The following is a 262,859-nucleotide window of genomic DNA, read 5'->3' as shown; positions in this document are numbered from 1 at the left end:
TCTATTATATTTTCCAGAAATTTAGAGCTTTATAAATTCAGATTAAAATGCCAAGGAACAAAATCTTACGTAGTGAGTATTTAACAACATATATCTCGATTCATGTTTATATTAAAATGATATGTCTTCCTGTTTTACAATCATATATTAACGCATGTTAAAGATCCGCTGTTCCCGTTGAATAACTCGTATTTTCACTCGAACACAGACTGATCACTAATTTACTTTTATAAAGAAAACGTTTAGCTAATCGTACAACCAAAGTTACTTAGTTATTTATATATTTATTGAAGTTTACCACATCATATATGTTATATCTATGGTATATGTTATAAGCTATTTTATCATAAATAAATGACAATTTTGGTAAATATAATGTAACAAAAAAAATAAAATACAAGTTTTTTTTTTACTTATTGTAAAACAAAATCCAGCAAAACAGCAGCTTAGGTATTGAAAGGCACTAGATATATAGATAGATCAGCCCACTACCGAATATATCTAGCTCGGGATATTAACTGTTTAATCCGTTATAATCGCAGAGAATTCGAAAGAGAGGTTGGACGGAGGCTGAACTCCTAGCTTGTTTTTATTTGCTTATCAGTATTACTATAGATACTTATTACACAATATGTAAACAATTACATAATACACTTAATCTACCGGAATACATATTCAAACCTAACATAACCTAACCTAAGATAAAACACCGTTAACAATTATCACCTACTCATTCAAAAATTCAAATAATATTTTAATAATGATATATTCAAATAATAAATTGTTAGGTGCATTGATCTTTATAGTATATCTAATATAATACAGGAATAACAAAGCCATTATATGTAATAAAAAATACCAAAGTATTTTAAATTATTTTTTGCAGACGTAATTTGTAAAAATCCTTCCTAAGCTTATTTTCTATAGATATTATTTTATGTCTCTCTTAAAAACATGGTTATAAAAGGATTACAATTATTTTCGAAAATGAAACATTTACTGAGATATATATATTATTATAATAGTAGCTGCCTCCGCAAACCTCCTTTCTCCTTAATGTGATTTATTTTAGATTAGCCTTCGTTTTTAGTACATACCAACATGGAAGATTTTGCTGTGCTACCTCAGAGACTACGGTTTTCCGGAATGAAAACTTTTTAGGTTTTTCTGTGAATTTTCCTTTAAAAAATGAGTGAATTTTTGTAATTAGTATCAAAAAAATAAAAACAATAAATTTGATCGAAAAAATTGAAACCCTTAACATGTAGGAGAATGTAAAATAGAAGCGTCCGAATCGCAGACCTAACCTAACCGATGTGCGCAGAAAATTTACATGAAAATCGGTCGAGCCATTTCGGAGGAGTTTAATCCCAAACACCGTGACATGAGAATTTTATATACTAGATTATACATTGCTATTGGTTTGTGAATGCTCCGCCATGCAGAACTCGAAGACATAATTCTTTTATGAGTCGAGTAACATTCTAACAACCTCTTCAGTTTTTTATACGCTATTCCCAGTGACTGCCATTTACATCACACCATTTTTTGTGTGTTATTATAGTTTACGTTAAAAGTGCTTAAAACAATAAGCAGCTCATATTTGTGTAATAATTTTGCAGAGGTAATCGCCGAAACTGAAGCTGAACTGAATTTTGAGTCTAAGCACATACTATTAAAATGGTATCGAAAAATTGTATGACATCTATAAAATCTTGAACCTCGAACGCTAACATTAAATAAACACATCAAATTCTATAAAACAATATTTTTAGCGAACTATTCAGCCCACGTTATAGCCTAGCTAGCATAGATTATCAATTTAAATAAGGTTTTATTTAAAAACTTCGTCTCAGGAACATAATCCCTCAAAAATCATAGACCAACATTTCTGCTAAGTAATTGTAAAATGTGAGCGTAGAATTTCCGCTTAATTTCGAAACGCAAAGCCGTCAGCTGTGCTTGTCTAATGGCAGAGTTATCTGATGTTAGTGCTCATCTCATGAATATCACCGACACTGTCTGGGCTATTTATAACAACTTGAACATAGAATTTTTCGAATGACTTAAAAGTATTACGTTTGAGCAACCCCACTCACACACACTTTTAGTTCAATATTAATAAACATTCCTCACTTGATCCGTTACCTTTTTTTAATCACTAGACATATTTAATTCACCTGGAAACTCTTTCAAAATAGATATTTTCAGAACACTATCAGATATATAATGTCCGTAAATCAAATATTGTTTAGTCTGTAAATAAATAAATTGTTGTAAAACAAAGTATGACAATTTGTGATGTCATATTTAATTAAAATTTATTTAGATTAATTCACTTGGATTCAGCTGAAAGCCAGGAATTGGCACAGTATAGGCAGCGCTGAAAGATCCCCATTTCGAGGGCTAAAACACTTTTTTGGTGGCCGGCGGAGTAGTTGAGTGTATATTACTTCTATATCGTAATGGACTACGTGTCAAACTAAATAAATTAAATTCGTAATTTTGTAATAAATAAATGTATTGTCAAGACAAAGAGGTCTAAACTTATGTCGAAAATATATCAATGTCCATCATCCAGTAAAATCACCCGATAAATTTGCTCTATTTGAACATAAAAATAATTCAAGTCTATAGACTTTTAGAAGAGAATTTTATGGTTTTACATTTTTTTGCTGGTGGCTCACCCGTTAGAAAATTGTGCTTTGGCTTGCATTTTGCATTCAAATCGCCAGAGGAATGACTCTCTAATTGGATAGGGTAATTTTATGTGCGATTTTAAACTATATATACCTTTTTTAAATTTCTACCTAATTACGTTCATAGTTTTGCTTCTAAAAACTCATTTCTATTCATATGATATGAAACTACTAAGGCTACGGTACACATCGCAGTCCATGGACAGGGGACACGCCATTTAGTGGGTGCGTTGCCGGCCTTTGATCCCTCAAACTCTTTAGAGTAAACTCTTTCTTTAAACAATTGGAGGTCGTATCTCCCAGGGAAGATCCCAACCGGGAGTGAGAATGAGATTCCAAAGTTCGCAATAGAAAATGTCTTGTGCAGCAGACCGTGGAAGACTTGAAGCCATAAAGTTGATCCTTTTAAGGCACCGGTTCCCGCCAAAGTTGTTAAATACAAATATTTGTTATATGTATTTATTGGTCTGGTTTTATTAAATGTAGTAATCGCTAATAAAATTATTTTTTATACAATGTAAAAAATCAATTTTTAGTGAAATGAAAACACTCCAATATATATTCAAAGACTTCATTAGACAACCATTGTGCTCATTAAACCAGATTATTTTATGTTAAGGCGCTTATGACAGGAGACTTTATAATGTCACATTGATTTCTGACATAAAAGCTCAACCGATAGAAGGTTTTAAGTAGGTTTAAAATTTTATATTTATATTACAACTAGCTGACCCGGCAAACGTCGTTTTTCCTTATATATTATTTGCAGGAAACATTTTTTAGTTCAATATATAATCTATGTACTATAATAAAAAAGGGTTTTATTGTAGAGGGGTGACAATTAAGGGTTGTATGTATTTTTGTATGCAGCATCATAAAAAAAATAAAAGCAATAAAAACATGTATAAAAAATAATTATATTTAATAACCAGATATTTAGTAGCCGATTCACTGACTCACTGAATATGCATTAAAAATTAATAATGATCGGTTGAGCCGTTTCGGAGGAGTATGGGAACGAACATTGTGACACGACACATCAACATAGAGATTAAATGTTTAATTTATAAGAATTGTTGTAATAATAATTTTGCAGAGGTAAACGCCGAAACTGAAGCTTATTTTGAGTCTAAGGGCGTACTATAAAATGGTTTCGAAAAATTGTATGACAACCAAACAAATCAAATTCTATAAAACAATATTTTTAGCCTACGAACTATTCAGCCCGCCTAGCTGTTGAAAAAGAAGATACAATTGCATTGATTAAACATAACCTCTTTCAAAACTTCGTCTCAGGCACTTAGTCTCTCAAAAATCATAGAACAAGATTTCTGCTAAGTAATTGTAAAATAAATGCGTAGAATTTCCGCTTAGTTTCGAAACGTAAAGTTAGCTGTGCTTGTCTACTGGCAAAGACTAATTTATTAAAAAAATATATATTTATTAGAAGTTCAAATCTAAGTGTAAAAGCGTGAATATTTACATGACCTATTTAATTGCCTACATGTGTGCCTGGGTATTTCACTAACATTTTTCTAAGTCTATCAACTCGAAACATAGAAACTTATCTTATTAATCGTACGTAGGACATACGATTTATACGTTTCTTTAATAAAGTGTCAACAAGAGTTAACCACACATATTTCAAATCATCATCAGAATTATCACCAAACCTGGGACTAAACAATCGTATTGAAGCCACAAACTACATAATAGAACAAAATACACACGACTCGTCCTCGGACGAGTATCGATTCTAAAACCGTTTAGGCAAACGGTTGCAATTTGCTAAATTGCTCCCTAAGGTTTAAAAAACAAAGTTTTACATTTTCTAGTTGTAATCCATCTTATAAGTTATTTTTCGACGTCAAGCCAAATGCGACATTTATAATAATGCTTCGGCCATTCAATGCACAGATACAATGATGAAGACAGAGATCGATTGAATATTGCAAATACCAACTTCCTTCCATATGAAATTGACGATTTGTCGTACTGGCCACTGTGACCTCAAATCCTTTCCTTGAATTGAATTCCTAACCAAAGAGGAGAGATAATAGGAGGCAAACGGGGAGGAGGCTCACTTGACATTAAGTGATACCATCGCCCATGGACTCACATTGCCAGAAGGCTCACAAGTGCGTTGCCGGTCTTTTGACAATAGGTACGCTCTTTTCTTGAAGGATCCTAAGTGAAATTGGTTCAGAAATACTTCAGTGGACAGCTGGTTCCATGTGTGGGATACGGATGGTATTTTGTATTCTACCCTGATATACGATGATTAAACAGCTAGAGGCATTAGCCCGAACAACTTCTCTAATTAGTCTCCATAGTAAATGCGGTAGAAGATGCAGAGAGACCCCACAGCTCCGTATATACGCAACGCCAACGCCGTCGACGATTCAAATCGATCTTCGTATTAAATTAAATTAGACTGATTAAGAAGGATTCTTAACTAAAACGTCCTTGTTAAAGAGTATTCGAAACTATATTATTAACATACCACGATAATTGAACTATAATAATATCAATTATCATGTGTCATACATTCCACATAAATAATTAAGCTGTTGCATAATAATTATGATAAACGCTTTACCTCGTATCTAAGGTATATTATTTATTTATTACCGAAATAAATACATTATCCTTACAGACTATACAAATATGATAATATAGAGAAAAAAAATACATAATATCGCTACTGTGAATTCACTCTGAGAACAAATATGTCGATAGTTCTGGTCTGTAAGGTTCTGGAAACCCAATTCTTGGAGCATACTTGGGTTGCAATTCCACTCAAGACTTTCAGTACATAAAAGGCCAACTGTACGTCCCGTCTGGTCTCCAACTTTTTATTCCTCACCATCTCCAAGACAAATAATGTTGGGTACATTAAAGGATAGTAGGGTTAGACATTATATTACTTTGTAACCTATGCCGGATTTGTCTGGACGCTTCGTGGCAACAAAGGAGTGGAGGCCAGAAAGTTTTTCAATCAATAATTTATTGTGATACAAAAATATATTTCAAAAGAAAAGTTTACTAGTCAGAATTTAAAACATTTTTTCCGAACTTGTAGAGGTCCCGAGGCTGTAGCCCCGTAGAAGTAACCGTAACGCAATATTGGCATCAGTGTGAGACTGGGTGTATGGTCATGGTCTTTTCCTTCTTTGTGCGCATTTAACATTCGCTCGAACGGCGGAAGTAGCGTCTGGAAACCGACATCTGTTAAGCCTAAAAAAACGACGATGTAAGACACAGAAGGCTGATCACCTACTATTTGAAAAAACAAATGAACAGAACGGAATCACGGAGCAGATACAGAAGTGCGAAGGCCAAATCTAAAAAAGTTATAGCGCCACTAGTTTTGTCTTCTACCCATAGCAAGAAGTGGTTCACATAAATCCAGCCTCCTAACATAGGCATTTGCCTTGAAATTTTTTACCCACCCACAGAGTGAACCTGCCACCTAGACATTTATAGTAAACGCTTTATATATATGGAGCATACGTGCGCACATTTTAAACGTTATGATTTCATTTTTAGTTAGTACAAGACAGGCTTTTTAATGTATATTAGAAAATATATAAAATAATGTATAAAATTAGATTATAAAAAGACACAGTAAACCTCTAATCCGGGTTTTAATTCGGTTAAAACAAATTAAGTCGCCGCGTTATTTTATATTGTTTGAAATTTCATACCCATCAGATTTTAATCACAGCGCGTACATACCATCTGTACGAGTGATATAGGGCGTGTACTGACTATAGAGGGTGCTTCAAAACGTCGATATTACACGGAGCGCTCGTAAAGAGCGCACATTTGTCACACAAGTTGTCCGATTTTCCCTTAAACGTTTTCCCATTTTCCAGTACTTTGGTTATATTTTGGGAAAAATACATTTGGTTAAACTCCGCACGAGTGTGAACGACCCAGCTAAGTCACCACTGAAATAAACAATGAAGGTCATTTGTTAAGTGATACCGCCCAAGAACACTCTCATTGCCAGAAGGCTCCAGAGTCCGTTGCTGGCCTAAAGATGCTCGACATCACCCAAAGGATCCATGAGACCAGTCAATGCGGAGAGTGGTCAATAATGTTTTCTTTAATATACTTTCTTTTATGTATATATATTAAAAATAACTTTATTTGACCCAAAAAAACGTTACATTTTGTATTTACATTCTAAAGGTTGTAAACATACAATAGGCAACGAAGCGTTGAGATACAATATTCATTTTGGTTAACCTTAAACATAATATACCTCTATGAGCACTAGCGTTTAAACTAGGCTTAGCCTGTATCTTAAACGCTAGTTCCTTCCATTGTCAATAAGAAATTGGTTAAGTTGTTTGTCATTAGATGTTTACTATTATTAGATTAAACTTAATGAGGGTAGAATCTATTTTAGTTGTTGCCGAGACCGTAGTAAGTGTGAACTTCATGTTTAAACATAGTTCTTTTAATAATTAATATTAAAATAATAATTAAGCCCATAAAAATTTACAAAATATACACAAATAATATAAATATCCCCAATCTTTCCACTATTTCATGTTTCTGGTCCTTCCCACTTCGTTACCCTCTTTGTCCATCTACTACTTCTTGTGTTTTAATATACAAGCGTATATAAAAGTGTATTGTATGAAACACTGAAACTATACCATCGAATGAATATCGTATTTGAATTCCCACGTTTTCGAAAGTTTATTCGGAAAATTGCGAAGCTGAAAATGTTTTCTCTTTCAGTTGCATTTAGTCAAAGCGATATTAACTTTACTAGGCTTTGGTGTTCGTGTTTTAATCTATGTAAATCCTTTACAGAAAATCAATTTTGAAAATATTATTATAAGACATCTCATAGCTACAATGGAGATCGAGACAGACACATTTCTATGTCGACTTAATTTATATTTATAGGTATTTAGGTGATCGGAATCTGAGCGTGACATGTATAAGTTTTTGGGTGTAAGACGTGGTTTGGTGATGTTTCACCCTAATAATAATAAAACTTTATTTTCAACAATATGGTACAAAAATGTTATTGTGGTACAATCTAATCATATCATTTTATTTTTTGTCACTACATTATTAAAATATATTATAACGTTATCAAATTAATGTTAAATAAGTTTCAGTTTTTCATTAATAGAATAATATTTTTTTTCCATAATTAAGTCGATTTAAAAAAAATCTAGTAGTCTTTAATTGCTTAATGAACGTATTGCGGAAAATAAGGGTAGTTTAAAAAAAGAAAAAAAGAAGAAAGAGATGAGCACCTAGTACTAAACTCAAAATAACTTTATTCATACAGGTAAGTACATAATTTAAAGCAATTTTTTTTATATAGGTAACACAATGTCTTATGAAAATAAAAAATAAATATATATGAAATGCTTTTAATTTTACATTTACTGACAGTTCTCTAATAAAGGTAAGACACAGCGTAGAGCGGGTAAGAAGAACTGGTAAGAAACTACCTTTTTGACTCCTATTACTAATAAGAGCATAAAATACTAGATTATTTTTTATTTTTCCAATCTATTGTCTTTGAATTTAATATAATTTAATTTAAATCTTTCTTCTTCATGAAAATGTCTAAAGAATTGTCGACTTTCAATAAATTCCGAATAAAAGAACTTAGGTTCTCAATAAATCTTAGTTACAAAAAGTTCAATTCCACCTAGAAAGTAATAAAATCGGAGTGAAACGGACAAAACGCTTCAGCATTGTTCTATGCTATAAAAGTCAAAGTTTTCTTGAGTCTTTCCTAAGTATCCTATGAAGGTAACAGACAAACCTTGTAATAAATTAATATATAAACGTGTCGTATGTATAGTTACATGTGTCGATGCATCTTAGCTATTATCTATTTGCCTCTGAAGACAGTTTTTGCCGCACACCACCTCTATGTGGAGCCAGCTACCCTCTGAAGTATTTCCGTACTAATTCTTAGAAGGCCGACAACGCACTTGCGAGATTCAGGCGATGTGAGTGTCGATATCGGTATCACTTAACATTAGGTCAACCTCCTGCCCGTATACAAGCAGAAAGTCGAATCTTCCTAAGTGTACTTTAGTTAGATTGCAAATAGACTTAGTTTTTTATTTAAAAATTTAATTAATTAATAATAAACTTACTCTATACTAAAATTTGCCTAAGTAGTTGAAATTTCATTTATTCCACGACCTCTAGCAAATCATATTGTATCAAGGAGTATACCATACAAAATACACCTTTTCAAGCGCTAAATTGGATGATGTCATATTACATTAACATTTTTCACGCACGATGAAACCACACAGTGTCCTGACGTCACTTGATGGTTGCCTCTACCCACGCAATAACGACATTAGCTGTGATTAGGCGATAGAATTATAAATTGGAACTATTAACACTTTATTATCGATTAATATTTACTTAGGGTCGGGTACCAAAGGTGGATCTGGTGTTCATTCGTTTTTTAGACAAAGAAACAAAGTGGGTTATAAATGGGCCTGAACCGACTCCTGCTTTGTCACATTTTTTTATTTCGTAATCGTACAGCTCGCAGAACTTCCTTATAAAAACAAACAATTACACTAAAAATATAGACAAAGATGGAATACATAATATTTACAAAAAGGTTTGAAACATTTACAAAAGGGAAGAATCAAAAAAGGTACGTATATGTGCGCATGATGCAGGTGATTTTGCGCTATGGATACATTTACACATTTCATTTAAGAGAATGAAGATATAGATTTATAAATACAAAGACACATTAAATTTAACCAAAAATAAGCCCAAAACGCAGTTAAAATATACGTGTATCTACTTAGCGTGCGGCGTATGTAGTGCGTAATATTTATTACCATTTGGAATGATTTCATACATATGTAAATATATCTGTAATAGTATGGGTCTGCTATAACGTGTTGCTGCTGACGGCAAAGCTGATTTAGGCATATTTTTGATTGTATTTTTGTATCTCTCTTTTGTATGTGTATTCTGTACATTTACTCAAATTAAATGTGTAAAAGAATTAATAAAGTGAGACTCAGTCCAGGCCCTAGACGGGATTCATAAACCTCGTGATTTCTAATAAACGAAACAGAGCTTTTTAGAAAGCGATTATAGCGATATGATTTAATATATATTCTGAAAAATGCACTCTTCGTATGTACAATAAATGTTAGTGATTATATTAGACGACCTTCCTAAATCATCTCAACAAGGATAGCGATGTAATAGTGACATTTTTGTAGTGGAATTCAGGTAGCGGAGACGATAAATGTACCCACTAAAACGGGTAATAAAGCCAGCCATTTTTACCTAAGCCTCGTGCCTGTGCGTAGATTTTGTTTTGGGTTTTTGATTCCGTATGTCAGGAAGCGTATTAAGAAGTTGTATTAAGTAAAAAAATGAGACTATCGACTCCTACTACTACTACTTTAAATTAAGATTTTTCGTCTAAAACATCGGTTCCCGCACTCTATATTTTTTCCTTCTTCTTGCCTATTAACAACAGCCTTAGTGTTCAGAATCGAGTCCTTAACTAACATTGTCGATAGGAGTGTAATTAATACCTAATTATAGAAACCTCTTTTACAACTAATATGATATTTAAGTACTTTATACATTTATATACGTATTGCTGTATTGGCTATAGATTAATAAAACCTGTATACAGTGTAAAGTCCATGTAACGTCTGTTGATTTAACGACAGACTCCCTAAAGCGTCGACAGCAATTGGCTTTGGTTGGTTTAGCTTGTCTTCCATACAATGATACACTCTACATAGCATTGCACCCTCAACAACGACGACAAATGAGTAATAAAGTACTTTTTAAATTGCTAAAATTAGCTAAATTAGTTGTTGACCATGACTAATAAGTAGGAGTCATGAATAGTGTATACATTTTATTCCTCTCCCTTTAACGACTAACCTCTCTATATAACGTCATAAAATGCACAATCCCACTACCATTTATAATACCACTTTATAACACATAGAAAGGTTACAAAATAAACTGTCACAAAAGTAGACCGTTTCACCGAAACAACGATTAATCTTCTCTTTGGGATCCCTAAATTCCTATTTTCTAATAACCAGTACACGAAATACATTTAGAATCTTAGAAGAGGCTTAGAAGAGGCTTTATCATAAAACTTCAAGGTTTTATGATAAAGCCTCCACGAGATTCAGTAACATTTTAAATTCTAATTTATCTAAGTAACATTGATAACATTGTAGAAAGGGGATGCAAAATCACCTGATGTTCGCTCATTGATCACCTTGATGACTGGAAGTCTTCAAGATCCACCTCCCAAGATATTTCTTCTGCGGACTAGCGATCTGTGGAGTCGAACTTCAATATTAAAAAAAGAGCATAATTCTCTCTCAAATGCCGACAACGCACCCACTAAAATGGGTGTTCATGGGCTGCGATTACTGCCCTTTTTGGGCGTCCCGTAGGCTCATTTGTTTACCCGCCTACTCTACCAAGAATAAATGTTTTGATAATTGAACTACTTGACGCTTATACACAATATTACCGCCGAAAGATTTAAATTCTGCATCGAAGTGCGTCGGTCGTGTACAGCTGCTTTGATCGTCAAAGTACGGCTTTATAATAATAGTTTCATTTCAAACGATCATTAACTAGCATTGTTTCTTAATGCATGATCTTTAAAAAACATATTATGTTTTAAGAATCTTTATTTCTTAATTTAAAAAAAAACACAGAAACATTTACACTTAATCTCCAAGCACCGATTATTAACAGTTACAATAATATTATTAACAGTTACATAGCAATACAAATAAAAAGCGCTCTTAATGTCACAACAATTAAAATTATGCACTGTTAACGTAAGATCCCTCTTACTAGAAACAAGACAATTAGATCTGAACAATGCATTGAGAAAATCTGAGAGAATAAACCTCGAGTAAATATCGAGGAGGCTTTTAAGCTAAAAGGGGCTATTCAATACTAGACCACAAATGAATTAATTTTTTACAACTTATACTAACAGAACTAATACTGATATTAAGAAATGTTAACTTACCAATATTTGTATGCATTAATTGATAAAACCCTAATAATAATGAATACGAAAAATAAAGACAAATAATAATTGATAACTTCTATACCTATATATCCTTTATTAAAACCAAGCAAAATAATCAAATCTAAATTAAAATTATCTTAAACTACATAGCAATAATAATAAAAAAAATTAAACTAATTTAAAAGTACTAATTTATTTTCATTAATTGTTAATTATTTTTATCATTACTATGTAGAAAAAAATTACAACAATTACATAGAAGTAATTTAACAAATATAAAATAACACACAAATCTATAAAGTATTGTCAGTCATAAAGCACGCCATATTATGGCCAGCATATCATGGATCTAGATGGACACTTCTTTTTTTGTATGGTGTAAGGTTCGCCGATAACTGTATGTTCTTTGATAAAGCCTTTATACAGTATTGTACACACTGTAGGTAGGTAAAAGACAAAAGTAACTGGAAATATAATAATTTTCAAACAAATTTTGTCTTCTATCTTTTCTCTTAATGATTGTGTCCCTTAGGGATTGAACAGATAGAAAATCGTTTATGAAAGTCGGACAGCTGTCACAAGATAAATACTGTCAAATAATGGATTAACAAACTATGATAGTTAATTGATTAATATTCATGAACGTTTATTGACATGTTCAGTTTATACGCTGTCAATTACTTTTGAATACCAATTCATTGGGTTAAAATATTCAAGATTTATCTAGGAACACTAGGAACAAAACAAAATATTTATTTGTTTCGTACACAAGTTTTGGTATGAAGTCCCAACAAAATTCCTCTTTTATGATTCTTTAAAACTACACTAATTTATGTTTACCGCAATGAAAACTATGAACACATACGCGCTTTTGAATATTTTATTAAACTCAGATTCATTCACTGGTCAAAAACGTACTTAATATCTGCGACACTTTAATTCTATGGGCCGATTTCTGTATATAATTTCTTTCTCTTATTTAGACCAGCCTTTTTACCTCTATACTAACTCTAATTTAATTTAAATAATATATCATTAACATAACGTAAAGTTCGATTACAACACATCGCATCTTGGAACCGCATGCTGGCATTTTGCCAACGACACGAATTTAGTGCCTAAGTTTACGTGTTGCTATTATTTATCTCGTGTACAAAGTCACCCACCCACCTTAGAAACTATATTCGCTTGGCAACAATTTATTTTTTGAACTCAAAATCTATATAATACTTATGTTCGGTCGAGGAAAATACGTTCTTATTCTCTATATGTACTGCGTTATGCGATGTTATTTATTCGCAGGTAATTTAAATGTACAAACAATCGACAATCAAATTCTCTAGCTGAATGGCCAAGTGCTTAAGCTGGTAACAAACTACATGTTGTAATTCTTGTTAGGGCACGAAAATTATACACACACAGTATCCGTAATAAAGAAATATATTCACTGTTTAACTTGGAAGTGATATGTCTGCTTCCTACCACGATACGAATTGAAATAAATCAGAAATGACCTGGAGCAGAGTGAGGTAAAGACAAATTTGGCGCCTCGACAAGATGGCGGCTCGATCGCTCATTCAAATGACAGGAAATTGTCAATACAATGATTAATTTTTGCAATCTTACTCAAATAAATCAACACTACACTTATGAACGTCAACAGAAAAGATGTTAAATTGATTCTAAATTAACATTTACTACCAGTTCCCAAATCAAGTGCGTAGAGCGGACAAGAGGAACTAGCAAGAACATCTCCGCCACTCTTTTTAAGTCATACATATTGTTTGAACTGCAGCAATACAATCCCAATGATAATTTAAATAAAATATAATGAATAAAGAATAAAATTTATAAAATTCTTTATTGATTCATTTACTGGTGAAAGTCACTACTTGTTTTAAAATTGTTTATGGTTATACATACAACAAGGCTTTAAGAATATATTGACCATATAGTGTCATAATATTTAATTCCTTAAACTTCGTTAATTCCGTACCGACTCCCTTGGGGAAACACAATATAATACCCTGAAAAGTTCAAATTCTGCAGCACACATATGGATTGACCCCTGCAGCAGCACCCCACAGTAGAATACCGTTGAAGATAACACTGTGAATGTAGGGTGATGTATGCAATTACTGGCAAGATTATATTTAGATTTGAAATGCTCAGAAAGCTGATACAAGGTTAGAGAAGCAGAAGAGCAGGTATTAAAACATTTATTCAGTCTGACGCAAACGATTGTATTACTTACTTAAGGTCCTATATCCCTCAAGAGTAGTCGAGAGTATAGAAACCGAGCCGGATCGGTTTGGCCAACTGTTTTAATTTTACTTCACGTCGATACAGTTTCCTTCGCTCCAGCGATATGCAATTCAATGTTTGCAGAAATTTCTAGACCTTATCAAAATCTACAGAAAACAATCTCGTTTTCGTATAATTCTTACTCAAATAATACTATATATTTTATAATTAACTAGCGGCTCCGACAACACACACTCCTGTAAACATGTCTTACAAACAATCAGTTAAAAGGACTTTGATTACGAACACATGCACAGAAGATCCTCCTGCAGCTGCCAGGCTGATTTGTGAATATTAACCGTCCAGGGTGCTACCCAAACGCATACAAAAAAAAACATTCATACAGGTTCAGCGGTTTAAGAGGTGTTTAGTGACATATTTATTTATACTTTGTTACCATAATATACATAATTATACAAACAAAAAGTAAGTAGGTTACATAAGTTATTAGGCAACAGGCGGCCTTATCGCTAACAAGCGGTTTCTTCCAGGCAAACCTAATATGGGAGACTAAAAGATTACACGTACAGTAGAATTATATATATAAAGATTAAGTTGCATCATTTGAACGATGTATGTTAATTTAATGTCTCTTTATATGTTGTAACATATGTATTTTGAAAGCATAGTAATATTTACTTATACCTCGAATCTCAATTATAAACCATCTCTTCAAAGCAATACATGAAACGTAATTTTATAAGAAGCCGCGTACAAATTATTTGAAGAAGTCTATTAAGTGTGTAATTATTTAATCAATTACCGTCTTACATTCGTAGTATAAGTGCGTTCAACCATTTCAAAAGGACATTAAAGAAACATATCAGAATGAGATAAGTAGACTAAAATTGAGAAAGCTGTTTGGCGACGTGTATCTCGTTCCACATAATAAGTTTCTTATGTAAATAAAATACATTTTTTGTAATGTGAAATAAACTTCTTTAAACATTAATATTGAAATGGCAACTGAAGGCTTAGGTAACAAATGCAATTATAAAACCTTTTTAAAAATATTCAATTTTTCATTTCACATTTGCATGTTTAGTTTATAATCCCACGATATTACTGCAATCTTTATAGCAGCCATAGTAATAACATCGTACCCAAGTACCGAGAAAATTGTGCCAAATCGCTCATTTTTTATCACGATTGCGCCGACAATGTTTAAGGTAACCATTAAGGCAGTAGTCTGCTTTAGGAGCCGAAAAAAAAGCGATTTTTCAACAATTTTTTTGAAAGGGAAGGAAATGATTGCGGTAAACGAAATTTTGTGACGATAGTATATTATATTCAAGCTTTAAAAAACAATTTTTATTATTACAAACGATTGAAACTTGCAAAAGTTGTAACGATTTTTCTGGGGCGCCTGGAGTGTGCACTCGTAAATCGGTGCCGGTGATGGAGGTCGTGCGATGCATCTGAAATAGTGGAACCAATTTTTTTATAAGTTCCTTTTCTATATGAACTAAAAAAATACCGAAGAAATGACGGAATTCCAATTTTTTTCGAAGTTTGAAAAAAAAAAATCACAAAGTTGCAAAACAAGTAATTTAAATAGTACTTTTGTCCAACTTTTTTAGTTCAAATAGAAGATAATTCAATACTGAAGCTAGACTTTGTTTTTTTTCGATCGGACATCCATTGTTTTTACTATCGCCGGCACCGTTTTACAAAACTTGTGAAAATGAAAACTCGAGAAAACGGGCTGTAAAGTTTTCAGTCCAAAAAAATTTAAGTTTTTGGATACTTACACTAATTAGATGTTAATCGGCTATCCCCGGGCCATACAATAATCCTTCCTCTTCTTAAAAAATGCTTCGTTTTGGAATAGATTTAAGACAAAAACGAAAAATCGATTTTTTGAAGCCTGTAAAGCAAAGCCTTAAACATTTCAAATAACACAATTCTAAGCTGTTAAATGTTCACAATTTTGGTATTTTGAATTGCATTCGTGGTCTGATGAATCTCACCTGTACATCAGCCAGTGTACGTAATAAGTAAGTGACAGGAACCAGAAGTAACTGTACCTAGTCCAGCCATAAGTTATGTTACAAATGAAAATGTTTTCATTCATGAAGTAATGTAATATTATCAATATCTACATATTTATTAAGGTCTCAGCAAAAATAAAATTCGAAATAGCCACCTTTGGCCTTTAAACAGACCTTTAATCTGTTTGGCCACGAATCTATGGATTTACGCACTGTTGCCAAGGGAAATTTCTTGGGATGTGGAAGGTCTTCACTCCGTCTGATGTCTTGAATCCTAGCCAATCTTAGGCCTAAAAATTGGCTTCAGTTTCGGCAATTACCTCTTCATCAAAAATGTCACAAAATTTCTGTCCAGCAAGCATTCTCCTGAGGTCTGAGAATTCAATGTGCTAATGGAATTTTTCCATCATTTTCATTTCTTTTTATATATATACTAGGGGGGCAAACGAGCCTGCGCGACGTCCTAAAAGGGCAGTCATCGCAGCACATAGATATCCATTTTTAGTGGGTGCGTTGCCGTCTTTTGAGGGAGGAGTACGCTCGAATTGGAGTCGGATCTCTCAGGGAAGACCCCCACCGGGAGTCGATTCCATAGTTCGCTAGTTCGCAAAATAAAATGCCTTGCGAAACGAAATGTGGAAGATTTCCAGCTATCATTAAATTAAAAACGCTACTACGAGGAATGACAAATTAGATTACTAAAACAATACGGTTCTTTTTATTTTCATTTTCAGTATAAAAAAATAAATTGACAAGACGATACATTTCATAATCAAAACACGAATTGCGAATCAAAATTCACCGAGCGGCTTTGTAATATAATTAGTACCACCGCGTCATTATTAGCTAATTATTATTATGTGCCAAACCACTAATGGCCAGATGAATATCGCTTTAAATTAAATTAGGTTTGTTTAAAATGTCATAATATTGTATTGTTTATTAGCTATATTGTATGAAGGTTTCGGAAAAGGAATTCTATACAAACCTTGGCCCACAATTTTAATGGAATTGTTACGCTTGCTACCGATATTGGCTGTTATATATAAATACTAGCTGCCCCCGCGAACTTCGTTTCTCCTTAATGTGGTTTTAGTTAGCCTTAACACCGTGACACGAAAGAATAATTTCACTGTATTATTGTCACTATATTTTGAACTTGATTTACACTTCGATCTAAGTAACACCAAAAATTAAAAAAGTAGAAATAATTGAATTTCACGGTATTTCGTTTACTACAAAATAAATTTAATTTATTCTTTAGCCTCAATAACACGTGGTAATCATGATATTGAATTGTAGCTTATAGGACACGTTTGTCGGTTTACCATAGCAGTGCCATCTATTGATTACTTACTTAATCCAGTCGAAAAGTATCGACATCTGTTATAATCAATTAATTATAGACAAATAATATGCAATAAAATGCGACTATAATTAAAGATCTCAGCTATCCTATCTCTTAAGTTGGACCAGACTGCTCACGGTCTGCCAATTTAATTTAAAATCGGTTAAGTAGTTCAGGAGTCCATCGCGGACAAACATCGTGACAGGAAATTTATATATATTAAGATTAGGTTCTTATATATGAAAGTGGCGTATTGTATTGGAGGAACAAAAGTAGATGTTTTATGCAGAGAATATATTTAATTAATCAAAGTATGTACCATTGATATTGTTACGAGCTAGGGGATCGGATAGAAAATGCCGTGGATTTCTTCAAGGGTTTATTTCTTGAAAAATCAATGAGGAATTTATGGGCACAGTTTAATTGCAGAGATGCACTAATAAAACACAAAAACACAGTCACTAATTACTTCACTTATGCACACTTCACACTGTACTTTATCACTTGTATTCACTTTATTCGCACTTTATCGCTTCGGTGTTTCGCTCTTGTTGTCGCATTCAAAACTAAAGGCGACTAATCGCGTTTCGGCTCGCTTATATATCCCTGGGAATAATTCTAAACAATATTCGAGAACTTTCTAGGCGGGCTTGCTACTGAGTAGCGATTGCACAATTCTAGAACGTTCGCACTCTTTGTCTCTTTCGCACGTTGCTCCGTCCTTGTCGTACGGCGTTCTAGAGTGCTCGTCTAGTTTCGAGAAAGTTCTGATCTTCTCTCTCTCTCTCTCGTATCATTTCGTCCTTGTCTCACACCTAGAAGGTTCGGTCTAGAATATTCCTTCATCAAAGGGATATAACCAGGCCTGAAAACGCCTGAAAACGGGTCTCCTGAAAACTACACCACTCGACTACACATGTTCTGAAACTGACTGAAAAAATGTTTCAGCTTCCTGAAAACTAGGGTAACATTATGGAAATTACAATTTTCTAATATGTGATTGACCCTCTCCTGAAACGGTCAGAAATCATATTACAGCCTGCTGAAAAGTCCTCTAACTAGTGGAAAAATCTAGAAACATTGCAGTCGACCCGTCTTCGTAGCTATATCTATGCACTTTTCCCTTGTTATAGGTTCATTGATCCGTTTATAAGGAAACCATTCGGATGTGAATCAATAAAATCTTTAAAGGGGGTTTCCATCAGAGTTGATATTTTTACCTTACTAAGAAGTTATCCAAATTACGAAAAAATGGTAAACTGTTGGAGCAAAGTTCGTGGAGCAAAATGTACAGTGGATATCTTAGACTTTCCAATTGAAGGTCCTCTAATTTGGTAGCAGTCTATTGTGAAGTGTGTGATCTAGCGTTGTCGTGAAGCTGCGGTGGCCTAGAGCGATTGTCCAGCCATGTTTAGCAGTTAGCTTTTCCATCATGGTTTGCAGTTGCTGACAATCCGACAACTTCGGCACGATTTGGCTGGTTCGGCTAGGTTCAGCCGTTGCGATGGATGCTTCCAATTATCGCACAGGATCCACATTACATCACACGTCGATTTAAAATCCCTTCATTATTGTTCCGGTTGAGCAGGTAATGCAGCAGTCCACACGCGTTGTTCCTTCACTCAAATCGTGTGGTACCCACCTTTCAAGCTTTTTCACCTTCACAATTTGCATACAGTGGATTAATACATTGAAAGGAAACACTTTTTTTACCGGATTGAAGCTTAGTATATAATTATTTTACATAATTTTAAATTTTCCGACGTTTCGCGTGTTTTAATCGGTAAAAAAAGTGTTTTCTTTCAATGTGTAAAATCTATGTTAACAAAAGACTATTTTAATACAGTTTGATCACTAACACCGCAACCTGCAACATACTCAGACATAGTTATCGATGGACTCCACAATAGCCTTCAATTCTTCGTTATCAACTATAGTCTCAGGCCGTCCACAGTGCTTGTTCTGCATGTCGAAATTTCTAGAATGAAAACGTGGGAACCAAAAACGAACTGTGTTTTCTTTTGCGACACCGCCGCCATACACATCATTAATCCTTCGATCCGTTTCTGAAGCACTGATACCACGAAACTCGCATAGTATATAACACGATATTTCATGTTTTCCAATTTATGACGCAAAGAAAAAACAATAACAAAATGAAGCATGGTTTTTAAAAAACAAATTCAGGAGTAAATAGCTGTAATTTGGAATTCCTATCCCAAGAGGAGATATTTGAGGACAAAGTGGTAGGTACGACAAAACGTCAATTTCGTATGTACCCAATATTGTCATATATTGGGTACATACGAAATATAATTATATATAATTATTATTATTTAATTCATACATTTAATCGTGAATTAAAAAAATTTGTTAAATTACTTATTATATTGTTTACCTTGAATAACGATTAAGTGATAGCTGCAGCCATAACGATAAACGTTGTTACATTATATTAAATCCAACAGAATATATGCTAATGTAATTGTTTTGGCGGTTCGTTTGTATATTGGAAATCAGTGCAGCGCCACTGTTTATCGTAAACGTTTACAGCAATCATTAGGCTTTGTCTACACTGGTTTTTGCGGTGCAGCGGTCGGCAAAACGTGCTCACGTGTGTGACTCCACAACACAGACTCCATAATTTTTAGCGTAAGTATTGGAATAGTGTTCTTGAATATAACTTTTTTAATAATTACAGAGGAATCTTTGGAGTGTATGTAAAACAAAACTAAGCTTATGTTAAAAAAATTGCTGTTTAAACTTTATGTTTGCTCTCAAACACATGTCAAAACGAGGACAATCAAACACATATGAAAATATGTTATTCACGTATATAAGATAAAATAACAATAATAGCAAGTAATGGTTTCTGAAACTAGTTGTTTAAATCTACTGTTACAGAATTCTAATTTCGTCAGCCCCTTTCAAGCAGCGCTCATCTGGAAGCACGCTGAAGTTTCACCCCTACGCTTCACCACCGACATCCCCAGGTGCCACACTGCACGATTTGGTCTGTCGTTACTTATAACAACAGCAAATGAACGGGGAAAGTGGAACTCCTTGCCCCCATCCCATCCTCCCTAGACAGTACAATATAGGTTTATTCATCCGGTGGTTGTACAGACATCTCCTGGACAAGCTTGTCCTCCAATAGACCACATCTCACTTAACATTAGTTGGGATTGAGGCCAATCGTCTGTCCAGTTGGTATAAATAAAATAAAAGATTGCCAATCACTGGTTTAGTGTCAGGACTTCTTCTCAAAGATACTGGGTTTGCGTGTGTCATAAAGTGTTTTGGACATTCCCCTGCCTTGCATTACCTTGTAGAAATGGCGCTCCATTACCCGACCTGACAATGGGCTAAGAGAGTTATCGAAAAGGCTGGCCTATGTTTACTAAACAAGCGTCTTTTTTGTTTGTTTTTGTCAATTTAAGTTGGTTGTAACATAGGTTAGTTTAGATGTGTCATGTTTACGGACCTAAATTAAAAAGATCTCATCTGAATTTAATAAAGGAACAAACATAAATCTATCCTTTTAATACAGCTTTATATTGACACTTGTAAACGTGGCTTGTATCGTCAGCTGTCAAATTATAATGCAGTGTGTACTCAACCTAAGTTCATACATTGCCCTGGCACTGTTCCAAACGCCGTAAACGTATCGACCGCGTCTCAGGAGACAATCTAAAACTAAATTGCAATGGGTATATATACAGCATATCTTCAGTAAGAAAATGGTTGAATTTTTTTTTGTTATTAAAGATAACAGGCCTGGCTTCTCACAAAGGTAGACAATATATAGTATTATTTGTTATGTAGGTTTGTGAGTCAAAGGGGGCTCACCTGACGTTAAGTAACCGCACCACGGACACACTGACACTGCCAGAAGGCTCGCAAGGGCATTGCCGGCGTGTTAAATATTTATATACATTTTCTTGAAGCACCCTAAGTCGAATTGGTTCGGAAATACTGTAGTGGGCAGAAAAAATTCCTTAAGAAACACTCAGTTGTGGAACGACGGACCTCGAGATGAATCGAATGGTATTTTGTAGTCTGCCTTTACGTCCGATGTTGAAACTCAGCTGCAGGTATATGTATATACATAGGTAGATAGTCTGAAATGTAAAAAAGAGATACGTGTAACACTTACATTGTTACGTTGATTTATTTACTCCGGTCAGCCGTGTAGTTAATAAATCAAACAAAAAGCCAGGAAATTCAGTAATACATACATTTGAAAATTTGTAGATAGTATTTACTCGAACTTTTCGTCAAACGCTAAAAAGTCTTTCGCTGGCTTCAATCAGTTCCTAACTAATCTGGAATTCAATTCCTAGCTGAGTTTAACTGTTATTTTAATTAATTAATGATATAGTAGATAAAAAAACCAATTACCAAAAACTTTATTGATTTCTCGGTCTGTACTTTCAATATAAATACTATTTTTTCAACGAATCCATGGCATTTTAGCAATTACTGTTGAGCCTCTCCAAAGCCCCAAAGCAGGTCCACGTGACGATATTATGCAGAGATGCGACAGTGTGTATCAACTTTGGAGGGCTTCATGCAATCGATGTAATTGAATTAACTACTTACATCATAATGTTGAACGTTAACCGATATATGTATTATTATACATTAATTAGTGTTATTAGTGCATTTTCCGTAGATAAATAACATACAACTTCTGTACAATGTATCTGTACTACTACTACTACTGTACTGTACAGTCCTGTTAGATTGTCCCCCGACGATAGGTTTTATAAACCCATTTATTACTACGTTTGTATGTAATTCATCTACGGAAAATGCACTAATAACACTAATGAATATGATATGCAAGTAAGTGATTAGTCATTAATGGGTTACTAAACGTTGTGTTGACTGGACATGGCAATTTCGCCGTGTGTGTTCAAGTATTACGTAACGATTTGGGGGGGGGGTCCTCTTGTAAAACGTTACGATGCGGAGCGGGAATTGAATTACGCATTATTGATAAAGTTATTTTCCACTTTCCAGTACTTTACACCACATAATGGAAAGTTATAGGTATAAAGAGTCACTGGGGGTGGTCACGAAACGTTTTACTATTAGATACAGAAAACGTTACGGAGGGTTTAATGGGGGGGGGGGGAATCTCCAAAAATTGCGTGACGTACAATCCGTCTAGATATTAGGAGGTTCTACCGCAGGCTGTAATGCATGACATCTTGCGAGAAAGGATATTGCAACATTTCCAATTGAAGGTCCTGTTTGAATAAATAATTATTAATTGCAGGTAATTAGAGTACAATCGATCCAAGTCGAATCGTCAACGATCAGTCACTTTCCGTGCGTGTGGGGTCTCTCTGCATCTTCTACCGCATTCACCATTGAGAGTAAATACTCTTCATATATACTCTCATACTACTACTCTCGGACTTATTAATCCGCTGCGTCCTGCAGCTATGTTTCTTCATGGGACGTCAAGGACGTCGTTCCTCAACTGAGCATTTCTTAACGCAGTTTCTGCCGCACACCACCACTATATGCAACCAGCTGCCCACTGAAGTACCTATCTCAAAACCAGTTCGAATTTGGATCCATCAAGAAAAGAGCTTATCAATTCGAACGTACTTTCTTAAAAAGCCGGCCACCCTCTGCGAGCCATCTGGCAATGTGAGTGTCAGTGCCCATGGGCGGCGGTATCACTTAACATCAGATGAGCCCCTTGAAAAAACAACAAGCTGTCGTAAAGTATCTAAAAAGAAGCAAAGGCGCGAGAACCTTTAAAGTCTGATCCTCAAATTTCTTCTGTTTCGTGACTATTACTTATTTGTAATATGCAAGCCGGTAATCAAATGTCTAACACACACAACGTGATCCACCATCTAACCTAGGGAATGCAGTTTACATACTTTGACAATACAATGGTACAAAAAAGTATGTTGAATTAATTTACATCGCGTTTAGAAGTAACAATGCTCAACATAAACTAATTTCAAAGCACATTACATTATCGAGATAATAATTAACTGGAACTGAACAAAACTTTTAGGTTACTTGTCATAATGAAACCCAGACGACTCGTATTAATTTATGTATTCTGTTTGAAGGTTTATAATGAGCTCATTTTCATTTTAACGGGCCTTTTTGCATGATATTAACCCTTAATGTTGGCTTTTGTTGGTATAAACTTTATGATATTGATTTAGTGTTGCCATTCATTGTCAAAATATGTACGCTCGTGTGTATGAAGTGCCGTAAACCGCCGTTAAATATAAAGCAGACATTTTTCTGCGTCAATTTTATCCAAATATCATAAAGAGAAAAGACATGATTGTTTGTTTATTTTTTTCTTATTTATGTAAAATAAATTGTTGGCTTTTGGTAATATTTCAGTGTTAAGATAGATATATGTAGTTTCCCAAGCACGAGTTCAAATTTTTTAAATATTATACGGGAAATTCTCTAGACTACAACTCTTATTTTTTATATATATATGAATTTATTTTTATGAAAACAGAGAGTATATCTTTGTTAAGTACCGAGAATCGACTGCCTCTGCTCCAGCTTGGTATATTCACAGGCCCATTTGATTACCTAGCAATTAAATTAAATAGGTGGCGAAGTGTTCACAGTAACTATGTATATCCTTTATATATATATATATATATATATATATATATATAAGATACAACTTAAATGCAATTGAAATGCAATGAAAATCATTTTTTTTCCATTAAATCAGTAAGTTAGTCTCGAATATCCACGCATATCTTGGAAAGACATTTATAATATGTATAAGTAATAGGGTAAAGGTAAAAACTTATATTATTCTTAATCTTATTATCACTTGCGAGCTCAATTCAGTAAAATATAGATTTATAGATTATAGATTTGAATTGATAGTAAACATCTCTCGCTACAGTCGGTGGCTCGTGTGACCCTCGTGGTCAGCAAAAACCTTCTGGAGCGGACCATCTATTTCCACCGCTTTCTGTCCGGCTCCTCTCTTATTAGTGTAACGTTTTGAGGATTATGAGTCTTTCTCTGAAAAAGTCCATCTGGTTGGTAAACCTCCACATGATCTTTTGCCTTCTGTGTTACCAACGACAGTTGCTCCAAGTTCTCATCGCCTCTGCGCAATCTGTGGCCTAAATATAAGATAATTCGTTGTCAACATATAGCAGACAGGCGATTTCGTATGTGGAGTTAGGTGAAGATCGATGTATTGGTGTGCTTCACAGTCCAAGGTATTCTGAACATTCGCCTCCAGCACCACATCTCAAAGGAATCAATCCTTTGCCTTTCTCGATCCACGATGCTACTCCATACAGGATAGTAGGGAGTCTATATGAATCTTATTTTGGTTTTTATACCAATTCCTCTTTTCTTGCAGATGTTGCATTAACGTGTCATGCATGAAACGATGGTTACTAAAAAAAAAATATTTGCTCATAATGAATGTGCTGCAAAATAGCTTAGATTCTTCCATACTCGTTGACAGCGTGCAATGAATGGTTATATATATTTTACTATCCCATCAAATCCGCAAAGCCGTAAAACGTAAGTACACTTACGACCCCATCGGCGGACTTGCTTCAGATTTCTTGCACTTATTTTGTGCTCACAAATTGCATGACTAAAGCAACATTTTGTGTTTCATACTAAGTAATTCTATACAAAATTGTATAGTATATATAGAACTAGAGCAGTGTTGGCCTAGTGTCTTAGGCGTGTGACTTTAATCTCAGAGGTCGTAGGTTCGATCCCCGGCTGTGCACCACGGACTTTCTTTCTATTTGCGCATTTTACATTCGCTCGAACGGTGACGGTAAACATCTTGAGGAAACCGGCTCGCCTTACCTTAAGTCGACGGCGTGTGTCAGGGTATACATATTGAAATTATTAGATTAACATAATGTTAAGCTGTTTTGTTATCATTAAACAAAAAAATGTTTTTTTTTTATGTTGCGCTATATTACAAGCTGTATGGGATCGACTTATGTGTGTATCTCACTTAGTCGTCTAGTATGAAACTATTTTCTGCTATCCCTAATTTATTTCTATACAAAACACGTAAACATGTCAATCAAAATTACCTAACGTTAGTTATTCAATTACAAATTGTTTTTTTTTGTTTTATTTAAAATACTATGTATTTAACTGCGTCCGTAGTTCATTGCCCTGACAAATTGAATACCGCAGCAGTTCTGCCAAAAATAAGTCGCATTATTTAGGGTCGAAGTTGCACTGGCAGCACTCCAGACAACGGCAGATTAGGTATTGGGTTAAAAATTATTGCCGCTACTCATTCAAGTCTGCTTTATATCTAATCTCAAATTACTTACATAACATACATATAGTTCCCGTAACATTATTTTGAACTGACTTTTAAATGCACTTCCATTTTCCTGCCTACCAGACTACCAGACTTACAGTTATATCCAAAGGGGCCGCTCAAGTATTACGTAAGCACGATTTTCTTATTATTTATTTTATTACTTATTTTTATATTGGGAGATAAATTGCAGTAAATCTGGTTACGTAATACTTGACCGACACCAAAGCGCTAAATCACCTACATCATGCGCACCACATACACACCCTCACGTACAAACTCTCACTTTAACACCATCACACAGCACGAATAATTTTTTCGTATTTTAAATTTTTATTGACCGTTAAGGCTCGTTTTTGAGTTTTACTCTAAAATGTTGTCGACATGCCTCACTAAGCTTGTTACACTACGAGCTACGAGCATATCTACAAAGCAAAATATCCTGGTGAACGAACGATGTCTGCCTTACTTCAAACACTATGCCCTACTCCTATAATGAACCCTCTTTGACGCATTCGTGAATAGCGGATGTTCGGTAATATAGGATACCTCATTATGACAGAATATCAAGGAAGCCTTTAATTTCTCTTATAATCTTTGCGGTAGTTTTAATCAAAACAAATTATCGTAATGCAAATAGCATGAAAATAATAATCCAAATTTTATCAACTTGTATCTTTCAATGTAGTAAGCCATAGCGGCTTTTTAAACATACATCGAATTTATAGCTATTAATAAATATATATTAAAAATATATTTATCTAGTAATACAGTAAACCATATTCAATATCATACTCTAAGTAATCAGGCGGTCTTCCACTTCGCCTTGTATGCAAGAGTTGTTGTAATTCTGGATATGCATTCATCAATAACCTGACATTTTTCTTACTGATCGTGCCATTTATAATAATGTCTCTAAACGTCGAGTTCTTTACATACTCCTCGTTCATTCCTTTTATCTCATTCAAGCGCTTTTGCAGCGCCGCATCAACTTTAATCATCTCCATTTCATGAATATCCTTTACCGCTCTTCTATCTTTCTTATACTTCTTCTTCATTTCTTTTATAAACTTCTTCAGTTGCTTTGTCTTCCTCTTTCGATCGGTAGTTCCGTTTCTGAACGATCTATTCAATATCTTCGTTATTTCACGTATTATTTTTCTTATATCCCTCTTTATCTTACGCTTTCGTTTTAACCTTTCTCTTCGTCTGCGTTTCTGTTCTCTTCTCTTCTTTCTGCGTCGTTTCTCCTTTGAACCTCTATTCCTGTTGCGTTTTTCATCTGTATCTGTTGCCAATTCAGAGTCTTCGAAGGATACATCAAAGCCGGCGTAAAGATCATATGTGGTCATTTGCAAAGCGCAGCAAACAAAATTACTCCGACCGCAAAAGTAGTCTCCACGGTAAATTCTGTATTCTGACTCGCATTCCATTGGCAGCATACATGAACCCCATGGGAAGTCGTGTTGGTTCGGATCACCACAAGGAACTCCCCAAGGCCCTGATAAATAAGTAAATATATTAAAATGACACTTGACACCGCTATTTAATTCTAAAGTACGGATTAGATCAGTACTGTTTACTTATAGCAACATCTTATTTATGCCTATTAGTAACAAGAGTAAGAGCTTACGCGCTGCAACCATATTAACCATGTCTCCTTTTGGTATTGAAGAATTAACCGCTTCAAGTTTTTTCAACAGCCAATGCTCCTTCCACTCTTCTTTCCAATTCTTTCCCTCAACACTAGAACTAGAAATACTACTACTGTAATCTCTATACTTTCTTCTTCCTTCTAGATTACTTTTAATGATGTTCAGTACTGGATCCATTCGATAAACTTGCTTATCTGTATTCGAGTCTTGATTAATTTCCGGCTTAATTATAGGTTGGTCATTTCTATTATTCAGAATTTTATAAACTTCAGGTTTCCCTCTGTCTACGTTCACATCTTTATGATTATATTTCTGTATAAAGTTATCTTTATAAGCGCGGTCTTTAGCTATATATGGAAGAACATTTTTCTTAAAATTGGAATATATTGAAGACTTAATTACAGCTAAATACGTTAAAATTAAAACGCAGCAAACAAGATTCTTCATTTCAAAACTACATTTCTATTGAAAACGACTGAATAGCATACTTCACTTATGAAGCTATAAAGTATAAAGTTTCGAAATATACTGCATTTTCAATCGAAGTCAGTAATAAAATATTTTACAGTTATATTATTAAATTCTTATAGGTATCATAACGCGATATACTAATATATATACTTTATATAGTTACAATACCAAATCAAATAATTAAGCGCAAGAAATGGGAAACTAAAAATGATAAATAATAATATAAATATAAATGAAAACCCTAATATTAATATAGACAATGTAACAATGTGCACAGGTATTTTTTTTTTCTTTACAATAATATACTAGTACTTCGGAATTCGATTCACGATTCACGCTTTATCAGTGCCTCGAAAATACAAAATTCCTTTTATTTTAAAACAGGGATAACACTTGAATTTGATTTATAGCGCGCTGTACTCATGCATAATTCATAACATTTTTATCTAGCCGGTATTGCGAATCTCCACCGCAGGTCTGTGACTACGAACTTTTATTCGTAGAATTTTTGAACCGTCAACGATATTGCATTACCCTTTTAAATATAAAGTAACTGATGTCAGGACGCAAAAGAACAAAGTTGTTACAACATTCCTGTTTGTGCATGACAAATGGGGCAAACACATTTTTACGTCATTCTGTTTTTAAGGGAATAAAATCATCAAGTATAATTGGCTAGGATCGAACCAAGGATTTTGCTACCATTTTGGATTTTGTTTTTGTGTTTGTGTTTGCAGGATTTTGTTACTAATTTATTTTAAGAACTGCATAGAATTGGACCATTTATTTTAAAGATACAATTTACAATTTCATTCAATGCTTTTTAAGACATTGTAGAATTGTGTTAATAATACAATGTGTAAATTATTAACAAACACTTTAATAATGAGGGTGTCATAATTTATGTTAAAATGATTTACATACCTGAATTATGATCATTTATCAGATATGCCTTCAGTGATGTTCAATTGTTATGGTAAGATCTAATAGAATACAAAAGCTATTGAAAAAATTACAACGGGAAGTAATTTAATAATTATTTATTAATCTTGGGTGATAACTTCCACCACTGCCTCTTCTTTCTCTAACCAGATTTTATGCTCTTTATTTTTATCTGCTGGAAATACTTTCTTTGTTTTACAAATTTTACAGATACGATGAATGTACTTTGATTTATTCAGATTTTTTATTTTCACTTTACTTGTCTGGTTGGTGAGTAGGCATTTGCACTTTTTGCATATTTGCCTTTTTATATCTGGGTGACTGGAATTATAAGAATAATTACTTAAACAAAATTTTAACAGTATATAAAATCTCAAAATTGCAAGAAATCAGAAAGAATTTATATTTTTCAATGATATATTATCATTTCTGGTTATTTCTATTTAGGAATCTCCATAACATGTCTTAAAAGACCATATATAAATACTGCAATCTATAGATTGTATACAGTTCGAAATATAGAGTATTTGGGTATTGTATACTATTCAATAATATGCTTATAATTTTGGCTACATTTTCTGTTTCGAATGCTTATGATTTACTTACATTTTAAGAACACTTTTCTTTGCAACATTAATAGCAAGGCTCCCATAGTATGATGACAGCGCAGGATTAATAGCCGATATTTGTTTACTTATCTAAAAAAATAAAAAGAGTTTTAAATTAAGTTTTGGCCTTTAATAACTAGCACATTATTAATTTATTTATTTCCTATTTTTACATAAACTTAATACTAATACAATAGAAACTAAACTAAAAACATAATATAAACATAACAAGTAAAAACTTATAATCTAAACCATTTTATAACTAATTATAAATAATGCAATTCTTGTGAATTCAATATGAATTAATATATACTGTACTTGATACAAATAATTTATTCGTTGGAAGGAATCATTTCCTTGAACCTTCTTCATTATTCGCTTTGCTTAGCGAATATTTGATTGTGTGACATCAAAGTACAAAATAACACAAAACATATGGTTTTGACTTATTACAAATCATAAGTAAGTTTTTTTGACATATAATTATTTTGACAATCACAGCTTATATGGAGTCATCAAGGAATCGAATAATAATAACTGTTATATATAATTATGTTTAGTAGATTACACATTCACACAACTGCAAACATTGTAACTCTCCCGAGTCCTACGATAGTAGATGCCATATTTCATCAATCAGCTTCAATATTTCTATAACATTGTTGGCACATATAATAATTGATAATATAAATTCTTCCATTAGAGGTTTCTTTTTAAATATTATAGCAATAGGTTTAACTTTATGCCAGTTTCAAGTAGAAGGTTGGGAAACTACACGCGTGAAAAAATAGCTAGTTAAAAACAAAATATGTACATAAACATATTACATCTAAAGATTATAATTATTATTGATTATGAAAGAAGATAATATATTATAATACAATAAAGGATAAAGCAAAAGGCAGGAGATTTTAGTCGGAAACGGAACATGTAGTAATCGTAAGAAATACAGAAAGGAGGCCATCAGAGGTTCGCATTCATCAAAGTCAATTTCAATTTGAAAATTCCAAATTGGCCACTGTCAATGTCAATAACAAATAACCTCGAATTTCAAAAATTAGTTCAACTATTTTTCTAAACTAAAACTATTTGGTACTAAGTTTTAGAATTATTTTTTAATAATTAAAACAATACTAACTCTTACAATTGCCAAATACTATCCAAATTATTACATAATTTAACAAGTAGGTGGTGCGTTATCCTTCTTTATTCAAATCAATGCTACAAAATTACTTGCGGCATAAATGGTTATAATGTTGCTTAAACATCGCTTACTTTTATCAAAAATTCGGATTAATAAGAAATATAGAAAACAATTTTCGACCCAAACGAATGTTGCTGAAATTGAAGTTCCGTTTTCTAATGGGTAAGAATATTTTAAAGTAAAGCTTTATCATATTTATTTATTTCCTTCAATTCAAAAGGAAACATGAACTAAAACCTTATTAAGTATTAGTTCTAATAAAGTATGCCTAACTGAATATAACAGATATTTACTTAAATTATGATAAAGTTGCTATAGACCATGATTTGTAAAATTAGTTATATGTTTTTTATGTCATGGAACATAATAATGCTGTTTACAGTCAAATTACACAATACTTTATTTTTGAGTATATTTTGCTTTCTGCAATTCTTAAATGATACTTAAAATTTTCAGAACACAACTCAAACTATCATCGGGTCGCTATGCAAGATTTGCAGATGGAGCATGTGTTGCAACACTGGGGAACACTAGTGTTCTTTCCACAGTTGTATCAAAAGCTAAACAAAGCTCTGCATCATTTCTGCCCCTTGTAGTTGACTATAGACAGAAGGCTGCAGCAGCTGGCCGTATACCAACTAACTTTTTAAGAAAAGAATTAGGTAAGTGGATCTATTTTCTAAATAAAATTTTTGAATTGATTACATACTTTTAAAACAGATTAAATCATAATCAAGTATTTGTGGCTTACTTTGATAACATATATGTTACGAGCTAGGTGATCGGATAGAAAATGCTGTGAATTTATTCAAGGGTTTATTTCTTGATAAATCAATGAGGAATGTATGGGCACAAATTAATTGCAGAGATGCACTAATAACACACAAAAACACAGTCACTAATTACTTCACTTATGCACACTTCACACAGTACTTTATCACTTGTATTCACTTTATCGCTTCGGTGTTTCTCTCTTGTTATCGCATTCCAAACTAAAGGCGACTAGTCGCCTTTCGGCTCGCTTATATATCCCTGGGAATAATTCTAAACAATATTCGAGAACTTTCTAGGCGGGCTTGCTACTGAGTAGCGATTGCACAATTCTAGAACGTCCGCACTCTTTGTCTCTTTCGCACGTTGCTCCGTCCTTGTCGTACGGCGTTCTACAGTGCTCAGTCTAGTTTCGAGAAAGTTCAGATCTTCTCTCTCTCTCTCGTATCATTTCGTCCTTATCTCACACCTAGAAAGTTTGGTCTAGAATATTCCTTCATCAAAGGGGTATACCTAGGCCTGAAAACGCCTGAAAACGGGTCCCCTGAAAACTGCACCACTCTACTACACATGTTCTGAAACCGACTGAAAAAAGGTTTCAGCTTCCTGAAAACTAGGTAACATTACCCTAGGTAACATTATGGAAATTACAATTTTCTAATATGTGATTAACCCTCTCCTGAAACGGTCAGAAATCATATTACAGCCTGCTGAAAAGATCTCTAAGTAGTGGTAAAATCTAGGAACATTGCAGTCGACCCGTCTTCGTAACAATATAAAGGAGAGATTCTGGCATTAATTCCCTGCACAACGATGATAAGGATATTTTTTTGCACTTGTATATTATGTTGCCATCATATGATATATGTTATGATAGTAATATTAGGTCAATCTTCGCTGAATTACTTAAGAGTAAATACTCTTTTTTTTCAGGTCCAACAGAACGTGAAATTTTGACCTCACGATTGATAGACAGGTCTCTGAGACCACTTTTCCCTCAAAATTACTACTATGATACACAAATAGTATGTAATATGTTAGCAGTGGATGGAACAAATTTGCCAGAAACAACAGCAATCAATGCAGCAAGTGCTGCCCTGGCATTGTCAGATGTACCTTGGAGTGGACCAGTGGGTGCTGTTAGGTAACTTTTAACCAAATATAAAGTTGTTCTTTAAATGGATGGAAATATGTAGATGATATTGAAAATGGAGTAATAGAGTGTATACTTATACTGATATATTTTGGGCCCTATTGGCTCGGAAATACTACAGTGAGCTGGTTCCACATAGTGGTGGTGCGCAGAAACTGCCTTAAAAAATGCTCATTTGTGGATTGACAAACATTGAAGTGATACATTGAGCTAGCCATTACTCCTAACAAGTTTTAACAACACCAACATGAAATTTGTTTATGAAACAATATCTTTTTATCTATTAAGGAACTTTCTAGTAATTCAATTTATTACTGATACTTTCATTTAAAATAGTATATATCTTACAGACTAGGACAAATAGACAATGAAATAATTGTTAATCCAACTAGACGGGAATTAGAACAGTCCAGTTTGAATCTGGTGGTGACAGCGGCTGCCACCAATCTGGTTGTTATGTTGGAAGGCAATGCTAAGGATATTTTACAGCAGGATCTTCTCAAAGCCATCAAATTAGGTATGAATGTAAGTCTGATTTTTGTATTATTGGACTAACCAAAACCTTTTTCTATGTATTTCAAATGCAATCAATTCAATAAATTATCTGAGGAACCAATTAGAATCTTATAAAGCAAATGTATTATAATATATAATTGATCAACTTCTTGAAACCAGTGATCTGAAATCTTAGTTGACGAAGCATCATGACCGCAATAAGTTGATTATCTTAGACCGGACCCACAGGGTAGATTCTTTCATTGATATTGTTATGGTTTCATATACCCTATGGAACACTTTTTCTAGATAAAATGATTCTGGGATCGAGGATATCAACATTAAATCATTTTAGGTACAAAAGAAGTTCAACATATAGTGCGAAGTATAGAAAAATTACAGAAGGATCATGGAAAGACAAAACGTGAATTTGAAGTCCCAAATCAAATAAACCAGAGCGTAATTGACTCAATAAAGACTCTGTCTAATATGAAAATTAGGGAAATATTGAGGTAAATCACTTATAGAATCACTTTAATTTCTGTAAGGGAGCGTTCATGTATTACGTCACGCAATTTTTTGAGGGAAACCCCCCCCCCCCATGAAACACCGCCGTAACGTTTCTGTATTCAATATCCAAACTTACCATTATGTGGTGTAAAGTACTGGAAAGTGGAAAATAATTCACACACACACACACACAACCCCCCCCCCCCCTTCGTTATGTAATACTTGAACACATTTGATACATTTTTATAGTTGTATAAAATTCGACACTCAAACCAATCTTTGACCATCCTCGGTGTAAAACTCTGACGAAAAAAAATGTGACGTATTTGCAATTAATCAAAAAAGAAAAAGAAAGAAAATGTATATTTATTCAGTTTTCTTCATTATAAAATACTTATATAAATAATAGTTTAATCATAAATATAAATTAAAAACCTTCCAATCCAGTATTTAAAACTGCATATATAACTTAAAAAGCCGGCAACCCACTCGCGAGCCCTCTGGCATTGAGAGTGTCCATGGGCGGTGGTATTACTTAACATCAGGTAAGCCTCCTGCCCGTTTGCCAACTGTTCTATAAAAAAAACTGTGTGTGTGTTCTAGTGTACACACGTAAGAAGTGAAACATCATTATGACCTTATTTTTCGAATAATTATCTGCTATATGCAACTTCACAGAAATTGGTTAAATAAAGTTAAATTAGATAAAGTTTAACAAAAGGCTTTTATTATCATAGACATAGCCATAATTAAATTAATTAATTGTAATAGAATTATTACTATCATTTTTATCGTTATGTATTTTGTTATTAATGGCTTCGAATCTCTTCGAATCAACCGCGGTAGGGACAAGAAAAACATGGCGCGTAACGTAATAATGTGACGCGTAACCGAAAAACGTGACTGTACATTTTTTTACAACGCCGATATAGAATATAACACAAGTATTTTACAGCGATTTTAGCCACGACAAAATATCCCGCGACAACGCAGTATCAGATCTACGACAAATAGTTTTGAACCAACTCCGGGACACTGAGGTGGATGTTGGCAAACTCCAAGAATGTTTTAATAGCAATTTGAAGCAGATATTTAGGGATCTTATTTTCGAGACTGAAGTACGTTGCGATGGAAGGACGTTCGATGAATTGAGGAATATTTCTTGTGAGGTCAGTGATATATAATATATATATATATATAATAATATATATATATACTAATATAGAGCTTCGTTGAATTTACATTATTTTTATAAGTCTTTCCCAGATCTCTATCTCTCTATCTGTCTTTCTAACAGATCCCAGAAAAACACTAAATAAATAGCATTTATTTGTTGTATTAGAAATTGTGAAAATGATCTTGAGCCGACTGAAAGGAGCATACCAATTCTTAAAGGGCTGGCTGCGCACTCGCGCTCATGCATTGGGAGTGTCTATTCGCGGGGGTGGTATCGCTTAACATCCATAACACTGAACTTCCTATCGGTTTGCCCTGATCTATAAGAATAAGAAAAGCAGACCATTGTATTTCTAAGGCACTTTTCGAATAGTTGTTATAACGGGTGGGCCATAATGGTGTTGGCGGTTTAAATATTCAATTATGAAAGAACTACGAGACATAACAAAAATTTATTTGTATTTTTAAAAAGTAGATTTTTAAAACTTAAAAATAGTGTTGTCCAATTGACTTCCCTCGGCTGCTTGGCACTCTAGGAACCGAAGTCGCAAATTTTGACAAACTCGTTGAATAGTAGTTCTCGGTATTTTGTTGCTTTCCCAAATAATATTCCTCTTCGGCTGCTCTGTATTGGTCTGATTATTTTCGTATACTACCACCGATACGAGGTAGCCCCCATAGAAAATAATCGCTTGGTGAGGGATCGGGGCTACGGTGGCCATTCAATATCCCCGTTTTCGACATGAGTTTTCCGGGAAACACATTTTTAGCAGCTCTATGGAAACCCTTGCCGAATGACATGTGTCCCCATGCTGGTGAAACCACATCCTCGAGGTGTTGCCTTGAAGTTCTTGCAAAGCTGGCACCGAAAAGTCTGTTGCAATAATGTTAGCTCTAATCGCTCAAATCGTCATCGCTTGCCCTCTTTACCGCTTGACGATATCCCAGCCCACACGACAAGCTAAGCTGTGGCTGTGGAGTGGACGTTCATGCAAACGTCGGGGATCTCGGGGGATAGTCTCGCACCAGATGGGACAATTTTGCTTGTTCACATGGCCATTTAGGTTAAAATTGGCTTCATCACTAAACATCACGTTGAAGAAATTGTTGAATCGCTCGAGCATTGACAAAGTTAGTCGGTTATTGGCATCATCTGGTTTTAATTCTTGGACTACCTGAATCTTATAATCCTTCAAATGCAAATCACGTTTCATAATTCGTCGCAAAATCGTTCTTTTGGTGTCCAAAGACTGACTTACGTGTTGACGGATTTCGCTGAACTGAAACATGAACTCGCTCCACAATGTCGGCTGATCTTGCTAAAACTGGGCGATCACGAGGCGTTATTGGTACTGTTGAGCCGGTTGTTTCGAACATTCTGATCCATTTCCGTATCACATTGGCGCTTGGAAGTTCCAAGTTCCACTTGAATCCCGTAAACCGTGTTCATGTCGATACGAACGTCGTGCAGTTATGAAGAATTAAATTGCCAACGCTCCTATGGCTCACTCATATGTCTATTTATATAAAATATATATCATATTCAATACTCACCTGTCTCTTTCCGTCACAGCATAAACACAGTTTGACAGAAAGAGATCCATAATTGTTCTATTACGTGTAAATGTTGAATCTTGTAGGTATCCCTGTACGAGCCTTTGCACGGCAGTGCGTTATTCCAACGTGGTCAGACGCAAGTGTTATGTACTGTTGCATTTGATTCCCCAGAAAGTGCTTTAAAAATGGACCCACTCACAATGATCACTAGGTGAGCGAGATGTTTTTTTTAAATTTGTTTAATGCCTTTATCTGCACATGCATCATCTCTTAAATATCTAAAATTAAATCATTTCATTCAGTTGAAATAAAATACAGCCTGTATAGGGTAACGTTGAAGATTTAGCGATAAGCACGACTCCCGTATTTCTAGAAATATTGGATTCTGAAATCACAACTTAAAATTTTACTCGGCGAGTGTTGGTCTATTTGGACGACTATCAACTATACGGTGCGTTTTAATCCCCACTGTGGGGAAGGTGAGGGAACTGTCATGCCTTAGACCCAAATTCGACCGGAGGAACATGTACCTGTAGAAACTCACTCAGTCAGTCCTGGCTCTGCGACTCAAAATGCGAAGCAAAATGGTCTTGGCTTTTCAAATGAGAATCTCCCAGCAGGGATGTCCTATGCCACCTCCCGGTTATGGCTGGTTTTCAGCTGCAGCTGGTCCTCCTCCTACTCCTACGTATTCCTAGGGTCTAATATTCTCCTATAATGCTGGGCAAAGCGATTTTTCGCAATATTTTGTGTTCCGCCACCAGTAGCTTCTGCTCCTCTTTCACGGTTAGTGTCCTAGCCTCACAGCCGCACATTAAAACTGGTCGTGAAGCAGTGTTGAAAATATATCCAGATTATTTATATGTATGTAATCTTTGGTCAAGATTACGAAATTGTATTTTTTATGGTTTTAATAAACAAAATAATATTTTTTTTATTACTGTTTTCTTAGAGGATTGTCTGGACAAGATCGCTTAGTTAATATCAACCGTCACACTATTTAAGTTTTAATTATTTGATGTGTATATAATAATAAAAAATACAAATATTTCACAGTGGTATTAAAGAAAAGAGTTTCTTCCTTCACTACGAGTTTCCGTCATACGCAACGGGTGAGGTTGGGCGTACCGGTCCAGCGGGAAGACGAGAAATGGGGCACGGGGCGCTCGCAGAGCGGGGCCTATTACCGGTTGTGCCCCAGCATCCTTGTACCGTGAGGCTTACGGCTGAAGTACTTGAATCAAATGGTAAAACTTGTTTTTCAGACTGTCAAATAAATTTGTGTTATAATAAAAATAATGAACGAAAATCCACCTGTATCACCTCATCTATGATGCCACTAGTGTGTGTTTTAAAAGGCCGTTTTAGCCGCGAATCACCACAATTTGTTGTATCATCACCTGGCATCTCTGTATTCGTCGGAAAAACACGTTTTTTTTATGAAATATAATCACTTGTCTTTGTAGGTTCCTCGTCAATGGCGTCTGTGTGTGCTGGTTCACTCGCTCTTTTAGATGCAGGTGTAGAACTGCTCTCACCAGCCGCAGGTGTGGCTATAGGCCTCGTTTCAAAGCCAGACGAAAAAGGGAACATCGGGGATTATAGGATACTCACTGATTTGTTAGTGAGTCTATACATTTTTTTAATTACTCATAAAAAAAACTATTAACAAACACTAAATTTTAAAGTACTCTTTCGTATCATGCTGCCATTCAGCCAACAGTGTAATGAAACAATTATTTTTATAAACCGGGCTTAAATTAAAATGCAAACGAAACTTTTGGTATTGTGTTCTTTTAACTTGTACAGTTAAAATATCTACAGTAGTTTTTAAAATCGTTCTAATCTTCCTTCGGGTCATGTCCGTTAACAAATACAGCGCGTAACTCTATGTAACGTCCCTAAAGCGTCGAAATGAATAGGGTTTGGTTAGTATAGCTCGTCTTCCATACAAAGATACACTCTACATAGCATTACACCCACTCTCAATAGCGACAAAAATCGAGTAATAATAATAATAAATACTTTTTAAGTTGCTAAAATTAGTGAAAACTGCGCAGCTGTGTACGTTCTTTTGTTCTTTTGTCTGCCGTGACTAATAAGTAGGAGTGACTGATTATCTATACATTATCATATTCTTAGTTGCCCTACCAACTTTTAAACGGTAAACATGGCTAGTAAAAGGAAATCACTGTGTATTGATGAAAAAGTTAAAGAGGATGAGTTGGATGAGCCTGAGGCTCCGTCAAGCATTAAAGAAGCTCTGGTAGCAGTTAAATTATGGGAAAAATACTTATTACCAATATGCCTCAATATATGAATACTGCAAAAAAAATTACTGATGCCTGAAGACGTCAAACAAAAAAAACATATACACGCAATAGCGTTCAAATAAGTTTTTTTTATGTACATAACTACTAACACTAGTCTGAAATAAAGTTTATTTTTCTGATATTTCTTCACTCCATTTAACGACAACTCTCTAAAATGCCATAAAATGCACAGTCGCTTCCGTATCGTTATATAGAGTTTACACCGTGTAACTTAAAAATGAACACAATCTAAAAATTTCATTTTTTATGTTGGTTTTTACATCTAGGTCAATTTTCTGTGCTTGTCTCGTGATAGTTTTTGTTGGCAAGGCTCTTTTGTCGGACTTTTTGGGAGTATTGTCGGTTTCCTCATTATATTTTCTTTTACTGTACGAACGAGTGTTACGTACATGGACATAGTCCATACACAACTGGGGTTGGAACCTACGAACACAGCTAACACTACTCTTTTAAAACACTAAACTTGCCATTAAAAATCTTGACAATATCAATGCCAGGGTATAGAAGATTATATGGGTGATATGGATTTCAAAGTGGCGGGAACGAAGAAGGGAATTACCGCTGTGCAAGCGGATATCAAGATAGCAGGACTTCCACTTAAGGTAGTCATGGAGTCAATACAAAAGGCTTGCGATGCCAAAAGCAAAATTATCGATATTATGAATAAGTGCATTGATAAGCCGAGGTAAGACTATTAAATTTTTACAATATAATATATTTAAAAAAAATTAAAAGGCCGGCAACGCACTCGCGAGCCCACTGTCGTTAAGAGTATCCATGGGTGGCGTGTATCACTTAACATCAGGTGAGCTTCCTGTCCGTGTGTCTATAAAAAAATCCATTTCGTGATACCATTCCTAAGGGCAAGCAGGTTATCAACCTTATGTGTCTGATACAAACTGTCGATTTTTTGTGTGTAAAGATTCTAAAAAAAAAATTTTTTTTTTCTTAATATAAATTATAACTCATTATAATAATAATACATAGCTTCATTCCGGTTAAAAAGTGTTTTCTTAATGTGTAAAAGCTATGTTAACAAAAGACAATACTAAATTATTTCAGTCAAAAAAACAAAGAGAACATGCCAGTTATGGAAGAATTGGAAGTAGATGCCCACAAGCGATCTAAATTACTTGGTATAGGCGGTATTAATCTCAAGAAATTATATGTGGAGACTGGTGTGCAGGTTATAACCATAAAATGTTATTAACTTTAAATTAAAAAAAAAATGATTTCAAAATATTGGTTATTATTTAATTTCTTAATATTATATTAGAATGTTATTTATTCCATAATTCCAGATTAGCCCAATAGACGAGTGCAAATACAGCGTGTTCGCGCCCTCTCAAGCGGCCATGGACGAAGCGAGAGTTCGCATCAACAACTGGGTCAGCGCTGAGAGGACCCCAGAACTTGAGTTTGGGGCTATTTACACAGCTAAGGTGCCCCATGAATCATAAAATAATTTGACAACTAGATAACAAGAAAGCAAATTGTCCTTTGTCCAAAATTCTTCATTGTCCCGTTACGCTCGTTGTCCCATTACGCTAATTGTACGCTTGCGCCACCTCTATCTCTCTTCCACTCGATTGACTTATGTTTCCGAGAATTCACTCTTACAAATTAGTGGTTTTTTATTATTGATTATAATAAAAAATCCCACGTGTTTTTTGACGTATAAGACAAAAAAAATTTTTTTCAGGTGGTAGAAGTACGTGAAATCGGCGTACTAGTGACTCTTTATAGTGGAATGTCGCCAGCATTACTTCACAACACTCAGCTAGACCATAGAAAGGTAATATTTTATTAGGGTAACATATATCAACAATAATAATAGTGTTTTTTTTTTTCAAGAATATAATTCAAAAATGTTACGTTGGCGTAATGGCGGGCAAATTTACCTTAAAAAGGATTTTACGTAGAAGTTACATATATAATGAGTCAATTCTTATATTATTAATTTTAATATTCACTGTTTATAATGTGTAGCATATATATATTATTTATTATCTTAAAATTCTCATATTTAATTAACAAAACTTATCATGATGTATCTGTCACATGTCATAATTTGTTTAATTTGTCACACCACAACACTGCTATATTATCCTTCAGCTAATAAAAATTATATATGAAAATAAACAATTACACTAAATCATATATGTATTTATTTGCATTCCATATCGTTACAATAGTTGTTTAAGGGGCTTAAAGCTAGGTACAATATTATGGACCCTGTTAGGGCACAGCAAAAGAAGGCATTACAAAACCTATATAACATAATTAATAGCACATAAAACTTCACACTCCAGGCTAGTACCAATTTCATAGAATAACATTTTTATTTATTTATTTAATTTTGAATATTTAGGGATTAATAATCATGAAAATAAGCTATATTTTTATCTTCTAGGTACTCATTAACGCTATAATAACATTTACGTATAAGAAGTTTTTTTAGTTTGTTTGTAAATATATGTATCTTTTTTTCATTTCTTAGTGTCTCCGGTAGTTTATTATAAATTTTGATTGACATGACTAGTGGGCTTGATGCATGTATTTGTAATCGGGAAGATGGTAGGTTTAGGCGTTTTTTGTGTCGAAGTTTATATCTTGTCTGTATGTCTTCGCGTGTGGTGTAAAATTTGTGTGTATGGGCAAATTTACAGATTTCCAATATGTATAATGAGGGTAGAGTGATAATGTTTAGTTTTATGAAATGTGGACTATGATCCGAATTAGCTTTTTTTGGGTTGTGAATAGTGCTGGTGCGTCGGTGCTATTTCCCCACATTATTACACCGTAGTTTAGCCATGCATGCGCATAGGCGTAGTAGGTAGTTAGAGCGGTTTTCAGCATATAAAAATTTTGATAGTTTTGATTTTATTTTTTGTATGTGTGATTTCCAGTTTATGTTTGTGTCTATTGTTATACCTAGTAATGAAAATTCGTTAACTTGTTCTATTGTGTGGTTGTTGTATAAGTGTATTGGCTTATATATGTTTTGCATTATTATTGTTGATGTGAAGAACATGTAACTTGTATGCAGGTAATTTATATTACGTCAAGATACGTTGTATTAAATATATTTTATCATTTTCAGATAATGCATCCATCAGTACTAGGTTTAGACGTAGGTTCAGAAATTCAAGTGAAATACTTTGGACGGGATCCGGTTTCAGGGCATTTAAGACTATCCCGGAAAGTTCTAACCTCACCGCCGCCCGGGATTGTGCGAAAACTTGACAAAAGTTAATTTGTGGGTAGACGTCTTCTACCCTCATAAAGTTCCAATAGATATTGGATATCCTATTATAAATTGTTTAGTATTATTTTCAGCTTTTGGATTACCAAAACTTTTCTACTGCCCCGAAATGTGTGAATCTTGTTTATGTTATTTCCGTACTGTACATAATTATTAAAAATAAAAACATGTTATTCGTTTTAAACTTTTATTGCAAGAAATAATCTGTACAATCTATGAAAAAATATTGTATCACAAAAGGACGTTATGTCGAAGGCACTACAGTACATTTGTCCGAGGGTTCTTAAACTACAATGTTATGTATACAATTACAATTCAGTACAATAAATAACCCCTAAGACTTACAAGTGATCAAAAAATAAGGAATCAACAATACTCGACTACCCTCCGTAGTCCAACAAAACTAAAATCCACATAATACTTGCAGTCTTTGATTTCGTTGTGACTACCAGCATTAAACAACATTAATATCTATTTACAATATTCGATAAACAAAAATAAAATTCGAATAGGAATACTCTGGCCAGAGCGAAATGACACCGTGCGAATAAGTGGCATAATTTTTGGCATAGCTGTTTGAATATTTCAAATAAATGGGATAAATAGCATTCGCACAGATATACCAAAAACGGGGTACACACTATGATAACAATTATTACTTCTGTCATTACTTCTATCTGTCAAAACATGTCAAATGTCACCACAGATTAAATTGCTTAAATAAAACATTTACAAGTCAGCTAAAAACTATGATGACACTTTACATTGGTTAAAATGAGATCACTGTGCTTATTGTTGCCACTATATTCGTAAATACAAGCAAGTGCACCATAGACAATACAAAACATAAAAGCTTATCGCTATAAACAAAAATTCTGCCTAATATTATGCAGTTCATGGCATTTAAAGCGTTCAGGTATACCTGGACGTATTTAAGCAAAACAATTTGTCAGTAAATCTTAACCTATTTTTATGAACATAGATTATAGAGGCATTCTCTATTCTAGTCTTTATTTTCTGGCAAGATTATTTAACTGTTAGTAATAGCCTCATATTGCCATATCGAATGGGGAAAATTAGCTGCCATTTCAAATAACGATCACATCTTTGAAAAGAGTTTTTCCCTCATTGCAATTATTGTCATAAAATTCTTAAATCTTACTCTTTTCAAATTAAATCATTATTTACAAATAGGTAACATTTTTTTAAATATTAAAACGGCGATAGTCACAAGTAATTGTAAAATCAGTAATATCAATTTCTTAAATAACATGTATATTGTATAAATATTTTCATTTGTATATAATATTTATTTTATGATTAATAAAGTCGACAATCGAGACATTTCAACTTTAAGGACGACTTCATTCATAAATAGATTTTCAACAAACAAACTTTATCTCATACTAAAACAGCATTTTATTTCGTTGAAATAGAATGGATTTAGGGACCACACACGCAACAAAACTTATTAAGGTGAAAATATTTTTTGTTTATATATAACTTTTGGTTTGTAAAATGTATGACATCTACGTTAAGTAAATCGTTATAGTTTATACCGAAGGTAAAAGTTTTGCATTCAATTTTTATCAATCTACCCTCAAAAATCAATTTATGAATGAATTTTTAAAACTACCCTCAAATGTTACACTTACTGGCTGAGCCCGAAGATCTTGAGCGCATTGAATGCAGTAGCAAGCGCTACGTCCTCCGGCTTCTCAGCTCTGAAGCCAGCTACGAGTTCAACTATAGCAGGTAAGGCACACGGTTCATTACGCTGGAAGGTGCAATAACGATTCACGAAGTTCTGTGATCTGAAAAGTAAAAAATGGAATTCATAACGAGACCAATGGAACATGGAGTTAATCTAGATTCAGATAGAAATCTTATATACTCATAATATTTATTATTTTTTAACCCCCATCCACACTCACCACGCGAGCGTGAGCGAGTTAGTGGATGACTAACTTTGTTACCTAATGAATTTATCATCGCGCAGTGGACTAGTGAGTTGTTTATTAAGTAAACTTTCATTAATTTGGATCCAAAAGTGGGATCGGAAAAGCAAACCATTAAATATACTTATACATAAGTTAAAAACATCATTAATGGCGACTTTTGGAGTCGCCTAAGAATGAAACGCAAGGAATTATTATATCGGTCGGCACATAAAGTCGCTAACTCAGTCACTTCAATCACGTCGATCTAGATGTACTACTAAAGCAACTAAATAAACCTATAGTGGATGACAGTGCAGCCTCGGCGCTCGACTCGCCAGAACTTACGGGCCTCGCGAGAGTCAGGAGCCGGCTAATATATTTGTTTTGTTAAATCGAACTTCCAGTTTACGTTATGCGCGTAAAAAACACGATACCTATAAAAAAAATATTATTAACCTCAGGCTATGTGTACAATAAAATACCTCTCCGTAAGCGAATCCTTGACGTGCAACGGCAGTTTAGACGCCCGCATGTTAGGATACATAAACGGCGAATCGGTCTCGACCAGCAACTTGTCCAGAGGTAGAATTCTCTCCGACAGTAGTCTTCTAATACCACCATCAGACTTATCCTTGCAAATATACCCTGTTATACCAATATAGAAACCCTTTTCTATATATTTGATTCCTTGTTCAACATTTCCCGTGAACGAGTGTATGACAACTGGCGGTAATTTGTTCCCGAATTCGTCTAAAATCGTTGTGAGGTCATCTTGCGCCTCTTTCTCGTGAACGAATAGGGGTTTTTGTAATTCGCAAGCGATTTCAACCTGCAATTATACATTGTATAGTAAGAAGAAAAAAAGAGAGAGTATGAAAATGGTGGCGAGTGTGAGAGACAAATGGAAGAATTTGGAAGAGGTCTTCACACCGTCTGAGGTCGTGTACTGATGTCAAACTGAATGTACCTAATCCTAATTATGTAGTACTCGAATACTGGCTATTTTTTTTATTTATTTATAGTATACTTATAAAATTGCATAGAAGTTATATTACAACCAGCTGACCCGGCAAATGTCGTTTTGCCTTGTATATTATTTCCAGGAAACATTTTTTTACTAGAAGATAACTATGAAGAAATAGGGGTTATAATTATAAGAGCTGTATGTATTTTTGAATGCTGTATTATAAAGAAATAAAAACAAAAAAAAATTTTTGGGTGGACACACCTTATCACTTAGGGGTTTGAAAGATAGATAGTAACCGATTCGGACTTATTGAATATGCATAAAAAACTTCATAAGCATCGGTCGAGCCGTTTCGGAGGAGTATGGGAACGAACATTGTGACACGAGAAGTTTATATATATAGAGATATATACTTTAAACTGAAGTACTACATATAAGACAATGTAGGAATAATACTTTATTAATATCACAATAACAAATAAGAGAAAAATATTACTTAATAAATGAAGACAAAGGATGTAATCGTCCATTTACATACTGAGTTTATTCCAGATTACAGATTCACAAACAATATAAATTAAAAAAATACAGAACCGAACTTGAAACTACATTAAACAACTCAATATAAAATACATACAAATAAGAAAGGTTTATTGGTACAATTGGAGCGGTGTTGGCCTAGTAGCTACAGCGTGCGACTCTGAGGTCGTAGGTTCGATCCCCGGCTGTGCACCAATGGTCTTTCTTTCTATGTGCGCATTTAACATTAGGTCAAACGACGAAGGAAAACATCGTGAGGAAACCGGCTTGCCTTAGACCCAAAAAGTCGACGTGAGTCAGAGACTTCTTGGAGAGAAGAGTGACTTGGCCAACACTGCTTTTAGTTTAACAAACACTAGTACCTACTAATATTTAATTATTGTACACTGTTCTGTATTTGTTCTAAATAAATTCCTTATAGTGTACAATCATTCTTACAATACAATTCTATGAACTATGTAATGGCGTACGACATCCTCTCACTCAACCAAATTTAGATTTACGGTTATCGAATACGTAATCGAAATTGCTTAATTCAAACAGAAGCAGTACGAATACTTACGTAATTGTTCCGGTGTAAAACGTTTTATAGTTGCCATTCAGCTCTTGACTACTGAACTAAGTTCATACATGCAGTTTGAGAGGGTAGTCCTACACCTATCAAGCTTGGACCATATATATTTGGCCTTTTATATACAATTTCTATCTTCGCATTTATCATTGGCTCGAATAGTGAAGTAAGACATCGTGAGGAAACCGGCTTGCCTTAGACCCAACAAGTCGACGGTGTGCGTCAGGCACAGAAGGCTGATCACCTACTTGCCTATTAGATTATCAATTGATCATGAAACAGATACAGAAATCTGAGGCCCAGACCTAAAAACATTGTAGCGCCATTGATTTTTTTATATTTTTTTATTGGTACAATGTCAAGGTAAGGTATAGTGATATAAAAACACTTAAGAGGGATGGAACATACACATCTATTTGTTTAATTGATTTCTCTATAGTCAATTTAGTCTGTACACACAACCGTTGTCTTGGGCATATTTTCTCAGTTCCTTCACCGTACGAGCACATGGTAATGATTTTTTCATTCATCACATGATTATGAAAAAAATATTGATGCACATCGCACGCCTAATCTCTAAGCTAACAGCTGTGTCAGATTTATAGGTCTAGAGGCCTCGGAGAACAAAGAAGTGGAGGCCCCAAATTATTTTCCAAATAAAATATAGGAAAAAATCCGTCGAGTTTCTCAATAAATTTATTGTGAAACCAAGTAAATTCTTTTAGTATTTAACAAACATAAAAATATATTAAAAGAAAAGTTGTTTACTAAACGGAATTAAAAAAAAACCAAAGTCTATTGTAGGGGCTTCTATTTTGTGGAGGCACTGGGACTCTAGCCCCGGTTGCCCTCCCGTTAATCCGGCTCTAGCTAACTGATATATGTACGCTTCTTCATTGGTCTAATAAAATCGTATCATAAGTATTAATCGTTCGAAGGCAGTACGATGCTGGCAACTGTTATAATATATAACTGACACTCTGTCTTTCTGCGAAGTCAGCATTTCCCATAGATATATAATAAATACGCTATAGCAGTTTGGTATCATTCAGCACCGCGGATTTGTTAACTGAACCGTAATACATAATGTAGTTCATTAGTTATTTTCTAATATTTTATGGATCCATATTGCTAATTAAGTTCAGTTCAGTCTGATTTTAATGTGGGACAATTCTAAGGTTGTTTTAATGTAATAGGAGGCAAACGGGGAGTATGACCTGATGATAAGTGGACACTTACGTTACCGATCAAGAATTGGTCTGACCCTATCTCGAATTGATTCGGAAATACTTCAGTGTGTTGCCACCTTTTTGCAATTAAAATCTATTTCGAAATAAGTCCAATTTATTTTTCTTTATTATTTATTTTATAATACATTTTGAAGTCTGTATTTAATGACTGACTGAGCAGCACAGCATCTTTCCAAACTATATTTAAACGTCGATTCAGCGCCAATCGATAAATTCCATTTAACGAAAAAATAATTACGAGTAAATAAATCACCATCATGCTAAATTTAGTATTTTCGTTCTCATAACGTTCTTAATTCCTGTAATAACGTACAATACTTTATAACAAAGTACGGGTCGCAACAGGAATCCTAACACAATGCACATATATTAATTAATTAACAGCAGTGTTGGCGTAGTGGCCTCAGCGTGCTACTCGTCCCTGACTTGGACTTTCAATGTGCGCATTTAACATTCGCTCGGTGAAGGAAAACATCGTGAGGAAGCAGACTTGCCTTAGACTTAAAAAAATTTGACGGCGTGTGTCAGTTACAGGAGGCTGATCACCTACTTGCCCATTAGATTGACTGATGAAACTGATACAGAAATCTGAGGCCCAAACCTAAAAACGTTGTAGCGCCATTGATTTTTTTATATTTTTTTTTATTGGTACAATGTCAGTTGTTTCTTAAAGGTATTTTTATATAAGGCTTGACATTGACATCTAAGGCTTAAAAGGTTGTAGCGCCACAGATTTATTTATTTTTATTTTCATGTAGATATACAAAAACGTAATTCGATAGCATACTCTAACTATACATAGGAGTTACGTACGTGTCGCGGTTCAACTGCACGTTTCTAGTAACCTTGTGATACCTCGCGAAATAGATACTGTCTCTATGAGCCATAGCTTGAGAATTTCAGGAACATTTTCGATCATTACACACATTAGATCAAGGTCAATGATAAATTATGATTGGATCTTCTACACTTTACTTTTTAAGTAAATATTCGTAAAAGGACTCTATGATACCACTACTCTCGACAGAAAATTGCATACATTACGAAAAGATTTGTCAATAATTGACAAAATTGTAAAAATAGTACCATAAATGATGTTTGTAAACAATTAATAATGGACACGCAATATAAACTAATGAAAATATAATTCAGATACGCATAAAATTATCACTTAAGTCTATAAATACGACATTTTCTTGTACAATATCTATCGGATTGTCATCAGGAGTAGTATATTTAAGAGCCATTTAACAGAAAATAACTTTCACTAGTTTTAATAGGAGAGGTTTTGCGCCGGCTTTTTCTCTCGGCCTACACCCTCTGCCTTCTTTGCCGGTGAGTGGTTACTACCTATTCAAATTTAATGACGTGGAATACCTGTATTTTATATTCCATAATAAACATATTTTATTTTACGTGCGTTATCTCAAAAATATTAATACTGTAAAACGATTTTTTTAAATCATAAAAACCAATCTTTCGAAAAGGGAAATAATTTTACAATATCTTCATATATTAAAAAAGGGGAAAGATTTGCATTTTTGCAATGAACAAAACATAGATTTACTTCCAAAATTTTTAAAATATCCAACCGTACCGAACTAAATTTTGTTGTAAACAAAAACATCTTTAAGCCGAGCATCAATTACGTGATAAATCCAGTCTCCAATTGAGATGGCCAGACATGTGGGAGTGATCTGTTTAGTATCCGTGTGTCAATGTCCATCCAATTAACATCTATTTTGAACGAAGGAAAGTTTACGTCAGCGGAAGTGTTTATAGTAATCTTGGATCTCATACTATATGTATTAAGAATAAATAACATCATAGAAAAATAATTTTATATATAAAACTTAGATGTACAATAATTTAGTTAATAGTTGGTTAAGTGTTCAAACCTGACGATGAAAAGATTGACCCCCTTAGTATTGGATTTTTTTTACACTTGCTTTTATGGACACGGAAAATATTGTGATGGAAACGTCATATCATGTCATTGAGATTCGGAAACAAAGCGGTTTTTAGACGAATTTAAAACGTGTGTCAAACAAATAGTTTTTTTTAATATAAATAATAATTATCTAACAACAAATGCAATGTCATAGATTGACTCGCCTTTGGACATGAAGTTTAATTGATAATATTTCTTTGAAAATGCATGCATATAGAGAATTTTCTTTCCTAATCCTCCGGGACCCAAGACTTCATTGTCAAACGTGCTTTTTACCTTATTTACTTCAACTTAAAATTGATATCCAATATATAATAAAGAAAATAACACAGTATGGTTTGAATTTCTATTTTAGCAACGCTATTGTATATCGAAATAGAACCAAAAACCTAAACAGGAAATTGTAGCATATGAATGTATTCAAGACGCACATCAGACGAGTTCAACCTCACAGGATCGTGTCAATCTAAATTTATCTCAACTATCGCTTCGACGTCGCAACGTTAACTTATCGACATTTTATCTTTCATTTACTTTTATAGAGTTACACTAAAAAATAAAAAAAATTTATTTTATGAAGTATACCGAAAACATTTGGAATTCTTCATTTTTTTTTAAATGAATTCATAATGTCTATTTAATAAATGTGTCAGTGCGTAATTTATAATTCGAAGATTCGTTCGAATAAGGTCTAAAGATAAGTTTTTGTATATATGTTGTCAGTCTCATTAATAAAAAACTAATTATTATGCTTTCACTTTGCGTAATATAAGCTACTCTGATATGTACAAAATCAGCGTTTTCAATTAATACAATTTTTTGACGTCGCTGAACATCATGTATTTATGCAATACTACTACTATGCTATGCTACTAGCACTAGCCTAGTAGCATATCTAATATACTTCATTTAACGCCTTACAAAAACTTCAAAAACGATCACCGCTTTATTTATAAAAAAAATCAAATTTTAGTCTTCATTAAAATACTCATCTGTTAATCACGCACGGTTAAACAGTTAAATTTTGCATTAGTTAAGAGTTCAATTAGACTTATTTAGTTTTTATGAATATAGTGAATAATTTTTACGTAAAAGGTGTTATAATATGGAAAACTGACCTGCCGTTTAAAAACTTCCCTCTGCACCTTCGGTTCGGAAAAGTCCTTACTGTAGTTCAGTCCGCACTCTCCTATCGCAACACACTCAGGCGCCGAAGCCGTAGCCTGTAACTCGGCCCACAACTCCTCCTCTACCATTGATTTTGCATCGTGTGGGTGTACACCTGATATAACACGTATTCATTTACAAATATTCTATACTTACTAGACCCGTACAAATAATTACGAACTTCTGGGTTTGTTTTAGGGGCCGTTCAAGTATTATGTAAGCACTATTGGGGGCGGGGGGGTCTTTGATTTTCTTATTTGGCGATTACGTCAACAGTGATTATTTACTTTGTTACCCATATTACCTACACATTGTCTATGCTTGAAAACGAAATGCATTTTCGAGGATTTCTACAAAAAATTTATTACTTTTATGTACTATTATTTTTGAAAGCTTTGCTTACTTTTGCTGAAAAGAGTAATACTTGAATCGCCCCTTAACAAGAATCTTCAAGGTAGACACAGAAGTGTGTCACTAATCATTTTTATTTATTCTTATTTGTTATGAATCTTTTACCTTACTGAATTAAAATAAATATGCCATTAGACAGTACCTAAGTGTATCTTGTCATATCAGTTAGTTAATAGTTGTCTTTTATAAACTTTTATAATAAATATAAATATACATACAGAGTAAAAATATTAAACATTTTAATAATAAGAAGATTAATTTGATATAACTTTTGATATTTGAAATCCAAATACATTTAACCAATATCCTAATCTTGAAGACCCAAATATTTTATCACATAGATAAATGTGTATGTAATATAATCTTGTAAAATTTAATGGAAAAATCCTAACAGAGCATTGTTAATAGTTGAAATAAAATTTTAGATAACTATTTATCTTGGAATGCCTTGCTTCCCTATCGTTTTAGCATTGATAAAGAAGGGTTTAGTATTGTCTATTGTTAAAATAGCTTTTACACATTAAGAAAAACACTTTTTGAACAGATTAAAGCTATGTATTATCTATATTATAACCGTGATCACAGTGAATACGCACACTGAAAAATACGCAAAACGTCGGAAAAAATTTAAGATTTAGAATTATGTAAATAACTATAAGTTTTAATAATAATACATAGCTTTAATCCGTTCAAAAAGGGTTTTTCTTAAAAAAGGGTTTGTTAAACACACCTGCAGTAGAATATATAGTGCTCGGGTAGAGTCGAGTGAGCCTGAGTGCTTCTTTACTGCTCCTAACCGATGTTCCCGTGACCATTATCTTTTGGACTCCTACAATTGTAAAGTTGTTAATATGTCATCTGGGGGTTACTCAACTAAATTTGTCGACATAAACAGTCATTTTCATACAAATTTAGTTTTCTACATACACTACTAACGACTACATTAATCAACAAATCAAAACTTGTTATTTATGAATTAATTGTAATAGTTGAAATAGGTAGATTATGGGTAATCAATTGCAATATTTAATAGGCCATATTACATAGACTATTTTATTTTGATGTATATACACCTTAGACATTTTTGTTAAATTTTAAAATTTATTATAATTAAAATAGATTTACAAATTCATATTTTAATACACATTAAAGGAGTTAGAGAACTACATGTGAGCATAAAGTAGAAACACAATGTATTCTTATTAATGTAAGTTAATATTCTTATTAACTTCTGGCAACCTTTAATAGCATACTAAGAACAAATCAGCTTAATATACATAAAACTTTATTCCGTAGTTGTTGAAGAAATTACATATCTTCAGAAACAGAAGCCAAAGCAATTGACTTGTAACCTTATGAAACAATTATGGTATTACATTTCTAAGAATGTTTTATTATATTGAAAATGATAAGATAGTGTATTAGATGATAATGCAACCGTTTCTTACTAATAGGTTATTTAAAAAGAAAATAATTTTAGTCTACTACATCTGGAATACCATAAATCTTTTTTTTAAAGATTTTATGGTTATCCTTTTTACTACCACTACCAGATTGGCACAATTGAGAGAACCATAAGACTACTTTTAATCAATGAACTAAAAATAGTACAAGATAGTTATCTATAAACTGCTACACACAGCACCAAGGCACTTCATTATAATTTAAAGCTGGCTCAATTTTCTAGCCAACTGTTTGTCCTAATATTAAATGTAAACACAACAATAATGGAATTTCCTTTAGGATGCTGTTGTAACAAACATTTCTACTTTCTCAATTATTACTCCTTTGGAATGTTTACTCGAGAATAATTGGCGCACATTCGTATTGCAATTGTAAATTAATACATTATTATAATATCCTTACATGTTTGCACGCAAGATTTTTGGCAGTGAAAAGATGAAATAAATACCTGCGTCTTTTGCCCTTTGAATAACAGAATCCAGATCACGGCCGTATTTCTTGTTCGTCAAGTTTGCACCAATATCTATAACAATAAGATTCTCGTAACATCCCTTCAGTTCTTCAGAAATCTGTGATTCTTCAGACGTCATCCTTAATTTTGTATGAAGCTTATTAATTCGGTGTTTACCTAAAACATAACCATACTATTAACACATTTTATAACTTCTTACATACAAGATCTTTTGAATTTACTTACAATTTGTATCAAACACTCTTGCTAAATAAGCTTTCTTAAATTTTAATGACTAGTCGAAATGTACACCCCTTCACTGAAATGCCACCATGTTTTTGAGAAATGACAATGAATGAATGAAAGGGAAACAGGAAAGTGACGATTTTGATGTGAATTGTCATTTTTTCATTTGTCATTTTAAAAGGCACAGATGAAAAAACTACTACAAATACAGTTTTGTAATAAATCTGTACTGAGAAAAATGTTGACAAATCGCAAATCAGCTGATGCCATAAAAATAAATAGTATACAATCTTCTTCATGTGTTTCTACTACATTTAAAAGTAATCATAAGCAAATCAAAATACAAGAAAAAAACGGTTTTATTTTGTTTATCTAAGGAATTGCTTCCAAAATGCCGAATGTTCGCGAATTTTTCAACAAAAATCTTGTATTGATCATTATGATACCGCTAATATTTGGAAGTCATTATGGGTGGATGCGATTGCAAAACGTTGATGTTCTTGTCAAAGAAGATGAACGAAAGACTCTACCGGCGGTATGTGTATACAATTAATCAAGGTTTACCAGTAAATGCACAATAGAAGTTATTAGATGTATTACCATTTGAGTCATTTGACTAAATATATAACCTGACTACCAAAATCTCAAGTATCTTTCTAGAAAGAAATATAAAATTTATTTTGAATGTAACACGAATACAATCGTTTTTGTAATTCAAAATCAAGCCATTTTTGCCATTGATTCTAAATATTTATAAAAATGTTAGAACCATTGATATAAATAAAAATAATATAATAGTAGTACTGCAATATTTTGTAAATTTTTAACCTATTCTATTTACAGTAGTAGCTACTGATCTTAGTTTTTATAATTGCATACTTCAAATTTACATTTTTGTAAAGTTTTCTTGTCTTTTCAGATCTTTAAGGCAAATCAATAGAGATGAATCTGAAAAATGGGTGTTAATACTACTTAATGTATTAATTATTTCTTGTAGCAATTTTAAGTAAATTTGTTTAATTTTAAATTTTTTTTTTTCATTTAACATGGGTAACAATTTACTTAATAAGATTTTCTATTATTAATTATTTCTTTACAATAGGTGTCATCACATCTACTTGACTTGAAAGTACAAATACTAGTGATTTACACTTTTGTTTATAATCATGGAGGATTTTTGTAAAAAAAGTTGAGTAGAATAGAATAAATGTTTAATTTTAATTAAATACGATGCCATGGTGCTAGTCATATAGTCGGTAGGTGTCCTCTTGAATTCAAGTCTGTCTTTTTGCCTTTTGGCTGGCTTCTCTCATTCACTATCAGCTGGGGCAGCAATGGGGATGATTGTACCTGTAAAAATAATATCTATTGTATATTATGATTTATAAGTGTTTTCATAAGTCTCAATTGTCTACGACTCAAAGATATGGTAAACTTTAAGCTCTACTTATAAGGATCAGGTAATTTTTCTGATGCAATTTTATGTGTCATAATATACAATAATTTGTCTTTCTTTGGAATAGAACTTATCTAAATGGGAACTTTTTATTATATATAAATATACTTATACAACTTACAGAAATAAGATTAAGACTCAAGATAAACAACATATTCAACTCCTACTATATCTATATCCTATATATCTTTCTAAAGTTTATAGAAAGTATACATGTAGTTGGACAATTTTTAGTTAGGTACCTCATTATGGGAAATGTTTTATGCTCATTTTCCTTTACTTTTCTTTGAAACAGTAATGTCAGTCGCTAGGGTAGACATTTCTTCGTTGATTGCTCGAGATTTTGCATTAAATTCTTGCTGTTTTTAAAAATAATGTACTTAATTATCGTACTTTGATGAGTTTACTAATATATATTCTAAATACAAATAAAAATATATCTTAAGGCTGATTTACATTTGCTACTTTTTAATAAGTTTTTAGCATTCTTTTTCCAAGAAATCTAAAGACACGCATTTCGCAAATGTGAATGTGCTATGCTATAAAGCACGCTAAAAAATCTGAATGACCGTCAGATTTTTTATCGTTATCTGTGGTTTTAAAAAAGTGCGGTTATTAAAATGGCGTCGCAAGTGAAGTGGACACGGGATCTGACAACTAAATTGTTATCAGAATACGAAAAACATGCCTGCTTATGGGATTCGTGCAGTGAAACTTATAAAAACAAAATTCTTAGAGATAATGCATATGCAGACATTGAAAATACTTTAAACATGAATATAAATGATGTGAAACTAACTAAACTAAACTAATTAAAGATTCCATATTTTCTGTGCTTTCATCGCTTTTGAGACAACTTGTGATGAAAGTAGCATAGCAAATGTAAATCAGCCTTTAGTCTGATTTGTTCGTCTTTCTGAATATTTATTAAATCTCTTCTCTCCTTCTAACCTTTAACCATGAATCTCGTGTGAATCGACAATTTGACATTTGACACCTTGACAATTTGACATACAGGTGTTATAGTTCGCGCCAAGAGACTACATATTGTTAGTCCGTTGGTAAATTGGAAGACACAAAAAACTATTTTAATCTAATTCCACATACATAACAAAGTAAGTAGTAAATATAATCGATATTTACCTGTTGGCGTCTAACCCTCTCGTATTCATCATGATCTGAGGCAGGAACGGTGAAGAGGAAATTCTCGAATATCGGATGACGTAACAACTGCTCGCAAGTCCAACGCATCATTGGGTCTTTGTCTAAGCATCTCTAAAATATCACCCACTTAATAAAAACAAAGCAATGTTTGATACAATTCTCAACCCCAAGGTCGTGCGTACGATTCGTACGAATTGTAAAAGGCTTAAGGTAAATGGAAATTCTTCTGAATATAAAATAGAAGTATGGTTATTTATCCCTTTATAAAAGATTAAATTTTGATACCACTCCATCTTTTATATTTGACTTAGTAAGGACTATAAGAACCGAATAACTTGTAAGTTTTTTATCTTTGACTCCGTATACAAATACTTGACAAGACTTGTTAATTACAAATATATAAATAATAAACTACTACTATGTACTGCGAAATACTAAAACAAACATTCTGGAAAAAAGAAAGCTGGAAAACGTATTGCTTAACGCAAAAATTTACTTATCATTAAGAATATTATATAAAAAAATGAAAGTGCTTACGTTCAAAAAGTCGATAATCAATTCATTATTTGCGTATCTTGATGGGATTTTCTTCTCCAGGGTCTCAACTGTTGTCGGTTCTGGTAACGCCAAGCCCTGAAATGTATCTTCTACTATAAGAATGTGTCATCATTAACATTTAATACGTAAAACAATAAATAAACAATTATATTGTTTAAATCAATTATTTTTTTTAATAAATGTGTATGTATATATGATATAATCATTGTTACACTTATTTGTATTTATGGTCAACACACTTTTGCTATATTATGGTGATTCTTTTAAATGGCAATCATTGAGACAAACGTATGTCAAAAAATTAAAAAGGAAGTGAATATAGAAGATGTACAAATCATGAAAATAACCAAAAAGGAAGGGATGAAAGAATTGACCGACCACAACTGCTGGACCATACTGGCTCCAGTTGTGAGAGGGGGTTCCTATTAAAATTCTTCCTATACGATACATATGTATAAGTAACGAAATGTTTGTATTTATTTGTTTATAGAATCATAATTGTTAATCATATAGTTCGTCTTAGTTGAAAATTAAAAAGTTATATTTATTTATAATTTCGAGCTATTTTCTGTTTTACTAGCAATCCAATCTTACATTAATACTGCAATGTATAAAACGAAGTTAATTATTTAGAAAGCATTTCCTGGCGCCTGCAGAAAACTTAATAGCAAATGACTGTGATAAAAGTGTAAATATTTATTGATATGTTTGTTAGGAGATATTTTTTTTTACCAACCATGTATACTAAAAAATCTATTTAGCATAATAGAAAACCTTTAAAATATTTTAGTAGATGTTATCTAATTAAATAATTACTTGAAAAAATGAATTCTGTGAGAAAATAGTCATGTGTCTCGGCAAGAGATCTCCAAGTGTCTTTCTGATTAAATACAGCTGGTCCAAATCACTCTTCCCCGGCCAAAGGGCTTCACTTGAGAGTAACTCCGCAAACACACAGCCTGCAATAATAAAAAAAATGCTTCTGTAAGATGTAACTTGTAAGATTATATAATCCTCGGCAAGCTTCTCTATAAATGTATATAATAGACCGACATCTAGGCAGAGCGACTAACTAAATATATATGATTCCATTTATAATACAATAAAATTATATACAAGTATAGAATTAATTTTAAACAATTTTTTTTTGTATATTGTAGCAGCTAGATTTAATTTGTAATCTCGTTCCTCCAGTTTTCTAAATGATATGTTATCGTTTCGGCTAACAACATCTTTTGACACTATATAGAAATTGCTAAGAGTAAGTTATACTAATATTTGCCTTTGATTCCAAATCTACCGGTTCCGATTCTCGGACACTATACTCTCGAGATAAATAAATCTCTTTTGACAGATGAAAACACTCACCAATAGCCCATACATCAACCGGCATGCTATACATAGTATCTCCTACCAGCAACTCGGGAGCACGATACCAACGAGTCGCGACATAGTCCGTGTAGCTCTCACCCGGACCTGGGCATGTTGACGGAATTTCTTATTAGTTAATCATTTAATAGAATTATTCTATTGAATTTCCGATTTTGATAAGTTTTTGTATTATGACATTTTAACGCTATATCGAAATGAAGTGTTGACGTTTGTCAGGGAGTGTAAATGTCATCTCTTGTCATCAATGTCAGCCCTTGAGTCAATTAATGAAATTGTTATTGAAGTAACGCGGTAAGGGTTCAATTTCATGATAATGAAGTACGATTTACATATTGTTTGTGTTGAAAATTCAAAACTACGATTGAAATATGAATTATTGAACTTCTTAAAATTCATATGTAAATTGTGTAAATTAACATTATGTAAGTACACATTCACACTCGCCAATACAATTTCAAATAGTGAAACTAAACAAAATACCATACGAAAAAGTTTTACATAATAATTTTTATGACCAAATTATTTTACATTTTCATAAAAAGTATTAACATTATTATATGCACTAGAAAGCTTTAAAAAAGATTGATACTTAATTATTTCATTCGATTATACATTTCTTTATGATAAAAATATAACAATTAATTTCATTTTAACCGTTTAGCGACCACTGTATACTATTACTATTAAGTTTATTGAAAAAATATTGTTCATTAATTAGTATCGTTGATGACACACATATGACTGTACGGATAAAAATTCAACCTGTCTGGTCAATATCATCTAAATGTCACAATACCCTTGAACGTCTTGATTCACGTAACAAAATAAAAACAACAAATGTACTTTGTTTTACTTGATATAAAGGCTTGATTCATAGATCTTTAGCTTGGAATTTATCTAGAGTGCAGTCTCATTACTAGAATCATAAATAATAAACCGAGAATTCGTGAAAAATATGAAGCGAATTTGTTTGGCTTAGTCTTCTATTAAACATTCTTTGAGCCAAAAATATCTTGCATGATTAATTGATCGAACAAAAAACCGCAAGTAGCGGCCTTGGTACCGCTATGTTTAGCGATAAGGTGAAGGTCGCGTGACCTTCAGTAGGAAAACCATACATTCAAGGCTTTGATGTATGGATTTCCTCTCCCCCCGGAACTACTTTAAACAACGCAATTACAAATTCTATTTTCAATTCAAATTTTTGTATGTTCATAAACATTTCCTTCGTTTAGAGTCTAAGCAAACTTTCGTGGCATCTACGTAGGGCTATACTAAAGGCCTAGAAAATACATATATTGTTTGTTTTACCCTTAAATATTAGTTTACGAATATTAATATAAGATTATCATGTCTTCGCCGCAAGCGAATACACTATACAGTAAGCTTGACTAAGGTAATACGTAGTTGATGAATCATATATGTAAATGAAATGGTGAGAGCTATATTCGAGTAAATGAACTTCAGTCTGATGATATTGGAAAAATATTTATTTATTTCGTGTTTTGGAGTAGAGATTGCGTAGCAAATATAAATAATGTTAATAAATACGTTTACGTAGTACCTATATGTGCGTGAAACGAACGTTTCATCTTTCGTTTTTTTCTCTCGACCCTTCGTGTAGCTGGTCCGATTTTTTGGATGCTATCAGGTAGGTCTTTGCTTTAATGGGTTCGTATCTTAGAACGGGAATATTGAACCGAGATTTATATGTTTAACTGCTAAAAGTACAGTACTATAAGAAAATGTCATAGTTAAATTACCATCTTTAGAAAAGAAATGCGACTATATGATATGCGATAAATGATGCTAGTAAGTACTGTTGTTAATTATTAGGCTGTTCAAAGTCGTTATGATGCAATGTTAATCGTTAATAAAGCAAATCACAAGGAGGTATTCCTCTATAAAATTATTTTCTAGAAAACTTAAGTCGTAGACTGTTTTAAATATTGCCTTTCAGTGTATATAGTTCCCAAATTAATTCCATAAATTTTGTATTAATTGAATAATGTGATCGATTTGGATCGTTTTTATTGAGAATCTGTGAATATCTCCTTAATAGAGTTATTTTGTGACAATGTGTTTTAATATGTGATAAAACGAGACCCTTTCCAGTCCCCATGGGGTGTACACGACCCCCATGTCATCAGTTTCAGTTCTTGGAACACAACGTCGGTTTCCTCAAGATGTTTATATTGGTCCACGCACATAAAAAGACACATCTAATGGTGCACTGCCAGGAAGTGACCTAAGACCATACCGTCTAAGGCTTATTGTAATAGTTTAAACAAGCAAGTGTTAACCCATATAAAAACTATGTACAAGATCGAACATTATGTATGGTGTCATCAACATAACATTTAGGTCGTACATATTTCATTTTTTATCGTCTGATTGCGATGCTCATAAATTACTGCATTTATAATAAATTCTACAAGATATAAATATTCAACGATTTTCTTAAGTTCGTAGAAAACACAAATTTTAACATATAAATATGCCTCTTAAATCTCTACTTTTGACCACAGGTTACCACAAAGTGGAAAGCCTTATGCGTAAATTCTTATTTTAGGATTTTAGGTCTAGAAGCCTTGGGACAAAGGAGTGGAGGCCGTCAGCCCCCAAAATATTTTCCAAATAAAATTTTCAATTTTTTAGTTGACGTCTCCAATAAATAATTTATAGTGAAACCAAGTGTAGATTATTTTATTATTGAAGTCTCTATTGCGGTGGCCACTCATTAACGTGTCCTGAATCCGCGGCAAAATTCTGCATAATCAAAATAAATTTAAATTAAAAATATATAAATTACATTATTTTGGTAATTCAAGAAAATATGTTCCATATCTATCTGTGTTCAGCTTGTTAAAATTGTACCTGTAACTACATTATAGTTATGCGATAATAAAGCGCTGTAAAGGTTAATTTGTATACGTCAAACAGATGCACTATAGATAGATTTTCTAATCTATATTAACATATACTATAATACTAACTAATATAATCCTGTAGGCCATCTTCTCGATTAGACGTAACAAAATTGCCTTTTAAACTTTGCATTGACGTGTTCTTAATGCATTTCAAACATATGTTATACATGCGATTAATGAAATGCATTTTTATATATATTTATATTTTAGAATCACGCAAAACGTTATATCGAAAAATTATTCGTAATTGTTAATTTCCGTAAATAATAATCAAAAAAGATATAATTAAAAGAGAAACATTTAACAGACAGAAATAATTAAAATGATCTCGATTCGACTACAAATGAAGAATTATCTGATTAATATAAATTAATTATTAAATATATATTTAATAGACTTTATCGTTCCAGTCTCGACTATGAGCTGGCTGTCAAAACGCAGTGTTTATGCTAAAGCAGATTACCTACGTGCTTATAAAGAATGACTACATTCACACACAGAACCTTTATATGCATGTAGCGCCACTATATGCATTTAAATATATCTGTCTGAACACACAGGTCTTATCAGGCCGTCTGCCGGAGTTCATGAGAGGCAGATAGATAGTTTTATTACCTACGTTTTAAGACCTGGCGATCCGAAGTGTCCTAGTGACCTCTAACACAGGTACCACACACAAAACGCACAAAAAAGCATTTCCTTGTTAGTAAGTCGCATTAGTTTGTGAATAATTTTTGTAATTTTTAGTGAGAAAAAATAATGATTATTATTATGAATTACGTACGTAAAAAAATAATTATAAATCTATTAAATATTCGAAAATCCGTTTAAATCGTCAAAAGGCTGCGGAGTATTTTGTTTACCTTTATACGTATTGGAATAAATTTTTTCTTGCGAAGGTTTTCTGCCAGTGTTGCACAACTTATTACATTTGACATTTACCCATAGATTGCACTTTCGGGTCACGGGTGTTAGATTTACCTAATCTGTTTTATGTATAGTTGTATATACTGTATAGAGATAAAACTAAGTGTAAGTCTTGTTAACCTGAGCACAATTGTCTTGGGTGTCCAAAGAGGGTCCCCAAATGTGACAATTTACCACCAATAAACATTTATATATACTAGAATCACGCAAAACGTTATATCGAAATTATTCGTAATTGTTACTTGCCGTAAACAATAATCAAATATAACTTTTATATGGAACCTAAAGAGAAACATTTAACAGATATAAATAATTAGAATGTTCTCGATTCGATTACAAATGAAGAATTATCTGATTATTATGAAGAGCGATGTTATGTTTCGTATCACAACGATGTCAGATACTTAAGCCTCGTATTCATGGTAAATGTCAAATTCAAAATGTCGCTGGCAACACTGCGGAGTTGACAAAGGCATGTTGAGTTCTAGGCTCTAGCCAAACGAGCGGTAGCATCTGTTTATCAACAATTGTTGACGTGTGTGGACGTGTTTGCGACCGTAATATACATAATATAAACATATAAACATAACAGAAGTGTGGAGCAATTATAAAAAAAATGTGTGCGTGTACTAGTGTACACACGTAAGAAGTGAAAATTCTTTATGACCTTATTTTTGGAAAAATGATCTACTATATGCAGCTTCACAGAAATTGGTTAATTAAAGTTAAATAAAAGGCTTTTATTACTACTAAGATTATAACAGAAGTTCATTAATTGTAATAGAATTATTACCTACTATCATTGTTATCGTTGGCTTCGAATCTCTCCGAATCAACCGTGGTAGGGACAAGAAAAACATGGCGCGCAACGGAAAATGTGACGCGTAACGGAAAAATGTGACGGTAAATTATTTGACAACGCCGATAAAGAAGTTTCACTTCAATAATACAATTAATAGAACTGTTTCAAGCAAAACCATCCTTTACATCAGATACAGAGAACACAACAAGCCTCCTCGGGCAACATTTAAACGCAGACTGGCGTGTGGACAACCTATATTGATCTAAACAAAGTCTCACAAACATTATTGCTGCTCATAAACTGTTGATCAACTGTTGCTTAACTAATGTTTACCATGAATACGAGGCTCTAGGCACTTTTTGCTGAGTGTAAATCTATCTGTAATTTACTTACATCACCTACGATTTTGGCTTTGAATGAGCCGAAGCCTAAACCTAGGCAGGCTAACATATAAATTATATATGTTTATTATAGTTGAACGGGGCTGTTTAGTAAACCTAATTAAACTAGTTGCCTACTAGATCTGTCAAGTGTATCAGTTTAAATAATAGTTTTTCCTTAATTCGTCTACAGTAATAGGGACCACTAAATATAGTAGATCTGGCCTTTAACCTATTTATGAGGCCGATCATTGATAAGTAACCGGGTTATCTTAACGCTACATCTAAATGCTTGCCTAGGTCTTATACGAGTAGACATAATAGCCGCGAGGGCGGGAAAATGGGGCATAATAATTTATTAAGCAGTTGCTAAGGGTATATTTGGGAACTACGAATATTTTCTACTCACGAATTATTAAGTTATTGCATATCTACTATTCGACAACAGCTTTAAGGAAGTATTACACGCGCAATTCGACGTAGACGGTCCTTCAATAAAAGAGCGTACCAATTCTTAAAAGGCCGACAACGAATTTGCGACTCTCCTGGCAATGTGATTGTACATGGGCGGTATTACTTAACATCAGGTGAGCCCACTGACCATTAGCCCTTGTTATATTAAAAAAACTTATGAGATATTTAAGTTAAATAAAACCAAGCGATAGTCTATCATTACTCTAGCTACAAATAATAAAAGAAAATAAATAAATAAGTACTGGCTCTCCGTCTCACGTCCACTCCAAATGGGATCATGGTGTGAACTGAATATTCTGACGAACACGTGCCACCTGGAGGAAGGGACAAGATAAGGAAGATGTATTAGTGGGAGTTGTAACGACTTACTGTTTAACTACTTTGTTTAATGAAATTGGCTGTGCCAAAAATCAATCTGGAACTGTTTAGAAAAAACACGTTTCGTATGGCTATTAAGGTTTACATTAATTTACCAAAATAATTAAAAGATCTTCCGACTTCATGGAAAAAATGTATTACTCAATAAATTATTATTTGCGTGAAACACTGTAGTTGATATAAATTTAATAACATTTGATATGATATGTACGATACAAATAATTTAAGAATTGAAAAATTCTAATATGACTAATAATGTAAAATGTAAAACTCCTTCAAAAACTAATTTGTGCGCCATTGTATGGTAGAATATGCGAAATTACTATTGTACCACCTTTTTGTACCATATTCTTGCAATAAATTATTATTATTTACTACTTAATAAATAATTATGAAGCAACATATCTACTGTCTATAATCTGATTATAAAATGTTTTTTTAATTATTACATCACGTTTAAAAATTAAAAAACGAATCTGGTATGGAAGTTTTAAGATTAAGGAATTAAATATTATGACACTATCTGGTCATATTTATATGTACAATAGAAACGATTTTAAAATAAAAGGTGACTTTCAACAGTACAATACTCGAAAGACAACTAATCTAAGCGTTCGACCAACCAGGCTCCAAAAGATAAACCACTTATGTATAAATTGTATTCGTTTAACTCTCGTTGACCGTAAAATTATCAATAAGGCTTTTTGACGATTATTTAAATGATCATAATCCTTGGGATTGATTTGTTCCAGTTCAAGCAATTTGTATGACTCAAAACTTGGCAATTAAAAAGAGTGGCGTAGAGCTTCTTGCCAGTTCTTCTTGCCCACTCTACGCCCTTGACTTGGGAACTGGTAGTAAATGTAAATTAAGAAGTTAAGTGTACTTAGTTACCTATATGAATAAAGTTTGAGTTTTCAGTTTGAGTTAAATGGAATACGCACTGATCATCCTCGCGAAGCCAAAATCGCACAACTTGACCACACCATCGCTGGTCAGCAGAATGTTTTCCGGTTTCACATCCCGATGTATGCAGTTGTGTCTGTGACAATACGCCACGCCTTGAAGCGTCTGCCATATGATCTGCTTTGAGAGGAGCTCTGGACAGCCCTAAAAGACAAACCTTTAAATCAGTCTCTTTTTATCCCAACGTAATAGCAATTTGACAGATAGAGATAGAATATTGGGCACCTTAAATGACTGCAATTACTTTTTATCAATAGCGGAAAAAGTTAAAGTTCGCGATGAATATTATTTACTCGATCCTTAATGTTCAGAGTTGTTTAGATGAACCTTTAGCTGAATTTTATCATCGGAGGTCGAGGGAGAATACGTAATTCCACCTGTATCACCTCGACGTCCGGCGTTCCACAACTAAGCGTTTTTAAAGCCAAATTTTGCTACACGCATGTGGAAGCAGGGGCCCACTGAAGTATTTCCGAACAAATTCGACTTCCTTCAAGAAAAGACCGTACCAAAATAATAGTCATTCAAGCTTTAGATGTTGCCAGATATTACCATTAAAATATAAAATTGAAACGAAAATAATTTAATACATTTCATATTAATGATTCACCTTTCAAATGAAAATTCAAAACAGAATTCATCAAGTTAATTGTAGTTATGTAGTTGTACGATATTCAGCCAATCATTAAATACAATATACTGGCTGGCATTAGGCCATTCGTACGATACAATGAGCATGTAGCAGACATAAAAAAATATCTATCTCGTATCGTTTCATCTATATCGTGATCAATAATACTTTAATCTTGTTAATAGTAAATTTATTTATTATCTAATAGTTAAGGGAGCGTTCAAGTATTACGTAACAAACATTTGGGGGGTATCTTGTAAAACGTTACGATGCGGGGCGGGGATTGAATTACGCGTTATTGATAAGATTATTTTCGAGTTTCACAGTACTTTACACCACATAATGGTAAGTATTAGGTATAAAGAGTCACTGGGGGTGGTCACCAAACGTTTTACTATTGGATACAGAAAACTATACGATGCGTTTAATGGGGGGGTTTAATCTCCAAAAATTGCGTGCGTAATACTTGAACAATCAAATATTTGTTAAATCCATTAAACCCGTTAATTCTATCAGACGCAGCAAACATAAAAAATTAGGAAACGACAACTGCCATATCTACTGCGCAACTCGACCTTCCAATCTCTAGCTGGATCTTGCATCAATGAAAGCTCTTCGAATATGGCAATAACATCATACAAGATTACGTATTTGTTTTTGTGTGTATTGAAATACCTTTTCATTCTTAGTTCGTGAAGTCCTTGAATGAAAAACATTCAATCAATTCATTCGAAAAGAAAGTCTTTTTTGTCACCGCGATGTTTATCTCGTGTAATTATACCTAACTACAATATTTTTTTTATAATTTATGCGTGTTTATACTTTCTTTAAACGAGTTTTTATAATTTATTTTTATATTACCTAGTTTTAATTTATTACTACTGGCTTGTATTTTATTTGTCCCTCGCTAGAGTTTTGTAACATAAGTTAAGTTACATGTATCCATATATGTATGTATATTTTATTGTTTTATATTGTTATCACTCAATGTGGTGTGGAATGAAAGCCCGGTCATCCATATCACAGGTTCCTACCTAGTTTGGAAACCAGTCTCCCAATACCTTCTTAATACCTTCTTATTGTTTATTGCAAATGTTATATTGTTGTTGTTATAATTCAGTTAATAGTTATAAGAGTAAACAAATGTTAGCCTATCATCGTACACTTTTAGCTGATTAATTGTAAAACGTCATTTTTTTTAATAAATCTGTAAGTTTTTTCCACACTCATAAATTGTAATAAATGTCCAATACGTCGACTACACTTACATTCTTGATAGGTAACAAAAGTGTCATAATATCCCTTCAATAAGTTAATTTTTTTGTTAGTCTAGCGACACAAGCCATAATTTTATGTTAGTTATAGACTGAAGTTTTAAATTTAAGGCAGTTGACACCTTGCTTCAAACAAAGAGTTTCGTTTATTTGACTCGAACAACCACCGAACTTCTTAACTTTGGTTTGAAACTTATATTCTAATATAATTGATGTGTTTGTAAAATTTGTGACCTTATCTTGAAGCATAGGTGTTGTTTTAGAAGTTAATAAATAAATAAACATAATTACAAGCATTTTCAAATCTCCCCAAAAATCTGATTTAAATTTTTAATTCAGTTTGGTTTTTGCATAAAAGTTTTAATATGTAAACACAATTGTTTGTACCTAAGATACCGTGACCCTGGCTATATAGTTATTAACCAAGAATGTTATAATTAGCCATCTCCGATGTAAGAAACACGTGTATGAACCGTACGTGAGTGTGATGTCGACATGTTCTTTTAAGGTATTGGGGCAATGATCTGGTTTAGAAATCATTTGAGCGAATCTAAATGTACATACAATTTGTATTGTACTTATGGAGTAATATATTATAGAATTGGGTTCAAAATTGAAGAAAACTTTACACGTTGGAACTTAGAATAAGATTCAGAAATGAGACTTGGCTGTGTGACTTTTAATTGTATTGGATTTTGACATACGGGAGTCAAGTTCTAAGATATTAAATTTAGCCTTAAGTCCGACTTTCTTACCGCAAAATTGTATTGGATTTTGACATACGGGAGTCAAGTTCTAAGATATTCAATTTAGCCTTAAGTCCGACTTTCTTACCGCAAAATTGTATTGGATTTTGACATACAAGAGTCTAGTTCTAAGATATTCAATTTAGCCTTAAGTCCGACTTTCTTACCGCAAAATTGTATTGGATTTTGACATACGGGAGTCAAGTTCTAAGATATTAAATTTAGCCTTAAGTCCGACTTTCTTACCGCAAAATTGTATTGGATTTTGACATACGGGAGTCAAGTTCTAAGATATTAAATTTAGCCTTAAGTCCGACTTTCTTACCGCAAAATTGTATTGGATTTTGACATACGGGAGTCAAGTTCTAAGATATTCAATTTAGCCTTAAGTCCGACTCTCTTACCGCAAAATTGTATTGGATTTTGACATACGGGAGTCAAGTTCTAAGATATTCAATTTAGCCTTAAGTCCGACTTTCTTACCGCAAAATTGTATTGGATTTTGACATACGGGAGTCAAGTTCTAAGATATTCAATTTAGCCTTAAGTCCGACTTTCTTACCGCAAAATTGTATTGGATTTTGACATACGGGAGTCAAGTTCTAAGATATTCAATTTAGCCTTAAGTCCGACTCTCTTACCGCAAAATTGTATTGGATTTTGACATACGGGAGTCAAGTTCTAAGATATTCAATTTAGCCTTAAGTCCGACTTTCTTACCGCAAAATTGTATTGGATTTTGACATACGGGAGTCAAGTTCTAAGATATTCAATTTAGCCTTAAGTCCGACTCTCTTACCGCAAAATTGTATTGGATTTTGACATACGGGAGTCAAGTTCTAAGATATTCAATTTAGCCTTAAGTCCGACTTTCTTACCGCAAAATTGTATTGGATTTTGACATACGGGAGTCAAGTTCTAAGATATTAAATTTAGCCTTAAGTCCGACTTTCTTACCGCAAAATTGTATTGGATTTTGACATACGGGAGTCAAGTTCTAAGATATTCAATTTAGCCTTAAGTCCGACTTTCTTACCGCAAAATTGTATTGGATTTTGAAATACGGGAGTCAAGTTCTAAGATATTCAATTTAGCCTTAAGTCCGACTTTCTTACCGCAAAATTGTATTGGATTTTGACATACGGGAGTCAAGTTCTAAGATATTAAATTTAGCCTTAAGTCCGACTTTCTTACCGCAAAATTGTATTGGATTTTGACATACGGGAGTCAAGTTCTAAGATATTCAATTTAGCCTTAAGTCCGACTTTCTTACCGCAAAATTGTATTGGATTTTGACATACGGGAGTCAAGTTCTAAGATATTCAATTTAGCCTTAAGTCCGACTCTCTTACCGCAAAATTGTATTGGATTTTGACATACGGGAGTCAAGTTCTAAGATATTCAATTTAGCCTTAAGTCCGACTTTCTTACCGCAAAATTGTATTGGATTTTGACATACGGGAGTCAAGTTCTAAGATATTCAATTTAGCCTTAAGTCCGACTTTCTTACCGCAAAATTGTATTGGATTTTGACATACGGGAGTCAAGTTCTAAGATATTCAATTTAGCCTTAAGTCCGACTCTCTTACCGCAAAATTGTATTGGATTTTGACATACGGGAGTCAAGTTCTAAGATATTCAATTTAGCCTTAAGTCCGACTTTCTTACCGCAAAATTGTATTGGATTTTGACATACGGGAGTCAAGTTCTAAGATATTCAATTTAGCCTTAAGTCCGACTTTCTTACCGCAAAATTGTATTGGATTTTGAAATACGGGAGTCAAGTTCTAAGATATTCAATTTAGCCTTAAGTCCGACTATCTTACCGCAAAATTGTATTGGATTTTGAAATACGGGAGTCAAGTTCTAAGATATTCAATTTAGCCTTAAGTCCGACTTTCTTACCGCAAAATTGTATTGGATTTTGAAATACGGGAGTCAAGTTCTAAGATATTCAATTTAGCCTTAAGTCCGACTATCTTACCGCAAAATTGTATTGGATTTTGACATACGGGAGTCAAGTTCTAAGAAATGAGTACTAGCCGTACGTCCGATTCCTGTACGCAAAAATTTTATTGGATTTTGACATACAAGAGTCTAGTTCTAAGAAATGAGATTTAGCCCTAAGTCCGACCCACGTACGCCAAAATTGTATTGGATTTTGACATACGGGAGTCAAGTTCTAAGAAATGAGTACTAGCCGTACGTCCGATTCCTGTACGCAAAAATTTTATTGGATTTTGACATACAAGAGTCTAGTTCTAAGAAATGAGATTTAGCCCTAAGTCCGACCCACGTACGCCAAAATTGTATTGGATTTTAAGATACGCGAGCAACCGTTTGCGCCATCTTGGAAGTCCAGTCGAATCTTACCCAATTTCTCATCATTGTTTCAATAAACACTTTTCACTAGGACCATACTGAACCATTCGATTTAAGGTTACACGTGACCGGGCATTACGAAATAAACGCGTTTTAGTTCAAACGAGTGCGAATTACCATTTTTGCTAATTGCTATACCGGTTTTCAAATGCAAAAAGTGCAGCAATTTTAGTTGAAGTCACTTAACCTCCATTCCTCCAAAGGACTACTTACAGCAACAGCCACCTCTCTTGATTCGTTCATTCTCACAATACTTACACATCGCTTAGGTCAACTAGGCATTTGCTTACTTACAGCTGGATATTTCTCCATTTCATGAAGCACGGTGTGGTCGCAGTATTCGAAGACAAGGTGCAGCTTGCGTTTGCGGCGGAACACTTCGATCAGGTTCACGAGGTTTGGGTGTTTCAGGTTCTAAAGAAATAATATTTATTTCTACAATTTTTTTTCTATTATAATATGAAGACAGATTCCCTTTATTAATTAGAAGAAAAAAAAACATATTTTTTCGAAAGAAACATAATTTGTCAGAGAGGTTAATAGTTTAGTTAAAATAGTGCTGTTAGAATTTTTTTGAACATAGATGATTATGTCCTTATAATAATTCGTGTATCAAGTCATCTTGTCTGAGAGACTTGGCTTGTTCGACATCAACGTCGTCAAATGTGTCCAAGTGTCAAATGACAACCCTTGAAACTAGATTTAAGTTTAAGGCAACTTAGCAATAGTTCTGACTTGATATTTTAACCAGCAAGTTTCAAGCTCAAAATTTATTTTTAGGTGTAAACTTTATGCGCGGTAATGGGTTGTTAAGGCTATAAATAGCAGATTTGGTTCCTAGGTATTAACTTCAGATTCAGGGCTAGATTTAGAGGTCTGGAGGCGTCGGGGCAAGAAAGGAGTGGAGGCAACAAAGCCCCAAATTATTTCCAAATAAAATGAAAAAAAATCTATCAATAATTTATCGTGAAACCAAGTAGATTCCTTTAGTATTTAACAAACATATGACAGTAAATGAAAAGAAAGGTGTTTACTTGTCGGAATCAAAAAAAAATATTTCTGAAGTCTCTACTGTGGGGGCCCCACTTTTGTGGAGGCCCCGATTGTAGCCGCAGTTGCCTTTATCTAAATACGGTCCTGTTCAGACATATAAATTATAATCGACATCATTTTGACGATGCAGACTGCATAAACACACCGTTGTGATTATAACCTTATCTCCTATAAACCTCAAAATCTTAACTTTAGGTTATACGACCTTGGTGTCAAGAAATAAATTCTTTGTTCATACTATACGCGAATATAAAATGCATAATTTATTTGTTCTTTTTGTAAATATTTATGTTTTTGCTGTTGATTTATATGGGAACATAAACACGAAACAAAGACCCATCCGGAAAATACAAGTTACTTCACAAATTAATTGTGTTGAACGGGTCACTGTTTAAAAAAGTAAAGTGTTTTCTTCCGTGTCATGACGCAGGCCACAGATGCGAACACAATTAATAACTCTACAAAAGGTAGGTTTTAAGCCCCGATGTCGAGTCACAGAGATTATTTATTTCGTAGAATGCGCTAATACCAGGAAAGACTGGTTCGAATAGAAAACTTTCCTGTTCGACAGTCCTTACCGAGGGGACAACTGCCTACAGATGAAACCGCCAGCCAATATCTACATTTTTATTAAGTTATACATGGATAAATTAATTAGAAACTAGATTAATTTATTGAACCAACCTTCAGCATCCGAATTTCCCTAAGCGCAATTTTTCGTATGAGTGGATCGTCTTCATTCTCCACGAACTTCTTGATGGCGACTATCTCACCGGTCTCTCGATTTCGACACTTGTATACGAGGCCATAGGAACCTTCACCAAGCTTAGCCAGCTTCTCATAGCGTTCCATCGCTCGGCTGGAGGCGCGGGACCTGGAAGGATATAGTCTGTACAATTCCTATTAAGTATTAAGAGAGACATAATTATCAACAAATTATAAAGGTGCCAGTTTTAAAGTAAGGGTTTAATATTTTAAATTATTTTAGTTTCATAGGTTTTCTTTTACAAACAGGGCTACGTCGGGCACGCAATGAGGCAGGCATGTGACCGACAGGTTTGGCCACAGAGGAGTGTCGAAATCTGCCATTTTCTCCTTTTGTAGAAGTTTAAGTTTCATCGTTGAGAGTTGCTGATTATAATCTATAGAAGTAGACTTCCAAGACAAAAGCATTATTGTCTTGCCGGAAATTATGACGCGTTACATTATTTATACAACAAACACTCATCTCTGAAAGAATTATTGTTTAGATTTCTATTCATTCTCTCGATGTTTCACATAGACATTTACATTATCTAGCAATTACCATTAAGACTGACAGTGACCATAACTTTGAACGCAACATTCGTTTTATAATATAAAGACGCACCAAAACATATACCTTGCACAGACAACATCAGGAGCAATAATACACAAATTAATTTCTCCTTTCATAATTATTTACTGTAATTTAGCCATAAAGATATTCAGTGTCAAGTTTTATCCCTCATAAGCATCGTTTAGTAAACTTAAGATATCTAAAAAATACTTTTAAAACCAAATACTGCTATATCAAACATTCATTTGAGAGTAATTTGTTTCTGTCACGTTCAGGGGTGGCAGATATCAGTTGCGTAGTGTTTTAAGAGAAATTTGAAAGATTGCGCCGACGTAGGTTTTAATCTTGTTAAGGAGTTAGAGACTAAATAGTATACATATTTTTTTACTGTTATTATATTTTAATAAAATAACAGTGTTGGTCTAGTGGCTTCAGCGTGCGACTCTCCTGAGCTTCGATCCCCGGCTGTGCAATGTACTTTCTGTCTATGTGCGTATTTACCACGTTCGTTGAAGGAAAACATTGTAAGGAAAACACCAATGCCTTAGACACAAAAATCTACTCCAGGTGTCAAACACATAGGGCTGACTTTACTATTTGAATAACCAAATGATCACGAAACAGATACAATAATTTGAGGATAAATATTTATGTAACGTTAGTCTCATAAACGAGAAGATTGGCTATAAAGACACATTTCGAGAACTTTCTCTGGTATAGTTCACAGGGACTATCGGACATGATGCAAAAATCCAAGCATCAAATTTTTATTTTGATATCAGTTAAACCTATCGGGACAGGTTTTATTGCATAACAATATTATGATTACGATTTGAAATAAGTAATTATAATATCTTTTATTACTAATCGACTAAGATAACAGTATCGACGTTAACGTAATAATGTAAGAAAGTCTTGTAAATTGGCAACAATTTTTATTAAGCCTAAACTTAGTAAGTCCTGTAAAATTGCGGTATTTACTGAAAAATATTAGTCACGGGTAAATTAAGATATTTATTTAAAACAACAGTATAGACAATATAGGAGAGAACTGTAAAAAAACAAATCGCCTAATAGGTTATATATATAACGTAAATATAAATAACGTAAATAATATATTACTAAAAAAAGGAAAAGAAAATCTCAAAGCTTTAAAATTGTGTAAAGTGCATATTGTGGCAGTAGATTTCAATTCAATTATTGTTTATGGCTTTTATTTGTGCCAACTGGGCACAAGGAACTTCGCCAGTGTCGTGTAGATGGAGGAGGTACGACGGAGATTGATTGATGAAAATAATAATTAAGTTAATTTTGAATGTGCACCTAAAAAAATAGTTGAAATTCGATTATTAGTTTTAATACAGCACAGACAACACAAACAACATTATTGGCAGTGGATTTAGAACTTAAATTTCGTTTTTGACATTGGAATTTATGATTAGATTATCTGTGGTTTTATTATTCTTAGTAGTGTCGGAGGATTATTTGTACATTCTTTAAAAAGTTCCTTCCTGAATAACTAGCATAATACAATTTTTGTATTATTTTGTGATTTGAGTACGATTTATATTATACTAAGGTAATAAACCTTTATGCTTCAACGTTGGTTTCGATTACATTTTCATATTACGCTCAAAACAATGACCGATAAAATTGTATAAACTGATTACATCGATTTTCCGTTGTGGAATTTCATGATACGCTTTTATTTCATTACAGTATAAAGTAATTAATTTTGTAACAAGAGATTTATTATTCGAATACAATATGCACAAATGTAATCTTTATGAAAGACGTTGCTTGGAACATTTTGAAAAATAAAAATAAAAAGAGGATGAAAAGAATGAGTTTTTTTTTATATAGAAAGGGGTGCAAACGGGCAGCCTCCTGATGTTTAGTGATACCGACACTCTCAATGCTAGAGGGCTTGCGAGTGCGTTGTCGGCCTTTTAAGAATTGGGAAAAAGATTTTGGTCAGCTCTTCTCGTTCGTTCTAAACCATTACGTAATGGTGGTAAATGTATATAAATTAGAATAATTCATTTTTTCAACCTATAAATGTAATATTTAATTTGATTTCAAAAATCACCAAAAACCAGGTAATTTTATAAAAAAATATAATAAATAGTATGAAAGTAATTCATTTAATTTCAAAATATATAAATACATATGTATTTAACCCATAACCCATACCCATATTTACGACATTATTTAAATTTTAGGTTTTTAATTTAGGTACAATAAAGGGTTGTACAGGTTGTACCGTTGCGTGTCCATAATATTATTAAAAGCACTTCAGAGGTAATTTAAATCTTTTTCACAAATTAATAGGGAAATAATATATTCTATACTATTTTTCAGATCATGAAGTGATCCATACGATCAAGCTGACAAATTATCCAAATGTACTTATGGATTCTGCCTGTACTCTACTTATTTCAATCTTTAATCTTAAACAACATGAGACTATTCCTAATAATATAAAAATATTTACCTTACACATCAACACTTATAAAGAGTCCTAGCCTAGTTAGAACTTAATCATTTTTAAAAATCATGTTTACTAGTAGAAAGTCACAATATTATAAGGTAGGCAATAGTACATATTTGACGTTGTTCAATATTTGTGTTTTCTGGCGAAAGTTGAAAAAGAAAGTTCAAGCGCACCTTCTCGGCAGCAGTGGCAGGTTATTACCAAATAACCATAACCGCTTATCACCGAACCATTTCTCCATACAGGAAGCCACGTTGTTCCACACTTTGAAGACTTTGTGAATAAACTACACTTGAATTCGAAGATCAATTTGACATTTAATTATTTCGCGGCTTTTTGAGACTTGACATTTATTTTTTTAATTAGGCCAAGCCAGCTGCTGCTACGAAAGCCACGAAGGTTTGACTAAAATTATGGAAATATATCGATCGAGGTCGGTTGGTTTGTTTACAGTTTCAGTTGTTTACATGACAACCGCGGCGCGACTTGTATTTACTATACTAGGTATACTTCTGTAAAACCGCTAAAAAAGAATTATTAAGCAGGATTTATTTTTTAAGTATCTAGGACATATGAGCACCTAAATATCATATTCTGGGTAAATGTTATGGTACCTATGAAAATATTTACGCTATCATACCATTTAAAGTACTTAGATACTATTTTAATTCAAAATATAAAACCCGTAATTCAAGTGAAGGTCGGTTGATACGGCCCATAATATTTATGCATGCATGCCTCCTTTTAGCCGCTCTAATAAAAGGAATGAAACGGGTAAAATGTTATACAGAAATCAAGTGAGAGGGTTTTAAAATTCCCTTATTATAAAAACAAAAAGTATGTCTTGAGTATACTGCTTGATTGAGTCACTTTGTGTTTGAAAAAATGAAATTGTTGATTTGATTGTGAAATCGCCGTTATCACTATTATATAGTAATAATATAATTTCGCAGATCAAACAGAGATAAATACATTGGCTTCTTTGTTGGGTCGTCTCATAATAGTTATAGAAGACAGCTGGTTTTTTACATTCACTAATATTCGTTCTTATATGTTGCAAGTATATTGAGAATATCAAGGTAATTGGTAACATTTATATGTCAGCGGGTAATATATGTGGAATAAAAACCAATGTACTAGCTAGGAAATGTTTCCAAAAATTGAATTGAACAGGGAATAAATTTGATTTAAAAATAATAACCGAGGTGTTTAACATTTAATTTATACATTAATACAAGAAAATGCCCATTTTTTTTAACGATATAAATTATCGCTGTGTATCTGTGAAAAAAAGAAGAATTTATTGGCAACACTAAAACAGGTTTGACACTGTCATTAACGTTGACATGAATACTTTCGTTCTTGACTGTTGAACTGTGAACGGTGAATTTCCATACTCGTTCTATTTTCATTTTTCTTTCTGTCAAATTAATAGTAAGGTGCGGTATGCGCGAAGCTCTCGCCTTTTTATTTCGATCAATGTTAATTATTGACGGGCAATAATGTTATTGTTGATCAGACGGAATCAAAACATCGTTATCGGCAAGGTTAATAGATATAATATTGATGCAACGGAGTAAAGACGTTGGCTACTTAGCTAACAACAGTGAAATGTTGAAATAAACAGATTATTTCCCTTTGAGTTTCGGCGATGTTCCTTGTGTTAATATTTCAGTGTTGTGTTTGTACAATAAGCTGAATGCGCCGTACTTTCTCGTAATATTTTGTGTTTTGTTTGTGATAAGACAATATGGGTTCGACGGGCCTTACGCTGGCTGATTTGCCTAATATTTTTATTATGATAGGCGCTCTCATTTCGCTATTCGTAATGCTAGTCATACTGCTTAGGTAAGTGATAATTCATTATCTTTATATCAGTAGATATAATCATTTGGGAACAAAATGAAACATTCTTGTTTTTAAATTCTACCAGTTTAGAAGTTATATTACTTGTACTTGTAAACAATAATTAGAAAGTAATATGTAACATAACCTGGGTTTCTGATTTTTATTGTTAAAAGTTATTATTATTATTTAAACATAATTTATTACATTTATATAACACATTACATATAGAAGTATAAAAACATACAGAAGTAAATGCATATTGAGTAGTATTTCGATTTAATAATACATATATAATAAAATAGTATGAAAACAACAACTTTCTGTAGAATTAGGATAAGCAAACTCACTTTTGCATATTAAAGGTTTTTTAGAAAGTAAATTTGTTACAGTTATTTCTGAAACCTTGAAATAATAAGACACATGTGTTTTAACTGACACTAATGTTTTTACTTCTGTCATACTGTCATATTTATGGTTAGTACAGGCCCCAATAACTAAATTGATAAAACATTCAAAAATTAAATTATAATACATTAATGAACCTTAAACATAGATAAGAACAATAGACTAACCTACTTAAACTCCTATAAATATAAAACAATATCGGTAAATTATAATATACTCATTTTAATTATTGTTAAACATATATTTCCTTATTTAAATGTTTAAATATAATTGATTTAACAATGTGGGTGCTCATTTTGATAACAATATGGAATTAGTTTTTTGAATCCATGTAAAACTTGTCTAGTTGTTCACTTAACTGTAATTGTACATAATTGCATAAAAATACTGTTGACAGGAAAACAACTAAAGAGCTAGAATCATTCACACATTTAAAATATAACAAGCACTTGTAACTTATGACTACAATCTACAGTTGCTGCTATTACACTAATAATGCCAGTTTTAACATTAAATTATGAGAAGTAATTTAACAGCTGTGTTTAATACTTGTAATTAATAAAAATAAATGGCATAGTGATAACAATCATGTGATAGAATAAAACATATCTTCAGTGCACTAAGAACTAAGACTTTATAAACCCGTTTAGTTATTAGTGGTCTGAGGCATCATGGTCTAAATCTAGGATTATCTTTATAGTTTTGTAGTTATCTGATATTAAACAGGCTAAAAAGAATTAAATATTTATTTTATAATATATTCAAGTTTAGGTGTAACATAACTGATCTAATCAGAGTATCCAGAGCTCAAAAACAAAACACATATGATTTGTTCTGGTGGCAGCATAGCGCAATTTATTGCAAAATACAATTAATGAGCAATTTTGAGCTGGTATCCTTGACATCCTATTGCATACCTTCACTCGATGAACTTGAATGATTTCTGGCTGTTTCTTGTACAGTTGTATTTGCTATGCATAGAATTTTAATAAATAATGATACCAATCACCATATAAATTCGCTTTAAACTGACATATTAGAAAAAAAAATTGTCAATTTGTTGAAAAACCTATTCCATGCTGTCTGCAAAAATAGCCTAAATTTAAAAAATAATAATTGTGGTGTAAATTTTAGAGAAAATATTGTTAAAAAACATACACAAGTATTATCTACCTTTCTGAATTAATTTTTACAAGCAATTATGGAAAAGACTCTTTTGAAGTTTCAAATCAATTTAGGAGCTGTCAATGTTACTGTCACATCTGAATTAAATGGTGTGCATGATATAATTGATAAAATATCAGTTGTTCATACAAAAAATATAATTCAGCTTTGCATTAAGTTCATTTATTATGAAAACATTTTCACTATATACTTAGCCTAAATACATTCTACAGAAATAAGCTATAAATAAAAAATTCGAACAGAATGAAAACTAAAGTGGCTTAAGTATGCACCTACAGCAACGCTTTTCCCCGGATTTTTCTCATTAATTTCACGAGTGTCGACATCAAAGTTGCAGTGTTTCACTTGTTTGCTACGCCTCCCAGTGACACGCTCTCACCTAGTTTATGAAAGCCGTGTATGAAAACCTTTGACCAAAGGCTTAAATTTTTATATACATTGGAGTTTATATGGACAGGAAAATGTGTGTACTGCGCTTCGCATTGCAGCTCACACGCTAGTACATGCTTGGGTGTGTCCTGTTTTTATTAGAGAATGCAATTGATAATACAGTAAATTTTATACACGAGAATTTCCCGACAATTTTTTTATTTATAGCCATGATTTTTCAAATCAATTATTTCTTGAATTTTTTACGTCTTTTCTATATTTCAATTATTATTATAAAAACTTAAAAGCTTACAAATCTAGCTTTCTATAAATTACCAATGCAAAAAAAACAATTCTAATAAATCACTCACGTTAAATGCCGCGTACTTGTTAGTTTTAGTCTTTTAAGCACAGCTTCGTAATATCAAGGCTTGTTTATGTTAAAAAGTTTATTTATAATTAAACTTTCTGTAACGGAAATCGCATTTGCCAAACGAAATTTTATTTTTATAGATGGATTTCTTTATTTACAATATAGTCGATCCAGATCGACTTTTAAATCACATTTGTGTTGGAATTATGACAAAACTCTTGACGTTTCGCGTGCTCTGTAACAATTCTGGTATAAAAAGATGTATTTGTAAATCATTTGTAGCATACAATTTATAAATGATAAGGGGCCAAGAGTTCATTTGCCTATATAACGTTATTGGGTCATTAAATATAATATTATTGTGTAGTAAAGAGTTATCACCCAACATCGAAACTGTGGTTGCAATTTACCAATTTCGTTATCAGTTGACGAATTTTATGATAAACTAAGGTTTTTAATATCCATTGGCAAATGAACAAGTGCCATGGAAGATGTACGTGATTTTTGAGCTGGCATATTTATTTCTTTACTTCACTTCAGCTGTCAGCTGTCAGCTGTCAGCTGTAAAATTGGCGAGGTATTTTAAAAGCCAAATAATAAAGAATATTGGGCCACCTACCAATTATAAGTCACTTAAGTCATCCCGGAGTTTGGTTACAGACACTGTGACCCGAGAATTTTATAAATAAATTAACATGAATATTCTGCAATTGTTGTTAGACTCTCACTATCCGTTTAAAAAGTTTTATTAAAAGTTGATCTACATTGAAGTGCTCCTATTCAATATCTTATATAACCTAATCTATGCTCTAAAACTAGTATGTACATGGAATAAAGTAAAGATTATATTATGTAATCCATCATTACCTCGTGCGGTGATTAACGATATAAACATAATCTGCAAATGCATGTATTAGTATGACTCGAATAGTTATTGTTATATAAACTATTATATACTTTATCGTCTCTTTACTTTGTACGGTGATACGACAGTGTGTACCTTAGCCTCCAATGAGGCTTGGTAGTATTGGATTGTTCTGTCTTCAACCATAACATATATATTTATTTATAAGGTCTAAAACAACTTGTATGCATAAATTTAGACTTAATATGAAAAAAAAACAAATAACAACGATGATGAACAAAGTTACGGTAACTTGGAAGATTTTTGTAAAATATATCAATATTTTTATCGATCTAGTAATAAAGTTGTAAGAGCGAGATATAACTGGACCATTGAAAGTACTAGATAAGGAGCCGTAAACAAGAGTTTTAGTTCTAGTAAATCGAGGATTACAAAGAAAGGAAAATTTCTTAATTTCATAACTAAATAACATTTGACTAAAACCGGCATTGCAGAGTAGGTGTGTTTATTTAAAACATATACTATATGTTCTATTGATTTGGTCACTATAAGATGTTGTCAGGTTAGCTAATTACGTAAAACTTATGACCGAAGCTCCCTTAAGTAGGGACTGAATAAATTAACCGACTTGGTTATTACAAGCATCTCATAACTTTTTACGGTAGTAGAACTGCGTTGCGAGACTTATTTTGTTTACAAGGCTTTTGATGGCATAGTATTAAAACTTTATTCAACCAATTCTTAATTTTTGAAGTTATACTTCATTTGGTGGGTTATTTCACGATGCGCGCGTACACCGTCACAAATAACCGACACCCTGAATTTGTGATACTTAAATAAACTTTATTTAACTAGATAATGCGTTATAATGAAACTTTCAATGTATTTAATACCATTTTTATATTGTTAGTGTCAGTTTTTCTACAAACGTAGAATAAGGCGGAAGATAAAAAAAAATAAAAAGATTTTTATCTTGTTACGCCAAACGCGTGTACATAACGCACACAATAAGTACACACACATGACTTTTTTTTATTGACGTGAATATCCTTTAGTTGACAAATTAAATTATCGCGCAGCCCGAAACACTAGGTTCTAACAAAATTGTTCACTTGAAGTAACTAATTTGAAATATGACGCCACCCGGATGTTATTATCAGCATAATTTAGGACTATATCGAGCTTTATTAAAGTTGACCAGTTGACCAGACATGACCCACCCACAGCGCTGGTTTCACGTTCGTCTTATTCGTGATAATGACCAAGAATCCGTCCATGTTCCGTCGGGTTATCTCTCTCTCTCTAAAATATGGCGAGGGGGCTGATGGCTGGCCATGCGTCATACTCGTGAACGGGTGCTTCTTATGGTGAGTGGTTGTAATTGAATTCGTGCATGCGGTGATGTTAGTTAGTTCGACTATGTATTTGCGTGTTGTTCCCACGAGAATGTAAGTGCGTGCTCCTATTTCAATCTGAGACAATCTTTGTTTTTAATTTATTACTTAAGATGTCATGTGGAACATGGTGTACAAGTTCTTCTCTTCCGTTCTACGCCCTTGATTTGAGAACTGGCAGTCGATGTAATGAAATTAGAAGCATTTCATATAATACATTTCTGTTTTTGACGTTCATAAGTGTACAATGTATTAAAAACAAATACGAATATACCTATACGAATAAATGATTTTGAATTTGAATCAAACTGTCTTGAGAGACACTTGCAACGAATGTTGTGGGTAAACTGGTATATTGGACAGTAAACATTTAGTGAATCAATGCCAACAATTAAAAAAGTTGTATTGTAACAATTTAACATTAAAAACTTTTGTTAACGTAACAAGCTACAAGGAAGGATGCTAGGAACAATAAATTTTGAATGTTTCAAATAGCCACACTTTCCTTGTCTCTCTATGTTTCTATGTAACATTATTTTTTAGTATATGCTCATCCAAAAAATAAATACCATTTCAATCAATAAAAACAAATACAGCTATGGGAATTTTATTCGTGGCTTCTTACCTGAGGTGCGAAGTATAAACTATCGTGACCTCGGATTATTTTTTTACATATATGTTATTATAAAATGTATCGATCAAAATAATTGTATTCGTTACATCAAACTCCCAAGCGAAATTAGACACTTATCACTAAATAAATTCAAAGCTCTCGTTAAACTTAAATTTATCAATAAAGCTTTTTGTAAATTTGACGATTATTTAAATGGTCCTAATCCTTGGGGTTGATTTGATCCAGTTCAAACAATTTGTATGACTCAAAACTTGGCGATTAAAAAGAGTGGCGGTGAGTTTCTTGCCAGTTCTTCACGCTCGCTCTACGCTTGACTTGCGAACTGGTAGTTGATATAAAGTTAGAATTAATTTAACTTCTTTTCTGACGTTGATAAGTGTAATTATTTACCTATATTAATACATTTATTTTGAGGAGTTTAAGTATTTCCCATTCTTCACTTTGATGAGAAACTATATTAAATTGTTCAGTTAAAAATTAAAATATGCGTTCAGACGTAAAAAAAACTGACCTAGCTGAACAAACCCAATAACTGTCTATTAATTTATTCAAGTGATTATAATAACAAGTTTAAAATAACAGTTGTGGACATTAATCATGAATAATCATTTATTCCAGGAACATGGAGGTGATAGGTATTGTTGGCGAGGGTCGGGAGGAGACGTGGCCCCGCTCGATGCAGCCGCCACGACTTCTCATGCAGAGAGTCCATATACCATTCACGTTCAAGGTCATGGAGAACGAGCCTATTGGATACGGTGGTAAGACCTTTGTAGAATTTTGATAAGAAATTGAACAAAATACGATCGTTTAGTATAGAAACAAAGTCATCAGTGGCGTCACAACTTTTTTAGGTCTAGGCCTCATATTTCTATATCTGTTTCATGGTCATTCCTCAATCTAATAGGCAAGTAGGCTAACCGTCCTCGACACACGCCGTCGACTTGACTTTTATGGTTCTAAGGCAAGCCGGTTTCCTCGCGATGTTTTCCTTCACCGTTCGACCTAATGTTAAATGTGCACCTAAAAGGAAAGTGTATAGGTGCACAGCCGGGGCTCGAAGCTTCGAACTCAAGGATGAGAGTCACACGCTGAAGTCACTAGGCCCACCCTGCTGCTTTGTAAATACACATAGGAGTAACACACAAATGTATTTACTTATACTATACATAACTATACAACTACCCTAACAGCTTGTAGCCAATACGATTGTGTAACTTAATTATAGTAACTGATAACATGTAAAAATATCGATCGTTTGGAAAACAGTATTAAGCACTCGCAACGCCTTTGTTAAGGGGGCCTGGTGCCTTGAATTCGTTCTGCACATCGGGACTGAAAATAACCTCAGCTTCCGCCATCTCAAGTAGCCGTTTGGTACAAATACACTGAGTTCTTGCAGAACATCAAGGATTATTTATTTTATTTATTAACACTTCGATACATTACAATATAATGAAAAATTGATCATAATAAAAGCAAAAGGAGGGCGATCTCTTCCAGGCAACCACTGAGTAAAGAAAAGAAAAGAAAAAAACGATTACATACGATAGGCAAGAAGTGCAAAAATACGTATTACATATAGTTATAAAGAAGAAACTAAACAGGAACAATAAAAATAAACTAAACTGATACTGGATACATGAAAAACAAAAAGTTAAAAGTGCATATGAATCACGATAATCCAATTCAAGATAAGTCTCACGTCAGTTAGTAGTTAGTACGAAAGTTAGGGATACGATGTGGACAGGTAATGTTTGTACAGAAGAAATTTAATGGAAGATAGAGAAGGAGCTAAGCGAACTGCAGAGACCTTAAAGGAATCGCCAAGGATTACTAATAATTCCCCGAAAAACTTTAACAAAGTAAATGGCAAGCTCCTTGGTTTTTAGCTTGTTGTACCAACCATACCTTACACAAACAAGGTTGGGTACATTAAGGTTACATAGGATAAGTTAACCATAAAGCCGTGGTTTTTAAAATCATGATTGCTATTGTCTTTTGTTAACATAGCTTTTACACATTTAAAGAAAACACTTTTTTACCGGATTAAAGCTATGTATTATTATATATATGACTTTAAATTATTTAATATAATTTTAAATTTCTCCCGTTATATAAGTTTATAATAATACATAGCTTCAATACGGTAAAAAATTGTTTTCTTTAAATCATTATTTCATTACTCTTGTTTAACGTTAATTAATCAATGAAGCTTTTTATAAATTTTAGGATTATTTAAATGATCCTAATCGTTGGGATTGATTTGCTCCAGTTCAAACAATTTGTATAACTCAAAACTTGGCGATTGAAAAAAGTGGTGAAGAGTTTCTTGCCAGTTCTTCACGCTCGCTCTACGCTATTGACTTGCGAACTGGTAGTAAATGTAAATTTAGCATCAATTTAACATATTTTCTGTTGACGTTCGTAAGTGTACTTGATTACCTATATGAATAAAGTTATTTTGAGTTTGAGTATTAATAAGTAAAAATATAAACGAAGCTTAGATTAATGAATATCTTCATCTAAATACGTCATAGGCGTAGAACGAGCGAGAAGAGCTGACAAGAATATCCGACAATCTTTTTCATTTTTGCTTAAGAAGAAATTGTAAGACACCATGCTTTTTTACTTGACATATCGAAACCAAATCTAAAGGAAGAAAAGCACACATATACATAATAGTGAGAAAAAACACTATATAAAGTGTGCGCTGTGTAACTATCAATATCATAGATTAGATAGAATATAACACCAAGATGTGTGAAGTGGAAGTCAAAACTCAAACCTCTTATCTTTGCCTAACTGTAACAAAAATGGATGCTTTATAATATATGGTTGACCTCTATATGATATTAAATATAAATATGTATTTTACATAGTTATATTAGAGTTAGTTTTTTTAAGTTTTGTTTTTTCGTAAAAATCTAAAAATACACATTTTGGTAAACAATTTGCGGAAGATTTTGAATTTAGGTTAAAACTAGTTCTTAATGGCAGCCTTATAGCTGTCAACTTGACAATACATTGTTCATCCATCTATTATAACAATGTAAATTGTCAATAAAGCCAAGTTTGAGTCTGACCTCTTGATTGATTACATACATACCGATAGTGCTACAACCTTTTAGGTGTGGACCTAAGATTTCTGTTCTGGCCCGTAATCATACCTAATAAAATGATCAATATTCTATGCCAGATATACGCTGTCCATTTTTTGGATCTAGGACATGCTGCATATTGATGTACAGCCGAGGATTGAACGACAAATTCAATCCCTGAACGTATTGTCACGTTGAAACCACTAGACCAACACACATGTAAATTATTGTAGACATTAGCTGAAAGGTTCCAATCCGGATGTCCTCTCATGTAGTTATCAAGAAAAATATGGCCCAAGTTGGTAAGGCTGATACATTAAAAGATAAAATAGAAGACTATTTGCACTCCAAATACAATTCCAATTAGCCAAGAAGACGAACTTGGAGTATCATGAAGACTTAAGAGGTGATCGACTTGGAGATGCTGTTAACCGACCACAGTTCAACAGAACCCGGCTTCATATCGTCTTTTGTTTTACTACTATAACTCATCTATAAATTGTCAAGTAGAATGTAATGATTGCAGCTCCTTCTAGCACACAAACAGTGTGTAAAACAAAAAACTTGGCAATTAAAAAGTGTGGCGGAGAGTTTATTGCCAGTTCTCGTCCGTTATACGCTGGATTTGAAAACTGGCAGTAAATGTTAAAGTAGAGGCCGTTTAAGACGATGACGCTTAATATGATTTCACGCTTAATACGCCACTTTACGCCAGTCTCTTCTTAGACATATTTTCATACATTTCTTAACGCTTAATACGATTCGTCATCCCGCTTAAAATGCCCGAGCCCTGACGTGTTGGAAAAAGGAGAACTCCAGATACTCAAGGGTTTTTCTGATTATTCTTCCATTGATGACAATCAATTGAAGATCTTATTGAGTATGTGAATAAGACACAAAACGAGACCCCGAGTGATAATGATGAAGACGAAGTTGAGTCAATTCCGGTTTTGTCAAACGCCCAGGCATTATCAGCTGTTAATTATTTAAGACCTTTCCTTTGGATCAAAGCGAAGACATACTGCAAAAGTTGAATTATATTTAAAATATTTTAACTGCTAATGCAACAAAATATTTCTGTCAAACCAAAATAAGTGATTATTTTAAATAATGTGATTATAATTACACTAGGTATTTAATGCAATTTATAAATATATAATTTAATACCTATATATACCAAAATTAGAACAAAATACATAATATGTAGTACGTATTATTTTCTCTATCCCGCTTAATACGCTTTCTCGCTTAAGACGCGTTTTTGGTAGGGTCCCTGAGGAATCGTCTTAAGCAGGTTTTACTGTATTTCTTTATTGACGTTCATAAGTGTACATTGTGTTACTTAAATGAATAAATTATTTTGATTCAGACATCTCTCTACCTCTTCACAATCCGTAAACATCTCTGCACGATAACCGTAAACAAACATTCGAGCAGCTGCTTTTTTCGCAATAAAACACTCTAATACGGTGAGCTATGGACGTGTGTTTCGACATTTTTAATATGAAATCGTTACTAAATTTGTATTTAGCACTATCGTGCGACTTGTCTTAGACATGTAAAAACAAATTTCAATTTGCTATTGTTCTGCAATAATTCAAGGTTTACGTGAAGATTGTAAGACGGTTTTATTGAGCGTGTAATTATTAAAAGTTAAATCAGATCACTGGTTTTTATATTAACTGTACTTGGTGATCAATGATTTTTTTGTCAAAGGACCAAAGATACTATGCTCTCATAAATGAAAAGCCGAAAACCATGGCGTTATGTCTATTTAGTTGTGTTTTCTTATCTACAACAGCGGATCTGCTAAATACATCATGCTTCACATTCACAGAGGAGAGGTCTAACCAAGGTATAAGAAATGGGGAGGTTTTTTGGAGTGTTTAAAAATAGTATTTGAGGAAAAATATTCTATTTACAATTTTGTAGATCACCACACCAAAAGTTTTACATTTAGATAAATCTTAAATGCGTTCACGTGATAAGGTGTATGTAACATATACAATTATATGTAATATATTATTATACTGTAAGGTAATATCAAATATTAGGCCCTTACATATGAAATTACCGTTTTTCGTACTGGCCACTTTGACCTCAGATATCTCCTCTTTGTTTAGGAATCTATGTTCAATTTTATACAGCTATTTACTCGTGCGTAAATGTACTACAGCTGTAGTACGACTTCTTGCAAGGTTAAACAATTCAACAAAATTGTATTGCTCCGAATGCTTTGTTTAGTAAAGGGCGTATAAGATGCCAAATGCGCATATATAGCAATGGTTTTTCCTCCCATATAAAACGCCAATTTCATATGTTAAGATCTAATATTATACAGTAAAATAATATATGATAAATCACAGTATATAAATTCGTGTCTTCACCCTATTTCCGCTAGCTTGATTATGTATATTGGCCCAATTATCATACCGGGCGTACTAGGCTCGTAGTCTCGCAACATATCGTAATACATAATGAATCGTTTTGCTTCCAAAAATTGTTTCAATCGTAAAAATTTGAATATGACGTCAAGCAAGCTTTCATGAATATAAATCCCGAAGTAATGAGAATAATGCATCTAAAACTTATAAACCTACAAGGACCATCACGATCGTCTAATACGGAAGCTTATAATAAAACTGCATCCAGGATGTGACATATATTATGCAGTAAACATATGTTAATGTTACTATTTAAAAATATTATAGTGAGCCTTTGTTCGCAACGTTTATTCCTTGAACTCTGAGGAAGGTTTTTATAAAGAGAAAATAAAGTTCATATGCATGATGCCGACAGTACAGTATTGCGGGCTAGGATAATAAAGCAACAAAAGAACGTACACAGCTGCGCAGTTTTTACTAATTTTAGCAACTTAAAAAGTACTTATTATTATTATTACTCGATTGTTGTCGTTATTGAGAGTGGGTGTAATGCTATGTAGAGTGTATCTTTGTATGGAAGACGAGCTATACGAACCAAAGCCTATTCATTTCGAGCTTTAGGGAGCTCGTTAAATCGAGGGACGTTACATGGAATTTACGTTTAATCTGTAACCACATTATAATTTAACAATAACCATTTACACAGTACAACTAATCTAGTATAAAAATAAATCAATGGCGCTACAACCTTTTTAGGTCTGGGCCTCAGATTTATGTATCTGTTTCATAATCATTTGTAAATTGAAAAGGCAAGTAGGTGATCAGTGTGCCTGACGCACGCCATCGACTTTTTGGATCTAAGGCAAGCCGGTTTCCTCACGATGTTTTCCTTCACCGTTCGAGCTAATGTTAAATCCGCACATAGAAAGAAAATCCATTGGTGCACAGCCGGGGATCGAACCTATTACCTCAGGGATTAGCGCCGCACGCTTAAGCCACTAGGCCGACACTGCTGTAATCTAGTATATACACACGAATATTTTCTGTAAAATGATATCATTTCAGGTGTAAACTGCTGTGTGTCGTCAACAGTCCGTTATTGGCACGCGTGTTGGTGGGGCGCACCAGTCCGGGACCTTCACCAGACCCTTTGGGGGACCCTGCCGGAGATACTCGCTTCAAATCACTTGAATTTTACAAGGTATGTTAGTTTAATATTTGTAGAAAAAAAGCTATAGAACATCTAAGCTTTGGATTCCTACCTTCACGATTTTTCACCCCTAGTGGGGAGAAGCCCCACAAAGTCTTTTTACTTCCTATTTTAAAGATGATACATTAAGTATCATCTTTTTAGTTTAGTTTGTTTTTTTTTGTTCCTGTTTAGTTTTGTCTTTTTGTACTACTTGCCTAACTTATGTAATTTAATACATTTTTATTTTTTCTTTACTCACAGTGGTTGCCTGGAAGAGATCGCCCGAAAGCGATAAGGCCGCCAGTTGCCCTCCTTTTGATTTAATTATGTTCAATTTTTTTTTATATTGTAGTGTAACGAAATGTAAATAAATAAATAAAAGTACTAGATAGTTGTAAAACATTTATTCCTAATGAGCAGTGATAACCAAGCCTAGAGCGTTAACAAATCCGGAATGCGTTCTAAACCTAAAACTGTAAAGCAATGATTTTTTTTTTGGCAAATAGTACTAGTAAAATGTACCTCGGAGAGCGTATTGGCCATATGTGATTTTTAAATTTGCCTAAAAATAACAAAATAAAAATTGCCCGCAATAATAATGTAATTTAAATTAATGAGGTATTTTAATTAAACACAATATATAATGCAACAGGCGGTTTATTAGTTGGGTGGCGAGCGATTCTTTATTGGTGTCCCAATTTGCGAAATTGAGCAGCTGCCTGGTAGACTAGCAACCAAAGTACTATATACAAAGCTATATTTATCATAAGGATGTATGGTTAATATCAGGACATAACCTATTTTTGTGATGTCCATTTATCGTGGAACTAAAATATTTTGAGGTGAAAGCGCGGGACACAATAAACAATAACTAAATTAATCTTCGGACTGATTCGTCCAAAAATTTGCATGTATGTATTTTAAATTGTTTTATTCTCATCTTCAATGTGACTAACCCATGGGCCGATACCATAACAGTAATGTTACACAATTTACTGTTGCAGGGTATTTCGTTAATAGCAACATTTATATTATACTCCTTAAAGTTTAATCTGTGGAGTCCAAGATCTGTTACGCGAAAAAGTTGCTAAAAAATAAAGAAAATTGAAAATTTGTCCAACTTTTAATTATATGTATAATATTTGAGGACACGGTAATTAAATACATGACTCGCCTGGCAATGTTAGTGTCCATGGGCGTCGGTGTCATTCTCTTGTTTTATTAAAAAAATCTGTAAAGCTGGTTTTAAAATATGCAAGAGATACTCTAGTCTGTGTGCTTGGACTCTGGCATTTAATAGCCCAATGACAACTGACATCTGACAAAGCAATATGGGTGGAAAACGCCATGGAGCCACTGCCAAAAGGGTCGCAAGTTGCTCGTATATAAATGTTTTTTTTTTTTTAAATTTTGTACACTTAATTGAGAGACGAGAGACACAACAACTTTCGCGCTTTGTCTGTTTGTAGACCAATGGAAAATTTTAATTGTCTTTGACAGATCAATAACTAACCGTACCAAAAATTCGTCTAGAGAATCATTTTGTAGATCGGTACTCTATAAAATACTGGCAGACTTTACGTAAACAATGAACGCAGAGCTAAGCGATAATTTGTATTTTTATTACGTTATTTTTAACATGCTGTGACATTATTATGTTGACATCCGCCGGGTGACGTTTTTTTAATTATCGCCGGCCATTCTTAGTGGTTACATATTTACAAACTTTTTGGCAGGTAAACGTGAATTTTACAGTTGGCTTAAGTTATTTTTGATGTTCATATAATAAATATTCAGTTAAATTAACTAAATGTTTCATGAAACATATGTTTTTATTAAAATAGGTTTATTAATCATTATTATACACTACTAACTTTGTGCAGTGAGACATTTATATGTAGGTAATAAATATTAAATAGGCCTCAAAATGTAGTGTTAGAGTGTATCATTCGACTGACTGTTTTAATGTTTTCTCATTTTGGACTTCCTTGGGTGATGACTGATGTACTATAACTGTAATCTTATCATAACTTTTGTAAAGTTGATAGTTATAAAACACGAAAAAGTTTTTATTCCACGGAATTTATTTTGTACACTCGTAACAGTCGTATACTTGTTTAATTTTCTAGAAATAAGATCGCAACAACCGTAAAGTTTTAGTTTAGATTGTATTTGTACCACATAATCATACAAATTACTACGATAGCTTAAAAACAAATATCTGTGTTCCACCAAGGTCATAATATTTTCTAGAAAAGAGTTCTAGACATTCGTCATAATGTGCTGGCACTTTGCGGTTACTGCGGCGTCCGTAAATCTTTTAACTCATTTTTTATTAATATAGATTTTTCTGTTACAAGCGTTATATGTTGATTAGATTTTGAGATACCGACCCTCTCTTGATGACCACGATTTCTGAAAAGCTCATAAGATTTTGTGTTATTATAAGTTATCTTTATTATATTACTAAATACAATAAACTTTTCAGCCTTTATGATATGCTATTACTATAATGACCGTATAGTGCGCTCTTACATGGTTTAGTGATCTCGTTGGTTAATTATTAATTTATACTTAGAATGTTAATTATATTATTATTAGGTTTCTAAGTACCGTAAAGCAAGTTTATAGTAACACCAAACCCCATTTCAAAGTATGTTTGTTTCTCGTGATACAAAGTAAAACAAAAAAATATATATTTTAAAGCGAATTGAAAAATACAAAGCTATTTCGCACACATATATTTGTGTCTGAGCATACACCCATCTCTGGCATTTGCGGTGTTTGTCGTACAAATTATATTTGCATTTTCGAGGCGACCTTGGGAATGTAGACTGCGAAGATACACAGTTTTCTTTTGTTCGTTTTTAGGAATTTTATTTTTGTGAATTTTGTTTAATTCGCTTTACGATTTCACAAATAAAACATAGTACTAACTGCGCTGGCGTGGGCAGTGTTGGACTAGTGGCTTGAACTTGCGACTTTCTTCCCTGAGGTTGTAAGTTCGATCCCGGCTGTGCACCAATGGATTTTATTTCTATGTGCTCATCTAACACTCGCTCGAACTGTGAAGGAAAACATCGTGAGGAAACCGGCTTGCCTTAGACCCAAAAAGTCGACGGCGTGCGTCAGGCACAGAAGGCTAGAAGGCTTGCCTATTAGATTAATAAATGCTCATGATACAGAAATCTGAGGCCAAGACCTAAAAAGGTTGTAGCGCCATTGATTTATTTTTTTAACTGCGCTGACGCAGCGACACAAATTGAACCTTGGTTTTCGGAAGCACACAACACCGCATCGGTCCTTTACCACTTTCCAGACGATCTTGACCCTGCCGACTGCCGGTTTTCCGAGATGCGATTTTTTATCACTGTTATCTTTTTCCATTCAAGATGAGTAATCGGTGAAGTAATTAGGCTTCACCAATTATGTTGGGTATGCCTATCACGTCCTCGATATGTTTCTCGTTTTTCTTGACTCGTCATTCGACCGTACAATATTAATAATATAGTATTAAGTATCGAGACTTCACCCTAATCATAATATGGTTGTTATTATGGCATAATGGCCAGAGAATAGATTAAAGAGCGTAGAATTGCAATTCTATTTATTGCTCGTCGTCTGTAAAATGTAAAGCGATTGCACACTTATTTTTAAGCGATATATGACATGTGTTAAAAAAGTCGTGTAGACAGTTGCGCCATTCTCACTAATAAAACAATCTTTATGTATATAATTCTACTAGTATCTATGTCATTCTTCTTAAACGGCTGGACCGATTTGAATGGGTTTTTTGGGTGCCCTGGATGATTTAGATTCAAAAATAATAAATAAAAATTGTTTATTTTAAAAATTAAAAACGATTGCGGTAAAGTATCTTACATAATGTCAAGAACCGTTAAATAAATCACTATATATAAAGCCTGATCCGATACCCGATAGCCTATTTAATAAATATTTAATTTTGATTGTTATTTGCATATAGTTATTGATCGTATAGCTTAGCATACAATGGAAGCAGGTGACATGGTCACGAGATCAATGTACTTTTGGCAAACGTTCGCAATAGCGTCTTAATACCCGCTTACTTATGAGTAAATTGTAACCGTTACTTAAATAATTAGTTATTAATGAGATTCCGATGCGGGAGTCTTCCGTATTTGGAATTGATATTTATATTACTCACTGTCTTATGATAGATATCCCCTTTTATATGACTGAGCTGGAAATACATCCGCTTTCCCCGGAGTGAGATATGTGGATTTTACACTCTCTGGATTAGAAGATTCATGTAGAGTATTTTCAAGCCAAGTCCTGTCTGCGTCTAATTTATTGGTTATTTTTAAAGGTAACCTGTGCCGACAAACCCTTATGGCCGGATTACGAATTTCGTTCTCGTTCTGGTGAAATATGTTTTTGTATATAATTTGGTTTCACCTGGAATTTGACTGTGACTGTGCGAATGGAACCCAGTTCCCCACTAAGATATTGTTATATGTAATTTGTTACCCATTAAGTCATGAATGCGAAATATGTTAATTAATCTATGTGTGAAACGAAGAAGAAACAATAATAGTATAACAAATGTCACGGGTAAATTAAATTTAGCCTTGGATTTTGTCTTAATTGGCAAATTATGCACATATATGCATTTAAATGATTCTTTTGATATGCTGTATTTCCGGGTGGATACGGGGTGGTAATAAGCACGATTTATACAAAATTCTAATCGATTTATGATTTAGATCAGGCATCCAATAAGTCACAAAGCGCACTGCCGTATGTACAACTTCCAAGTTATAATAATATATATATGATATTAATAAACGCAATTATTTATAAATATATCTTCATCCCGGTTCCGACAAAACAGTATATACAATTTGACAGAAACTAATAATAAGAAAAGCAGGGTTTTAGTGTTTTCTCCAGAACAGATTCTTAAACGTCCGGCCATACGCTCGCAACCCCTTTACTATTGAGTGTCCATGCACGGCGGGACCTCCGTATATATACATATGTGGAATTTCTACTAGTTTAATAAATTAATTTATTTTAGATTTTTTCTTAATTAGGGTGGGAAAAGTTCTAAAATTTATTTTTTGTTAAATGTATATCAATAAGATATGGAATGCTGATTATTGTTGTTTAGATTATAATAATTCTCGATATTGTATGTAATTCAGTAGTCGCAAGCTTTTATGTGGTTATGTTTTTGGCAATAAATAAAATTCTTATTAAAGGCTTATTTATATAAGGTTCGTGTAATACGGGAAAATTTTACAATGTCTACCAGTATTTTCCACGCATGACGTCCATTTCATTCACAAATTTATTACGATTACTCACTTGGGGAAACTAGACGTAATCATAAATAAAGTTGCGTAATTGATTCAGTCATGGACAATTGTTCACGTTTGATCGTTCGATGTCCTTCCCAAGGCACAAGACGTGCTAAATGATAAATTCGTCTGCCGCATACTGAGTTTTCCGATTGATTAATGCCTGGAAGAGATCGCTAGAACGTTAAAAACAAAATATTATTGTATTGCGTCCTTCTGCAATGCAAGGTGCGTGTTTATAATTTCATTATATTACCTACATTTGTGACTTATATCTACGAATTTATGGATATTACAAATAAACTAATTACTATAATTTCATTTTCCCTAAGATGACGGTTTGCACTGACGGAATAAAGACGGCTTTTGACGCATTAGTTATTATTACAATGCTACATACTTCAATTGGCCGATTACAGGGTCGATGTCGGGGACATTAGTATTGCCAGTAAATAAAAATTATCCATTATAAGGGGAATAATTTGAAGGTATTCCGGCTAACTAAATAAAAAAATACATACTAGTATCAAGAAAATATAGTTCTAAGCTTAAATAAATGTGACACAAACTTAGGAACAACTTATATGATAGATTTTGTTACCTGAACGTTAAGGATTAAAAGAAGAAAAAATTTTTGTTGTGTATTTAGATTAGATTAGATGTTGTCAGTGTCAGTCTGACATTTCAAAATGGCGACGGTAGTACCAATTTCAGCGCGCCGGCCAAGAAAAGTATTTGGCACTGTACCTATATGCTACTCTTGTCATTTTATTTATCGTTAACTAGTCTGTGCTAGCTTTGGAATTTTATATTTTCGAAATAAATGTGGTTAATTTAGCAATTATATGCAAACTGTAAGTAGGTATAATGTTGAAAGAATTTTGAAATATTTTTAGTAGTAAAGGGCCGGCAACGCGTAAGCCCTCTGGCAATGTGAGTGTCTATGGGCGACAGTAACATTTAAGGTGAGGCGAGCCTCCTGTCCGTTATAAAAAAAAAATAGTTTTGATAGATATTTTCTTCAGATCCGTATGTCGAACAATCGTATCAGAATTGCAAAACGGCAACTTGACCTAGGTGAATGTCGGAGTTATTTATAAACTACTGTTTGTTCTATGTAGCCGTGTTAACACTGTTTTCTTTGTTGTCTACAAATGTTATTTTTAATGAATTAACGGAATATTTCTAATGAAGAATGTTAATTAATTGTATTGTGTGTGTTTTTTTGTAAATATGTAAATTGTTGTGGCCCTAGCTTTTTAGGTCTAGGCATGAGAGTCCTGTATCTCTTTCATAATCATCATCAATCCAATAGGAAAGTAGGTAGGGTTGTCAAGGCAAGCCAGTTTCCTCACAATGTTTTCTTTCACCGTTCGAGCGAGTGTTAAATGCGCGTATAGAAAGAAAGTCCATGGGTGCAAACCTGGACTGAGAGAGTTGGTTTAGAGAAGCCACTAGATCGACACTGCTCAGTGTAATATATTATTCGGTAAATTACTTGGATGCTATGGAATCGTTACAATAGAAATCATATGGATTGAGAAAACACTTTAAACGGATTGAAGCTATGAATTATTATTAAAAACTTTTAATTATTTACATAATTTTAATTTTTTTTCCGACGTTTCGCATGCTTGTCACCGTGACCACGCACGCTTTGTGTTTTCGAAAAAGTGTTTTCTTAATGTGTAAAAGCTATGTTAACAAAAGACAATATCATATGGATTGGTTTCTGTTTAAATTGCTGACGCGTCTGCTCTTGTTATCTATATATGCAATTATACTGTACGTATGTATGTTTTTTTTTTAATTTATAACCCTCTACTCCCCTGCCATATTGTCCAGGGACTTTTTATACCACATTTTTTTTTCCAAAAATAAAAACAATATACATTTAATTAATTCAACTAGTTCGCGAATGGCAGGCGTCGCGAAATACGCCCCGGCTGCATCGGTAATATTTTTATTTACAATATTCATGGGCGAGCCGGGGCGCAATTCCTCGCGAGACTTTTTAAATATTTAATATTTTTTTCGCAGAACCGTACCACGCACGGTCTGTGCTTTATTAACATGTCCTGTAGGCCGCCACGGCCTACAGTCATCTGCATTTGTTGCTCCAGGTCGTGCCTGGACGATGCGAATATAGGGCAGTGTAAAAGCACATGTTCTACTGTTTGCTCTTCATCACTGCAGGCACATGTTGGGCTTGTCCTAATTTTAAACCTATGCAAGTAATATGCAAAGGCTCCGTGCCCTGTAAGAATTTGCGCCATCTGGGGAGTGAAACGCATCTCTTTTATTAACTTGTACGCTGTTCTTACATTGCCGATAAATAACGTATGTATGTTACTGAGCTCCTCTTAAACGGACCAATTTGAATGATTTTTTTTGTATGCGTTTGGGTGCCGCCCTGGATGGGTTTTGATTCACAAATCAGCCCGGCAGATAGCGGTAAGCAAACGGTACTTTTATTTTTAAAGAACTTTATTTCTCAATACGAAAAATGTATTTTATTTACATGAAAAACTTATTATATACGAACGAGATACACGTCTCCATTAGCCGTCCTAAATTAATCCACTAGCCTCATTCTGATATGTTTATTTGATATTGCGAATGTTAGACGGTAATTGATTAAATAATTGCACACCCTCATACTTAATAGACTTATTCAAATAATTTGTACGCGGCTTTTATGTTTTATTTAATATCCGGATAGCTGAAATATTATGCACGACGTCTGTCGGGTCAGCTAGTAGCTTATAAATTCTTGATATGTAAACCTATATACAGGTTTGCATCAATGTTTTGTTGGGCTTAGTAAATAACGTGAATATTTTTGTGTCTTAATACGCAATGTACATAGACTCAGTGAATACGTTTTAAATTTTTTAGACGTCCCGGTGGATAGTAAATACTAGTTGATATAAGCGCACTTTTGTAAAATACTTTATTATTTTTTATTTTATTTTAAAAGGCACGACATACAACAACATGATACATACATGTGTTGCCATAACAAGTGTGCATAACATTTAAAGGGAAACATTACAATGACAAAGAGAAAATAACTCAAACATTACAATAAGAGACAAACCAGACCAAAAGATACAAATATTACAACTGTGCACTTTTAATATATTTCTACTATGCAATTGTCACTATTGGTCACGGATTAACAATGGCTGCAGCATCTTCTGACAGACACGTCTGAAGACATGGAGGCTGTCATTAAATGGATCTGCTTTGCATGTATGTTTAGAGGAGCATTACAATTTACATTTTATTTACGTATGTCTAATGTATATTTCGTTTTAACTGTGTCTTTGAATGATCATTAATAAATGTTAAATCAATTGTAGGTTATAATTGTTATAGGTAGATTGATTCCTTGCTTGATACATGTTTGTAAATTCAAATAAATATTGAGCCCAGGAAGCCACTGTTTGACCTTACGCGAACTTCATTGTTTTAACAGTCGTAGTGTGGAAAGTGGCTAATTGTACATTTAAAACGTGTCACGTGTAAGGCGAGAAGCTATATAATTTTTTTTATGAAACAGGGGGCAAAAGTACTTGAGGCTGATCTCGTGTTAAGTGATATGATAGTGTGTCTTCCCAGCCATGGAACTCAATCAATGCCAGGTGGCTTACTCGAATATTAAGTATAAGATTTTCTGTATTTTCTTAAATGTAAACACTGGATGAGTGATGCATTTAGATGGTCTTAAGAATCAAAAATTAAAGGCCGGCAACGCACTTGCGAGCTTTGTGGCAATGTGAGTGTATATCGGTGGTGTCACTTAACATGAGACTGCTGCCCCATTAATATGAAGAAATCGTAAAGCTATAATATGTTTTGTCCTTTCCACTCGTCACTTGGAAGTTAAATTACGTGACCTCAGCCCCTATGAGGTCATGAAGAACATTATTTATATGAAACAATGAATCAAATCCTTTAATCTTGTATGTTTTTTTAATTGGATTATATGTTATTAATTTATAATGTATATTGATGTTAATCTAAGACGATTTATATCACGGGAAAGTCCTAAAAATTATTTATCGAAGTAATAATAATGTTAATTAAATAAAAAATTAACTAATTATATTTTGAACTTGACTTTTAATAGTCGCACGTGAAGGAAAACATAGTGAGGACACTGGCATAGCTTAGATCTAAAAATAAAAGGCGTGAAGTCTAAGTTTTAACAGCTTCGTAACGTTGTTTGCTGTCTTAATTTGCATAAAATATTTATTAAACTTTTTTACTGCTGGATCTCGAATGGTCGTGATTGCATTCCCTAGTTATGACTATAAGGCTTATAACATATAAAACTGTGGAGTATATATTCCCAATCCCACTGACATCGCAGTGTTATATATCTCTTTCCGATTTTTTTTTAAATATATATTTTTAATAAACAGTTATTCAATTCATATAGTAACTTTTCCACGGAGAGTTACTAGACGAGGAAACTCTTTTGATGCAGAATGCTGCAGTGTTTGTATATAAGTGCCCAGGACTGTGCTTCTGGAAGGATCTAGGCTGGATAAGTTAGCCAGAACTTTACGCTCAACGGACCTAGTGAGAGTCTAAGTGCGGAAATTGAGTCCAATAACCTATAAGCTTTATAGTTAATATATTAACGATAGATTGATTAATAGAAATAAATTGGTAAAAAAATTACTACACGTTCATGTTGAGTTCTCGTATTATTAACGGGCGAGACTCGTCAGTTTAATGATTGGTAAAAATTAAAAATATTTTCGTTCCTCAATTACCACCGAACTATATAAAAAAAGGCTGTCTCTTTTCTTCATAGCGTGAATACAAAATGTCGGAAAGAGATATATAACGCTGCGATGTCAGTGGGATTGTGAATATATACTCCAGAGTTTTAGGTTCTATGCCTCAATATGAAAAATATTCGAGATCCCGCTTACCGAAATTTTCGGGATCTCGTCTAGTTTAAAAAAAAAACATTCACATGAATACGATGAAAACTGCTTGTTTATGATAGTGATGCTAAATAATTAAACAGGTTTACTAACATAATCAAAACAAAAGTAGGAATGGATGAAGGTATCGAGAGTGCTAGTGCAGTGTTGGCCTAGTGGCTTCAGCTGTGCGCATTTAACATTCGCTCGAGCGGTGAAGGAAAACATCGTGAGGAAACCGGCTTGCCTTAGACCCACCGACGGCGTGCATCAGGCACAGAAGGATCTCCTGCTTGCCTATTCGATTAAAAAAAAAAGATTATGAAACAGATACAGATATCTAAGGCCCAGACCTAAAAAGGGTTATAGCGCCATTGATTTATTCATTTTTATCAAGACCTTTCTGCTAACCAGCTTCAAATGTCCGTTGCGATGTATCCAGCTGCTGAGAACGCCCTCTTGGACCCAACACTGGCTAACTAGTGACTACTGACTATGCAATGACATGTGTAACAGTTGTTATTGACGCTCGGAGAGTTTCTTCTAATTCCTTTTGAAGTGATGTATATCCTCTGCAATCATAGAAAGTGGCCAGTCGTTTCTCATACTCTCGTATTAATCTCTACTTGGTTTTTTTCTTTATAATCGTTTATACAATCGAAGATGTTTTCACATCCTACATTGTCGAACAAACGTTGCCAGAAACTCTTCAATTAATAGGTTATGTCGCTACCATAATGATATTGCACAGAGTTTTGACATATGTCATGGTTCTCTGGCCTCAGCTAAGAGTAGAAGAATAATTTCATTCCTTAGTTGAAATAGTTTAATTCTTTTTATGGTTGTTTGTATTAACACTGATGATTGTATCTACTTGATTTCGCTGGTCGTGTCCACATGTTATGGAGACTGCACCGGTTTTTATATTTTTGTATGTATGTCAATTTATATCATGTATTTGTCCTAATTTGGTGGTCCAAATAAAAAAAAATCGCGACTCTTAACCTTACATGATCTTCGATATCTGCAAAAAAAAATAATTTATTAATAAATTAAATACAAACAAATTCGTTTGAAAATCTGATACTGTAAACTAGGCATTAAAATTTCAAAAATATCAGTCATGTTGCCGTTTTAAGTCTATTTCCAAATGAATATAAAATATTTTAAAGAGTTTAGAAGGTATTATATTACAAAAGTTTTGCAATCGGAATTGATATTATTTTATTTACGAAGCCTTGCAGTTATCGCTGGCAGTGAATCGTGTCGGGCATTGTTTCGCAATCAGTTGTGAAACGCTCTTAGATGCACCGTCTCGCTCCAACGAGTGGGCGGAAGTGTACCTACTATGTATTTTTGTTATCCTATATATTGTTAATGTACAGTGATTGCCTAGTGGCTTGAGCGTGGGACTCTCATCCCCGAGTTAGTAGGTTCAATTGCCGGCTGTGTTCCAGTAGACTTTCTATGTGCAAATTTAACAAACATCGTATGGAAACAGTCAGTACTTACCTATTAGATAGACAAATGATTATGAAACAGATACATAAATCTGAGGCCCAGACCTAAATAGTAGCGCCACTGATTTATTATTATATTTTTATAGATTGTTAATAATTTATTACTTCCTTTATAAAAACAGATGTTTACAACACATAAAATAATTGAAATTGATTCATGAATATAACTATAATGTACTGTGTTTGGTTGGAACCCCTTCCAGCTTCCAGCTGAATGGCAAACAGCCTATGCTGTTGATCCCACAGTTATAAGAGCGTTTTTTTTCCGTGTAATTTTTTTTTTGTTCCTGTTTAGTTTTGTCTCAACAGCTCTTCTCACATTAGTTGCCTGCGTGAGATCGCTCGAAAGCGATAAGGCCGCCAGTTGTGTTTATTTTCGTATTCTTGCAACGAAGTTAATAAATAAATAAAATCAACGCTGAGCCATATAACACGTGGTTAACATGCCTTGTGCAACTTTAGCCCAAGTTATATAGTTATAGTTAAAATTAAAGTCTGTGCTAAGACATACCCTTTATAATGATACTAGCGCTAGTGTGACTTCCTGTATGTCATAATCTATTATGTTATCGACATCAGTCAAACTTGTGTAATTGAAATCATTTTACAATTACTTAATTCAAAGATAACTGTATAATTTAAAAGATGACAAAATTTTTAAGTTTAGTTTACTACAAATACTTGCTTTAATGGATCTGAATGCATTGTTTACATGTGTCGACTGTCAATACAATTTAACATAAATATTTTTTTCACGATCTACTGCCATTAAAATGAAAATAATGTATATTATTATATTTTTTCGTGTTAGGCGTCCCGGCAACATATAATATTATTTACAATATTCATGGGCGAGCTTGACCCGTTCTTTTATTTTTGTTTGCCTTCAAATATTTATTTATTCATTTCCTATGTTTACAGTAACTTAATACTAATACAATAGAAAACTAAACTAAAAGCAAAATATAAACATAACAAGTAAAAACTTAAAATCTTAACCATTTTATAACTAATTATAAATAATGCAATTCTTGTGAATTCAGCCAGTGTGCACATAATAACATCTGTCTCACAAGCAATAATATTTAGGGTGCGCAAGAGACGCGTAAATGGTGCTTCTCTGAGTAAGTTCTTACGCGCCCGAGGCACTGCCAGCAATTGCGATCGCTTACCACGCCCAGAGTGGTTATTTGGAAGTCTCTCCAACATTTCCGCATTATATATTTTACCTCTAAGGACCTTAAAATATGTGATAGTAAGGTATATCTCTAACTTGTTGTATCCCACCATACCCAAGACAAACAAAGTTGGATACATTACTGGGTACACTCCATACAACCTCATGTAAATGTGTCTAATAAATTTATTTTGAGTACGCTCCAGCATTAGAATATTACTTTTCTTGTGGGGCCCAAATCATAGAGTTACCTAATATGTGAAAACTATTGAAATTTTGCCATTTACTGTCAAAGTTAGTATTTTCCACTATGTTTTATGTAAATTAACATAGTATTCAAAACATTGAGTTATGTTAATAATATTGTAAACCTACAGCCTAACGAGGGCGATGTTGTGTTTTTGGTTCTCATTATAATATATGTCAAGTAAGGCATGGTGTCTTACCAAAAACTTGTTGATTAAAAGGAGTTGCGGAGTTACTTGTCAGTGCCTCTCGATATACGTCCTTGATTAAAGAAGTGGTCGTCGATTGAAATGAAAATCTGCCTTTTTATTGACTTTTATAAGTGTACATACCAATATTAAATAATGTTTGATTTTATTGAGTTGTAAACTGGGGCTTCATCATTGCTATTTGGTAATGCAGAGCAAAAGCTTAGCTTACATCTCAAACGACAGTCAAAGTTTATTTATTTAATAAAAGTTCGTTACAAATAACATACATGATAAGGGATGCAATAGGCAGCCTTAGGCATGTATGCCTTAACAGCTAACAAGCGATCTCGTCCAGGCAAACCTACTGCAATAAAAACTAAAAAAAAAAATACTAGTGTGCAAATGTATATCCAAATTAACAAAATTTAAATGACAGGTCATACTAAAAAATTATACAATTGACGAACTTAATATAAATTTTGAAAAAAAAAAACTAGTAGCTAATGAATTACAAAGGTATTGAGCAAGATAGGGTATGGTCAAGAAGTGTCTATGAAAAAGTCTTGTTTGAGAAGGTCCAAGAAGTAAGAAAGAGGTTAGGGAGGTAGCCAATCTTATGGAGTCGTAGAAGCGTATTCCACAATTTTTTTCTCTCTTTATTATACAAAATAATATAATATAATCAAAATATGTTACATTAGAAAACCGCTGTGGTTTGTATTAATGTAACCATAGCAGTCTTGTTTAGGAGCGCGACAATTGCATATAAAAGTAGTTTTTTAATTTACTGTTTATGTTGGTTATAAATAAATAAATAAATAAAATATGTTTATTCATTTTAAGTTCAATTTCATTACAATGTGTAAGATTCGGGAATCCTTTTAAGTAAAAAATATACCTGTGTCAGGGTTTTCAGCTCTTTCATAACAAACTTAGTTATACATTCCTTAAAATATTTAACTTATATATAATTTAGTTACATCTTCTATTAACTTTTTTTTTCTTTTTTTGTTATTGATTTTTAACTGTTATCAACACACTGGAGTGCATAAGTGAGTGTGTGAGTGAGTGAGTCAGTGAGTGAATGAATAAAGTCTGTACTACATACTAGGCCTCAGAAGAAGCTCCAACTCTGCGTAGGGTATGTTCATTAGCCAGTCCTTTAGTCGTATTTTTAGATTGTAGACGGTAAGAGGGTAGATGTTAAGCAACCTATTTAATTTATTATAGATGTAGTCTGCTTGCATATTGCGTCTCGCAAAGTCAGTCCTAACGGTCTGACCGACGACAACATCCCTATTTCTTTTTAAGAACAGCCTACTATCAAATGTTATACGTGTTAGTGTTAGGCTATCAAATATCTGATTGGGTAGACCATTTATTAGCCACGGTAGCAAACACCTCAACGTTCTCTCGCTATAGACGTTGTTTGCTCTCGAGCCAAACTTAAGTTACCGCTCGGGTCGGTACGTCATGCTCAACTCGTTTTTTTATGACATCTCGGAAAAAGTGCTCGACTAGAAGACATTTATAAACTTATTATGTTATGGGCAATATTTTGCAGTGTTTAAAAATGCCTCTTTCTTCTACTTAATTCCTCTTACTTAATGGCGGAGATTATAGATAAATATTTGAATTCATATTAACTTTCGTGTAACTATGATTTCATAATTTTGTCCCTATTCACGTTTGTATAGGTATTATTTTTAACTGCCTGCCATTTATTCGTTGACGGTAGACCTGCAGATTAATCACGAATATTTTTTTCCCAGAAGTAACCCCCACGACGAGAGCGTTCTTAAGCTGTCATCTGATGAGGCACTTCAGTTGGGCCCGCCGCCTAGAAGCTGCTATCCCCTGGTTGTTATTCTGGCACGAGACCAGAGAGACACGGCGGAGCTGAGGCCTGATGATACGGTGAGTCAAGAAAATTAATACAATTTTTTTGTTATAACGCTATGAAGCTATTATGGTTGGTGGTATTAACGATGTAGATGTTATTTGAAGAGCCAAACCACGAATTTTGTAAAGTAGTATTTTTGTTACGAGCTAGGGGATCGGATAGAAAATACCTTACCTACTTTAATTATGCACTCTTCACACAGTACTTTATCACTTGTCTTTATCGCTTCTGTGTTTATTTCTTGATATCGCATTCGAAACTAAATTAACTGGTCGCTTTTCGGCTCGCTTATATATCCCTGGGAATATTCTTAAACCATATTCGAGAACTCTAGGCGTGATTGCTACTGAGGAGCGATTGCACAATTCTGGAACGTCCGTACTCTTTGTCTCTTCCACACATTGCTCCGTCTTTGTCGTACGGCGTTCTAGAGTGCTTGGTCTAGCTTCGAGAAGATTCCGATCTTTCCTCTCTCTCTCACGTACCATTCCGTCCTTGTCCCAACCTAGAGAATTCGGTCCAGAATATTCCATCGACTACACATGTTCTGAAACTGCCTCAAATATGTTTTACGTTCCTTAAAACTAGGGTAATATTATGCAAATTACAATTCTCTAGTATGTGATTGACCCTCTCCTGAATCGGTCAGAAATCATATTTCAGCCTGTTGAAAAATCTAGAAACATTGCAGTCGACGTGTCTTCGTAACAGTATTTATTGTTGTTTCGCTTCGTTACAGTATCCAGGACCTAAAAAACCACAAACTACTAAGCCATGCAGGCGCTTGTAGATGTACGAAAAAATAAACAAATATTCGTCATAATTCGCGTTATTTTAGGCAGTTTCTGCCTCCTAAAGTATTTCCGGACCAATTCGGCTTACGTTCGAGAAAAGGTCGTACCAATTCTTAAAAGGCCGCCAACGCAAGCCCTTTGGCATTGAGCGATATCGATTAGGCATCTATCGGCATCAGGTGAGCCTCCAGCTCGTTTGCACCTTATCCTTTAAAGGACTTAACTTTCTAAGACGCCATTAAACCCTGTTAATATACATAAATAAGTCAAAACAATAAGAGTTTCTTTACCAAAGATTTTTATTTTATTTATTATTATCATTTATATATTATAATTAACAACGTATATAATTCATAAAAATTCGGTTAGTTAGCGATATTTATAGAGTATAACGCTTTGTTTGCCTCTTAAAGAGTACAATTACAAGTTATAATTGTTATTTTTAAAGATGTAAGCGTTTATTGAAATGACCGTTGCGCCATTTTACGTTGTTAGAAACTGACTCAAAGTCGTTTGTCTTTTGGGTTATGTACTGTAATGTACGCAACATTAAAGGTTTCGATGTAATTTTAAATCCATGTATTTTTTCTATGGCCTCCTTAAACTGTTTTCGCATTTTCTAGTTATTATGTCTCGTGAATATAAAATGAATCACTCGAACTATAGTAACAAGCATTTTCTATGGAAATCCACAAACGACGCAAAATCTTAAACGTCGTTGTTTTAGGATATTCCTTTTTTAGCACGAAGTTAAGCTTAAACTAAAAAGGTACAATGGGATGTCGTTTAGATGTTTATTTGAGGATTCTCTATTCAGAAGAACAAAAGACACGCTATGGATTGTCTCTCTGTGTCTTATAATTGATTTGCAATTTTCAGGTGGCCCTTGTGAGTATAGTTCACATAAAAGACGAGCAATGCCCACTTCCGAGTGGAGTCATTGCGCAATATTTGAAACAGGCCAACGGACACTTATCATGCTTAAAGGTAACCATTTTTCTGCATTCGACTTATATATTTCGTTAGATTATTTTAAAAAAATGTTGTAAATTAAAATCCGGGACTAACCAACATCCACTAGCAGTCCCGATTTTGATACCGAGTGTGCAAAGTCAAAGTCAAAAATCATTTATTCATATAGGTAACACAATTTACAAAAAAAGAAATATACATTAAATGCTTCTAATTTTACATTTACTGCCAGCTCTCAAATCAAGGGCGTAGAACGGAAGAGAAGAACTGGCAATAAACTCTCCGCCACGCTTTTTAATCGCCAAGTTTTTTTTGTTCCACATGACATCTTAAGTTATAAGAATTAAATAAATTAAAAATAAAGATTTGTCTCACATTGTCAAAGATCCTCTATAAGCAGGAGGCATGGTGAAATAGCACGGACATACTCGTGCACAACACGCAAAGTGCAGTGTTGGCAACACTGCAATTCTTATTCCTGAGGCTGTTCGACCCTGGCTCTGACCATACCAATGGACTTTTCGTCTGTGTGCATTTAACATTCGCTCGAACGCTGAAATCGTGACGAAACCGGCTTACTTTTAGACCCAAAAAGTCGGCGTGTCGTCAGGCACAGGAGGCCGATCACCTATACACCTATTAGATTGACAAATGATAATGAAAGTGATAAAAAAAAACTGAGGCCCAGACCTAAAAAGCTTGTAGCGGCACTGATTTCGTTATACATACAATTATACAGCTTATCGACAATGTGATAGTTGTGTGACATAGCGTCGTTTTTGAGAATTCGCTCTAAGAATATATTAATATGTCGATCGTATCATATAGTATTAACATATAGTATTAAGCGCTTGCAACGCTTTTGTTAAGAGGACCTGATGCCACAATTCGTTCCCGAATTCTGTATTACTTAGTTAAATGTATTTAATATTTTTTATTGATAATTTTCTTTTTGTTAATATTATGCATTCCATCTTTTGCTACTTTGGTATATATTTTTTTTGTTAGCTGCAGGATTACTAATTAATAAACAGATTATTAATTATTAATATTGTCAAATGTATGGGCGTAATCGCTGTCGCTGTGAATCTAGATCTTTCATCCTTTGCGATGGGTTTTTCAATAAAACTTCAAAATTATAAAATAATAATTTAAATTAATATTGATATTAAAATTCAACGGATTTAAGCGTAAAGTATTATATTTTATGGACCTTTTATTCTTATAGGTTTAACTAATTATTTATTTATAAAATTCCAGCAATTGTATGTGTCCGGGGAGATGGCAGACGTGGACGAGGGATATCGGGCCAAGGGCGAAGCCTTGTGCTGCGTGTGCGCAGCCGCCCCTTTATCTCGCGCACTGTTGCCATGCCGACATGCCTGCTTATGTGCGGGATGTTTACGTAAGTTTTTATTATATATCATTCACTAAATCCAGGTTTTTTACAAATATTTTTAATTTAGTCATATCACGAGTTAACAAGTCTTTTCTGATTACGAAAGAAATAAGGCATGAAATTACATAACAAAAATAATTAATATCATTAAATCTATCTTACCTTCTAATAATGTCCTCTGATCTTATAAGGCTATGATACCAGATCGCATTTATTCAACTCACGCGCATCATTAGTATTCAATCCGTAAATCAATAGGAGTTATAGTATAGTGGTCTGTAGTGGTTTGTATGGGGCGAGTGTTCGATGCCTGTGCAAGGTTGCGGTCATGTGGTTACGTCAGCTTATTCTTGCCTGGAAAATTCATTATAGAAACATGTATAGAGGGTAGACTTTTTGAAGTAAAAATTTTAATGCCATAAGCAAATTATTTTCGAAATACCCTTCACAAACATTTTTGCGCTACCCTCACGAGCAACGGCAATTCTATAAAATAATTTTATGTAACTAATAAATATACTGACATAAGGCCCGTTTTCCAATTGGTATATCAATCCAGAATCTTGTCATTGCCTACTGATATAGAATTTTTTTAACGGTATTTTAGTTGTAAATAATTGACGGTACTTTGCATACAAACATTCGGAAAGAGTTTTAAATCTCATTGCTAAAGGCCCTAATCAAAGTCGAAAGATGACTCAGCGTGTCAAAATCCATGACGTTTTTGACATACCTTACCAGATAATCCAGACATAAATTATGTGTCCGTCACATCAATTTTTCTCAATCCACTGTCTTTGGGCAGATTCCAAGTCCAGAGACTTTTTACATCTCATATTTTTCCAAAAAAAAAATACATAAATTAAAATCACACTCATTACTCATACTCAGTTATTTACAACTAGTGAACCCTGTCCTAACTATGAATATTAAAAAAGAAAAGAAAAAAATGCTATCGTTATAAAAGTCATGATTCTTACTTAAGGATACTTAATCACTATATTAACTAAGTATCTTAAGTAAGAAGTTCGTAAGAACTTTCTCCTGATAATAACGAACACAACAAAAAATGATTTAGCGAGATCGGTCCAGCCGTTCACGCGTGAAGGGAAATTGGGATTCATTTTTATATATATATAGATAGATATTCATGAGCAAGCTGGTGCTCAACTTTTTTGCCTGGTCTGCGAAAAAGTCTGGTGCTTTGTATGTATGACGGATTGGATGGTTTTAAATTATATGACACTAGGTCACTCTGTGGTCGTTAGCTTCAAGCAATGACATTGACGTTATTCTAATCACGAATATGCATTGAAGAAGGATGAAGATATATTGTCAATGCTTTTCTTGAGGCTACGACAAAATGGCGTTGTTTTTGCAAAATATTTTTTATTTGTTACTATAGTATCCAACTTTTTGATGAAATTAATATTGAATGAATTAGTGATTCGTTTTTTTTTATTTATAATTTGCTGATATTTTATGCAACTATATGTTATTTAATTAATTTTACGTCTTAAACGAAATTATCTAAATATTTGAGAGAAAAAAGGTTGCCAGTTTTCGGTCAACCGCAAAGCGGACATGTTTAAGCCTATAGCTGTCTGTCTAGCTTAAATCCATAAAAACATAAATATTAAAAAAATATATTTATCGTTTGAAAAAATTTATTTGGAAAATATTTTGAGGCCTCTACTGGCCTTTAGATCTCTGGAGGCAAACTCCTATGTTGCCCGGAGGCCTCCAGACGTCTAAATCCTGCATTGGAAAAGTAAATTAAATTACATTTTAATTTACGTTAAGTCTAGTTTTGGGCAGTGTCAAATATGTCAAACTTCATAGAGAAGTTATACAAACAATAACAAGCAACTCTTAACTCAGTAATTCTAGAACCGCGAATGTCTATGACGCTGATTCAGATGATATTTTATGTATAAATACATTTTAAACAGCTTTAAAACAGTTTATTTCTTTTACAGCGAAGCTAGACAAATGTCCAATATGTCGCAGCATTATCACGAGTTACTTTTGCATCAGAAACGAGGAGGAACCGCGATCAGACAAACAACAGTATCCCATTAATAGGCGACTTCTAAATCTATTTCACTATCACTAGCCCTTAACATTATTTGAGCCATAGATAATAGAACATAAGGTCTTGGCTCGAACAGTAATTTGACCTGATTGACGTGTGTGGTGGATCCACCAATTTGATTATTGTATTTTTTTAATGTATACATTCTGATTACTCTAAAAGTTTGCGATAAAAATGAAATTTATCGAAAATGTCATGTGTCAAAAGCGCTAGAGATGGTAACACTACGATGCGCTAATCACTATCCACAATAAAATGGCTGACTTCATGACGCGTCATTTGTTTTGGGAATAAACAGTAATAATCTCATCGAGACGTAAGTAAATCGACTAATATTAAGTCACAAACCAACATTCAGAAAGTGTCAATTGTCACCTGTCAAATTGACATTTGATTGTTTACTTAATCTAAGTGTTGCTTGACCTGTCATGCATTTACTTACGTATTGGCATTTTTACTCGAAGCAAATGACAGACCATGCGCCATTAATGGGCTGTGCACTGTGGTGAGTTAGCAAATTTTCTCTTTATTACTCATCTCTTAACATATGTAAAACGTGTATAAAGCCTAATACTGTCTCCATACAAGGTTAAATGTTAAGTTCTCGAACACGACTCGTTAGTTTAACTGTGAGTGAAAAATCCGTATTTTACGAAGGAATTTAACGTCAGCCACATTGCGTAGACAGAATATATATTTTTTTGATATTGCGTAAAATTTATTATAGCGCCATCTACCGTGATAATTTTTACCTTTGCTTTCCTTTATCATAAATTGTCAAAATTTAATGTGATGTAGTATAGATATTTAAAAGACAATGTTTGTTTGTGATATTTTGCGTGAATTTATTTGTACAAATGTTTATTTATTAGATTTTAATTCTTTTTGGGAGCTCCGAACTTCGAGGACACTGAAGATGTTTTAAGTTTTTTTCAAACAAACCCTTTATGCGTCAGATATTTTGTGTCAACATGTTTAAGGACATCTGTGCGTCTAAACCAATCGTAAATTATACAATTTTTGTATATCCCGTTGGAAACTATAAATTTTCACAGCGTCCAAGTTTGGCGATACTTTTGTGTTCGAAATGTCTCACACAAAAGTATTTGTTTATGTGTTGTCAAAACAGCAATTGTTAACATTAATTTATTAACAAGTATTTTGTGTATTAAGATATGATTAATTTCCTATTTTCTGATAAAATAAGAGTGGGTGCAAAGAATGAAACTGTGATAAAATTAATGCTTTGTGAATTTGCTTTGTATGTGTACATATAACATAAATTATTAACATAAGTCGCTTACTAATATAATATAGATCACTGCTCATATAACTTTAGGACTCGCTTAGTCGTGTGCTGTCAACCACTGGCGCCTTAAAACTGGCATTTTATTCGTTAATTAGATAAATTAATTTTGATATGTAACATTTATTTTATTTTTTCTGTTGACCGTACCGTCTACAATAACACAATGTTATTCTTGGTTAAATCTGAACGAAGTCAGGGCCTCAGCTAGTAATTTAATTATAACAAATGCTATTTATATTAAAAACTTCTTAAGGCGCCTCTGGTGTGTTAAAACAGCTTATAGTTTCACTTTATCTCATCTACTTTTTTTTAAACTACCCTCTTTATAACCTTAATACACTGAATTTAACTAGAGGCAATACTTGACGTTAACTGTGTAATACTTTTTTAAAAGAGGGTACCTCGTAAGAAATTGTCGTTTCCGTGACTTCTTGATTGTAATAAATGTAAATAAGTCTCACGAATCAGCAGAAATTCCCTAAATACACCAAATTGTCTCGACTCATACATTGCAAAATTCATCAATTAGTATATAAAGCCTGGCAGAGGCTAATAAGTCAACAAATGTAGATGGTATATTTTCAAAATGTGTAAATAAATAAGATTGCCAAAGTTATTGTTGTTTTTATTACCTTTATAGATAACCATAGATAATCCCATGCATTTTGTGTTACCAGTAAGTAAAATAAAATATCATTAATTTTGATGACTCGACCGAATTTTTTATAGATCCTATAGTACTTTTTGATTGTTTTAAAGCAGTTTTGGTCTATATACGCATAAACCCCGGCGTGTTTCAGGTTTAGGAGTCATTGTGACACAGTTACAGAAATTTTAGTACCAGACGTAATTAATTTTATTTGATAATTACACCATGCATGTGTAAGTGTGGGGGTGGGAAGTTGGGGTTGGTGTTGGTGGGAATCGCTGATGGAGTGAGGTCAGCATTGCCTAGAAAAAACCAAAAAAAAAACCTTCTGCTGTGTTACGTAGTGGAACACTAGTATAAGCAGAACCCCGACCAGTCCGAGTCATCCACGTCCTAGTGGTCCACCCTGGGACCTACTGCAGCCACGCTCACGCGTGCCCACTACCTAGAACTGCAGATGAGCTGAGGATGCAGGGCAAAAGGCGAATATTCTGCGCCTTAAAACAGAATCCACTCACTAGGGAGGTAACCCGTATAAAACCGAGCATGTCTGGATGCTCTAAAGTGGCAGCCCCACTATCAGACTAGGGCACAGTGGGTTAATCTCCTGCTTGCCTGAAAAACCAACGATTCAAGAAACCGAAAACTGTGGACGCCCCCCTGCCCCACCTAGGGGTTATAGGACATTAAGTCAAAGTAAGTCAATGTGTAAGTGTAGCTCTAAAGAATTATTTTCAAAATAAGATTACACGAGTGTTTTAATACCTAATTATATGCAGTTGCATACACTATTTTATTTAATCTCATGGCTAGGTAGGCATAGGTAGCTACATTATAAAAGAAAAAATATTTATTATAATAATTATTCATATTTATTTATTGTATAAGTGTACTTAATATAAAGGAAATTGGTGTAGTGGAAACACAAACTGTACACAGTTTTTCTATCCACCAGGACGTCGAACATATTTAAATCATTAACACAAATATATATATACTAAGGCCAGTGACATATAAACTGTAAATTTATAACAATCAAACCATTCAAACGATTTAAAATTGCACGTAAAACGCAAATATAGCATAATTTATGTTATGCACAATTTATAATTGTTTGACTTATGTAGTATTTTTTAAATTTAAATTTAATATTGTTTGCTATATTAGTAAGAAGTGTAGCTGGTATCGATAATTTGAATATTGCAATTATGAAACTGAACCTGAATAACGGGCTGGGAGGTGCTATAAGAGCTAGTCGTTGTTAGGGTTGACAATGGAACGTTTATATTAATTTCATTTTTACTATTCTCTATGGAATTGAGTATCGAATTGGATATTAAGATTTGTTAGTTATAGAATCTTCTATGTAGCCTTCTGCAGCTGTTGTTGACTGGAGCCTCCGTGACGCTTTAGTGCTGTTATGTCTCCGCCAGCATCGGTTAGTAAGATCGTAGAAGTTCTGCGGAAGCAATGTCCCGTGTACAAATCTTGGAAGATTAAGATAATTGGCTATCGTTTAACCCAACATTCCAAATGTGTTAATACCAACTCTTTGTTGGGTGCATTTCCCAGAAATGTAATTCATAAAGAAGGAAGGATTCAGTTCTATTTATTATTTACTTAATTGGTAACATTTGACACTTATGGTAAAAGATCGGTCTATTTTGTTTTTTGTGTTCCAAATTTTAACTAAAATTGATATTTGAAAACTTCGACATCTTTGAATCTAATGTAGTTTAAATAAAATATGTATTTCATTTCATAATTAGTATATTACCGAATGAAATTATATAAAGTAACTAATGTTATATAACGTCATGTAGATTAAAAATGTATGCTATATCAATATCAACATATGAGGGGTTATAAAAAACATGTATGGTTTGTATATTATAGGAGTATTTTCCTTAATAAATAATACTGAAAGTTTATTGTATTAAAATACATTTTGGATTAAATCAAAAGACCTTTATTATAAGAAACGTACACAGCTTAACCTTCGTTTCAGTCCTTTGACGTCGTCGACGGCCATTGGATATAGGCCTGCCGCCTAAATTTCCATTACGACCGGTTCCCCGCTTATCCCTTTTCCTCTTTTATCCTATCGGCGTACAACTGTGAGTTTTTAACAGCTGAATACAGACTAAACAACAAATGCAGCGCCTGTAATCTGTCATTGAGCGTGTCTCCCGCTATTGGAATGTCAAATATTGCACAGACTATATCAACGTATTGTGACAGTGAGCAGTCAAGAGTTGCCGGCGGGAAACCAACTTTGTTCAATGTTTCCTCCATAGCGTCGGGCCACTCTTCCATTAGGCTGTCAATATCCGGCATTTTTCTAAAAAATAAATTGCACATTTATTATTGAAATGATATCTATTTTTATTAATGTAAATTATTTTAAGTGCAATAATTTCATCAATTACCGTCTAACATTCGTAGTATTAGCGCGTTTAACCAAATCAAGGGCATTAAAGACACATCAGAATGAGTCTAGACTATAACTTGGACGGCTAAGAGCGACGTGTTCTCGATCGACATATTAAGTTTCTCACAAGAAGTGTTTTGCAATCGGGTTTTTAATTTCGTTAATCTTTCGAAATAATTTACATTGTTTGACTTGCATTAACATCGTCTTAAGTTTTTGTATTTAACGAAGGTGCTTACTGATCATTGACATGACACACGGGCATGTGTCATCGTGCTGTATTTTAGGACTGAGAGAAGCCCTGGCTTTTTTTCGATATTATCTTTCATCATGTTAATGCGTTCGTAGATAAAAATTCTTTAGTTCACAACCCGGTAGAATTTTTATCGGTTGTGGTTGAACGCACGATATCAAGGTTGTCTACCTAACCACATTTCTGGGCTATATTTTAATTATAAAGAAGTAGGATTAGACGCCATTTCATAAATCTTAGAAAAGCGCCATCTAGTTGTCTACAAAATAACGGTTTCTTTTGTTCAAAATGCGAAGTTATTGGCTTACGTAGTATAACTGACGGTGGGGGCCGGTTTCGATATATGCAACTCGCTGACATCTTTTATCCATCTCTCAATCGCCTTGGGATTGCTTTCGGCATTCTCGATTTTCTTCGTTAACTATAAAATTTAAAAGTACTTTAAATATTTTATAGGAAAAAAAAAATATTTTATATACGAAATCTATACCGTTAGATAGATTCGTTAGAACCAATTCGACTTAGGGTCCTTCAAGAAAAGAGCGTACCAACTCTTAAAATACCGGCAATGCACTCGCAAGCCTTCTGACATTGAGAGTTACTACCTACCACTTAAGATCAGGTAACCCTCCTACCCGTTTGCCCCCGTTTCAAAAATAAACATTAAATAAATAATTATTATATTAATATAAATTCTAAGCTGCAAGGTGATCGTGTCTACCAAACAAGTAATAATTAATATCATTAACCATTTCGCCATGGATCCTGTAAGTATAATATATGTATAAAATATATATAGTAAAAGGTTATGTAGCTTTTCCTTCAGCTGGAAGTATCTCAAATATGGGTCAAATTACGATCTTGACATATTTGCAATGTGTCAATTTAAAATGGCTTTCGTTTTTTATTACAAACTAGCCGCCGGCGAAAGGGTTCCAAAATTCGTTACATAATTTCCGGGAAAACCCTAAAACAGCCCTTTTTATTTTTCCAAACGTTTTGTAAATAAAATGTAGAGTCAATTTGAACTTTATTGCTATTCAATAAAGTTCATATTAAATTACAAGCACTCACTGTTGTCTAAGCAATGTCGCGTTCCGAAACACAACAAGTGATAATATCGCGAAAAAATGTGAGAGCTATAGATCATTAGTACTGATTTTTAATTTGGTGGGCTTCGCAATATTATTTATTTTAATTTAGTTTCGGCATGCGACATAAAATGCATATGTTTTCACGTCATTACATCTGTCAAACACATCGCGTTAAAAAAAGGATTTAATTTTTGAATTATTAATTTAACATCCCTAACTTAGCAAAATTATTTGAATACATACTATTAGGAAAATATATCGATGAGGCACACAATTTTTAAATATTTGTCACTTTTAGGTTCCCACTATCCTTTTAGATTATTTTCCAATCAGGTTTGAACCCTAAGTTCGCCTCTTAGTTTGAAGCCCTCTAGCAGACATCCCAGTCGGGGTTTTTTAATGGGTCACAGAAGAGAGGCCAAAGTTCGAGCGAAGATACTTTGGTCACCCGAGCTGAACCTCACACATCGGCCTATCATCAGGGGCATGGTTCTGCCATGAGATTTTTTTGCGCCGATTATAAAATTGGTAGGAACAAACAACTGCCACATTTCAAATCTTTTTGACAGAACGAAGTCTGTGGGGTCCGCTAGTTTTATCTATATAGATGGATAAAATTACTCACAAGATTGGATTTCGCACTGCTAGTTTTAGAAATGGCTCTAAGCTGGAGATGCATCAACGCCGGGTCACTTTGTTCAGCCGCTGGTTCGTCCAATATTGTTAAACCTGAAACATCAACAAGCAGATTTTATCGTTTTGTGTAATAAAAACAATTTAGCACGCGTATCACACGGAGCGTATCATTTTATAAGTAAATTCGGCTCAACTTTAAAGTTACTTTGTCAAACTTGTAGAAAATACTAAATATTGACAGGGACATAGTTTTAGAAAAATATTCACTACTATGTACTAGTATATATAATATTAGGTCCTTACATATGAAATTGGTGTTTTGTATGGGAGGAACAAAAAGTCGAATATTTTTAAATATAATATATTTAATTAATCAAAGTATGAACTATTGTTTTCTATGCACTTTTGCCATCTCATAGGTAGTTCATTGATCCCTTTACTAAAAAAACCAGTCGGACGGGAATCAATAAAATCTGTGAAGGCGATTTGGACTGCCCCATCAGAGTTAAATTTTTTCCCTTGCAAGAAGTTGTCCATTTTTCGAAAAAAATGGTAATCTGTTGGAGCAAGGTCCGGAGAGTACGGAGGATGTCTTAGACATTCCAATTGAAGCTCTTCTAATTTGGTAGCCGTCTGTTGTGCAGTGTGTGGTCTAGCGTTGACCAGCCTAGGTTGTTTAGCCGCTAGCTTTTCCATCATGGTTTGCAATTGCTGACAATAAACATCAGCCGTAATAGTCTGGCCAGATTTGAGAAAACTGCAATGAACAATACCGGCACTAGTCCCCCAAACGCTTACAAGTAACTTTTTTGGGGTTAATTTTGGCTTGGGGCAGGATTTGGCTGGCTGGCCAGGATCCAACCATTGCGCTGAGCGATTCCGATTATCGTAAAGAATCCATTTTTCATCACAGGTAATGATTCGGTTTAAAATACCTTCGTTATTGTGCTGGTTCAGTAATGTAACGCAGCAGTCGACGCGCGTTTGCCGGTTTGCTTCAGTCAATTCGTGAGGTACCTTTCAAGCTTTTTAATCTTCCCAATTTGCTTCAATTGAATTAAAACAGTTTTATCACTAACACCGCAACCTGCAGCTAACGGACGGACGTGGTTTGCGATGGATCCGCTTCCACAATAGCCTTCAATACTTCATTATCAACTTGGGTCTCGGGCCGTCCACGGGGCTTGTTCTGCAGGTCGAAATTTCCAGAACGAAAACATTAGAACCAAAAACGAACTGTGTTTTCTTTTGCAACATGACCGCCATACACATCATTCACCCTTCGAACCGTTTCCGCAGCACTAGTGCCACGGCAGAACTCGTACTCGTAAGTAATGCGATACTTTAAGTTTTCCATTTTGTAAAATGAGTGACGCAAACAGAAAAAAACAGAAGAAAAAAACAAATGAATGACGGTCATCGAAGCACAAATACATGAGTACATGAATTTGGAATTCCTTACCAAAGAGAAGAACATCGTGATTGAAGTGGCCAGTAGAAAATACGCCAATTTCATATGTAAGGACCTAATATATATATGTCATGTCACTGAACCTCTTAAACGGCTGGACCGTTTTGAATGATTTTTTTATGCACTTTGCTGGCGCCCTGTATATTAAGGATTCACCAATCAGCCCGGCATTATCTAGGGTAATTATCTATACAGAATAAAAACGGCTGGTATACACATAAATCTTCAGTGCATGTTTTTTTGTGTTCAACGTCAATAATGATTTACAGAATTAGATATATTTTTGTACAGGACATGGTCTGTTGGATTCGCTAGTTATATATATATTAAAGGTAGATAGGCGTATAAAGATGTTATACGCATGTGTGTAATACGTCTTTATAATTCAATCTTAAGTCAGCATTACTGAAAACTATAAAGACCGGCAACGCAATTAAACAGGGCTGCATGATTGTCCTTTTAGAGAGTCCCGTAGGAGCGCATGTCCTGTATCCGTTAAAAAAACTTGGATCTCTATAGTTTTTCTAGTATACTCGAGCATAAAGTAATTAACATTTCTATAATATTCAATTTTCTAGAAATTTTTACTATTGTTATAATTTAAAAAATATGTTAAATATCATTAATTGTTTGAGACATGTCTGAGTTCCTTGTTCACTTTAAGCCTACCTTACCAATAAAAAACAATGACTATTTAGCCGGAAATCGCATTAAGACACGGAATAAACAAACTGAAATTTCTATATACAACGTTAAATATTTATGCACTAATTTTAACGCGATAAGATTGCCAACGCCGCCATCGAGATATATCTGTATGTAGGTCAGATTCGCAATTTACGAGCGTCATTAGATTTATAATTTGCATTTTGACATGTAAATTGTTATCGGAATTAGTGTTTGACTTAGATTTATTTACGCTTTTTGCTGTATTAAATTATTAGTTCTAATAAAAATATTAGTTCGTAAATTATATAACTGGCATATTTGAAAAATGCAGCTGTAAGAACAGGCAAATTATTGTTAAATTGAGTTCGACTTTTTAGACCAGCAAAAGTTTATTCTATTTTCAATGTAATCTGCATTCTACACAATAGAATTAAAAGAAAATCTAAACTTTCTAAATAAACAATAATATTGCTGGTACGCAAAGCAACCTATGGAAATCGCCATATAAAAATAATTTGACACCACATCTAGATCGGTCCACAGTCAAAGCAGACCCGACCAACCTACACATCGGGAAAACCTCCTTCAGGTATTTGGAGAAATTTAGTCAGTTTAGAGACCGTTATACACCAGTAAAATGTTGCCATGATTCGTTGTTAAGAAACATACCTAAATTATCAATCATGTTAAGGGCGCGTTCAGCTAGGGGCTCAGCCCTTAGACCGCATACGGGCGAGGACACTTTTATAAACGCATCCGTGTCGCCAACTCCTGGCACATACTCCGGTATGAAGGGCTGGAGCTTGAAGTCTATATCTATCTTTTGGGGCGTGTATCTGTAATTTTAAAAAATATTCATCAGTCGGTGAGCCTTTCAACCAATTTATAAAAAGAAAAACATATGAAAGACGGTACTCAGTTTATTTACCGTCAACATCAGTTTGATTAAAATGTGGAAAAAGGAAGGATTTTGTAGGCACCGCAAGCGTGATGCATGTCTAGTAGAGTCGAAAAGTACTTTACTACAAAGAAATCTTTCGTGATACGGAAGTAGCAGCCTAACCGATTAGCCAGCTTATCAAGCAACGCAGGTGGAAATGGATATTCACTCCGAAGAGATTCCTATTATATCCCCAAGCAGACGTTTGATTAGAAACCGTGATTGGCACATGGCACTTTAGTCACGAAGCTTCCCTACACCGTATACATCCCGTACATAAGTGTACATTGTGTTACCTATATGAATAAATGATTTTTGACTTTGACCGTACATGAAAAAATCCAAAGGACATCCAGGGATTAAACCACTAGTAGACTATACCGCATGTGCGATAAAAAACCGGACTATTAAGGGAGAACTATGGTTGTCCAAGGAGGTTCATTTATAAATATTATAACTATGACGGTTTTATATAAATTATTTTAATTTTTCATGTATTCATACATTTATTTGCATTCCATAACGTTACAAAAGATGTTTATGAGGCTTAAAGCTAGGTACAATATTATGGACCCTGTTAGGGCACAGCAAAAGAAGGTATTACAAAATCTATATTACATAATTAATAGTACATAAAATTTCACATTTCAGGTTAGTATTAATTATATAGAAGAACATTTTTTTTTATTTTTATTTATTTAATTTTGAATATTTAGGGATTAATAATCATTAAATTAAGCTATATTTTTATTTTCTAGGTACTCATTAACGCTATAATAACATTTACGTATAAGAAGTTTTTTTAGTTTGTTTGTAAATATATGTATCTTTTTTTCATTTCTTAGTGTCTCCGGTAGTTTATTATAAATTTTGATTGACATGACTAGTGGGCTTGATGCATGTATTTGTAATCGGGAAGATGGTAGGTTTAGGCGTTTTTTGTGTCGAAGTGTATATCTTGTCTGTATGTCTTCGCGTGTGGTGTAAAATTCTTTGTGTGTATGGGCAAATTTACAGATTTCCAATATGTATAATGAGGGTAGAGTGATAATGTTTAGTTTTATGACATGTGGTTTGCAGCTGTCTGTTTGTTCTATTGTTAACTATGATCCGAATTGTATGATTTAATTATTTTTGAGGAGGTTGCAGGCGGAAGCTAAAATAAATTAGACCAATCGATGAAATGATATCAGTGTATGGACGAAAGCATGTGACTCTAATTAAAATAAAAACTGTTTCCCAAATAAAGATAAAGTTACACCTCACTTTCACTTCAATGTGTACTTTCATTGTATATCATGTGACTAAACCCACAATGACCACATTGTAAAGACAATTGTATTATTTTACCAAATATTATTACAAGACTGAGGTTTCGTTTTCATTTCTAAGATACCTTCTTTCTAGTCTAATTGCAGTCATTTACTAAAGTAACTTTTTCGTATCTATCTGTTGCATTGTATTACGTTGTGATACAAAGAGACAGATGAGGATTTAGTCTGTAGAATAAACTTCAAAATGTGCTTAAAAGTATAACATTATATATTTTTTCAAATGGTCTTGTTATTAACATAAGACCGTTTCAATTGTTTATGCACATATATACCAGCTGCGCCTCCCGGTTTAACTGTTAATTTGCTTGTAACGTAATGTTATCTCGATTTGTTATTGGAACCAGAAGTTCTCGAGATAAGCGCGATCAACAATCGCAGTAGTAGTAGTATAAGAAGAATTGCGTAGAGTATTTGCTATAAATGAATCCTTTGGAGTTTAATTTTGTTAGTGATGTACTCTAGAATAGATTAGACCAAATATCTATAATAAGCCTAAAAATAGGTTATTTGAAACATTTAAAAAAACATTAGAGAAACAAACTATAATTGTTGATTCTTATAAATTTTAATGAAATTTATTAATTTAAAACCCTCTAGACACGATGGCACATACGATGCTTATGAACACGTAAACAAATGTTCAGTTTTTTTCGTGTTAACTGCAGGTCCGGATTTCAAGGTCTAGAAGCCTCGGGGAAAAAGATGAGTTCAGTCGAATTTTTCAATCCAAATCTCAATTTAATCAATTTTATATCTCAATTTAATAAGATTCATTTCTCAATTTAATGTAGTTTATTGCTCAAGTGGATAAAGTTTATATTTTCATTTAATCAAGTTTATATCTCAAGTTAATTAAGTTTATATCTCAATTTAATAAAGTTTAATCTCAAGTTAATAAAGTTTATTGCTCAAGTTAATAAAGTTTATTGCTCAATTTAATAAAGTTTATTGCTCAAGTTGATAAAGTTTATTGCTCAAGTTAATAAAGTTTATTGCTCAAGTTAATAAAGTTTATTGCTCAAGTTATTAAAGTTTATTGCTCAAGTTGATAAAGTTTATTGCTCAAGTTAATAAAGTTTATTGCTCAATTTAATAAAGTTTATATCTCTAATTATTTCTTGTGGTTAATAAAGCACAGGCCGTGCCTGGAACGGTTCTGCGTAAAAGTATAAACTATATAAAGGCGGCTAACACAACTAAAACAGCGAGTCTCGCGAGGAATTGCGTCCAGGCTCGCCCATGAATGTTGTAAGCAAAAATAAATATTACCTCTGTAGTCATCTCGCGAGACGCGTAATACACCATACGGGAACTACTTTATTGTAATAATATTTTGTATCTTTTAAAAGTAAAATTTTGAGATGTAGTCAAAGTCCCTGGACACAGGCAGCAGCTGGGCTCCCCTATAAGGGTGTATATTATTGCATTAAAGAACATTTGTTTACTCGCGTTTACTAGTTGGAATTTAAAACATTTTTTGTTTCCAAAGTCTCTATTGTGGGGGATCAGGGCTGTAACATTTATTCTTAAATTATACAAACACATATTTCGTTCAAAATAAGTCTCGGACTAAATAAAACTCCAAGAATAGTACTAGGCAAAGAAGGGCGATGTTATTATTAACTAACATAGTACGTCATCGTCGATTCAATATAATCTAATCTGTGACCATTTTGTGACACGTGACAGACGTTTAAAATCAATAATTTTTTTTATCTACTAGTTATTTTACTCCACAACACCTTTTAAAACCATATTTATACAGCTCTCAATAACGCTTTATATTATTTTTATTTTTTTTGTTTTTACTAAGTATTAGTATTATTACATTCGGTTTTTTTTTGCTACTGCGGCACAGATTAGCTACTATGGTCTCTGGCAGAACGACCAGCGCTGTGGAACAGCCTGCTCCTCTGCATAATGCTGACACAGGGCCAATTACAACAACAGCACCCACGCATTACACACTTAAAACATACTTTGTTCTTTAAATAAAAATGTATTCTCTCTTTTTTTTTGATTATTGTTATTTTGTGTGTCTCTCTGTGTGTGTTTTGTTAGTAATAAATGTTACGTCTATGTCTATATCTATTTCATAATGTCAAATAGACCGATACTTTGAACTCAAGTTAATGTGTCCGTAAAAAATGCGTTATAATTTAATAAAACTGTACTTACTTCATGATATATTGAAAAATGTTCTCCATTTCTGCTGGCACTTTCAGATCAGCGAACTGTTTGGGATCATAGGCCCCTTCAGCTGGTATAACGACTCCTCGCTTTTTACCGCTAGTTGGCAGCACTGGATCGGGCTGGCTTAACACTGCCTCTAAATCCGCACTATCCGATTCTGGAATTTAAAGTAGATGAAGCTTTCTTCACAGAAAAGGGCTTGTAACTACTAAATCTGAAAGAACACCACTATTTATCTGAATACCGAGTTTCATTTGATCTACTTAAAACATTTTTTAAGCTGATTTTCCATTATACCATTATTCCGATGAATCTGGCTGGAAAAATTTAAAAAGACAAAACGATTCGAATATATGATTTAGTGTGAGTGCACATGGTAAGTGGATAAAAATAGTACACAACTGCCTTCCCTTTAATAGAGACTGTAAGTCAGTCAGTAATCCTACAGCTACTTATTTTACAATATGTAAACAATTACGTTGTACATAAAAACCAGAAACGGAATACACATTCAAACATAAACATAAAACACAGCTAACTCTTATTAGTTACTTATATAAATATATATATATACAATACATATATAATACATTGTATGATGTATTGATCATTATAATATAATTAGTATTTAAAGAGGTATAATAAAGCCATTATGTGTAATATTATTAAACATTATATAGCATTTTTATTACATAAAATACTTTTTTTAAGTTTAATTCATTTTTAGAAAATAATATTAGTTTTAAATCACTTGTTAGTCTTAAGTTAGGCTAGTTCGTAATGTTAAAATGTCTTTTTGCAGTGACAATTCATAAAAAAAAGATAAAAGTTAAATCGGGCTATGAATGGAAAACAAAAGACAAACGGCGCGTTTCGATTGATTGTGATTGGTCAACAGCCTCTTCACACGTGACATGATCCGACAAATACTTTAATTAATTTTGAATAGAGGAGGTAATTAAAAATAATTACCTCCTCTATTCCAAATAATTATTATAAAGACAGTGACAATTTGTGGACAGCCTCACTGTCTTTGCCACTTTTGACTTGCGGGACTTTGGGTAACATTTATCTCAAAACTCAGCGAAAACTATCCTATATAATTTAACGCGAAGTCTCGAACTTTCACCCTTCGTAACTAAACAGGCAATCTTACTAATAAGATTCACAAGATTGTATCTTAAATACGTTGGCTTAAAGGATATTTTCCAATGATCAACATAATGTGCCATCTTACCGGAATTAGAAGAATCGTGCCGACGACTGGACTGCCGGGAGAGTTCGTTATTTTTAGGTTTTGTATTGTTATCCTTATCCGAATGCTTCGACTGTCGATCCGGCGACTGAAACATTATCATTGATCTTAAAATAAACAGGAACACTTGTTTTGGAACGACTTGAAACACGCTTAGAATAAAATTCAAGTCGAAACTCTAGATCAAAGTACATCTAAACAAAACAAAGTCCCAAAAATTGTACTACAGAATTAATTTTGAATTAATTAATGGCCAGTTTTTTTTTTATAAGAACATCTTAATCATCATCATCTTTTTAATACAGAGAATAATTTGCTTAAAGAAGTCAATATTTAAAGTGTTACTATATCTTAGCCGATATTAAATCCAGATAAATTTATTTGTAACGGTTTTGTTTTATTCAATATCCTAAACTTGAGAACATAAAGCAAACCAAAGGCCCGTTGATAGAATTTGCTACAGGCACTGCGCTGGCTAAATCTGGCACTGTGAATATATGCTACTTAAAATAAGCATATATTAGATTTTAATACATTTTTTTCTTAGAGTGAAAAAAATATTAAATCCTTTCTCACAAACTCGATTGAACGGCGTAATTAAAAGATTTTAACAATAAATAAATATTTGCCAAAATAAAGCACATACCTGATCCTCCTCTGAGAATTCAAACTTCTCAGGCGTATCATCACTGCCGGAGTCAGAATCAAAGTCATGTCTCGCCGTATGCCGGACTGGTGGATTGAACTTGGACATCTCGTCTTCAGAAGGGCTCTCAATTTCGTTGGCATCCACTTCTACAGTCTCGTCATACATTGGAAAATCATCGGAACGGACTTCTGTTAGTGACAATGTCTGGCAGTGTTTGTTGTTGGTTTCCATGGCAACCGGTTGGCAGGAGAGCGCGTTACTTTGGAGGTAGCGGAAGCATGAATGACTCCCGGTACTAATAATTGTCTGGTACACGTTGGTACCAAATTTGCTAGTTCATATGTGATTAATGGGAATGATGGAACCATAATGTCACGTGTGTTTTGCTTACCTAAACAAAGTTAACAATCTCACATTCAAAACCTAAAAGTCGTAAACATTATAAAGCTTACATAATTGTTATCAAGTTAAGAATATTTGTTATATGATAAGTTTTTATAAATGTTTCTTGTTTATTTTATTAAAATTCAAAGTTACAAGTCATTGTAATACAGGACAGGTGGGTACAAGAGTTAATTGATTATTTTTGAGTATTTTAGAAAGTGTGTGAAAATTCCAAGTAACACGAAACTTAAAAAATATGCAACTCATCAATCTTTATACTTTCTTATTGCAAAAATTTATTGGTCATACGAACAATTCATACTTGAGTAACTGTCTAGGACCGTGGTGAATGTAATTAATACATATAATTATTAATTAATGATGCGTGTAAAAGAAAAGTGGGCTAAGAAAAATACTCCACTGAACTAAATCTTAAGTTTAAGCCTGTGAGTACAGTTCAAAAGACACACATTATTTATATATATGTATGTATAGCATTGAGCAGTGTTGGCCTAGCGGCTTCAGCGTGCGCCTCTCATCCCTGATGTCGTAGTTTCTATTCCTGGCTGTGCTCCAATGGACTTTCTATGTGCGCATTTAATATTCGCTTGAACGGTGAAGGAAACCGGCTTGTCTTAGACCCAAAAAGTCGACGGCGTGCGTCAGGCACAGGAGGCTGATCACCTACTTGCCTATTCGATTAACAAATAATCATGACGCAGATACAGAAATCTGAGGCCCTGAAGTAAAAAGGTTGCAGCGCCACTGATTAATTTTTTTAGCCTAAACTGTTTATGCACATTTTAAAATATTCTATAACGTTTTCTTTGTTCGATCGCATTTCAAAATTGTAAGTCATAAACAAACGAGCGTTTCCAACTTTTACGAGATGGGTAAAAATAAAACGAACCGTTACCGAGGTCAATGACTTTAATAACTAAAATATCTAATTAAACCAAAATATTTTACAAAAATAGTTCGCTTCTAACAACCCGTGTACAATATTTTTGTATAGGCGAATACATTTTGGAATTTTACATTATTAGCCCATAAAACATTATTATTATTTATAGAAAAAAAGTAGAAAAATATTTATTTTTACAAGACCAAAAAAATCATCAGACATCAGCCTTTACATACCAACTTAATATCAAATTATATTTATCATCCCATTAATGTTAATTTATATAACGCTAAGAATTTCTTGGAAGTATTCAATACAATGACTCTGTAATAAAGTAGCAACATAATCGCTCATTTAAAAAAATCCTAAATACTTTCAACTACGAAATTTCACATATAACGCATAGAAAAAATAATTCGAGAAAAATTAATCTACAGAGGTCAAAAATACTCATTTTAATTTAAACAGAAAATATTTATGTTTCTCTTTAACGTAAAATAAAGTAAATAAAAATTAGACACACTTAATTATGGCCAGCATAACTATTTGTCCTTTAGAAACTAGATTTCAAATAAAACAGAGTACCAACAACTTATACACGTCGGCGACACTAGTACTGTATATAATAGTCATAATTTTAGATCGTCATATTTCATAAAACACTACGAAAGTTCGCGCATAATTTGTCTCAAACACATGAGCCAGTTCACCAATTACGCGACATCATTCTTAATGCAACTTATCATGTGATAAGTACACAAGCCATGAATTCTAGATCACAAAGAGTTATAGCTGTTTAGACTGTGTCTAATTATAGTTCAACCGACTTTATTTATTAGCTCGTCGCAAATAGCGGTCAACTCTTTGTTCGCTTTAGTTTTCTGCGCAAGCGTTTCCTCGAGGGATGATATGTGTAAATCCTTCCTTTTCATCATTGCCTGTAGTTTCAGAACCTCTGCTTCGTGACCTTTGTTCAACTTTTCAAGTTCTTGATTTGCGTGGTTTAGCTTACCGGTGGCGTGTTGTTTCAATAGCTCATAGTTGTTCTGAATCTTCACTTGATTATCTGCAAACTCTTGAAGTGATTTTTTCAGGGAGTCTTCGTTCGCTTTTAGGCTTAAAATAATTTGTTTACTCTTTTCATATTTGCTGTGCAAGTCGTTAAATGATATTTCCAAAGTTGATAAATGTGCAGTTTGTTCGTTACGGTCTTTAATAAGTCGCATTCGTTCTTCAGCATGCTGCTTCTTAGACTGTTCGAGTTCAGCAACTAGAGTTGCAATTGTCCTTTCATATTCTTCAACAACAGTCGCCATATTTTTGTTTTGTTTATTTTTTTCTGATAGTTCATTATTTAAGTCTTTTATTTTTCTTAGTCTGTCTTCACTCTCGTATTCTAAAGTTTTCACTTGAGATTCCAACGCGCCGAGCCTGTTAGTTAGTTCTTTACGATCATTTCTTAACACCTGTACGTGCATTTCTTTCTCGGCTAACATCTCTCTTAACTGCGTGAGAGCTACATCGGTGTGCTGCTGTTCTGAACAAATTTGAGGTATACTCGTATCGTGGCATAAGGATGTACTAGTATTTCCACTAAGGGAAAGAAGCTTATCTATAACTGCCATAGCAGGGGACGTGAATGTTAAAGATTGCCTATTTCTTTTAGGAGGAGTTGCATTTTTTCTAGGGGATGCAACAGCTGGATTCACTACCATAGTAGGTTTTGATATATTATTACCACTTGATTCATCAATATGATCAAAAGTTGGAACATTTCTACTACATGATGGAAATGCGTTAGCTGTTTCGGCGTATAAATAACATTCTTCCTGTTGTGTTTCTTTTTTTGGCGTGCTTTGTTTCTTTTGAAAATTGCTTAAAGCTGCTAAAATTCCATCACTTGATACTCTCTTCGCAAATAAAGGATCAAACTTGAGGAATAAACTCTCTTTACCACTGTCAGCTACTATATTGGCCTGATTTTGATTCAATAAAAATTCAAACGCTTCAGCATCAATAAACATTTCATTTTCAGCCTCATCAGTTTGTTGTTTAGGAAGGTCATCAAATGCCATATTATAATCATGCTTTTCGTCACTAATAAGTTTGTCACCTTTTTCAATCTCGCCTAAATTGTCTTCATCTAAGAATGGTCCTTCAATAGTATCTTCATCTTCTGTATTTACTTCTTTTAAGGTCTCGTCTTCATGTCTAGATTTTTCAATAAAATATCTATCCTCCAGAGTTTCTTTAGTGTCATCGTTATTAATAATCACCGTAGTATTATTTTTATTTGAATCTAAGAGCTCGATGTTTTCTGCATTAAAGGTATCATTGACTAATGGTGGTGTTAAACATACTTTAGTTCTAGTAGTGAACGGGTTAAAATTTCTAACGTCGATCTCAGGTAAATTAAATACGTTTCTTTCACTAACATCGTAAGAAACGTTCAAATCACACCTTTTATGATCATTAATAACAATATTATCTATTTCTGAATCGTTTGCAGTTACTACGTGAGCATCAATATTGCTTTCGTTTGCATCATTGTGAATTTCAATTTGGTTTAACATCTGATCTTTACTTTGAAGAGCTTCAATTAGTTGAGTTTCATCTAATTTCTTGCTATTATTTTCTTTTACACATGAGACGGCTTCAGTTAAAGTGGAGTCCGTATTCTTTTTACAGCTAACATTTAGCTTTTTTGATAAGGGTTGTGACTTTCTCTTATTCTGTAGTAACTTTTGTCTACTTTTTGGTTTATTGATGGTTTCAATTGGGGTAAAAGTATCGGTAGCTGGATTATTTCCCGGAGGTGAAGATCTCATCTTAGTTTTCGTGGCGAACGGGTCGTTAATTTCATCAAAATTGAAATGGTACCCCATTGATTCTATTTTAATGGTTGTAGATGGTGTTTCAAGTATATCGGATTTTGTTTCAAAAGGATTGTCGAGAACTACAGTGCATTTACTTTGGCTGTTAATATTTACAACTTCTAAATCATCTTGATCTAGTTTCTGAGTTTTGCAGGGAGATTCTTGTGTTTCTGTGCAATTAATTTCAAATACTTCTTCATTTATTATATCACATTTATTTGGCAAAGTTGAATTGGAATCTAAAGCTTTAATAACATTTATTTCTACATTAATGTCATTTTTCAAATCCGTTATCAAATTTTCTTCCTTAATATCTCCTGTAACTGTTAAATTTGGTAAGCTTAGTTTATTAAGCATTATGTTTTCATCATTAGCTAAATTTCCAGTACTTTTTAAAGTTTTATTTTCAACTTGAGTATCATATTTTTCTTTAATCGCTAAAGCTTCATATTCCTTTTCTGATAAAACAGCCGGTTCAACTTCCGTATGACTAGTATTATCAATAAAATCTTCTTGGGGTGTATGATCATTTATAAAGTGAGTGCCACTAATTATCTTTGATGAGCCTTCAAAATCCAATAATTGGTTTTCATTTAGTATGTCAGGTTGCAAACAAACTCTATCATCATGGAAAATATTATAATCAGGAATTATATTTTTAGTCTCATCGAATTTAAACACAGGATTTAGTTGGAAAGAGTTGTGAGCCTGATATTTTAAATCACTATTGTTATTATTTGTCAGGGATTTATTATTTTCGACAATTAAAGGTTCTACTGTATTGTCATTGCTTACATCTTTCTCTATATCTTTACTGTCAATTGTGTTATTACAAATTTCAGTGCTGAATGCGGTAGCCTGAATTGACCTAAGCATATCTATGTTTTTAAGGTCAATTTTGTTACTAATATTATTCTTTACATCACCAATATCGTTATGCAAATCTTCAAAAATTTGTTCTTTAAACATTGCACAATTATCATGCAACATACCTGACTCAATAGCAGCTGTGCTAACTTGAATACTACTTTGATCTTCTAACTTGTCTGCATTCATTAAATCAACATCACTTTTGTTAACCATTTCAATATCATGTTTATAAATTTCTTCTCTCTTTAACAAAAATTCAGTGTTTTCATTTGATTGTACCACATCTGGCAGGTCAGATTTATTATTAATATTTTCACTGATATCATCATCAATTGCAGTTGTGAAATTTTCGGAATATTTGGTTTCAAAACCTTTTCTATTGTTAGGTAAGTCATTTATAATGCTAGTAAAAGTTTCTTGATTTACAGAAGCCTCTGTAATGTGAACTTGATTATTATCATTATTTGCCTCTATTCCAGCAGTTATTGCAAGATTGTTACTAACACCACAGCCAACGGTAATTGTAGTATTTATGTCTAAAATATCCTCGTTATATGAAAGGGTTTTATTTAAATCTTCATTATGTATTTTATTCAATGCCACTTCCTTCTGTATTGTTTCAGAAGGTAAATGATCGCCTGTGTGATTTACAATATCAACTGGTGCATTTGATATTTCTTCATCAATTTCTATACTAGTTTGTGGCTGTTTTGGTTCTAGAGATTCTTCAGCACTTAGAGATTCTATACTTGTTTGTGGCTGTTTTGGTTCTAGAGCTTTTTCAACACTTAGAGATTTTGTATGTAATTTGTCTATAGTTTCACTTTCTATTTTATCCTCTGTGTATAAATGGGAGCCATGATTTATTGCTTTATTTAATTTCATATGCTTATTATCAAAATCATTATTTAGACATACACTTTCTACAATTGGTTCTTTACTTATTGTCTTATTCACATTCTCTATCATGTCAATACCTAAACTATCCATATATGTTTCAATATTAACAGTTTCATTTAATTCAGTATTTTGGAGGCTTTTTCCTGTTATAGCATTCATATTAATGGTTTCTTTCATGGCATAAGAATTGTGTTTAGAGTCAAGACTAATAGGGTCATCTTTATATGAATCAGTAACTTCACTTCCAATATCCATTTTGATAACAAATGCACCATTACGTGTAATATCAGATTCTTCTTGTGGATTTGATTTGGTTATGCTAGAGACAACCTCCATATTTTCAAATTCCAGACCTGACATATCAATGTTAGAATCTTGATTTAAGTGTTTACCAACAAATGGTTCATTTTCATGAATTTGATCTGCTTCAGAACTGTTTAATGTTGTTTCACAATCCTTGAACTCTGAATCAGATTCATAATTATTTATAATGGTACTGGCATCCTTTTCTTCAATTTCTTTAATATTATTAGCTGTTATAGTCTCATTTAATGAAATATCCATGTACTCAAGAGAAATATTCCTATTATCTTGAACTATATTACTAATAGCTGGCTTAACATTAGAACTTATATGAGTAGGAAATAAAATATGTAAAGGCACTTTTTCTTCTTTGAAAAATACAGCAGAATCTTCTTTCCAGTGTAATTCTCTATCTAAATCATCATTGAATGTAACACTTTCTTTTAAAGCACAATTTCTTTTAGAATTTTTCATAGGTGTTGACGCTAAGACTGTTCCGGCTTGAGGTTCGGAGTCCACAGTTTGTAAATTCAAAACAGCTTCCTGAGAGTCTTTATTTTCATCATCTCTATCTAGTACAGGTGGAATTGGGCTTTGTGATGATCTAAACATGCTGAGGACACTCTTTAACCCTCTCATGATAGGTGAGCCACCATCTTTTGGAATTTCTTTTGTTGGAGTTGTGGCTTCTGGGGTATGACCCAAAGATGAAGATGTACTTGGTAATGATAAGCTTTCCATATCAGCTCCATCAATATTCAGATTTATATTATTTTTATCATCAAGTAACCTTTTCTCAATGGTATTTCTTTCTAAGTCTGTACACTGACTTGATGTTATTGATTGTAATGGTAAAGACTTTGGTGATTTTAATAAAGCATTGCAATTGGCTAATGTAGAGTTCAATGATCGTGTAAGGTTGGAGTTACCATTTAAAATGTGGTCTTCAACAACCGAAATATTCTTATCATCAATGTTAGCAGTAAAACTTCTTGACATTGATGAAGTTCCTTGAGTAATAGAGCATATATGTTTCACCTCTGACACATCCAAATTCTCATGCAACTTTTCAAAACACGGCGCTCTTGGTAAAGCATTATTAATGTGAAATGTATTCTCCTTGTTATCAAAGTCACTTTCTATACCATCCAACTCCATAGGCTCCACGTGAGCCATTGTTCACTAAGTCAATTATTTTTTTCAATTAAATAGTCAATGCACTTTTATATAGTCTCATAAAGTTCTCTTGTTATAACGAAGACATCTACGAAGTTTGTCAAAAATGAAAACAAAAATACACGAACACGCAATTCACTCTGAATAATCTATTTTTAACTTTTTTATACACGAAGTCACTCGACGATCATTTTATATAACATAAGCGCCCGAGGGAATTTTGCCAAATCGCGTAGCCGTTACGATCTCACTCAAAGGAGGATAACAACAAATTATAAACACCGTTTTCAATTTTTCAAACAGCAACGGGCAATCGGCGATTAATTGTTGTCAATGCCAATGTCTATCTCTGACCTCACAGATACTACGAATGTTTTTTACAGATTACATGATTTAGCTAACTGCTGAATCTATTACAATTTTTTATTAACGTTGGTAGATATAATTATAAATATTGAAATAAAGCATACTGAAGACATGTACACCAAAATTACTCAACATTAATATGTAGTTATATACTATACGATTTAAAGATTTCGGTAACAAGAACAATATTCGACGCTTAGGTGACACAATGTTTGAAGTTTAAAATATAAATAAGTTTAAAAAACTTTTATTAGGTTTTTAAAAGTATTATTATAAAGACTAAGATAAACGCCTGTGGCAATGTATACAAAAATGTAAAGTGTGCTATTTAATAACTTTTCGAGAAGAAAGTCAATTGTCATTCAATTGTAGTGATGTAAGAAGTGCAGCTGTAAACTGTAATAAATTGTAATCATAGACTGACATTATATGGTTATAATCTCTAGTATTTTTACAAACTTCATAATTCATATGTTCATGGTTCATCCTTCACAACCAGACTTCACAATTTAGTGAATTTACTGATTACTTGCATCATTGCATGCAACTACTCCGCTATTGAGTTCATCATAATTACTGTACGTTTGAAGTTCGTTCTATTGTGGAAGGTAACGTATATTTTATTCATACTTTAAAAAATTAGGAAACCACGTCGTGGCATACGAATTCATGATAATAACAGTAATTAATTATAAGTTTTCCTCGACTACTAAATTGCCCTTACAATCAATGTTATTCATTTATTTAATGCAATTTATGTGCCATCTATTACGGTCTACATCGGTCTATTAGAAAGTTATGCATAGCTATTTGTACGGATGACTGAAGTTTTTGTTTTGCTATACATGAATCTTAAGTTAATATCGCTTTAAAGTAATTTTTCACGTTTATGAAAGTTGTCTGTCATGTATTTAAGTTATTTACGAGTTTACATTGAGACAGAATTCTATATGTGTGTTGAAGTATTTATTTCAAGTCTTTTATAGGATGAACTATGGAAATTGAGCATGAAGTGACAGTAAAAATTTTGTTCTTTGCTAAGTCTAAAGAACTAGCTGGTACTCGAGAAGCAAGGATTACAATACCTGAAAAAGTAACATACCAGCAACTGCTTAATATTATTGCAAAGAATTATAATTTAGAAACCATTAAAGATCATATACTATTAGCAAAGAATGAGGAAGTTTGTTCTGATAACAGAGAATTAGTTATACGAGAATTTGATAATATTGCTGTAATACCACCATTAAGTGGAGGCTAACCATGGATCATTTAAAACTAACTGCTGACAAATTATCTGTAGACGATATTAGTGAATTAGTTGTGAATGACAGTTGTGGCGCTGTTTCTATATTTGTTGGAACAACAAGAGATAACTTTGAAGGAAAAAAGGTTAGTATGTTTCTAAGTTTGTATACTGCCCTTTGATAACCTCACACTGAGACAATGTAGTAATGATTTATGGAACTATAACATAGTACAAGATTGTTATAAAAAATATTTAAAATTTTAAACTCAATTCATTTCCAACACTTCCACTTCCAAAAAATATATCTTTTAATTACAGCTTTCGAGATAGTTTATAACTGTACAGATATGTTACCTTTTTTATACTGTACACTGTACATGTGGTTTGATTTATAGAACAGTAGCACAGTTTGTATAACCAATGTTGCAAGTCTTTATCTGTTTAGGTGTAAAAATATTTTAAATAAATTTGCAGGTGCTACGCCTTGAATACGAAGCTTATGAGCCAATGGCCTTAAAAGCAATGAAAAGTATTTGTGATGAAGTTAGGAGCAAGTGGCCAGCTGTACATGGGATAGCAATTTATCACAGGTAAATACATAAATTTGTAGTTGCAGTATTAGAAATAGTTTTTTTTTTATATTATTAGGTTAAAGTTTTATAAATTAGGGACCCCACCTACTTCATAAAAAAATGTAAGATTTATATTTGTGATTGTAGTGAAAAATTATTATTATGAATTACATCATTATTGCTTAATAATAAACTTATTTATGGACTGTTATCTTTATTGATGTGACCTTGCTGTCTACTTGTTATATATGCAAATTAAATAATTTGATACAGACGACGAAACACAAATTGCTATTTACACAGCTGTGCATTACCATGAGAACATTATCAAGGATTATTCTAATGAATTTGAAATGAATGAATATTTTTTTTTTTTATAAAATAGGGGGCAAACGGGCAGGAGGCTCACCTGATGTTAAGTGATACCGCCGCCCATGGACACTCTCAATGCCAGAGGGCTCGCGAGTGCGTTGCCGGCCTTTTAAGAATTGGGATTGGTTCTGAAGTAACAGGGTATATTATATTCTACAAACATGTTTATATATATATATATTTTTTTTGAAATCGACGCATTTTAATGTCATTGGCAATAAATATGATATACAGTAGGAATGTGCACGAAAGTTATCGATACTTAGCTTAGAACGCACTCTGTCTCCTGATTGGTCGTTATGAGTAAGAGTTATGTTTTTCTGCAAATATAAGATTTTTTGATATGACTTCCATTACATTACTTACGCTTCGTTATGCAATACGCTCAATGGAAAATTTATTTTCTAACGTGGTTTTGAAGAAATTAAATGGTGACATTTATCCTACAAATTTTAAACTTTTATTAATATTATAGATAATTATCTAAAAAATTTATTCCTATCAATACTTAAAATAATTTAGCATGTCGATCGTACAGTATTCGGGAATACGACCATTGGCGAAGATCTATAAGCGCATTATTAATTTGGAAATACTGTACCTATCCCGTTATCGATATCTCGACAATTCTTACGCACATCACTACACCTTTCCATAAGACCTGTACACATGTAAGTGCGAGCAAGTCAGCCTCAGGTCATAATGCCTCGACTATAGTATAGATAAACGCTTTAAGGGTGTTATAACGGGATATACTATTTTAGTTTGTTTCATTTTAGACTTGGTGCTGTACCATGCTGTGAAGCCTCTGTGGTGATAGCAGTAAGCAGCCCACACAGGCGGGATTCCTTAGAGGCTGTGAGCTATTGCATAGATACACTTAAAGCTAGCGTCCCAATTTGGAAAAAAGAGGTTTATGCTGACTGTGAGCCTGTATGGAAAGAGAACATAGAATGTGCGTGGTCCAAACAAACTCAGAAAGTGTAGTTTGACAAGGCCCATATTCCAAAATGTTGTTAATCAATACATTACCCGTTTAAACTGGTGACTATCAACATTTTTATATACATATATACTAAAGTGTCTTACAGGCTTCATAACTATGGATTAATCATTGCAAAACAGTATTTAATAATCATTTTGGAATATGGTAAAATGAATTTTAGTATTTTCATTTTAATAATTTAAGTATAAAAATTTCTTACTATAAGGTTGAGTTGTTAATTTTATAAAAGCTTTTAGAAGTTTATTTTTATTGAATCCATTATAAAATTTAAAACTTGTTGAATGTCATTTTTTACTATTAAAAATGCAGACACAAAGTGTCCTCTACATGATAATTGGTTGCATGAATTGTCTTGTATAATATACTTTTTATGTACATTTTTTTACCTCAATTATCCTGTTTACAATGAAAATTTATTACATGTGTAAGATGTTATATTATTTTTTAAGTTTATTTTTATATAGATATATATTTAATATAAAATCAAAGTTATTAAAAAAGATATTTGAGCATTATAAATAAATCTGCCTAGATTATTGTGACGTAAACTTATAATTATAATAAGTATCTAACGTTATTATTATCTGTTGTGAAGGTATTGGCACATGTCCCGCAAATTGGTTGATCGGCAATATTTATCCAAAGTATAGATAAGCATAGCTTACTATAATAAGATCGAAAAGCACAATAACTGTTGAAAACATGTTGTTATTTTGGTAGTGGGTTGTTTTAAGTTTCAATAAATATATACGATTTAAAAGGTATTTTTTATTTACCTCCGTTTCAGGTAAACGGGTGGCTGATAAAAATTTAGTTCAAATAAATGTGTCTAACGAAGAGATACAAAAAAGGATTCACCACTTTATTGAACGAAAGAGGGCGCAAGTGAATTTGAGTAATATCCAGGATTTTATACCGCGACGTGAGAATGAGACGGAAGATATGGATACGTGTGCGAGAGTGAGAACGCAGTTTGTGAAGCGAAACGATTCTAAAGGTCATTTGAAGGGTGAGTATCTTGAAGCAAAATGTACAACCATAATTAATTATACAGAATTTAAAATCTAAAACTCTTAATTGATGTATGGTAAATGAACTTAATCAAATAAATGATGATACCGATTTAATTCAAACTCTAAAAAGGCGTTCTAAATATCTGTTTTTCAACACTATTCTCGGTCAGAGTTAACTAAAGTATTTATGTCTCTTTTTATCACAGCGTATACACAATTTGACAGAAAGATGAGTTAAAAGTGATTAAGTTGATTAAATTATGAAGGGATGAAAATATAGGGATTTTCGAGTCATTCTAGACATAGTTGACGTAATATATTTATCAATAAAACATGACAGACCCATCACAAATACAAGTTTTATAATTATATAGAAGTGTCCTGAAATTGTTTCGCAAATGAGATTTTTTTTAAATAAAAGTTTGACTTGCACAACTAAACATAAAAAAATTGATAGTCACGAAAATATTAACACATCAATTTAAAGGTCTATAGGTCATTAAAGTATGTAGGCTTTCGCTACTAATAAACTTAGTTAAACCTTTATTTGTAGTCTGTATGTATTTTATGAGTAAGCAACTTAACAACTAAAATTTCAGTTTGTCGTGTCGAAAATGAATGGGGACCACAAACGGTACCCGAGCCCCAAATGGTCCAAAAAGTAGACTCAACTTTGCCCCATTCCATCGCTGAGCGGGTCACAGCTATTGAATCGTATTTGAACACGACACCCGTATCGCCTGATATTTATAAACGACTCAAGGACATGGAAGATAAAATCGCATATCTGCAATCCATTTCACCGGAATACGCACAGTTTTGGGTAAGAAACAAAAACTTGCCTTGGGATTGTTGAGGTTTCAGATTCAATTTCTCTATATCCAACCATTGGCACTACAACACATTTAGGTCTGGGTCTCATATATCTGTTTCATGATCATTGGTTTGCCTAACACTGGATGTGTTTCGACGTACCGTACCAGTGTTATATGCGGGTAGGTAGAAAGTCTTATCAATGGACTTTCAGCAGAGGTTCGGACCTATGGCCCTTAAGGACTCGCTGAAGCCATAAGGCCAACAGTGTTATTACTACAAGCTCTGTAACATTAAAATTAATATAAAACTTCTTAATGTTTTCAGAGGATACTTATAAATTATTTTAAACAATATAATTTTATATGTAAATGATTAACTAACCTAACGTATCGTATTTAAGGGTGTAATAAGATATATTAATGTATATTCTTAATCATGTTCACAGAAGAACAATAACTCAACTATAAAGCAAGAACAAATACCCGAGTACGTGGTTAGCGCAGAAGATATTGATAAAAAGATTGAATTATTGGAACTACAACAAAACCTTATGTAGTTCATACATCTTTAACGCAAATAATTTTTAATCGCTTCAATATTAAACAACTTGCGACTCGTTTTGATTTTTATTCCTCTGTTTACACTTCCCTTTATCACAGTAATCTTTGTTCAATGATTTAACTCCGATTATTGGACCAGTTTTAAATATAAATTAATGCGTCATTTGTTGATTAAACATGTGTTTATAGAGGCCGAAGCAGGCGTTATATGACCTCCTCTCTAATGTCTCAAGATGCATGGTTTAAGGCTGTGCTTCCCAACCATTTTTCTCCCATACCCCACCTTTCTAAATTTTTATGTAACATATATATTTTTTAATAATAAAATTGTTCACTTAAGTAACTTAAATTATAGGTTTGAGGAAGAAATTACTAGGAAAACATAGTGAAATACTAAAATTCAAATTTTAATAAATGTTCGAATAGTCACTTAACAATCAAACTGCCCCCGTATGGGGCGTAGGCCCAACGTTGGAAAACACTGGTTTAACGTAAAAACAATAATACTATTTACATCAAATCACAATATAAGGAAAATACAATTAAATAAATGAATACAAAGTGTATAATGGGCGGTCTAACTGTTAAATGCAGTTTCTGCCAAACTAAGGTAGATATATCCATCATTTTGAATAGGAAAAATATAAAATAAAACCCGTTTCTTAATAAATAATTTTATTTACAATCATTTATACAATTCACACAAAACACCGCCGACATCGACACTGACAAACTTTAACGACATATACGTGTCCTACGATTTTGAAAAAAAATATATTTTTAACTTTGCTGATATTAGAAAGAGAAAAAGAAGAAGAAAGAAGAAGTCGTATTAAACCGTCTCGACAAAAGCATTGTTCTGTCTCCTTTCAGCGTAAATAAAATTTGACAGAAAGCGACAAAAGTGTTTTGGTTTAAAGTGATAACACTGAGTTTTGATGTATGCTTTAATAATTCAGACATTTATATAATATTGCTCACTCAACAAATATGAAAACACAATAAACGAGCAAAAAGATTTCATGAATTAATATGATTTCACAGCACATTCTTATATATAAGTTTTATTTCATATAGCTAGTTTCACACATTTGAAACTACCTTCCATTGTAGTGCGGGTATCTGTCTAAGAAGGTATACCAAGACGAATCTCAGTTCACAATTACTTCGTAGGTAAAATAACATTAAATTTGAACAAAGTATTTTATTTGGTGGACTATATGGACCTTGTGTTGTCTATGAATAACTTAAACCAGGAGATATTTAACTCAATTGTGATATTTATTTAATTGAAATGACATCTTATTTTCAGTACCATTTATAAAACTAAATTCAGTCTTATTACAAGTATGCAATGATCTCAATTGTTAATGCTGTGATGAAAACAGACGGCCTTTTAAACAGTAATATTCTAATTTAGTTTTATAAATTGATTTATATATTTAATTTAAATTTCTTTTAAATTTGAAAATATTAAAAAAAACTGTTAAATGATTAAATTTTGCTAGTTAACTTTATCACAATGAAAAAACTCTTTTTTAAAAAGAAAACAAATATGATTCATCTATTACCAGTCACTTAGTGACAAGAGTTTACGTTCCAATAATCAACGGGTCGCAATCAGTTAGTCGGTTGTGGTCTCCTGAGGTAAAGCACTAAGCCAAGGGCAGCCGCTAATATCGCAATGAGATAGATGTCCCAATTCGAGAGAAGAGTAGACTCACCAGAGAGAAAAATCATCGCTAGCGGACTCTGGAATATGGACTAAATTATCATATATTTAAATTGAACTATTCAAGTAAAACACTAAAGGAGTTAGGGACATCAAATCAAGACCTTAGTGTAAAACCTTTTGAAACAATTGTTTGCCGGTAATCGAACCCAAAACCTGCAGTTCATTGCCAGCACATGAGTGAAAATAAACTGCGCAATCAAAGTAAGTATATTACGCATATTTCAAAATTGCATTTTTTCTAATGTTCAATCAAATAATTGCCAATAAGTTAATAACACAATTAAAAACACTTTATCGAAATTGGGTCACTGGTTTAAATTAACCTCTTAAATTGAATTAACCACTAATAAAGGCCAATTAATATATTTTGATTTATATCAACCAAAAAACATATAAATACTTACATCCATCAACGACGATAAGGTCGTAACCGCTGTAAGCCGAGCCAGTGCCAAGGCAGCCGGCAGCCTGGCCTCCGGAGCCGCATCAGCGGCCAGGTCGTAGCACCTCTTGGCCAGGTGGATGTCGCGAGCTAGGCCTAAGCCTCGCTCGTGCATGTAGCCTAAGTTGAAGGTCGCTTGAGGATTGTGGAGCTGTTCTGATGCTATCCTGCAATATGGGAATTTGAATTTTTACATTAACCTTTAAGAACTGGAAGTTAATTGTTGTATTATGTAACAATATTGAATTTCAGAAGTGACATCGCAAAAACACATTTGTTTTGGAAACGGGAAATAAATGGTTAAAATATTGTTACGAAGATGGGTCGTCTGCAATGTTTCTAGAATTTTCCACTAGTTAGAGAACTTTTCAGCAGGCTGTAATATGATTTCTGACCGTTTCAGGAGAGGGTCAATCACATATTAGAAAATTGTAATTTCCATAATGTTACCCTAGTTTTCAGGAAGCTGAAACTTTTTTTTTTTCAGTCGGTTTCAGATCATGTGTAGTCGAGTGGTGCAGTTTTCAGGAGACCCGTTTTCAGGCCTAGTTATACCCCTTTGATGAAGGAATATTCTAGACCGAACTTTCTAGGTGTGAGACAAGGACGAAATGATACGAGAGAGAGAGAGAGAGAAGATCAGAACTTTCTCGAAACTAGACTGAGCACTCTAGAACGCCGTACGACAAGGACGGAGCAACGTGCGAAAGAGACAAAGAGTGCGGACGTTCTAGAATTGTGCAATCGCTACTCAGTAGCAAGCCCGCCTAGAAAGTTCTCGAATATTGTTTAGAATTATTCCCAGGGATATATAAGCGAGCCGAAACAAGAGAGAAACACCGAAGCGATAAAGTGCGAATAAAGTGAATATAAGTGATAAAGTACTGTGTGAAGTGTGCATAAGTGAAGTAATTAGTGACTGTGTTTTTGTATGTTATTAGTGCATTTCTGCAATTAATTTGTGCCCATAAATTCCTCATTGATTTTTCAAGAAATAAACCCTTGAATAAATCCACGGCATTTTCTATCCGATCCCCTAGCTCGTAACAATATGATTCCACAAGATTATACCTGTAATGATAGGCAGCTGCCTCTAAGTCCACGTTGGTTCCCAGCCCATAATAGTGGTAGTCTCCCAGCTTGACTCGTGCGGAGGCACAGCCTTGGGATGCTCCACGGGACCATAGCTGTAAAGCCCGACGCCATCTTTCTTCTTCTGGGAAGAGGTGGACTTCACCTGGAAATTATGAAAAACGTCTAAAACTGTATTTTCCAAATCAGTAAAAAAAAACGCAAAACTTTGAAAAAAAAGGGAAATTTATTATAAATTTAATGATCAGGTCTTATGAGTGAAACGTGTCGAAGTCACGTGACAAAACCACAGAACATTATTTATATACAATTAACAATATTCTGTGGTTATTATAGATAGACAATTAAATAGTTTGTCGTATGTGACAGACGCGTATCATTCATTCATATTTTTCTTAAATCAAGTTGCTTTAACATTTGATTCTGGCCTTCATACTCAAGCAGTTTCAAACTCAAATGACGATTTGAAGACGAAAAATTAAAATGTCTAAAATACTAAGTCACGACGTTAAATATTACAAAACTGCATGTCAAACAGTTTAACACAAATTTGTCAAGAATCCCTCACCATCGTCCAACAAATAAGCAGCATTACTCTGGGCGATCTCGAAACCGCGTTCAGCAAGAGCCAAGTACTGCAACAACGCTGAATCTGTGTCCCTCGCTCGCCAAGCCGCGTGTCCCAACATTAGACGAGACGACCATGGACCACGCTCGCATACGTTTTTAAATAACTGAAAATTATCATACACTGTTTCACTTGCACTTAGCGTGAACTACGGGTCCCATATGTCAAAAAGTTTTGTGACGTACAGGTGTTAGAGACGAGTCAGTCATTTTATATATAATAAATATACCCCTAGATTAGAAATAAATGAAAGTTTGTGCCCGAAAAGGTGGTCTCGTGGACGGCAACAAATTAAAAAAAAAACTAGTTTAACAGATATAAACTATTGGATTGGGCTTTTTGGCGAGGAACTTAAGAGTCATCACTGGAAAGATTTATATAAGCGCGTTGCCGGCGTTTATTATACTATTCAGCTTTCGGCCAGCCCGAACCGCCTATCTACACATTTATTCTCTAGAAACTTCCACAATCTCATAAAAAAAAATATTTATAAAAACTTAATTAAACAGTCAAGCAACTGTTCCGCCATAAATGGGTCTTAATGTGTGAATTCAGAGACAAATTGCGAATGAAATCTCCATTTTATCAAATTGACAGCTCGTTGACATTAAGAAAACACCTTTTAAACGGATTGAAGCTGTGTATTATTATTATAAACTTATAATTATTTACATAATTTTAAATTTAAATCCGCGAAAATAGCGGATACCGTGAGTTATTTCTGCAAAAACCCTTCATCTTTTAGTCGATACCAACTCCGGGGAAATAAATACAGATAACACAACTTTCTCAACAGCTGTGATACTTTTGACATTCAACACCTTTTGTCTTCAGTCATCGTGACCATGCACGCTGTAAAGCACGCGAAACGTCGGAAAATTTAAAATTTACAATTATGTAAATAATTATAAGTTTATAATAATGCAAATAGCTTCAATCCGTTTAAAAAGTGTTTTCTTAATGTGTAAAAGCTATGTTAACAAAAGACAATACTATGTAGCTCATTGACAGCTGTTTGACAGCTTCAAGACAGAGACAAGAACTGTGAATACACCCTTTAGATACATCTATCCTTCTCACCTCAGTAGCAGTAGTACAGGAACGCATCACACCCAAACCTTGCGCATGCAATTGTGCCAAATGGTACAAGGCCAGGACATGACCCGACTGCGATGCAAGAGAGAAGTACTTGTTCGCCTGTTTAAAGTCACGACGGACACCTGTACCACCTAAAAATATATATTAATTGTACAATCTGGAATATTAAAATGTATGCTTACGATTTTTCTTTTAAAAATGGTAACCATGGCAACAAAACGATACTATTTTTGGTTTACGTTTTTTTTATAGGACAGAAGGCTGTTATGTCAAACTACCGCTCATGGACGCTTAATGCCAGCGGTGTCGCGAGTACGTTGGCGGCCTTTTAAAAACTAATACGCTTCTCTTGAATTAATTGGTTCGGAAATACTACACTGGGCAGCTTTACATAGTTCCACATAGTGGTGGGGCGCGGCAAAATCTGCCTTAAATACACTTAGTTGTGGAACGGAATGCCTTGTTCGATCGATAATGACTCAGCTGCAGGTATTAATCCGAACAACCCCTCTGAACACTCTCCATGGTAAATGACATGATGCAGAGTGATCCCACGTCTCTAGGCAAAGCCAAGAGTAAATCGCTCGGAAAGTTATAAAGGGTTTGAAAAGACCGAAATTAATTAACACGTCATGTATTGTAATATATTGTGTATTAGTATACAAAATCTTATAGTTAGGACGTACAGATACCGGCAAACTTCTTGAGCATTAAACAAGGGAGTGGGGGAAAGTTTGCGCATCGTACACAGCGTCAACTGTAATCTTATTACAGTTAGAGAAAAATTAATAAATAAATAAAACCAATCACACGATCGACACCTAAAAATCGCTTCTGCACAAGGATATTTGTTCAAGATGTTTGCCGGTATCTATATATATTTTTAGGCTCAATTATTATTATTCCTCTGCAATAGAAAGCTTCAACTTACTTAAATATAGAAAACCAAGGTGCAACTGTCCTTCCATCCATCCCTGATTCGCGGACATCGTAAAGTATTTGTACGCTATATTTGCGTCCTTAGGCACGCCTCGACCCTAAAAAGTATTCATACAGATCAATTTGTATTCATTTAAAGAAAACAGTTTTTACCAGATTGAAGCTATGTATTCAACTTCGGGGAATTAAATACAGATAACACAACTTTCTCTACAGCTGTGATACTTTTGACATTCAACACCTTTTGTCTTCAGTCACCGTGACCACGCACGCTGTGAAGCACGCGAAACGTCGGAAAATTTTAAATTTACAATTTGTGAATAATTATAAGTTTATAATAATACAAATATCTTTAATCCGTTTAAAAAGTGTTTTCTTAAAGTGCAAAAGCTATATTAACAAAAGACAATTTGTTTTCAGTCAAAGACTTAGCGCGAACTAAGACAAAACTAGATATTTCCAGTTCTTGCAAATGTAAATTTAGAAGCATTTTATAAATAATATTGTATAAATAATTTGTTTTGTGGACAAATGGAAGACCTAAGTCCAGCTAAGAAGGTCAAACCTGACAATTCAAGCTTATGTACCTAAATGTTACATTTTTTTTACCTAATGTTAAAAGTGTTTTTTTTTAAAATGAGACTTCATATCGTTATATTTAAAATAAAATAAAAATCAATGACGCTACAACCTATTTAGGTCTGGGCCTCAGATTTCTGTATCTGCGTCATGATTATTTGTTAATCGAATAGGCAAGTAGGTGATCAGCCTCCTGTGCCTGACGCACATCGTCGACTTTTTGGGTCTAAGGCAAGCTGGTTTCCTCACGATGTTTTCCTTCACGAGCGAATGTTAAATGCGCACATAGAAAGAAAATCCATTGGTGCACAGCCGGGGCTCGAATCTACGAGCTCAAGGATGAGAATTGCACGCTGAAGCCACTGGGCCAACACTGCTCTCCAATCGTTATAATTAAGTTTTTGAAACGAAGGCTATTGTTATAGTTACATCAGCCATATACAGGGTGGCCCAAAAAGTCGTAGATCATACGACGTTAGATGGGGTCATCAGCTGCAAAAAATTGTTCTACAGGAGGACCTTAAACTCGATCCCTGCAGAATTATAATTTTTTGACCATCCTGTATAAATAGTAGTAATAATGTTTTGTATTGTATTTTACTTCATTTGTGTCATATATTTTGGAATAATTTTACTGATTGTCCTAAATTTTGATCCAATTTAAAAGAAAATTAAACTATAAAATAGAAATTTGTTTTATATTTTATTTCAGTTATCTTTATTTAAATCTATTAATGGATGTTTACATTATCTGTAATATATTTTGTTAATCAATGTAATCTGTTTTGGCTATGTATCTTGTTTCCTTTATAATATGGGTATTTCAAGCTGTAAGAACACTTTATTTTACTGGGTTGTAGTGTTACTGGAAATATTATTGTTAAGCAATAATTTAATTTTATATAATAGAAAATAATGTCTTATAGTGGCCAGCCAAGTGACATTTAGCGGGGGTCCCGCGATTCAAAGAACCCGTCTGATTGACGAGGCTGAGGGTACCGGACCAACTGCTGCGCTTGATACAGATCTCATTGAATACTACCAGTTGTTGGCTGAGAAAGGAGATAAATAGATGTCTATTTATACAGGATGGTCAAAAAATGGTCAAATGTCATTTAAATTTTTATATTAAAATTACCTATGGTTGTACATATTATAAACTTCATTGACTAAGCCTGTAGAGAAGGAAGTTCTAGAAGCTTAATAATAGACTACATACCTGTAAATACATCAGTCCCAGACCACTCTGACCAATTGGATTGTTCAATTCAGCAGCTTTTCTGAAATAATGAAGCGCTGTTTCGTTGTTTGGCTTAATTCCGTCGCCTCCCTCTAAATAGATCTGAAATATACAACATTTTTTTTTAATAAAACAGACACAGTAGGCTGATCGTCTACCTATAAAGAATTAAACAGACATAGAAATATGTTCGTTAACGAGTACCATTCTCCACAACTGAGCGTTTTTAAGGCAAATTTGCCGCTCACCACCACTGAAGTATAACCTAACCAATTCGACTGAGGATCCTTCAAGAAAAGAGCGTACCAATTCCTAAAAGGCCGGCAACGCACTTGCGAGCCCTCTGGCAAATTGGTGAACTTTACGTTTGCCCCTTATGTTATATAATAAAAAAAATATTACCTTCCCAAGATACGCATTGGCCATAGCGTTGCCGGTTTTAGCGGCTTGTTTGAAATAGTGTAAGGCTTTTTGTATGTCCAGAGTCACACCGCGACCGCCTTGGAAATGTAATTGACCAAGACCAACCTGACAAAAGATTACAATTTGATGATTTATACTCGTAAAAAAAAACTTTGCGCATGGTCACGGTTACATCAGCCGGGTTATGTTTTTATGTTACCCTTGAAGATGCACATGTGGCGTTGAGACAGTTTTAAAATGTCAAATTCATAATGAGACTGATAAAAAGTTTTTACACTGACGTAAATTATTAATTAAAATCTTTCCCGTTCTTCTATTCTCGACGATTGCTAGAATGTTTTAGAAAATATTTTTTAGTTTAAAAGCATGACATGACAAACATTAAGACTGTTCTGTTAGGGATATTCTTAGTCATTTATGCTTTCCAAAAAGAAACATTTACGTTTATATGCTACACTTACCTGGGCCTGAACATCTCCTTTCTCAGCCAACAACTGGTAGTATTCAATGAGATCTGTATCAAGCGCAGCAGTTGGTCCGGTACCCTCAGCCTCGTCAATCAAACGGGTTCTTTGAATCGCGGGACCACCGCTAAATGTCACTTGGCTGGCCACTATAAGACATTATTTTCTATTATATAAAATTAAATTATTGCATAACAATAATATTTCCAGCAACACTACAACCCAGTAAAATAAAACCCTTATATATATTTTTTATAAGTGTTCTTACAGCTTGAAATACCCATATTATAAAGGAAACAAGATACATAGCCAAAACAGATTACATTGATTAACAAAATATATTAAAGAGAATGTAAACATTCATTAATAGCTGAAAGATAACTGAAATAAAATATAAAACAAATTTATATTTTATAGTTTAATTTTCTTGTAAATTGGATCAAAATTTAGGACAATCAGTAAAATTATTCCAAAATATATGACACAAATGAAGTAAAATACAATACAAAAGATTAATATAACATTTTTTTTAAATAGGACAACTCCCCAAGAGGAATATATCTATTATTGATGTATATTGTACCGTTACTGTGCCTAATAAATATTGTTGATTTATAGGTGTAATACATTAAAGGTTATCCAGGTTTTTCTGGACAAACAAGTACTAGTTGTGCACATAGAATGTGGAATATTGATATAGTCTGGCAAGCTGCTTGATATATTGATATATATATAACATATACAATATGCAGAAGTAAACTTTAAATGATAAATCTTTTAATGTGTCATTGGGCTATTTGCAATACATATACTACAGATTCGAGAGAAATTTATTATTTATTAGCACTTTGTTACATTACAATATAAAAATTGAACATAATTCAATGAAAAAGAGGGCAACTGGCAGCATTATCGCTTTCGAGCGATCTCTTCCAGGCAACCAATGTGAGTAAAGAAAAAAAATGTATTAAATTACATAAGGTAGGCAGGAAGTGCAAAAATACATACTACATATAGTTGTAAAGAAGAAACTAAACAGGAACAGAAAATTAACTAAACCGATACTGGATACATGAAAACAAAAAGTAAAAAGTAATGTATTTAAGAGTAAATGTATGTCTATGTTTACCAATAGATAGAGAAGTATAAAACATACAATAATGATTTGTGACTGATAATAAGAGTAAGACATGATTAATTTAACACTCACCTTTACTTGCAACTTTCATATAGAGCTCCATAGCTTTTGGACAAGAGCTTGGTACTGTTACCCCTACCCAGTTTCTGTACGCAAGGGCCATCTGCGCATAATCACTTTCTCCTATTGCGCCTATAGTGTAGTGGACTAAGGCTTTCGCTTGAGAGACTGGAACTCCCACACCCGTTGCATGTAGAAACCCAAGACCCTATTTATATTCATAGTCATAATCATAAAATAAATTTTATTGCGTACAATGATAGGCTTTGTAACACTATTAATGTTTAACATTACAATTAATGTCTAGAAGGAAATATGTATACTCTTTTGAAATTCTTAATGTTAATTAAGTATCAAGTTTAAAACATCCATACTACCATGGAAACTCACAACGCCTTTAAGAATTTGGAAAAATCAATTGTTGGTGAAAATAATTAATGACAATATGTTGGCAGTTTTATTTTTGTTCCTTTTTCTAATAATCGGGTAAAAACTTACAGCATGTGCATCGGCATTGCCCTCTTCAGCAAGTTCTGAAAAAATATTCCTCGCCTTCTCAACATCAAGTTCCATGCCCTCACCAAAAATGTACGACCAGGCTAACTTTATTTTGGCAGGTGCATATCCTCTGTCAGCTGCTTGTTTCACTTGCAAGATAGCCCCGCGTAGATCTGGTGATCTTTTATCTATCTTTTTCACTGCTGTGTCGAAAAGCTCTTTTGCTGTAATATTTATTTTAACTTAATATATTTAGGAAATTAATAATTATTCATATATAAATTTTCCAAATTAAGACTAATAATATCAAAAGAATCCTAGAAGAATCTCAAAGTTGTTTAGAATAACATAGTGTCTCTTATAAAATAAAGACACACAAGAGATAATAATATCTAAAGAGATTCTCTTTTACGCTACTATTTTACCTTCTTGCATTTCAGGTGACAGTTCGACTTCTTCTTCTTTAGGTAGTGGAGGTAAGCTATCAAGATAATCCTGAGGATTTTCTTCTGGTCTCTGCAAATATTTACGAACATTGTAAGTGGAATTGTACAAATATAATTAGAATAATGATTTAAATCTTTTAATTTATTATTATTGATGCAACATTTTTATAAATAAAGAAATATAAGTACCCCAACTTCTGTGTCTAAGGAGTCAACCATTCCTTTGGCTGCTTCCACCCAGCTTGGTTCAGTCTGCCGCAATAAACTGTTCTTAATCAGCTTAAATGTATATTCCATTTGCTCCATGTTTTCCTTTTCATTTGGTTCTGAAATATATTTTTCTATGATTGTTAAGAACAATCTGATAGCATAGTCATATCTATATAATGGTAAAAAACTGAACATCTCTAGTATATTTTTTTTAAATATAACCACAAAAACAAGTAAATCTTATTAGAATCTTATTTATCTCATCATACGAGCTTTCTTAAAGCTGGAGTCAAAATGTGGTCAAAATTACCTTTAGGATCTTCGTCTTTCAGTAATTCTTTGGATTTTCTCATAGCATCGGCATATTCTTGAAGCATTTTGATCTCTTTTCTCATAGCCGAAGTTATTTCACTATAATCCTCTGGTTCGTCAGTGTCCGGTGGTTCTGTAGTTTCTTCGTCATTTTTCACTTTTTTACTGGCCTCAGGGCCCACTAACTCTGCACTGGATATAATTATGCAAAAGAATAAAATAAATAATCTTAAAATTTCCATATTTCTACAATTTTTATTGGGTTGACGTGTCCTTATCAAAACACAACTCTAAAGTGATATAGTGAATATACTATAACAATAAATCGAGGTAAGCAATTAAGAGTCATTTATAGCCACTTATTATTATACACGTGTGTTATTGCGTATAAGAATTACATTATTCTATAATACAATTTAGGAAACAAGTTTTATTAAAATTTATTGTACAAAAGACCGACTTCGTATTTATAATTTTTGTGTATCTTATTCTAATCAACATCAATGTCAAAGATGAATGATTGCATACGCTTAAGTAATCTGTGATAGGAGACAGACAAGTAATCATTTAACATCGAAGGCCTTCATAGCTTGAGATAGCAAATAGAAATCTAGCAGTAGCTTGAACCTGATCTTAATCGTCAATTAAATATCCTATTAGTCTAGAAATATAAAATAATAAATATTCTGCTCTACACTTGTATAAACCTTTGTTTCGGTACCAATAGTACTCTGGTGCAAATATCTTATTTCCTATGGGGTATGCAGAATGAATATGCCTTTCTAATTCCTATGCTTTATGAGGAGCATGACGTCCTCACAATTTATCATGATGTTCGTTAAGGTTGTTTATTATCTCCGTTGCTTTTTGATATATTATTGTATTGTACTATTATTTAGAAGTAACTATATCTGATGCTATTAAGGGGTCAAAGGTTGGGGTAAAAGTTAGCGGAAATATCATAAACAACATTATGCCGCCATTTTAATGGACTGGATCTCCAAATGCTTGAAATAGTTCATGAAACTAGCGAAACAGACGGTCTAACTATTAATGTGGTCATGGTCATTTCTCGAAACTATAGCTGAAAAGATGATGGAACACGTGCGGCAATACAAGTAGGTATGTGTTTGGGAACTTCGATTAAATAGTTAAATACTGCGCGCGCTTTACAATCAATCTCAAAAATGAGAAAGATATTAAAAAAGTATAACAAAAACGTTAGAGAGAATTTATTTCTGAACATTATATATATATATTTGCAATAAATGTAAAAATAGTTTTTTGACATTTAATCTTGGAATATCTGTTGTCGCAAATATCCTACGTTAAGTAAGTTTTTGAATCCTAAAATAAAGTTTTATAAAAGTTTATAGCCGATTATAGTCTCTCATTCAGAGGTGGTTTATAACTTTCGCTAAACATAATTAATAATCATTTCTGGAGAAACTACCCGTATGTGACTTTGACAACTTAGAGAAAAACTTAAGAGAAAACTCCTAGTCTGTGTCGCCATGTCGCGAGCCTTAAATTTTGCAAAACGTTGCAAAAATTGAAAAACATTTCCTTACATAAAATAATAATTTCTCGAATAGAACTTTCTTTACAAAAAAGTATTAATATAAATCAAACTTCAAATAATAATTTCCTACTAGCTTTACAAAGAATTTCATTGTGCTAAGCAAGAATGCTGCGGATACCGGTCAGACGATTTCGAAGTGATATTTCGCGAAAGCCTTATTTTTTACGATCAAAATCGTCTAGTGCATACTTAAGGAAAACATTTATAGATTATTTTATTGAAAATCACGGACATAAACATGTAAAATCAAGTTCGGTTATACCACTTTGTGATCCTACGGTGCCGTTTGTAAATGCTGGCATGAATCAGGTACTCTCAAAAACTTCAAGCTCACATACTCTTTATTATTTAAAAATCTCATATACGTTTCATAGTATCTTGTGATTTGTTCACATGTACCGCTAAAAATTTATCATATTTTCTCAAATCAAATTAAAATTTCCAATCCTTTGCAACAGGGAATAAGAAAACTTTAATAAATTTTTACCACATTTCAGTTTAAAGGAGTATTTCTGGGCATGGTTGAGCCACCTTGTCCTCGAGCAGTAAATTCACAAAAATGTGTGAGAATTGGTGGAAAACATAATGATTTAGACTTAGTTGGACTGGATGGCACTCATCATACATTTTTTGAGATGCTTGGCAATTGGTCATTTGGTGATTATTATAAGGTACAAATACTTTTTTTATTTGAATAATTAAATGATTGTTTTAGTAATTTAGGAAAGATGAATAAATAACAAACTATTGAATCTGTTACTTTAATACAATAAAACATATATTGTGATAACCATTTTTAATTGATATATATTCAAACTTAGTGTTACTGATTATAGAAAGATGCCTGTAAAATGGCCTGGGATTTGTTACTAGGGCCATATAGATTAAAACCGGAGAACCTGCTTGTCACATACTTTGGAGGTGATGTTGTTATTGGACTCACAGAGGATAGGGAATGTAGAGATATATGGAAAGAAATTGGGTAAGTACAAAAATATTAGTTAATTTTATTTATTATTTGTCTCAACTTTTTAATTTTTGTTTTTGTTTAATTTAGGGTTTATAAAACTCAATAAAAAAATTTACTATATAACTTGTCACTAGTCCTTTATTGTTTTTAAAATTCAGGGTCAAGGAAGGTCATATCAAAGACTGTGGTGCAAAGGACAATTTCTGGGAGATGGGTGTGAGTGGTCCATGTGGACCATGTACAGAGATTCATTACATACATCCTGATGGAAGCCTTACTGAGATATGGAATATTGTATTTATTCAGTGTAATAGGTAAGAAGTATTGAATATATTTGTTGGCATGCTTATACTGGCCAAAGTTCCTGCTATGAGGCAAAGAGAAGTATATATATAGTGTTGTTTCAATGTATTCTGATCAGATCAACTATGTGCCTTTGAATCTGAAGTAATTTTTACTTCACAGATAATTAGATACAAGTAATAACATATGTTAATTGACCACTAAATCAAGGAGGTCCTCTGATAATAATACTAAAGCAATTTAAGAATGTATTCCCTTAACCTAAGAGTGTATTCCCTTAACATTAAATTCAATTGCAAAGCTTAAAGTCTTTTAATGGCAAAAAGTTGTATATACTATTCTGCCTTAGTCATAGCATAAACACCACTTGGGATCTAGGCATTGTCCCTCATTCCAACCATAATTATAACATAGTTGTTCACAAAACCAATTACTTATCTTCCCTTTGTTGGGTCGTATCAGTTCCGCTTCAGCCCTTTCGTAGTGATATTTAGAACATTCTGCAATATTAGAAAAATCAACTAGACATTTAAATTTAGTGAATTTGTTGTTAATGTTGCTTACCAAGGTAAGCTCAATCTCAAAGTCCTAACTAATTAAGCCGATAAGTAAGATAAACAATTTAAAGTGTTTATGTCAATGAAAAAGAAAAAAACATATTATAACTTACTAGTTCTCGAAATAAATAGTATTGTAATAAAAATAAAGTACAAACGCTTATTAACTGGCATTGTTTTATAGAAAGCCGTAAAGATTATGCCATATTTATTTTACAGAAATGACATTGTATCATAGTAATTTTTGGAATTCATAGGTATTCAAACAAAAATGTTAAATGGGTTTTTTCATTTTTCCATAACAATGTAACGCAATATAGTAAAAAAAATTGTTTTAAAATTGTTCACTGATAGCGAAATATATCAAAACATGTAGTAAATGTTTATTCCAATTAAGAGATAACTGGAAATTAAAAATAAAATTATTTAAAACTCATTATCGATACCTGCAATTAATGTTAATTTTTGAATTATTGTCTTATTAATAAATGCCTTTTTCAGAGAGACAGATGGAAAAGTAACTGGTCTTCGACGTCATCATGTTGATACAGGAATGGGATTGGAAAGGATTTGTGCACTACTCCAGGGTGTGCCTTCAAACTACGATACAGATTTATTTAGACCTATTATTACAGCAATTGAAAAGGTATAATAATCTTATAACAATACAGTAGCTTAGTTAAGTACTATATAATTTTATCCCTTATTCCTTGATTTTATTCAAAAGGAAACTCTTCAATTTCAATGTCTTTATTTCAGCTAATACAAGAGAAAATTTTCAAAAATATATGTGTAAGAAAATACCTTTTTTTGTTTCTTTTGTTTCTTACACAGCTGTCCTCTTGTACAGCTTGCCTTTGTGCCACAAAAGACCTCCTCCAGATGCTTCCATTGCTTCCTATCCCTAGCACTTTGCCACAGAGGACCAGTGGCCCACCACTGTCTTACTGACTCTTAAAGACTAAAAAATCTAATATTACAAGACTTTCTAATTTTGTAAAAGAAATTGATGGATGTTTCAAAATATGCCTGGCGAACACAGAAATATATATTTCAGGGTTCTTACACATACATATTATTTCCTAAATATAACTTCCTTTTTTAAAGAAATAAGGGATTTTTTTTACATATGGTGTAAATTATAATTCAAATTCCAATACAATCCTGTCAAAGTATTGTCCCTTTGTAGTAGTCAAACTTGTCAATTGTAACAGTTGTAATTCTCTTATTACATAGACATATTGCAACGCGAATAATGCGGGTAGGTCTCAGGCTGAAGTACCCTCATATATACTTAGGTAAAGATAAAATATGTGGTGGTTTTCAGAATAGCAAGAACGTATCTCCATATTCCGGAAGTTATAGTCAGGATGCAACGTTGGACCAGTATTACAGACGTTTAGCAGACCATGCAAGAATGATTAGTATCTGTTTAGCTGATGGCGTGTTCCCATCAACAAGGTAAGAACAAAATACACATTTAAAAAAAGCAGGTGTGAATGAAATAAGTACTAACAAATAAACAATTTATAAAAAAAAATTAAATATAAATAATATATCGAATTATTTTCAGTGTAAACCTTAAACAAATAATGAAAAAGTCATATAAAATTTGCTCGGACGTCTTCCATAACCCAAATTTACTTAATACACTATACAAGTACGTGGCAGAAAGCTTGGGTGACACGTACCCGGAACTAGTAAAGCGAGAAAGGGACGCCATGCTTATCTTAGACCATGAAAGAGACAGCTATAGTAAACTACGTTCAAATTTGAGAAAGAAATGGAAGGATTTATTGAAACAATACCCAGAGGTTGAGGCGTTTAATGACGTGGAGTTGGCGGGTTTTGCACTTGGATACAAGGAGTTAAAGCAGGTATTAATTTTTTGGCTTATAGCCATACTCATAATCGTTAATTAAGCCATTTAAGAACTGCCTTTTTGAAATATATAATTATTATTTTATGTCGTATAGGGTAAAAAATTCAGTTATAGAGAAAATTATCCTGATAAAATTATTAAAAGAATTAACTACAGTCAGAAATAATTATATTACAGGGCATGAAAAAACACAACTCCAACACAATACCAGGAGAGCTGGTTTTCAAATTATATGACACGCACGGTTTCCAAGAAGATATAATAGAACGCATTGCCACACTCAACAATTTCCAGATTGACAAGAAAGGCTTCTGGAAACTACTATCGCAGCATAAAGCTAGACACAAGACATCCTTTAAAGAACAAACCCCTACAAAAGGCGCGCTTTTTGATCAAGCGATACAAAACATAGTCAAAAATGGAGTAAATGGTACCAATGACAGTCCAAAATACGAATACACAATAGACAACAAACTGACATTCCCGCCTTTGAAAACAAAAGTCTTAGCTATATTGAACGAAAACGCTGAATGGGTGGACTTTTTAGATCCATGCGAAACCAGACCGTATTACATAGTCACAGAAAGCACAAATTTCTATACGGAAGCTGGTGGGCAAAAGGCAGACACTGGTATAATAAAGTTCAGTGAACACGTAAAACTAATCGTAGATAGTGTTTTTAAAATCCGTAACTTTGTGATACATAAAGGGTTTTTCAAACTACATAGTGACAGTCGTTATGTTAATAATTATAGTGATGTGACAGTGATCATAGACAATGAAAGAAGACTAAATTTAATGAGGAACCATAGTGGTGTGCATTTATTGAATGCAGGTATACGTAAAGTGTTGCCGAATAGTATTGTTTGTCAAATTGGTTCAAGTGTTAGTGATGTGGGACTTAGTTTAAGTTTGGTGGTGTATGGTGAGAAATTGTCACAGAAGGTGATATTGGCCGCTCAGGAGTTGATAAGGTAAGTGACAATAATTGTGTAAATATTGTGGCATTACATTTCTAGATTAATGTTAATAGTTCAAGCTGACCATTTGGTCTATTAAAATTTATTATTGGTGTTTTGATTCTGGCTTAAGAAAACAATCCTTCATAGACATGAAAGTCTTATTTTAATGTGTCCTGCTCGTTTAAACTAAAGACAATTTACTGCTATAAAATGTTAAGATCTTAATCGCCAAATCTTAAGCTTTAAACATTTGAGTCAACAGCTTAAAGCTTGTGTTTTTTATTTAAAGGGAATCTATAAAATGCAATTCAAGCGTGGAAACAAATATAATAGATAGTACCCAATTATCATCCGAAGATAACATAATGACTGTTCCTGGGGAGACCTATCCTGAGACAGGTCTTCGTGTGGTTACTTATTCACCTCCTTTGGTGTCAAGGTAAAACTAAAATTTATGGAGTTCTTATACAAAAATGTTAATCCTTGTTGTTTTTCATGAAACTTTGGAAAACACCATCAAAGTTGTGGTTTGCGACGCCATATTGACAGTTTGAAACGTTTCGTTTCGAGTTTGAGAGTGGCAAGTGGAACTAAATTTAAATTAACAGTCAACAAGCTAGTAGTAGTAATGAAACATCATCGATCCAAGTCATTTGTCTAGCTGTTTGATCAACTGGCTGAACATCTTCCAGGCTGTTAGTTAAACGGCTGATTTAGCTGGTTGTTGGTTGGTTGCGTATACATTGTATATGAACATACAAAAATGCGTTAATGAAGTCTGTAGTACAAAAAAAAAAACATTACAAATGCACCATAGAAAAATTCTGAGTTTTGGTTAACCTATTGTTTACAATAATAATAATAATTAAAGTCGACTTGTGCACTTGAAGTTAGATTATTCACAAAAGTTCCTGTTATCTTTTACTAAATCCTGAAGTCATTAAATTTCTTCTAGGGAACTATGTTGTGGTACCCACGTTCCATCAACGAAGGTCATTGGCGATTTCTGCATAACTTCAGTCAAAGCAGCTAATAGTCAAAACCCTACTTTATATGCGCTGACCGGTGATTTCGCAATCGAGGTTAGTTCCGTCTCGAAGGACCAAAAATATACAAATTTCTAGCGGTAGTTGCTATTAATTATTCTCGATAAATGTGTTGTTTCCTAACAAATAAAATAAATGCCTATTATCATAGTTAATCGCGCTATCGCAATCTTAATAGCCAAAGGATTAGATTTTAGAATGCAGATCATTATGTGTGATTGGTCAAGTCCAAAAAATGTTATTTTTTCAGGCACGTGAGCTTTTCTGCCGTGCTGAAAAGCTTTCGCAAGTTACAGATCTCGCAGATCCTGAAAGAATCCAAAATGAAGTGGAAAATATTCGTCAGCAGTTGGCTAGTTTGTGTGGACCTGGTGTACCCTGTGGGGAACACTTGGCCTGCCAAAAGTTACTTGACAGTCTCCTCAAGAAAGCTGCTAATCGAAATGACGTGGCTTTACGGTTAGATTATTTTTAATAACAATTTTTTTGACTTTTATAAATGTGTAAAGCTTTCAAAATATTTGTTATAAAGGATATATAAAAAATATATGTTTATATTTATTGTCTTGTGCAAACTACACAACAACAGAACTATATTTGCCTCCACAGATCAATAGCTGAAACTGAAATATATGAAGCGTGTCACGAAGCTATCCGCGAGGGCCGACGCTTTGTTGTGCATTTCTTACGTTGTTCTTACCTTATGCAACCTCCAGCCGCCGCTTTAGCTTTAGCCAATACACGCACTTACCCACAAACAACCACAGATACATTTGAAATAGCTAGCAGACATTTACATCCAAGCATCGACAAATCCATAGACAGCATTGAGAAAACCATAGACTCAATAAATATACTGAAACAATCCATAGACAATGGTGTGACACAGAATGATGTCGCTAATGGCGAACTTCCGGCAATTTTATTGGGATGCGCGGGAGGTATTATAGTCGCTGTGGCTCGGGTACCACAGGTAAGTTCTTGTGTATATTATCTTATAAAATTGTAATAGGGTTGTTAAAATAAATTTCAACCAAATATTTTGTTTCGACTCAATTCGAATAAACGATTATATTGATTTTAAAAAAGCGAATTTGTGTGAATGCATTAGTAGATGTACCAAAACTACAACACATTACCTGATTATGTTTAGTTGTAGGCCTTGTAGCCTAATTTATTATAACAAATACTCAAACTAAATATAAGTTTATTAATACACTTATGAACGTCAACAGAAAAGGTGTTAATTTGATTCTGTATTTACATTTACTACCTTCCGAAACTTTCCGCCATACTTTTTAATCGCCAAGTCTTGATAGTGTGTTAAATACAAATATTTGAACTGGAGCAAAAATTAAATTATCGTCATATTCAAAATTATTTATCGATTAATTTAATTAATTATTTCGCTTGGGAGTTTTGTTGTAAAAACGAATACAATTTCCATATAAGGAGTGGTTTATCTTCTGGAGCCTGTTTGGTCGTACACTCAAATTGGTTCTGTTTCGAGTATTAATTACTGGTGAAAGTCACTATTTGTTCTAAAATCGTTTATAGAAGAATATATTGACCAGATAGTGTAATTCCTTAAACTTATTCCGTACTGACTCCTTTGGGTAAACAGCCCGCTTCTGCAGTACAAATATGGGTTAAACCTCTGCAGTAGCACCTCGCGGGAATGCAATGCAGAATGCCGTAGGACTTGAACGTTGCGCATACAAAATGTCGTGTAATTTTTACAATTTGTAACATCTAACCGCCATTTTAATCGATAGGAATTGGTGAGCGAAACATTTACAGCTGAAAAGTGGTTAAATTGTATTCTGCCTATATTTCAAGCTGAGAGATCGCCCAATCGGGACGGAACATCACCGCTAACACACGCACAAATGAACGCTACTAAAGTGAGTAATATTATTAAATTATTGAATATTAACTTTTTCAAGTGATAATTTGTATAAATAAGAGGTTAATTTAATCTTAATATATATTAATCACCTGTCACGATGTTTGTCCGCGATGGACTCGTAAACTACTTAACCGATTTTAAATTAAATTGGCACACCATGAGCAGTTTGGTCCAACTTAAGAGATAGGATAGCTTAGATCTTTAATTACAGTCGCAATTTTATTTTATTGCAAATTATTTGTCTATGATTAATTGACAGTCACAATTATCTGTTAACTCCAAAAGATTCTAACAGATGTCGATACTTTTCGACTGGATTGAGTAAGTAATCAATAGATGGCACTGCTATGGTAAACCGACAAGCGTGTCATATAAGCTACAATTCAATATCATGATTACCACGTGTTATTGAGTATAAATTAAATTTATTTTGTAGTAAACGAAATACCGTGAAATTCAATTATTTATATTAATTTTTGGTGTTAGAATAGCCAACCACGTTACTTAGACCGAAGTGTAAATCAAATTCAAATTATAGTGACGATAATACAGTGAAATTATTCTTTCGTGTCACAATATTAAGGCTAACTAAAACCACATTAAGGAGAAACGAAGTTCGCGGCGGCAGCTAGTTCAATTATAAAATTATAAACCTTATCAATTTTATTTGCATAAAATTAATTATAACAACTTTTTTAAAATCATACTAAGCTTATATAAAGTTATAGTATACACTGTATAATGCTTCTTATCTCAATTAAATCTTATGAATTTATGTATGTCGCTTTTTCGTTTCATTGACTTTCAAACTTGAACTATTTTAGTTAAATCAAACTAAAAAATGATTTAAAGAAAAGTCTAATACTATATTTAGATAGTGAAAAAGTCTTATTTATATTTGATTAATTAAAAAATCTTTTCTAATCATTGTAGTTTTTCAAAATTAATAATAGATATTAAACTTAAAATTATATTCGTCTCATTATCTTGAAACCAAAATTTGTGTAGGTTTCTTCTACCACGTGTGAAGTGCACAAATATTTGAATGAGAATGCAAGAAATTAAGTGTATTATCTGGCTTTTATAGTTGTTATCCAAATCGTTAGTTTGTATGGACAAGGAAAACCAAAAGCTTTTTCAAGTAATTTCGACGAACTAGGTTTTTCAATATTAAAACCCTATTGTTACTGAACTTTTTTAGGTGAGCCTTATAACTTGCGAGCAAATGGTGCAAGACGCACTGCGCGTGGCCATTAAGTTTGCTCAATCACACGTTACTGAAAAGGTTGGAGATGGGCCAACAGAGGATATGCAACACAGTTCAGACTACTAGAGCCAACTTCAAAACATGAGGTTATAAATGTTGACCTGTATGTGTACAGCGACATTACTAATCACAGCTACTGAAAAAAGTAGTTTTTTTTGTGTATAGGTATTTTATTACGAACTTAATGATAAAGACTAAAGACGATGATAATGACTTAGTACCTTTTAATATTTTTCTATTCCTAAATCTTATTAATTCTATAAATTTTAACACCATTATTTATTTCCTTTGAGTGTGGTTATTTTTTCGCAAAATACAGTGTGTAACGATATCCCAGGTTAATGATTTGACTATTAATAGATCTGAGGATAAAAATCAAAGTCGATACCTAGCGTAAGTATGGCTATTGGATTTTGACAGACGGGAGTCATACTTTGAGCTAAGTCTGAATTTTGCTCATAGTTTATACCATATTTCCATCATTATGGAATATGGTATATATATTTACGGAATATTTGTTATATTATGTATCTTTGTTGGCTTTTTAATATTCATAATAATTAGGTCATGGAAAACAGAATAAAAATTAAAAACTTTCTTTTTGACAAATGGTGTGGAATATTTTTTACAAAAAAATATAATATAATGTATTGTGCTGTATTAAAACTAAACTAGAAATTAAATAATTTCTCATTTTATTTCAAAATGGTTGCAATAGTCAACACGCCAATTAAATAAAAATTATATAGCAACAAAATAATGTTCCTGTTTGTCCAATGTCCGATGTTATGAAGTTCCTTAATTTTATAAAGATCAAATTAATTTATCATGTTACGAAGACCTTTCCTATGAAAGTATCTACCTCTATATGTTGAGTAATAGATTTATCATTTTTTTTTTGTCTTTATTTGACTTCCTTCAAAGCATAATTTGACATAACAAAACATATAAACTCGTTTTGTGTCAATGATTTTTTTGAGATTAAAACCATTTCATGTATTCATTTTAATTTTATATATTAAATATGACGCTTACGAAATTAAAAATTGTTATTTTCTAGTCAGAATATGAAATAAAATACATTATTTTATAGAAATTGTTTTATTTAACTTAATTATATTTACATTTAAAAAATACAATTAGGTTTTTTAATGATTATCCATATATTGTAGTTCCGAAAGTAATAATATCGTATTGGGAAGTGGCCTTGGCTGTGGTGACAGTATTGTCATTGTTTGTCTCTCCGAATCCACTGCAGTACTGCGAAGTAATGTCTTTTGTATTAATTGGCTAAATTAATCACTGAACTCTAAACAAATAATAGATAATAATTGAAATTAAGAAAACACTTCTTAAACGAATTGAAGCTATGTATTATTATTAAAAACATACAATTGTTGTCACTGAAGACAAAAGGTGTTGAATGTCAAAAGTATCACAGCTGTAGAGAAAGTTGTGTTATCTGTAATGTCTGTCCGTCGGAATTTTTTTTTTTTAAATTATGTAAATAATAAGTTTTGTAATAATAATACATGTCTTCAATCCGTTAAAAAAGTGTTTTCGTAATATGTAAAAGCTATGTTAACAAAAGACAATAGCTGATATTTCCAACAGGTTCTGTTGGTTTACCACGATTTAGATAATCAAAAGAATGAACTAATTAAGTGTATATTGGGGAAACATGTTGAACATGTATTATGGTTCAGAAACTCGGAACAGATAGCAATATCAATTGATCATAACAATGACAGACATTTTAGAAACTGAGTATAAGAACACACAAATCTTATTGGTGTAAATCGAGGTTATTTTCTCTAACCAAGAGACCGGTTAAACTTTACGCACTAGTAGTAGTTTTTACAGGATCTATCTTATACAGTGTAAACTCTATATAAGTGTACTGGAGGGATTGTGCATTTGAACTGCGCTGTTTTTACTAATTCTAGCAACTTAAAAAGTACTTTATTACTCAATTGTAGTCGTCATTGAGAGTGGGTGTAATGCTATGAAGTGTATCATTGTATGGAAGACAAGCTAAACCAACCAAAGCCAATTGATTTCGAACCAGGGGACGGTACGTGGAGTTTACTCTGTATAAATTACAGACACTAATAGTCTGTTGCTGAGAATAGAGAGGTCTGAACTGAGGTCGTAGGTTCGGTCCTCGGCTGTGTACCAATGGATTTTCTTTCTATGTGCGTCTTTACTTGCTTCAATTAAGGTGTGTTTTACTATGCGCAAAGTTGACGGTCGTGGATGAAATTCAGAACATTTGTATCTACCCTCAATTTTTGTTTGACGTACACAAAATTGCCGTAATAATTGTATGTTAAATATGCTTCCTCTTTAGTACCTGTTTTTTTAAAGAAATGTGAAGCAACAATAATAACACAAAAACTTTTCATAGCATATAAAATCTTAGAAATAGAGCAGTGTTGGCCTAGTAGCTTCAGCGTGCGACTCTCATCCCTAAGGTCCTAGGTTCGATCCCCGGCTGTGCACCAATGGATTTTCTTCCTATGTGCGCACATAAGCTCAAACGGTGAAGGGAAACATCGTAAGGAAACCGGCTTGCCTTAGACCCAAAAAGTGGCGTGAGTCAGGCACAGAAGGCTGATCACCTACTTGTCTATTCGATTAACAAATGATCATGAAACAGATGCAGAAATCTGAGGCCCAGACCTAAAAAGTTTGTAGCGCCATTGATTAATTAATTAATTAATAGTCTGTTGCCACCCATTAGGTTACAACATTTCTTCTAATGGTCTTCCTTGATAGGCAAGTTGAGTAATATTCTAACCGAAGCTGTATCTATAGTTATGATACTTGAACCAGGTTCATCGGTGTTTGAAGTGCCAATGGGGGCAGACAACTTTTTTTTTCTTCTTGTTTATGGCTTTTATTTATGCCAACTGGGCACAAGGTACTTCGCCAGTGTCGTGTAGATGGAGAAGACACGAAGGAGATAACAACAACAACAACAACAGACAACTTTATCCCAATCCTTATACACCATGTGGTATACCACTAAGGAGGTATCAATTTCAAGAATAAGACACGAAGGAGATAACAACAACAACAACAGACAACTTTATCCCAATCCTTATACACCATGTGGTATACCACTAAGGAGGTATCAATTTCAAGAATAAGACACGAAGGAGATAACAACAACAACAACAGACAACTTTATCCCAATCCTTATACACCATGTGGTATACCACTAAGGAGGTATCAATTTCAAGAATAAGACACGAAGGAGATAACAACAACAACAACAGACAACTTTATCCCAATCCTTATACACCATGTGGTATACCACTAAGGAGGTATCAATTTCAAGAATAAGACACGAAGGAGATAACAACAACAACAACAGACAACTTTATCCCAATCCTTATACACCATGTGGTATACCACTAAGGAGGTATCAATTTCAAGAATAAGACACGAAGGAGATAACAACAACAACAACAGACAACTTTATCCCAATCCTTATACACCATGTGGTATACCACTAAGGAGGTATCAATTTCAAGAATAAGACACGAAGGAGATAACAACAACAACAACAGACAACTTTATCCTAATCCTTATACACCATGTGGTATACCACTAAGGAGGTATCAATTTCAAGAATAAGACACGAAGGAGATAACAACAACAACAACAGACAACTTTATCCCAATCCTTATACACCATGTGGTATACCACTAAGGAGGTATCAATTTCAAGAATAAGACACGAAGGAGATAACAACAACAGACAACTTTATCCCAATCCTTATACACCATGTGGTATACCACTAAGGAGGTATCAATTTCAAGAATACTTACTTACTTACGGTTTAATGATATTATTAACAAACCATAGATAATATATTAACATTACTTACACACACACAAATCCCGCGAGGTTCGAATGCAATGCCAATTCATCGGCTGCTGGTGAGAAAGACACTGCGAGTAAGCGATGCGCAAGCGCAGGTGAAGCCCAAACAGGCACTAACTTAGTTAGAGCTTCTTCTGCGCGCATTCCCAGAGGCATACACGAGTCCGGAAGTGACGGGGCCCCAACCTATGGTAAAGGTAATTATTATAAACATATTTTTATTAGTATTGTGTTTTTTTATGGTGATTTACAATAAAACAAATCTAACAATTTAACAGTTATATACTATATTATTTTGCGCAGGTATCAAACTCAAAATAAAATATGCTTTAACTGGATTAAAACGCGTCCTTTTTTTTTGCCATAACAATTAAAATTTTTGAAATAATAATTATAAGTTAAATAAAAGCATTTTAATTCATAACATACACTTACTGCAGTACTTATATAAGCCGATACTCACCTTGTAAATTTTAAGATCTGAAAACTTTACGTCAAACGAATGTGGGTAGTATGGGGTTCGTTTCCCATAGAAATACTCCCGAATTCGACTATCCCTTATTTCGGCGCGTTGAGATGTTGATCTTTCCACTACCTGAAATTAAATGATAAATAAGATTGGAAGAATATATTATGGACAAGTGTTACTTTAAAAACGGGCAATTTTGTTTTTCATGTAACAGGAGGCAAACAGGCAGGTCGACCTGATGTTAAGTGCTAAGATTACATTGCTAGAAGGCTGGCAAGTGCGTTGCCGGCCTTTTAAAAATCAATCGGTCGAATTGGTTTGATACATGGAATACTTAAGTGAGCAGCTGGTTCCACATAGTGGTGGTGTGCAGCACAATGTGCCTTAGAGAAACACTCAGTAGAACAACGGACTTTGAGTTGATACAGATAGTATTTTGTATACTGCCTATTGAGTATAATTGTTTGAAACAGAAAACTTACCCCACCACTTTTTGGTAAATACACAACTTTGACAAACTTCGGCATATCCCTCTTTAATTCATTGTATAACCGTTCATTATCTAATACTAGTATTACATCCACCTGAAAAATAAAAAATACAATTACATACAGATCCTCTTTAAATTTAAATAATGATTTAATAAACTGATGCGAGATCATCTATTGATCATGAGTCTGAAGGAATATGTTTATGAACTAGACATATTCCTTCAGACATTTTCATAATATTACATTGTTTTTTTTGTTAGATAACTTTGAATCAATGTTACATTTTCTGACTATAAAACGAGTGAGGCCACAGAAAAAACAGTTAAAAACAAAGAAGTCACAGCTCTAAGAAAAAAAATATGATAAATTTATGCTTTAAGTATGATGAGTAAAATAGAGTCATATTACCTCAAATGCTTGGGCAGCATGAGTCAGTACTTTGTAGCCAGCGCCTTTCACCCAGCCACATGTGTTAATTATTACTCCTGAAGTTGATGCTATCAAAAGAAAAGTTTGAGTATTTTTCGTACATAATCTATAATTTCCATGACATTGAATTCCAGAATACCCAATTGGGTGTAGTTGCTGTTGTATTCATGCAACTGTTTTAATTAATCCTGTTGTAGTTTTTATTTACTTCTTTGATTACTAACCTTTTTTATTATGTTCACACCTTTCAGCTATAACTTCAGCAAGCCGAGAGACAATAGTGTTATACAACTCTAAATTCTCATCAGGACTTTTATGACCAAAGTGATATACTAGAGGTGCTTGTTGGCTAAAACCTTCTTCAATAGATGCTGGCCTTTCAACCAGTAAGGCTCCTAGAATAATAAGACACTTGTATATGTGAAGAATATTCTATGACTAAGAAACCACAGCCCACACAGCTAGTGAGTGACAAATTAAATCAAAATAATAAATAAATAATAACTATTAGTGTTTTTGATAAAATTTAATAGAATATGTTATTACCAATAGTTCCTGGTACACTAATTTGACCCTGACCAACATCAAGATCAACATATATTGGTCTCCGTGCCATCCTTACAGCGTAATTAAGCAATATCCTTGTTAAGGTAGATTTTCCGACATCCCCGGGACCTACTACCATTGTAACTGGACCCCTTGTGCTATCTTGTTCTGCAGCTACACGCTGCTGCTCTAATGCAGCATGAACATTTAAGTAAACAACCTGTAGAGGACCACAGTGGAAGTATCATCATCATCAGAATAACTTAATTTTTAGTATTAATTGGGAGTTTGGGTTGATTTCAACTTCCAACTTTCTTAGGTCTGATATTATTACTAACCATTTATGTGGTTTACAATTCTATAATACTCGCCTGATTTAAATACTTACAAATAATAAAAAAACTCAACCATAAGTTTTCTTACCATAGGTGTCTCCTTAGCAACATAACTGACTTCAGTCCGACCCCGGAGCTCCACAGTACAACCATGCCACGTAAAAACAGCTACTTTAGCTCCAGTATGAAACTCATATGGCTTGTTTTTAACTAGTTCTGTTCCAAACAACTCTGCATAACCGCTCTTAACCTAAAACCGGGGCAGTAGTACGCAAGTGATTAGTATAAATTTTAAACCATAATGTTACACTTGTAAATATTTGCGAACCTCTAAAACAACTTTTTCGTTTTTCGATTCTACTTCAAAACGAAGTTCAGAATCTGGTTCAAGTTTGAACTCTTGTAACTGAACTTCTGTCATCACGAATCGAAATTGAAAGTTAGTAGGTTGAAAATATTTTTTTGTACACTAATAAAACAAACTGAACAAGTTAAGCGGTGTGGATTTCCTGTGCAATAAATAAATTCGAAATCTCTTAATCGATGTTTTCAAGTTACAAATTACAACTTAAAACGTCAATTTTATTTTGACTAACTTCAGCTGTTGCATTTCGTTACTTCATCTTTCATTATTTGATTGTACCAATTGACATTTAACTCAAACTTGGCAGTGTCTAGTAATCTGTGAAGCAATTCTTCTGTTTGTTTTGAATTTTTGAATTGATATCGTTGAGATTTTAATTTGGTTAAAACTTTTCGTCTTATCTTATTAGTAATTATAACAACAAACTATAGTTTTCTCTATAAAGGTCTATTAAGTGTTTGCTCCAGAAATATGGAAAACTCGTTCTTTGAATATCGTGACATAACCGGTGTTGCTGAAGTATCAGATGGTGAAATTGAAAATAGCGTATTAGATGAATCCTATGCGCCTAAAAAGACTCCAGCCAAAAAGAACCAAACAATTTTTATTCCTGAATCAGACGAAACAGCTGGTAGGTTTATTATAGTTATTATTCCTTGTAAACATTCATCTCACAGAAATGAGATATGTATTAGCTACATTTGCATTTGTTCTTTAAATATATTTTATTTTTAACATGATTATACATTTAGATGGACAATAGATTTAATAAAAATAGTATACTTAATACCTACTAATCTTAAATAATAAAATATCTATCACACTGTAGTGGCTCTGTTAATTACTTTTGTTTCTTAAATGATCATTGAAGAGATTACAAAACCATTCATTTGTAATATTACTAGTGTAGTAACCTACTGTTGTTGAAATTTTGGTAATATTAAAAAAATAAATATATACAAATTTCACAAGTTAAAGCTAACACTTATTAAAACCCAATTACTATTGAATAACTTATAACTTTTGTTTTAGAAGAATCTGATGATGAACAAAGAGATATAAGTATTGTTAATAGTAGTGATGAGGGTAAGTGTTAATATTACTTATGATAATATATATGATAATTGTTCTAGATAAAATAAATCATTTATAAAATTTTAGATGCGCCTCTGAAATTAAATGCATTTATGTCTCCAAAGAAACTTGTTCTAAGCTCTTCTGATGATGGTAAGTAATTTATTCAATCTTAATATGATCTTAAGTTTAATCAAGCTTAGTCTTTTCTTCTTTTAATATTCTTGGTAAGTAGATTTATATAATTAAAAAAGTATTTTACTTAAATAATGTGTAATTAATTATTGTGATTCACATTATAATTATAAAATATCTTTTACATGTAGAATCATTACCAGGTGCAAATGTCTCAAAAGCATCCATTAGATCATCAAGATCATCTGACCAATCATTCATTGGGCATAAAAAGAAAAAACGAATATTGCAACTAGATTCCGACACTGATAACTCTATTATTATTGAACATAATAAAAGTAAAAAAGTTGCCTGCTTAAAACCTACACCAGCAAAAATTATTGGAAAGAAGGCACTTGAAAATATGAATATGAGTTATGATAGCATTCGGAGTGATGTGGAATATGATGATGATCAATCTAAACTTGACCAAACTGATGATGATGATAAAAGTGATAAGGAAAATGCACCTTATAATTCGAATAGACAGAGTACTTTAAGTACTGTAAAAGACTACAATGATGAAAAGTCACATGAAGCCAGCATTGTGTATGAGAGTGACGATACACAAAATAATACTAGAGATTATAAAATTATTAATACTGCCAATAAAGAAGTGTCTTTAAGAAATGACAATGACTCGACTAACAATATTATACATAACAATGATTCAGATACTGAAGAATATGAAATTGAAACCTCTGAGATAAACAAAAATAATGATAGTGAGGGAGACAAACCTAATGATAATGATGACGACCATAATGACGACGAACTATTTATGTCGCGTGCGACGAGAATGAGTATAATAGGTTTTGTTCCAAAGGACAATGAAAGTGATGATTCTGATTATATAGAATCTGGCAATGTAAGTTTCATCAGTTGTGATTTTTCATCAGTTTACAATGACCAAAAATTTTAATAAATTTATATTCCACCATCTAATAGATATTATATTCACTTACTATAAAATATATTTTTTTAGTCAACTCACTCGCATTCATCTGCAAGTAATGAATTACCAGATTCCAGTATTAATGTCAGCCAAATGTCCAAATTAAGGGATGACTCCAGGATTTCTTGTTCACCATTCTCGAGTCCTAAACATGACAAGTCACCGAAGAGTGATAGTAATGAAGTGGTGGATTTGACCCAGTTAGAGGACCCTGACGATTTAAAGAGCAGGATCCAAGGGAAATTAAAAGGGAATTTCAAAGAAAATATAATAGATGATGAAGTGACAATCATAGATACAAAGCCTGAGGTGATCGCTTTGAGCAGTGATGACGATGATGATGTAAGTACACACAGTTTACGCAACCTTATCACTCGATGGAGTGGCTTCAACCCATCAAACATTAGCTATAAGAATATTTTATGGTAGTTCAAGACTAGTTCTGGATGAATCATCAATTTCTCATAATATTTATCTGTAACTTTCTTATTTTTTTTTCTAGTAAGAATATCTTCTTAGAATAATCACGATTTTTAAAATATAGCTTTTCGTAAAAGTTTATTTTTTTTCTAGTTAGACTTTATACATTTCACACAAACATCATTAATTTTTATCTAACCAAAATATATTTAATCCAAATTTATTTCTGAGAATTAATTAAAAAATATAAAACGAGGGTACTATATAACTTTGTGTCACAGTAATGGCGCGGTGTCTATTTTACAACGGCAGCAGGCTGGTGCTTAGAATTAGATATATTTGCATTTTATATTTATTTCTTTAAAGTATATCGATAATATGATAAAAGTTAACCTGTGTTAGGCGTGTTAATTAGAATAAAAAGTAAACTAACTATACAACAGTGAGGTTGTCGTCAAAATGCTGAAAACGGTTAGTAATTTCACTATTTTTGTGTAGGTTGAATAGGCTTAAATTTAAGATTTATTGCAGAAATGCATATATAGTGTTCAAAGTTCAATGTAAAAGAATACTAAATGAACGCTTCACTGTCAAAATGCTTAAAACAGTCAGTATTTTCACAACTTTTATTAACTCGTAACGAAATAAATAGTTATGATAAACCACTATGTTCACTCACATATAATTAAATGTTATAAATTTGTATATAATTTAACGATTCAATATAAATATAATTTTGATTCTTTGTTGTTATGTTATTCTGTTAGACAATTCATCGTTTTTCTTAGATTTGAAGAAAAAATATTTAAGTGTTTAGCTTTTTCCTTTTATATCGTTTGCAATATTTTGTAAAAAAAAAAGCTAGTAGTGTTTTTTGGTGAATTTTACAAAATCACATATATATGTAAACTTTGAGAGAATCAACTTTAGTTTTGTACGTTTAAATATTTGTAAATGATTGATTTTCTATGAAATTAACGTTTACAGGTTAAACCCAAGAAATCGCCTAAATCGCCAAAAGAGGGCAAACATGTACAGCAAGATATGAAGCAGTATATTATTCCATCAAGTTATCCCAATCAAGTTGTGTATGTGAAGCGTCATGTTCGAGAGAACGAGGCCAGCAAGCTCAACGGACTTCGGGAAGATTTGCAAAATGTTAAGGTAGCTAATATAGAGTTTGAAAATTTTGAACACTTATTTTTTCTCTACTATGTTGATTTATTATTATATATGTAGGGAAAAAACATTAGGGTAATTTAGAAATGGAATAATACATGTTTTTTTTAATATTATTATTTTAAATGAATCATAGATTTTTTTTTAATGGATTTTTCTATTAAGTTTGTTATGGAAGCGACCGCTTCAGTTTTAATAGTCGACAGGAGGGCAGATACCGGCAAACTTCTTGAGCATTCAACGAGGGAGTGGGGGAAAGTTTGGGCATCGTACACAGCGCGGGACACAAACGTCAACTGATTTACCAATCACGCTATCGATACGTCACTCTCCCCCCCCCCCCCCCCAGTGATATCTAAAAATCGCTTCTGCGCAGGCAAGGACATTTGTTTAAGATGTTTGCCGGTATCTATATAGACTATAGGCCTGAGTTAGATTCTAGGGAAAATAATTCTGTTCTGGTTACCAATAAAAAAATCAGAAGGCTGACTTCTAATAAAATAATATCTTTACTAACCTTAGTATATTTTTATTGTAATTCAAGACAACTTACATTTTTTTTTAAATTTCAGTACCTTCTGGAGACTATGGATTTGGACACCTTGCCGGATGGCGGAAGCAGACTAATCGAACGGCTCTCCATTCTGGAGGACGAAGTTCGACGCCAGGGGGAAAAAGTTGCTAGAATGGTTGTCGAAGGTAATCGTTATAAGCGTAATTTTGACCTCCGCGGTTTAGTGGTTAATGCGATTGCGTGCAGGTTTTGAGTTCGATGTCTAACAACCCAATCATTATTCGACTTAATAACTGACTGATAAGCTTCTTACAAAAGATCAACGAAATAAAGGCAGACGTGGCTAGCCCATTACCCGTCGGTGATCAAAGTTTTCAAACCACTAGAAGAACTGGCAATTTTCTACAAAACGTAAGCACCGGCTTCTCACCACATGTCTTCTGATCATTGTTGCAGAAGAGCCATCGGCAAGTGGAACGAAGCAAGAGCCGAAAGATGAGAAAGTCCTAACATGGGACGACTTGCAGAATGCTGGTAATGCAGTACAGCCGAGGATGTTTGGAAAACAGGGTAAGTGAATACAAAAACTTACTTTGTCAGAACATTTTGATTTTATTAACTAGGCGCTACAAATCTTGGATTCTTGGGCTCACTTTTCTATATCTGTTTCGTATTTACTTTTTCTTTCTCTTTCTGGCTTCAGCGTGCCACTCATTCTTGGGCTCACTTTTCTATATCTGTTTCGTATTTACTTTTTCTTTCTCTTTCTGGCTTCAGCGTGCCACTCATTCTTGGGCTCACTTTTCTATATCTATTTCGTATTTACTTTTTCTTTCTCTTTCTGGCTTCAGCGTGCCACTCATTCTTGGGCTCACTTTTCTATATCTGTTTCGTATTTACTTTTTCTTTCTCTTTCTGGCTTCAGCGTGCCACTCATTCTTGGGCTCACTTTTCTATATCTGTTTCGTATTTACTTTTTCTTTCTCTTTCTGGCTTCAGCGTGCCACTCATCTCTGAGGTCGTACGTTCGAATGGCTGTGCACCAATGGACGTTCAGTTGACAAGCGCATATAACATTCGCTTATGTATGCCATCTTTGGCTATTATTATTATAGCGACTTTTATATTTTAAACAAGTATATCATATGATTTATAATCACATAATATGTATTGAATAAATAATATAACTATTTTATTTATCCTTAAATTTAAATTCCAATCATAATTCGTTATTTCATTGTATACAAACATCTTTGGTTATGTGTTTAGTATAATTGTGTGTCGTTATATAAGTTTTTTAGCGGTTTATGAAATAAATAAATAAATTTTAGCTATGTCAACTCACATGGCCGAGCGTACCTCGATTTTGGAGAGTCTTCGTGACTTATACGAGTCGCTTGCCTCTTGCCCATCGGAAGACAAACATGCCCCCCAACCCCGCTTGGTGGCAACTAAGCTGATGCCGCATCAGCTGCATGCTCTGGCGTGGCTCTTGTGGAGAGAGAAGCAGCGGCCTTGTGGAGGGATATTGGGTGAGTTCGACAGTTTCTTCTATTGGAAATCGACTTTATGTCTGCTTACTAGTTAAGCGATAAATACGTTGTCCAGAAATTTTTAATGTTTAATAAAATGGCTGCCATAGTAGTGTAATTATTGAAATAGCTAATAAATATATTTTTTTGTGGAATTTCCTAGAAATCTAAAGACAAGCCTGGTATTTACGGTCACTAATTTCATGTCATTTATATAATCCATGTTTAAGAGTAATAATTCTTAGTCTGTGCTGTGAATATTTGTGGTAGTGTGTGTATGTGAAAGATTAACTAATGTACATAAGAAAAAAATTCAAGGACCGAATTTTTTTGATAGAACTTTGGTACGGGTACACTAAAAGAAAAGGGCGAGCGTACAAAGTATACATGTCAGAAGTGAAACTTCTTTGTAAATTAATTATTACTAAAGTAAAAGCTATATTCACAGTGTATACGTGCTAATGATAATATAAATAAATAAAAAAATCTGCTTTTACTGCACAAGACTGCGACAGAATTGCCATTTAAAGTTCTAATATGTAACTACTAAACGAATACATCAACCAATAGCTTGTATTTTTTCGCGATCTCCCTTTCTCACTCTCTCTCAATCGGTCTCAATCACTCTCCTTTTTCTTCCACAAAAACTCAGCACATCTTCGTGACCTTTCCGTCAAAAATATTACCTCATGCACCTACAGAAATTTCACTTCAAATATGTTTTAACACGTAGAATTTGGAGTTATTGAACTAATTTTTATTATTTATTATGCTTTTCTCACGCTTTATATACTGGGTGAGATGGAGTTCATATTACGTCCTGGGATATCAGGTCGTTGCAGTTCTAAATTGCCTTTGATATGATGACTATTACGTTAATATAGTTCGATCTGATCTTAATATGAATAAATGTAACTTGAAAATTCTGTTAGGTCGTTGGTGTTGGTTCCCTTTCCGCATATTTAACGCATTTAATTACTTCTTAAAGAAGCTTATAACATTACCAAAAAATTAAATTAGATGATACGAATTTAACTTCACTATATCTATTAGTTTTGTAACAAAAGATAACCAGTATTTGTATTTGATTAACTGTAAGTTACGTCTGTGTGCGAGTGACGTTTTTTTTTTTTTTTTTTTTTAATGTTATCTCGCTGTAAGAGTGTGGAGAATGAGCGTTTTACCGCGACTAGCGCAAGGGCGTCTCTTGTTAGACTCGGACCTCGGCTTGGGCAAACAATTGAGAAATTCTGATCACACCGTGCGCTCTGGTGATCTCTGAGTAGATGCTCTGCGCAGGGGCTTAACTACTTAAGCGCTTTTTGGGTTGCAGCCCAAAAAATTGAAAGTTAAAAAATCCAATCATAAGGTTGATACCTCAATCAAACCATGATTCGCGTCTATGCAAAGTTCCCTGTCAATTGTTTTCAGTCGGTGTCATTTTTCTCGTCTATTACGGGGTACTCGTAATAGCCCAGAGACCCACAAATTCACGATCCGCCCATGGCTCTGCGGTTCGACCCGTATTGATTCAGTCTTAGCACGTTCTTTAGCCTAAAGCTTATCTCGGGTAATAGATATTAAAATACAAAAATAATATTCTTTTTTTAGGCGTATTTTGTGCATATTCGCGTCTTCTATAAAACTTTAGAACATCACTTTGCTCTATTGTCTATAGTTTCCGCAGTGTACTCGATTTAGGAATCTTTATTGGTCTTTTGGGTTGGGTTACAATATCGTAATTTCATACAGAATGCTAACTTTTTTGAAAATATCTATTCTAAATACTATGTTTAGGGGAAATAAAGGTTTCTATTGGTGACGATTGTTTTTAAATATGCCGTGTAGCTTTGGTGTTTATTCATCACTTGAGAATTTTCAGCATATTATATATGTATATATTATCTAATGTCATAGAACATGTATAATTGTTTTCTGATCCCATTCAGCTGATGACATGGGTCTGGGTAAAACTATCTCGATGATATCCCTAATGGCCACCGACAAGGAGACGAGCATAGACCGCGATGATGATGAAGAAGGGCGCTCCAAGTGTAAGTCTTCCTAACACACTATAGTTATAGTTTTATTATAGGACGTCGAGGCAAAATATGAAAGTCCTACAAGATAAGAGTGTACCAATTCCTAAAAGGCCGGCATCGTGCTTGCGAGCCCTGTGGAAATATGAGTGTCTATAGGTTATCACTTGAGGTGAGCTTCCAGCCTCCAGCCCATTTGCCCTCTGTAACATAAAATATATATGTATTTTATATAATAGGCTCGAGTTCGATTCCTGATGAATAAACAATACGTTGCGTCCTGTATTTCGATTGCTAATTAAAAGAGGCTTATCAACAAGACTTTGGTTTCAGTAATTCTTGACCAGAAAGCAACATTGATGATACAACAATATGACTTCTCTGCACCGCAATATGTATATCAGGATATAATATTCTTTTCAGTGGTCCACGGTGGCACATTGGTCGTATGCCCTGCATCATTGATGCAGCAGTGGGCTGGCGAAGTCCAAAAGCACTGCACCAGTAATGCTTTGTTAGTCTGTCTGCATCACGGTGCTAAACGAGCAACACAGGCCCCGAGGCTTGCCCAATACGATCTCGTTTTGACCACATATAATATATTGCAACGGGAAAGTGAGAAGGTAAGCATATAAATTAAACTTAAATATCATATAAAATTATTTTTATGTGTGTCTGTGTCTGTTCTTATTCATAAACTAAACACCCTTAGGGGATTGGATTCCGCCCCGTGTATTATTTTTTTTTGCCACCGCTAAAAACTAATCGTAATATTTTAATAAATTTACAAATTATTTACAAGGCATTATAATATAAGGAGCCTAAAACTTTCTCTGGAATCTGTATATCTGTCGGAGCCAACTAGCTTAATTAGCCGTTCAGTTAACAGCCTAGCCTTTTAACTAAACGGCGTCGTTTAACTAACGGCCTTAAAGGTATTCAGACGTAGCGTTTGTTACAACATTTAATAAACTGTCTGCATAATGCTTAGGCCATTCGTACGACAGATTCATTATTTGGTATAAATAAAAACTATGACACGAGACGTTAAAAAATATTTCTTTTAAAATTAAATTGTTTAAGTCGAATTCAATAATGGGAATTTGACACTACAATCTTCAATTTTACTTGTTGTTTTTCATGAAACTTTGGAAAACACCATCAAAGTTGTGGTTTGCGACGCCATATTGACAGTTTGAAACGTTTCGTTTCGAGTTTGAGAGTGGCAGGAAGTGGAACTAAATTTAAATTAACAGTCAACAAGCTAGTAGTAGTAATGAAACGTCATCGATCCAAGTCATTTGTCTAGAATGCTGCTATCATTCAGGCCGCTAGTTAAACGGTTAGACTTTTAATTGAAAGGTTGTAAGCTAGTTGGCTGCGACATACCTTTTGGTAAATGAAAATCCGTTGTATAAAGTGCTAGACGCTGCCAAGAGATTTTCTTTTAAAATGTATAAAAATTGAATAATTAAAAAAAAATTTAGTGTCGTTTATTTCATTTAAATGTGAGATAAGAGTTTAAAGGACATTTTTTTATTAAGATTCCTTTATATAAACTAGCTGCTGTGGTCTCTGGCAGAATGACCAGCGCTGTGGAACGACTCTGCTCCTCAGCATAATGCTGAGTCAGGGCCAATTACAACCACAGCACACACGCATTACACAATTAAACCTTTTTCTTTAAAAAAAATGTTACCTCTCTATTATTATTTTATGTGTTTCTGTGTCTGTGTTTTGTTAGTAATAAATGTTATGTCTATATACTAAGTTTCTATTCAATATAACAAGTCGTTTTTGGTACCAGATAAATTTCTCCATATAAAACATTTACTTAAAATAAAATACTTTTTTGGTTTTCATACTATAAAAATACCTTTTGAATTCATTTCTCATATCAGTATTTTCTTAAAACTTCTTAGAATGGCGTACTCACGCGCATACTATGGCGCCGGTTGATCTTGGATGAAGCACACGCAGTCCGCAATTACAAGTCGTTGACATCAGTTGCGGTGTCTGCGTTGAAGGGAAAACGGCGTTGGGCGTTGACAGGGACTCCTTTGCATAACAAGGACTTAGATCTATTCGCACTTATCAAGTTCCTGCGTTGTTCGCCATTTGATGAATTGCATGTGAGTATAGAACACCCTGCCCGTCTCTTCTCATCAAGCAAGACAGGTATGTGAGGATCGTAGCAAGTGCAGATCTATGGTCTCCAAGGGAGCGTTCAAGTATTACCATTATGTGGCGTAAAGTACTGGAATGTGGAATAATAATATTAATAATAACGCGAATTTCAAGCCCCGCCCCGTATCGTAACGTTTTATAAGAAGACGCCCCCCCCCTCAAAATTCGTTACGTAATATACGTATACTGTATAAATAGATAGGCGATACTTTTGAACAAAGGTGTTCAACACATTTTAGAGGGTGCTAAATTCCCTTTGTTAACATCAGTCTAAATTAACAAAAGCACTATCGTCTCTTTCTGTCAAGTACTGTTTACGCTGTGATAAAAAGAGACAGATAGAGATGGAAGTGGGGATGACGTGATTTAATAAATTCTCATGAAAAATATTTGTTTGTAATAATGAAGTCGTTTTAAATATCTGAATATTTCCCAGATGTGGAAGAAGTGGATCGACAACAAAAGTATGGGCGGACAAGAGCGCCTAACCACAATAATGCGCGGCGTGATGCTCCGCCGCACGAAGGTGCAACTCCAAGAGAAAGGCCAGCTCACGTGTCTGCCGAAGCGAGAAGCACACTCCGTTGAGGTCACTCTCAACAAGGATGAGATGAACGTCTATCAGAAGGTGCTCAGAATTAGCTGAAGTTACTAATATAATCTGTTTTCTAAGTATTAAAACTTTTGTTGATTACTGTTAACTAAAACTGGAAACAAGTATGTGATGTTTACAGAACTTTATTTTGTCATTACAAAATTATATTCTATTTACATGAGAAACTTAATATTATGTATGTCCCAATTTTAGTTCACCACATTCACTTTGACATGCTTTTTTAATGCCCCCTTGAATCTGTCAAACACGCCAATATTGCGAATTTTAGATGGCAAATGATTAAACAGTTGCAAACCCTCATACCCAATCGACCTTTTCAAATAATTTTTGCGCGGCTTCGGCAAGATAAGCAAACTCGCTCGACGAGTGTTGCGAGTGGTTGTGTCCCTGATTTTCTTAAATGATAAGCCACTATGGAGAGAATTATTTAATTTGTTTTTTATTAAGATTCAAGTGCTATAAACATACAGTTGTTTAATAGTTATAATTTTGGTTTCTTGGTAAATTTTAATAGTCTCTGTTAAAAAATTGTATCTAAATAGTGGTTTTATTAATTTATTTTGTAGTGTTTGTAAGTTTGAAATTATTTTTTTGCATGCTGTACCCCATATTTCAATTAAATATATGAAATGGGGCTTGACTATTGATAAATTAAATGACGTACGGATTGCGGAATACATTTTGATATTGACCAAAATCTGCCTATAAGGGATTTTAGTTTGGTAATTATGTGTGAAATATGGTGATAAATGGTCTATTTACAATATTGATCGGTATACTCCTGTACCCCGACACGGCTCTATGGACTTATCATTATATGTATGATGCTCGCTTGGCATATGTCAGGCACAGAAGGCAGACCTTGCCTATGCAAAAAAAAAAATTAGAACATCTTACACAACTCTCAGAAATTGTACATAAGGAATATTTATTACGTAACATCATTGGAGTAGAAAATCTAGAACAGGTCTGCGAATAGGATTGCCGAAAGTTTTTTATAGGAAAAGCAGGAATTTTCGAAAACTGCAAATTTTAATGTTTCCAGGTGTTGGTCTTCTCAAAGACTCTTTTTGCTCAATACCTCCACCAGCGTGCAGAAAAGCAAGAGGACGTTCGAGGAGGTTATGTTCCTTCCCAAAAGGATTCGGCGTACCATAAGATGCATAAGAAAATGGTGGCTTTACAAGGTATGGAACTTTTGACAAATGTGATGCTTTTTTTTAACTGTACATTATATATATACGTCCATACGTATACACCCTGTGTCAAATGCTATATTTCCAAAAAAAAATTACGATCAAACTATTTAATCGCCTTCCCAGAAGTTTAGAACAATGCCGTGTAACGCTTTCAAGGGGAATTAGATTTTTAAACGCATGGTGTCTCTAAAGGGAGCGTATTTAAACCATAAGTTCTCACAACAGTTATAAATGACTTAGATGTTCTTATCACTATGACATTATGATAATTTTATATGGCATTTGCATGCCTATTTTTTTAATGAGTACCAATTTCTTTGAAAATAAACGATTTATTAATTATAAATAACATCCGTTATTTTCGAATTACATTGCGATAGCTTTTAGCAAATGCGTTTGTAAAATGTTTCGCGATTTATTGTTCCGTTTGGCATAGGCCTCCTTCAGCTCTCGGCTCATGTTCTATCATTGGCAACTCTTGTCCAGTATGGCCCAAACTTGCCCTCTCGCCTTCGCGTATTTTGACGTCCCTGTTTTCTGCTACAATTTCTTGGATAACACAAAGTTACAGTTTTACGCCATTTATTAAGTTTGAATCACGGCCTGTGACTTTTAACAATATTATTTTATTTCTTTGGGCTTTTCGTCGTTTATATTGTTACGAGCTAGGGGATTGGATAGAAAATGCCGTGGATTTATTCAAGGGTTTATTTCTTGGTAAATCAATGAGGAATTTATGGGCACAAATTAATTGCAGAGATGCACTAATTACACGCAAAAACACAGTCACTAATTACTTCACTTATGCACACTTCACACAGTACTTTATCACTTGTAATCACTTTATTCACACTTTATCGCTTCGGTGTTTCTCTCTTGTTATCGCATTCCGAACTAAAAGGTGACTAGTCGCGTTTCGGCTCGCTTATATATCCCTGGGAATAATTCTAAACAATATTCGAGAACTTTCTAGGCGGGTTTGCTACTGAGTAGCGATTGCACAATTCTAGAACGTCCGCACTCTTTGTCTCTTTCGCACGTTGCTCCGTCCTTGTCGTACGGCGTTCTAGAGTGCTCAGTCTAGTTTCGAGAAAGTTCTGATCTTCTCTCTCTCTCTCTCTCGTATCATTTCGTCCTTGTCTCACACCTAGAAAGTTCGGTTTAGAATATACCTTCATCAAAGGGGTATACCTAGGCCTGAAAACGCCTGAAAACGGGTCTCCTGAAAACTGCACCACTCGACTACATATGTTCTGAAACTGACTGAAAAAATGTTTCAGCTTCCTGAAAACTAGGGTAACATTATGGAAATTACAATTAACTAATATGTGATTGACCCTCTCCTGAAACGGTCAGAAATCATATTACAGCCTGCTGAAAAGTTCTCTAACTAGTGGAAAAATCTAGAAACATTGCAGTCGACCCGTCTCCGTAACAATATTTAGGTCTGGGATACATAACTACTAAATTGATTGCGAACTCACAAAAATTTACACCATCTTGAAAATCGGACGCTTAACCACGATCAGTATTCTATAATATTGAAATATATAATGTATTTCATAGGTAAACATTACGCTCAACATCGTTTAATAACGATTTTCAAAATTTGAATTGAATTTTCACAAACTCATGTGTGTTATGGTTTTTACATTAAGTTTAATAACTTGAATTAACCCAATGTAATCAAATGTAAACACATTCAATGTATTCACAAAGATACATTTAGCATAGTCTACTCGAAACGCGAGATATAGTTGAGATTTATTGAAATATTCATAAGACACTTCTAAACATGAAAGTAACTGATAAACGATCACATCCTATTAATTTTAACTTTACGTCCCGATAATGAAACGCCGATGCCGTTGTAACGTATAAGTCTATAATACGTTATAACTGTGGATGGGAATTACTTGTGGATACGCTGATTAATAAAAGGACTTCGGTACTCAATACTGTAGTTTATATTGTCCCCAATACTAATCCACATCCACACGCGATCGCAGTGCGCAGTAACTACTGATCGCTAGTTCATACATCAAAACGCTTACTCGACACATTCATGCTTACACCTCTCCCTACACCGTCTTTCACCGATGTCTAGTATACTTGAATTTGTTAAATTTATTGACTAATTTTGCCTCAATTTATTTTTATGGGTGTCTTAATTATTAAGGTTTTCCTTGTACCTTTGCGTTAATATGCATATTGGCACTGATATCATTTAAATAGAAAAATATTTAATTACAATTTTAAACACGTTGTATTCGGCCTTACAGGTGCGGCACCTGTCAAATCTCACGAGATCCTGGTACTCCTACTGAGGTTGAGGCAAGTCTGCTGCCATTGTGGCCTGATAGCAGTAATGCTGGATAGCAATGACATAGAAAACCTTCAGGAGGACCTTGGAGGGCAGGATCTGTTGGCTGAGCTTAATAAGTTGAGTCTTGAAGACTCCAAGACGGGACGCAAGGTGGGGCTGGGTTAATATCTTATTAATTGTGATTTTCTTGTTCGAACGTGCGACTCTCATCCCTGAGGTCGGAGGTTCGATCCCCTGCCGTGAACCAATGGACTTTCTTTCTATGTGTGTATGTTCATCTACTTGCCTATAACCTAACCTAACCTAAAAAGGTTATATGCAACTGATTTATTTATTTTATTATGAGTATTTAAGTAAAACATTCTAAAATAACACATATTTTGTTGCTATGGTTATTGATTTGTTACATTGCGTTAAATAAAATCAAATATTGGTATACGATTAATAATCGTCAAACGGATTGTAATTAAAGATTAATTCTTGTGTAATATTAGTCTCTTGCCATCTCACCGTAAACACATATAACAGAAAGAGACAAAAGACGAGTCAAAACGTTACAGCAATTTTTATTTCTTACCTATTTTTACAGTAACGTAATACTAGTACAAAAATTTATTAATATAAAAATTAAACTAAAAATACAACCAAAACAATTAAACCCTAAAACCTAATCCCTTTTTATAACTTATTGTTACGAGCTAGGGGATCGGATAGAAAATGACGTAGATTTATTCAAGGGTTTATTTCTTGGTAATCAATGAGGAATTTATGAGCACAAATCAATTGTAGAGATGCACTAATTACACGCAAAAACACAGTCACTAATTACTTCACTTATGCACACTTCACACAGTACTTTATCACTTGTAATCACTTTATTCGCACTTTATCGCTTCGGTGTTTCTCTCTTGTTATCGCATTCCGAACTAAAGGCGACTAGTCGCGTTTCGGCTCGCTTATATATCCCTGGGAATAATTCTAAACAATATTCGAGAACTTTCTAGGCGGGCTTGCTACTGAGTAGCGATTGCACAATTCTAGAACGTCCGCACTCCTTTCTCTCTCTCTCTCGTATCATTTCGTCCTTGTCTCACACCTAGAAAGTTTGGTCTAGAATATTCCTTCATCAAAGGGGTATACCTAGGCCTGAAAACGCCTGAAAACGGGTCTCCTGAAAACTGCACCACTCGACTACACATGTTCTGAAACCGACTGAAAAAAGGTTTCAGCTTCCTGAAGTACGTATTTAGCACATGCAGCCCCGTCTCTCCAATATTTCCGCGTTATATATTTTGCCTCTAAAGACCATTAACCATTTGTATGATTTTTTTTACTTTACCAAAAATTTAGGCGGGCAACGCACTCGCGAGCCCTCTGGCATTGAGAGTGTGAGCCTCCTGTCCGTTTGCCCCATGTTCTATAATAATAAATATGTTAATTTTATTTTGGTTTGTTTTTATTGTTTTATTTTTTTTAATTTTAACACTTATGTCTACTTCAATTGTCATACATTTAAAATGAAAGATTTGGTAAAATATGCACTAGATTCAGTACATAAACATTAATAAATAAATGAATAAAATAAAAATAAAACAAAATGAGACAGCAATATTGTTTGAGCGAATAACTCTTTCGCAGAAGTTAGACAAAGATGACTCCGACAGCGAAGAGGAGACGAAAGAGAGCACGACCGTGACAGAAGCTATCCGTTCAGTGATGTCTTCCAACAACCCCGTGTTCAAATTGGACCGGCAGTCCTCTAAGATAAAGGCTGTTATGGAGTGTCTCAATGAAAACGTCTTGAGCAAACCAGGTATGATTAAAGGCCGCTCTTGTTCTTAGCGTAAGAGTGTATCCTTCTGCACCTGACACTAGCTAAGGCCGGTTTCCTTAATTGGAGTGTATTATATACAATCTAAAAGCTATTAGTGCAGCTATTAGGGCAGCCGTGATTCGAACGCACGACCTCAAAGTCGCACGCTCAACAAGCCAATTCTTAAAGGCCCGGCAGCGCGCTCGCCAGCCTTCTGACAGTACGAGTGTCCATGGGCGGCGGTATCACCTGAGATGAGCCTCCTGCCCGTCAGCCTCCTGTAACATAAAAAATATTTATTTATTTCCACATCTTAACAGTTACTACTAATCCCATAGAACGACACAATACCTATAATCCGACATAAAAACATTGAGCCAGAACTCTGATTTTATTCCGATACTTAAAAGGCCGGCAGCGCGCTCGCAACCCTCTGGCAGTGCGAGTGTCCTTGGTGGCGGTATCACTTATCATCACATGAGCCTCCTGCCCGTCAGCCTCCTGTAACATAAAAAAATATATATTTATTTCCACATCTTAACAGTTACTACTAATCCCATAGAACGACACAATACCTATTATCCGACATAAAAACATTTAAAATATAATAAATAATAGTTTTTAAACAGTTCATTATGATGGTTTATTCAACCAACTGTATAAACTTACTAATATTGACGAAACTATACAGTCCGTATAAGTTTATTAATTGTTATGACGAATCCTTTTGAGAAATACAAGTCGGTCTGTGGCGACCAATTAATAACACTCCTCTTTACCACCTCGTCGGTGATTTTACCGCTATGTGTGACGACACGGGCGCGGTGGGTGGAGCCTGAAGTCAGCGCCACCAGCAGTCAGTGCGAAATGCGAATAGACCTCTTGAATGTTAAACCTGTGCGCGCGAATACGAATTCTCCTTTGCTTATAATTCATGTCTAAACGCTTCCTTTTGTCATCGTTTATTAACTTTGTTTCTTCGATGAAAACTTTAATATACATACTTAAGTCCTGAAGAAGTTTCACTTTGAAGCTTTGTTGCACCTACTGGCTGGCCTTAATACTTTTATTATAAGATTCTCGCCTCACGCGCACCTATAAGTCCATTCCAATATGTCAAACGCGATACTTGTTCTTCTAAAATCATGTTTATATTTAATAAATTGTATAAATATACAAATACCATAAAATTATGGTTTTTTAAAAGTGAAATTTGATGTGTAACAGACGGTTACGTAAGCGTGCTTCAGACTATGATTTGATTTGATATAATATCAAGGTATTTCGTGTATGGTATGGTGGTAGTATAACTTTACGGATGTTTAAACCACCACCTTTGGACAATGGACATTTTAATTTAGCAATAGCTAGTAAGGGGCCGTTCAAGTACTACGTTAGCATATTTGTTGACTTTAACACTACCCCCCCCCCCCGTCAGCAAAAGTAAGCAAATTTCTCAAAAATAATAGTACATAATCGAATAAATTTTTGTAGGAATCCTACATTGTCTTGTAAATGCATCATGTAAATCTTTTCCAAGCATATAGAATGTGTTGGTAATATGGGTAAAATAATACTGTTGACGTAATCGCAAAATAAGAAAATCAGAGACCCCCCCCCCTCACCCCCCTATAGTGCTTACGTAATACTTGAACGGCCAATAATTTTAGGTGAAAAGGCAGTGGTGGTGTCGCAATGGACGTCCGTACTTAGTCTGGTCGAGCGAGAACTGAAAGCTATGAATGTTCAGAACGTGACCCTGAGCGGGAAGGTTTCAGTCCCCAAGAGACCGCCACTTATTGATGCTCTTAATGATCCTCAAAGCAAAGTTCGGGTAAGTTCAGTTTATACAATCTTAAATCGATTTCGTATCGATGGGTTTTTTTTTATATATTTTCAGAATAATATAATCTAAATAAATCAGGATAAATAGTTGTTATACTTACTTTTTATTTTGTCTTACGTTAGGCTTACTAATAACTGACTGGTCCATTATTAGCCGCCTCAACGTTCTCTCACCATAGACTTTGTTTGCGATTTATTGGCGGTCTAGCGTTACAGCTCTGGTCTGTACGTCATGCTCAACTCTTTTATATCATCTGGAATAAAGGGGCTATTCCCTGGATTTTTCAGCTGATCAATACATAACATAACGTAATGACGGCTCGCTTATGTGCCACTTGTAATGTTCCTGTGAAACTCTATCACTCGCTCTCACAAATTACATTTATATTCTCATATCATGACCGTTTGTTAATCTAATAGGCAAGTAGGTCATCAGCCTCCAGCGCCTGGCGTACGTCTAAGTTAGGCCGGTTTCCTCACGATGTTTTCCTTTAACATTTGAGCAAATGTTATATGCGCACTGAGAAAGTCCATTGGTGCACAACCGGGTATCGAACCTACGACTACAGATGAGAGTCGCACGCTGAAGCCACTAGGCCAACACTGCTAAAGTTTCTGTTTAGTTTTTAGTATTTGCCTGTGTTCATTTCGTCGTTGATGCATTGCTGTGACGTCATTTTAGGACTTAAATAAATAAATTACAATTATCAGCCTCCTCATTGACCTGTATGTTACTATATAATCTGAATTGAATAATATTTGGTTTCAAAGCCTTCTGAATTTCCAAAGTATTTATCAACACTAAACGGAAACTAAAATTCAAATGAATAACTACATTCTATGCAGTCCAATATGGAGTTTTTAAAAACGCATTTGTTGAGAACATTTTTTTTTTGATATTTTAAGGAGTCGTGATAGTAAAAGGTCTGTCTTGCTATTTAAAAAAACCAAGTCAAGCCATTAAAGTTCGTAGCTGACTTACACTTACTTGACTAATTCTTTATATTATATTTATATGCAAGTTATGGTCTTAAAACCATAGCTTTTTAAAATTACAGTATTATTATTAATTTTCATGAAAGTATTTTAATTATTCTCTAAGAAAAAATGTTCTATTACGATAATTCTCAATTGAGGTATTTACTATTAATAACAAAAGTCTAAAAGCTACTTCCGAATGCCCTGTTTCTATATACAAATACAAGTCAAAGGTGTTATGAGTATTTGCTATTTTTTTTCTTGTAGCAATTACGAGTCGTATAGAGATATTGAAACCGAGTGTCAGCGATCCGTCAGAGTTATTGATATATAAATATTGCTCTAAATTGTTAATTGTCAATGTCATTGGCTCATATATCATTTAAAGGACCTGAATACCGCTCATACTTATTATCGTGTAGGTAATGTTGCTATCTCTATGCGCTGGTGGCGTCGGCTTGAATCTTTGTGGTGCCAACCATTTGCTGTTGTTGGACCCACATTGGAACCCACAACTCGAGGAACAAGCCCAGGATAGGATATACCGGGTGGGGCAGAAGAAAGACGTCCATATATACAGGTAAAATAAAATACTAACGTCTCACGTTATTATAAAAAATCTATTAATTATATTTGAACTTAATTTTTTCCTCGGTTGTAAAGTTTCAAACGTGTTCATGTAATTTTTTGGTAATGTTAAATAATTGTCAACGACAATAAAAAATTTTCACGTGGCAACACAGAGTGAAACCTAAAACAGTTGAAGTTGTCTTTTTGAATTTTTACTCAGTAACAAACTTCGTTGTGTTGTGTGATGGTGTGAGAGTGTGGGTAAGTACGTGAGGGTGTGTTTGTGGGGTGTGCTCATGATGAAGGTATAAGCATATTCCGCGATAGCTCAGACTAGTCAAGGCTTGAATCGAGGTCATTGTATGTCCGAAACTGAGATTTTTCTTAATAAGAGGAATTAGCTATATTGACATTCATCAAAATCTTTTTTATTATTTTTCTTCACTATATTTGCTTAGAAGAGCCGTCCTATATATTTTTTTAGTGTAAATTCGTACAAAATATTTGATATACAGGAATGTGTCCGCCCCATTCTGTGTTTCGAGACACAAGTAAATTACAATCGTGTCGTAATTTCAATAGTTTGACATCTGTTTACAACCTCTAAAAATCATAAATTAGTTTCTCCGAAATACTGTCGTTTTGGCAAATTCTCAATATATTTTACGGGAGAAAAAATTACTCATTATCATTCATGTATTTCTTGAAATTATATTTTCAGAAATATGCTTTTATTATCAAATTTCGGAATTTGCGTTTTGCTAAACTATGATAGTTTAAGATATTAAAACAGTTTCAGTAATAGATTAAGTGGCGATAAAACTGTTTTATATACATATCTATACTATATAAGCTGAAAATCTCGAGAAATTCGTAGGATAACTGGTTTTCAGCTATAAAAGCTGGGCGCGCTGTCGGGATCACGTTTGCTACGCTCGCCAGAATTAGCTGAGCTGTAAAGGCCCTTAAGGCCAACAGCGAGATTCCTTACATAAAAAAAACATGCAATCATCAGTCCTTGCCGAGAAAAGGCGTAGGAGTAGGAGGAACCGACATTTCCTAACGGGTCCGGATGATCCAATCACCATAGCTAATGACTTATAAAAAGTCGCTCGGCAATGAAAACTCAAATTCAGGTTAGGGTAAACCTTCATCGGGTAGGCGTGGACCTTTGCTTCGTACTTCGCTCACTCCAGTGAGCTTCCCACCTGCCCATCATGCCCTAGCATGAGAAAGCATGGGCGCTAGTCACGGGAATGCGCCCATTCCGACCGAGCTACGTTCGCCAAAACAGCCCGAGCTGTGCTGTAAAGGTCTTCGGAAGGCGGACATCTTCGTCGCTCGCGCCATCAAAAGACGTTTCTTATTATTATTATTGTTCAAATAGTGGTAGTCGATTGTTAAAAATTAGTAAATATAGTGTTGTGTTTAGTGTTCCAAGCTCTCAGTTCTTCACTATCACACCGAAATAACAATAACAAATGATATAATGATAGCGGAGTCTTGTTTTACCATCTTGTTTAACATTGTTAATCAACACGCTGCCTTTCGGTCAGACAGATAGTTAAACGTTTTTGACGCTGCTTTATTTCAATCAAAATGCTAGCGACTTGATTGAATATCGACATTTAATTAACTGTCTAGAGATTCAATTTACTCTCTGATTTAACTACTTTACTGTGTCATATACACCTTTTTAAATTGGCTTTTATCTTTTATATATGTTTTTTTCACTACTAATAGTTATATAAATTAATAGATTATTAGAACTCGCATTCCTGTTTGTCCATGTCCATGTCCAAGTCCATGGCATGTGCCAATTCTTCTAAACAATAATATTTCGGCAGTCATTCACCGCACACGCCTCGCCTTGATGTGCGTCATAAAGCTCAAATGAGTGGTATTTTTATAATTATCCATTCATGTTTTCTTAGGATTCCATTCGTGTCGAAAAGTCGGTGAATAAAACTAGATTTCTAAATATGTAATTAATATATTATCAACTATAGTTATTACAAAAGATATACAAAATATATCGTAATTCCTACTTAAATTATAAAATTAATGTCCTTATTTTTAAGAAGAAAAGAAAATATAATAAAAAAAGGTATGTCTACTGTTCCCAGTTAGTCTCTTGCATTGGACATGTTGATTGTACTGGAAGTTATAATTTCTACATAACATTCAGAATTTTATAACTGTAGTACTGTTGTGCCATAAGAATACTTTCTGTTTCAGTATAGGGCATATTGTTAGTTAATGTATAGTTAGTGAAAATTTAGTTTTTAAGAAAGTGGTTTATGATGAAAAGTATTTACCAGCTTTTGTTTCGAAAAAGTCGGCATATTAAGTATAGTCTAAGTGTTAGAAGTAGTAGACGCGCTATAAACCACAGATACCTAATTAAGTTTTGTAACGTTTTCATTTTTAAATGAAACGGTTTAAGACGTTGAAATGATTTTTTTTTAGCTTATAAACGAAAATATTTTTTATCGTATTCATCACAGATATGTGCTGAACCAATCTTCTTAATTTACTCTGACTTGGCCGGTTTTTCATGGAATTTCCCACATTTTCTTTTAAATATCCAGACATGAGTCATTTTTTCATTTCGCTTTTCTTGTGCGGCATCTGCGTTTGCAGTGTTGAATCGTTTAAGACTTCGTTCTGTAAATCTGTTTTTTTTTTAATGGAATCTTGCTGTTGGCCTGAAGTGCCTAGACAGCTGAGCTCGGGATGTTTTGGTGAGCATAGCGCGGCCGGACTTTTACAGGCGACTAGCCCAAGGGCGCATTCTGCAAGACTCGGACCTCGGCTTGGGCCGTCGTTGGGTGGTCAATTGCCTGAAGTCGGGGGAGGAGCGTAGTCCGTATTGAAGGACCAGGCAATTTCCCAGTGAAGGCGGAGTTTTACCTATTCCGATTTTGAATTGCTGCGCGGGCGGCTTTTAATTTGTAATAAAAGCTATTAAGCTTTTATTGTTTTAGTTTTATTTGTAAAACCCGTTCTATATTTTTGAACTAACAGCCTGTTCCGGTTTTGCATGGCAGGGTTTGACTGGAAAGAAGTCCATGTATATTGCAGTAAAATTCTAATAGTAAAAGTATTATTGCAATCGGTTCAGTACTTTTTAAGCTTATCCCTTGCAATCATACAGACGTCTTAATAATTTTAGTATAGTTAAAATATATAGTAAAAATATTGAAAATTTCAGATTTATGTGTGTAGAGACAGTTGAACAGTCGATCCGGAAACTGCAGGAAGCCAAACTCAAGTTAGCGGAAAATGTATTGACTGGAGCTCGTCACAATGCCTCTAAACTCACGATCGACGACCTCAAGGAACTGTTTAATATGAATCCGAAACGTCATGAAGATGATGATGCTTAAATACGGACCTAAGATGAGAGGGCGTTGGTTTGTTGCCAGTTCTTCCAATTGATAATGGAACCAGCCAAGATCATAAATTAAGATATGTTAAAATGCGGGCATTTCACAGAATACATTATTTTTGAGTCTTTTTTTCAGGTAACTGCGAACTGTCAGTGTCACCTGATATTTGTGATATGTCAAATAAATAATCGTATATTTTGTAAATATTATTAGTTTTTAATTATGAGTATTTGTTTTGGTTTTTTTTAATTGTGAAGTTTTGTCACCAACCAAGAGTAGTAGAGAGGAATCTGATACGCCGAAATAATTACACAAAACACTGTCGCATAAATTAACGCGTATTTACCACACAATAATAATACACTTGTGTCGCTATTGTATTTATTAATTGGCCTGAAAAAAGCTTCTGAAATCCAGCAAATAATTATGCATTTTTATTTTCTACTATTAGTTGCACTTGCGAAAGAATTTGACCTGAAAGTGTCACCTCACCTCTAGTTCAAGTATTATCGAGAATTATTTAATTCAATCCGCCTCCATCTATCCTCGTTTAAGTATCCTTTTGTTTAATTTATGTAAAAAGCTTATTTGGAATTCTTTTAATATTTAGCTAGTATCGTTTAAACAGTCTATAAATAATCTATATGTTTTTACGATGTGCCACGACCAAAGCGGTGTATATAATGTTAATTTAATAAATGATTTTAAACTATATTGTAGTTTTATTCAGTATTGAATTACGACAAATTAAACCTATAGTAAGATTATTCGATAACGTAACGATAAGAAAAATATGAAGAAATCTAAATTACTGAGTAGATTTGTCAGTTTAAAATTTTTGCATCCTGATATTAATAATTCAAGTCATAGACCTAATAGGATACTATTTGTAAGTCCAAGAACGTTAAAAACGCCGAAAATTTGTCATCGAAAGCAAAGATGCCTGATCCATACAGACAAAACATCACCGAACTAAAAATAGTCAGTGCGAGAGACTAAATAGCGTTGCACGGCTGAATTTTTTGTGGAATTTTGTAAAATGACTTCTAAGTCGTGTACGGGCTCAGATCCACATGTCACTAGAAGACTTTGTGCAACTCTAATGTGTCTTATTGGGATTCTGTGTATTTTCGCAGGTATGTGTTTGCCTAGACTTTTGGGCAAAAATATAGATATGTAGCGTAGACAGTTATTGTTGGTGTATGCATTGTGTATCTTTTCGACCAAGTGTACGTAATTTTTTATATCTATAATACATTTTTTTCTCAAATAACTCCTACTACAAATAAATGACATTTTTTTAACGATAAAGATTCATTAAAGACAAAGCTGGATATTGTGGTTTAATAATGTAAGACACTAGACTACAGATATTAGGAATGAGACTAAATAGAGCTTGTTAGGTACACAATGTAATGTCTGGTAAATACATACTATACCCCTTTTCAGGTTATTTATTCGGCCGAATGGCACGTAACGAAGTGAGACGGGGTAACGACTTAATTTCAAGCAATTTGACAATAGCTGCCGACAAGTTATTCAGAAAAGCAAAACGGATCTCGCCAAAAGCTGTCCATCACAACGATCCGGGGAAAATGACCCTGAAAATTTTGGATATATTCCACTGCGAGCCGAACGATTGTGGCTCTGTAGCCAATGACAACGTAGCAGACTTCATAAAAACCTCAATAAATTACGAAGTGAATAAATTAATTAGGTCAATTTACAACGCCTCGCTATATCTGGATTCGTTGAGGTGACACCTAGTTCTGAATACTTTCGTCGTAAGTGCGGTTTTTATGTAAATACTATGGAAATTTATTGCTTTATTTTATCGGTTAATACTATTCGTATATAGGATTTAATTCTTATTTTACGCAGCACAAGCCGAGCTTATTCAAAGGATTTTTTTTTTATATGTACTTTGTGATATAATAAAATAAATATATGTTTCGTATATAGTTTATTTCTCTCCCAACACGTAGCTGCATAGTAAATCAGATACAATTCAAGTATGAAATTGAACACTCAAGCTACATTCTTCATCCCGGCGGGTCATACCTGCAAAATATTAATCGTTAATACGTTAATTGTAAAAAAAAAGTATGTGCGTGCGCCGTTATTGCAATGTCGTTAAAATGCCTAGTTCGGATTGCCACTGGCTTTACAAAGCTCAGATACGTTTAATTTCGTTATGTTCCATATTGATAATCAATTATTAAAATTTGAACTACTTGTGTAGAGAAACGTGTTGTATGTGCGCAAACGTGTGATCCACGCGTGCTTAGAAATCGCAAAGTCCATGGGTATACGCAAACGCCTCCCGTACTTACGATTCATACTGCCGTCTTCTGCCGCCGCAAACGTTTGCCGTAACTCGAAGGTCATAGCATCGGCTATGCCTCAGCCGCCCGTTACGCCGTTTACGTCTGAAATTCTCGCACGCACTTTCCACCGAAAGCTCGCAACGTTAACGACAACGATGAACCTAACTAGGCTTAACCTAAGTCCCCATCTCGGTAAAGCGAAACGTCGTCCTGCAACTCAATTGTATTATATCACTCCGGAATCGAGGATGGGAGGGATCGTTCGGGTGAGGTGGGTAGGTGGCGTCGTAAACTCAAACAATATTTAAAACAAATTGTTTAATCTAAATCTTATATCTTAATACCTTATACAATTCAAGATTATCGCTCAAGCGCGAGGCGCGTCACGTACAGATTTGATTGCCGATTTAAATAGATTTAATACCACAAATAATAATAAAAATCACTAGATGGCGTTATTCACTTATTCTGTCAGTCTGTTCACAAAATATGGAAGTGGCGCAGTCTAATATACAGGGATTGAAATACATAATGTGTTAGGGCGTTACAAAAGTCCGTAATCGTTCTATGTAGTTACTTGGAAATACGACATGCAGCAGCGGAGTAGCGCCATCTACTGGCTCGTCGATCGAGATTTACATGATTCGGTACGGTATCCGAGGGTGCCGTGGAGCGAGTGCGAGTGAGTGCGACTCGTGGAAGGAAGCGGCGCTAGTGTCGCTGAAGGCGCTAGACGAGCGCTATACAGTTTTTGTTGGTGCGCGGCCCGCGCCCTGCGCCTGCGCCGCCGCCGCCCGCACACGCGCTAAACACAAAACGCCGCTTAGCTTTAACGCGCGCGCCGCACCGCATCGCCTACTCTTACGGATAACGTTGCGTTTGTGCGTAGCTGCAAACGAAACTAGTGTCAGCGCCCGGCTAGCCTCGGACCTCACCCCGGACGCCGGGGCGACGTTACGAAGCACAATTGGCCAATTGTGGCGCGGCCAGACATACTAGTTCCACGGCTCGTATTCGATTGAGTAGGCTTTAGTTACTAGTTCATGAGCGAAAGTGATGAAGTAACTTTGAACCCTCGCTCAAGTAAGATTTTATAACAAATTAAGCCCAATTAAGAATATAATTGGTTTCTATTTGATTTTATTACGGTATGGGTATAAATACTATTCCATCTAGCTTCAGTGTCATCATCATGATTATCAAATAAAATTATGACATGGAAAAGATGATTCTTTTAAACTATTAAAGAAAATGGAAAGTATTTATATTCAAAAGTATTATGAGCTGTGCTAAGTGTTGAAAACAAAACTACCAAGCAACCAGTGGTAACCAACAGTTATTGTATTAAAAATAAGTATATGTACAAGTTAATTCCTTGAAATACATCAAAATTCCGGTGATCTCAGCAATAAATGTAAAACATTTAAAAAACAAAACCCTTTTTATATACAATGATGATCAAACTGACAATATTCCAATAACCATTAACTGTAGTCTAAATTGAGGTAAGGTAGGGTGGACACAATTTCCGCACTTAACTGTAGTCTATGAAATGGTATTAAATTTTGGGAATGCAGCGGAAACCCATGACTTAATATGTAATAGTTGTATGATATTCCATTAAAAGGTACAAAGAGTTATAATGCAAATTATTTAATTTTGTAAATAAACAATAAGCTGTTGGCTACACACTAGAGGCAATAGTAGATGAATAACATAAAATGCTTACCGGCCCATAGGCGCATATTGTTGAGCATAAGGATCCCGGTCATATCCTCCGGCTGCCCCACCACCACGCCTGGAAATTTCAAATTCATATTTTATTGAATTTGTTGTTAAATAAATTCAAAACATAAACATTAATCTTTTCACTGCTGAGTGAGGTGGTTAACAAGTAAAGATGTATTAGAACTTACATTGGTGGAGGAGTTCTTCGGCTATACATATCTCCATTGCCCATAGGTGCGGGCCTTGGTGGTGCTCTATCATATCCTGAAGCCATGGGCATGGGTCCACCTCGCATACCTCCCCGCCTGTCCATCATGTCCCTTTCGTCGGGGTACATGGGCGGCGCACGTCTATCGTCGGGATACATCGGCGCCATTTCATCCACGGCTCCGTAGCCTCGCCTGTCGTCAGGGTACATTGGAGGAGGTGCTCCATACTGGTCTCTCGCTCCGCGACCGTCCATCAGCGCGAAACCGCGTCTGTCTTCACCGTAGCCGTTGTATCTGTCATCGTAGCCAGGCATCGGCGCCCGATCCATGCCCCGGTCGTAGGGCGCTCCGCCACCCATACCGTTTCTCATGGCCATCCCACCCATGGGTGGACCTCTCATGTCTCCGCCGCGCATGGGTCCCATCGGCCGCGAGTCCCTCATGGGGTAAGGCGCATCCCTCGGAGGTCCTCCGCGCATGGGCCCTCCTCCGCGTCGGTCCCTCATACCCCCTCGCATTCCACCGCGGCCGCCACCCCCGCCACCTCGCTGGCCGCGCTCCTTGATCCTTCCTCGCTCCACGGCGATGACGCCACCATTGAAAGTGGTATTGTGTAAGGCGCGAATGGCTGCAGACGCTTGGTCTTCGGTTTGCATGTGAACAAATCCGCATCTGTTCATTATGTCGCATTCGGTCACGGCTCCAAACCTTTCGAACAGCTTCCTCAAGTCCTCCGGTTTTGAGCCCTGGGGCAAGCTCCCCACAAACACTTTGGTTTGCTAAAATATACGAATTCGATTAGAATTCAGAACACTGTTTACGTAACGACTAATACAGTATTTTATTAAAGTTTACTTACCGCTACCATTTTGATGATTTGTTTGCGTTACGATCTATTAATTCAATAATTTCATAAGTTCACACAAAGCAAGAGCACGTCCAACACCTATCCACAAACGCTAGTAATACAAAATGGCGGGCGCGTGGTCCGATTTGCGAATTGCCGGCGCCCGACAAAACGAAAGCCGGCTGAAAGACACAAACGTCACAAGACGAATGTCAGTTGTCACGCCATTTCGTGTAGCTATTGGTTGTTTTATTTCACTATGGTCAATGACGCTTGATTATGTGATTCTATTGGTTATCAATAACCTTGAGAAAGACAAGCGGAATTTTTTACCATAAGTCGGAACTGAATGATGATTAAAGCTTGGAGTTTCGACCAGCGTTGTCAGAGTTATTATTACTACGTTAGAGGTTAATCATTATTTTCGTTGTTAGATATTTAAACAAATAAAATTACTTCAATTTGAGTTCGGTAGAACGCGTAGAATATTCCTTTCGAGAATAGAAACTATCAAACTCAAATTCTAAATAACTTTATTAAAATAGGTAAACGTCAGAAAAGAAGTTAAATTAATTGCAAATTTACATTTAACGTCTATCGAAAATAAATTAAAGTCAAACTTTTAATTCTTTTCGGACTAACTATTATATAGAAAAGTACGTTATAGTAAGTATGTACGTTAAAATTACTGTTAATTGATAAAAATAAAATCCTCCACGGCACTACCTGTGGTAGAATAAAGATACCCCAAAGCAAAGCAAAATTGCTTAGATGTAGCCAATAAGACAATTTTCAATTTTAGTAATTACGTTATCGAAAACTTAATAAAACTTTTGTTAAAGTAAACTCACGTTGTAACCTTTCTCTAAAATATTATGACCTCAGTAACTGTTATTTATTTTTTATGCATTATTTAGATATCTCTTTTTAGCGATGTTATAAATTATTTCTTTATTGCTTATGATCTATTTTTTTCCTGAATTTCTCTAATCACTAACTCTCCTACTGCACAGTAAAAACATTCCACTTCAAGTGCTTCTGTTAAACAAGCACTTTCCGTAAGTAAGCTCTTTCAAAAACGACGTCGACTGGCAACACCGCTTTCGAGCCTCGTTTCGTAACCACGTTAGGTATCTAATATAAATGAAGGCTGTTCAATTAATAGTGGTAAAAAAATACGACACGCCCCAGATATTGTATATAATAATTATAAAAAAAATCAATTGTCTTTTATGTTTTAAAAATAGACTTTATTAGATTGCATCGTGTCGGAAAATGTTTATTAAGAATAATTGTATCCGTTTACAGACTAATAATGTTAATATTTTTAATTTTTTCTTAATTTTCGAGTTGTGGGCAAATATTCTAACACATTAGCACCTAATTAGGTTCCAATTATCACGTACATACTAATTGAACCTCTTGTTAATGCGGTTAAAAAAAGGCATTCAATTCAGCGCAGGGCTAGTCGTTTTAGCGTGAGACTCTCATACCTAAGGTCGTAGGTTCGATCTCCGGCTGTGCATCAATGGACTTTTGCCTCAGCCCGACGAAAACGATGACGGCGTGTGCCAGGACAGGGGGCTGATGAATGATGACTGATCACTCATTTATTAGATAGACAAATGATCATGAAACATTTACAGAAATTTGAGGCCCAGACCTAAAAAGTTTGTAGAGCCACTGATTTTTTTGGCATTAAATTAAATAAACTATGACACAATACATTTTTTATTAAATATTTTATGATGGTAATTAAAAATAAAATAAAAACATCACTTAAAACTTTTAATAACGTTTTGCAGAAATTTAAATTATTACATTAATTAACTGTTATTAATCACAAATGGTTTTGAAGCAAAGCTATAAAAAATTTCACATCTAACCCTATTTGTAATCCATAAAATCAGACTCGTTACACCGTTTTAACTCAACTATTCCTTTTCATCACAGTGTAAATACAATTTGACAGAAAGACACAAATTCACTTAAAGCTGTATAATTAAACTGATTTAATAAATATTTAAGTGACAGGAAACAAAAAAAAAATTAAAATACAATGTGTCATGCAATTTAAAAAATCTTATTCAATAATTGCACCGAAGTACTAATCTGTCTCATTTCATCACAGCGTAAACACGATTTGAGAGAAAGAGACGAAAGAGTACTGCAGCTAGTTTTTATATGAGTCTGTGTAAATTAATCATTTATAATGACAGTTTATTGTTATCTATGGCTGACAAAGATTGAAAATCGAATTTGAATTCTATTGAAATGAAAGCAATATATTTGAAATCATTCTTTAACTGAAAATACGGTATTTGTTGCCATGATTACTATAGCATTAATATTAATATGAAAAAAAATAATAGACCTTAGTGATTTTTTTTTACATTTTCTGTATTATTCGTTTATTTATAATATTAAGCAATGAAAAAACGTTAAATGAGTGACGATAGATCGTAAACACACATTTTAGTACGCAGTTCGGGCGCGGGGGAAGAGGGTGTTGGGGTTAATGACCTCCCGTGACCCTGATTTCGCCTGATCGTAATTATGGCAACAAAAACTTTATTCCAGTTTGTAAGTGAACAAGATATATGCAATAAAATATGAATTTAAATAGTTAATATCTGAGATTAGTCCAAGCGCGAACACGACTAGCATCTTTACTAATAATAATTACGATGAAATTTATCTTAACAAATTTGAATGAAAAAAAAAAGTATTGTTTTGGTCTATTAACTTAACATTTGAGGTTTAATTTAAGTTTGAAACTATTTTATGTAAAAGTTGGAACACATAGCCATCTCACTCTAACATATGTTCTGAAACACAGTCATCTCACTCTAACATGTAAAACGTGTTCATAAGAGCAAAACACTCAGCTCAGTCGTCAACTAAACGACAAATTATTAACTTCCACAGTTAACGCCCGGCTAAAAACCATTCGTAGACAATACGAATGGTTTTTTGTTATATAGCACCTATTGCCAGGTACTTATTTTAATATTAAATTGTACTAATTAATGGCAACTTTGAAAGCGTAAAAGCTGGTTGCGTAATACTATTTATCTAAAATTTCAAAACAGATTCTAAGTTAAATAAATCAGTAGACTTTTAGTATATCAAAATTACTGTTCTACTGCTTTTGTGTTAATGTAATTACTGTCTGTGATATATATATGTGGAAAAGGATTTGACAACCGAAACCAGTTTATCTTTTTGTATATAAATCTATGAGTAAGTCCCCTCAAAGAACAGTATTTTGAATAAAATTCTCGGAAGGAAAATACCGGTTTTTTAAAGAAACATTACAATAACAAATATCCTGTAATTACAGTAGGTCCAGTAATTTGATGAGGTAAGTGTAAACCTAAGAGGTCAACAATTTTAAGGATTTTAAAGTTAAATAATGAAAATATCGGGAGCAGAATTTACCGGTTTTTTAAACAAACATTACAATAACAAATATCCTGTAATTACAGTAGGTCCAGTAATTTGATGAGGTAAGTGTAAACTTAAGAGGTCAACAATTTTAAGGATTTTAAAGTTAAAGAATGAAAATATCGGGAGCAGAATTTACCGGTTTTTTAAAGAAACATTACAATAACAAATATCCTGTAATTACAGTAGGTCAGTAATTTGATGAGGTATCTGTAAACCTAAGAGGTCAACAATTTTAAGGATTTTAAAGTTAAATAATGAATATATCGGGAGCAGAATTTACCGGTTTTTTAAAGAAACATTACAATAACAAATATCCTGTAATTACAGTAGGTCAGTAATTTGATGAGGTATCTGTAAACCTAAGAGGTCAACAATTTTAAGGATTTTAAAGTTAAATAATGAATATATCGGGAGCAGAATTTACCGGTTTTTTAAGACACCTTACAATACTACCGAATTTACTGTAGGTGGGTAATTTGATGAGGTTTAAATGTTGAAGGTCTATAATCGAATTGTCTATTGTTGACAGTAATTACCTGACTAAAGAACGATAAATGTCTTAATCTAGATCTTTAGTGTAAAAATATGAGTCTCGAAGCATAGTGCACTTTTCTACTGGCTTTCTATATTTTTTTTACAAAAAGCGCATAAATGGAAAAATAGATTTTATTATAACCTAAACCTAGTTGTAATCGGTTGTAATCATATTGAACTAACTACAAATATGTTCTCCAGGAATAGATAAAATTGTATGCACCGCAAGCGTGACGCAAGTATAACGATGTCATATGGTTGTTACGATTGTGTGAAATTAATTAATTTGAAACAAAAAGATTGATAAATTTGAACATCCTCATTTATCTATTCCATATTTTTAATTTATGGTAACATTAGTGCAGTGTATCTATTTCGATGTATTTTTAAGTACTTTTTGGTATTTAGTAACGACTTATTTTTTTTTTTAATTTAATTTTTATAAATCAGGTTATTTCTGAACCTTACATAATCGATCTTATTAAATAATATTGCTATGATCTCGCGTACTTAAGTGCCACTTTGAGTGGCTTCTCTTCCTTGAGCGACTCCTTAAGTACGATGTCCGAAGTGGTGTATGGGGGCGGAGGGGGGGACGAGTCCGATTCTTGAGCGACGCTGGACGACTCCGAACGACTCATCGAGTCCATGGTAGGTCTGAGAAGTAATTTATTTTATTGATTTTGTTTCAAAAGTTTGATTGTGTGAAACTGTCGCTAGATGGCGTTGAAACAACTTATGCATTAGATTTTTATAGTGTTCTGTGCATCGGTGTACATTCATTGAATGCTTAGAAAACAATATATTTCAACTTTATTGATTTTGTTTCAAAAGTTTGATCGTGTGAAACTGTCGCTAGATGGCGTTGAAACAACTTATGCATTTGATTTTTATAGTGTTCTGTGCATCGGTGTACATTCATTGAATGCTTAGAAAACAATATATTTCAACTTTATTAATTTTGTTTCAAAAGTTTGATCGTGTGAAACTGTCGCTAGATGGCGTTGAAACAACTTATGCATTTGATTTTTATAGTGTTCTGTGCATCGGTGTACATTCATTGAATGCTTAGAAAACAATATATTTCAACTTTATTAATTTTGTTTCAAAAGTTTGATCGTGTGAAACTGTCGCTAGATGGCGTTGAAACAACTTATGCATTTGATTTTTATAGTGTTCTGTGCATCGGTGTACATTCATTGAATGCTTAGAAAACAATATATTTCAACTTTATTAATTTTGTTTCAAAAGTTTGATCGTGTGAAACTGTCGCTAGATGGCGTTGAAACAACTTATGCATTTGATTTTTATAGTGTTCTGTGCATCGGTGTACATTCATTGAATGCTTAGAAAACAATATATTTCAACTTTATTAATTTTGTTTCAAAAGTTTGATCGTGTGAAACTGTCGCTAGATGGCGTTGAAACAACTTATGCATTTGATTTTTATAGTGTTCTGTGCATCGGTGTACATTCATTGAATGCTTAGAAAACAATATATTTCAACTTTATTGAGTTTGTGTCAAAAGTAGATGAAAAAATACGGCCAAGAATTAGTATGAAAATATCAGAAAAGGTAACTACAGAAAATTATACAGATTGACACGGATAACGTGTTAGTTTAGTAACTTTGAACTTTAAATTATCAACCTGTTCCGGGTTTAAACATGTGAACCGGTAGATAACCGTTTAAACATGTTAAAGATTTTCTTAAAAATGTGTTTACAAATAAATTAAAGATTTTCCAAAGAAATGAATTACACAATTAGGTAAATATAACATCATGTTTATACCTGTACTTTCTACAATTGATAGGCGCGACCGCAGCCAAATGCTTCAACAATGTATGTTTGCTTGTATGCGCCAATCTAGCGGGTGGGGCGTCAACGCATAAGGCACTTCTAGTATCGCCCAAGAACGTCGCCACCCAATTATCCGATCGAAGGACCAAAAGTAAAACGTCCTCTAAATCGGCCTCACTAGAAAACAATACAAAAAACTGTTCAAAGAAAACAATTTTTTCAAAAACCACGCACTCTGTAAAGCACGTGAAACGTCGGAAAATTTAAAATTATGTAAATTATAAGTCTATAATAATACAAATAGCTTTAATCCGGTTAAAAAAATGTTTTCTTTCAATGTGTAAAAGCTATGTTTACCAAAGACAATACAAAAATAGATATTTTTAAAATTTTAAGTATTTTTTGTGGATGTAATGATGTCAAATATTTAGTAGTGTTTGTATTGAACGATTAGTTAAAAAATAGTATTTAACTATCCACATCATGTTTTATATCGTATCTATAAGCGAGGATGTCTCACATCCCTGAAGTTGTAGGTTTTATTCCCAGCTGTGCACCAATGGACTGTTCTAAGACACTAAAGGAAGGCATCGTGAGGCAACCGCCATGCTTTCACGGCAGAGATCAGGCACAGACGGCTGATCACACATTGGCCTATTAGAAATAATCACGAAACAGAGCAAAGGTGTTTGGGTATATAAAATAACAAAATTGAAAATTTGTATATGGCAACATTGATTTAATTCTTAAATCACGAATAATTTGAAACACATACCTAGCGGCATACAAGAAATGTGCGAAATGTATATTCGACACGCATCCATCCTTGTCATTGCTGTCTGTATATAAATCCGTCTCCCGATAGTACATGTATAGGAAATCGTTGAGCTGTTTCGCGATGATGGCACACCTGTCCTTGTCGCACATCTTTGCAGGGGGACCCTGACCATGGTCATGGATTACTGTTTATTATACTAGCCGTCTTATTTAAAACTATTTGTCAGTTAAACTGAGGTATACACAACCAAAAAATGCTTATAAGCAAAAGGCAAACGCGACAACAATATGAGTCGAAGAAGACTGATCTCCTGCTTGTCTATGAAATACAATACAGACATCTCTGTCAATCCTTGTCTATAGATACAAGGCGAAATTCTAGAGAAAATCAATTTTTTATTTAATATGAGGACAAACAAGCATATGGGACACCCAATAAAGGGCGGTCATAGCTAATAGACAATCATTTTTAGTGGGTGCGTTGCCGGCCTTTGAGGGAGGAGTACAGTCTAAGTTTGAATAGATGTCGATTCCTCAGTTAGCAAAAGAAAAAGCGTCTATAATGAAAATCAATCGGAAACTAGACTAGAAACACGATTTTAAATACTATAAAAATAAGTAAAATTTCTAAACTACCCTTCAATTATATAAATTACTTTTGTTTTGCAGTCAGAAAAGCATTCCTACAAACTGAATCAATCTAATTGCAGACGTTAGTAATTTTTCGTCTCTGTCTGTCGAGTAGCGTTTACACGTGATGAAAAGAGAGAATACTACTTACCAACGCTGCAATTAGGTCGATTTGTTATGAATAGAGCTACATTAGTAAAGTCAAGCAGCGTATATCTCCCGGGTTCTATATCTAAAATACCAATCGTAATTTGTAACTTACGTAATTCGTTATTTTTAGTTACGTTTATTTTAAAAAGTATAGTTTTACACTAGTTTATGTGTATTATATTTGTGGCTAATATATAATATAATAATAAAAGCCTCTATTTCTGTAAAATATTAGGTCATTACATATGAAATTGGCGTATTTCGTACTGGCCACTTTAATCACGATGTTCTCCTCTTTGGTAAGGAATTCCAAATTCAAATTTGTACAGTTATTTACTCATGTATTTGTGCTTCGATTACCGTCATTCATTTGTTTTTTTTCTTTTGTTTTTTTCTGTTTGCGTCGCTCATTTTAAAAAATTGAAAACTTAAATCGCATTATTTACGAGTACGAGTTCCGCCGTGGCACTAGTGCTGCGGAAACGACTAGTACATACAAATGTTAATTATTATAAACAATAGTAACAAAACGGCAAGCCGGTTAGTTTCTGTCTTACAGCTTGGACATTGGCGTCTTCTCGGAGTCTACCTTTGCGTAGCCACATAGGGCCATGAGCACTTGCGCCATCTTATCATCTTTGTATATGTCTTCCTCGTTTACTTTTGTCATAGTAGGAGCCATTCCGTCGAATTTCTCGTCGATTTATCTTTTACTAGAAGTAACAACATTTCTAAACTTAGTTGTCTTTTCTTTATAGATTTACTCTTTTTTACAATTTCAGATCTAGATCATTCCATCCGATACTATTTTGACTCTTAGTTTATTTCCTTGTTTATCAAACTATTATACTATACTAATTCCATAGAATTCTGACAGCTGTCATCATTTTTTGACATGACTTTTGGCCAATTTCAATACGAGTCTGAACATCTACTATCGATTAATTTGTTAGTGAATGTATCAATTTTATTCAGTGCGGTGCGGTTTTATGGCGAGTTATAATTACGCCCTACTTCATCGCAAACAATAAAAAATGTACAAGTAAAGATAACCTTTTTTTTAAAAAAGGTTTACTAAACCTGGAATTAATAGCCAGTGATGTCAGCTAATTTATTATTTAGATAAAAATTATTTCGATATATTTTAAGTGTAATTGAAATATTTTTTATTTTTGTATTAAGTCACTTGAGTAAGTAAATATTAAAATTAGTAATTTAATTATTTTTTTATTGCCGTCAAATGGGTTAAAATTTTCTCTTTTTCGGTGGAGAACTTTTTTATTAGCAACACTTATGAAATATCAGACTATAAGATAACTAACGAAATATAATTTTTCAATCTTAAAAACTAATTTGAATACTACTAAATATATACTTGTAATATATACTAGACGTCTTTAAAGACATCCTGTACCTGTACACAAACGAATTATTTATAATGTTACGAAGACGGGTCGACTGCAATGTTTCTAGATTTTTCCACTAGTTAGAGAACTTTTCAGCAGGCTGTAATATGATTTCTGACCGTTTCAGGAGAGGGTCAATCACATATTAGAAAATTGTAATTTCCATAATGTTACCCTAGTTTTCAGGAAGCTGAAACCGTTTGTCTGTTCAGAGTGTTTCAGAACATGTGTAGTCGATTGGTGCAGTTTTCAGGGGACCCGTTTTCAGGCGTTTTCAAGCCTACGTATACCCCTTTGATGAAGGAATATTCTAGACCAAACTTTCTAGGTGTAAGACAAGGACGAAATGATACGAGCACTCTAGAACGCCGTACGACAAGGACGGAGCAACGTGCGGAAGAGACAAAGAGTGCGGACGTTCTAGAATTGTGCAATCGCTACTCAGTAGCAAGCCCGCCTAGAAAGTTCTCGAATATTGTTTAGAATTATTCCCAGGGATATATAAGCGAGCCGAAACGCGACTAGTCGCCTTTAGTTTGGAATGCGATAACACGAGAGGAACACCGAAGCGATAAAGTGTGAATAAAGTGATTCCAAGTGATGAAGTACTGTGTGAAGTGTGCATAAGTGAAGTAATTAGTGACTGTGTTTTTGCGTGTAATTAGTGCATCTCTGCAATTAATTTGTGCCCATAAATTCCTCATTGATTTTTCAAGAAATAAACCCTTGAATAAATCTACGGCATTTTCTATCCGATCCTAGTTCGTAACAATAATATTGTAATGAACGTTGACGAATGACGGACGTAATTTAAGTGTTTAGAAGTAAAAACTTCTTTATTATCGTTGTTTAAGCGACAGTAAAAAGAGACAGACACATAAATTCTTAACCTGGGAGAAATGAGATAGCAAGCTCTATATAGTGTATAAAATAAATTGAGTTTATTTGATCATTTTCTGAGTTAAAACTAACATAGATATGAAAAAAAAATATAAAAGATTAATTTAATTATAAAAGCTTCAAACTACGCTTATTTAAAGTATAGTATACACTGTATTGTGCTTCCTATCTCAATTAAATCTTATGGATGTATATGTCTGTCTCATTTTGGTTTCAACGACTTTCACTTTTAGTTTTAATCAAAAATAAACTAAAAAAATATTTAAAGTAACTAAAAAAGGTTTCTTCTACCACGTATAAAGTGCACAAATGTTTTTTCTTCTTTAAATCATAATAATAATAAAAATGAATAAAATCTTCTTTTCGATCTTATATTCGTGACAAAAACTATTGGTATTTAGAGAGAGATTCAGAAACGACGACAATTAGAGCTGTGGCTGACTAACGTACGTCAAAATTGTATGTGTTTTGACATTGGCAAAGTTCACGCTTCCCATTTCTGAATGTCACCTCTAGAACCTGGTTGGTGGTGGGCGTGGTTAGTAAAGCGGCATGCGTATATATCGTCACCTTTACATTATAAGGCATTCGCAGAGAGGCCGAAGCTCGTCTGAGGAATCGGAGGACCAGCGCTGCGTGTTGCACCGCCATTTCGTTGCTCGGAGACGATATTCGCTTGAGCACGTGGGTCAGATATAGGCCGAAGGCGCGACGGCCTTCGCCCATACTGAAACGTAACAAATCACGTGACAGACGAAGAACAGTGTTACAGCTTCAATCACGACCGTGCACCGTGTACGTTAAAATAGCGTACCTGAACAGGCACTTAGGGAAATGTTCACGAAACAGACATAGACATCTAAAGTTAAAACAGAGGTTGTAACTGGTTTGGCCAAGACGTCATTTATACCACACATATATTTAATTTATTTAACCCACCTAATAAATGATTACCCAATAGTACGGTTGATTGATGACATATAATATAAACTATTTATTACGCAGTACAGTTAAGAGGCTAGGCTGTTGATTGAACGGCAAATTCAGCTAGTTGGCTACGACATATATATAATGTACTTTATTTAAGTTTTATAGCTTAAAATCACAACTATAACGATATTATGGTGAAATACCGATCACACAAAAATCCTTCCAACAAGTTCTTATCGCTTGGGCAAGCGTCTATTGTTTTCACTGTTCGCCAATTATCGGATAAGAGCGACTTTATCCGGCTCGAAGGATCTTTTTTTATAAGAACAATAGGCAAACGGGCAAGATGCTTATCTAATTAAGTGATATCACTGCCCATGGAGACCCTCAACGCCAGAGGGCTCGCGAGTGCGTTGCCGGCAAAACCAAATTGTTAAGGAATTATATTGGAGAATTGTTTAATGTTCTGGATTTGAATAAAAAGACATGCTAACCGTTTGACACTTTTAGTTTAACTAAAAACACAAGTGGACTGTATGTATTTTGTAAAACTATAAAAAAATACTTACGTCAACTTCATTCCGTCAATGAGTTGGGTCTTGATGAGCTCTTTGGCTCTTTTGGCGTCCCGTGGAGGCGCGGTTGCCTCGCCCGGGGAGTTTATCTGAACTGCCGGCGCCGCACCCGCGATGCATACAGCCTCGTAACGTTTTAATCTAAAAAAAAAATAGTGTTGGTTTACAAGGGGTTTACCATAAAAAATAGGATGTAATAATTTAATTCAAAACCTTAGTAGTGTAGCCTAACCTATGCTGGTAATTGCGTATTTAAAATAGGACCTAAATTCAACGTCACAAGGTTTAATATTCTTTTGAACGTGTTGGCCTAAGGTGATAGGTCAATATATCTTGAACCAAAGCCATTTTTTTCTATACAATATATATAATAGTAAAAAACATTCATACAATTTGTCGAGTAGTTCTAGTGCGACTCCGTAAGGAACTTTGACATTTCAAAGACTCGTTTTTGAATCTCCACCATAGAGTATGGATTTATATGGTAAAAGTATACATTTTGGTAAGATTTGTACGAGAAATACTTTTAGAGACAAAATTTACATTTACTGGCAATTTTAAAATATGATTTTTATAATATCTACCTCTGAGGCGTGTCCGTGAGGCTAGTTGCAGCTTGCGCGTGCTGGAAATGCGGTAACACGTGGGAATGTACCAACAAGTTGTAATTGTGAACCACTGTATACGGGATGTTATTATTTAGGGACGTAGAACAAATCGGGATACCGGTTACAGGATCTGGAACGACCAATGTTTTTATCAAAATTGGTAAACATGGTGACGTATTTCCTGTACAAATGGTAACTATGATCTTTAGACTATGTTTTATAATATGCGATGTGATTGGCTACATAAAGTTAAGATAGATTTTATATAAAATAAATAAATAAATAACGCTACAACGTTTTTAGGTCTGGGCCTCAGATTTCTGTATCTGTTTCATGATCATTTGTTAATCTAATAGGCAAGTAGGTGATCAGCCTTCTGTGACTGACGCACGCCGTCGACGTTTTTGGGTCTAAGGCAAGCCGGTTTCCGCACGATGTTTTCCTTCACCGTTCGAGCGAATGTTAAATGCGCACATAGAAAGAAAATCTATCCGGCCATCAAGCCGGGGATAGAACCTACGACCTCAGGGATGAGAGTCGCACGCTGAAGCCACTAGGCCAACTCTGCTCTATTTCTAAGATTTTATATGCTATAAAAAGTGTTTGTTGTAATTATTGTAGCTTCACATTTCTTTAAAAAAACAGGTACTAAAGAGGAAGCATATTTAACATACAATTATTACGGAAATTTTGTCAAACAAAATTGAGGGTAGATACAAATGTTATGAATTTCATCCACGACCGTCAACTTTACGCATAGTAAAACACACCTTAATTGAAGCAAGTAAAGACGCAATTACAATAAAAATTAAATTCGTGCTATTTCTATTGTAATACAACGATTTTGTCTCTTTCTGTCTAACTGTGTTGATACCGTGAAGAAGCTGGGAAGTTTCGACGTGCTAAACTCAGGAATGATTGCTTCACATTGAAAAATTCTGGAGGATTGTTAAAACCTGGCCCACAACACTTACCCAAATACTGCGAATACTTCTGCCAAGAGTTCTGACTAGGGAATATTCTGACGAATCCCCCACGCCGGGCGTATTGGGCGCGAACGGCTCTTACTATGCGCAACTCCTCACCCGTTAAAAGGTTAGCGATACCTTTCTCCACCTGGGTTTGAGGTTTTCCGCGTACGAACACGTTTTCTGCTGAGTGGACACGGCGGCACTGTAAATAAACGACCTTACATCGTAGTACATAGCAATTCGACTTAGGGTCCTGCAAGAAAAGAGCGTACAAATTCTTAAAAGGCCGGCAACACACTTGCGAGCCCTCTGGCATTGAGAGGGTCCATGGGCGGCGGTGTCACTTAACGTCAGGTGAGCCTCCTGCCCGTTTGCCTCCTATTTTATATAAAAAAATACTATTATATAACGATAAATGTTTTATATATAAAATAAGCATAGGATTCTTAAAACGCCGGCAACGTATACACGAACCCTCTGGCATTGAGGGTGTCCATGGGCGGTTATATTGACCAAAATCGAAGGCTAACCTTTTGACAAAATAAATTAATCATACTATCAACGAAATAGAGATTTTTTTTTTTCATATTTAGATATAGTTATTATATAAAAAGCTCACACACCGCTCCGATCCTCATCTTGAGCGAGTTGTTCTGCGGCGATTGCTCATGCCTGCTCATCGGCACTGCTGGTAATCCTACTAGGGTCAGTGTATCTGCCAATAGGGCAGATTTCACTCGGGCATCCAAGGGACTTTCGCAGGCCAAACTGAAAAAAATATAGGACTTAATGGACTAACTAATGGCGCATACGAAGTCATGGTTTCTATACTCATATAATAGTGTTACGAAGACGGGTCGACTGCAATGTTTCTAGATTTTTCCACTACTTAGAGAACATTTCAGCAGGCTGTAATATGATTTCTGACCGTTTCAGGAGAGGGTCAATCACATATTAGAAAATTGTAATTTCCATAATGTTACCCTAGTTTTCAGGAAGCTGAAACCTTTTTTCAGTCGGTTTCAGAACATATGTAGTCGAGTGGTGCAGTTTTCAGGCCTACGTATACGTAGGTATACGTAGGCCCACGTAGGCCCCTTTGCTGAATGAATATTCTAGACCAAACTTTCTAGGTGTGAGACAAGGGCGAAATGATACGAGAGAGAGAGAGAAGATCAGAACTTTCTAGAAACTAGACTGAGCACTCTAGAACGCCGTACGACAAGGACGGAGCGACGTGCAAAAGAGACAAAGAGTGCGGACGTTCTAGAATTGTGCAATCGCTACTCAGTAGCAAGCCCGCCTAGAAAGTTCTCGAATATTGTTCAGAATTATTCCCAGGGATATATAAGCGAGCCGAAACACGACTAGTCGCCTTTTAGTTCGGAATGCGATAACAAGAGACAAACACCGAAGCGATAAAGTGCGAATAAAGTGATTACAAGTGATAAAGTACTGTGTGAAGTGTGCATAAGTTAAGTAATAAGTGATTGTTTTTGCATGTAATTAGTGCATCTCTGCAATTAATTTGTGCCCATAAATTCCTCATTGATTTTTCAAGAAATAAACCCTTGAATAAATCTACGTCATTTTCTATCCGATCCCCTAGCTCGTAACAATAGGTTTTTGAAGGGGAAATTAGTTTTTTTTTAACACTTGGAGGTGTGTTAGAGAGACTGGGAGCCAATTCCACACATGCAGTGAAGCGGACTGTGGAAGATTACCAGCCATTTAGAATGAAACTTGGAATTATTTTGACACGTGCGATCATGATGATGATAATTAAATTATAAAAAGCATATAGTATTGTCTTTTGTTGACATAGCTTTTACACATTAAGAAAACACTTTTTAAACGGATTGAAGCTATTTGCATTATTATAAACTTATAATTATTCACATAATTGTAAATTTAAAATTTTCCCACGTTTCGCGTGCTTTACAGCGTGCGTGGTCACGGTGACTGAAGACAAAAGGTGTTGAATGTCAAAAGTATCACAGCTGTAGAGAAAGTTGTGTTATCTGTATTTATTTCCCCGGAGTTGGTATCGACTAAAAGATGGAGGGTTTTTGCAGAAATGACTCACGGTGTCCTCTATTTTATAATAATACATAGCTTCAATCCGTTTAAACAGTGTTTTCTTAACATGAAAAGCATATATTATATTAAATATACTATAAAAATAAAAATACTTTCGAATGTGATAATTCTATTGTATTTACTTTCGTAAAAGAACAAATCTTACCTCGGTGATAAATTAATTTCTAACAGCCACGGCTTAAGCATGTCGTCTATTAAAATATCGTAGCCAAATAGTTCTGAAATAAATTATTAATTTTAAGAAAATTGTGTCATCAGGTTAGATTGTTGTCTTGTTTCATATGATTGTAAGTAATTGGCACTGAAGAAAACGTACAACTCGGCATTTTAAAGGCAGTTTTTGCCACCAATATATAGAACCAGGTAATACTGAAGTATTTCCGAACCAATTCGACTTAGAGTCCTTAAAGAAATGAGCGTACCAATTCTTTAAAGGCCGTCAACGCACTCGCTTCTGGCTTTGAGAGCGTCTTAGGCGGTATCACTAAACATTAGGTTGGCCTTTCTCCGTTTGCTCCCTCCATTATCAATTATTAGTGTGAGCAGTTATTTAACCAATTACCGTTTAAATATCGCAATATTAGCGCGTTTAACAAATTCAAAAGGCCATTAAAGATACATGTCAGAATGAACCTAGTAGACTGAAGTTGGAACGTCTAATAGCGACGTGTACCTCGCTCGTATATACATACTAAGTTTCTCATGTAAATAAAATACATTTTTGTAATGAGAAACAATGTTCTTTAAACATTAATCCCTCTTAATGCCTGTACTTTAAAAAAAACTACGTATGTGTTGTCGACATTTGAGAGAAATTGTAAGTTATTTTCTTATGCCTTAAGTTCCGAAATAATCCTGGCAGCTGGTCCCACAAATAGGTGGCGTTCTTCAAATGCGCTGTGGTAGAACGTAAGGCGTCATAGTGAAAAGGTATATACATATATATATGAGCTAAACATTTTTAATTATCATATATCAATGAGTAGAATTCTCCTTAATAGCGTAGTACAATGTGTATTCATGTATTTATTTGCATTCCATAACGTTACAATAGGTGTTTAAGGGGCTTAAAGCTAGGTACAATATTATGGACCCTGTTAGGGCACAGCAAAAGAAGGCAATTCAAAACCTGTTATATAGGTTTAGGTACTAATAGCAACAAACTTCACACTCCAGGCTAGTACCAATTACATAGAATAACATTTTTTTTTTATTTAGTTTAGAATATTTAGGGATTAATAATCATGAAATTAAGCTATATTTTTAACTTCTAGGTACTCATTAACGCTATAATAACATTTACGTATAAGAAGTTTTTTTTAGTTTGTTTGTAAACATACATATGTTTCATTTTTTTGTGTCTCATTATTCATAGATCGTACACAATGCAATAAAGCTGCAATAATATCAATTGGAAATCACGATATGTTATTTCTCTAAAACAATGGATTAAGGCTTGAAGAGGAAAAAAAGATAACAATCGCTATTCTTTAAATAATTAAAAAAAAACATTATCAAACTCGTAGCATCCCGGTAACACCTGGAAATCGAACCTCATAATTTACCAACTAGATTAGTACAACTTACCAAAACAATTAAAAAGATTAGGCACAAAAACTCTTGCCGCGGCGGTTATAGTCTGGGCCGAAGATAGAATGGATTTGACGACCAGATCCTCTATTGCGGCCATTAACGCAGCTGTGTTACGTCCTTGCTTACGTAAATGGCGCAAAAGGGCAGAAAGCGTCCATTTGTGGCCAATATTACCAGCATTTGGATCGTCACATCTGAAATCACATCTCTATATATATAAAATTCTCGTGTCACTATGTTGGTTTCCATACCCCGAAATGGCTAGACCAATTCTTATGAATTTTTTTATGCATATTCAGCAAGTCTGAGAATCAAATACTGTCTATATTTCAAACCCCTAAGTGATTCAGTGTCCAGCACAATTTTTTTTTTATTATTTTAAACACAATTTTTTTGTTTTTTTATGCAACACACAAAATTACATACAACCCTTAATTGTCACCGACCAACCCATATTTTTACTATAGTAGATAGGTTATTTTTATTTAAACTAAAAAATGTTCCCTATAAATAATTATACCCGGCAAAACGTTTGCCGGGTCAGCTAGTTTTATATATAATTTGTCTGGCAAATGCAGTACTGCTTCAGTGGCTTCAGCGTAAGAGTCTCACTGAAGTTGTAGGTCCAATTCCCTACTGTACAAAAATAGACTCTCTATGTGCGCATCTAACTCGCTCTTACGGTGAAGAAAACATCGTGAAGAAACCGGCTTGTCACAATTTTAAAAACCGATGACTGGAAGACCACCTACTCGTGTTTGTAACATAAATGATCAAAGGCACGGATGCAAAAAACTCATTATTATTATTATATCTATAAATTAAGATTTTTGACACATTAATTTATTGATATTTTTTATATGTGCGGTAAACGGGCTGCGGGCCAACCTGATGTTAAGTGATAGGTCCATAAACGCTTCCTTCTAGGAAATGGTACGCCCTATCTTGAAGGACCTTAAAGCGAATTGGTTCGACAATACTTCAGCAGGTAGCCGATAGCACATAGTGGTGGTGCATGGCAAAAACTGTCTTAAATAACGCTCAGATGTGGAACGTTGAGGAGATACGTGTGGAGTATTCTGTCTCGACGACTGATGATGAAACTCTGGTACAGGATTCGAACTCCTCTGAACACTCTTCTTGGTGAATGTAAAAAATTGTCTTTTCGCAAAGTATAGATTAGGATATAGCATAGGAGGGATTGCTAAGGGAGCGTTCAAGTATTACGTCACGCAATTTTCGGAGATTCCTGACCCCCCCCCCATGTAACGCGCCGTAACGTTTTCCTGTACCCAATAGTAAAACGTTTCGTGATTACCCAGTGACTCTTTATACCAAAAATTTACTACTATGTGGTGTAAACTACCGAAAAGTCGAGAATTATATTAACAATGACGCGTAATTCAATCCCCGTCCCATATCGTAACATTTTACAAGAGGGAATCAAAAATTCGTTACGTTGCCGATCTTTTGTTTCATACGTTTAACGCATGCTCTCAATATGCCGAACACTTTCTTAATAATCGTGGCGAGCCTGCCCTGCTGATACTTTGGAGAAAATCTCATCACCTTGAACCTTTGTCTTTGGTACAGACAACTCAAACTCAAAATAACTTTATTCATATAGGTAAACAACTAAACTTATGAACGTCAACAGAAAATATATTACATTTACTACCAGTTCGTAGACAGGCAAGAAGAGCTGGCAAGAAACTCCCCGCCACACTTTTTAATCGCCAAGTTTTGAGTCATACAAATTGTAGGCATTCCATAACTATTTACGTGTTAGAGTTTACTGTACGGGCTTAGTCATAAGTTGGGTTATTCGTTTTTTATTGTCATATATTTAGTTAGTTTAGGGCAGTTTGCCAATATCCTTACTATACAAATACACACATCGTATATAAACTTAAATACACAATACATTCCACTAGCTGACAAGCTCTACAGTAAACAAGAATCTGACATTAACAATATTTCTTTTGTATCTAAATTTAACTCAATTCACGAGATAGCGCAGATTTTAGAAAGGACTACAGTGGAACAGACACTGTTTTCCCTGACCTGCGCCATTCTGTAACTTTTACGTAAATCTTCGTCACAAGCTTGGACTCGGGACTCAGAATAACAGTACTATTGGGAGTCCTTTCGTAAAGGCAAAAAGTTTAGAGTGTTGTAATTGAGAAGGCAAGAGGAAAATACAATATTACATAAATTTTACACAGTATAAACTAACAAGTCTGTCAAGTAGTTAACAATTAATGAATTTCATCAATACATTTCGTTAAGATTCCTACAGTAAATTCTTAGTAATAAAACTTCAAAAAAAAAACATTGAAAGTTATAAATTATACTAGCGGACACGACAAACGTTATCCCGCGAAACATTGATGACTGACTGATTTGTGACCATCTAGACGCCACCCAAACTCATACAATTTCATTCATATCAGTCCATTAGTTTAATAGGAGTTCAATGATATACGTACAGTAGAATTAAATATATAGATATAAAAAACGGACTTACTTGATATAATCCGTATGATATTTATTGATACTATAGTTGCACAAATGCATGCATGGATTCCACAGATTCTTATTCGTCTTATCGTATTTCACAGTAGCGAATCGCACCAAGCCTTCCTCATACAGATATATTAACAATGGGTCTATGGACGTAACGCACACATACAGACGTAGGTCACATTTGTGTCCGCCAATCAGAAGCGGTTTGTCCACGTACTTTGCCACGACTACGTTCTCGCCTTTTGGTATTTGTTCTGGCTGGAGATGGGAAAAAAAATCAATTACAACCCGAATGTTAGCTTTCTCGCGTGAAATCCCAATAAATATAATTATTCATTTCAATTCAATCATTGGTTCATAAAAATTAAATCTTTTTAAGTATCGAGGTTGTCGAACTATAAGTACATAACAAAATGTTTACACTGCAGCAACCTAAATCGGCATGACGGTTCTCATAGCGTACAGACTCGAGTCGACTGCGAGCCAAGGCTGTACATTTCAGGCTTTCTTAGTTTTATAAGCGTGGCGATTTCCTATATGGTCTATACGATTCTGGATGGCTCGAAGGACCAAATCTACGGTTCCTGGGTCAACGGGATGCTTTAAATAATAGAGGTTTATTGGTTTCTATATTAACCACTCGCGTGTTACATTAGAATATGAGCGAAATAATGACGTGCTAATTGCTATGTACCGAATGAATACAATTTTAACAGTAAGAGAGTGCCTGCGTCTGGCTATGCTCTCGGGGTGTAACTCCCATGATTTAGTTAATTGCTATGAAACGAATAACAGTAATGTAGAAGAGTCTTGTGTCTGAAATCGAAACTCTTTTACGTGGAGTCTCGGACTGGGGTAGACTAAACCTAGTCCAATTTAACCCCAAGAAGACACAGGTTTGCGCGTTTTCCGCGAAAAAAATACCCTTTGTCGCTACTCCTCTTTTCGAAAACACTCTTCTTGAAGCCACAGCCAGCATCGGAATACTTGGCGTTGACATATCGAACGACGTTCAGTTTCGCGGTCATTTGGAGGGAAAGGCTAAATTAGCCTCCAAAAAGCTTGGTGTGCTCAGCAAGGCGAGACGGTACTTCACTCCGGGCCACCGCTTGCAACTCTATAAAGCGCAAATACGGCCCCACATGGAATACTGTTCTCACCTCTGGGCGGGGGCTCCCCAGTACCAGCTCCTTCCACTTGACCGTATCCAACGAAGAGCGGTTCGAATCGTCGATGACCAATCCCTCTCCGAGCGGCTCGATCCTTTGGCGTTGCGTAGAGATGTGGGGTCACTCTGCATCTTCTACCGCATTTACCATGGAGAGTGTTCAGAGGAGTTGTTCGGATTAATACCTGCAGCTGAGTTTCAGCATCGGACGTCGAGGCAAAATACAAAATTCCACCCGTATCACCTCGACGTCCGACGTTCCACGACTGAGCGTTTCTCAAGGCAATTTTTGCCGCGCACCACCGCTATGTGGAACCAGCTGCCCACTGAAGTATTTCCGAACCAATTCGACTTAGGGTCCTTCAAGAAAAGAGCGTACAAATTCTTAAAAGGCCGGCAACGCACTCGCGAGCCCTCTGGCATTGAGAGTGTCCATGGGCGGCGGTATCACTTAACATCAGGTGAGCCTCCTGCCCGTTTGCCCCCTATTTTATAAAAAAAAAAAAAAAAAAAAGAGAGTTCCTGCGTCGGGCTATACTCTCGGGACGTAACTCCCATGATTTAGGAAATCGTCACGCTTATAAGTGATCGAAATGTACATCCATGGCACGTACAAACATAGGGAATTGTCACGATTGTAAATGAGCAAAACGTGCGCGCGCGGCACGTACATAGGGATCATCACGCTTATAAAACTAAGAAAGCCTGAGTGAGTAAAATGTACAGCCTCGGCTCGTACATGGTCTGTGTTACGCCCCCGAGAGTATAGCCAGACGTAGACGCTCTCTTCAACTGTTACATTGCATTCCTTCGTTACATTTGATTATTTCGCTTATATAAGCGAGAATTTAATAAAGACAAAGTCTATTATTTAAGGCACACCGATGACACAACAGCCACACTGACTCTATTGACTGAATGGCTAAAAAAAATCTAATCGTTTTTTGACGAGTCCTTCTGGACAAAAGAAGATGTTGGCTGTTCCATTGCTTAGCGAGTATAGTAGTACAGAAAAGGCTCCATATTCGAGCTTTCATCAATCGCGTTTTCCCAATTCGCAGACTAAAAAAAGGCCACCCAATTCCTAAATTCGCGGGTCTAATCAGTACATTCGTAATGACCCTGATGAAGGATGAATAAATACTGTATGTTAGACTCATGTATGGGTAAAGTATAGGACTACAAGTCACGGAAATAAGTAAAATTCTAAAATCGTTAACAATTGCTTAGAACTTATAAATATGTAAATATGTCGTGGATTAGAGCTACTAAGTATGACTTTCATTTGTCAAAGTCAATATGACTCCTATGTCGTGGATTAGAGCTACTAAGTATGACTTTCATTTGTCAAAGTCAATATGACTCCTGTATGTGAAAATATACATAATTTTTAACATGTCTAGTGAATCTTACTTGAAATCTAATTAGGAAGCGTTCAAGTATTACGTCACGCAATTTTTGGAGATTCTTGACCCCCCCCCCCCCCATGAAACGCACTGTAACGTTTTCTGTGTCCAATAGTAAAACGTTTCGTGTCCACCCCCCAGTGACTCTTTATACCTAAAACTTACAATTTTGTGGTGTAAGGTCCTAAAGTGGAAAATAATATTAACAATAAATTCACGCCCCGCCCCGCCCCGCATCGTAACGTTATACAAGAGGACTCCCCCCCCCCCCCAAAGTTCGTTACGTAATACCCGTTAACGTTCGTTAAGTTCCCTTACTAAAATACGCACCCAACACAAATAAACAGCCAATAGAAACCTCCCTATAAAGTCGTTCGAAAAATAGATTAATATAGATTTAAATATAAAACAAAAACTTACCGTATTAACTATATAAATTCCTCTTCCCCTACTGGAGGCTGCAGGTTTGACAATCCACGGACCCTTGGTCCTATAATGTGTGGTACACAGTTCTTTATATTCCGCCGGCATCAGGAATGTTGTGGGGATGAAATCAAAGTGTTTTAAGCCTCGGAAGTATTGCATTTTCTCTATGTTTTTAAACAATTTGTCTTTGCGCGTTAGTTCGTACGACCTAAGGGTACATATAGACATTAGTATCGGACTCTTTATATATTAACACTTCGTTGCATTACAATATAAAAATTGGACATAAATGAATGATAAGAAGAGCAACTGGCGGCCTTATTGCTTTCGAGCGATCCCATCCAGGCAACCATTGTGAGAAAAAAATGTATTAAATTAAATAAGGTAGATCAGAAGTACAACATTACATATAGTTATTAAGACAAAACTATACAAACAAAAGGATATTTAGGATCAGTCTTGCAACAGTTAGTAGTTAGTAAGAAAGTAAGTAAGGACAGGTAATGTTTGAACAGAAGAAATTTAAAGGAAGATAGAGAAGGAGCTAAGCGAATAGGGATGGAAAGTGAATTCCAAAGCCTCACTGCAGAGACCTTAAAGGATTCGCCAAGAAGGATGATATTCGATGGGATTTCAAGGATATAGTTTTCGAAAAACCGTAAGCTATAGTTATGGGCTCCCAAAAATTTGATATCATTTCTGAGATACTCCTTTCTATATTTTAGTAAAAAACAAATATACATGTAGTATATAATATTATAGTCATTTGTATATCTATATTAGTCTCATAACTAAATCAATTTGTAGCGTTTTCACCAAAACTTTCTTTCCTAATAATCTTTCATTAAGCTGTCTCTTTTCTTCACAGCATAAACACAATTTGATAGAAAGAGTCAAAAAAGTTACTTAGTTTTATAAATGTGAGGGTTAGGGAGCGTTCAAGTATAACGTAACGATTGTGGGGGGGGGGGGGGGGGGGGGCAAGTCCTCTTGTATAACGTTACGATGCTGGGCGGGGATTGAATTACGCGTTATTGTTAATATTATTTTCCATTTTAGGACCTTACACCACATAATGGTAAGTATTAGGTATAAAGACGCACTGAGGGTGGTCACGAAACGTTTTACTATTGGATACAGAAAACGTTACGGCGGAGTTTCATGGGGGGGGGGGGAGAGGAAATCTCCAAAAATTGCGTGACGTAATACATGAACACTCCCTAAGGTGTTTAGCCATTTTAATAATTTTATTTCAATTGTTTTTTTTTTCTATATAGCTGTCACTCCAAGATCGTATGGATCCACTGAAAATCAGTGTTGCTGGTGACAGCAAAGGTTTTGTTGTTTGTTTGTTGTTGTTTTTGTTCATTGTTTCAAACTTTACTTGATTTTTAAAAATATCTTACACGTGAACCTTAATCTTTAAGATTTAGGGTCTACTTTAAACTAACTAACTAAAAACACTTGAATCTCACCTAGGAAAATGGTTGACTCTCTGATACGCTGATAGTGACCTTAGCACATCAGGTTTAGGATGCAGACCTGCCCAAAGCAGATTAAACTCTTTGGCGTCAGCACAGGCTTCTTGAAGACCATGAGCTTGGAGTAGCCGGTGCAGTAGTTTCGTCTCAGTATTAACTAATTTGTAGGTGATCTTAAGAATTCTGGCCGGCATATGACTACTTTCTAATACCTGAAATGGGATGATGATAAGATCTAATCGTTTATCATTTTTAATACATTTTCGACGTATTCTAACATTAACTATTAAAAAATTCGATTAAAACCTCACAATCAAATAAAATAAAAGCTTGACTTGTGGAAGCTATCGCGGAATGTGCTTAAAAGGAGTATAAAGAATATCCAAAGCGCCAAATCACCTGCATCATGAGCACACCCCACATACATAACTTTTCTTTTACACCATCACACAACACATATTAAGTACGACGTATTTCATAATTGAGATTGATTTTTTTCTTGTAAATGTTTAACCCTGGTATTTAATATGTATTTCATATTTGACTATATGTTAACTGCCGTAATACGAAATAAATAAGTTATAAGAGAATTAGAAACCTTAAACACCTTTGTAGGCGTATATTATACAGAACAAGATCTCAGTATTTACTCCGAATTTTTCGTTATATAGTCAAAATCATTGTAATGTATTATTGATTGAAAACATAAGGTCTAACATACTTTAATACTATCTACTTCTTTGACTAGCAATTGTTCAGAGTCGTCACTATCAATACTCGGTGAGACAGTCCGTTGTATATTTTTCTTTTTTCCTTTGCCTTTGTTTTTCTTTCCCTTCTTTTCGTCTTTGGCATCTGAAATTATTTAAACCCATTTATGATATATCTGGAAACAATTATATATCACTATTTTCTCTTCATTAACATGCAACATATTATTTAAATTAGTGTTACTTTCCCAATAAACACATGAAGAGTTTTTAACAAAACTAGAAGAACAATGCTTAATTATAAATACAAATGTATTTATTCTAATAAAATACATTTTCTGAGCCAGAATTTTTTAGGTATGCACTTTGGGATCACTGTCGCGAAACCGAGGATCAAGCTACGCAACTGCAAATGGATAGGCCATACACTCCGAAGAGATCCCAATCATATCCCCAAGTAGTCGCTTGATTGGAACCCGCAAGGAAATCGGAAGCAGATGAGGCAAATAGACTCGAAAAGACTGATAGAGGTAAACTGCGAGGCTCAATACAAAACCCGATGAAAACTAGCTGTGGACGCACTCTCCAATCTGGAGGTTAAGGCATTAAATCCAGAACTAAACTCACCTTTGGTTACAGGTGGAGGTTCTTCTGGTGGTTTGATATTAGCTGTCGTGTTTTCTATATTTAAATGTTTCTTCAGTGTTATCTTACTGAGATCATTAAGTACATCATCTATATCTCTTTTATGTTCGACTGCTTCATGCCCTTGCTCCTCTATAGACTCTGTTAGTGGTATTTCAGCTTCACTAATGTGTTTCACCACATACGCCTGACCCATATACTTTGTGTTATTACCAAATGTCTCCATCACATCGTGCATTATTGTTTTTGGTCGGACACTGAACGAATGGGGTTCGGCCACGAGTCTTTTCGCCATATTCTTTGCTTTGTTGAGGAGTATCGTTGTGCCTGTATTGTTGCCGACTGTTTTTGTTGTGGATTCCATTGAGGGTGTTCTGGAAGCGAGGACACACGATCGGAAGACCAGTACGGCCGCTTTGGATCCCACGGGACCGCCCGACACCCAGTCGGATAGGGATCCTTCCTTTTCTGTATCTTTGCCATTAGATGAATCGTCGTCATTGTTTCTCATATCTGGATTTTCTTTTGATGTAGACGGACTTGAAATTTCTGGTGATACATGTGGACTGCAATTATTGATTACTTCATAAGTAAAATGAGTATTTTGATGATATTATTGATACAACAATTACTGTAAGTATAATGTTGGTTGTTCGAAGCGCTAATGGTTCATAATAATCCCATGCATGACTTGGTTTGTTTTTGCGCAGTATTTGTATAAACAAATGTTACAGCAATGAAAAAAGTGTCAGCATTGATACGGCTAACTATAACTAATATAAAATCCCTGACCGAAATAAAATGATGGTGATAAAGTAGATAAAAAGCTCGTTAAAAAGCCACTTTTGTATTGTTTAAGAGTAGTGGTACGTGTAAAGGATTAGTTGAAATTGATCAGCAGTGATTAGAAGCAATTGCAGCGTGTTTATGTATCTGTCCGCTACCTTGACCGTATTGATCGACATTTGTCGAAGGAAATAGATTGAAACTGTGCCACCAGCTGTTACATCAAATATTCAATTTACACGTGTCAGCCGTAATAATAATTATAATAATTTCCAGCATAGGGTACAAAAAAGTGATGGTGGCACAAAAGTTCGCATGTTCATAATGGCGTGCAAATTTGCCTAAATAGGTAGAATAGAAGTTACAAATACATTATGAGTCATATAATTATAGTCAATTCTTATATTATTTTATCACTACATCATCACATTATTGAAATATATTGTTTAATATCAAATTAATATTAGATATAAAGATTCACGTAAATCATAATTTCCAAAAGTAGTACATGAAGTCGTTTTTTTTAAAAGTCTAGTAGGAAGATCTTTAAACGTGTTTGGTAAATAATTATAAACTCAAAATCAAAATAACTTTATTCATATAGGTAAAATGATATAGTACACTAATGAACGTCAAAAAATAAGTTAAATTAATTGTAAATTTCCATTTACTACCAGTTCGCAAGTCAAGAGCGTAGAGCGGGCAAGAAGAACTGGCAAGAAACTTTCCGCCATTCTTTTTAATCGCTAACTTTTGAGTCATACAAATTATTTGAACTAGAACAAATCAATCCCAAGGATTAGGATTATTAAATTATTCGTCAAATTTATAAAAAGCTTCATTTATTAATTTACGTTTAACGAGGACTTTGAATTTATTTAGTGATAATTATCTAAATTCACTTGGGAGTTTGTTGTAAATCAAATACAATTTCCATATAAGGAGTGGTTTCTGCTAAACCTTGATTCCAATACAAAAGGTGTTTTTCCTATACAATTCCAGATTAATTTTTGGCACAGCCAATCCTCATACTCCAACAGTGGTCCCTTCCCGTTGACTTAAATCTTGAATTTCACTAATAATTACAAGTAACATTTAGTTGTATTATTGTTTGTAGAACGCGGAGCTAACGGGCTGGGGCTCAACCGATATTAAGTCATACCTACACACACTGCCCGGCTTGCGATGTTTAGTATGGTTCATTGGTTGGAGAATCGTATATATCGTTTACTGGAAGTGTGTGATTACGGGCGGCAGTATCACTTACCATCATGAGCCTCACACCATTTGCTCCTGTTCTATTAAAAACAAACTGGTTAGTAGTGATACAATTGCAAATTTACTGACATAGATTGCAGTAAGCCACTCGCTAGTCGATGTTGTTACAAAGCGACAACAACTTTTCATTAGAGACCTATTTTTCTTAAGTCACGAATATCGTTCCAGGCTATTCGATACCATAGACAAGTTTTTAAAGCTTTTAGTCCCATTTTAACAGAGAATCTAAGGCACCGAAGCATGTCGGAATAATCCATATATGTACAGCAGATCGATTGTGTTTATATATGGCCATGGTCACCACATGCATAGTTACAATGACACATTCTGTATGACCGCACTCCGTTGAATGAATTCAAAGTGGCCAAAATGTGGAGAAAAATATAAAACAACTTCGATTTTTTTTTATAGAATAGCGGCAAACGGGCAAGAAGCTCACCTAAAGTTAAGTGATTTACGATCTTATTACTATGAACCTTTTTTATTGTTTAGCTATTTAGTTTCAGTTAGTTAGTTAATAGGTGACTTAACCCTGCGCAAATCCCTGCTTGATAGACTTTTCAATGAAAGAACACTTGCTTGTAAATTGATAGTAAATATAGTATGGTAAGCGGCATGTCTTATTAATAAATAATTAGGCTGCTTAACATCTACCCGCTCACCGTCTACAATCTAAAAATACGACTTAAGGACTGGCTTATGAACATACCCTACGCAGAGTTAGAGCTTCTTCTGAGACCTAGTATGTAGGTACATACTTTATTCATTCACTCACTGACTCACACATTCACTCAAGAAAATAAAAGATGTAACTAAATTATATATAAATTAAATATTTTAAGGAATGTATAATTAAGTTTGTTATGAAAGAGCTGGAAACCGTACCGAAACTTGACACAGGATTTTTTTACTTATATGTACTTAAAATGAATAAACACATATTAAAAAAAATGTCTTACGCCAGAAGGATCACAGAAACAGTTGCAATCTGAGGTCAAACCATATATGGAGACAAAATCAGTACTTTCGTAAGTACCAGGTTAACAAACTGAATTGGGTTGATAGCCCTCTGATGTATCCGACCAATTGGACTTAGGATCCTTCAAGAAAAGAGTGTACCAATTCTTAAGTGACTGGCAAGACGAGCCGTCTTTCTTTTCCTCTAGCGTGAGAAGTTATCAAATAGGCAACTTTTAACTTTTTCCTTGTAACTTTTCGTGTATCATTTTTGTCTAGCCTTACAAGACATAAAAAATCGCTGAGAACAAAACAAAATATAAAAAAGAGCCCTCTAGCGTTAGGTATCCATGGGTGGCCATCTCATGTATTTTTATTCAACACCGGGTGAGGCTTCTGCCCGTTTGCCCCGCGTTAGGTATCCATGGGTGGCGATCTCATGTATTTTTATTCAACACCGGGTGAGGCTTCTGCCCGTTTGCCCCGCGTTAGGTATCCATGGGTGGCCATCTCATGTATTTTTATTCAACACCGGGTGAGGCTTCTGCCCGTTTGCCCCGCGTTAGGTATCCATGGGTGGCGATCTCATGTATTTTTATTCAACACCGGGTGAGGCTTCTGCCCGTTTTCCCCGCGTTAGGTATCCATGGGTGGCGATCTCATGTATTTTTATTCAACACCGGGTGAGGCTTCTGCCCGTTTGCCCCGCGTTAGGTATCCATGGGTGGCGATCGTGCGTGTTATATACAACAAAAAAAGTAAAAACATTTTTTATTAATAAGATTCAAGAATATGACTCATAGTTTTCAAGCATCATTAACCCAAAAATAATTTGCCAAAGTGTTCAATGTTTATCTTTAACTGTGACGCTATAATAAGAAACACTGCATGGGATAAAATAAGAATAAATAAACTCTTCGGAGTTTATTCCGGTTCAAAACGTGAACGTGAAGAAATCGTATTTGGTAAATAAAAACTGAGACATTCATAACGGCTAAATTTACTATTTGTTAAACATTTTACGAAGGGTATATGAAGTCAAAGCCTAGCTACTATAACAACTACCATTGTTAGTTATAAGATTTAGGCATATAAATATGTAACTTTTAAATGTTTTTTTTCTGTAGGTATTATTTTGACATTCTATGGGATTAGTAGAATAATGATGTGGAATAAAAAAATAAACAAAATGTCCATTATCAACTAATATTTGAAGTTAAAACTTTCAGAGAAAACATTAGCGTATGTCAAAATCAAATAAAATTTTTGACGTACGCTGTCAGACGTTGCGTTCGTTGTTTTTAGGAATTGGTACGCTCTTTTTTGAAGGAGACATTTTTCCTCTACTTTTTACTTCGTTCGGAAATACTTCAGTGGGTAGCTGGTTCAACAGTGGTTGTGCCCAACAACTGCCTTAAAAACGCTGTTGTTGAACGACCGACATCGAGGTGAGACAGCTGAAATATAGCAGATATCAATCCGATAAACTCCTGACTGAACACTCAATGTGTATATGTATAATCAAAACGGGCATAATTCTGTTCCCAAACACGGGTCATTAGTGACTTATATAGTGTTGTATATATATATTTTTGAATAAATTAAGGGCAATGGAACAATCCCATGGGGCAAACGTAATTCTTGTGATACAAAGATTTTCGCATTACAAACAAATGCGTAATGTGAACCGAGGCGAGTAAGTCTTGAATATAAATGGGTTACCATGATAAAGGAAACGTCTGGCCGGTTCAAAATAAATCTAGAGTACATAGTGCATTAGCACGCGTCGAGTTATCGCTAAATTACAGGCCCAGCTAATCAGCTTAATGCTCTTTGAGGAATGTCTACTACCCTGCTTGCGAGATAATCTAAAATTACTTTGCTGGCTGGACAGAAATAATTTTGGATTAAAAGGTACAATACTTGTGTATAACATAAAATAAAACAATGGCGCCACACTCTTTTTAGGTCTGGGCCTCAGATTTCTGTATCTGTTTCATGATCATTTGTAAAATGAATAGGCAAGTAGGTGATCAGCCTCCTGTGCCTGACGCACACCGTCGACTTGTTGGGTCTAAGGCAAGCCGGTTTCCTCACGATGTCTTACTTCACTATTCGAGCCAATGATAAATGCGAAGATAGAAATTGTATATAAAAGGCCAAATATATATGGTCCAAGCTTGATAGGTGTAGGACTACCCTCTCAAACTGCATGTATGAACTTAGTTCAGTAGTCAAGAGCTGAATGGCAACTATAAAACGTTTTACACCGGAACAATTACGTAAGTATTCGTACTGCTTCTGTTTGAATTAAGCAATTTCGATTACGTATTCGATAACCGTAAATCTAAATTTGGTCGAGTGAGAGGATGTCGTACGCCATTACATAGTTCATAGAATTGTATTGTAAGAATGATTGTACACTATCAGGAATTTATGTAGAATAAATACAGAACAGTGTACAATAATTAAATATTAGTAGGTACTAGTTTTTGTTAAACTAAAAGCAGTGTTGGCCAAGCCTCATACCTGATGTCATAGGTTCGATCCCCGGGTCTGATTTCTGATTTTATTTTTGTTAAAAGAAAACATCATATATGCCTTAGACTCGAAAAGTCGACGGCGTGTGTCAGCCTTCTGGGCTGATCATCGAATTGTCTATCCACGAGACCTCTTTAAATTTGTTAATTGATATACAAAACAGATTAATGTCTGTGCAATTAATGGATGGATGGAACACAAACCTTCAACTCATACATTCCTCTTATTACAGGATGTATAGTAAACGAACACTTTCCCTACTATATATGTTTCCACTTATAAAGGCACACATAGCAAGCCTAAGATATGTATCATAGTTACAACATAGCGTTAGTACGGCTCCTGTATGTCAATAAGGATAACATGGATATGTATGTATATGTCTCGACTCTGAAACTTACACGATCAAACTAATTATTACGTAAGTGTACAGGCATTCGTTGTCGAATCATCAACCCGACATTGGTGCATGGCTATCTATAATTTCGTGTATTACTCACCTCAGTCACGCCACGAGAACTTACACTTTGTAACTTTCAACTATAACTACTTAGAATGATAAATTTCGAATGACTTTGTAAAAGTACTTTAATCGAACTTAAGTTTATATTAAAAGCCCTAAAAGCTAGCTATAAACGAAAAACCTTATGCATTTACATTATCATTTTGTGTATACAGACCTATGTATTTTTGGAGAAATATTTGTTTCTTTTTCATTCTACGTTTTAAATTAATATGTACGTAGTGTAAGTGGAATTATCTTTACATGTTACCAATACCATCCGCCATCTAGGCTAAATTATATAGGCGATGTGAGAAAGCACGCGATAAAAAACTACATGTATTTAAAAAAATTAAATCGACTTAATTTACAAGCCTGAATAACAAACATTTCTGAACCGAAAATAAACAAAAATATCGTCTCCATATGTCTCGTCTGATATAGTTTTCGATACACACGTTCAAAACTAAACAGGTCATATTCAGATATACAATTCAGACAATATCAAATACATAAACATTTTAAAAAGCTTTATGTAAATTTTTACTAATGCACACGAACACTATGTCTAACCCGCTGCCCACTGATGTATTTCCGAACCAATTCGACTTAGGGTCCTTCAAGAGCGTACCAATTCTTATAAGGCCGGCAACGCACTTGCGAGCATTCAAGCAATGTGATCCATGGTCAGAACTATAACTTAACATCAGGTGAGCCTCCTGCCCGTTTTCCTCCTATTACATAAAAACTAATACATTTAGTAGAATTATTATACTAATATCAGTTAAATTACCCGATAATCTAGATTGATTATATGGTATAGCTCCGCGTACATAACGATCGCAACTTTACGCATTTAAAATTTTAGTGTAAATCGGACCATAAAGGAGAAAGTACAATTTAAGACGGCGGTTAACTGTAAAACTTGAATTTAAATATCGTTTCAAATTGCGCAAGATTTTTAATTTTAATTTAAAAAGTCGTGATAGAGTTACAATGTTTATGTGACACAGTGTTGGTTGACAAGTTTTCGGAAATGTTCGTTTTCTTTAAATGTCGAAAGGTGGTTTATTATCGCGTGAAATACCTTGATCTAGAATCAAAAATTATTTCCAATACAGAGTTTCGCAAATTTAGATTGATAAATGTCAAAATTCAAACTGTCGAATTCAAAGATATTTTATTAAAACGATCCATGGATCGGTTATTGGAAAAATATGTTATGAGAAATGGATTGTAAAGTATCACTCTAGTAAAAAACGGACAGATTAGGTTTGATTTGATTGAAGCGGCCGTACATCCACGTCCACACGTTCGCGATAAACTCCAAAACTGCAAGGATTTTCGTGGTTTTCACTTATCATGACGCTTTAGGTTTTACGTAAATTGGTTAGAATACAAGTAATGAAAAACGGCAAACCAAAAACAAAAACACAGTTAAGTGCTTACACGTACTACGTTCACAACTATATAACAATAATTCTAGAAACGTATACAAGCAGCGGTATATACTCTAATTGTGAAAACACACGAACTTTTATTATTACATGAGAAAAACAGCGTTTCCCGGACAACGTGTGTCAACTCATCGATATTGGAAGGGGAATTAGAACCCTCAATTGGTGAGTATCACGTCATGCAAGGGAGTGACGATCCCTAATATGCAGTGTGAAACAAAAGTGGAGATTATTTCGCGTTTTAAGGACCCTTTTCCTGTTATAAAGTACATGTATTCATACCCTATAAGATCCTTATTTACTGATACACAATATGTACGGGAATATCTACTTCTATCATATTTAAATTTCTTAAACTTTATATCCATGTACTACAATTGCATCACATATAATTATACTAGAATACATAACACGATATATCTAATATATAAAATTCTCGTGTCACAATGTTCGTTCCCATAATCCTCCGAAACGGCTCGATTCTTATGAATTTTTTTATACTTATTCATTAATACTGAGAGCCCCTAAGTGATAAGCGGTGTCCACCCGAAAAAAACTTATGACTTGAACTCTTGAAGTTTATATACACAGAAAAAACGTTTTCATTCCGAAATACCGAACAGTCTCTGGGGTAACATAGCAAAATGGCCAAGTAAAATCACAGTAAGGAGAAACGAAGTTCGGGGGGGGGCAGCTAGTACATATACTATATTTATGTATGTGAATTGACGGTCATCTTACACTTTATGTGTAAGATGTGTAATACATATCTATTCTACATACAATGCAGGTAAAATAACGCTTTATAAAAGTAACTTATTTGTAATCATAACATTTAGCTGATATATCCCGTATCGCTTCGCATATCATTGGAACTTCAGTTGAAAGTCGCGTCCAGATATTTGAATGAATAGGCTGATTGAAGATTGTTTTCATAAGTATAATTGGATCAGTATACAGAGGATACCTCGAAGATTGGTATTTGTGTGTTGGCAAGGGTTTTTGCGACCCCTTACACAATAATTGTTGTATTTCAAAAAATTTACATAAAAACATAATAACCTACACATATAACATCCTGGGAATACTTCTTCCCATATATATATATATATATGTGTATGTATCAATTGTATAATAAATATTAATTTGCAAAATATTCATTCCATGTCTTGAATTGTACTAATTAGGATAAATGAGAGAGTTAGCCTAGTGGTTACGGGTAAGATTTCCAACTCTGAGATCGCGTAACCCCAACTGTGTTTAATTTATTCGTATATAAGACCTAATGACTTTATATCATTAATTATATTCGTGGATATTTTTAATTGTTTTGTGTATACACCGTTGAAGGGTTTCGTAAGACAGGGATATAGTAGTATTCGAAAAAAGGACTAGGGACAATTGTTCTAATAAAATTATTTTTAAATAATATGAATACCGTTTGTTTAGATTTTCTGCATAAACGCAAAAATAAGCATCAAAAAGTTAATTCGTTATTACGCAAATTACGCATCGGTCTCGACAATTAATGAAAAATATATACGTAAAATATTCAAAAATTACTCACAATAATTTTCCCATTATTAAGTCACTTGCGAATCATATCACGATTTGAGTATTGAAGCCACGATACGCACGACCGCGCACGAGTGAGCACTCATAATGACTGTGTTACGAAGTACGAAACAGCTGGTTACCCGCTAACGTTGCTCGACACTTGCAGATAGATAAACAGTACGTAAGGCTTTGAATGCACTAAGCTAATCACCATAACCTTTGACAGACTTTAAAATATAGTGTATTTCACTCATTCAAGTTATTAGGATGTGCCTGCCTACTGTAACGATTCGTTTCTTCGGCTTTGACACACTGAGGCTTTGGGTTATTCGCCTTAACTATTAAATTTATACATAATTTACTATTCAAATAAATGTAGCCTAGAGACATCAGTTGGTAATTTTAAAATTGTTACTGATGATTTTTTTGTACTTATTTAACAACCTAAAAACCAATATTGTAAGTTGTCAATTATGTATGACTTATTTTAAGTATATTTATGTATATGTTGATAAGCTAACGAAATATAGTGGGTATTTATGATATGTAGTTGAATTCCCAAGTTTGTACCTAATAGTTAATAGTCATCTATCATATAGTTTACATGATAAACAAGCCGCAGTTCTTGGCAGTGAGCAAAACATTCAATAGCTTGGTTTTTGAGAATCAAAATATAAAAATAATACAGAGATAAAAAATTTTTTAAATGACATAATTTTAAAAATATCAAACAATCCGTGTTTGTTTGCAGATGAATTGCAGTGTTGAAACATAAAATGCCAAATTTAGAAGACATTATTTTTTTAAGGTCTGATTGAGTGCTTTGATAGGAGTGGGAAAAGCATGTGCCATTTGGTGCAATATGAATTGGTGTTTCGTTTCAGTCCCATTCAGACCTTTAAACTCCTTTTATGTGGTCAATATATATTTTTTTAATTATAAAGTATTAAGGAATTTTGGTCCATCCAAGTTTTTCTTTGGAGTAATCAAAATAAATTATTATATAATTATTTAAAAAAATATTATGATAACTTTCGAACTCAAGCATATGAAAAATAAATACATAAATAATTTCTCTTATAATTAACCTGGTGTGTGGACGGTTGCTGTTGCATTTTGTATGTATTTTAGGTAAATCATCTGGTACCTTTTTTTGTAGCTTGATTTCGTCTTCTGGATCCATGGTGGACTTTAAGGACATAAATATATAATTACATAAATATTATATACGGATATAATATGAATTAAGAATAAGTCGTAATAATTTAATGCTGCAGACAGAAATTAGAGCTACCTATAAATAATTAATGTTATTAAAAAATACCTACTTATAACAATTTATTATAATTTTGTTCAGTATGCTGCTGCATATATCAGTAATGCAGTTCTTTGAAATACTTGGAAAAAATCAATAACTTTCATGCGGTACACTTACCATCTGTTTTTAAACAATAATAAACTCTGATACTACTTAAGCTATTCAATTGGATAGACTTACGCTTGCTACGTAAATTAAACGGCCCACGATGTGCAGGAAACTTTTACTGTTAATTTCACATTTCTTTTTGTATTAATAAAATAAGTTTTACATTATAATATTCACATACAATTTTGATAGCTCCATAATTTAAATTTTTTCATAGTAGAATGACAATTGACGTTCCGAACAGTGCTGCCATATTATTTTTTTTTCCACAGGTTGAATAAACCTCAAAGTTTACTTTATTATCATCAGAATTATTATATTACATAGAATTATAGGTAAAAATCTGCAGGTATACGCGGTTCTGCGAGGAAAGTAAAAGTAAGTAATATAATTATTACTAAATTCTATTCTATCTTGACAACTATGACGTAATTTTAAAACGGAAATGCACTAAAAATATATTACTTAGATTCTTCATATCGTAAGCAAGTTAAGCTTAAAGAACAACAACAACAAATAATTTCCAATACATTTTATTTAGTAGATAGGATAGGTAAACTAAGCATAATAGCTGAGATTGGCTTTTTTCTTGGCCTGCACTTCCAATATGGCGTCCATGAAGTCCTCGTGAGTAACGGAAGTTGCAGAGCGACGCAGTGCAATCATACCAGCTTCAACACAAACAGCCTTGCACTGAGCGCCATTGAAGTCATCAGTAGAACGCGATAATTCTTCAAAGTTAACATCAGGAGATACATTCATTTTACTGAAAATTACAAATACATTAAAAAATATTATTTCAGATATATGTCTGTTTACACACTGAATAAATTTTTGGGGTTCTGAGTTCAGAATTCCAGGGAATTAAATCTCTTTTACGGGCTACATATAAAAGCATAACACCTCTCTTGATCCTATTATACACAACATAATTTTTTGAAATATTCTAAATAATCATACCGTGAATGGATTTGCATGATCCTTGCCCTGGCTTCCTCATTAGGATGTGGGAACTCAATCTTTCTATCAAGACGACCAGATCTCAGCAAAGCAGGATCCAATATGTCCACTCTGTTTGTTGCCGCAATAACCTGAAATTGAAGTCATAATAGGTAAACTCTTAGAATAACCCAATCTAATTAATATTCAGGTAGTGAAAATCAAAATTTTATTCATTTAGACATCCTATTTGAGAAGATTTAACCATGATAAATATTTACTACAAATTTTACTTTACTTTAATAAAGTTAATTTTAACCATAATTTGTAAAAGGTTATTTAGTTCTTCTAATTTATTGTTAAGGTTATGGTTAGCTATCAATCCCATTTTATACCTTAATATCTGCTGTTGAGCTAAAACCATCAAGCTGGTTAAGCAACTCCAACATAGTTCTTTGGACTTCACGATCACCTGCCTTTTCTGAATCAAATCTCTTGGTACCAATAGCATCTAATTCATCAATAAAGATAATTGCTGGTGCCTTTTCTTTAGCTAGAGCAAATGCATCTCGCACCAATTTAGCTCCATCACCTTTAAATTGTAAAACTTAGTCATTCAAGAGTAATGGGATTCTTTTTTTCTTTATCCTTATAAATAGGTGTTGTGTTTTCAAATAAAATATACATATAATTCACTTATTATTACCCTGGAGTTAGCAATTAGGTAGCTAATATTATAAAACAAAACTATTACTGAATTTAACATACACATTCAAAGGATATTTTATTTATATGGATAGATATCTTTTTTTTTATTTTAAATTGTTTGTCAAAACTTATTTACCGATAAACATCTGCACTAGTTGAGGCCCAGCCAATTTTAAGAATGTGGACTTGGTCTGAGCAGCACAAGCTCTTGCCAGCAGTGTCTTGCCTGTACCAGGAGGTCCATACAGCAGTACTCCCTTTGGTGGGTGAATTCCCAGGTTCACAAATTTCTCTTTATGAGTCATTGGCAGAACTACAGCTTCAATAAGTTCCTGAAATAATTTCATCATTAAATTAAATTTTAGTTACCCACTGGCACAAAAGTACATAGAAAATAAAAACAATACCTGAATTTGTTTATCTAATCCACCAATATCTGAATACTGTTCTGTAGGTCTTTCATCTACCTCCATAGCCTTCACTCTTGCATCATATTCTGCTGGCAAAGTCTCCAAGATCAAATAAGAGTCTTTGTTGACACCTACCAAATCTCCTGGCTTAAGTTTGTCTGCATCTACTAGACCTATTACAGGTAAAAAGTATGTTTGGCGGGTAGAGGTCTTGATTACTGCGCATTTACCCTTTCTTTGAGAGTCCAAGTCCACTACTGCACCATCTTCTTCCTCTTCTTGTGGATCCACATCTAACAGTTCAATAACATTTGATACAAGATATGGCAGTGTTTTATTAACTTTTATTTTTTCTGTATTTTCTTTAATTTTATCATTTTGTGATTGTAATTCATGAGATATTCTCATTACTTCGCTTTTCATAATCTTAATTTCATTGTCTAACAATCGGGTACGGCTGACGATTTCATCTGTTGGCATTCGCAGCACTTCTTCACTAAGAGCCTCTTCACCATCCTCCCAGATTGATTTATCTTCTAAAGTTGTTGCCATTTTTAGTAAAGGTCTTTTGAAATTGTTTCAATTTTGTTTAATATATTTGGTAATCAAGCACAGTTTTGGAAATCTCAAAATGAATTGTCATCGCTGGTGCTGCCACTTTCAGCATTTATAATTTAGGGTTTGACAGATCCCAAATATCATTTCGTATTTACGGATTACCATATGCAATATTGTCTTAATAAGAAACTCGTTTAAATAAAACTAAATTAAAAAATCTATATATTTACATTCAAATTTAATACGTTATTTATGTTAACTTACTTTTTATGTCAGATTTCCTAATTCTTATATGTCTTGATTGCTACTATCTGTGTTGAACAATGGCATAAGATAGAAACAGAAAATAGATTGAAGTGTTTGAACTTTGACAGCTATTAGTTCCAAAAGCAAAAATAATTTTTTCGAAAAGTATTTCTATTTTTTGCGATAAAACATTAATTAAGCACAATTTAATTTAATTATTACCATTAAATTAGGTCAATTATAAAATAATGGCCTTTTCGATGTTCTTCCGTGCTCCAGGTTAGACAAATTTTAATGTTATTTTATTACATAATATCATGCAATCTAACGAAAAACCTGCGTCTAAATATTACTGCAAATTTTGTATCAAACTATCAATATTATATGTTATAGTATGGTAGGCAGCATAATTCATAGGAATAATAATTCTACCTACCATACCATAACATAAATGTATGAACCACATAGATTGTTTAGAATGTATATTTGTCTTCCAGCCTGCACAAGTCGAGTATTCTCCCAACAAATAATGAGGCTAGCAACTCAACAAGCAACTAAACCAATAGAGACACAAAGGATGCTCTCAAGTATCATGCCTTTGCAAACTTCGTTTCTCAAGTCTGATACAACACCTATTTTAAATGCAGTAAGCAAATATAAATTTCATTCTAGAATTTTCTTGTTTGTCTACAATCTTCACCCTGTTGCTATTTGATTTATAAGAAAGTTTTCATAGCATGTATCTCCTTTTAATTGTTAAACTGGACTTGATTGTATATACACCATATTGTATTTATAACAATATAGTTACTGTTGTTTCTTCAGGTAAGGTCATTCCGAACTTCGCCAGCTTTACTACATGAAGAAAAAGCTCATGACCACTCCAAGTTGTGGGTAATTGAGAAGCTTACATCAGCTGCACTAGTCCCGTTGATCCCAATATGCCTCATGATTCCGAATAAAATATTTGACTCTGTTTTGGCTATTTTAATAACAGCCCATAGTTTTTGGTAAGTTCAGTTTATTTATTTGATTCTAATTAGATATTAACAATGTGTAACAACATACATGCTTGTTTACACTCCGTACCTTACTAATGAAATGTATAAGACAATAAACTTGGCAAACTTATATTTAAGTTTCTTGTGAAACAGATCATTGTATAAGTTGAGTATTGAAACCAATACAAAAATGTGTCTGCATAATTTTATTTGTTTTATCAAACAGCATTAATCATTAAAAAACTTTGTATTTTGCCTTCTTTGATCTAAGAATTTGATACTTTCTGAGATATAGTTTTTAGTTCAATGAAATTTTTTTATGTTATCATATTTAAAATTATTATTTTAATATAAAAAAATTAAAAATGTTTAAAAACTGTCTCTGAGAAACTGTTTGCTACATTGTCAACTCTTAAATTTTGTCATATCGTTCATACTAATCTTACTTTGTTTTGTGGTATATTATTTGATAAACATACAGTAGTATAATCTAGTATAGTCTCTAGACAATCCTAAGACATTTTTTCTGAATGTAGGGGCCTTGAAGCAATAGTAGTGGAGTATGTGCGAGTACTTCTTGTCGGGGTTACCATACCAAAAATTGCCATGGGTGTTGTATACTTTTTAACAGTATTGATGTTGGGTGGCTTATTTTTCTTGATCTTCAATGACATTGGCCTCTGCAGAGGTTTCTGGAGAATTTGGCGTAACATGAGAAAACCTAAGGACCAACACTAGTAACATTTCTTCTACATAATAACTATAACATGTAAAATGACATAGTCTCATGTAGCTATTTTTATTAGCTATTTGATTTAATTGATATAAAATACAAAACAACAAAATTAACTTTACTGTTATTACTAAAAAGGGGGTGTAAAAAAGTTAAACACTTTCTTAAAGGTATTTCGATTAGTAGATAATATAAATTAATAGAATTAGATAGCTCTTAGAATTGCTGTATAGTAAACATATATAATTTTTTGAAATCATATTTAATGTAATAAAGAAATCATAATTTCCGATAATCACTGTAGTTTAAGAAAAAAAAATCAATGGCGCTACAACGTTTTTAGGTCTGGGCCTCAGATTTCTGTATCTGTTTCATGTTCATTTGTTAATCGAATAGGCAAGTAGGTGATCAGCCTTCTGTGCCTGACTCACGTCGACTTTTTGGGTCTAAGGCAAGCCGGTTTCCTCACGATGTTTTCCTTCACCGTTTGTGCGAATGTTAAATGCGCACATAGAAACAAGGTCCATTGGTGCACACCCGGGAATCGAACCTACGACTTCGGGAATGAGAGTCGCAAGCTGAAGCCACTAGGCCAACACAGCTCTAGTTACTGTAGTTTAATTGTAATTACAAATTAACTATTTATCATTGATCATTTGTGTATTGTTTATGTATTGAATAATGTAGAAATAATATATTTTACAAATAAATAATTCATAATTGAATATTTTATATTATAGAAAAAGATTATTTCCAATTATTTTATATTTTATAAGTCAAAGTTACAAAAAAAAAATATGTTAAACTACACAACTTGTTTAAACTACATAATAAATTGAATAACAATTGGTAATAAAATATATGTTATTCAGTTTGATTTCTACGGAGACATAGATACAATTTTTGCTTAGAAATGATAACTGTTTTATAACCTCTATAAATCGTTGTTACAAAGGGATTCAGCTCCACTTGTTACTGAATTCACTTCATTATTTTTCAGGGGCTTGGAAGCAATAGCTGTAGATTATGTCCGAGCGTCCATCTTCGGCCCAATTATTCCCAAAATTGCCATCGCATTTGTGTACCTTATTTCTATAGCAACATTGGGAGGTTTATTCTACCTAATAGCCAACGATGTGGGTCTCTCCAACGCCATTCGACAACTATGGGGTGTGAAATCTAAACAAAATGCATAAAGGGTCGATTAAATTATAGCAACTAAAATGGTTCACTTATGCAAGGTGGTTTACATTGCTTTGAAATACCATTTGCATCAATACAAGTACCGAGCAAGGTTGCTATCGATTCTTTAATTATGTTGAAATGTGTTAAACACCACTTCAGTTATAAATTAGTGACATAATTGGTATTTGGTCTGTACTTAATCAAATTTGAAAAATATTTTTATCATTTTAATGTTTTATTTTGTTATTTGATGCAGACTAAACAAATTGTACAGTTGACTTGTATTGTATCGAGACTTGTTTTAATTTATTTTAGTAGAAATAAAATGTATTATTAATGATGTGTTTTTAATTACCACATTAATATAATAATCTGAATTGATAATACTTTTTTAATAATAGATTTTTTTCGAGGTTGTAGGATTAAAATGCGTGTAATTAACGTAACATTACGTTTGGAAGTATCCTAACGTAAGTTTTATACGTTTAAACTCGACGTAAATATTTGATGTTTTATCGAGGTTAAATCCTGTATACTGTAACCTTGTTATGTCATAATAGGTCCTTACATATGAAATTGACGTTTTGTAGGGGAAGAAAAAGTTTTTTTAAATAGAATATATTTAATTAATCTATACTCTTGCCATCTTATAGGTAGTTCATTGATCCCTTTACCCAACAGGGTAGTTATTTTTACCTTGCAATAACTTATCTTAATTTCGAAAATGGTCCGGGAAGAAAAATTTACGATGGATGTCTTAGATATTCCAATTGAAACTTCTAGTTTGGTAACAGTCTGTTGTGCATTGTGTGGTCTAGCGTTGTGAAGCTGCAGTGGTTTAGATTAGTCCAGCTTTGGTTATCAGCAGCCAGCTTTTGCATTATGGTTAGCAGTTGTTGACAATAGACATCTAGAATAGAATTTGGAATTCCTAACCAAAGGGGAGATATTTGAGGTCAAAGTGGCCTAATATTTGTTAGCGTCCAAACCTGCACCCCAAACTAGTTTATCAATATTTAATATCACATATAAAAAGCTCCTATTTCAATAGAACTTTTAAGTGATACCTCTGCCTACGGACGCACATTGCCAGAAGGCTCACGAGTGCGTTGACTTTTTAAAAGTTGATAGGCTCCCGGTGCTGGTAAAAATGAAACGCACTTTAAAGGTATAAATATTTATTGTATAAAATAATCTATAATGGTAATAATTCTGTGCATTTGAGGCTAAACGAGCGTTTGACTATTTATTTCATAATTAAAGATTGTGCTATAAAATCCGTTCTAGTATACGACATTACGCAGTTGATAGCCATTATGGGTCAGTGGTTAACGCACATTTCGTATAGCCTAGTGTTCCTGACGAAATAACTTTCTAGTTAGTAGGTACTTGGCGCATTGACTCGCCGATTATAACTTTACAGGACTTAACTAAAACTAGTTATTATATTATTTATATGCATATCAATTATTTGCATATGAAATCTTAGTCCTTACTTATAGTCCACTACCAATAAATTAAATGGCAATTTATATATGTACTACGTAAAAATTATATATACATAAGACAAAGTGACTATAAATTATTTATAAATATAGATATATTAATATTGTATACAATAATTATATTACTCTCTATTTAAAACCACCAGCAAGCTTACCACGTAGTTTCAATATTTAATATTCGTACGTTTGACAAGCATTCAAGAATATCTTAGGTTTCGTCGGTACATAACGTCATTAAGGTTATATCTTAGTGACAATTTTTTATTAATTTAGTCACATTAATCGCACCACCGCTATGTGGAACCAGCTGCCCAGTGAAGTATTTTTGAACCAATTCGACTTAGGGTCCTTCAAGAATAGAGCGTACAAATTCTTAAAAGGCCGGCGACGCACTCGCGAGCCCTCTGGCATTGAGATTGTCCATGGGGGGCGGTATCACTTAACATCAGGTGAGCCTCCTGCCCGTTTGCCCCCTATTTTATAAAAAAAAAAACAAAACATTAAGTTGCATAGTAGAGGGGCTGATCTATTTGTTATAAGTCGTATTTATTTATACATATTTTAAGGTTGTATTTGACTATCTACAATAAAATTAATACTCTCATACAGTTTATATTTATATTATCACGATTTGATATGTCTCTGGTGGAATATATCTAGAGCTTGCCACTGCTTCGTATGAAGAAGTATGTGTGGTCTTCGGGACCGCATGTATTCCACTGCCTCGGTTGGTGTCCAACCATTTTTCTGTCAAATAATATTCTTTTTTAGTAATCAGTGTCGAGAGGTAGGTAAGATTTTAACGTAATTAACACTAACGAAGGTGAATTCGAAGATAATTGTCATGCCTTACTCATTAATTTGTGGTCCCTTGCTTGGCCAGCGTAGTGGATTAGGTCAAAGCATTTATTATGAATCAAACAAAAATTGTACAATGGGCTATTTGACACGATTGAACACAATCCTTTATTAGCAGTCACTAACCTAATATCATATAATAAATTTAAATAAAGTAAAAAAAAAATTTAAAAAAAAAATATCTTTCCTTATTCTACGTTTGTAATTTTTTTTTTCCCTAACACGCCAAAAGTATAACTGCAAAAAAACTAAAATGCCCTCTTGTCACGTGACTGACGTATAAATATAAAATCAATATTTTAATATAAGACTTTTTACTCCGTAACGTTTTTTATCGTGCTGTCAAATAGCCCACTATGAACGTCAAAAATAATAAAATGACTTAAATTTATAGTAACTCTCGTTCTCAAAGGGGCGTAGCGCATGCGTAGGAGAATTTATAATTAATTGGCTCAATATCACATCTCACCAATAGGACAATCATTGTGGCTATTGTGCGAAATAAATAAATTAATAGACAACAAGACGCCAATTGCTATAACGCAGAGTTTAATAAATTCTTATTGTCTATTGTTTCTGGAACAAAACTATGTACACATATAAAAATATTTTTTTAATTAATTGATTGATTAATGTTGCTTACATAACAAAAGAACACAACTACTACACACTTTAACTATTATATTAAATTCGCGAAGAGGTTTTATTCAATAATTTTTCATTATTGAATATTATTCCTCAAACTTTTTATTGCCAGATAAATTAAAATCTCAACTACGCCCTGTTTTATATTTTATTTGTTAAGATAAAATCTTACCATCATGAGATAACAGCCTACCAGAGTAGCACTTCGAGTTCGTCCTGCTTTACAATGTACATATACAGTACCGCTGTTTGTTTGTTTGTCATCTAGGGTTAATCCGGACAGTTTATTACTACTAGGAAGGAATCTGAAACAAAATATGTCTTAAGAAATCCAACTTAAATGTAAACTTTTATACCTTAAAACATTAGAACATAGAAGAGTAATTTCATGAAAATCATTAAAAAAAAAATTCCTGTGAAATTGTGTTTATCACAACTTGTCATTATTAAAAGTAAATAAAGCAGTAATTTTCTATTAGATAAAATTGTACAATGTAACAATAATTAAATCAAATTAAATTATTTATTTGTTAGTTTTTTATCAAACTAGGCAATGTTTTTGTTTTATGAAACTTACCAGTTTAATTCATTTAGTTTAGCATATTACAACATTAGATATTAACAAACCTATTTATAAATCTGACTCCTTCATATAATTTATCCTGATCTGGTGCTTCAAAGATATCTGTTGTGGCTAATTGGAGAAATTGTACACCATGTTCATGCCATCTCTGAATAAAGAAAATATAAATAAAATTTCTCATTTATTGCCATCACGCTATTAATAATTGGAATATTCAATACATGAAATTATAATATCTGGAATATCCAAATTACTATCCATTTACCGTCCATACAAGCTTAAGTGTAGCAAAAACTTGCATTGCTTAGATATTATTTTATGATTAGCACATAATATGTCCTGAGGTTGCCTATTCTAAGCAAGAACAAGATAACCATATTATATCTTCAAATACAAGTAGATATTACAACATATCTGATTAAACATATATTCTTAAATAATTGCACTGGAATTTTCCATTCTTAACGTCAAAATACACTAGAGGAACTTTGTGGCCATGTTAAAATAATATCATTCAAGACATCAATTTACATAACAATATAAAAAATCACAATGAAATATTTCAATAACAAATTTGAATAAATGTTATCTAATATGGCTAATCTCCTTGTTACACATAGACATTCAGTATTGAGTTTAGGTTCTAGAGTTTTGTTAGTTACTGCTGTTGTACATATAAATGACTAATTTAGGCTACATATAAAAATGTAAAATATTGCATACCCCAGCGTCATTTGAAAAAATTTTCAATTCATATGCCTCATTCATTGAAACAACACCTTTGATATTTTCCTCTTCAATTAACTGGAATCAATAAACTTAGGTTAATACTTGAAGGTTTAATGACTAAAATTTAATTAAAATATTTTTTTTCATTATATTCTATAGCTTTTCAATATAGAGAAAATTTGATAAAAGTTATGGCATGAAATAAAAAATATCTAAGAGTTCCAACATAATTAATCAAAACAAGATAAATAGGAATATATAGAAAAATTAAGGAAGTTTTACTTTACGAATTATTCATTAAATATCATTATATAAAGTCAACTCTCATTAATTTGATAATGTTTGAAGAAGACTGGTCTGCGAACTTACCCATATCTCATTCATGTATGCAATTGACAGGTTTAAATATGTATATAAACAAACTACAGGTCTATGCATGTTAAACCCTTCAAATTAAAGAGAGCTTGGACTTCAAATTATGGCATGTTGCGAGCAAATTAGCAAGGGGACCAATCAAAATTGATTTTATTCAATTTATCGTGTATATTTCTAGGGACTGGAAAGTTCTTTCACATTAACGGGAGATTCAAATTTAAGCCAACACAATTGAAGGAAATCATTTAGTTACCAAATTGTCTTAATGTAGGTTATGATTCATTTTCCATCTATGGAATATATTAATCAAGTTAATAAAACAGAATCGCATGGATGTAATTATCATAATATTAACCTACATCTACTTAAAGAAGAGAAGATGATACAATTCTTTACGCAGAAGGATCACTTATAATCTTAATAGTAGTACCTGCTTTGTCATTCCCTGGAAAGGAAGGGCTCCAAGGATTACATGATCATCCATTCTATCGTACCATCGTCTACTAGTCACCTTTTCCATTAAAACATTGTAAAGCAACGAGGGATAGAACGTAACGCGCGCGAACATCGCCGTACCCTGTAAATAATACAGTTATGTTAGACACGTAAGCCTCGCGCAGAAAACATAGCATTTATAAGTAAAGTAAACCATCCACACCATGGTGAAAGCTGGATTCCGCCGTGGTGGGGATCGGAAATTATTTATTCAAGACAACTTTGATTTAGTAACAAATATAACATGCGATTCTCGTCTCTCGGAAATGTTATGACACTTGTCATTCTTCGTTGTCGTTTGAATGTCATAAGAAAAACGAAATGTTATTTGACAATTGATACTTACAAAATATTTTATTTTGATGTTAACATATTTATTTTATAATAATTCTTCATATTATAAGATGAATTAAACAAATTATTTTATCATAGAAACCGATGAAGGATATTTAATTAAAATTTTGTGCCTGATTCTTTTACAAGGCAATTTTATTTACCTTTTCACTTACATAAAATATGTTTAAGGCGTTAAACTGTTCTAATGTTCCATTTACACAAAACGCTACGCTTTCCCCTGAACAATTTTTTTTACGAAACATATAACCTCACTAATCAATATATCTCTAATAAAATTTTAATTTTATAGAAATAGCCAACCACAGTATCTTCATTTTTACAAAGTCTATGTTCTAGAAAACTATGTAGCGTGGGTGTGAAGTAAAGATAATCGGCGTCTATTATTGTAAAATATTGTTGAAAAAAATTTACTGCTTGATTACTTACCAAAATAAACATATTGCAGTCGCTGTAGACGAATGTGAACCCCTACCTTGTAGATTCTTCCTGGCATATTACGTCTACCTCTCTTTATTCCATACTTTCAACAGAATAATTACTAACCCAAGTTGCTTGAATAAGAACAAAACTAATAAGCACTTGTTGTTTGACAAACGGGTATATTTAGAGAGTCGCGTCTTAAGGTAAGGAAGGAAAAGGACTAGAGATACGCAATTAAGTCTCGTTTCTGAATCTTACGTTTAGCGCTAATTATGATACCATAATATGATATGATGAGAATGGAATGGAAAGATATTCCATGTACATATTTTATATAGTATATAATGGATTTTCACACAAGAAAGTCATATTATTCGTGGTGAGTCTCTAGTTTTAATCTGACCCATGACCCCTTTCAGTATTCCCTGAGTTCGTAACCTGTGGTATTTACAAAATACTAAACATTATTTAACAAATTTACATTTATTTACGAATTATTAAAACAAAAGTCCAGCCGTTCAAAGCAGGGACCGGATGCTAGTAACTAGTAAGTAAGCTATTAAATGAAAAAGAATAAACGTATTTTCAAAAATTATTTAAGTCTGATTTAAAAATGAATAGCTAATAACTCGTTTCTTTTTTTCTAAGTATACAATTAATTCGCTGCCCATGTCGGGCGTAAGTTGAAAGAGATATCATCGCCATGATGTATCGACGCCATTTGTAACCCAACGGGGTCCGTTCCAAAATTAAATTAAAGCGCGGTAAAAACTGTTTCCGTTCTATTCAAATTTTGTTTGATTCGATCTTCGTTCATTTGTCTATGACTTCTATCTTGCTAATAGATATACGTAATTAGTTAAAATCATGTTACAATGCCACGGTGGCTTTTTAGTTAAGGATACTTCTAGTTTATATAAATTAATACTTTGGCTACTTAATTAAATAAATTCCAAACTTAATTAGAATTACATATATCGCAATAATAAATTAGAGGGATCTATTTAGATATATATCTATATTATTTTACCTAAAACAAACCAAATTCAGTATTACTGTATTTAGGCAAACAATATGTATACCGTATACAACGAAGTTCACCATTACTTAATTAAAAGTATTCCAATAGTAATTTTCGAAACGATTTCTCAAAGAGGTTTTATATTAAGCCGCACTCATCTGTCATCATTAACGCCACAGAATCCTAATAAGTTTGCCTGAAAATAAAAAAAGTCAAAGATTGCCTGTTTAATGGTTGTAATTGTGGAAAGGTGAAATATAGCCGAATCGGACTGTGTCGTGGGTGAGACCGCTTTGATATCGACATTTACACGCTATAAATATCTTAAATTACTCCTGCTGCTCTAACTTAATACTCCACTGACAGCGACAATACGATTTTAATGAATCTTAGAACTTGAAGTTTAAATTTAAAGCAACTAAGTACATATTCCGTTTCTGTACCTAATATTCAGCGTCTACTGTCTATAATAACTGCTCTGCAGTTAATGTCATATATTTATTAGTAATCTTACAGATACCACGTAACATCCATATTATATAACAAAACACTTAGACAATATACAAAGCCAAAACAGATTGATGAAGTACATTAAAATTATTTCCAACCTACTGCGACCTTTTTACTGATCGGCAAAAAAATCAGAATAGACCACAGTACCTTAACCCTATTAATGTAGCTTATCCCTTTGTTTACTTTTGATGTCTTTGTTTATTTTTTCTCGCGTTTAGTTTCCCAACCTTTTAATTGAAACTGGCATAAAGTCAAAACTATTGCCATAATATTAAACAAAATCCTATTTTACGTCTGACTTAAATCTTTGTATTCATATTCGTGCTTTGAATACAGATAAATTTTTTGGATATGCATATGTTTATTGACCATTTATAGCTAAATGCTTGTCTGTGGCCTATTAAGCCGCCTAATGCTTCTATAACACAGAATAGATTTAGGCTACAAGTTCTGACATAAAATATTTCAAAAATAATTGTTTTTAATTAAATTATGACATATCAGTTTGTGCAGTTCTTTGCATTTCATCCACTTTTACCACATATATAGGAAGTAGATAATTTATTATAAACCTGTTAATGTGAACAATTTTCAAGGAATAGAAAAAAATTAGTCTGATTGCTGGTATCCACACAATATGCAAGAGATTTCACATGAAGAAACCGCACAAAATAAAACAGATAATTGTTATAATTTCAATTAGTACATATATATAATTCCGTTCGATTGAAACCAAATTATTACATAGGTACCATTCCTTATCTTATTTATCGTTCATTGAATTGTTACAACACAAATAAAATTATAAATTAACCATTATCTAAGGACCTCAGGGTCGTGTATGGCACGCTTAACCGCTATAAAAACATATCATAATGCTATAAGATCTTCTGAATGACTAAACTTGAAATCAGGTATAAATCGAATTATGCGCTCCGTCGAACTTCAGACGCTTATTTGTGTCCGAAAAGCGCTCGAAAGACTTAAAGCCTTCGTGCTTGATGTATGGCGGCGACACGCGATAGCCGACCTTTATATTCAAATTTAGAACGTATTCAAATGTGTCCTTTGTCTATGCCACAGTTGACAATTCGCGAGCATTTCGAAAAAGGAACGCGTAAACGTCATATCACCGTCGAATTTTACGTTTTGGCGCACCGATACGCATCTGGCTTCTGGGGAACTTTCTGTTGCAGCTTTTTATTTTCACATTGTGTCCCAAGATATAGTTCGAGATCTGTAGATATTTGACGTGAGGGGCTGATAAAGATAGTGTTTTGCGGCGGTCGGGACGTTAACGAGCTGTTGAGTAATGAGACGTGCCATTGTGGTTTGAACAATGCCCGCTTCCGATTCGCTGTTGTGTTCTATTTTCAAAATTATTGCACAGATAATATTTGAATTATGACATCTGTTTCCAAAAAGAACGCATGTAGATTGTTATTGAAGAAATCTATGCGCTATATACTTGATTCGTTACGTGTATAATTAGGTGGAGCTTATTCCGAGTCCGAAAGTTGATGCAAATCGTGGCGGAGACGCTTTGTAAGGTTGATCTGCATACAATGCGATGCAACGCTCCAGTTTTCTTGTAATTTACTGCTGATCCCTTGGCTTAGATGTCGTCTTAAGATATCAAGTACCAGCCTAATTTAAAACAGTTTAATTTTTTAACTCTTATAGCGTTGTGAGTTTGTTTATGGCTTCAAAACGGTAAACTTTGCCGTCGTAATTATGAATATCCATCTTTATGGAACTCTATATTAGGTCCTTACCTATGAAATTGGCGTTTTGTCGTACTGGCACTTTGACCTCAAATACCTCCTCTTTGGTTGGGAATTTCAAATTCAAATTTGTACAGCTATTTACTCATGTATTTGTGCTTCGATGACCGTCATTCATTTGTTTTTTTCTTCTACTTTTTTCTGTTTGCTTCACTCATTTTACAAAATGGAAAACTTGAAAGTATCGCATTATTTACGAGTACGAGTTCCGCCGTGGCACTAGTACTGCGGAAAAGACTCGAAGGGTGAATGATGTGTATGGCGGTCATGTTGCAAAAGAAAACACAGTTCGTTTTTGGTTTCCAACGTTTTCGTTCTGGAAATTTCGACCTGCAGAACAAGCCCCGTGGACGGCCTGAGACCCAAGTTGATAATGAAGTATTGAAGCCTATTGTGGAAGCGGATCCATCGCAAAGCACGTCCGAGTTAGCTGCAGGGTGCGGTGTTAGTGATAAAACTGTTTTAGTGAATTAATCACTTGAAGCAAATTGGGAAGATTAAAAAGCTTGAAAGGTGGGTACCTCATGAATTGACTGAAGCAAACCGGCAAACGCGCGTCGACTGCTGCGTTACATTACTGAACCGGCACAATAATGAAGGTATTTTATAAGAAGGTAATCGGAAGCGCTCAGCGCAATGGTTGGATCCTGGCCAGCCAGCCAAATCCTGCCCCAAGCGAAAATTAACCCCAAAAAAGTTACTTGTAAGCGTTTGGTAGACTAGTGCCGGTATTGTTCATTGCAGTTTTCTCAAATCTGGCCAGACTATTACGGCTGATGTCTATTGTCAGCAATTACAAACCATGATGGAAAAGCTAGCGGCTAAACAAACTAGGCTGGTCAATCGCTCCACGCCACTGCTACTTCACAACAATGTCCACCTAATAATAACCGGCTACCAAATTAGAAGACCTTCAATTGGAATGTCTAAGACATCCTCCGTACTCCCCGGACCTTGCTCCAACAGATTACCATTTATTTCGAAATTTGGACAACTTCTTGCAAGGGAAAAAATTCAGCTCTGATGGGGCAGTCCAAATCGCCTTCACAGATTTTATTGATTCCCGTCCGACTGGTTTTTTTTTGGTAGAGGATCAATGAACTATCTATGAGATGGCAAAAGTGCATAGAAAACAATGGTTCATACTTTGATTAATTAAATATATTATATTTAAAAATATGCGACTTTTTGTTCCTCCCATACAAAACGCCAATTTCATATGTAAGGACCTAATATTTACGTTCAAAAACAAGCAAAAGAATTAATCGTTCGACAGGAAGATACTTAAAACTTTACAATTGTTCTGTTTAGCACTTATATATTTTTTTAAAATAATTTCTTAAGTATTGTATGTAACTCAAATATCATCTGTTATGCATCTGTTGCTATGTTATTTTTCTCAACTTTACTTGCAAAATGTGCATAGTATAGATAGTAGATTAGAGACACAGGCAGGCTCACCTGATGTTAAGTTATACCGTTGCCTATAGATACTGATTCAATTTGATTTCAATCAAATTCTCTAATCTATATTTTTAGCTTGCCCTTTGCCACAAATATTGTATTATCAAGAAACATCAAGTAAAAATACTTATTAGTCTGAATATGCGATTTTCATTGCAAATTAAACAGTTAAAGTTTTAGCTAATCTAAGTTAAAAATACGTTTAAGTTGGCAAGGTGCTAAACGTGGCTAGATTATCAGTTAATACGGGGCGTGTGCAATAAGTTATGAAAAAGCTTTTTATCACCCCTTAACCACCAATTACAAACGCGGAACGCCCTATGTTGACAAATTACGGCTGCGCACCCTACGCGAACAAATATGGCCGACAATTTGACATTTAACATTTAAGTTTTTTCTACGACCAAACACGAGGAAAATGTTATTTTATGTGATAATGCAATGATGTAGTTATTTAGGAGTCAAAGTCCAATTAAAACCCACATCCCTATTTATATATTCACGAGTTTATATCCTACTTTTATCACCTAACAATAATGTAAGGTGAAGAAGAAACAATAACTACCCCAGGGGGTTACCAACTACGACAACTACTACCTTGCGCCGGGCATCAACCATCAGGACGCCAAGCACTCGGTGGTGGATGCACAGGCTGACCTTCGTATTCTGAGGGGTGGCAATTCTAGCCTCTACATTACTTCAAGAAAAGAGCGGACAAATTCTTAAAAAGCCTTCTCAGTATGATATTAAAACCAAGCTCAGTTATTAGGACACTTTAGCTCAATGCTTCCTATGAATGAGATGTATTTCGTAAAATCTTGTAAAAATTATTACGGAATGCTTCCTCATAGTTTCCTTTATTTAAAAAACGCACACTTGTACTTACACCCTGACACATTCTCACACACAACCAATTAATTATTACTAAATTGTCTGGCTAAATACACAATGTTTTTATATGTAAATATAATCTAATTACCTGCTGAAGAGTTGCTGCACTCTGGCACTGGACATGACACGCTTCAAGAGACAGGCACTTAAAGAAGAAGAAGAATTAATATCTTATTAAAAAGATGTGGATTATCAATTAACTGTTAAATAAACAGCACTGTTGATTTAAGCAAAATTACATACCAACATATTTTTAATATCTCGTTTACAAGTTTAATATTTATTTTTACATTAAATAATCACAAAACTAGAGGTATTTGAATCATTGCGACACTCTGTAGCTCTCATACAGACCTTCTTGCAAAATTTACCTTTTTTCTATACGTACCTATGGTTCGCTTATCTGCGACTTTCAACTGCTGCTTACTACTGGTCCAGTAATATCTCGCTCTTACAACTTGTTGTAACATTGATGAAAATATTGATATATTTTATAACAGTCTTCCAACTACAAGTAATTTTGTGTATATGTATTTTTGTAATGAGGTTTAAGTTTTCATTTACTTTTTTATTATTATTTTATTTTGTGGTTGCTTGTTTAATTTCTTGCTAAAGTTATGTTAAGTTACATATATATTTAAAAGCGTAAACAAAATGTAAACAATCATCGTACATATGAAGTCAATATGAGCTCTTTAGTTTATACCACACTCATAAATTGTAATGTAACATTCTCGTTTTGCGATAATGTCCAATAATATAAGTGTCACTTATATTTACGAACTCTTCAATAAGTCAAGATAGTTTTTTGTTTATCCAGCGTCGCAACCCGACAACCCCTAATGTTATCTTAGTTATAACCTCATGTTTCAAACATTTATAGCCTGTTTTTACCCAGCCTCAAACAAAGTGTTTCATTTAATATATATCTGAACATATAATGCATTAATTTTACTTTAAAGGTTTTAATTAAAGACGATAGCTTTGAATAGAAACTACAAAAAACATATAAAATGTCGTCTATCAGTAGCATAGCTTATGCAAAACTAATAATGTCTTGCACATTGTAATTATTATCTGTAAATGTTATCTCGAACTACCGTATGACAATTTACATTTCGTAAGCACCTTGCGCACCTGCGGGCAGCGTTAATCCGCCAATTTTTATGTATTATTTTAAATTGTCTGTGATGCATTGCCAATTATAATTTGAATGTTTGTTTTGGATGTCATAATTTTTAGTTTAATAGTTGTTTTTTAAACTTCGTCAGTAGTATACAATAATATACAGCAATACAATGAGTGTACCTTGTTGTCTAAAAGTACATTTAAATCGTCTATTTGGGTCGATGAAGATTGAATTTATAAATTCATACCATTTTTGTGAGATAATCCTCTATAAACAGGATTATTATATTAGTTAAAAAACCAATTATTGATCTAGGTTTATTTTACCGTCGAATTATTAGCGTTTTATGGTGACACGGCGGCGCGAGTCATTAATATCTTGGATTTTAATCTCAAAAACTATCTGACACCTGCAATGCCGGGAGAATGTTGCCAATCTTTTAGTGAAAGGTACAGTCTTCTTGAAGGCCCCTACGTCGTATCGGTTCGGAAATGACTACTGGAAGCTGGTATCAAAGAGGTGGTGCGGTGGACCGCTTCGCGTCGAGACAGAAAGGATTCCACATTCTGCCTCGACGTCTGATGAACGAATTCAGCCGCTGGTTCGAACAATTCTTCGGAGCTCTTCCCTCCGGATTACAAAATTATCCTTTCTACAATTCGTCTAACTTAGAGCCGAATAGATGACCACTGAGAAGCCGATTATGTATTTTTTATTTTAATTTTTTAAACAAAAATGTAATACACATTTCATATGCATTGACAGAGGTCAAAGTTCTAATATTTATATGATATATATTTCCAACACACAAATATACTGTATTTACAATAATCTACACCTACATAGTAATAATAATAATGAAAAAATAGAAAACAAATTTAAAAAGTTTGGTCCCATTGGCAGTCTCTTTAATGCTGGCATTTCTTCGGTGTATCGCGATTATTCGTTGATCGAGGAAAGCACCAGATCTGAATATAATAGTACATATATAGTGACCCTAATACCTTGAAATAGAGTAATTCTTCAAGATTCTCCAATCAGAATTAGCATGTCAATTACATGTGTCGAAGAAGACGAAGACTCTCATACTTTAGACGATATAAAATGCAAGACATCGCTATTGTTGTCTGAGGGATTTCTATTTTTTAACTTAGTGATGAATCGACAGTGGGGCATCTGGTTTTTGGAGACGGGAACTAAAATAGATTTATCGAAATCAAGTTTCTGTAGCCATCGCTTCTACACACATGGCGTTGGGTTTTTGGGTCCGATGCCAGCGTTCGATTATAGTTAGAAGGTATCTTCTTGCTTACTAAATGATAAAAACCCAGAGGCGCTACAACCTTTATAGGTCTGGCCAGCCTCAGATTTCTGAGTAGAGCATGTGCCTCGCAGTCGACTATTTGGGTCTAAGGCCATCTGGTATCCTGACGATGTTTTCCTTCACCGTTCGAGCGAATATTAAATGCGCACAGACAGAAAGTCCATTGGAACACAGCATCGAACCTACGACCTCAGGGATGAAAATCGCATGCTGAAGCCAACATTGATTGTACCACTAATTTTAGTAGATAACCTTGTTTTTCAAAAGTTCAAAATTAATAGTTTATTACCTATTTAAACTAAGTAAATAATTTAACCGTTAATTGGTATTTTAGTATATTTGATAAAACCGTTTATTGGTATTTTAAACTTATCTGTTCGCATAAAATTCGTGCACCGTATACTAGATCCATCTGATAAATTGCACGAAATTTGTTTCAATCAGTACATGGTGTTACATCACGTATAAGGTTTTACTTTAAAAGTGGTGTAATTTAACTGTAACTGGACTAAGTGAGAAATGATTTTTATTAGACAAGAAGGCATGATTATTAGACAGGAGACGAAAAATTATGAGTCAAATATGCAAAATACTCCATGGCAGCACGGGATAAACACAAATCATGCGCGGTAAAGTTAGCACCGATAGACTATAAAAAGACTATAAGAAGCAGAATTGACATTGACAGTTCCGGGTTTGACAGGTTGACTAATGCCGGTGATGCGCGCGTTTAAAATAGCACAAGTTTATGGGGATGTCAACAGAATATTAATGACTTTGTTGATTGATTAGAGACAAAATTTTTGAAGTTTCACTCAAACAGGCATATATATTAATTCGGATTATTTTGACAGTGCAGTCTTTCAAAAGTTATTTTTTAGATTTTTAAGTATATGGGACAATATGTGGTAGGGGTTGACGTACCATTAATAATTGTTAATTAATAATAATATGTTAATAATGTTAATTAATAATATAATTAAATTATATTTTATACCCGAAGACGGCGTCCTCCAAGTAAACCAAGGGTTATTTTAACTTTTGTAATGTAACAGTAGTCAAACGTGATCCCGCCATGGACACTCACAATACCAGAAGGTTTGCAAGTGCGTTCCCAACGTTTTTTTTGTGGAATTGGTACGGAAATACTTCAGTGAGTCCAACAAGAAAAAGGTCTTATAAATCAGAATTAACCAAATTATATTTTTTAATTCTTTGACGAGATTTAATATTAGGAAAATATTATGTTTAAGAATGTTTTTTGTAAAAAATCTTCCGAATAAGCTTTCCGTCGAGTACTGATTTTGAAGAGCTTTGACAGAGGCCTTTGCGCCCGTAAAACTAAGAAGATTTTGTAAAATATTTTGTTTTTAATTACCTAACTACATCTTGTTTATATGTAATTTAAAATATTCCACAATTGACGACGTTTACGTTGAGATACAGCTTAGAGTATGCTTACCTCGAACAGTTTCTACTGACTTCCGGTTCAGTTTCACGCGCTTCTTTCCCTGACCTGACAGACTGAAGTGCTGCGTAATTAATATTTACTTTATTTTTGTCCTTTAAGAGTATTTTAAACAAATTGTTTTGACTAAAACATCAATGGATTTGTCTGAAGAATAAAAGTTATGTAACTTGTAATTGTTCAAATTATATATTATTATGATTGATAGCTGGTTTATTTTATTATTTATAGCTTTGCAGATAATTTATTCACAGATTCAACAAATCACGTGTCAATTACCTCACAGCTAAAACATAATGTAAAAATAATTATTTTGAGTTATAAATGCGTTCAAATTGAGTCATCTCGATTCGACAGTGGAATGCCGAGTGTCTTTTGTTTACAAAGATTACTTCACACAAATTAGATAATGAAAACTTAATAAAATGGCATAAGGTTCAAAATAGCTTTAAAATGTGTCGCGGGATGAAAATTTAAATTTGTTTTGTATTCGTTCGATCGCTACATTCGATTAGAACCAATAATATTTACTGTTCATATCGTAATTTTAAGTCGTATTACAATAATTTAAGGTTTATAATTAATTTTATACGGAAATTTAAATTTGTTCTAGAAGTTCGATCGGTACGTTCGATTAGAAGCGAGATCTGTTATCGAATGCCTGGAAATATTCGAAGGAGGTTGGAATGTCAACCGCTGTTTGTTTTGAAGCATAGATAACAAAAAAGGAATTCGTTTTTTAATCTGTGTCGATCAGGTCCGAAGTACTAGTTCGTACCAATGTTAAAATAGTTTTTAAGATATGCGTTTATCAAATGTTCGTTCACCAAATGTAAATATATATTTTATAACAAGCATATTTAAAATTTTCTTAACCTACATAGTAATAATTAAAATTAAATTAAAAGAAAATTTAAATAAATTTAAAAAGTTTGGTCCGTGTGCCATCTTTTATTTCCATTTCCTTGTTGTATTGCGATACTTAGTCGTTGAGCGAGGAAAGCACCAGCTCTGGAGTCACCTATATACCAGGAGCAAATCTTAATCTTTAATTACACATAGACATAACATTTATTACTTATGAAACACACAAACAGAAACACACAACATAATTAAAAATGAATGACAGCTAACATTTTTTTCTTTTAAAGAACAAAGTATGTTTTAAGTGTGTGATGCGTGTGTTGTTGTAATTGGCACTGGCTCAGAATTATGCTGAGGAGCAGACTGTTCCACAGCGCTGGTCATTCTTCCAGAGACCACAGCAGCTAGCTTTGCGTTATGTAACTAAAACAAATGTTTATTTGTATTATACTGGGTGTCAGCAATAAAGGCTTAATTATAATACAGCCCTGTCTTAATGTTAATAAATCTAACCTTTAAGTCAAAATTTATTAACCATCTCTTATTAAGAGAAAATTTAATATTATCACTACAGGATTGCCACTTGATGAGCTGGTGTAGTACTTTTTATATACTTAATTTCATATTACGTGAATGCCACTATTTAAGGTCTTCAAACCACCAGCCTAGGGAGAATACTGAAAAGGACGCGTGCGCACTAAATATATATCGCATACCGTATAGCATTTACTTTTTTTTGATTCATCATTGAAGGATCCCGTGTTTGGAGTGAGATACGCCTCCGTTTATGGTAAGTGCTAGTTTTAGTATTATTGATTATTGGATTCCTTTTTTTATTATACTGACACGCGACAGCCAAACCAGCGCCTATTATTTCACCGAGGGAAGGGAACATCCTAAATATAGCTTCCGGATACCCAGGCCCACACAAGGACAGTGTCCTCCATTTATTAGAGACTGTAAGTAGAGTTATAGGTCACTTTCTTAGATTAATATCCTTACTACTAAATTAAATTAGACTTAAATTACTGGTACTAGTAACACTGAAAATGTTTAGAACTGGCCAGTGATAAACATTACTAATGAAAGCTTTTTTGAATTTAAATTTTAGACCTCTTCGGTAAGTATTTTGCATTCATTTGTCATTTGTTTTTGTGAATTGGCGGCAAATCTAAAACTCTTGTTACACGTGAAAATGAACCTAACGCGAGAAAATTTTCGGTCAATGATTTATTATGAACTTCATTGTGGGCTTACTAAACAACAAAAGCTATTATAGGCTGCGATTAGCATTTCTTAACGAATCCCCAACTCGTGCCACTATTTACAATTGGTTTAACCAGGTTAGGCGTGAACATTTAATGATGATCCGTGTGAAAGACGTCCTTTAACAGCGACTACTGAAGATAACATCAGTGCTGTGCGGCGCATGATGGAGGAAGATAAGAGAGTGAGCTATCAGCAGATACGGGCAAGCCTAGGCTTTGGTATGAACATTTAGGAAACAGGAACCTTTATACCAGATGGATCCCCCATACTTTAACCGACGACCAGAAATATTTTCGCATGGACTGGTGAATATTTGACTATGGCAGGTGTCTATATAATGAGTCATCCACCATACAGTCCTGACCTGGCGCCCTGCGACTTTCATTTATTCGCAAGAACTAAAGATAAAATTCGAGGAATTCATTTTACAAGCCCTGAAGATGCGGTGAAAGCGTTCGAAAATGCCATAGAAGACACCCCTAAGGAAGAATGGGCCAACTGCTTTTGTCAGTGGCTCCATCGAATACGACGATATGTAGAGAGGAACGGAGATTACTTCGAAAAACAATAAAAGTATTGGCAACTTTCAACATTAAGCCGTTTTTCATTTTCTAAACATTTTCAGTGTTACATAGCTACATGGACACATATTTTTAAATTCTACAACGCGCTTCAAACGATTTTAATAACAATTGATTCATGGATTCTTTATTCAAATTACTAGTTGTAATTACGATTTTTAACCTGTAGAAAGAGACAATATGTGTTTTTTGATATATAACCCTGCCCTTAATAATAAAATGTATCCAATGGTCAATAAGTATCGATCTAATTTGGTACGGTCGTGCCCCCATCTGTCACGGGTTCGACTCGTGCACAAATTACGACGCCCACTTTGTAATTAGCCGCGAATTTCAATCGCGATTGACATGCAATGTTTTTTTTTTTAAATTGCGGGTGACAAATTCGACTTTCATTTCTTAAGTCTTATTTCAAACTTGTCCAAAGAGTATATACTATTTCAAAATCTGAATTCCGCGTCTTGTAAAATATTTGTATGAAAGATTTTGCGAAATATTCATGTTTATTTCGTTTAATATTTTTTCAAAGTGCTTCTAGACTTGCACAGATTTTCTTTATTCTAAAACATACGTTACCATAATATACCTACATTTCTACAAAGCCGTCAGTTTATATTCAGAAGATTTCGTGAATTTTAGGTCATACTTAATCCTGTAATAATAATCAAACAATGTAGGCCATTATAATTTAAATTATGTAATAACACAAGTTATTTTGATATTTCAATACATTTAACGGCAGCCATGTTTGTTTTTGCGCGCGAAATTATCCAGATTTCGCGCTTTCCTAATTTAATATGTTTATTTCATCTGAAATATGTTTAGTTGATTGTCTGTGGTTTGCTTGTGTATCTTCATTTTACAGTTGTTTGTGGTTTTAAGTTATTTAATCTTGGGTTTCATCTTGTATGCTGTATGATGTAATCTTGAATTTTGTTTTAAATCTCTTTGAAGTGTCGCTTCTTTGATCATTACATAGATCATAGACATGGCATAGAACACAATTTGAGTTCGATTCTGGACGAAACAATAGTTGTTTTCAGACACAGGAAACTAATTGTACAGTTTAATTACATTATTAGTGAGGTCGAAAGTTTTTGACAGTTTTTGCAGGAATATCCTGTATGTTATGATATGTTGTAACAAATCACGTCATCCTAATGCTTTATACACGCTATTTGCAACTGTAATCGACTGCCCTGACTTATTATCGCTTTTAATATTCCACATACAAAACAAGGCAAATAAAACTATGTATTTCAAATTCCTCGATCGTCGACAAACTGTTTACGTAACTCCGTCATGTATCGTATACATTCATAAGGCCTGGTAGGTAGACCCTTAGGCCAAGTCTTGACTATTTTTTAATCGGTTTATTATAATTTCCCCTCTGTAATTTTGATGAATTTGTATAGAGGCAGGGATCTATTTTTAACATATCACTCAGGCGGCGGGCGTATACATACAGATTATAACACAAATTACCAGCAAACATATATATGCTTAAAATATTGTAAAAAAAACTCTGTTATCATTAGATATAATGGCTTTGATATTGATATTATAATGATCAGTGCATCTTTTAATATGTAGGTATATTACTTTGTATAAGTAGGTAATAATTGTTACCCGTGTCTTGTATTTTTGTTTGAATCTTTATTCCGTTTTTGGCTCTTGTGTGTAATAGTAAATGTTTATATATTATATATATATAATAGGAAATATAATATTTAGAAGCTAATTAAGCCTAGATATACTATAACCCTTTGCATGATTCATAATCATTAAAAAAATAACCTCGCGTGAACTTTGGTAAAGTGGAACATTAATCCGAGGCACAAAGCGTCCCCGTCTCCGCGGGGGGTTGACAGGTGGTATTGCCATAACAATATACGGTGTTGCCGCTAAATAAAATAAAAGTTTGATACGTACTGTGTGGTTGGCCGAATTATCTGAGTTTCTTTATAAGATATGTACGTATTCAACATGAATTTTAGATATTTTATAAGTGAGATTACGAAGATTTATTCATAATTAATTATACTGAATTGGAAATTATAAAATAATTGCAGGCAGTTTTTGCAGTGCACCACCAGTGTGGAACCGGATTCCCACTGAAGTATTACTGATCCAATTCGACTTAGGGCCCTTCAAGAAAAAAGCGTAACAATTCTTAAAAGGCCGGAAACGCAATCGCAAGCCCTCTGGCATTGAAAGTGTCAGCTAAGACCCTTTTGCCCCATGTTCTATAAAATGATTAGCTTATAACTCATGATAGCTCGCGCTCTTCTACGCAAAGAAAAAAGTGGTCAAAGACACATTTTACACACACCGCTCCACTTTATATATCTAAAATATGACATACGCTCTTATAATAAAATGAAACGACATGAAATTAATAGTAGTTGCGCAAGCGCATCGAAGCAAGCTAGGTTACAAGATACGAAGTCGTTAACCGCAAGAGAAAGTGCGGAGATAGGTGTACTTTTAGGTTTAACGCGGATTTTACCACTTTTTCTTTACTCTGTTTGACTATGCTAATAATTAAGCCTCATCATTCTTACAAAGATGAAAAAAAATCAGTGCTACAACCTCTTTTAGGTCTGGGCCTCTGTTTCATGATCATTTCTCAGTTTAATAGGATCCCTGTGCCTGACACACGCCGTCAACGTTAGAGTCTAAGGCAAGCCGGTTTCCTCACGATGTTTTCCTTCACCGTTCGAGCGAAGGTTAAAATGCGCACATGGAAAGACAGTCCATTAATGCACAGCCGGGGATCAAACCTACTAACCCCTGGGTTGAGTGTCGTACGCTGAAACTAAGTCAGCATTGCTCTTTACAAACATACATACACTTAAATTTGTATATAGAAATATATTTTTTTCAGGGACCTTACAGAGTATAGGTTCCTCCCACTAGCTCCATCTCTCTCTATCTTGAGCATTATTGTACCAGTCTCCTACCCAACTTCTTTAAACTCTTCTCGACCTTTGTTTAACTTTCCTTGAAAATGGAGTTTGCATGGGTGGTTCTGTTCTGACGGCTGTCACAAAGTTATTTTATGGAAATCATTCAAATAGAACCTGTAAGTGGGGATTTTGTAAACAAAATACTTTAATTCCCGAAGATAAAGCGAAACTCAATCTCAATAAATTCTTATAATTCCTTCTAGATGGATGTTTTAAATAAATAAAAGATATTAATTAATTTATAACAAACGTTTAATATAACAAATCAATTACACAATAATCAACAATAAAAAAAACAACAACAAACAGATCGACACACAAAATAAATATCACATTTGTATACAGGCGAGATTCCGCGTTATTTACAAATCCGGTAAAAACCGGTTTAGACCAACCTCCTAATACTGCTTTGGACTCTGTAATCTAAGATTTTTAAGGAAATTGGAAAACAAGATTTCCTTAAACAATAGAAAAGCTGTATTGGATACAATGAAAGTTTCGCAACAAAATTCAGAGTCGTTCATCAAGACTTAACTGTTACTTAAGTCATCTAGTCTAATCTTAAATGACCATTGTTTTAATTGGAACATATAAATCAGCTATTGCCCCATAGATATATAAGTATTAAATTATCATTATATTTTTTTTGACGACTCTGATAACAGGCTGTTCGAAGAAGGGTTAATGTTTTCCTCCCTTATGATGGTAGATATGTTTGTACACAGGCACGTGGACTGGGTAGGGTTTGGGGATGGGTACCTCAACCTTCTTCTCAACTTCCACGGGGTAGGGTTTCTCCACTTCATAGGGGACTGGTTTCTCCACGGTGTATGGGACTGGCTTTTCCACTATCTGAGGGACAACCTGAAAAACATTTTCATGTTTTATTCAAAGTGACACCAGACCATTGTGTCGAGAGTACAACTATTGCAGACAACTTTGAGCTCTAACAACATTTTTCTGTTGTGCAGGTGTGGCGTGTCTTTCCGCCACGATGCGCAAGAGAGCTGTATCTCTAGTAAGATGCGTGCGCGGAAACCCTAAAAGCATGCTGGCGGTAATAGCGGAGAGGCTGAATTATGCAATGGACTTCATGTAGACTTTTTAATTTTGTGATTCTATATACTCTAAGATTATATTTAGAACAAAATTATGATGGATTGTCTGCTTGAATATTTTTTTAATGTAAGAGACTTCGGGAGTTAATGATAACGTTATAATAGTGCAAATTGAAATGGAAAAGTTAAGCGTAAATAGTTCTGCGATTTTGATATTGTCCGCAATGCCAACAATGCAAGTTGTCACAATAATTGGCGCTGGATCTGACAAAAAATGAACAATGGAGTGATATAATCGGATGTCGTGTTGAAATGTGGATAAGTTTCACTTTCAACTAATGAGAAAAATTTTCATTGTCATTACAAAAGGTTGCTTCAATAGGTTTGTAAATGAAAATGCGTACGAAATAGTCCTTTGGAGGACTTCAAATAGATCTAAGAGGAAATGTCTAAAGATTTTGATAAGACTTTGATATGATATATATTGATCTTTTTGGCGGGTTACCAGGCTCTTGGCATCAGAGTAGTATGCCTAGTACTTGAGTCATGTACACAAGATCCTATAATTTAATAATGACTTCCTCTTGATGTGTCTCTCCTCTTGTATGCTAACTGACCTTGTAAACCGGTACATGAATTGGTTGTTCAACAGTCACGTGAACAGGATAGGGTTGTGGTATCGGGATCTTCACATACTGTGGAACTGATACTGCCACTGGGTGAGGGATTGGTACCCCTATCTTCTTAATAACAGTTACGTGGTATGGTTTCGTGTGTTCTGTGTGCGAGTGGCCTTCCGGTTCCCAGCCTTCTGATGGTCGAGCTGTAGCGACCGACGCCAGTAGAAAAACGGCTGTTATTTTCTGTAATAAATGAGTATGGTTTCCATAACCAGGAAATAAACTAGACTTATGATAGGCTCGAAATGATTTATTTTACGATTTTTGATAAATTCATTTTATATAGAGATTGGTTTGGTACACCTGGGTCCTCTTTTTGCGATCCTTTTTTTATATAAAAGGGAAAAACGAGCAAACGGGACGCCCAAAGGGCAGTCATCGCAGCTCATAGACACCGTTAGTGGGTGCGTTCCGGCCTATTTGGCGTGGACGGTGCAAGAAGTGGGGGCTCGATTTGGACAAAGGATTCGTGTTTCCTTTACGTAACAATGCATACATTTCTCGAAAAGTAAACAGTCTTAACAAGGAAGTTATCATGATAAGGTACGGACATTCATTAAACACACTTCCTGAACAAATATTTCAAACTTTCCGACATCAAGTAGCCTTAAGATAAATAAGAGGAAATGCTTGAGATTACATCACGATTACTCAGTGCGGAAGTGATCATTAACAGGAATCCTTTCACTCACATTGCAGAATCTTATTTTTTTATTAAATTACAAAAAATAGCAAAACTGGCTACTTTGGTTCCCTGTTTTATCACGTTAGCGTGTAGGTGATTAGTCTTATACATCCAGCGATTCAATTAATATTTTACCTCAAACCCAATACTACGGATATTAATGACAAGATTTTGAAAACAATTTAGATTTTTCGTTAATTTTATAAAGTGAAGATTTCGTCTTTTACATAAAGTGAAATTTATAAGTAAAAAGGCAGACAAAAGCTCTATGATACATTTATAAAGAGTAGTTTCTATTTTTTTAAAACTTGAGAACATATCTAAAATGCATAATAATCTTTGTTACGTTAATATCATACAGCACGTTTATAACTCTAATTAAAAATTTAAATCAGTCATAGAATTTTTATTGGCAACATTATATTTTTATAATTTATTCCACCTCATTAGTCATGAATTCAAAATTAGAATTTGTTATTACGGAATAGGCCATGTTTTGACTTTTTAATTTTGACACGTGTCATTTTATGATGTAATTAAACCTTTTTCGTTTTATAAACTTCTTTGTGAAACAAAAAAGTTTTTATATAAAATTATATGTTACATATTAAAATTACACAATTTAAAACTACGTTATATTAAATAAGACGTCTTTCAGTGGTTCTTTATGGATAAAAGCGTTCTAATTACGTCATAAGAACGTCGGAATTCGGAAGTGACATAACACAGATAAAAAATTGCTCGACTTACGTAAGCGATCATGTTGATGCACTTGGTTGAATTCACAGTAATGACTGATGCTGTTTACTCTCCCCGCGAACATTTATAGTTGGTGAAATGTATTCCTTTCTAGTGATAGGATACTCTCACTATCGGTTACTGCGGCAACACTAAACGATACTTAATAAATATAGCCATACATTACTGGTTTCGTTTTTCAGTGGCATATAACTAGCGTAGTTGGTAAGCAGTGTATGACATATTAATTTTTGCGGTTAATATACTGTATGTGTGGCACAGCCACAATAATAGGGACTTTGTTTTTTTGGTTATGTGTGTTTTTAATAGACTGAACTTTCAAATTTTAGCTCTGTTAGACTTCGCAAGATTGTATGATTTTAACTGGACATGGTGAAGATAAAATACTCGTTAATTTAATTGACATAATCTTAATATAAGAAAGTGGTTGCTTGAAGTTTAAAGTTATAATTAATTATCCAAGGGTTCAAAAAAAACTTACATGTTGATCTATATAGTCAAAAACTAAAAGGCCTTAGCGTAGAAATAGTGGTTGACTGCTTACAAATAAATTATATTTAAAAAAATGAACCGACCGATAAACAAACATTTATTCTATGTAAAACACAATTTTTATGCAATTCCATGTAGGTCAAACTGATGACCTCCTTTTTTGTAGTCGGTTAAATCACTGTGTCGACATTATGATATTGAGAACGAATTCTTGAAGAAAACTTTGACTAAGTTAATTATTTCATATGAATTATTTTTTTTTCTGTCATTATTCAGATTCTTTTAAATAATCTAATCTAATAGATTTGCAAATTTCTTTTAGAAGTATTAATATATTTTTTGAGAATTCATATATATATTTTTTAATATTATGGCAGAATTCATATTTGTCCCGATAGAGAAGGCATCTACGCGGATGCGGAAGTTACACGTTAAACCGGAAGTGATTGACCCAGCTCTCTGACAAGTTGGTGGTGGGATACGTCCCCTCGTATTTTCAGTGGAGTGGACAAAAATAAACCTAATTATTACAGAACAAACACGTAGCGATGTAGTGTAGTGTGTGATTTCCCAGTTAATTATAATAATTTAAATAATAAAACAAATTCAAGTAATTAATGCAGTACGGTAATATAATATTTACAATATTCTACGTATTCCATAGATTTTCCACATCCAAATTCCACATTTATGCTGAAGTTGCTGAGCGTTTTGTGCAGTTGAAAGTTTTGTTATATTTAATTGTTTCTGAATTAATTTAGTATAATCTAGCCAATTTATATATTATACGTTATCTCAAGATTATATTAAATTTATAATTTAAACTAAAAAATATTTCTGTCATTGCCCGCGTGGCTTAGTGGTAAACACATCCTTGTTCCAGGGTTCTATTCAGGAGACAGAGTAATTGTTACGAGTCACGAGTTGATTAGCATTAAAAACATACATGATAATGTCTGATTACCAGATTTTTAGACCTTCATGCTATTATTAATGTTATTTGAGCCATGAGTAGCGAGCAGTGATGGCTTAGTGCCTTCAGCGTGAGACTCTCAAACCTGAGGTAGGTTCAATCCCCGGCTGTGCCCCAATGGACTTTCTTGCTATGTGCGCATTAAGCATCCCCTCGAAGGGCGAAGGAAAACATCGTTAGGAAACCGGCTTGCCTTAGACTCAAACAGTCGACGGCGTGTGTCAGGCACAGAAGGCTGATCACCTACTTGCCTATTAGATTGACAAATGATAATGAAACAAATACAAACAACAAGTCGCAGTTTGTACATCTAACAATTCTGTAACAGATATACACATGCTATTATGAATGTTATTTGAGCAATGAGCAGTGGTGGCTTAGAGGCTTCAGCGTGACATCTAATAATTCCGTAACAGATATACATCTTTGGATCTATGCAAGTTAAAACGTCCATGGGTCCCCGTATCGGGTTTTCTACCTACAATGCGAGAGGCCCGATAGCTGTCCATGCATGGTACTCATGAACGGGTGATACTTGTGGTCACTGGTCACCACATTACACAGTAAGGGTTCTCGTTACATCGCGCCTTGAGAGTGGTGAAATGTTAAGTTTTCTTATTTATTCGTTTTTTTTTATTACAATAATTAACTATTTCTACATGAGGCAAATGATACATGGCAGAGAGTAGCACAGTGCAGACAGATATAATAAAAATTAGTTTAAACTCAAACTCAAAATATCTTTATTCATATACGTAATAACGACCTATGAACGTCAAAAAGAAGTTAAATTAATTGTAAATTTACATTTACTACCAGTCCGCAAGTCAAGGACGTAGAGCGGGTAAGAGCGTAAAGCGTAAAAGTCTGAAATAAAAGTAAATATTATTATTAAAACATGTGATGATTTTTACCATAAGAGAATACATAATGTTTAGCATTTACTCTAAGCAATAGGGTAGCATCGCTAATGAACCGATAATATATTGGAACCCTTTTTATCGGATTATTTGTGTTTGACAAATTGTTAAATATGGCAACAAAAAACGTGACCCGTAACTCCAAAGGGCATACGTAGCACAGACTACAAAATTAGTTAATGAATATAAATTTTACGTATTTTGTTTTAATTCCTTACAATGCAAACAGAGCATAATATACTAAGCTAAACGTTGGAGTTAAAAATGTTAAGTAAACATTTACTTTTTACATTCAGTTTTAAAAATCCGAGTACTTAAAGTGAGCAAAATAAGCATAAATGAAGAAAAATCTATAAATGTAATCTTTAATCAGGTACATTTTTATCGCCTTTATTACTTGCAATGTGACATAAGAGTGAAAAGGACAACACATTGAATTGTTATTTGACACTTTTGAGTATCAAATAAGGTCTATATAAATAGATAAAACAAACTAAAGTCTATATAAATAAAAATTTATCGCAAAATATATTGCTAAGCTCACCCCTCGAAACGGCTGAATCAGAAAAATACTTGAATATTTTTTAAAATTTGTTTCTTGAACTCTGACGAAAGATTTTATGGAAAATAAAATTGCACAGATAAACCTAAAAAGCGATAATCTATAGTGTAGTTCTCGGGGGAATCAAGTATATAATATGGCAAATTGACAACGAATATTGCGTTGATTTATTGTCAGGCGTTTCAAAAGCAAGCTTTTTTCGTTGAAAGCGAATTTCCAGATACATATTAAGTTTATTACCACGATCTATGTGTACTTATGTACACGACTCATAAGTTATACTTCTTTGGCGTAACAAAATCAAAATCTTTTACAAATTGTATCTTTCGCCTACGTTTGTAGAAAAATCAACACTAACAATAGAAAAAGGTATTTAATACATTGAAAGTTTTATTATAACACATTATCTAGTTAAATAAAGTTTATTTAAATATCACAACAACATAATTTTTTCCTAACGCGCCAAAAGAAGTACATATTACTTCAAAAATTAGGTAAAATTTATAGATTACGTTTACCAATACTTTGACAGATTAGCTTATAATGCAGTTCGATTGTTAGCTTATGTGTAGATATGTACGATATTGTGCTAATTAAAATATATCTCATAATTATAGTTAATAATAAATGGAGTTTAATTATACCTATTAGAAGAAGCTAATCCAACTTATTTTTCATCAAATCATTGTTAATTTTGAACGTTAATTGTCTCTGTAATTTATTTTACGGAATGATATAATAAAATCATACATCAGAAAACCGCTGTGGTTTTTACCTACGCAGCCAAAGCGGTCTTGTTTAGGAACTCGACAAATGCATATAAAAGTAATGTTTCAACTTAGTTTTTAAGTTTGTTAACATTAGGGTATCTAATCAGTGGCTGGTACTCCATTTATTAGCCGCGGCAGCAAATACCTTAACGCCAATAATTATCTCGCCATATACTGTTTGCTCTTGATGTACAGAGCCGATCTTGTGATACCACTCGGGGCTGTATATCTTTCTCAACTCGCTTTTTTAATATCATCTCGAAAAAAGTGCTCGTCTAGCAGATATTTATTTACTTTTCCTGCCTGGCTCATATGTCGTATGATATTTTATTTAATAAAACTAAGAACAAAATCAATTCTAAAGTTGGACTTAATATACATACTTACATCTACGTTTCATAATTGTAAATTAATGTTTATCAATATAAATTTCAACTTTTTTTATCGATACAGATAACAGAAATCCAAAGGGCAGTTTAAATGCAAATTACCACCATCTGCTACCGTGTGCCGACATTTTGTTTTTTTTTTATTAATAGCCAGTCACAATGGTCACAGACAATAGTTTGTTTTTGTTTTAATTAATTAATTCTCTGTGGTGTTAATTGTTTGACAGTATAATTTGTGGACGTCTAGTGTGAATAAATGTGACGTGTTCAAAATTAGTTATACATGC

General features: G+C 33.8%; 19 protein-coding genes and 2 long non-coding RNA genes across 42 annotated transcripts; 6 read left to right on the top strand and 15 right to left on the bottom strand.

Annotated features, from left to right (window-relative positions):
* Window positions 1-20,167: 20,167 nt before the first annotated feature.
* On the bottom strand, window positions 20,168-25,937 carry LOC123720281. Of its 2 annotated transcripts, XR_006756047.1 has the most exons (4): window positions 25,743-25,937; window positions 21,805-21,969; window positions 21,642-21,728; window positions 21,279-21,524 (listed from the first exon to the last, which is right to left on the bottom strand). It is a non-coding gene; the product is annotated as an uncharacterized LOC123720281 (long non-coding RNA). The 2 variants fall into 2 exon arrangements; XR_006756046.1 differs by lacking the exons at window positions 21,642-21,728; window positions 21,805-21,969 and adding an exon at window positions 20,168-21,099 and having other exon boundaries at window positions 21,433-21,524.
* A 420-nt stretch (window positions 25,938-26,357) lies between these two features.
* LOC123720081 lies at window positions 26,358-27,917 on the bottom strand. The gene is made up of 2 exons (XM_045676541.1): window positions 27,366-27,917; window positions 26,358-27,233 (listed from the first exon to the last, which is right to left on the bottom strand). Exons 1-2 carry the CDS (start codon window positions 27,832-27,834, stop codon window positions 26,494-26,496), a joined length of 1,209 nt encoding a protein of 402 aa, XP_045532497.1. The 5' UTR covers window positions 27,835-27,917; the 3' UTR covers window positions 26,358-26,493.
* Window positions 27,918-28,882: 965 nt separating this feature from the next.
* Window positions 28,883-29,873, bottom strand: LOC123706580 (ribonuclease P protein subunit rpr2). The gene is made up of 3 exons (XM_045655865.1): window positions 29,727-29,873; window positions 29,407-29,498; window positions 28,883-29,121 (listed from the first exon to the last, which is right to left on the bottom strand). The coding sequence occupies exons 1-3, from the start codon at window positions 29,778-29,780 to the stop codon at window positions 28,902-28,904; spliced, it is 366 nt and encodes a 121-aa protein (XP_045511821.1). The 5' UTR covers window positions 29,781-29,873; the 3' UTR covers window positions 28,883-28,901.
* A 586-nt stretch (window positions 29,874-30,459) lies between these two features.
* Window positions 30,460-42,355, top strand: LOC123706578 (polyribonucleotide nucleotidyltransferase 1, mitochondrial). Its single transcript, XM_045655863.1, has 14 exons — window positions 30,460-30,774; window positions 31,069-31,274; window positions 32,317-32,527; window positions 32,887-33,053; window positions 33,387-33,543; window positions 34,497-34,710; window positions 36,358-36,485; window positions 37,331-37,521; window positions 37,741-37,898; window positions 39,105-39,292; window positions 39,670-39,793; window positions 39,909-40,049; window positions 40,310-40,402; window positions 41,711-42,355. Exons 1-14 carry the CDS (start codon window positions 30,653-30,655, stop codon window positions 41,861-41,863), a joined length of 2,253 nt encoding a protein of 750 aa, XP_045511819.1. The 5' UTR covers window positions 30,460-30,652; the 3' UTR covers window positions 41,864-42,355.
* On the bottom strand, window positions 42,046-53,375 carry LOC123706579 (3'-5' ssDNA/RNA exonuclease TatD). The gene is made up of 6 exons (XM_045655864.1): window positions 52,831-53,375; window positions 52,582-52,761; window positions 51,400-51,498; window positions 50,210-50,373; window positions 44,295-44,641; window positions 42,046-43,686 (listed from the first exon to the last, which is right to left on the bottom strand). The coding sequence occupies exons 2-6, from the start codon at window positions 52,721-52,723 to the stop codon at window positions 43,524-43,526; spliced, it is 915 nt and encodes a 304-aa protein (XP_045511820.1). The 5' UTR covers window positions 52,724-52,761; window positions 52,831-53,375; the 3' UTR covers window positions 42,046-43,523.
* Window positions 53,376-54,024: 649 nt separating this feature from the next.
* On the bottom strand, window positions 54,025-74,523 carry LOC123720748 (cyclin-dependent kinase-like 4). 9 transcript variants are annotated; one of them, XM_045677490.1, is made up of 11 exons: window positions 74,329-74,521; window positions 71,028-71,217; window positions 69,585-69,704; window positions 64,236-64,401; window positions 63,156-63,227; window positions 57,377-57,490; window positions 56,825-56,967; window positions 55,988-56,083; window positions 55,430-55,561; window positions 54,529-54,645; window positions 54,025-54,180 (listed from the first exon to the last, which is right to left on the bottom strand). In XM_045677490.1, the coding sequence occupies exons 1-10, from the start codon at window positions 74,394-74,396 to the stop codon at window positions 54,553-54,555; spliced, it is 1,194 nt and encodes a 397-aa protein (XP_045533446.1). In that variant the 5' UTR covers window positions 74,397-74,521; the 3' UTR covers window positions 54,025-54,180; window positions 54,529-54,552. The 9 variants fall into 9 exon arrangements, with proteins under 9 accessions (XP_045533446.1, XP_045533443.1, XP_045533445.1 ...); XM_045677487.1 differs by lacking the exon at window positions 54,529-54,645 and having other exon boundaries at window positions 74,329-74,523; XM_045677489.1 differs by lacking the exon at window positions 54,529-54,645 and having other exon boundaries at window positions 57,377-57,484; window positions 74,329-74,523.
* A 1,048-nt stretch (window positions 74,524-75,571) lies between these two features.
* LOC123720180 (cell growth regulator with RING finger domain protein 1-like) lies at window positions 75,572-110,412 on the top strand. 2 transcript variants are annotated; one of them, XM_045676707.1, is made up of 7 exons: window positions 75,572-76,003; window positions 81,847-81,989; window positions 87,779-87,914; window positions 103,100-103,241; window positions 104,901-105,008; window positions 106,254-106,398; window positions 108,372-110,412. In XM_045676707.1, exons 1-7 carry the CDS (start codon window positions 75,906-75,908, stop codon window positions 108,506-108,508), a joined length of 909 nt encoding a protein of 302 aa, XP_045532663.1. In that variant the 5' UTR covers window positions 75,572-75,905; the 3' UTR covers window positions 108,509-110,412. The 2 variants fall into 2 exon arrangements, with proteins under 2 accessions (XP_045532663.1, XP_045532662.1); XM_045676706.1 differs by having other exon boundaries at window positions 75,573-76,003; window positions 103,097-103,241.
* A 1,896-nt stretch (window positions 110,413-112,308) lies between these two features.
* LOC123720301 (intraflagellar transport protein 46 homolog) lies at window positions 112,309-123,561 on the bottom strand. Its single transcript, XM_045676849.1, has 7 exons — window positions 123,368-123,561; window positions 122,704-122,809; window positions 121,452-121,623; window positions 117,669-117,835; window positions 114,849-114,952; window positions 113,438-113,550; window positions 112,309-112,786 (listed from the first exon to the last, which is right to left on the bottom strand). Exons 1-7 carry the CDS (start codon window positions 123,533-123,535, stop codon window positions 112,525-112,527), a joined length of 1,092 nt encoding a protein of 363 aa, XP_045532805.1. The 5' UTR covers window positions 123,536-123,561; the 3' UTR covers window positions 112,309-112,524.
* A 1,131-nt stretch (window positions 123,562-124,692) lies between these two features.
* Window positions 124,693-131,097, bottom strand: LOC123718781. The gene has a single exon (XM_045675572.1). It carries the CDS (start codon window positions 130,781-130,783, stop codon window positions 125,477-125,479), a length of 5,307 nt encoding a protein of 1,768 aa, XP_045531528.1. The 5' UTR covers window positions 130,784-131,097; the 3' UTR covers window positions 124,693-125,476.
* Window positions 131,098-132,278: 1,181 nt separating this feature from the next.
* Window positions 132,279-136,793, top strand: LOC123720576 (molybdopterin synthase catalytic subunit). The gene is made up of 6 exons (XM_045677249.1): window positions 132,279-132,541; window positions 132,873-132,988; window positions 134,122-134,297; window positions 135,136-135,357; window positions 135,961-136,184; window positions 136,623-136,793. Exons 1-6 carry the CDS (start codon window positions 132,413-132,415, stop codon window positions 136,731-136,733), a joined length of 978 nt encoding a protein of 325 aa, XP_045533205.1. The 5' UTR covers window positions 132,279-132,412; the 3' UTR covers window positions 136,734-136,793.
* Window positions 136,794-137,395: 602 nt separating this feature from the next.
* LOC123720080 (protein sel-1 homolog 1) lies at window positions 137,396-148,532 on the bottom strand. 2 transcript variants are annotated; one of them, XM_045676539.1, is made up of 14 exons: window positions 148,040-148,532; window positions 147,709-147,845; window positions 147,499-147,589; window positions 147,074-147,297; window positions 146,588-146,783; window positions 145,375-145,526; window positions 144,893-145,018; window positions 144,470-144,592; window positions 142,664-142,769; window positions 141,715-141,863; window positions 140,575-140,740; window positions 139,986-140,151; window positions 138,877-139,081; window positions 137,396-138,501 (listed from the first exon to the last, which is right to left on the bottom strand). In XM_045676539.1, exons 1-14 carry the CDS (start codon window positions 148,281-148,283, stop codon window positions 138,358-138,360), a joined length of 2,229 nt encoding a protein of 742 aa, XP_045532495.1. In that variant the 5' UTR covers window positions 148,284-148,532; the 3' UTR covers window positions 137,396-138,357. The 2 variants fall into 2 exon arrangements, with proteins under 2 accessions (XP_045532495.1, XP_045532496.1); XM_045676540.1 differs by having other exon boundaries at window positions 137,396-138,489; window positions 148,040-148,531.
* Window positions 148,533-149,559: 1,027 nt separating this feature from the next.
* Window positions 149,560-159,104, top strand: LOC123719853 (alanine--tRNA ligase, mitochondrial-like). The gene is made up of 14 exons (XM_045676225.1): window positions 149,560-149,932; window positions 150,121-150,294; window positions 150,460-150,605; window positions 150,752-150,907; window positions 151,955-152,099; window positions 152,781-152,914; window positions 153,027-153,330; window positions 153,513-154,309; window positions 154,587-154,736; window positions 155,253-155,379; window positions 155,594-155,802; window positions 155,953-156,316; window positions 157,119-157,247; window positions 158,454-159,104. The coding sequence occupies exons 1-14, from the start codon at window positions 149,729-149,731 to the stop codon at window positions 158,583-158,585; spliced, it is 3,171 nt and encodes a 1,056-aa protein (XP_045532181.1). The 5' UTR covers window positions 149,560-149,728; the 3' UTR covers window positions 158,586-159,104.
* On the bottom strand, window positions 150,714-151,633 carry LOC123719879. The gene is made up of 2 exons (XR_006755980.1): window positions 151,567-151,633; window positions 150,714-151,396 (listed from the first exon to the last, which is right to left on the bottom strand). It is a non-coding gene; the product is annotated as an uncharacterized LOC123719879 (long non-coding RNA).
* A 524-nt stretch (window positions 159,105-159,628) lies between the features above and the next one.
* LOC123719863 (protein CLP1 homolog) lies at window positions 159,629-165,247 on the bottom strand. Its single transcript, XM_045676228.1, has 9 exons — window positions 165,009-165,247; window positions 164,769-164,930; window positions 164,346-164,565; window positions 164,024-164,194; window positions 163,779-163,867; window positions 163,362-163,463; window positions 162,874-163,005; window positions 162,415-162,596; window positions 159,629-159,779 (listed from the first exon to the last, which is right to left on the bottom strand). The coding sequence occupies exons 1-9, from the start codon at window positions 165,099-165,101 to the stop codon at window positions 159,668-159,670; spliced, it is 1,263 nt and encodes a 420-aa protein (XP_045532184.1). The 5' UTR covers window positions 165,102-165,247; the 3' UTR covers window positions 159,629-159,667.
* Window positions 165,248-165,399: 152 nt separating this feature from the next.
* On the top strand, window positions 165,400-188,569 carry LOC123720464 (transcription termination factor 2). Of its 3 annotated transcripts, none has more exons than XM_045677076.1 (19): window positions 165,400-165,675; window positions 166,080-166,130; window positions 166,206-166,271; window positions 166,445-167,160; window positions 167,278-167,589; window positions 168,655-168,831; window positions 169,419-169,545; window positions 169,817-169,930; window positions 170,692-170,892; window positions 172,842-172,946; window positions 173,355-173,554; window positions 174,854-175,063; window positions 175,555-175,746; window positions 176,780-176,921; window positions 179,216-179,409; window positions 180,898-181,072; window positions 182,743-182,906; window positions 184,318-184,475; window positions 187,680-188,569. In XM_045677076.1, the coding sequence occupies exons 1-19, from the start codon at window positions 165,516-165,518 to the stop codon at window positions 187,852-187,854; spliced, it is 3,639 nt and encodes a 1,212-aa protein (XP_045533032.1). In that variant the 5' UTR covers window positions 165,400-165,515; the 3' UTR covers window positions 187,855-188,569. The 3 variants fall into 3 exon arrangements, with proteins under 3 accessions (XP_045533032.1, XP_045533033.1, XP_045533031.1); XM_045677077.1 differs by having other exon boundaries at window positions 166,077-166,130; window positions 166,457-167,160; XM_045677075.1 differs by having other exon boundaries at window positions 166,077-166,130.
* Window positions 188,570-189,805: 1,236 nt separating this feature from the next.
* LOC123720354 (RNA-binding protein 4.1) lies at window positions 189,806-193,152 on the bottom strand. Of its 3 annotated transcripts, none has more exons than XM_045676922.1 (4): window positions 192,981-193,152; window positions 192,101-192,900; window positions 191,914-191,982; window positions 189,806-189,918 (listed from the first exon to the last, which is right to left on the bottom strand). In XM_045676922.1, the coding sequence occupies exons 1-4, from the start codon at window positions 192,987-192,989 to the stop codon at window positions 189,900-189,902; spliced, it is 897 nt and encodes a 298-aa protein (XP_045532878.1). In that variant the 5' UTR covers window positions 192,990-193,152; the 3' UTR covers window positions 189,806-189,899. The 3 variants fall into 3 exon arrangements, with proteins under 3 accessions (XP_045532878.1, XP_045532876.1, XP_045532877.1); XM_045676920.1 differs by lacking the exon at window positions 189,806-189,918 and adding an exon at window positions 190,488-190,989; XM_045676921.1 differs by lacking the exon at window positions 189,806-189,918 and adding an exon at window positions 190,488-191,073 and having other exon boundaries at window positions 192,981-193,151.
* A 2,580-nt stretch (window positions 193,153-195,732) lies between these two features.
* On the bottom strand, window positions 195,733-228,471 carry LOC123719936 (tubulin polyglutamylase TTLL5). 6 transcript variants are annotated; one of them, XM_045676257.1, is made up of 17 exons: window positions 228,333-228,465; window positions 227,923-228,023; window positions 217,739-218,322; window positions 217,123-217,256; window positions 216,396-216,613; window positions 214,915-215,128; window positions 211,922-212,178; window positions 209,389-209,588; window positions 207,947-208,019; window positions 206,325-206,469; window positions 205,705-205,903; window positions 204,707-204,860; window positions 204,117-204,263; window positions 203,188-203,344; window positions 199,530-199,696; window positions 198,746-198,931; window positions 195,733-197,609 (listed from the first exon to the last, which is right to left on the bottom strand). In XM_045676257.1, the coding sequence occupies exons 2-17, from the start codon at window positions 228,015-228,017 to the stop codon at window positions 197,447-197,449; spliced, it is 3,093 nt and encodes a 1,030-aa protein (XP_045532213.1). In that variant the 5' UTR covers window positions 228,018-228,023; window positions 228,333-228,465; the 3' UTR covers window positions 195,733-197,446. The 6 variants fall into 6 exon arrangements, with proteins under 6 accessions (XP_045532213.1, XP_045532215.1, XP_045532214.1 ...); XM_045676259.1 differs by having other exon boundaries at window positions 199,530-199,681; XM_045676258.1 differs by having other exon boundaries at window positions 203,194-203,344.
* A 306-nt stretch (window positions 228,472-228,777) lies between these two features.
* LOC123720591 (26S proteasome regulatory subunit 6A-B) lies at window positions 228,778-230,976 on the bottom strand. The gene is made up of 5 exons (XM_045677269.1): window positions 230,315-230,976; window positions 230,044-230,239; window positions 229,595-229,791; window positions 229,221-229,351; window positions 228,778-229,026 (listed from the first exon to the last, which is right to left on the bottom strand). Exons 1-5 carry the CDS (start codon window positions 230,867-230,869, stop codon window positions 228,819-228,821), a joined length of 1,287 nt encoding a protein of 428 aa, XP_045533225.1. The 5' UTR covers window positions 230,870-230,976; the 3' UTR covers window positions 228,778-228,818.
* A 242-nt stretch (window positions 230,977-231,218) lies between these two features.
* Window positions 231,219-234,378, top strand: LOC123720700 (succinate dehydrogenase [ubiquinone] cytochrome b small subunit, mitochondrial). 2 transcript variants are annotated; one of them, XM_045677410.1, is made up of 5 exons: window positions 231,219-231,400; window positions 231,619-231,767; window positions 231,947-232,131; window positions 232,659-232,859; window positions 233,856-233,995. In XM_045677410.1, coding segments are annotated over exons 1-5 (567 nt in total). In that variant the 5' UTR covers window positions 231,219-231,369; the 3' UTR covers window positions 233,857-233,995. The 2 variants fall into 2 exon arrangements, with proteins under 2 accessions (XP_045533366.1, XP_045533365.1); XM_045677409.1 differs by lacking the exon at window positions 232,659-232,859 and having other exon boundaries at window positions 231,224-231,400; window positions 233,856-234,378.
* Window positions 234,379-235,966: 1,588 nt separating this feature from the next.
* LOC123720776 (phosphatidylglycerophosphatase and protein-tyrosine phosphatase 1) lies at window positions 235,967-239,514 on the bottom strand. Its single transcript, XM_045677539.1, has 6 exons — window positions 239,394-239,514; window positions 239,166-239,312; window positions 238,355-238,435; window positions 237,676-237,779; window positions 237,221-237,353; window positions 235,967-236,292 (listed from the first exon to the last, which is right to left on the bottom strand). The coding sequence occupies exons 1-6, from the start codon at window positions 239,394-239,396 to the stop codon at window positions 236,170-236,172; spliced, it is 591 nt and encodes a 196-aa protein (XP_045533495.1). The 5' UTR covers window positions 239,397-239,514; the 3' UTR covers window positions 235,967-236,169.
* Window positions 239,515-255,598: 16,084 nt separating this feature from the next.
* Window positions 255,599-258,488, bottom strand: LOC123720340 (proline-rich protein 4-like). Its single transcript, XM_045676902.1, has 3 exons — window positions 258,458-258,488; window positions 256,960-257,205; window positions 255,599-256,148 (listed from the first exon to the last, which is right to left on the bottom strand). Exons 1-3 carry the CDS (start codon window positions 258,467-258,469, stop codon window positions 255,966-255,968), a joined length of 441 nt encoding a protein of 146 aa, XP_045532858.1. The 5' UTR covers window positions 258,470-258,488; the 3' UTR covers window positions 255,599-255,965.
* Window positions 258,489-262,859: the final 4,371 nt, after the last annotated feature.

The sequence above is a fragment of the Pieris brassicae genome, chromosome 2 (assembly GCF_905147105.1).
Source record: "Pieris brassicae chromosome 2, ilPieBrab1.1, whole genome shotgun sequence".
Lineage (NCBI taxonomy): Eukaryota > Metazoa > Arthropoda > Insecta > Lepidoptera > Pieridae > Pieris > Pieris brassicae.
The sequence above is the reverse complement of the archived record's forward strand: the minus strand, read 5'-3'. Positions and strand labels throughout refer to the sequence as shown.

Bases quoted from the DNA above. Each gene is read 5' to 3' on its own strand.
- LOC123720776 (XM_045677539.1), bottom strand. The intron at 238,436-239,165 runs GTACTACTATTA...TATTGATTCCAG, and splicing joins TCCAGGGAATGACAAAGCAG to TTAATTGAAGAGGAAAATAT. The intron at 236,293-237,220 runs GTAAGATTTTAT...ATTATTTGACAG, and splicing joins TAGGCTGTTATCTCATGATG to AAAAATGGTTGGACACCAAC.
- LOC123719853 (XM_045676225.1), top strand. From the start codon at position 149,729: ATGCTGCGGATACCGGTCAGACGATTTCGAAGTGATATTTCGCGAAAG. The intron at 150,295-150,459 runs GTACAAATACTT...TACTGATTATAG, and splicing joins CATTTGGTGATTATTATAAG to AAAGATGCCTGTAAAATGGC. The intron at 154,737-155,252 runs GTAAAACTAAAA...AATTTCTTCTAG, and splicing joins TCACCTCCTTTGGTGTCAAG to GGAACTATGTTGTGGTACCC.
- LOC123720301 (XM_045676849.1), bottom strand. From the start codon at position 123,535: ATGTATGACGAGACTGTAGAAGTGGATGCCAACGAAATTGAGAGCCCT. The intron at 122,810-123,367 runs GTATGTGCTTTA...ATAATGTTTCAG, and splicing joins AATTCTCAGAGGAGGATCAG to TCGCCGGATCGACAGTCGAA. The intron at 117,836-121,451 runs GTAAGTACAGTT...TTAAAATTACAG, and splicing joins ATTTTTCAATATATCATGAA to ATACACGCCCCAAAAGATAG.
- LOC123720700 (XM_045677410.1), top strand. From the start codon at position 231,370: ATGGCCTTTTCGATGTTCTTCCGTGCTCCAG. The intron at 231,768-231,946 runs GTAAGCAAATAT...TTGTTTCTTCAG, and splicing joins CAACACCTATTTTAAATGCA to GTAAGGTCATTCCGAACTTC. The intron at 232,132-232,658 runs GTAAGTTCAGTT...TTCTGAATGTAG, and splicing joins ATAACAGCCCATAGTTTTTG to GGGCCTTGAAGCAATAGTAG.
- LOC123720081 (XM_045676541.1), bottom strand. From the start codon at position 27,834: ATGAAGAATCTTGTTTGCTGCGTTTTAATTTTAACGTATTTAGCTGTA. The intron at 27,234-27,365 runs GTAAGCTCTTAC...CTTATTTATCAG, and splicing joins GGTTAATATGGTTGCAGCGC to GGCCTTGGGGAGTTCCTTGT.
- LOC123720340 (XM_045676902.1), bottom strand. The intron at 256,149-256,959 runs GTCAGTTAGCAT...AATGTTTTTCAG, and splicing joins TTCATGTACCGGTTTACAAG to GTTGTCCCTCAGATAGTGGA.
- LOC123706579 (XM_045655864.1), bottom strand. From the start codon at position 52,723: ATGACGTCTGAAGAATCACAGATTTCTGAAGAACTGAAGGGATGTTAC. The intron at 44,642-50,209 runs GTCAGTTTTCCA...GTATAATTGCAG, and splicing joins GGGAAGTTTTTAAACGGCAG to GTTGAAATCGCTTGCGAATT. The intron at 43,687-44,294 runs GTATTTTATTGT...TTTACTTTTCAG, and splicing joins AAGGATTCGCTTACGGAGAG to ATCACAGAACTTCGTGAATC.
- LOC123719863 (XM_045676228.1), bottom strand. From the start codon at position 165,101: ATGACAGAAGTTCAGTTACAAGAGTTCAAACTTGAACCAGATTCTGAA. The intron at 163,464-163,778 runs GTAATATGACTC...TTTATTTTTCAG, and splicing joins ATGCTGCCCAAGCATTTGAG to GTGGATGTAATACTAGTATT. The intron at 159,780-162,414 runs GTAAGTAATGTT...ATTACTTCGCAG, and splicing joins CTCGCGGGATTTGTGTGTGT to TACTGCAGTGGATTCGGAGA.
- LOC123706580 (XM_045655865.1), bottom strand. From the start codon at position 29,780: ATGAAGAAGGTTCAAGGAAATGATTCCTTCCAACGAATAAATTATTTG. The intron at 29,499-29,726 runs GTACAGTATATA...TTATTTTTTTAG, and splicing joins GAATAAATTATTTGTATCAA to ATAAGTAAACAAATATCGGC. The intron at 29,122-29,406 runs GTAAGTAAATCA...TTATAATTCCAG, and splicing joins AAGAAAAGTGTTCTTAAAAT to TCACCCAGATATAAAAAGGC.
- LOC123720464 (XM_045677075.1), top strand. From the start codon at position 165,516: ATGGAAAACTCGTTCTTTGAATATCGTGACATAACCGGTGTTGCTGAA. The intron at 172,947-173,354 runs GTAAGTCTTCCT...TATTCTTTTCAG, and splicing joins TGAAGAAGGGCGCTCCAAGT to TGGTCCACGGTGGCACATTG. The intron at 179,410-180,897 runs GTGGGGCTGGGT...ACTCTTTCGCAG, and splicing joins ACTCCAAGACGGGACGCAAG to AAGTTAGACAAAGATGACTC.
- LOC123720748 (XM_045677487.1), bottom strand. From the start codon at position 74,396: ATGGAGAAATGGTTCGGTGATAAGCGGTTATGGTTATTTGGTAATAAC. The intron at 55,562-55,987 runs GTAAGCACTTTC...GTGATATTTTAG, and splicing joins TGATTATCGACTTTTTGAAC to AGATGCTTAGACAAAGACCC. The intron at 54,181-55,429 runs GTAAATATCGAT...TTATTTTTACAG, and splicing joins AGAGGGTTAGACGCCAACAG to GTACAATCATCCCCATTGCT.
- LOC123720354 (XM_045676920.1), bottom strand. The intron at 191,983-192,100 runs GTAAGTTCTAAT...TGAAATTTCCAG, and splicing joins CGAAGAACTCCTCCACCAAT to GCGTGGTGGTGGGGCAGCCG. The intron at 190,990-191,913 runs GTAAGCATTTTA...TTTTGTGTTTAG, and splicing joins CAATATGCGCCTATGGGCCG to CGCGTGTGCGGGCGGCGGCG.
- LOC123718781 (XM_045675572.1), bottom strand. From the start codon at position 130,783: ATGGCTCACGTGGAGCCTATGGAGTTGGATGGTATAGAAAGTGACTTT.
- LOC123720591 (XM_045677269.1), bottom strand. From the start codon at position 230,869: ATGGCAACAACTTTAGAAGATAAATCAATCTGGGAGGATGGTGAAGAG. The intron at 230,240-230,314 runs GTATTGTTTTTA...AAATTATTTCAG, and splicing joins GATTAGATAAACAAATTCAG to GAACTTATTGAAGCTGTAGT. The intron at 229,352-229,594 runs GTATAAAATGGG...CTTCAATTTCAG, and splicing joins GCTCAACAGCAGATATTAAG to GTTATTGCGGCAACAAACAG.
- LOC123720080 (XM_045676539.1), bottom strand. From the start codon at position 148,283: ATGGAAATTTTAAGATTATTTATTTTATTCTTTTGCATAATTATATCC. The intron at 147,846-148,039 runs GTAATTTTGACC...AATATATTTCAG, and splicing joins GAAAGACGAAGATCCTAAAG to AACCAAATGAAAAGGAAAAC. The intron at 140,152-140,574 runs GTGAGGGATTCT...CATAATTTCCAG, and splicing joins TGCTTATTTGTTGGACGATG to GTGAAGTCCACCTCTTCCCA.
- LOC123720180 (XM_045676706.1), top strand. From the start codon at position 75,906: ATGGGTTCGACGGGCCTTACGCTGGCTGATTTGCCTAATATTTTTATT. The intron at 76,004-81,846 runs GTAAGTGATAAT...CATTTATTCCAG, and splicing joins ATGCTAGTCATACTGCTTAG to GAACATGGAGGTGATAGGTA. The intron at 106,399-108,371 runs GTAAGTTTTTAT...TTTCTTTTACAG, and splicing joins CTTATGTGCGGGATGTTTAC to CGAAGCTAGACAAATGTCCA.
- LOC123706578 (XM_045655863.1), top strand. From the start codon at position 30,653: ATGGTTATAATGTTGCTTAAACATCGCTTACTTTTATCAAAAATTCGG. The intron at 33,544-34,496 runs GTAAATCACTTA...AGTATTTTACAG, and splicing joins AAAATTAGGGAAATATTGAG to CGATTTTAGCCACGACAAAA. The intron at 36,486-37,330 runs GTGAGCGAGATG...AATATTTCACAG, and splicing joins CCACTCACAATGATCACTAG to TGGTATTAAAGAAAAGAGTT.
- LOC123719936 (XM_045676257.1), bottom strand. From the start codon at position 228,017: ATGGATCCAGAAGACGAAATCAAGCTACAAAAAAAGGTACCAGATGAT. The intron at 206,470-207,946 runs GTAAGATTTGTT...TATTTTTTTCAG, and splicing joins GAAATTAATTTATCACCGAG to TTTGGCCTGCGAAAGTCCCT. The intron at 205,904-206,324 runs GTGTGTGAGCTT...GTTTATTTACAG, and splicing joins TCAAGATGAGGATCGGAGCG to TGCCGCCGTGTCCACTCAGC.
- LOC123720576 (XM_045677249.1), top strand. From the start codon at position 132,413: ATGGATCATTTAAAACTAACTGCTGACAAATTATCTGTAGACGATATT. The intron at 132,542-132,872 runs GTTAGTATGTTT...ATAAATTTGCAG, and splicing joins ATAACTTTGAAGGAAAAAAG to GTGCTACGCCTTGAATACGA. The intron at 134,298-135,135 runs GTGCGTGGTCCA...CCTCCGTTTCAG, and splicing joins ATGGAAAGAGAACATAGAAT to GTAAACGGGTGGCTGATAAA.